At 50.5% G+C, this 283135-nt stretch overlaps 4 protein-coding genes, 3 long non-coding RNA genes and 1 other non-coding gene across 22 annotated transcripts; 4 read left to right on the plus strand and 4 right to left on the minus strand.

Moving 5' to 3' along the window:
* Positions 1–13715: 13715 nt before the first annotated feature.
* LOC123617174 (uncharacterized) lies at positions 13716–36403 on the minus strand. Of its 3 annotated transcripts, XM_074355212.1 has the most exons (3): positions 35183–36403; positions 35008–35090; positions 13716–33667 (listed from the first exon to the last, which is right to left on the minus strand). In XM_074355212.1, the coding sequence occupies exon 3, from the start codon at positions 19088–19090 to the stop codon at positions 17942–17944; it is 1149 nt and encodes a 382-aa protein (XP_074211313.1). In that variant the 5' UTR covers positions 19091–33667; positions 35008–35090; positions 35183–36403; the 3' UTR covers positions 13716–17941. The 3 variants fall into 3 exon arrangements, with proteins under 3 accessions (XP_074211313.1, XP_074211312.1, XP_074211314.1); XM_074355211.1 differs by having other exon boundaries at positions 35008–36403; XM_074355213.1 differs by having other exon boundaries at positions 13716–25437; positions 25514–36403.
* A 4400-nt stretch (positions 36404–40803) lies between these two features.
* Positions 40804–41726, minus strand: LOC123617175 (uncharacterized). Its single transcript, XR_006725299.2, has 2 exons — positions 41120–41726; positions 40804–40984 (listed from the first exon to the last, which is right to left on the minus strand). It is a non-coding gene; the product is annotated as an uncharacterized LOC123617175 (long non-coding RNA).
* Positions 41563–123274, plus strand: ZNF236 (zinc finger protein 236). 6 transcript variants are annotated; one of them, XM_074355188.1, is made up of 32 exons: positions 41563–41688; positions 47971–48113; positions 49321–49485; positions 56010–56188; positions 58593–58717; positions 58976–59148; positions 61934–62077; positions 64646–64849; positions 65689–65917; positions 73218–73490; positions 73987–74190; positions 79756–79897; positions 80501–80761; positions 83161–83411; positions 84047–84148; positions 84633–84784; positions 86106–86209; positions 89377–89528; positions 90275–90487; positions 92038–92320; positions 93587–93690; positions 95229–95594; positions 96266–96411; positions 96502–96742; positions 97132–97311; positions 99059–99214; positions 104928–105115; positions 111665–111796; positions 113642–113839; positions 115781–115910; positions 118011–118187; positions 118917–123274. In XM_074355188.1, exons 1-32 carry the CDS (start codon positions 41634–41636, stop codon positions 119039–119041), a joined length of 5697 nt encoding a protein of 1898 aa, XP_074211289.1. In that variant the 5' UTR covers positions 41563–41633; the 3' UTR covers positions 119042–123274. The 6 variants fall into 6 exon arrangements, with proteins under 6 accessions (XP_074211289.1, XP_074211294.1, XP_074211290.1 ...); XM_074355189.1 differs by lacking the exon at positions 41563–41688 and adding an exon at positions 42225–42692; XM_074355190.1 differs by lacking the exon at positions 41563–41688 and adding an exon at positions 42225–42692 and having other exon boundaries at positions 48067–48113.
* Positions 123275–123897: 623 nt separating this feature from the next.
* Positions 123898–207893, minus strand: MBP (myelin basic protein). 8 transcript variants are annotated; one of them, XM_074355196.1, is made up of 10 exons: positions 207875–207893; positions 185519–185594; positions 173497–173584; positions 151630–152066; positions 145004–145081; positions 132264–132371; positions 130916–130951; positions 130493–130525; positions 127128–127250; positions 123898–125226 (listed from the first exon to the last, which is right to left on the minus strand). In XM_074355196.1, exons 2-10 carry the CDS (start codon positions 185567–185569, stop codon positions 125182–125184), a joined length of 999 nt encoding a protein of 332 aa, XP_074211297.1. In that variant the 5' UTR covers positions 185570–185594; positions 207875–207893; the 3' UTR covers positions 123898–125181. The 8 variants fall into 8 exon arrangements, with proteins under 8 accessions (XP_074211297.1, XP_074211296.1, XP_074211295.1 ...); XM_074355195.1 differs by lacking the exon at positions 207875–207893 and adding an exon at positions 207400–207714; XM_074355194.1 differs by lacking the exon at positions 207875–207893 and adding an exon at positions 207404–207712.
* LOC123617176 (uncharacterized) lies at positions 139813–144989 on the plus strand. Its single transcript, XR_006725301.2, has 3 exons — positions 139813–141583; positions 141808–141899; positions 142251–144989. It is a non-coding gene; the product is annotated as an uncharacterized LOC123617176 (long non-coding RNA).
* On the plus strand, positions 165847–165918 carry TRNAT-GGU (transfer RNA threonine (anticodon GGU)). Its single transcript has one exon. It is a non-coding gene; the product is annotated as a tRNA-Thr (tRNA).
* A 2709-nt stretch (positions 207894–210602) lies between the features above and the next one.
* LOC123617177 (uncharacterized) lies at positions 210603–211966 on the minus strand. The gene is made up of 3 exons (XR_006725302.2): positions 211472–211966; positions 211202–211314; positions 210603–211080 (listed from the first exon to the last, which is right to left on the minus strand). It is a non-coding gene; the product is annotated as an uncharacterized LOC123617177 (long non-coding RNA).
* Positions 211967–255230: 43264 nt separating this feature from the next.
* Positions 255231–270882, plus strand: GALR1 (galanin receptor 1). Its single transcript, XM_074355349.1, has 3 exons — positions 255231–256834; positions 261129–261194; positions 266625–270882. The coding sequence occupies exons 1-3, from the start codon at positions 256169–256171 to the stop codon at positions 266940–266942; spliced, it is 1050 nt and encodes a 349-aa protein (XP_074211450.1). The 5' UTR covers positions 255231–256168; the 3' UTR covers positions 266943–270882.
* Positions 270883–283135: the final 12253 nt, after the last annotated feature.

Here is a 283135-nt window from a genome sequence, read left to right on the forward strand (position 1 = left end):
AGGGTGGGCAGACAGAGTGCATCTGTGCGGGCAGCACGCACGGCAAGTCTCAGCTCACATGTCTCTGACAAAGGGGTGTTTCTCCCGCTGTGGGACTCAAGCCATCCTTCACTTTTCCATCATGGTGCCCAACACAAGCTCCAACAAGGATGATCTGCAGGGCTCTCTGCAGTGGTGGATGTCTGCCCCTCCACGAGTCACCAGACTCCCGGAGCTGGGCACTTTCTGTTCTTCCTTCACCACCGTCTACAAGACACAGTGGCACATGGGGGGCCTCCAGAGACAGTTCCTGGAGGAACGGCCCAGGACGCCTTGGACAAACCATATAGTCCAAGAACACTGTGTCCTGCCAGTCCAGCTTCTGAGTCCAGAATGATGGGATTCTGTTCTTCAAACTGAAGCATTTGGTCAGCAAATTCCCTCCAGCAGTTTACCCTCGAAATAGACTTCGTGTCATCTGCTTCTCCCCTGACCCTGGGCTTCGTGTGTCTGACTCATAGGAGGGTCAACCACAGCCCCACAGGCAGCTGCGCTCAATCAGCCGTCAGAGCTGCTGGGCACAGAGATTCCAGTAAGTGATGTCGACAGTAATTTTCTCATTTGCGCCAAGAGTTTGACTTCTTAAAAAGTGTCCTTTTACTCACTCACACTGCTAATATCAAAACACATAGTGTGTTTCGTGAGGGTTGGTTTAAATTCGCTGTTTTATACCGGCTGTCACACTAGCTGCTTGGAGACCTGCCGTTCGCACACCTGCCTGCTGGCAGGGGCGCCGCACCTTCTAACAACAAACGCCCTTCCCGACGAAGCCCAGGGCTGGCTTCGCCGCTGGCCCAGGTATCGCGCGTGCAGGACAGGGGAACGCTCCCGGTCGGCGGGCAGTGCGCACCGACCTGACGTGGAAGGCAGGCAATGCTTCTCAGACCTGGAGTTGCCTCCATTGTCTTTGGAATTTAATTTCTGAGGAAGAAAATTCTAATCCTGGCCACAAACCATCCCCCAAACGACAACTGCTCTTAAGTCCAGTTTCTGTTTTTTTTTTTTTTTTTTAACATTTTATATTGATTTATAATCATTTTACAATGCTGTGTCAAATTCCACTGTAGAGCACAATTTTTCAGTTCTACATGAACATGCATATGTTCACTGTCACATTTTTTTCTCTGTGAGCCACCATAAGATCTTGTGTATATTTCACTGTGCTGTACGGTATAATCTTGTTTATCTATTCTACACTTTAAAATCTCATCTATCCCTTCCCACCCCCTACCCCCTTGGCAACCACAAGTTTGTATTCTATGTCTATGAGTCTGTTTCTGTTTTGTATTTATGTTTTGTTAGTTTGTTTGTTTTAGATTCCACATATGAGCGATCTCATATGGTATTTTTCTTTCTTTTTTTTTGTTTTTAAACTCACAATTTAATAGGTAAATTTAGGAAATCATTTCAACAAAAGATTAGCATACAAAATTGATTTTCCTATACAGCAACAGACATCAGGGAAATACATTTTAAACCATACAATTAACCAGAGCATCAAAAATAATCACCAGATATGTATGAATCCAGTTTTTAAAAGGGCACGACAGTTGGTCATACTGAAAACAAAACTTCACAGAGAGAGATTGTAAAAGACTAAGAAAACGGAGAGAGCGACCACTCATACAATGGATGATGCAACAGTGTTAATGTGCTACTTTTCCCGAGCGATTGCGTACATTCAGTTAAATCCCAGTCTAACTTCCAGCAGGCTTTCTTTGTGTTTGACAAAGCTTTCCCCTGCTAATGTTTACACTTAAGGTAACAAGACAAAGTAGGATAATCTTGAAGAAAAAGAAACAGTTTGGAGAATTAAGTCCAGTTTTAAAGAGTGATTTCTGAGGCTTTATTCTCCTGACAGGAGTTCATTCCAAGGGCAGTGGGCATGGTGCCCTATGGCTCACACTGATAAAATATTTGCATAAAATACTAAGTCGAGAGCCAGGACCAGCGCCTGAATGAGCAACAGTGACGTGACTGAGGGGCAAATTTCAACATTAGGGGAAAAAAGAGCAACTGTAGACGCCTGCCTTTTATCCCAAGGAAACTACACACTGATGACTGCTGAGGAAGGAAGACATGTGACAACGGGGACCCACGGAGAAGCTCACAGACCCGTTTACTAGTCCGTCATCCAGAGTCGTAAGGAAGGAAACAAGTGTCCAACCCTGATTCAGTGGCTTTCTGCCCCAAAATGATGAGTTTTGTGGTTGGAATGTTTTCAATACACTAAGACATCCATGTAGAAGAAATAGATTTTTTCCCTAAGAGTTAAAAAAAAAATGACAGTACTGCACAAAGCTGGACTGCAGGAGGCATGGTATTCACTCACCAGCCTTTAGAGAATCTGCAGACTAAGGAGCCGGCCTGTCAGCTCCAATGGTACAACAGCCACTTACTTCACCAGCGGAAGTGAGTTCCTGTGGGAAGAGCCAGAGGCACTGTGATTCAGGGTGTGTGCGCCACAGGGGACCACAGGCAGGCCCAGGGAACAGGGAGGGGAAACTTACTCTTACAGGGAAAAGGGGAGAGTTGGGAAGAGCTGGGGTGGCCAGAGTCCACGGCGGGATCTGGGGTGCCGGGCGTGGAGGCTTCCCGGCGGCCGGGCTGCCGCAGCCTCTGATTGGCTGGGCTGTCGTCCAGGGAGAGAAGATGCTGCCTTCCTGCTGGATGGTGAACTCCCTGCCGGAGATGTGGGCCTGAGTCTGGTCCTGTTTGCAGGACCAGATCGATGATGCAGGCAGGTGCGAGACGGCTCTGCAGGCCTGTTCTGACTCCAACTTTAGCGGAGATCTCCTGGCCCAACTCCAAGGCCAGGCAGGGAAAGGCAATGGTGCATTTCACCAGACGCCAGGCACTCGCAGAAATGCTTCCTTTCACAGTAACTCGTCCAGCGGTTGATGTAGCCAGAACATCGGTGAGTCTCCTAGCCAGGCATTTAGTCGCTGTGTAAGTTGCTCGGCGGCTGGCATGTAGAGCAGAAGCTGAGTGGTAGGAAGAGCCTGGGTCCCTTCAGTCCCCACCTGCACACCTAGTCTCAGTTACCTTCCACCCCGGTCTGTGCTACATCGTCCGTCTTAATTACACATCCCTACTGTGTCCGGGGTCTTTCAACACTTGGCTGAGAAAGAGTTTATTCAAGGCTGCTATTTTCCTGAAAAGCTTCTCTCCAAGTACAAATGGACTCTCAGGAGGTAAAACCTGTTTTGATTTACAAAATTTACAGGAAAGAGAAATGTAACATCTTTCTCTGATCAAGGCTTTCTTGTTTGGAAAAACAAAGAGCACACTTCCTCACTGGGAAGGATGCCGGTGGCCTTCCGAGGGGGGGACCAGGAAGAGGTAGTGTGGGCCCATCTGAGGAACGAGCAAAGACGGAGTTGAGAGAGACGTGTCATCTCGCACAGCAGCTTTTCCTGCAGGATGTTACAGCACTTTATAAATATTAATCACCTCATTCGTTCTCATCACTTTGTACAACCCAAGATGTTCTAGATGGCCGGTCACCCAACTCAGTAAACTAAATTTCTCAAGCCGCCACTTCCAATTCAAAACACTCTCATCTCCCTGTATTATTCAGAGATGTTATTGAGTTTATGAAAGATCCGGTTGCCTTTGGTTTTTTTGTCTGTTCCACTCAACCGTTTTGAATTACTAAACATCTCCCCCCACCCCCTGCCCCCACTTATACATGTTAATTTAGCAAACTTAGGAAACAGAGACGTATAAAAACAAGGGTGAGCCGCTCACACGCTCATGATCATTAAACATTCCCCGCAGCGTTCTGGCGTGTATCTATCCCCAAGAGTTTCTTTCTTTTTTTTTTTTTTTTAAACAGAGGTACTGGGGATTGAACGCAGGACCTCGTGCATGCTAAGCACGTGCTCTACCCCTGAGCTAAACCCCCCAACCCCGAAGAGTTTCCTGATGCGTGAGATCATGCATTTTTACTTCCTTTCATACTGTTTCACGTTTGTTAATGTCACTATTTTAAGTATATTTGTGTAATTATTTTTGTGTGTCGGACAGCACTGCTACTCACAGCTGAACGCCGCCGCGCTCCCCGCAGACCTTGTTTTAAGTGCTGTGCTTTCTTGTGCTTCACAGACATTGTGTTTTTCACAAACTGAAGGTCCAGGGCCGCTCTGCCTTGCAAATCCATCTGCACCCGCTTTCAACAGCGTCTGCTCAGTCTGTGTCTCTGTGTCGCACTTCGGTAATTCTCACAACGTTTCAGCCTTTTCACTATTGCTCTGTTTGTCGTGGTGATCTGGAATTACTGAGTGACATTCGATGTTACTGTTCAAGAGGGTTACAACTCACGGAAGGCTGAGATGATGGTCAGCGTTTTTTAGCAATCAAGTACTTTTTAATTAAGGCATGTACATGGTTTTTTAGAATAATGCTGTTGCACACGTAATGGACTACAGTGTAGGGTAAACATCATTTTTATACGCACTGGGAAACCAAAAGTTTCATGTGACTCTCACTTCATCGAGATATCTGCTTTGTTGAAGTGGTCTAGAGACAACCTGCAGTATCTCCAGGGTCTGCCCTTATATGAACGTGCCATAATTAAATTAACTAAACTCTCAAATCTGAACACTGAGGTTGTTTCAACATTTTTGCTCTTATAAACTGCTGCTATAAACTGCAGCCAGCCTCATCTGTGTCCTTCTGAACCATTCTTTTAATTTTTAAATTTTTTTATTAAAAATTTTTTTTTCAGAACCATTCTTGGTGGCTAAATGATTATATAAAAACTACATACTCATATAAGGCGTTTTTTGTTTTGTCTTGTCTTGTTTCATTTTTACAAATGGTATTATACTCTGAAATCCACTTCTCTCATTAAAAAAAATACATTACAAAAGTTCTTCCGAGAATTATTTAAATAGCTGCACAATATGTTATCATGTGAATATACCATCATTTGTCCAACCATTGTCCTTGTTGGCATTCAGGCTGTTTCTTGATTTTTGCTGTACAGATAATCCTGCAACACACACCCTTGAACGTAAGTGCTAGTGCATCCACGAGTTTGCTCCCACAGCATAAGGACAAAGAAGTGGGACTGCTGGGCCAGGCGGACATCTGTAACTTGGCCAGATCCACTGGACACACCTCTTAAAGGCGGTCACGCCCATGTGTGCGAGACTTCAAGCTGTTCTGTCAATTCCTTTCATACAGATGCTCTGCTAGAAGGATCCTGTAGACATGTAAGATGTGTGGGATGGGAAACAGGGCACATAGGATGTCCTGCAGACACAGAGACAAGGAAACTGATGCTCAGAAAAGTAATGGGACATGTTCAAGGTCATACAGCTAAAAGTTTCAGAATCAGGACTCGGTCTCCTGATTCTCTGACCAGGACTTTTGCAAAACAGTAAGCCTTTACTGGGGATGGGGAGCTTGGTAAAGTGAGAAAGAAACGGTTTATCAGTTATCTATTGCTGTGTAACAAAGTAGCCCCAAACTTAGTAGCTTAGGACAAGAGCCTCATATACAGATATGATTCTATGGGTCAGCAATTCAGCCTGTGCTCTGCTAAGGCCATCTTCTGAGTTGACTTCCCTCATGTCTCTGGGTCAGCTGTGGGTCAGCAGGGCCGCCCCAGGTCTGCTCCTGTGTTCTCATCCTGCAGTACACGCTTCTTGAGGCAGTGGCCCTGAGATCGTGAAGGTGTGTAAGACCTTGTGAGGCTTAGGCTCAGAGCAAGCAGATCAACGCTCCTGCTGTATTCGATGGGCAGAGAGAGTCACAGGGCTGGCCCAGATTTGATGGGTGTTGAAACTGACTCTACCTCTTAATGGGAGGAGCTGCAGGGTCACATCGCAAAGGACAAAGACAAGGGAGACGTGACAAATGGAAGCATGTTTGCAAGCAATCCAGAAGTTTTCAGTTTAAGTCTCTCTCACTTTTCAAACAATTGCTCTGGTGTCATCATGTTTGGAATATCACAGCCCTGTGAGCGCATAAAGAAAGTAATGTTTGCAGTGAAACCTCAGAAAGTTCCCCCAAGATACCTGGGGCACATTTGGAGCAGTACTATATTGGGTCAGATCTTTTCACATTAAAAAAAAGTTAATTTGTCAGATAAGAAAAATGGATCACTGTGACCATTTTACTCTCATTATTCACAATCCGTTACAGAGCGGGCTGGTGACTGGCGTCTTTCTCTCTGGGAGAGCATCGCAGCTGTATGGAGCACTGTCTGGGGGGTGTCTTTTGTATCTTTTTCTCTTTTTTTTTAACTTCTTGTATGTGTGCCTTTTTCCCCCCTTTTTATTATGCCTCTGTAATTTTCCATCTCACACAATAAACAAGTGAAGAGGAGGGATTTACAGGCCATAAAAATAGCAGGCCATAAATAAAGTTAAACACAGTATACTTCCTTCTGATATTTCAAAAGTGTGTCCTTGGAGATGAGGGGTGGGCCGTGGGACCAGGGTGACATGTGGCACTTTGCTGGTTTAGTGGGGCTCCAGCAAACACGGCATGTGGCTGGGCAGACAACCCCGCAGGGGGACTCCTGAGCTCTGGGGAGAGAGCAACTTCTATATTTAGAAACTTCGGGCTTCAGCCAAATATACAATAGATTTAGGATGTGGGTTGAAGACAAGGAAGAGAGCACACACATGTTAATATTTTGCTTGTTCTTTCCCAAATCAGCAGCTTAGTGGGGGAAAATGACCTTCTGTGACATTCCTGTTTCTCTGTAATTACAGATCGGCGTGGAAAGAAAAGACACTGAAATGGAGCTCTGCTGACTTACTACAGTGAGCATCTTGTGAAGTGTGTGCGTGAACGCTGCCCTGCGTCTGTGGCCCGCAGCGACGGGTCTCCACCTCTGCACAGCGCCAGGGAGTGTCTGCCAAGAGGGCTCAGGGTTCTCAAGGATGGAGCTGAGCACCCTGGCGCCTTCGTGGTAGAAACCCGCAAGACTGAAAATGTTTACAATGACGGGAATCAGTGTGGAGGCAAGAACTATAGGTTTCAATAAAAAGTGTCTCAGAGACATTCTGTACCAGAAATTTGTGTCCAAAGGGAACAGGATGCACAGAAAAGTGGAAACCCTATTGTTTACTTGGAGGTATGAAAAGAAATAGGTCAGTGATTCGTTTCCATAGTGACTGTTACTGAAATAAGACAAACTGACACCAGTACTGACTTATTCTCCTGCTCAAGCCCTTTTAAAAGATCACTTTAATCAGAGTTGGTTCTTGAATCTAAACAAGATGACCAAGTCAGCTTTCACAATAATTATCTCCTGCCACCTGCAAAATGAAAATAATGCAGATTCACATCATGCCAGTTCTGGGTTTCGCTATCACACGGGTTTTACATATGGGAATGTGTCCAGGACGTTTGCAGCTTAATTCTAGTTCTTAGTAAGATTTGTTCTTGCTGTACCCCCAAACTGCAGCATACTCATGTGCTGCTGGCGACAAGAGTGGGTTATAAACGTGGGCACTTAGGCTCACTCCCAGGTGAACAGTTTTAATTTGACCTTTGAATCCGAGAGTGAGGTGGGAAGCCCCATAAAAAAGACCAGCAGGACCCCCAGGCAGGGCCACTACTCTTCTGCCAGCACCATCTGGTTCCCCGGCCCAGAGGCTCTATCTCACTTTTTGCCTCTAAAAGGGCTTACTTCTAGGAAGTGGAACTTACCCCTAAAATTCTATTGGTTCCCTGAGCTCACTCCTGATTGGTTCTTTCTTTCACTCCTGATTGGCCCATTTCCCTCACTCCTGATTGGTCTATTTGTAGTACTTTATTTGCATGGAGCTCACTCCTGATTGGTTACTTATTTCCCTCCTGATTGGTCCATTTCTACAAAGCTTGTTCCTAATTAGTCAACTTTTGTTATACCTTATTTGCATATGATGTTGCAAAGTGTAAACTGGCAGCCTATAAAAGCCTGTGTAAAGCTGTAGCTAGGGTCCAGAGCTTGGAGTGCTATCTCTTCTGGGTCCGCTGGCATGGTAAACCTGAGTTCTCCAATCTTCCAAGTGCTGCTTGGTTTCTCGCTGGGATCCTGGTTGCTGTCGCAACTGCGCTGTAACACCGAGCTATAACACATTTTTCTGCAACAAGAGCAGGGCCAGGCACGGGGTGTAGAATGCGGCAGCACACCTGGGATTCCGATCCCTTTGGCCATTTAACCATAAAGTTGAATGGACACCCCGTGACCGCGTCTGAAGTGATCAGTATCTGTTTTCAAGACAGTGGGAGTGTCTCCGTCATCCCCCACCGCAGCTGGGTCCCATGAGCAGAGTGGACCCAACTTCCGAGTTAGGGTGAGATGGAGAAGGAGCCCACTGCCCCGCCATCGCCTCCGCTGACCCAGGCCGTCAGGAATCTAGGTCACAAGGATCTTGTTCCGAGTCCTAGGGTTTCTACGTCTGGACCGTTTCCCTGGCTCAGCTCTTAACCTTTGTAAACACAGCTTAAGTGGGTCAGTTCTCAGCCGTGGGATGTGGAAATCCAGCCTTCTCGTTTGTCCCAGACCCGTGAGAGAGTGCGCACGTGTGAGAGTGTACTCGTGGGGACGGGTCTGTGTGTGTGTGTTGGGGGTGAGTGTGCCCGCGTGCTCTCCAGGAGAGAGAAGGCAGCGGGGGCCGCCGCCCCTCAGCAGGGAGGGGTCTGCGCGCACCTGCGCTCGGGGGATGGCTTCTTCCGCTCGGACCCCTCCGCCCGGCAGCCGGGTGACCCGGGTGGCTCTTCCTCTGCGCTATCTACCTTCCAGCAGTTTTGCTTCTATTTGATCTCTTCGCAGGTCCGTGGACGGGAGAGGTGATTTCTTAAGATGGGGCCGGGAGGGAGAGGCGGAAGTTGAACCTTTTGGCTAAAATTAGGTGGGAAGATTATCAGTGGATCAGCGCACAAGTAAGGAGCTTAAGTGACTGGCCTCACGTCAGCGCTACGTCAAGGCTCCGTCTTTCTTGCTTCTCCAGCACCGATGGCCGTCAGGTAAATGTGTCTTCTCCATACTTAGGCCATTACTATTTTCTCTTAGCAGGAGAGGCAGGCATCAGACCCCGCGTTGCTGGGGACGAAAGGCTGTCTTGGAAGAGCGCCCTGCAAGGAGCACGGAGACCGCTGGCCGCGCGAGGAGCCCTGCCCTCCCGCTTCTGTCCCGACGCACCAGGCGGACGGGCTGCCCTTTACTCTCTCTGCAGTCTTCCCAACGGTACGACCACTTTGGCGGGCGGCCTCCTGCCTGTCTTACAAGGTGGAGATCTAGCAGACACAGGTCAGGTCATTAGGAAGCTGGAGGCCAGTGCAGTTCATCTGTTTTCTCAAATTGCTGATCCTGAAAAAGAAATCCATCGTCTCCCAGGAAGGCCAGAGAAGGATATTTCTTACACTTGTTTGCTTTCCAGGAGCACCTGCCAAGTTAGAAATCTACATCAATGAAGTATGTTACTGCCAACTTAAGGCACCAGACAAATCCTGGAATTTCTTGTGAACGTGTAAGGCACAACTGAAATGCCAAGGGGCAGAGTAACAGCTATTTGTTGATTTTCATGTTACTTCTAAGTTTCTAAATAAAAACATAAAAGCATCTCTCTTAAAAAGAACAAACGGCCTTAAAAGAAAGCCCAAAGGTCGGGGGGAGAGAGAGAGACAGACAGACAGAAGAGGCTCACTATCTCTGAGAATCTGAATTTATAAACTGGTGAAGATGTATTATTCCTATTTACAGAAGACTCTTTGTTCATGAAAAAATTAATAGCAGGATGCCCTTTTTAAAAATTTTTTTATTGAGTTATAGTCATTTTACAATGTATCAAATTCCAGTGTAGAGCACAATTTTTCAGTTATACATGAATATACATATATTCATTGTCACATTTTTTCCCCCTGTGAGCTACCTCAAGATCTGTATCTATTTCCCTGTGCTATACAGTATAATCTTGTTTATCTATTCTGCATATGCCGGTCAGTATCTACAAATTTTGAAATCCCAGTCTGTCCCTTCCCACCCCTTGCCCCCTTGGCAACCACAAGTTTGTATTCCATGTCTATGAGTCTGTTTGTTTTCTTCTTCTTTTTTTTAGATTCCACATATGAGCGATCTCATATGGTATTATTCTTTCTCTTCCTGGCTTACTTCACTCAGAATGACATTCTCCAGGAACATCCATGTTGCTGCACTTGGCGTTATGTTGTCAGTTTTTATGGCTGAATAGTATTCCATTGTATAAATATACCACATCTTCTTTATCCAGTCATCCGCTGATGGATATTTAGGCTGTTTCCATGTCTTGGCTATTGTAAATAGTGCTGCTATGAACATTGGGGTGCAAGTGTCATCCTGAAGTAGGGTTCCTTCTGGATATAAGCCCAGGAGTGGGATTCCTGGGTCATATGGTAAGTCTATTCCTAGTCTTTTGAGGAATCTCCGTACTGTTTTCCACAGTGGCTGCACCAAAGTGCATTCCCACCAGCAGTGTAGGAGGGTTCCCTTTTCTCCACAGCCTCTCCAGCATTTGTCATTTGTGGGCTTTTGAATGATGGCCATTCTGGCTGGTGTGAGGTGATAACCTCATTGTAGTTTTGATTTGCATTTCTCTGATAATTAGTGATATTTAGCATTTTTTCATGTGCCTATTGATCATTTGTATTTCTTCCTTGGAGAATTGCTTGTTTAAGTCTTTGGCCCACTTTTGGATTGGGTTTGTTTTTTTCTTATTTAGTCATATGAGCTGTTTATATATTCTGGAGATGAAGCCTGTCAGTTTCATCATTTGCAAAAATTTTTTCCCATTCCGTAGGTTGTCGTTTTATTTATGGTTTCATTTTTGCTTTTATTTCAAAATTTGTCATGAAAGTTGGGAATTTTATTATAAAATATTACAGACATATCCAAAGTACAAAGAATTATAAAATAATACCATTATTCACACTCAGCTTAAAACAATCAAAGCCCTCATTTCTTTCCCCTGAATCACAATGCCTGCCCCCAACAAAAATAACCATTTTTGTGAATTTAGGGTCCACTGCCACCATATTTTTCTTCATATTTTTATTACCTATTCATGTATCCCAATGAACAGTATTTTCTTTTTAATTTCTTTTCTTTATTCCCCTCCCCCATGCCCTGCTTCTGTAATCACAAATCTGATCTTTTTTTCTATCAATTTGTTTTTTTTGTTTGCTTTTGAAGTATAGCTGACCTACAACACTGTTAGTTCCTGGTGCACAACATAGTGACTCGATATTTCTGTACATTTCAAAGTGGTCAGCATGGTAAGTCCAGTTACCATCCATTACCCTGCAAAGATATCACATAATTTTTTTTTCCCGCACAGTTTCATACCTATGGCTCATTTTCTACCTACGAGTTTGTACTCTCAACTTCCCTTAACTATTTCTCTCCTTACATATATATTTTATATATTTAAATATTTTTAGAACTTTTATTATACATTGACTTTATTTTATGAATGGTATGATGTATTTTTCTCCTCGACACTTTCCTGCAGGTTTTATCCTTATAAATATATTTCTCTTCTTCGTTCATGTTGGACGTGGACCACTGTGTAGATATATCAGGATATAGTTAACATCCATTCTCCTGATCAGGATTGTCTTCAAGCAGACATTTAAAATGTTACTTTATTGAAATCTCTATTTTGAAACCTAGTTTTGTTTCCAATTTCCCTATTCTTCAGAGGTACTTTTTCTAGCAACTTAGCCAAAATATTCTACATCAACTTAAAAAGAAAACAGACTATTTTTTTCTGACTATAAAACGAATTCATGCCCATTTTAAAGTAAACACACAAAAGTACAGTTCTCCACTCCAGCAATAACCACTGTGAACATTATGGTGTATTTCCTTCAAGCGTTCCCCTGTATCTTTATATTACTTTCGATTTGCCCAAACCCAATGCTATCAAAAGAAGCAATTTTCCTTGCCCTTAAAAATCTCTGAAAATAAAACTTTTGATAATTGAAAAGCATCCCTGCCTGTGCTCCAGCTGTTCGGTATGTGGAGGGTTCCAGTGTCTCCCTCCGTTCTGTTTACCGAACGTTCAGGAGCACCTGCCCTGCGCTCATACATGGTGTGGAAGGTGCCACAGTCAAAGACGAGACTGTGTCTTTCACAGAACATTAGCCCAAACCCAAGACTATAGAAGTGGTTACATGGTTGCCACTGTGATAAGTTCTGTAAAGAATAAGCCAAAGGTAAAACAGCCTGATCCCAGGAAGGCAGAAAATGGTCACATGGGGTAGGGAGGGTTTAGGCCAGGAGCAGAGAGATTCAAGCTGGATTCAAGGATAAACGGAGTGGCTAACTGAAGGGGTGTGTGTGTGACCTGTGGGTGAACACATCTCTGTTAGCATTGAGAACACAACCTGAGTCGGACGGAAGCGAACACAGGCCATCACCCCCTTATGAAATCCTATGTGCCTAATGCTTTGCCCACATTCCTCGTTATCTCGTAAAGACAGCATTCTAACTGAATTCCTGGACCACAGTGCTTTGAAGGAATCACATGTCTGTGAGATTTTAATATATTAAAAATAAAGTGTTGCCCAAGGTTTTATATTTTGGATGCCAACACCAATGCTTTATTTCTTTGCATTTGGTGCCAGTGACTCTGAGGACTGCTCTGACAAGGTGGTGCCTGGAAACAAAGTCAACCTCAATGCTGCATTATTATTATTTCTATTGTATATCAGCTCAGGGGAGTGCTTATGAAACAAAGGAGTAGAAGAAACAAATTTATTCTTAATTATTAAAAGCATCAAGAAAAACATACTATTAAAATAGCAAAGATATGTGGGGGTGTATATCTTTGCCACTTGAAACTTGCGTGCGCGCGCGCACACACACACACTACTTAAGGGCACACTGAAGAAGAGGTAGCAATGAGGGCCTGAAAGAGGTGAGGTGTACCAACATTCACTGAGGTACACGGAAGGTTTTAATAAATGGGGAGACACTTCAGGAAAAAAAGAATCAGTATTATAAATAAATTATTTCAAAACTTAAAAAAAATTTAACAAATTCCAATACAACTTTAAAAGGGATTTTTTTTGGGTCAAAATAATTCTGAAGTTTATTTGAAGAAATACTGTCCAAGAACAGCCAAGAAAGTTGCAGGAAAAAAATCTACTAAAATAATTTGAAATATTTCTTCTGACGGAGAAGAATGGGGTGGGGGAGGGTGAGAGTGATTGCTGTTTTTCATAAAAGCCCAAACCTTCACTTAACCCTATGTCTGCACTACTGTGATTAAAAATATAAAAAGCAATCCTCTAAGATATAAAACAGAGTGTTGGGCCACACAGAGCTGCACAGCAACATGCAGACATATTAGCGGGCAGAAGAGAGATCCCAGGGTTTATAAGCATTAAAGACAAAACGAAGATTTTAAATCAGTGGCATAATTGTTAATACTTTGTAAAGAAGGTAAAGTAAACTGAGAGAACTACTCCACAAATTCAAGAATAATGAGAGATAAACTTGACAAGTAATGAAAAAAGGAAGAGATAAAGAAATAAATGTATAGGTGAATATATATCCGTGTTTGGCATAATAGTAACATAAAAATATATAGTAAAAGATTAAAATATTTGACTCCTAAATTTTTTAAATTTCTATATGTCAGAAAAACAAATAAGTAAAATTTAAAAGCCAATGACTAAACAGGGTAACTCGATACTAAAATTATGTCAATGGTAATATTAAATGTTAAGGATTCCTTACAAATTAAGCATGGTAAACCTCCTCATAGAAAAGTGTGCAGTGAGCCTAAGAAACAATATGTAAAAAAGTCGATAGATGTATGAGCAGTTTTGAATTCTCTGGTCAAGGAAATGCGTATTAAAGTAATAACAAGACTCTGGTAGAAAAAAGTGAGCTCACTCGGTGCCCAGATCATGGTTTCCAGGGCCAGGCTCCGGCAAGAAGAACCAGGACACTGTGAAGATACGATACGTTGTAGTGAAAACAAAACAAAAAAAATCTAGGTGGTCTCAAAAAGGGAAAAAAAAAAAAAGAAGTGTACTGTATGTTTTCAAATAATATCCAGCAAAATACACAACCAAATGTAACATGAATGACACACATTTGTACTGCTAAATTTATTTTAAATTAGATTACAAATCCCCCCCCCCAAAAAAAGGTCATACCTAAACAAATATAACACCGTTGTAACAAAAGACTAGGACTTGAGCCATATTTTCCAGCTGTGGGTGTCTATTTCAATAGAAGTTGTCAGCTCTGGAGCGTGGACTCCAGCAGCCTCACGCGGAAGGCAGGGGGCCCTGTGAGCAGGAGCCAGATGCGGAGGTGAGACGCCACTGCCACTGGGTTCACCACATCCCTGGTTCCGCTGGCTTTCTCTCCAAGCAAAGTAAAAAGTCCTATTTCCTTGTAAGTGCAGCAGCTTATGAGAGGTCTGGCTCAAAGGGCCAACTTTGGATAGATTTGTCCCTTATTGCAAAGTCCTTAAATATTTACAATTTAAAAAAAGAGAAATTGGAGGTTATATCTTTCTGCTTCTAAGGAAAGAACAGAGGACCACTTTCATTATAATGAAATTTTGTAATAAAAACATACAGGCTTGTATACCCTGTGCTCCTTTTCAGGGCCAGGATGACACCCAACCAGCTCACAATTTGGGAAAGATCAGAAGAGGCAGCATTTACTCCGTGCCAACAGGACTGTGTGCAGCACAGGGGGAAGGTCTTTGCGTGTGGGTTATCCTGGGTAATACACATGATCACAAAACTGGAATCTGTGGAGAAACAGAAGCTTGGCAGCCAAGGCTCTCACCTGAGACCCTGGTGAGCAGTAAAGGATGATGTGGGAATTCACAGTCCCGCCCCAGGCCCTTCCCCTGCTGGGTAAATAACATCTGCTAAATAAAGCTTCAAACTTCCTCTAAATGCCTTTTTGGCTCTAATATTCTAGAGCTCTCTCATTCAAGATGTATACTCATCAGAAGCTCCAAAGAATCCCCAGAGTGAGAGTTATATTTCCAGACTCAGAGTCAGTGTGCAGTCTCATGTAGGATCTCTGCACTGCTTCCAGAAGCTTCCAGAAGCACACATCTGTCTGGAAGTACTGACATTTCCAGTGTATTTCAGTTGTTTATGGAGACAACCGAAACAAAATATTACGTAACAGGGTCCCTTGGGTGGTGTGGGGCGCCAGGCGGCTGGGTGAGAACAGCGCAGACACCGAGGATGGGTGACAGAGGCTCTTGCTTCCTTTCTTCCTTTCCTCAATTCACTCCTCCTCCACCAGCTCTCCCAGTGTGGCATCCAGTGGAACCTGCACCTTCAGATCAAATCCCCACCATCCAAAATCAACAACTTCTATGTCCATCAACAGACGACTGGACAAAGAAGTTGTTGTATATATACACACAATGGGATACTACTCAGCCATAAAGAAGAATAAAATAATGTCATTTGTAGCAACATGGATGGACCTGGAGATTGTATACTAAGTGAAGTAAGTCAGAAAGACAAAGAAAAATACCATATGATATCATATATGTGGAATCTTTAAAAAATGACACAAATGAACTTATTTACAAAACAGAAACAGACTCACAGACACAGAGAACAAACTTATGGTTACTAGTGGGGAAAGAGGGGATGGAGGGATAAAGTGGGAGTCTGGGATTTGTAGACACTACTATACATAAAACAGATAAACAACAAGGTCCTACTGCACAGCACAGGCAACTATATTCACTATCCTACAATAGTTTATAGTAAAAAAGCACATCAAAAAGACTGTATATACGTATAACTGAGTCACTCTGCTGCACACCAGAAATTAACACAACATTGTAAACCGACTAGACTTCAATTTTAAAAAATGTGATTCATTGCTGATCCAGCTTGCGACCTCTCTCTCAGGCCACTCTGCATTCCGAAAGAGTGGCTGGTGAATCCAAATGCAATTGGAAGGTCAGAGTCACATTCATTTAAGGAACTGTATTATTAGGCAGGCCTATGGACAAGTTAATAGTGCACATTTTCTGTCTGTGTTCTGTTTCTTCTGCATGGAGATGGTATTGTTAACACAATACTTTGAAGCTATAATTTCGAAAAAAAAAATTTGGGGGGGTTAGGTTGGTTGGTTTGTTTGTTTAGTTTAATGGAGGTACTGGGGATTGAACCTCATCTCCAGGACCTCGTGCATGCTAGGCATGCTGTGTATCTCTGAGGTATACCCTCCTGAACCAATAATTTCCAAACTTTTGATGGTGTACCTCTATCAGATTTTTTCAAATGAGCACCTGCCCAAATACTTTATTGATTTCACATGTATGTGTACATTACTGCACTAATATGCTTTACTTACTATAAACATATTTAAAGGATGAGACAAACAATATTTAAAAACTATTTTATCTTAATTTTAAAAACATACTTTTTTGGTCCTCACTCCAACTTGTGCTTTGAGTGCAACTCGTGAGAATGAGTAAGCTTCTCACATGCAAACTACACATATACACCAAATGCTCAAAGAAAACAGCCAGGGGGCATCTCCTGCCCCTACCTTCACCGTAGGTGCTCCCTCTCTCTTCAGGGGTGCCCATGCCTGTCAGAGGGGCACAGAGGAGGAGGGAGGGGGGAAGGGACAGTCTGTACAGTGTTACTAGAGTTTGATCTTATTTGGTTAAAACAAAAGAGAAAGATAAAAAAATTATAATTGTTTCTTCCTGTATCCCATTAATTATCTTGAGGTGCATTCAATGATGTGTATGAATTATTTAAAATGAGAGCAGACTTAGATCCAGGTTTTATGGGACCTGGGACTGTTAAAATTTGTGCGGGGAAGAAAATATAAAACAAAGCAAAACAAAGCAAAAAACCCTTACTTTTGCGACCTTTACAAACTGTGACCTTAGGAATCCATGACTAAGGCCCGGGGATGGGGACCCTAGTGGAGGACCCAGCAAGAGCCTTCAGCAGGTTTGAGCGGGCTGCTCCAAGAAGCAGCAAGCTTGGGAAAGAGGTCTCCTTTGCAGAAGGGTGCTTAGTGGACCGGAATTTAAATTTCCTTCCCTGTTTGGGTCCTCTTCAATGGGCCTTCACTTTTAGAAAATCCTGCCTTCTGTGCTAAACTGTTTAAAGAGCAATCTCTGCAGCACAGTGAACTCGGAGGTCTGGAGCTGATAAGGACCGGCGCTGAAATGTTTCGATAACATCAGAGCCATGCGCCCTGGCTGTCTTCTTCTCTTCCCTCCTCAAACTGCTCTGTGGTCTCAGGATGCATGTGTTCAGGGTTTGAGAAGGATGGTTCGCTTTTCCGTAAAGAACAATCTAGACTTACTAAAGTAAGTCACACTGTCAGCTTCTGCCCATTAAGGGGTGGGGGCATTTCTCTTACTCCTTGCTGGCGAGAAATCTGAGATGAAACTGGTCTTAACAGAAATCTCGCCGTCTCCCTTTTAAGGCATTGTTTTCCATGTAAGATGGCAAAGGAAAATCCAAGAAACGGCTGCAGCCAATGGAAGACATTTATGGCCCTGCGAACACTGAGATGCAGGAAGGAGCGGGGAGGTGTACCTGAAGCAAGGGGTAATAAAGGCTTAACGTGTCGACTTAAACGTGGTGCAAAACGGGAACGCCCAAGAGGGGTTTCAGTTTTAACCAGTGACAAATCCGTTCTTTCCCCACCGCCTCCCTCCACCGGCGCATCCGGCAGGAGTGCGGCCTCCGCATCGTTCTTCCCTTAAACGCCTGTCTGCCATTTCTCCTTTCTGCACGAACATGCTCCTCAGCCCGCTGGAACCTGCTGGGCGGCACCACCCTGCTCACCTTGACTCGGTTCGCGGGCTGCCAGGTGGAAAAGTCTTTGAAACAAAGGCCAATAGGCGATTCCCGACTCAGAAGAGGCGTGAGGCAGGCGCCACGTTTACCCACAGTGCTCTGGGCGGCCACGTGACTCCGGGGGCTGCCGCCACGTGACTGGCCAACGTGCGACTCGGCGATGCAGCCGTGTGACTGGCGGACGTTGGTCACGTGAGCGCCCCCGTCGTCCAATCAGCCTGCCGCGCGGGGCGCGCCGCGGAGGCGAGAGGGCGCCCCCTGGCAGGTTCGTGGCCCGCAGGCGCAGGGGGCGATTCCGGGACCACTGGGCGGTTTGGGCGGAGGCCGTCGCCGCGCCCTTGCGGGATGTGGGAGCCGGCAGAGAAGGCTGCGTCCTCCTGCCTCTGGGGTGGAAGTAAGTAGCCGGGCTATTTGTTAGGACGAGCCCAGCGTGGACGGAGGGACCGGAGCGTGGGAAGGCGCCTTCCGCCAGCCGCGTGTACACGGGGAGCCCCGGGAGTTCAGGTGTGTTCAGACTTGGCGCAGGCAATGCGAGTTTCACCTTCCCCCTGGTGCCTTCTTGTTTCCGACGAAGCCTGTGGCCTCCGGGCTTCCGCGAACCATCGTGTGACCCTTCCCGGGGGCAGAGGGAAGAGGAACACGCCCGCAGCTTCCCGGGTAACCCCCCGGTGTAGCGATCCGGGTGGGAGCTCGGCGTCAGGAGCCGGAGTCGTGCGGGGAGCGAGCGGCTGGACCAGAGCCCGCCTCGGGAGCCCAAGCCCGGCCCAGCCGCTGGCCAGGCCTGCGTCCCGAGCCGCTCCTGATGAGACGCGGGCCTTTGAGTGAATGGCTTACACTCCGGGGCTCCCGCAGCTCCGTACACGTGTTGTGACGTCTGTACGTATATGTGTGCATCCCTGGCGCGGGGCGGGGGCGGCTGCCTACCATCGCATTTAGCGAAGGAACCCGGAGCCTGTGAATTAGGCGCCACTGCCACCTGGTGGACACACATCCGGGTTAGAACTTCAGGGTTTATACGTATGGTTCTGGTTTTTTTTGAACGATGAAGGAAATCCCCTCTGAAGTCGAAGAGTGGAACCTTCCGTTGTGAAGCGTCAGAACACGTGGGCGGGGAAAGGAAGCAGTGAGCGTCAGGTCTGGGGCAGGGGGTGGGGGACACTTTCCAAAGCTGCTTGATTGTGGCCTTCACAGGTCTGCGGTCGCTTACTTGAAATGTTTTGAATTCCCCCAACATCAGATACACTCAAAATGCAAGACCCACGAGGTCTACCCACACTGCAGTCAAGGCACGAGTTACTTGTATTCTATACATTTGGAATTGTCTGTTTCATTCATTCTCTCCACTCAGATGTCAGGTCGCTTTCAATGAGCCTGTTTGTTCAGTTTAAACTCAAGTGCAGGTGACGATGACCTGACTCCACATTTCCACCCTTGAGCGCTGAAAAAGCCTGGAGGGAGCCCAACTCAGCAGAAATAACCCAGCGAAGACTCTATTTCCTCCCCTCTGGAAAACAGCAGTCCTCCACATCAGTGTCACCTGTGCTTCAGAAAATCAGAAATGTGTAAAATGAATGTCCCTTTGCGCTAGAGAGCCTTGCATTCTCCAGTTTATACTTTGTGACTTCAGATTTCTCCAGGCCTTTGGGCTTACCCTTTGCTAAATGAAGAGTGTCTATCACAGATTTGGCCCAGTGATCTCTAATTTACAAAAGTTCCTCCATTAAATGCTCTGAAGTGAAAAACCAAGAAGGAGAGACGTAACACGTGGCCCACGTTAGACAGCAGGCACCCAGCAAGGACGAAACGTGACCGGAGACCTCTCTGAATGAAACTAACAGACTCATGGAGCTTGTCCACAGCCTGTTGGGATGCCAGGCTGCTCTCCAGACCCCTGACTTCTCTGTAACCCTGCTCCCTCTCACATGGCTTCTTTATAAACTTCCCAGGACACCGGAGTATTCCAGTTCATCTCAGGAACTCAGAGCGAGAAAGGTTCTCAGACAAGATTGCATGAAATCATCCTGTTCTTTTTCTTCTGTGTTATGCGTGAGTAAGTTTGGTGCAGGAGGAAGGCTGAGCCAGGTGGGAGGATTTAGGGATTTTCAGCCTGTGGTTTCAGGAAGCAGAAGTCTTAATTTTTAGAGCTGCTCTGTCAGGCACTTTACAGCTTCCTCTTCTAACTCTTAAGTGCCATAAATCTCCAGACTGCTGGTCTCCAAACGCACACGTAAACAGTCTTGCACACCAGCAGCCAGTTGCTCCAGAACAAAGCCAGGGACTGAGTGACCCTTAAGCAAGGCACACGTTAAGGCCTCAGCTGTTCAAGCACTGTCCATCCAGATGCAGGAGCGGCCCTGGGTGTCTGAGGCAGAAGGCCACACTTCCAGGTCACAGAGCCTTGGTGGACAGGGACGTCTGATGGGGCAGAACTTCCTAGTGCAGTGGGCCTGCTCTGGGTCTAGTGGCTTCCGCGTGCAGGTGGCCCTGACAGTAGGTCACCTGAGGTGGCTGTGATGAAGTTGGGGCCCCTGGACAGCACCCTTGGGGGGACTGAAGACTGGCCGTGTGCCAGGCTCACTGGTGATGGTGGTTAAACTCTGTGAAGAAATGGCCCTCTCGAGCCTGTCTCTGTCAGCTTGGGGGGTGAGAGCCTCTATCTGAGCACACATCGCAGACTTTCCTAGGGTTCCTGTTGGATGGGGACAAAGTAAACAGAGGAGAACCTCAGAAGTAAGGAAAGGTCTTACTGTGTAGGGCAGGGGACTGCAAATTTTTTTTCTGTAAAGGGCCAGATAGTAATTATTTTAAGCTTTGTGGACTACACAGCCTGTTTCAACTACACAGCCTCCCCGTGGCACAGAAGCCCCACACCTGGACTGGATGAGTAGGCCTGGCTGTGTTCCAGTAAAATTTAAATTACGAAAAGCCATGGTGGTGAGATTTGGCCTTCAGGCCTAAGCTGCTGATCCCTGGAATAGGGGAAGGAGGAGAGATGTTGCCGCAAGACCCCAAACCTAACCCCTCTTCTGCCATGCCCAGATCCGTGACCTTGGGCAAGCTATTTATATCTGAGCCTGTTTCCTCAGTAAAAAGGGGTTGGCTGTATTTCCCTCTTAGAGTAGTGATAATGTGTGCAAAACTCCTAGCACACCACGTGGCACAGAGTGGATGGCAGTAAAACAAGGCTTTTCATCCCAGTGCGGACAGTTCTTGGGGAGGCTGGCTGTAAGCTGTCTCATGCTCTGTTGCTCTCATGGTCTCTGATGGTTATCTTTTGCCTCATTTGTTGGACCCGACTCAGAGTGAACTAAGTGTCTCTCACTCCATCTGTATTCTAAAAGGAGGTCTTTCCAAACTCACTGACATGTTATTTCAAACTGTCTGGCAGCATCCAGAGCTGTGTGGAGCCCCCTGGCAATTTCACTGCACCAGAACACTGCCTACCCTAAAATTTTAGAATTACAATGGAATCCAAAACAGATGTACCAAATCTGGGGAGGGCTAGAGCAACATTAATTTGTTCCTTGGGAATGCCCTGCATAAGCACATTTTCGAGCAGATATTTGTGATAAGAGCTAGGCAATAAAAGATCCCAGTGTGTTCTAAACACTGCAATTTTGGCAATTTGTGTCAAAGAAAATTTGGAAGGCATGGGTAACTGAATCAGAACTGACTCAATTTATGTCTCAACTTCTCACTAAAATGTCTGTGTTTGGAAGATGTCACTGATCTGAGATGTGAGAATTTGGGTGGAAAATAATTAGTGTTCAGTTGGGTGGAACTCTTAGCTATGACACTGAACAGTACTTAGTCATGTAGAATATGAACTGGGGCCAAGCTGTGCTTGGGTCTCTGTCAGGGCAAGTTCTTCACACGGATGAGCAGGAGCTGCACAAAGCCTGCCGTCCTGTGCACTGCGAGGCCCAGGAATAGAGGTGGGGCAGTTACGAACGCTGTTTATAAATATCTATAAACCAGAGCAAGAGGAAGACAGTGCTCTCTTCCTATCAAAACTTGTGTCCTTGATCAGTAAGAAAGCTGGGCAGGGATGATGAGAGCTGGGTGGAGCTGGCTTCAAAGCTCTCATGAAGATTACTGTTGGATTGAAGTAGTTTTTAATACATTCTGGATATTCATCCTTCATCAGGTATATGATTTGCAAATATTTTCTCCCAGTCTATAGATTTTCTTTTCACTTTCTTAATTATGTCTCTTGTTGTACAGGTTTTTAACTTTTATCAAGTCTCATTTATGTATTTTTTTCTTTTATTGCTTTGGTATCATGTTTAAGAATTAATTGCCAAATCCAAGGTTGTGAGTATTTATCTTTGTGTTTTCTTCTAGGAGCTTTATGTTTTGGCCCTTAGACTTAGATCATTAATTTACTTGGAGTTAGTTTTTGTGTATAGTGGGAGGTAGGGTCCAAATTCATCCTTTTGCAGGTGGACTTCCGTAGGGGGGTTGTCATTGTCCCCCTTTCTAAACAAATGAGAAAACAATCAGGCCTCCACAGAGAGAAACGACGGCCCAGTGACTCCAGGCTGTCCGCTGTCGAAACCGGTCGGCGCCCCTCCTGTTGCTCTCGGCCTCCTCCCTAGGGCTGTGAGTGGCCAAGACGAAATCGAGCCCCAGCTCGGGGGAGGGGAGACGTCAGGCTGTCTGCAGGAGGGTGGCCGCACATGGCCTTTGCCACCAACGCAGAGTTTTTACGCAAGGCTGTGAGCCCTTGTTGCAGAGAGTCCGGGGGAGTGAGCGCAGTGCTGGCCTGCTGCCCCTGTTGCCGGTGTTTCTGAACAGCCTTCCACTCCTGTGGAGCCAGGATCTGCACATGCAGCCCCGCCGGGGGGTGGTGTGCTGGGGTGGTGGGGAGGATGGCTGTGGGGGAGGAAGGGGGGCCTTCCGAAGGTGCTAATTGGCCAAAATGGGCCAATTCCATGGAAGCTGTTAATCCCTGAGACGCCCAACAGGATTTAAATCTTAGGAAATCAGATTTAAATCCACTCAATAGCTGTTTGCTTCTGGGAAAATTATTTAACCCTTCTAAACCTCACTTCTTCATGGAAGGGTCCGGGCTGAGGGGTGGGAGCAGAGCCCGCCCCCCGCAGACGCGGTGTGGGTGGCGAGCGCCCAGTGAGGTGATGCACTGCTGCGCTGACAGGTGTTCCCGCATGGTACTTGGTGCTGAGGGGCCTTCAGGGGCCACGGGAGACAGGACTGGGTTGAGACAGCCTCCCCAGGTCCAGGGCGGAAGGTCACCAATCGCTAGTAATTCTGCTTAATGGAAAGTGCTTCAGAGTACACGGCTGGACCTTCCAGAGGGTGACCCATGTAGACGTGTCTGCAGTATTGGGAGGTCGTGTGAAATGTGAAATGTAGCCTTTCAAAGGGTGTATTTGCAGAGCAGAACTGGGCTGGCCTTCGAAGCCGGGCCGTAGCTGAGACACCTGTGGACCAGGCATTGGATGCGCCGGACAAGCTTTGCTGGAAGAACAGCTGCTGCCCAAGGGTCAGATCCTCAGAGTGTTACTTGTGGGCAAATAACCAGGCTGTGCACTCGCGCTGCTGAGAGCACGCAGCAGCTGGAGTCCGACCTCCATGCACAGCTGGAATTAAAACTCGCAGGCGTCTGCTGGCAGAGAGGAGCTGGCGTGTGGATGTTGGATGGCAGACCCTTTAGGTTAGTCCCTTGTCTGGCCCTGCTTCCTCTGCTGTCTCCTCGGGTGGAGGGAGGTGGTAATGGACCAGCCACAGCTCTGATTGGCTGGGGACATGGTCTCACTGCTTAGTACAGACTGTCTGATAAGAGAGAGTTGTATTTTATTTATCTTGAGTTTCCATAAAACTTAAAGATATGGACAAGGACCATATGGGAACCAGCAGGTAGACCCGTAAGAACATGTAACATGCACGTGTGTTAGAGCGAACAGGACAGAAGCAGCAGAGGAGTGCTTTCGTCAGTCACGTTTGCAAAGCCCGATAGCTTCCTTCTGACCACCAGCTGTTGCTTGGACCTTCCTTGGACATCTCAGCTTTGATGACCCTTCCCCTGTGTGATGCCACCTGACCCCTTGACTCTGCATTCACGGCCCTGTCTGGGTTCTCACCTCTGTGCCGTGTGTCAGCCCCACTCCCACCTGCTTTCCCATGGCACCAAACCTCTAGTGGTTTCCTGGGAGAGGCACAGCTTCACATCTCTCTCCTTTTCTGTGCTTTCCTCTCTGCCTGGAAAGCCCTCCTCCGTGTCTGTGTCTGTAGCACTGGTCATGGTACCTGTTTCCTCTTTGCTGTGAACTGAACAGTGTCACAGTTCTCCTTGGTACTTGGTACCTAGCAGATGAGTGCTCCGGGAGCACACAGAACACGTGCGCTAGCAGATCTCCAGGTGGGTTTCCCTAGTCCCTCACCTCCTTGGCGCTTGGTTTGGTTCACAGAAGGACAGGATCCTGTCTAGCTCACCTGTATGAACTACCCACTGTGGACAGTATAAGTTCTCAACTAATTTTTATCATTTTGGAAAAAAAAAAAAACCTTCAAGGCAACCAGGCTAGTGCCTGGAGTAAGGTGAAGACCTGATACATGTTGAACAATGATGAAGAAAAGCCAGCCTGTGAAGGAGGAGTCACAGAGGTCACCAAGTGATGCTCTCTTTTCTGGGCTAAGACGCCTCCCGGGAGCAGCAAGCAGGTGCTCTTCACGGCGGCTGCGCCACCATGTGTTGCAGATCTTCCAAATAAAGTGCTGAACTTCAAGGTCATATTTTCAGAAAAGGCAGCTTTTATATATAGGGTTTTGTGTTTAAGTATATTGACTGAGTTTCAAATTAGAAAAAAACCGCACAGTGGATTAATAGATAGTGCATTACACAATACTTAGTGTGAATGCTGCTGGGACACTGGCCTGAAAGTTAGGCTGAATCCTCTTTGTCACCTCTAATACATCACATCGTTGCGAAGCATATGACCGGAAAAGAGCTGTTTGTAGCACAGGGGAAAAAAATGACTGCTCTTGGAAAATCTGAAATTTCACACCCCTGAGGTGCGCTCCTAACACTCTTCGTGTGACAAACAAATCTGACTGAGATCCTTCTTGACCGTGTGTAATTGTGACCTGCCGGGTTAGCTGACCTACTTTTCATCTGATTCTGCAAAACCACTTGTTTAGAACGTGGTCTGTACCAGACAAGAAGCACATATCTGCACGAGTCCAGCTGTGCTCCTGGGACATGCTTTGAAATAAGGATAAATGTTCGGTTTATGAAGAGGAAGACAAATGTAGTTCAGCAAAATAGAACTTACACATCATCTGTAACTCCACTGCTTACTAGTAACTCACATTTTCTTGCCAGATTATTGTCTTATGAACCGGAGAAGGAGGCAGCTTCCGTTTACGCTGAGCTCCGAGGCCCGCGAGCACGGCTGCTGCACCATGGTGTGGACGCCGCGGCAGGCTTATGCTTGGCGTCAGCCCGTGGGACTGAGTCTAAAGGGGGCGCGGCAGTCGGCGCGTGAGGTCTGCTACCGAAGTCCTTCCCAGAGCCCTGAGGGCCCGGGGAGAAGCGGTTTTCTGGGTCATCCGGGGGTCCTTTAAGTCAGGAAATGGAAGTAGGTTTAGTCACGAGAAGGACACAGTGAGGGAAATGTGAGGGAAAGTGGTTTACCTTCGGAGGAAGTCCCCAAGGTCCGGATGGCAGGTGGTGGGGGGAGTTGAGGGGGAGGAGGTGACCTAAGTGCTTGTCTCAGCGGAGCCGCAGGGCGGCCTCGGCCTCCTTCCCAGCAGGCCTGGTGCGGCTGTGACTCATTCGTCCAGAATTTCATGGAAAAGTGTGGCCAGGTCTCCAGCCCTTTCATGGTTTGCAGGGTGGTCTAGGGAGGAGAGTCGCAGGCATGCCCTCCAAGAAGGGAGAAGGTGAAGCGATGACCACGGAGAGCGTGAGCCACAGGCTGCACACCGATGGTGGAGAGGAGGAGCATCTCTGGGATTCTTTTAAACGAAGGGAAAAGCCGGCCACAGTGATACTCAGAAAAGAAAGGCAAGCAGACGTAAATGGACCAGGTATCAGACTCAGATTGTCAGGAGTGACAACTGGGAAGTAACTGTTTTGAGAGGAGGTGAGAACATTGTAAAGGAGTCACCAGCTCATTTCAGCTCAGCCTCCAAGGCTGACGAGCCGCCCCTCAGATGCCCCTGCGCACGTCTGACAGGTGATAGGTGACAAGCTTCACTTGGGATTGGCAGCAACGAAAGGTTCCATCCTTACCAGTTTTGCAAAATTATCTTGAGGCAGCAGCAAACAGCACAGAACTGAAAAAGCCTTTTGTCCCCCTTCGTTCCAGAGATGAAGTGTGGTTTGTGGGAAAGAGGCCGTGGGGGCAGCAAGCACGTTTCTTTTCCTGGGGCGGGAGGTGGCAGCTCCCCTTCCATGCGGGGCTGGTGGAGGAGGGCAGCGGCTTCGTGTGGACGGAGGGCCGAGAAGGGGGCTGGCTTCGTGCTCGCTGGGCCTCAGCGGTCTCACCACGGACGGGACTGGTGGGCGCTCCCGGGGCCCTCGGAGGGCCCAGCAGGGGTGCCGCCACGTTTCATGGAGAGCCACGTGACAGGGCGATCGCTGTGCCTCCTGGACGGCCTCTAGTTGAAGCCGCATCTAAGGCAGCTTACCGCGTAATCCAGGTGTGTGAGGTCAGGGTTTTGTGGAAATCCGCGCTAACCCCAGGGGATCTGGCCCCGATCCATGGCTGACCTTGCTGACCATTTCTGGGAGGCAGATGGAGGTCTGAGGTCCGTTTGTGGGGTTTGCTCTAAAATGTGACATTTATTTGCACCTGGATGTGGAAACCACCTTCGTGCGGCTGTCACTTGCTCTCAGCCCAGAGCCTTCTCTTCACTGAGGCCTCTAGTGGGATCAGCTGCTGGGTTTCCCATCCCATGGTGAGTGTGATTCCTGCCACAGCCAAGTGAGAGGAGACGTTTCTTCCAGGACGTTAAGATGCAGACCAGGAGGGTCACACCCTCCCCTAAGCCTGAGTGTCTTTTATTTGAGAGGACTTCCGTTCCATTTCCACTGGGAACGAGGTGTCCTCTTCCTGCGGACACGTTGGGTTGTGCTCGTCTAGGAGCTCCTGGACGGGCGTATTTACAGCCCTCAGCGCCTCAGCTGAGATGGATGGCGGCACCCGGGCTTCAGTGGTTTTTAATTCACTGAGTCTGATGATCCTGTAGCAATCGGGAAGATCTGATAAAGTGTATTGCCTCCCTCTCCCTCCAAACCCTCGGGGAGAAAGTTAGAAATCATACCAGTCTTTAAAAAGGCTGCAGACAACCCTTTCTGATGGCCTCTGAGTGCCTGCTGAGTCAGCGCCCTGCCGGCCTGTCCCAGCAGCCAGCCCCTGGGCGTGAGCCGCTGCAGGGCCGCGGTGCATGGCGGAGGTGTCCCCTGCTGCCAGGTGGCGGGTGCATGCCCTGCAGGCCTCTTCCAGCTCCGAGAGGCCTCGAGGCTGTGGAGCCAAGGCAGCAGTGAGGGTTCACTTCCTGCAGCTGCTGCTCCAGGTGCACAGACGAGCTGGTGGAAGACGACGGAAATTCATCCTTGGATCTGGAGGCTGAAGTTCAGAAAGCAGGCATCAGTGGGGCCTCGCTCCCTCAGAGGCTGCAGGGACGATCCTTCTCAGCCTCTCCCAGCTGCTGCTGGTCGCCGGCACGGTCCTGTGGCTGCAGCACTGTGGCCTCTGCCTCCTGCTTCCTCCGGACTTCACCTCTCTGTGTCTGCCTCCAAGTCTCCCTCTTCTTAGAAGGACCCCATCTTTGGATCAGGGCTCGTTCTGATGCAGTGGGACCTCATCTTCACTTGATTATCTCTGTAGAGATCCTATTTCCCAGTACGGCCACGGTCTGAGGTTCTGGGTGTTGTGAGTGTGGGAGAACAGCACTCAGCCTGGCACACAGTGCTCCCCAGCCGAGCGAGGGGCCGGCAGGCTCAGCGCTTCCAGCCGAGAGTCGCCCCCACGGCCACAGGGGTGGTGGCGGGGAGGACGCTGCCTTCCTGTCCTCGCCCGAGGCACAAAACGTGTTTTGGTGCTAACATCGCGTGGGTGAATTATGTAACGTGTGTTGAGAGCTTACCACGCCTGCCGCTTTGGTTGTCAAACGTGGAGGGCGCAGCGGGGCATGAAACACAGTCCTTGGCCTGAGTGGGTTTTCACCATTTCCCCTAATGATCTTCCTTCCGCAGAACAGGGGCACCAGCAGGGACGGAGCTGTCCTTTGACGGTTCCCCAGTTACATTTGTGGTTTGGTCACCCGTGGCCAGAAAAAAAGAAATCCTCATTAATAATTTTTTAAAAATATTCATCGTGAATGCACACACACTTGGGGACTGGTGGGCTCCAGGCCCACTTTCCGTTGCTGTTTTTCAACCGTTCCCCGGTCCCTTCTGGGCTGCGAATGTCCCTCGGAGGGAAGTGGGAAAGTGGTGCCGTCCGCGACCACAGACGTCCACGCGCCGCCTGCCGGATCTTTCGAAGAGTCTTTTGAGAAGTTAAAGCGATGTTTTGTTCATTATGATCAAGAGTTTCTCTGTTTGAGTGCAGACCACCCACCGTGATTCATACTGAGGTTACTCAGGAAAAAAAGAAGCAAGATGGAAAAAAGCAATTCACTGCTGCCGATGAGCGCGTGTGGGGAGCCGCACGGCAGGAGCGCCGTGGCTTTGCCGTGACTCACTGCTGACTCACCGCCTTCATTCTCGTCTTGCTGCTTAAATTATGTTCTCAAAGGCCGGCTCCTTGGAGGCGTCAGGTCCACACTGCTGGCAGCGTTCACAGCCTGTGACATTTCAAGGTGAAGTGACAGAGCAATACTTAACACATGGTGAATTTGGAATAATCCGTTTGGATGACAGATCCCTTTCCTTTCAATACAGTAACAGTCTCATATTTCTCTGAGATGTTTTCTTCTTATTAACAATCAAGTGATGACCATATTATGGTCAGTGCAACTTGCAAATGGCTATGAAATTAAATGCTCGTCTTGTGACTGTTCCGATAGTAGTAAGTCTGGACCATTCTTGCTGCTACAGAGGAAACAAGGCGAGATGGAAAGTGAGCCGTCAGCATCTCACCCCTCTTTCTGCTTAGGACAGGTGCTCCAGAGGCCAGGATCCCAGGCTGAGCTTTCCCATGGGCGCCATGACTGCATGTCCCCTATTTTCTGGGACAGTCATAATTTCAGATATTCTGTTGTTATTTTCATCATTCAGTTTTGGTCTTCTGGGAGAGTTAACAGTGTGACCTGTGTCCTTAGCTGCACACAGTAGCCCTGTTTGGTGCTCTGATGAATTCAGGAGTCAACCTTCCCCCAGCATCTAAATCCAGAGTCCAGTGGTCCACACGGCCCAAGGCTGCAGGCACTGGCCAGCAGCGTTAGCATTCACACAGAGAAGAAGCTGGCCAGGGTCCCACGTCCCCTTGTCCACTTGGAGAAAAGGAGAGGTTGCAGAGCATGGCTGAGCCTCTCATTGTCCTGTAACCTGGGCTTCCAGGGCATGCAGCATCAGGGAATTCTGACCAGCCGGATGGGCAGCCCACCTCCTCTGTGGATGGGCAGAGGTTGGCCTGATATAGGTGGTAGGGGAAGCCCCAAGGGGCAGGAAGGAAGCAGACCGAAGGAGAAGGAGTTCGCTGGGGGGTCGAGGAGGAGAAGGACACCTATGCTGAGGAAGTGACGTGAGTTCCATCATGGAGCCATGACATTGTGCGTTAGAGAATGAAGGTGGCCAGGATGCGGGCTATTGTTTCAGTTTGCTGGGGCTGCCATACCGAGAATCTCAGACTGGAGACTTAAACAATGAACCTTTTCACTCCCAGTCTGGAGCCTGGAAGTTCAAGATCAATGTTTCGGCAGGGGTGGTTCCTTCCAAGGGCCGTGAAGGAGTGTCTGTTCCATGCGCCTTTTTTTTTTAGCTTCCAGTGGTTTCCTGACATCTCTGATGACCCTTCGCTTATCGGTGTATCGCCCCGATTTCTGCCTCCTTCACATCCTCTTTCCTCCGTGCTTACCTGTCTCTGTGTCCAGATTTGCCTTTTGTAAGGACACCTGTCCTGTTGGATTGGGATCCAACCTAATGACCTCATTTAAACTTTGTTAGCTGCGTGAAGACCCTGTCTCCAAATGAGGTCACGTTCTGAGGTACTGGGAGTGAGGGTGCCAACACACCATTTTGGGGGGTTACAGCTCAGCCTGCAGCAGGAGTATAAGAAAAGTTCGGGATGTCCCAGGAAAGACTGGAGGTACGGCTTTATATTCTGCGCTAAGTTCAGAGTTTGTAGTGAAGGTCTGGAAACCAAGGAAAGCTTTTAAGCAGAAGGATGGCGCGATTGCATCGGTGTTTTAGGGAACAGCCCTGTCGTTGCAGATTGAGCCAGAGCAGGGAGAGGAGATGGCAGCTGCTTAACGTAGAGCCCAGGTGCGGAGCATCCAGATGTGGCAACAGCTGTGGGAGAAGGGGGAGCAAATTTTGAGGTTTGAAAAGGGGATTGATAGAGCCTGGTACCCGTCAGGTAAAGAAGTACAGGAAGACTGAGCTTCTGAGAAGAAGTCCTGCTGGCAGACAGCCCTCGGACGCAGCCCGCAGAGGCATCTCTCCCTGGGTCCCGGGGCTCCTGGGCTCCCCTGCAGATCTGGGGCTCGCCGGCCTCCACGGCCAGGGGAACCCATTCCATAAGACAAGCCTCTCTCTGTGCTCGCGTCCTGCTGGTTCTGTTTCTCTGCCCTGGTCAGTACGCACATCATCCTGATTGGTCTTAAATGTTGTTCTATTTTCTCAACCCAAAACGAGGCCATTAATTTAAAGGATTGGATTAAAAGGAAAGATGTTAAGCAGTATGTTTAAAAAAGAAAAAGGGTTAAAAATACGTTTTGTGTGTTAGGACATTTTGGCACCAACCAGTGACACTCGTCCCGTCTTTTCCTTCCTGCAGCTCGGAGCCACTCCCATGGCTGATGCCCGGGACCCGGGTGGGGGGCCGAGCCACTGATGAATTCTCGAGCTGAAAACGGGATGAAGGGCTCACGTCGCCCGCTCTGCCCACCAGGGGCGGATCTGGTGCAGCATCTGTGTCCCTGTCGTCTTTGGCCTGTGACTGTCACGAGAAGAGGCGGGCCAGAAAGCAGCACGTCAGTCATTGAGCATTTCCAAGAAAAAGGCCTCAAAATGAAGAGGAGTGGCAGGTGTATCAGCTGGAAAGAGGGTATGGTTAGCGCTTGAGGTGCAGTGGGGCCTGCCTGGGGAGACACACGAGCCACAGCGCAGTGTGCGCCCAGCGCAGTGAGAATCCTGCTGGATGTGGGTGTGGCCGTCGGAAGGCGCTGAGGGTGAGAAGGAACAGCGTGCCACCTCCGCGGCCTTGAAACCTGCTTGTCCTCAGCACAGAGCATCGCAGGCCCAGGGAAGGCCCAAGCGGGCTGCTTCCTCTCTGCCCAGGGGCTCGGGTACCTGCACCAGCTTCACTGGTCCAGGGAAAGATCAGAGCTCTTGGCACCTTCATTCGGAGCATCTTTCAAGTAGCTAAGGGTAATGATGATTCATTCATTTATTTTCTTAAAATTCTGGATAGTTTTGGAAAGGCCAGGAAAACCTACCACAATGTTCGCAGTCACGCAGTTGATGGAGAGGCACACGCAGCGGCGCGCCGTGGAAGGCTGCCCCCGCGCAGCCTTGCACGCACGGCTCGGGTGCTGTTTATGGCTGCTCATTATTTCTTCTTTCTGCTCATGTGAATTTTCTTCAGTGAAATGTGTTAATTTGTAATAAGGAAAATGTATAATCTCAAAGATTAAAAAGAAGCTTAAATTGTTGACAGAACCTTGAGGCGTGTCTGTTTCAGCAATCTTGGCGTGAGAGGTTCATCTAAGACAGAAAGTCGTGTGCAGACGTGTGGACAGCTGCCCGTGGGCCCGGAGCCCGGGAGAAGCATTTGCCTTACTGTTTTGCCTGGTGAATTGGCCAGTCCGAGAGGAGTCAGACGGACAGGCGATTGTGAACAGGGGGGAGAGGAGGCGCCCGCGGTGGACTAGGCACGTCGCCGGCTGAGTCCGCAGGTGTCGACGTGGAGGGCGTTGTCAAGACGTCCTTCACGTCTGTCGCAGCCACAGAGTGGAGTGCCTCCCCTATAAACATACCTTGGTTTTACTTGAGAAATAAGTGATTTAACCAAATATCTCTTTAATAGGATGTTATAAAGTGATCTGGGTAGAGATGAAAGTGTATGACTCGCTGTTTTCAGGGGGGTGGTGTGTCAACCTCTGAGGAGGGCGGATGTCCCCCGGTGCCGCGCCCTGTCCTTTCTCTCCTGTTCTGCTCTGCCCAACCCTCCTCTCGACATCGGGCCTCCTTTTCGTCATGAACAGAGGGGGACTTGGGTTAAACAGCGTGTGGGCTGAGAAAGCTCTGGAATCCTTATGCTTGAGGCACAAAGTGTGAGTCTGGAGGGCTCAGAGTCATTGACCCGATGCCTGTGCACAGGTTGTTCTCTGGGTGTGTAACTGAAACGTCGTCTTCAGACTCCAGGAGGCAATTGCTTGTAATCTGAGGATGCAAACAGAAAACAGGCTTCTAACCAGGACATCATGAGAGCTGGTGGTGCATTTGAGTCTAGACACAATGGAAGCCTTTCACATGTCAGGGCCATCGAAATGTCACATAATTCTTGAAGCATAATGTGTGGCTTGTTAATCCCTGCGAAGGCCTTAGTGCTCTTTGTGTCCTGAAGAAGATGGAATTGGAGCGGAGTGACAGTGAGAAGGGCCGTTTGTCCACGGACACCCCCAGCCCCGGCCCCTGCACTTGCCCTGCACCCCGGAGCCCGCCGGCCACAAACGCCCCCGCACAGCGCGGCTCCAGGGCAGCTGGGGACCGGGAAAGTGGCCCGGTGTCCTCCAGGGGTTCCAGAGGTCTTCCACCAGGTTTACAGCCAGAGACGGGAAGGAGCCTTGAATGAGTCACTGCGTAACCACTATAGCAGTGTTTTCATGATTAATGCATGAAACGCTCTTACAGATCAATAGGAAAAAGGCGGCTCGGTGAGCCCGCTTCTCCAGAAAAATGGTGGAAGAGCCCACGGCTCTGCCCTGGCCGCGGAGCCGGGCCCCCGGGTTAGCCGCGGGCTGCTGGTGGTGCTGGTCTGAAGTGGTGGTGACTGTCAAACTTCAGACACGTTTTCACTGAAGATTTTCTATCCTATTTTATTCGGATTTGTATCTGTCACTAAAGGTGTTTAGCCCGATACCAGCACACAACGTGTCCCCTGCGAGGGCACAGTCCCCTCGGAGGGGCAGTGATTTTCTACCTCAGGCTTTGTTGTTTGTTTCAGGTCTCAGCTGAGGAGAAGGTGAAAGCTACCGTTTCCTTCCTCTTGTGGCGAAGTGTTGGGCGCATCCTGCGACTCGTGCAGACGCTTTAATGTAGCAATTTCCTGTGTCTTAAAGGTAAGCTTCAAAACTCATTGAATCATAAAAGTGTTGTAACTAGAGAGGACATTCCAGTCACTTGCTTTATGTTCAGAACTGAGCCTCAGAGAAGCTGTGAGACTCACACCACGAGTCTAAATCACCGTGGGAGCTCAGGCCTCCTGTCTCCCATCCTGTTCTCTGTCTGTGCTGTCACTAGACAGAGCCTCTCTTGGGAGGATCTGCTAGAAGGTTCCATCATCTTTGCTGATGTCGTTGGAAAGCAGAACTCATCTTTGGTAGAGGCAACGTGTCTAAGACTCTGCTGTTAACAAGACCAACTCTAGGAGGGAGCAGGAGGTGGTGGTGTTGTCTGAAAGGGAAAAACACAGAGCATGAGAGCTGTGAGTTTGTTTTCTTCAGGGTCTTCCTGAGAACTGTAGCCCAGAGACAGCCTCTGATGGGGTAGGCCACTGGCCATCGTTATACGTCTTGGTAAAAGGTTACTGCTGGTCCCAAAGAACAGATGCCTCAAGTGAATGATCTTGGTGCTTTTCTGTGTATGGGAAGATACAGGCATCTGGGGTCATTAACGTTCTTCCCAAGACATGCGCCCAGCTGTCTACGGGGTCTGCTAGTCCACAGCACAGAGCGCCCTGTCACCATCCTGACTTCCTCCATCTGAGGCCCAGCGCACTGTCGGCTGGCGGCTGCGGCAGGTTCACCCTCGCAGGACGAGGTGCTGAGCAGAGCTCTCTGCCCCTCCTCGTTCACACTGTGTACGTCACGTGTGCTAAGATGCTGTTAGGGACCCCCACAACTCAGGTGTTGAAACCTGACCCCCTGTGTGCTGGTGTTAGGAGGTGAATCCTGTGAGGTCATAAAGGTGGGGCCCTCATGATGGGATTAGTGCCCTTATGAAAGGAGCCACGGGGAGCTCCCCAGCCCTGTCAGCCACTGGAGGCCATGGCAAGAAGACAGCGTCTGCTGCTCAGAGAGGCCTTGGCCAGAACTGGCCCCCCAGCCCTGATCCCAGCTTCCGGCCTCCAGACCTGGGAGAAGTGAATTCCTGTTGTTGATGAGACAGGCATCCCGGTACTAGAGCAGCCCGAATGGACTGAGACAGGGATGAACAATTAGGAAATAAACGCCATTTAAATCTACGTGAAAGCGAGTCCCCAGGCTAGCAGTGTTGGAGGAGTGTTGTGTGAGCTAAGTCTCCTGCAGCGCAGGTCGTGTTGGCTGGTCTGTCTGAAGTAGAGACGCCTCGTCCAGGCTTCAGCCTGAGAAGTGAGCTTCCTGCACTGGGGTTGCTCAGCATTAACACGCGTCCCCGGGAGTGAGTGAGTGTCACTGCTGCTTCACTCTGGCTGGGAGATGTAAGTCGTGTACCCCCAGACGCTGTGTCACCGGAAGTCACTTTAGGTGACACCCCAACAAGTATGTTCTATTTAAATACCCCTGTATTTATTTCATATGTATTAGAATGTATTGCAAAACACATATTTATTTTAAAAAAACTGCAACCCAAAATACGCAGTTAAACTGAACAAGAAAACAAACAGTCCAATTTTAAAAATGGGCAAAGATCTCAATAATCACCTCAGCAAAGAAGATCTACAGATGGCAAATAAGCAGATGAAAAAGAATGCTCTGAATCATCTGTCATTAGAGGATTACAGATCAAAACAGCAGCGAGGCACTGCAGCACACCTGTTAGAATGGGCAGGCTTGAGAACGCCGACGACGCCAGGTGCTGGCAAGGACGCGGAGCAGCAGGAACCCCCAGTTACTGCCTGTGGGAAGGCAGACGGTGCAGCCACGTTGGCGGCTTCTTCTAAGACTAAATGTAGCCCTGTGACCAGCAAGCATGCTCCTTGGTACTTACTCCAAGGAGCTGAAAGCTTGTGTCCACAAGAAGATCTGCACATGGATGTTCAAAGCGGCTTTATTCATCGTCTCCAAAAACTGGAAACAACCAAGATGTCTTTCAGTGGGTGAGTAGATAGGTAAATTGTGGTTCATCCATACAATGGAGTATTACTTGGCAACAAAAAGAAATGAACTAGCAAGAAAGACATGGAGGAATCTTAAATGCACTTTGCTAACTGAAAGCGCTGATCTGAAAGAATGCGTCCGTGTGAGTCTGACTCTGCTACAGTCTGGAAAAGGCAACATAGAGACAGTAAAAAGGTCAGCCGATGCCAGGGTTCAGGAGTCGGGAGGGGCGAGCAGGTAGAAGAGAGGAATCTGAGGGCAGCAGAGCCCTTCTCTGTGATACATGGTGGGTACGTCAGAACCCACACAACTGCACAAAAATGAGCCTCAACGTACAGTATGAAATTTGGTTAATACTAATGTTGCAATATTGTAATGCAACACACTAACGCAAGGTGTTACTAAAATAAGAAACTGTGTATGGGAGGAGGGTATATGGAAACTTCCTGCACTAGCTGATCAATTTTTCTGAAAATGTGAAACTGTAAAAAAATAAAAAAACTGGTAATTAAAAAAAAGACCCTCAGAGTCGCTGCTCAGTAAAGAAATGTTGTCTCTTGTTATTATGAGGGGCCGGTGTGAGCCAAGCACAGCGTGAGCCCTGGAGGTCAGGCCGGCATCAGAAACAGCGATCTGCGCGGCCCGTGGGCTGCAGGTGGCCTAGTCCGCCGCCAGGTGGCGCTCCTCCCCTCCCCCACTCTCTTTCCTGTCGTCTTCATCTCCTTCTGTTCCCGCCTCTTCCTGCTTCCCTCTCTGTGTGCACCGTCATCCCTGGGTCTAGCCACAGGGCGATAGATCCCAGCCTTGCTGTTTCTGGCGCGGCCGCACCTTGGCCGGAGCGGGGCAGAGAGCCCAGGTGCGCTGGCCTGGGGATTAACCTTTGGGGTCTCAGCCCTGGACGGTGATGGGCCAGGGCACGGAGTAATCAGGCCAGCCTGCTCCCAGGGGAGGCGGCCGACCCGGGACCCCCACCCCACCCCAGGGCCCCTCCTCCGCCTGCATCTGCTCCGGCCTGGGGTTCCTCTCCCTGCTCCTCCCTGTAGTCCAGTCTGGCGCCCCCCACCCAGAGAGTGTCCAGACTGCAGCTCGCTCGCTGGGACACCCCGCTCCCCCCTCCCCCCCAGTGCCCAGCCCTGGATGGGCCACACCCCTGCTGGTCCTTGCTGCCTCCTACAAATCTCCCCACCAGGGGAGAGGGATTGAAACATTGAAAACCAGACAAGGCATTAACACAGTGAAGGTTCTCTGTCCCTATTACTAGGATAATATGAACATTTTACTCAGAGTTTTGATGTTTTGCCTGTTCCTCCATTAGTATTTTTAGGGCCGAATCTGCTATTTTATATAGTTTTAAGAGAGTGAACACTATCTCCATCAGTTAGTAAGTAGCCCTGGGCATAGAGTCTAAAATCTGCATTCTGTTCTCAACACCATTCTAGCTTTCTAGTAGCTACAGTCCCCATGTTCCTCAGTTTCTCTGCTAACTTTACTAGTTGCAGGGGTGAAAGAGGCTGTTAGAGAGGGCGGTGTGGTGCCTGGTATGCAGTGAGCGTGCAGTGAACCGTAAGACAGGTGACAGACAGACGGATAGGCAGCTGGGTAGATGGGTAGGTGGGACGACAGCCCCTTCCATGGTTGCACCAGAACTTGTGTGTGATCTTTCCTTCTTTCCTCTGGTGACAAACTGGATCCTCCCGCTGTCCCGCTCCGCCACCGCTGCTGGGCGTGCCCGGCATCCTCACGGAGCCTCCCTCTCCTTATCCAAGACGCTGTCCCCTCACACATCACTTTCTTCCTCGTTTGAACAGTGTCCGAATAACATCATCCCTTCCTTCAGATCAGCTGGTCACGCTTTCTGAAGCCGTGCGCTCAGTGGCACCCCAGCTTAGCCCTCACCCCAGTCAGCTCCTGGCTTGTCCTCACATCCTCCCTGCCATGTGGGTCTCTGCCCATTTTCCTGGTGACTGAGTGCTTCTTGAGAGAGTCATGAGACAAGGCTGATTGGTGTTACTACAGTTCTAGCTTTAGCCATAGTAATCATTTTATCTCTCTACTTACTATAAATTATTATTATTTCCATCATCATACTCAATTTTCTTAGGTGCCAAACTCAGTCAGTGAATTCCTGGAGCGACTCCAGGCAGTTTCAGCTTCTGGCAGATTTCAGAGTCTAGTTCAGGTTGGACTCTGAATTCAGACAACTCTGGAGTGAACTCACATTCACATCCCCAGATACTAGTTTCTTAAAAATGATACAAAAGGCATGAAACAATTGATAGTTTGGACTTCAAACAATAAAAACTTATACTATTCAAAGAACACTGTTTTCGAAGTAAAAGGCAAGCCACGTACCAGGAGAAAATGTTGCAAAACATATCTGGCGAAGAAATTGTATTTGGAATGTATAAATAACCATACAACTCAAAAACGAGATGACAAACAGTCCAGTTAAAAATGGGCAAAAGATCTGACAATACACGGATAGCAAACAAGCACACGTAAAGGTGCTCAGCAGCAGCGGTTATCAAGGAAAGGCTCGTCAAAGCCACGAGCCTCCGCTACACACCCACTGGAAAGCCTGCAGTTCAGAAGGCTGGCCATACCGAGTGGGGTGAGGAAGTGGACCACCTGGAATGCCACGCATGCAGGTCCATGCACGTGGGTTCCATATAAACTAGGGGAAAGGCGAAGATGCTGATGAACACTCTACTTGTATAAGTATCATCTTGAAGTTCCCAGGGTTTCCTGAACAGAACAGTGTACATAACTTTCAAATTAGTAAAGGGGAAAAAGTAGAATAAGAAAAAAATGTCAGTCCAAGAGAGGGCAAAAGAGAGAAGTGACCGTAGATGATTTGGGGCAAATTGAAAGCAAAAAATAAAACAACAGGCACAAATTGTTCACACTGTATTTAAAAAGTCAACTGCAGAAGGCAAGTACAAGAGTGTCCATTTAGAAAACAAAAGAAAAACAAAACAACTTGACAGAGCCCGAGTGCATCGATAGTGGCCTGGAGGAGTACTCTGTGGCAGAGGCTCGCAGTGAAATCCTGCCTAATGGAAGGTAAATGAGCTCCAGCTGCAGGCACCCGGTCTTTGAACCTCACAAACACAATATTGAGCAAAGAAGCAGGAAGCAGAAGAATTTGGAAGAACTTTAAGAAAAAGTTCCAAAGCTGGACCAACTGACAAATACTTCATTCATTTAAAGATGTCTGAATAGACTGTACAACCATGAAGGCAAGGTGATGACTGTTGTGGTATCAGGAGGGCAAGTGTCTCCAGGGGAGCGTTCGCATAAGGGGCTTCCAGGGTGTTGGTCCTGTTTTCTAGCTGTGCTCTGTGTGGTGGTTCTGGGGAGCATGTTTTATGCCCCTCGTTTTTATGTCTGATAGAGTTATCATCTGAAAAATGAAAAGGGAGAAATGAGCAGCTCTCCGTGGAACCCTCTGAGACATCTCGGATGAGTCTAGGAGACCCACCTACATGCAACTTACCAAGACCGAATCAAGAAGAAACGGCACTGAATAAACCAATAGAATAAGGAGATTGAAACAATAATCCCAAACCTCCCACTGAAGAAAAACCCAGGACTAGATGGTTTCACTGGTAAATTCTACCCAACATTTAAAGAAGAATTAACACCAGTTAACCTCCTCAAACTCAAAAAATTGAAGAGTGGAAGCACTCCCAAACTTCAGTTCAGGAGGCCAGAATTACCCTGGTGCTGGAGCCAAATGAGGACAATACAAGAAACCTGCGGGCCGGTATCCCGGATGAACACCGGTGCGAACATTTTAAACAGGATACTAGCAGACTGAACACAACAGCACGCTAAAAGCATCGTACACTGTGATCAAGTGGAATTGATCTCTGGAAAGCAACAAAAGACAATAAATGTGATACACCATATTAACAGGATGAAAGACAGGAATTATATGATCGTTTCAATAGATGCAGAAAACGCATCTGACGTAATTCAACATCCTTTCGTGATAAAAACTCTCAGTAAATTGAGTATAGAAAGACGGCACGTCAACATAATAAAGCCATGTATGACAGAATGATCATTAACATCATATTCAGTGTTGAAATGTTCAAAGCTTTCCCAGTACGACCAGAAACAAGACGAGGGTGCCCACTCTCAGTCCTGTTCAGCATTACACTGGAAAGTCCTAGCCAGAGCAATCAGGCAAGAAAACAAAAAGTATCCAAATCAGAAGGGAAGAAGTAAAATTGCCTCTGCAGGTGATAAGATGCTATGTACCTTGTGTATGTGTGCACATATGGTGAGAAAAGAACCCTGTGAAACCACATGGCACACGGTGAGTCATCGGGACAGCTGTCTTTTATGGATAAGTGACAGTCTTGTCACTGATCATATCTGCTTCTTTGCTTGAGCTAAGAAACCTGGACTTTTATTATTCTTTTTATACCTACATAGGATTTTATTGGTTTATGTGCATCCTCACTTTTTCTGTTTTCCCCATCATCCTGATTTCCTCATCTCTTTGTTTTACCACGATAGAAATTGCTTCAAGTCCTTTTCAGAACAAAATAAGGTATACATTCAAAAACACATCATCGCCATCCAAATAGATTTGTAATGATTGAAGATTCTTATGCTCTGCCTCCAATCTATTTTCTCAGGCTTATCCATATAAGCCTTTAAACCCTAATATGCATATGGAGATAGCTGTGTTTTGTCTAAAATTACGTAGACTTCTGCTTTGATGCAACTAGGTGCATGGGATTAACAAGTAAGCAGATTTGTTTTGGGTCTTGGATTTACTTACAGGCTATGTAGCCTTAAGCAAATTACTTAACCCCTCTCAAACTTATCTGTAAAATAGTACCTTGCAGGAATGTTGTAAAAATTAGAAGCATTTTATGTAAAGCACTAAAATGTTCTTAGAAGTTAAAAAACAGCAAATGTTAGTAATCGCTGAATCCCATTTTGCCATTTACTGGCTGGCGTTGGAGGCTGGACAACCTGATCTTGTTCTTTTTATGTGATTATCTAGTTTTTCTTCCCTCCTCCCCAGAAATTGGATGTACGTTAAGCACCTGATATGACTCATAATTTTAGTTTTTTCCTTCTTTACTCTGTTGCCTCCATCTAGAAAGTCCTTTCTCAGCATCTCGGTTGGAATGCAACCATTTACTAAGTTTCAGTTAGAAGATCTTTCCTAGATGTTTCTCTAATAAGCTTGTCCTTCTGAGGGTTCTCTGTGGATTTTTAAAACCTGTCATATTTTGGCTAGTTTGTGTCTTGTCCATGGTTCCAAGTTTTCTGGGGGGACAGATTTTTTTGGTTAAGCTTTACATTCCCTTATGGCACCTTGCATGTACTTGGTGGTAATTACTCACTGCTCTTTAATTAATTTTTCTGAGGCTACGAAGATTACGTTAGACTACTTTCTTTCGGTTTACCTGACCTAACACTGCTGTCATTTTCCTGTTGGAATTCTGTGGCGGTTAGCGTGGGCAACAACAATAAAAGATCAACCCATTTGAAACTGTAAATTTTAATGTATCACATTCGATGACAGGAACATTCCTGACTTCTGGGTGTATCTTCCTCGGTCCAAGATCCATGTTTGGATAAATCCTAGGCTCCCAACCTTTTGCCACTACAGTTTGCGCATTTTTTCCAAGGCCTTCATAAACCGACACGGGAATATGGTGTTTTCCTGGAATTAGATGAGCACATATAAATACGTGAACACCCGGCACATACAGAACCATTGGATGGCTTTTTTTACCCGACCTCCACCTGGAAAGTTCCTTCTCACCATTTCTGCCCGTTAAAAGGGCACCTTTCCTACCTGTTTTCCCGATGGCCTTACCAGTTGGGTGACTTCGGCTGCCCCACAACCCAGGAGGCCCGCGCCACCAGGTGAACCCCGTCGGAGCCCCGCGCCACCAGGTGGCCCCCACGCCCAAGGCCCGCGCCGCCAGGTGACCCCGGCCCACTCGCCCTCCGACCGCACGCGGCCCGAACAGCGGAGCGCGCATGCGCACGGCGCCGCTCCCCGCCCCCACCGCGCGCCCGCGCCCGCGCCCAACGCCCCTAACGCGGCCCGCCGGGCCATGGAACCCGCCGAAGTTGGCGCGGTTCGAGCTCTCCCGTTCGCTCGTTCGGGCGCTTTCCCCCCGTGAGGCCCGCGGGCGCTCGGCCGGGGCTCAGCGGCCGCCTGCCCCGGCCGCTCCGCCCGCCTCCGCCGCTCGGCCGGGCGCGCGCCGCGCCCCCGCGGCCGGTCCCCGCGCGTGCGCGCTCCGCCGAGTGTATGTGTGTGTGTGTGTGTGCGGCCGAGGGGTGGTCCGCCGCCGCCGCCGACGATGCCGCGGGGCCGCCCCCCGAAGCCCAAGGAGAGCAAGGCGCGCGGCGACACCGGTAAGCGGCCCCGGCCCATCCGGCCGCGCTGTGCCGCTCCGCGCGAATATAGTCCCCGGATGCGGCGCGGGGGGCGCCGGGAGCGGGTCGGGCCGGGGGCGGCGGAGCAGGCCGGGGTCGGGTCGTGGCTGGGGCCGGGGGCCGGGGGCCTGAGGCCGGGCCGGGGGCCGGAGGCTGGGCCCGGGAGGGCGCCCCGCCGTGCCCGCCGCCGCTGCCGCCACCGCCCGACTGGCGGCCGCAGGGCGCGGGCGGAATGATACCGGCGCGGCGCGGCCGGCCCCTCCGCCGGGCTGGGCCTACTTTCCTGGGCCGCGCGGGCGGGCGGCGGGGCCGGGGGCGAGGCGCGCGCCGCCGCCCTCCCTTCGCGTCGCACCCGTCCCTTCCCCTCCCCCGCCCGTCCCCTCCCGGCCTCCTCGCGTCTTCCTCCTCCTCCCTCGTCGCCCTCCGCTACCCCGCCCGCCCGCCGCCTCCTAGCCGGCGCTCGTCAGGAGGCCTTCCTGACGGGGAAGTCCGTCCCCGGGGAATGGCGGGCCTGGCTCCCAGGGCCTCTCGGGGGTGGGCGGCCGTGAGGCGGGCTGACGGCGGCCTCGGGCCGGCGCTTCCCGGGAGGGCGCCCCGCACCGCCCGGCCGAGCCTCCGCGGCGGGACCGGAGCCCGCGGGCCCCGAGCCCTGGGCCGGGCAGGGCGGTGCCGTGCGGGGCTCCGTGCCGGGAAGGGGCCCGCCGTCCGTGCTGTGGCCGCGGGGAGGATTCGCCCTCGCAGCGGGAGGAGGCCGGTCCGGAAGCCGCGGACGCGCGCGGGCGGAGAGGGCGGCCCGGGGCCCCGCGTCCCCGCGTCCCCTCACGAGGGCCGCCGCCGTCCCCGCACTGGCGGGTGCAGTTAAGAGGCGGGAACGGGGGAAATGCTGTGACGTAGCTCACTGCGGGGCACGCGGATCCCCGCGGGCGTCCACACTCGTGGGGCCTCTGCGGACGCGGAGAAGCGGCGGCTGCATGATAACACAGGTGTGCGGATTCGTGGGTGGTAGTAACTGCCCAGAACTTGGATGAGTGGCTCATGGTGTCTGGAAAGAGGTCTTAAAGGTCTCTCTCCCTGTCTTGGCCTTACTTTGTGCAGTGTTTATTAATATGACTTGTGCTAAAAATAAAGTAGTGCAGTGCCCCTCAGTTACTTGGAAAAAGGCTTGAGATAGAGAAAGAGTGTGAAGTTCGCATTGGAGTAGGCCGGGCTTCCCCATCTGCCCAGATGGCATCACTGTTCACCTGGTTTTTCAGGTCCTAGACTTAAGAACAATTATTTCTCTTATTTCCCAAGACATTTCATAATTAAGTTTTGTAGCTTCTACCTGCTCTTTCCATCTCTGGTGTCACCGCTGGCCCACCCATCATCTCTGACTGGTCTCTGCTTGTTTGGTTCTTCTGTAAATCCATCACCTGGCAGCCCCAGGCATCTCTTTAAAATGTAAATAAGATGGCCACTCCCTGGTTAAAACTGTTCAGTGGATCTCTCATCCCTTTAACTTAAAATCCCACTGCTGTAGGCTCTTATCTCCAGTCTGGCCTTTGCCTGCCCTTCCCGTCTCTTTCTTCGCTCGCACGCTCCGTCCTCTGTGGTCCTTGACGGTGCGACGCCTGTGCTGTTCCCTGTTCTGAGAATTCACGTCCTCCTGCTCACTCTGTAGGTCTCTGTGCTTCAGCTTCCCGAGAGAAGCCTCCTCAAACCTTTCTAAAAGTGACTTTTCCCTGCTTTACACCAGTCATTCTCTACCACAGTGGTTCTCAACGTGTGGTTTGTGGGCTCCGGGAGTTCCTGGAGACAGTTTTCAGGGGTCTGCAAGGTAAATATTTTCATAGTGATACTAATGGGCTCTTCCACTTCGTTGACACTTGCACTAGTCACACACCAGCAGTTGGGGTAAGACTGCTGACGCCTTAGCAGGCTGCGTGGTGGTGAGGGCCCCAACCTGTGTGAGGCTACATTGTCCTCATGCATTTCACTGAAAAACTACATATTGCAACAGAGAGGATGTAGAAGCAGACGTGAAGATACACCTGTCTGGTTGTGTTAAACCAGACATTAAAAAGATTTGTAAAAGTGAAAACTATTTTTTTGAGAATATTTTTTTCATGAAAATCTGTATGTTAACATGTAATAGATTTATTTTTCAGTGAGTGTTTCAAAAATTGCTCAGTTTTGATTTCTAATAGGGCAGTTGTCAGTTGATACAACTTATATAAAGTTTTAATGTCTTTGGGGTCCTCAGTGATACTGAATAATGTAAAGGGGTCCTCGGACCAAAAGGTTTGGGAACTGTTGCTCTGTCAGTTTACAATCTTAATGTTTTTCATAATCTGAAATTACTTTGCTTTTTTTCTGTGTCATCCATGATGAATTTTATTCCTAAGAAAAGCCTGGAATGTAGGGGGATTTTTGCAGATAGGGGAAATGAGGCTCAGAGAGGTTAAGTGGTTTGGAAGGTCCACCCAGCTAGTATGTGGCAGAGTGGATTTGAATCTACATTTGAGTCCAAAGTGTGCGTTGCATTGTTCTTCCTTGATAAATGTAAAGCCCTTCGTGTGGGTTGATTCACTACTCACAAGTATTTTAAAGCGCTTGTCATAGGTGGGTACTGTGCTGAGGGCTAGGGATGCAGAGTTAAAACAGCAGACGAGATCTCTGCCTTGGGTCTTCAGGACAGTGTGTGTTGTGTGATGGCAGGAACACTGTATGGCAGCAGAAGAGGGGCACTTGAAGTCTAGGTTTCCCAGAGAAAATGGTGTCAAAACTGAAACTCAAAGAAACGATTAAGAGCAGGCAAAACATTTCTTAAAGTAATAATTAGCTTCAGCACAAGAGTCAGGAAGTAAGCCTCATCTGTACACTGATGGAGGCAGTGTTTACTGACCAGTGGCTTTGTGCCTGGCACTATCCTGGGAATATAAAGATGAGTGAGAGAGGATTTTTTTTTTTTTTTAAATCATCATTCTTTTAGTTTACTCTCTATAGGCAGTAATGTGGCCTTGATGGAGACTGCATTTAGGGATCTTGTATGGCTTCCGCCTGTTTTTCCAGCAGAGTGGTGCAAACCTTCTCTCCCCAGCTGGGACCTTTAGTTGGCCTCCTGCTAAGTTTCTGTTGAAGGGATATTTGTAATACTTCATTGCCAGAGAGCTGAGACACACAGACCTTGAGCCAAATGAATAAACAAGTCCTTTCTTGCTCAAGTACTAGTTCAGGCCATTTTAGATTTTCTTGGATGAATTCAGGAACTCTACACCCTTGGCTCTGAGGGTAGCTGAGCTGAGTGTTCATCCAGTTTGCAGAGACCCTCGCTCAGTGGATGGCTGAGGCCTAGCTTGTGACTCCCAGTCCTACCTCACTGTCTCTGGCCTGTGAGCTGTGACCCATATTTTAATCTACCCCATGAAGGTCCATACATTAAAAGCACAGGTGCTGCACGTCTGCATTTGTTGGGAATTGGGACTGAGTCTCAGGGTGGACTGTGGTGCTTTCCCGCGACCCTCCAGCCTGCTTGTTGCCCTGGCACTGCTGCCGTGAACTGTGTGTTTGTGGCAATGAAAAACAGAATCCTGACAGCCAACAAATCAAGAAATGATTCTAGTGTGTATGTGTAGAAAATTAGTTTTTTGCATTGTCAAAGGAAGCATTATACTCAGCAGCACACTGCTGGGTCCTTCTCAGAAAAGCTCTGCTACATTCAGAACTTGAGCCAAGAATTCTGTGTTTCACTGGGAGGTGAGGCTATAGAAATGGAGGTCTTATTTGGTTATAATTTGAACTTACTGTAGTTTTGTTAAATTTAGGCAATGTATGTGTTGAGTCTGAATGTACATCTACCTGAGTTTGAAGCCTTTCTTTAGAAATAAAAAATTTGCAGGTAATAAAAGCAAATACTTGAAAGAGGGTTGATACACCTTTTAAAAATAATGAGAGAAGATGTAGTAACCCGAGGCATGAAAAGGCGGTCACATGGGACAGTCCTGCCAGGAAGGGTGCTGAGAGCACGTCCCGGGGAAGGTGACCTTGTTCCTGGGAAGCACTGGCCGTGAGGACCTGAGTGCCTGACCCCGTGAAGGACCAAGGGTTTATCTGTAACTCTGCTGCAGATGTATTTCATGTCATTTGTTGTGGCGCCAGGACCAGGGTTTTGTCTCACTGAAACCACTCGTGCTTTTTGACAGCTAGGGGCTCTCAGTTGAGTATACTTGGCAGTGTAAGAGCGTAAACAGGCTTAAGCATGCAATTGGTATAGGATGCTGCTGATCAGATCCAGGTTCATCTGCTGTTTTGCCCCAGGCGCGGTAGAGACTGGCTCTCATCTCAAACCCTGACCTTAGGAGGCGTGGACGCGTGCCTCATTAGAGCCTCGAAGCCAGAGCTGAACGTTGCTCCCGGTTCTGCCACTGGTTGCTCATGTGGTTCTGCCCAGGCAGGTGGCTTCCTGGGGTCTGGCTTCAGTGGCTGTGCAGCAGGGCTGTGGACTATGTGACTCACTTTTCCCCACAAGTCAGTTTTATTTCCTTTTTAATTTTATTCTTTTTGAGTAGGTAATACGTTAATCATGGTTCAAAATTTTTAAATGTGAAAGTTGAAACTAGTCTTCAAATTTTTCTCAAGGAGAGCAAAGCTGCCCCATTTCTGATCTTCATAAATCAGCTTTCATGTAATTTTGATAGTGAATCCAAGTTCTGGGTAGCAGGAAGGGTGAGGAGTTAGAGTGGTTTGCATTTTTAGAAATTAAGTCGAGGGGCTCTTTCATTACTGTGTTCAGCCTTTAGGTTAAAACACTTGCTGCTGAGTTCTCAAAACACACTTTTCAGCAGATTCTTTGCTTGCCCCTTCCTAACCTCTAAAACGGTTCTTCCCAAAGCACAGACTTTTCCAGAGGGAGTAGTTAGTGTATTAACTAATGTGGCCCCATCAGTCATTTTACTTGGGCCCGGGGAGTCAGAAAACATTTTCTTGTTAGTTTAGTGTGGAGATTCTGAATGTATGGTCTTTGAACAGAATGTGGATAGAGTTCAGGATAAATAGAACAAAAATTATACCTTTCCGTTAGTAGACCTGTTTTGCTCATGGATGAAGTGCAGTCTTTTGAACTACACTGGCATTTCTCGAACCTGGAGCTTGCTTTCCTCCAGGGTCTGCCAGAGGGGCCCCTGAAGCAGCTGCCCGCATTGCCTGTCCCTCTGCTCTGCGTCCGGCGTGAGTTCCAGCCCACCTTGTCCTGGGCTCTCACAGTTCTTACTTTCGAGGCCAGCAGGACTGTTGGCCAACGTGGGAGCTGCGGGCTATTTTCTCAGCAGAGGGGCTTGAAGGTCTAGAGAAGATGTGCAATGCTGTGTTTCCCAGGAATGCTTGAGAAAGAGACTTTCCTGAGCCTAATTGGGTCTTAAAATTAGCCCCCTTACCCTTCTTCCAGATTTCTAAATTTTAACGTTTTGGGGTCAAATTGGATGCAGAGAGTCGTGTGTGACATATTTCTAGTCTTTGTGGTTAATATGTTCTATATATTTGTGCCCAAATTATAAGACTTGGGGTATATTTATTTATTTTCAAGAATTGAAGAGGTTTAGGACAGCTTTATTTTATGACATTCTTGATAAGTTTTTGTGATTATTGCACATTTATTCTTATTTGAAATAGTTTTAAGTTTATAGCCCTTTACCTAAATGGGTTTATAGAGAGCTCATTGTGAAACCTGAGGATTGTCCAGAGCATGGCAACCCTCTGTCTTCTAGAACCGTGACTATATGAGAGAACAAAAGTGTTTGCTTTTTTAACTCAGCCTTGCTTTGCAGCAGTTTTCAGAGGTAGATTGAGTTAGTGAATTAGCTTTTATGTTTATTCTAGAGTTTTGTTGACTGAGTGATTTAAGAAACTGGATTATTGAGCTCTCAGAGTGACTTAGGGGTGAAATGCCTCTGTGATTGGCTGTGACTTAGAAATAGTATTAAGCAAAGGCAAGATTCAGAAGCATGGCTTTTGTATATCTTTGAGAGAGTGGCAAGCCTCAGGAGTTTAGTTTCAGGTTCGCAGGTATTTAGAATTCTGTTGTGCCGTGTCTCAGTTATGTCAGCATTCCTAATTTCTAACTTAAAAACACATCCATTTAAAAAATTTAAGGTATCATTAATTTCATCTATAATCTCATAGTTCTCTGACATAACCTGGTTTTTAAACAATAATCATAATTTAGTTTTATTTATGTGATGGGAATAACAACTGCTATTTATTGTTTATACTTATGCAATTTTATAGATGGAGTTTTAACATTGAATGCGGAGAACACTAATTATGCCTTTCAAGTTCCAAACTTCCATAAATGTGAAATCTGTCTGCTATCTTTTCCAAAAGAGTCCCAGTTTCAACGCCACATGAGGGATCACGAGCGAAATGACAAGGTATGTATTTTAAAAAGAGGTGTCAGAAATGTGAGCGTTGAAACTGGAGGAATTGTAAAAATCAACATGTGAATAAACACTTGCCTTATCCCTAAGTTGTGAAACATTCCATACTATATAAATTCACATTTTGATGTTTTGTTTTTAGCTGTAGTTGTATTTCTAGCCGTCGTTAGCTAATGAGAGGAAGTGAGAGCTTATCTGCTGAATCTGAAGTCATTTATGAGTAGACAAAGGAGCGATCTTAAAATACGACTTTCTTCAGTAGTTTTGATTTCCCGTATCTCGATGGTTTTTCTCCGGCAGGGAGTGTTCCTCTGAAGTGGTCTTGCATTTTAAGAAGGTATTTGAGATATTTCAGATCTCATTTCAGCAGGAGCAACACTAAGTTAAACAGAGATTTGAACCCTTTTCTCCAGTGCCTCTTGGAGGAGGTGTCGGAACGTTCCTGTCCTGATGGAATGATCTGCCTGATGGGTGGAAGGCGGTGGTTACAGCTGCAGTGAGCGCAGGGCTTGCCAGCGTTTCTCTAGACTAGGAGAACCTGAGGCCAGGAGAACACCAGGGGTCTGTCTCCTGGGGGACCAGGTGTGGCCCGCTCCAGCTGTGTTTTCAGCGTGGATGATGCTGCTGTAACATAGCGGTGCAGCAGTAGCACCGGCGCACACTGGCAGTACTCTCCCAGATCTGGAAATCTGAAAACATGGACCCACTAGGGTCTTGGTATTTCCAAGAGAAAAACCAGTGATTACTTTATCTTTCTACAAGTAAGTGGCAGGTTACCTGCCATTTGGGGGAATTTAAGATGGGGATAAACAACTCTGTTAAAATCTAGCAAAATTTTTTATGGTTATTTTATCTGAAGTGATTTTGTTTATAGCAGTGGAGTTGTCATAAAAGAAGGGAAAAATCCCACTCAGTGAGTCGAAGTTTCTCACTTTTATTTTCATAGAGGCTACATTCTGGTGCATTTCTATGCAGCATTTCTTGTTAGAAGCATTTTCTACATAGACGTGGTGTTGTCCTTATAACTTCTTTGAGAAATTCTGTAAGGAGCTTCCCTACGTCCGTTTTGGATTTAATGACTTCAGATCCAGAAGGACTTGAGAAGCCCCTTAGGAGGCTTGTCTGTGGATTGTGGTACTTGTTAATATTTGAATGACATTGATTGTGTTTCAGTGGCTTCTTGACTTTTCTCTCCACTTAGCCACATCGATGTGACCAGTGCCCCCAAACCTTTAATGTTGAGTTCAACTTGACACTTCACAAATGTACCCACAATGGGGAGGACCCTACCTGTCCCGTGTGTAACAAGAAATTCTCCAGAGTGGCTAGTCTCAAAGCGCATGTTATGCTGCATGAGAAGGAAGAGGTAATTATTTTGGCCTATACTTTGTTAACTGATTTTTAAAATGCATCTAATCCTTAGGGGGATTTTAGGTATAAACTAGTTTTAAAAAGCCTTTCATGTAGGTTTCAAGGAATCATTTATCATTAAATTTGTCTTAGCTGGTCTCCAGGTCACTAGTAAAGCATTTTATTTTCTGGCCATGTTAGCACCTCAGGGCAGAGACGTTTTAATGTGCAGTATATTTGGGGGATCATAGTATGTCCGCATTGGCTGATAGAGGTTCCCCTCAACCCCTGCCTTTTTTCTTTTCAACAGAAATTAACTTTTTTTAAAAACTGAAGTACAGTTGGTTTACAATGTTGTGTTAATTTCCAGTGTACAGAATAGTGATTCATTTATATATGTGTGTATATACACACACACACACATATATACGTATATACATATGTGTGTGTGTGTGTGTGTGTATTAATAAACTCTTGGAGGATTCGGAGTGGCCAGAAGTGAATTTTCTGCCTCTAAAGATGGTAGAATTTCCTTGCTTGGCTTCTGGATCTGCTGACATGTGGGAATTTGGGAGAAGAAAATGAATTCATGATGACCTAAAGCAGTTGATGCACCAAAGTGAACAGTCCTGAAAAGGCCACAGGCATAGTCTTGGGGCAGGGTTAAGGATGGCAGGGCTCACTGCTGAGGAGTAAGGCCTGCCTGTTGCTGGAGCAGGTCAGCCCATTCTGACGTGTAAATGACTGTTGCTTTAAAATATTACCCCCACATTGTTATTGTAGAAAATTAGGAAAATGAAAACGTAGAAAGGAGACAAAAGAGTCACCTCTAATTCGACCATCCAGAGATAATTACAGGTAACTATTTGGTATATTTTCCCTCTGAGGCAGAAAAACATGTAGTATTTAAATTGCGTATATAAAACTTGCATCTTCACAATTGAGTTTATACTTTGCATATAGGTTTGTGTTCTCTTTTTATATATGTCTTGGATTTTTAAGTATAAAATAATTTATGTTTATCTTTTAGAGTTTTATTATATAAGTAATACATGTTTATTTTGGAAAAAGTTAGAAACTAAAGATTAACAAAAGTACCATAAAAGAACCAATAATCACACTAGTTGGAAAGAATGTGTACGCAGTGTACCCTTGAACATCATGGATCTGAATTGTGCAGGTCCACTTTGACGCAGTTTTTTCAGTAAATGCGGGCTGCAGTGCTGCACGGCCTGAAGTCGGTTGCGTCTGAGGGTGCGGAACTGTGACGCAGTGGGGCTGCTGTGCAGGGGTTCGTGCCCCCAAATCTCCTTTTATTCAAGGGTCAACTGTGTAGTTTTTTAGCCTTTTTTTTGGCTATACATGCTTTCCATAAGGAAAAGAAAGTATATTCTCATAAATTTAAGAGTAGTTTTTTAATGCAAATATAGTTATGTGCTATTTCGTAACCTGCTCTTTTCCTTTAGTATGTTGTAAGTACATCTTTCCGCCTTTCGCTTACCATGAGTGTTTTCCCCATGTTCCTGTTTTAATTACTAAAGTCGTCAGTCTGGACATAGCATCATGGATTTAATCATTTCCTTTGCCATTTGCCATTTAAGTTGTTTATACTTTTCAGTATTATGAATAATACATCTCTGTGTGTATCTTTAATTGTTTCATTAAGATAGTCCTCCAGGTGGATTTACTGAACTAACAAGACTTTTCCAAGCACTTTATGGAACACCACGTTGTGTTCTAGAAAGCGTGTGCTGCTCAGTGCCTTTTCAAGACTGTAGGCCTGCCTGTCTCACTCAGTGTAGCGATGTCCAGAAGTGACCGTTGCCTTCTTTTTAAAAAGCAGAAAGTGTTTAATATGGTATATTAAAGTGTCGTGAAACAAGTTCTGCATGCACATAGAAAGAATCAAACAGTAGAGAAGGTTTGGAGAGTGAGGAGTTAAGTCTCCATCCACCTCTGACTTTGGGTTCTCCTCCCTCATGGGCACCGGTGCACAGACAGGCCTCTGCCCCCCACCAGCGCGCCTGCGTTATTCGCACTTGTGTTTTCAGTAGGCTGTGTCCTGGGTGTCGTAAATAGCCGCGTGTTGCATGTGTGCGTGTGTACGCCTGTGTCACAGCAGGGCTCTGTCTTGGCGGCTCTGCGCTTGTGCACAGAGCTGCCTTGAGCCCTCTGTTCATCCACAGGTTCTGGTTCCTGTGATTTGCTTAGAACCACGTTCCAAGTGCCAAATTACTGTTTTAGAAAAATCCCACTGTGTCTTCTGGGGCAGGTCCACACTGTGCAGGGCACACATACTCCAGAGAGCACAGGTTCACTCCTCACGGGGTGATGAGGTTGTTTTATTTTGTTTTCATCTAGCACATGGGGGCTTTAAAGTAACCATATCTCTCCCCTCCCACCACCACCACTTTTGAACGGTTTTAAAATAGTTGCAGACATCATGTCATTACTTCACCTCTAATTACTTCAGTTATATCCCCTAAAAACAAAGACACTTTTCCTATCACAAAACAATGATCACTCAAGAATTTAACATCTCTCTAACAGTCCGTCTTCAGGCGCCCTGTTGGGAGGGGCAAGGAGTGACTTATGAGAGCTGAGGAGATGCTCTTCCTTTGGCCTTAGAAGCAGCAGCTGAGGCAGGCTCCTAAGGAGGCAGGTGTGCAGGTGGAGGTGGAGGCCCGGGGTGAGGCCGCTCCCGAGGTGTCAGAGCAGGCTCCCTCCTCTGGCCACAGCCTTCTTAGACTCTGTCTCAGTAAGTTATCACTGAGGCCAGAAACTGAGTTCTTTTTATTGAGTAACTAAATCTAAGCAGTTTAGTAAGTATTGTCTTAAATAACTTAGTGGTCATTTGAAAAATTACCATATATAAATTGGGTGCTGCCTAGCTTTTTAAACCCCGGCATTTCCTGTTTCACATTGATTTTCGCTCACTCCCTGCTTTTTAACCACAGCAACTACCGACCCCAGCTTCACAAAGTTGTGATGTTCCTGAAACTGAGCTGTATGGAGCTAGTTGTCCGTGTGATGTTGCACAGTTGTTGAGGTTCCTTGGAGAGTGTCCGCTGTCCCCTGGCCCCCATGAGGTTGTCACACCCTACTACCCCCTCTCAGGCTGGGGCTTTGGCTGGGTAGCCTCATGGTTCTCTGAGATGGGGACATTGCCTTGTCTGCACAGAGAAACGAGGTGCTGGGGGATGGGGATGGGAAGCTGGTTTTGGGGCCATGGGAGCAGAGCCTGAGCAGGAACTAGTACATGGACAGTGTCCGCAGATTGTATCTCAGGGACACACACATCATTGCTGTGAATCCTTCTGGGCGTGATTGGGTAGGGGTGGGACTGTGTGGCTTCCTCACAGTGCCCATGAGCCCGGGTGCGAGTGCAGGTGGGTGTTTGCATCAAGGTTGGGATTTATGAAGCACATGTGATGGAGTAACAAAGGAGTCAGGGTGTTGGCAAGAGAGTTGAAATGACATAACGTGATCTAGGCAGATGAGCGAAGGGGTGAAACACGTTTGCGAGTGCGTTTGCGTGTGCGTGTGCGTGTGTGTGTGTGTGTGTGTGTGTGTGTGTATGAGAGAATCCTCCAGTGGGATTTCAGGGCTGGTGGAGGTGGGGTGGCAGTCCACCTGTACTGGAATTCTTGTCGGCCCGCTCTCGGGTGACAGCGGGAGCCGGAGCTGCTGCCCTTCCTCTGATCCCACACCCCCTGCGCCGGCCACCAGGACAGCGAGGCGTACTGTGCTCCATCCTGACGTTTCTTCAGATACGCTCTTTAAGTGTCTCTCGCCTCCTCCATAGCTGGAGAGAGGAACAACGGTAATTTGTCATTTCCAGATGCTCTTAGCTTTTTATGCATTATTTTCAAAATCTTCCCTTCATTGTATTTTCCCTTCCACACACTTTGTCCGGATTCTTTTCTAGGCTGTTCCACAGGATGGTGTTCACGGTTCTTCCACCTCTGGTCACTGCCCGCTGTGTGCTCACTTGCTTATGTCAGGTTTTCACCATTGCTGTTTAGCATCGTTCTGACGTAAGCTACTGCAGCGGGAGCGCGTCCTGTGCGGGCAGCTGGGTGGGAGCTTGTGCAGGCTGGTCTCCTCTGCACCCTTTGTTTCAGAGCAAAACACCAGCTGTCTTAGTCTGTTGCTGTTGAGGTTGTAGGAACGTAAACAGTTCATAGTTTCTGACTCTCCATTTTTTTTTTCAAAAGGCCTCTGAGAAATGCCTAGTTTCTGAAACCAGTTGACTTTACATTTCTATTACTACCAACCTGTCTTCTGTTTCCTCTCTTCAAATGTAACAGGTTCTCTCTTAGATCAGTAAATAATCATAGGAGAAGAAAAGGGTGGAATAGTCAGGACAGAGGCTTCTACAGCTGTGCCCTGGAGCTGGGGGAAAGCTTCTCCCTTGTCGTTGGGCTGCCAGGAGAGGGGCCCTGAGAGTGGGCAGTGATACTCAGTAACCTGACCTCAGCGACCCCTGCCGAACAGGAATTCAGGACTAGTGAGTTCACAGTAACTGAATGGCAAAAAAGGCTTTGCTATGTGAAGATGTATTGGCAATATGTAAAAAATTGGGTGTTCTTTTTAACACAGTGGTTGTATTAGGGTAGAAGTTCAGAGTTTTCCTCTGTCACCTGGCATTCTGGTGTCTGCAGTACAGACCTGGGGTGCATTTGAGACTGCCCAACATCCCCCTTGCTCTGTTCTCCCCAAGTGTCACCTGTACACATGGTTTACAGTGAGAAGACGGAGGAAGAGGGGGCGCACCTGCTCCATGAAGCATGACCCATGGCTGAGTGTTTGTGCTGCTGGTGCCCCAGTGGGAGAACCGCGTCATCACCGGGCCATCAGTGCTTAGGAAGGTGGGGAAACCGAGTTTTAGTCATATGCCCAGCCAAGAGGTCTGTGCTTGCAGCAGAGAAGAGCAGGTTCTGGGACAGTCATCAGTCTTTTCCGTACGTGTTAGTAGTACATTTTAGCTACCTTTGCCTCTTGTGTGTGCTTTTATTTCTCAGTTAATTGGTTTGAATATGATATATTAGTAATAGCTGCAGGAATAATTCCTTATCTTTAGTCCCATTTAAAAGTCACCTGTAAGAATCCAGCTAAGATGGATGCAGCAAATTGTGTTTTCTTTCTGTTTTTCTTTCTGTTTAGATACTTCTTTATTTTTGACAGTTTCCTAGAAAGAATTTTCTTTGTTGTCAGTGAGTTACTCAGAGTCTAGTAGTTCACTGATCCCTTAAATTATTATATAATAATACTTATTCAGAGTTGGTTAAGTTGAAGTCATTATTGGGTTGCTCAGAGTGCCCATCCATCCTCGTCTTTTCTGCAGAGGATGCTCTGAGTAGCAGCAGCGAACAGCCTCACCTTAATGCAGGTTTTATACCTCCATGCGGCTGATCACAGTGATCAGGAGAAGTCTGCTGGGAAGAAATAGCTACGTGTTTTGTTGTTTGGAAATAACAGTGATGCTCACTGACAGGTTACACTCATTCTTTTCCATGTCTGGATAGTTCATTTTGAGGATCATTTAAGTAAGTAATTGTATTATGGGACTTCGAGTGAGTAAACTAACTGAACTTTGTACTAAGTCGGCAGTCCTTACTGACCCAAGCCATTCTGAGTACGTCCTGTGTGCTGTGCACTTGTCCGCCTCTTACATGCATCCTTTTATTTAACTTTATGACAGCCCTGTGCGGCAGGTACTGCTGGCATCACCATTTCACGGGCTTGGAGTGGTCAGCTCACCTGAATGCACACAGATGGTGACTGGCAGCCTTTGTGTGAACTAGGACCCCACCCCAGCACGTCTGGGCCAGTGTTATCGTAATTAAAATAGGAGTGGCTTAAAATTTATAGTGGCTGTATTTTAAAAAGTTAAAAGAAAATGTGAAATAAAATTTGTTTTAATATATTTTACTTATGAAAATAAATCCAAAATATTATAATTGCTAATATAATTAATTCATAATATAATTTCATGAAGTCTTTGAAATCTTGTGTGTGTTTTACACTTATTCCACAGCTCTGTTCAGTCTGTACCTATTTCAGGTGCTCAGCAAGCCACTTCTGGGCAGAGTCCCAGATTTTTCTGTAATTGACTGATAGGCGTTTTCATTTAAAAATCTACCAGCTGTCATTTTCGTTAAAGGTAGTCCATTAAACTATTATCTTAATTTGAATTCTGTCCTGATTCTTTTGTGTTGAAGTCACTCTGCTTCTCTTTGACGTTTTCACAGAGTAGATGGACAAAATGCCATTGACCCAACAGCCAGTTTGAAACAGTTCACTTTGCTTAAAAATTGTATTGTTTTCTCATCCTTTTCCCTGTGTTTCTATCAGGAAAGAAATGATTTTTATTTATTCCTATTAGGATAGAATGATATATTTTTTGAGAGGCAAAAATATGTGAGTGTTTGTTCCAAAGGAAAGTGCAGTTCATGCCCAGCTGTTGACAGCACGAGTGTTTTTGGGAAGCCGTGCTCTGGAGTGCTTGCTCCGCTCACAGGCGCTCTCCGTCCGCAGAACCTCATCTGCGCCGAGTGTGGGGACGAGTTCGCGCTGCAGAGCCAGCTGGCCGTGCACATGGAGGAGCACCGCCAGGAGCTGGCTGGGCGCCGCGCACGCACCTGCAAGGCCTGCGGGAAGGACTTCGAGACGTCCTCACAGCTGAAGGAGCACATGAAGACCCACTATAAGATCAGGTATGAGCCTGTGCTTGGGCTACACAATTATGTGGTATGGTAAAAATCTGCATACTTTGCTGTGATTGGTTAAAAATCTTGGCTACTTTAGAAACGAGCACACAGCAACTGATCAGGTGTGGTGTCAGGGTGTCTGTTACAATCTGGTTATCACGTGTCATGTCTACAGTAGGAAAGGTAAGATTGAAAATTAAAAATAGGTGTCAGGCTGCATGGGTAAGAATGTTTAGCTCTTTGATAATGTTAAAAGCTGTAGAGCTAGGAATTGGCAGTACATTTTTATGGGCAGGTAATGAGGTGTACAGGGCCAGATTAGCACCCTTTTTATTGACCTGGTTTATTTATACTGCCTGTTTAGAACTTACATGTGCCTGACACTGTACTTAGTGTGTATATAAATATGTAAACACAACTTCATTTAATCATTACAAACAACCATTCAGGCCTGGATACTTTTCTGTCCCCATTTTGCAGGTGAGAAAACCTAGATTCCAGAAGTCAAGTGACTTTCACAAGGTTTTACAGCTCTTAGGTCAAGTGTTAGGGATTTAAACCCCAGGAGTCTCATTTTAGAGCTCGTGATATTAGCAACCCTGCCTGTATTTAAAACATATGGATTTATTCCTAGTATACCTTAACACGTTTCTCAAAATTTTGTAGTTGACCTAGTCCTGATTGTATAGTTTTTCTGATATTTCCTTTTCTTAATAAAATGAAATACAAAGTTCTTCTGGCCCTTTGTGCTCAAGTTAGCAGATGGTGACAATCAGTAGTCACACTCATTGAACTAATCTCTACAGCAAACTGTAAAAGCCAGCATTAATTAACGTTTTCACTGTAATATCAGTTTAACTTGCCACCATTCCAAATTTCAGTATTTAGGAAATACCTATACTTTTTAACAACCACCATCACCAAGTAACAAAGTTTATAAAATGCTGGAACACTTTGTGGTATTTATTTACCATTTTAGGCATTGTGTTTTAGAAATGTGATGACCCCCAGTGGTCCGCATTCTCTCCTCTCTCCCACCTGCTTCACTTGTTGGTGACCACTGTGGTTCCCGCCAAATACTTCGTGATGTCAGTAATTTTTAAACCCCTCCAATGCAATGCGTGTGCTCTGTCACACCAGGTTTTTATTTTGATGAAGTTTTATCACAGGCACTTTGTGTCCCTGAAGGTTTTGGAGAGATGATTGGGGATATTTTAGGGGCCACCATGCACTAGACCACACTGGCTCTGAGTCTTTGGGAGCCAGCAGGCCATCTGACTCAGGGAGCTGTCATTTTATCCAGGCAGACACAGTGACGGAGTGGAGGGAGGGTCAGTGCGCAGCCTCAGAGAGTGGTGGGTAGGGAGGGATGTGGGACTGGACTCCCTGGGGCAATACTCCGGGGTGGGGCCGTGTGGTGAGAGGCCTGTTTGTGTAGCTTTTCCCAGCAGGAGCACTGCCAGTGGGCCTAGGGGAGGAGGGTCCTACAGGCCTGGGTGGCTGGGGCTTCCAGGTGAGGGAGAGCAGTCGCCGCCATCTCAGTAGCTATGGGCATTCTGCGCTTGACCAGAGAGGAGCCTGTGACAGAGGGGAGCCTGCTGGGGCTGAGTGTGAGGGTGGCAGGCCCAGGGGCTGAGGGTACCTGAGGCCATCCCGGGAATGAGGATTTTATCTCAGGCGCAGTGGGGGAGCTGGAGGGTTTTACACAGGCAGGGCCTGCCCAGCCTTCGTGGTATGGCGTGGCTGCTGGGTGGTGGCCCGGTGGTCAGGGCAACGGGAGGATGCTGTTGTAAGACGTGGTGGCTGCAGAGTTTAGAGACAGGAGCATCCTGGGGGCTGTCTGGGGTGAGACCAGCAGCTTTTGGAGGTGGGCTTGATGTCAGGAGTGAGGGAGAGGGAAGAACCCAGGGTGACATCAAAGGTTGAGGTTGCCCAACTGGGAGTTTCCTGTCATAAGAGGAGCAGGCCGAGAGTCAGGCGAGAGTTACGTTTGTCACTTGGTAGATTTGAGCGCCGATCGGCCTTTCAGATGTTAGGTGTATGGGGCTGGTGCTCCCCGGAGGGATCAGACTTGTTGGAGGCGGGACTTGGAATCCTCAGCACCTGGGAGACTGGAAGAGGGAGCATGGGCTTGAGTCTGTGTGGAAACTATACCTGCCCGGTCTTTGCATTTGGCCATCACAGGTAAAGCGCTGTCTCGAGAGACGTTCCGACCTTTCCCCCTCCAAGAATGGGTTTATGATACTGGATACACGTGTGTGTGTGTGCTGGACACTTGCACTTGTATGTGGTTAATTTCTCATTAAAGTGCTCACGACCAGTCGGCTGGATGTTGGGGTAGGACTTAGCTGGGAAGGGATCCTGTATGGGAGGGGGAGGCTTTCTGAGTGCCCCACTCTGCGTCTACCAGGGTGTCCGGCACGAGGCCCTACAATCGGAACATCGACAGGAGCGGGTTCACGTACTCCTGCCCCCACTGCGGGAAGACGTTCCAGAAGCCGAGTCAGCTCACTCGGCACATCAGGATACACACAGGTACGAGGATTTAGGACGGGGCCTGGGGGAGGGATGGGCCTCAGCCTGCTGACCTGGGATTTAATCCGACCTTTCTGTGTTTGCTGCTGTGCCCGTGGTGCTAGTCCTGAGGTTTTGAGTTGGCCCCGGGGTGCAGTCCGGGAGGTGTGCTGCCGGGGAGGGTCTTGAGTCTGGGTAACGTATATACGTATTTCTCTCTTAATCCATCAGATGCCCACACAACACGGGGTTACATTTGGACCGTTTTTCTTCCCCTAGGTGAAAGGCCGTTTAAATGCAGTGAGTGTGGTAAAGCTTTTAACCAGAAGGGGGCGCTGCAGACCCACATGATTAAGCACACGGGTGAGAAGCCCCACGCCTGCGCCTTCTGCCCCGCTGCCTTTTCTCAGAAGGGGAACCTCCAGTCGCACGTGCAGAGAGTTCACTCAGAGGTACGGCGCCCTGGGGCGCACTCAGAGGTGCACAGCGCGTCCAGGCCACGCGCTGGCTCCTGCCTTAATGAGCGGGCCAGAGAAGTTCTGCTTTAAAATGCAGATGAAGTGTCTGTGCAGAACAGACCCTGTGTAAAAATATAAAAATAATATATATACGTACGTATGTATGTATACACACACGTACATGCACCTATATCTATATACATGTGAACCTTTTTGGCTTATACATGGGAGAAATTTAAAATACTGTTTTTCATCTTTTTACTAATAATATTATAGCTTTGATGAAGAACTATTTGAAAATAATCATAATTTTAAAAAATTTATTTATTTTACAATGCCATAGTTTTTAAATTGAAGTATAGTTGGTGTACAATATTATACGTTACAGCTGTATGATGTAATGATTCACAAGTTTTTAAAGGTTAGACTCCATTTGTAGTTACTATAAGCTATTGTCTCTCTTCCCCGTGTTGCACATCCTTGTAGCTTATCTTACACCTGATAGTTTGTACCTCTTAATCCTCCACCTCCATTTTGCTCCTCCCTCTCCCCATCCTCGCTGGTAACCACTAGTTCCTTCTCTACATCTGTGCGTCTGTTTCTTTTCTGTTATATTCGCTTGTCTGTGGTACTTTTTAGATTCCACATGTCAGTGATCTCTTACAGTATTTGTCTTGCTCTGGCTGACTTACTTCACTCAGCATAATGCCCTCCAGGTCCATCCATGCTGTGCACCAGAAGCTAACACAACATTTTAAATCAACTGTACTTCAATTAAAAAGCAAACAAACAACACATTTAAGATACGGGCAAAAGAACCGAACATTCTTTGAGAAGAGGAAATGCGATGGCCAACAGGAGCAGGAAAAGCTGCTCAGCATCACTAATACCAGGGGAATGCAAATCAAAGTCACAGTGAGACACCGTCTCACACCTGTTCGGAATGGCCATCATCAAAAAGAACACAAATAACAAATTTTGGCAAGGATGTGGAGAAAAGGGAACCCTGGTACACTGTTGGTGGGAACGCAGATTGGTGCAGCCACTGTGGAAAAGAATAAATATGGAGGTTTCTCAAAAACCCAAAACCAGAACCACCACATGGCCCAGCAATTCCAGCCCTGGGCACATACCCAAGAATAATACCTTTGTCGGTCACAGCCCATCAGTCTGAATGTTAATGTATTTCATCCCGTTAGCAAACCTGAAGCACAGACATCGTCAAGTGTAAGGACTTGAAAGACAAGAAGTAAAATTTGGGAAGAAAGTATTTTTCCCATTGCTAGTATTGCCACCCTTACGTACAGCTCCATTCACATTGTCTATCAAACAGAGTTCTGGTCGGCTGATTTCCCTCCCTGTTGCGTGTTAACTGTTTCAGTGAAACTGATGTTCCCACTTTCTTGTCTCCAGATAATACTGATTTGTAAACCTCTGGAAATACTTCTCTTGAGCCGGTTAACCTTTGCTCTTATTAATTGTCATGATTTGGTCCTACTTAGTCTAACTGTAGATTATGAAGAAATCTTTAAGCAAGACAAATATTTTATCATGGATTATTCATTTTATATAGCTGTCTTGGAGAATGAAAAGTACGTTCCTAAAAGCAAATGTGTATCGTTTTATTTTCTCCTGGGAGTGAATCCTTCAGTAACACTAAGATGAAGAAATCCCTGCATACGTCATAGAGTTTGTAAGCAGATTCAGAATTTCAAATGCAGTGAGTTACTTTTGAAAACTAAGTTTTATCATCCAAGACCAGAGACACGGGGACGAGCTGTAAACGTCAGGTTGCCGCTGGCTCTCAGGGGAGTAAATTTGGCCGCGTGGCTTACCCTTGAGGAGCTGCCCTGCATGAAGACGGCGGCTGAGCAGCGGTAGTGTGTCTGTGCAGCACCAGGAATCTAGGTGGACTCAGAACAGCCCTGGGATGTGCCCGCAGGTGCGCCCGTGTTTGGGAAACTCTTCTGGGGGGCTGGGCACCCTCCTGTCCCCCGGCCTAGAGACCCCATGGGACCTGTGGTGGGACAGATCACTGTTCCAGAAACGACCTATGCAGATTCATTTGTGTATCTTACCTAATCCTTGATGAAGCTAAAGCAGTAAATTTGGTTCTGAACAAGGTGCTGGACAGAGTGGAGGCCTCATCCAGGTTCACAGGGCCGATCACTTGTCAACCAGCCGTCGTAACTGACGCACACACGCTGCTCTTGAGCGGCAGGGAGTATGTTCTAGATGCTCTCTCTGTGTCTGGATGTCCCGTTCGTCCTACTGCTCCCTCTAGTCCACTTTCAGGTCTATCGTGGTTTTAAAAAGCAGTCAGTGATGTGGACTGTCGGAGCTGGTGATGGGAAATTTATGTATTGTGTCACCATCATTCCTAACGTGTGTGTTTAAGGATTGGTCAGAGTCGTATTTATATCTGACTGTCACACCTGGGTTATTGAGCATTGTACTTTTAACCGGTTAAGAAATTGAGAACACGTCAGACTTTTTTTTTTCAACCAGGTCACAATAACTGAAAACTATGATTTTTTTCACTCCTGAACCAGTTCAAATTTTTGGAAAAGACTGAAACTTCAATTAATCTCATACTGGCAGTGTTGACTAAAGATTGGGTCATTGATTCTAGAGCTGTTTAACTTAAGAGAGAAAGTGTGATAAAGGGTTAGATTATTTCTGTCATTTTTAATTGAATGATAAATTATGATTTGTCACAAGTTAAATATTTTAATCTAACAATTAATTGTAAAAAATCACTTTTTTTTAATTCTTTAAGGTCAAGAATGGCCCTACTTATAACTGTACGGAATGTAGTTGTGTGTTTAAAAGCTTGGGCAGCCTGAACACGCACATCAGCAAGATGCACATGGGCGGGCCGCAGAGCGCCGCCGGCGCCGCGGAGGCAGCCCACGTGCTGACGGTGAGTGGAATGTGTTCTCTCCCCGAAGTCGGCCGTCTTAGTTGTGACCGACCTTTAACACTACTGTTATATAGGTTATGATTTAGTACCATAAAGGTGCTATAAAGTTTCCCGTATGGACGTATGGTGCTACTTTGTTTAGTGAAAGAAAATCAATTTTTAAAAATAATTTAGAAGAATAGTACATGATTCCAAATTTCTGGACTGTCATCTCAACCAAGTTAAAAATAAGACAGAATCATTACTTTTTGAAATTGTGATTCTTAACAGTGTTGTTGATGATTATTATCGAATGTCCTTTTTCCTTATGTTTTAATTTAACAGTCACTTCTCTTTTTAAGGTAATAGTTCTCCGTCTCTAATGTGACAGTGGTATTTTTTACTGAGACTTTGGGCTTTTGGGAAACGAAATTGTATTTTCCAGCACATGTATTTAAAACTGTGACTTGAAACACACGCACTTTATTCTTTTTCTGTGGCTCAGCCTCGCCCTGCTGCCTCCGCTGCCCTCGTGGCTGAGAAGGCAGCTCTCACCTGCCACCCGGGGCGCTGAGTGTGGCGTCCCGGCAGCCCTCGGCCGGACGGACGTGCCCAGCGTCGGTGCAGCTCAGGAGTGCAGTTGGTTGGTAGTTTGTGTTAAGTCAACAGCTGCCTCTGACCAGAATAGAAAATAGGCCTCGTTTGCTTTTAGTTCCCAGGCATGAGGTTCATTTAGTGTTTGTTTTTCCCTTTCTTTTCTCACAATACTTGTAGCTTGGGATGGTTCCTCAGCTTACTCTCGATCAGGGAGAATTCTGTGAAGAAGTTCTAATGCTGGGGAATAATTAGAGTATGATAATTCTACTTAGAGTCTTAAATTCTACTTAGGATTGAGTATTTTTTAAATAAAATTTTCAGTGTATAAATCAAGCGGATACTAGAGTTTTCACCATTTCCTTTGGCAATATGCAAATCAAATACGTAGCTGTAGAGAATTACCTGGCATGATAATTCAGATTATTTAAAAATTTTATGTTCTCAGTAAAACCAGCAGATGTTGTACAGGGGCTTGGAAACTAGTAAGCTACCCCGCCTTTCCCCTGGTTCGTGTGTGTTCTGCCTCAGGATGCACAGACTGCCCCCAGGACTACCTAGGAATCCATTCAGCCGCCTAAACACTGCCTCTTATGTTGCCTCTCCCATTTTGACTCTTGGCCTTTTTGCTTTACTTTTGAGAGTTTTTTTCAACTTTATCTTATGACTCTTCATTGAATTTTTTTTAAGCTAGTAAGGTTTTTAATTTCTGAGATCTGTCCTTCGTGATCTTACTGTTTCTTTTTCAAGATACTCTTTTCTGGTTTGATGCACTTTCCTTTGAGATCTAAATAGCATTTCTTTTAAAAGTTCTCTTCTTCTCCTTGAGTACCTGTCTTGGTCATCTCCTCGCCCCTCCCTCTTCAGATACCTTGTGATGATCAGTTGCCTGTGTTAAAGACGAGGCGGCCATAAACCCGCCTCTGAGCTTTTTGTGCGTGAGCAGAGCTGGTTGATCACCAGGGTTACTTTACATGTGATTGGCCAGGGAGCCAGCTCTTAAACTTGGGGTCCCCGGTGGCAGAAGGCAGAAGACTATTTTGTTTAATCAGGGGACTAAGGATACAGAAGGTGGCAATCCCCTATTTCTCTGCCTGAAGGTAGGTCCCTCACTGCCTTCTGTTCTGTGGAGGAAGACAGGCCAAAGTAATTTTCCACCGTCTTTTATTCCTTTAATTAATAGACTTTCTTTCTTTTTTTCTTTCTTTTTACTTTATTTTAGTTGAAGTATAGTCAGTTTACAATGTGATGTTTATTTTTTAGAGCAGTTGTAGGCATATAGTAAAGCTGAGCGGAAAGCACAGAGAACTGGCGAAGACTCCCCTGCACCGACACCCGTGGTTACCCTCGTCCTGACTGCAGGCAGGGGACGGCGCAGTGGTCACCACCGATGGGCGAACACTGGTGTGTCGTGATAGAGGGGCTGGGCAGGCTTGGCTGGTGTGACGTCGGCTGTCCCCCAGCCCAGCGCCACGCGGGGTGGGCTCTGCCTGCCGTCTCTGGGTGCAGCCGTTCAGATTCCTGGGTCTCTGAGGAATCGGATTGGCTCTCTCCTCAGATATCCTGGCTATAGCTTTTCAGGACATTTATTCCTCCAGTGCCACTGTTTTTCAGGAATTTTTGGAGTATTTTAGACCAAAGTGATTCCTTTTTTATTTTCTGCAGTTTGTGACTGTTTTATTCCTTCATTTTGATGGGCTAAAGGGAGGTGAGGTTTGTGTGCTCAGTCCCTCACCTGGTAGTCATAGTTTCTGTTGCCACTTAAGACTTTAGGAAACTGTAGTAGAAGAATTCATTGAATATGTTCCTCTAAGAGCCAGTTCTGTGTCTTAACTTGAAAATCCGTGAGACATTTTATTTAAAATTTATGTTTGGAATATTGTGATATTTTAATGCTCACAAGGAAGATATGCTAGTTTCTTTCCTTGTTTTCTTTAAGTGGATATACAAATTACTGTAATTGTTTACCTTAATGAAACTGTTGCTGTGTTTCAGGCCACGCTGTTTCAGGCTTTACCTCTTCAGCAGACGGACGTCCAAGTCACGTCCGCGTCGAGCCAGCAGGGCTCGCAGGCAGTGACGGACGTCATCCAGCAGCTGCTGGAGCTGTCAGAGCCGGGGCCGGGGGAGGCCAGCCAGCCCCCTCAGGCTGGCCAGCAGCTCAGCATCACCGTGGGGATCAGCCAGGACATCTTACAGGTGAGACGCACCTGCCTGCTCTCGTCCGGGTTTCAGTGCTGACAGATGGTCAGGGCTTGTCGGAGTAAAGGGATCTTCATTAAAAATGTGTCCTAATTGAAAAATTACATTGAAACAAAATATACCTATTTAATTACTTACGGACAGTGCAGGATTTGAAATGATTTATTAATCCCTAAGTTACAAAAAGTATAAAACCCTAATTTTTTCTCTGTAAGTGAATTTTACTTGAAAAGAGTAGGCTTCTCAGAACTTTCTTGTATCTGTCCCTGTTGACAGACGGGTACGAGATGTGTCGTTCTTCCGGCTGTGGCTCCCCTGTAACTCCTTCCAGACAGTCCCTCCTCCCCCGCACCAGGGGACCCAGGAAGAGGGTGGGGGGAGGGGGAGGGAGCAGAGTGCTCTTCTGAATCTCGCTGTTAGTCACAGTCTTCATTTCCAAACATAGAGGCCCGGTTGTGAAAGCTCTCAGGATGTCCTGAAGGTCATGAGGGCGAGCCCAGTATAATTTAAAACAGTGATCCCCAAATCGGCTACAGACAACCGAAGTTGTCTGAGGTAAAATTTCTAACAGTTGAATTAATTCATTTTAATTCCCTTTAATTTAGAAATGTAAATGCTTGGCATGCTGAATTTTGGGTGGAGGTGAGATGTCAGATATGAAAAGGGACACTTCAGCCCTGGGGTTTGGAGCTTCACCTGTGGGAGTGGAGGCTATCCCTGCAGCGGGGCAGGGTTAGGATTCCACAGGCCGAGCTTTCTGGCGTCTTGGTGGTTGATTTTGACAGGTAGGTCTGGGCCGTCATGTCTCCTAACCTCCTAGTTTTGTTCTGTCTCAGCAAGCCTTAGAAAACAGTGGGCTGTCTTCAATTCCAGTTGCAGCGCCTCCTAGCGAGCCCAGCCACGCCAAGACCTCGGCGGCACAGGGGCAGAATCCTGCCGCCCCCGACGTTTCATGTGAGCCGACGGACCCTGTGGACACAGAGCAAGGAAAAGAGCAGGAAAGCACAGAGAAGTTGGAAAAGAAGGAAAAAAAGATTCTGAAGAAGAAATCACCATTTCTACCTGGTAATTTTAACGTACTTTAAGGTATAGACATTTTGGGTGGTTTATATTTAAGTTAGGTTTTTTTTTTGAGTATAAAATCTTACTGAGTCTTTTTTTTTAATGGAAGTCGAGTCAGTTTACAATGTTGTGTCAGTTTCTGGTGCACAGCAGACAGTTCAGTCATACACGTGAAACGTGCCCTCCTTTTTCTTCTGAAAGTAATACGTTTGTTGAAGCTTCTGATGATATCTCCCTAATAGCATTTATTTGTCATAAAGTTTGTTTAGCTTCTCTCTTTCCCATGGGCTGCCTTTGTCCCCCACTAGGGCCCCTCTGGACCTGTCCCTGTCCTGGCGAGGTCTGACTCCTCTCCCCTGCTGTCAGGCCCTGCCTTCCTGCCAGGCCTTCTTCTCATGGCTGAGCTGCCTCCTTTGTACCCAGTGCTGCCACGTGTGGCCTCTAAGGTGCAGCTTCTCTGCTGAAGCCCTGCGGCTCCCGTCACCCCCGGCTCCCCGTCTGCCTTAGAGCCCCGCGTCCTACCCCAGCCTGCGTCCAGTCTCTCCCCTCCCCTGTTGCTGGCTTCTGTTACGGTGACGATGGATTCCTGACATCTTCTGAACATTGTCACGTGTTCTGAATGCCACATATTTCCACAGGCTTTTCTGCAGCACAGATGTCTTCTTCCCGCCCCTCCTGTTCTCTGTCAAAATGCGGGCAGTCATCCGAGTTCAGCCCTGCAGCCTCTGGTGGGAACACCCGGGGCACACTCTGCTCCTCTCGGCCAGCAGCAGAATTGTCCTGGCTCCTGCCTGTGGGCTCCCGGAACACAGCCCGCAGCCCCCACACCCCGTAGTGCTCGGTGCGGCAGGTGCATGGGGCAAGTGCTGCTGAGTCTGACTTGGCTAAAATAGATTCCTCCCTTCTGGGCAAAAGGGCTTCTATAAAAATACCTTGTTTTCTACCCCTCCCAAGTGTCTTGGGAACAAGTGCTTTCTTGCTGCAAAGTATGGAAAACACTGTCACCTCTGTTAACACTTCTCTCTGAGAAGCATTTTTTCATTGTTAACTTGTGCTTGTGAACTCCTTGTTTCTCAGCCCACAAAACGTTGTGGTTCTGTTTTCCTTTTTCTCTTGATCTGACCCGTCCTCCCCTAGTGAAAAATAGTATGATGGAATCCCAGCAGTTTATCGCCTGGGTCTTCCTGGGAGCTAGGGAGGCAAGGAGGAGGAAGAGGGCCACTCCACATACTTCCAGTACCCGAATGGGAGCGTGTAGGTTGCAGGTTAGCTGAGCATCCTTGAGTGTCTCCTTTACACGCACCTGGTGACTGAGGGAAAGCCACGGTCCGTGTGGAAGCTTTCACGTGAGTTTTTGCTGCCTGCCGTCCGGCTGCCGCGCTGAGCCTGTGAGGACGCTCTGTCGTGGTGCCACACTCCTCCAGGCAAAGGGCTGCACCTGGCTTCCCGAAAACGCTGGGCAGCAGTGGCTTCCTAAACTGAGGGAGTGGGACTTCGTTCCTGGTCATTGCATATCTTTAGGTGTTAGAAACAGCTTTCTTTTTTGTACTGACTAAGCATTAGATGGAGATTTCAGAATGGAATTGCAGTTAACCTTATTATGCATTATTTTAATGTGGAGTGTTGTGCTTGTAAAGATTACGTACATTAATTTTTGAAATATTTGAATGAGTTAGATACTTAGAGTACTGAACAAGTTTATGTAGTTCTAGTAAATTTTAGATTAAACGTGATCCTTTATACAAATTGGAGCCAGCTCTTCTTTTTCCCCTTATTGGAAGTCCTGAGGGTTGAACTCAGGACCTCGTGCCAAGCACGTGCTCTAACCACTGAGCTGTACCTCCAGCCCCAGCTTTTTGTTTTGTTTTAATCATCTCTCTCATATTGTAATGAGAAAATTATTGGGGACATGTTTCTATATAGAGATACTCCTTTCGATTAAAACTTTTTAGGGACCAGCATACTTTTAATGTAATGATTATTTCTGAAAATACCCCTGCGAGGATAGTTGAATACCATTTGATACACTAACAAGGCCATGAGCAAATTATTCCGTCCATAAGTCATAACATTTTCTTAACAGTTTACAATTAACCTTAAATATATTTCCAAATTGAACATACTCTGCCATCTAAAGCTATCGCTATTTGATTTATTCAGTTTTGTGAGAGTGAATGTTTTTAGTAGAATTTGCTTTGTTATTATAAGAGGTGTTTTGTGTACGAATAAAACATTTAACAAACGCTTTTATATTTATCGTGAAACTTGTGACATATAAATTATTGTGACGTTTTAATAAAGTTTGAAATTTATCATTGTAGTAAAATACTGGCTGTGTAGAAATCACAGTGAGAGGTGTTTTGGAAAGCCAGCGACTTACTCCCTTAGCGCAGTGGCGGTGTGACTGTTTTGTGAGGAAACCTTTGTGAAGACCAGAGGGATGTCACCTCTTAGGCCAGAGCACGCCCTCGGTGGCGTGGCTCCTCATGGGCTTGGGCTTACTCTGTGAGCTCCGAGGGGCGACACCCGTGGCCGGTAGGGGTGCACGGCTCCAGGATGCCATGGGCTTTAGCTTCATCTGCTGTTTAAAAATACATTTTTATCCCCTGCATGCTGTTTTCAATTCCTGGTAACAGCCTTTCCTCTGCTTTCTTATTTTGCTGCTTGTAATCTGCTAAGTGCTTGGAGATCTGATAAACTATGACTTATATAATTTACATAAAAACTAAGTATAAATTGATTCTTGGTGAGAACCTTTGCAACCTTTGTGATTTTTCTTAAAATAACATGCATGAACATCTTGGATTTTTATTTATATCTACTTCAGATAATTCAAGATGCCAACCTATTTTGTACTCCTGCTTTTCTTTTTTTTAGGGAGGTCTGTGTTGTAAGTGAAGATGATTTCTCCCTATTCATGGTTCAGATAAATTACTTGTTATTCTGTGTTATTTTATACATTTTTTATATTGCAGTTTAGAAAAACTAAAAAATTCTTACTCATTTTGGTTATACTTGAATTTAGTTTGAAAATTCCATGATTTATCTGATTTGTGTAGAATTCTTTGAAACTAAGACATTCAGAATTTACGAGATTTTCTTTAGGTTCTTCTTGGAATTATTTGTCATTTACAATTCAGTGTGAGTATTGTATTTACGTGAGACGTTTAACTTTTGGTGATGGTGCTCTGGTTTGAACTGCGCACACAGTCTTTCCTGACAACACAGCAGGCTGTGTTGGGACCAGCATTCACGAGCCAGCCACCTGCTGGCATTCGCAGTGCAGTCTATCATTGCAGAGTTGACACAGAGCAACAGAAAACGGTTTGTAGGTTACCGAGTCTTGTTGTCCAGCGATGGTCAGTTATGGAAGTGCCCTGAGTTGGGAGACAAGAGAAATCAGGGGGCCACGGTGAGAAGGGAAAAGCTTTACTGAGTTGGAAGGAAGAGAACCAATGAATGGAAATGGGTGAAGCAATTTAAGTCAGATTCAGGTGAGGCAGGGGAACACTCTGCTCTGAGGTTCATTTTAACAATTTCATTTGAGATATTTTTCCATATTAAAAATTATCCAAAAGTTTTGTAGCATTAAAACCTGTTGATATTTAACTAACATTTTATGCAAATCAAGCATTTAGATAGGAGTGTGTTTGGTTGTAGTCATACATATAGAAAAAATTGCTGCACAGGTCATGAGAGTAAAATTACAACTATAGTCTGTTACCCAGTTTTAAAGCTTAGAAAGGACTGGAAAAGTCACTTACATCTCTCCACACAGATCCTACCTTTTTCTGTTGGACTGTTTTGTATTGATTTGTTGGTGTTCTTTAGATGATCTGGATTTTATTCCTTTGTTGTTCATATGTGTTTCAAATACATTAGAAATATCTTTTCTTTCCACTCTCTATAAGATGTATTTTGATCTTGATGAAGAGGGATAGAATTCTTACCTCTAGTGCAGTTATGTTGATCAATCTTTTTATTTACAGTTTGTGCATTCTGTGTTTCACTTAAGAAACCTCTCACTTACCTGTGTTGAGTTTTCCCATGTGTTCTAACAAAAGTACTAACGTTTTGCCGTTTGCATTTAATTCATTAACTTGACCTGCACTTTAATGAAGAGATGCAGGACTGAAGTGTCATTCACCCCTGTGTGATGACTGGCCTGCACCGTGTACCGGGAGGTCTCCCTTCTGATACGTAGTGCAGGTCTCGTTCCAGATCTCCTGACACTTCCGTGTGCATCCAGTCCTCCTCTGCCCTCTGTCTCCGTCAGCATCAGTACCACGCTGTCTCCATGGCTTCATAATAACTCTTGAAGCCCGGAAGATGGCTCTCATCTTTTATCCTCTTCAGGATTATCTTCGTTTTTAGTTTTAAGAAAATTAGTATCTTCAAAAAATACGATGTCTTCTGTTTGCGCGCACGTTTCTCTTCTGTTGGGGTCTTTTGTGATTTATGAAACCATTCTCTTCCGTAGACTACACGTTGTTGAAGCAGCTTAAAGAAATGCAATTGCTATCTACAGAAAATTAGTTTTGATTATTATATTTTCTCCATACTTTGTGTCTGTACACATAAAATAAAATAAAATTTTTCAAACATCTTATATTCAGCAATTTAAAAAAAAGTGATTCTCCACAGCTGTGGTCTTTGTAAAGGACTTGATTTAAGTTTCAAGTTAAAAAAAAAATTTAAGATTCTAGGATAACTACTCTGTGTTCCAACAGCAGTTTTACACAGACCAGCGTCATTTGCCTCTTACTGTCACTTATCTGTATTTAGGGAAAATTACACCCATTTTACAGAAAAATTCCAACACATATACTGCAGTCAGCTCAAAGCAGTCTTTGTAAAGACCAGTGTGAACGGCACAGGAAGATTGCTTCTCTGTGGGTTACTAACTGGAGTCACTGATGGTGGGGGTGGGCACCAGTCCTGATGGCTCTGCTCTCTGAGGAGCACCTTCCAGTCATTTTTAAGACTTCAGCACAGGCTGCTGGTGCGCTTGCCAGAACTCCTGAGTTATTTCCGGATCTGCTTGCAAGGAGGCAGGTGCTGTTGAAGACACTGAGCACATTTGGGCGCCTTTCAGGGAGGACTGTTTCCAGCGTCCCTGCACGTGAGGGCAAGTCTGAGCCTTATGTGTCTGCCAGATCGGAGGCTTGCTCTGCAGTCCCTGGGAAACGTACGGAGGCTGCGTGCCTCCAGCAAAGTCAGCCCATCGCAGTGGTCCATCTCTTCCTCGGGCTTTGAGAGGACGCTGGGCATGCCCTCTGTGCTCCTTGCTTTCTGGTTTTATCTGTAGATACGAAGGATGTTGATTTTCATGTATTAAAACATGGACCTCTTTCTAAGTTTTAGTTTTTTAGGGTTATATTCGTATCACATGTAAACAATGGTTCTGCCTTTTCCTTTATAGGTGATACTGTGAATTTCTTTATCTTATCTGATTTCATCGCCTGGTATCTCTCGAACATGATGAAATAATAGCAGTGTGGTAGTGGACTTTCCTGACTGTGAAGGATTGCTTTTAGTGTTTTTCTGTTAGGTCAAGCAGAGCATTATTGTTGTATTGATTGTTTGTTGTATTGATATGTTTTATTCACCTCCTGTTTTTAGGCAGTTTTTTAAAAAATTAATGCCAGATGTTCTATTTCAGTAAATGCCTTTTCATCTTGAAGATAATTATAACATGTATTTTTTTCTTTTTAATTTTATTAATGTGTTTGAAGATAAAAGCGGGTTGCCCAGCGCTAGGAAGGATTGCCATGTGGGAGTACAGAACTGGTTTTCCAGATCTTTTAGTCTGTCAAAGGGTCAGAAATCTGGGTTCAATTTGCTTTTTCTGACACAGCCTGGGCCAAGCAAAATATATGCAGGCCAGGTTTGGAGACAGTCAGGGCTGCTAGTTTGCATCTGTGTTCCAGTCTATTCCCAGAAATAATTAGAACCTCGTGACAGTTTTATGTCATCTTACATAATTAAAGATGTATTTTCGTTTTTGCTTGGAAAAAAATCTCATTTGAGAGGATGAGTTCTTAATTTTTAGCTAATAGATGTTATAGTTCTCTCTCATCTTGTTGTATCTTGCTTTTCTGATTTGTCATGATAAGACCTTTAGGTAATTACTGCACATTTCTAAGTTAATTTTTACCTATTAGTTTTAAGCAATCTCAAGTTTTAGACTTCCTTAATAAAAGCAATGTCACCATAGAATACACGTCTGTCACTTTAAAACTCGTGTCCCTCATGGTTTGTGTGTGTTCCTCTCTTTGTCCTTGTAGGAAAGTGTTACTTTCCATTCTTTTACTTAACCTCCTTCCCTGTGGTTAGTCTTACAGAGAGTATTGTATTCAGGAACAGATTCACTTGCACATAAGGAAAAGTCCTGTATTTACTGATGATACAGGAAAAAAGAGCTTTTCTTTTTCCCTAATAAAATTACATCTGTGCAGACATAGTTAAATAGGAGTTAACATTTTCTGATGAATTTCAGTAACATGGCCAAAATCTTTTTGATTTCAAGTGGATTCTTTACCTTATTGTAGGTATCTTATTTAATTTCTGATGAATAAATCTAATTGAAATTTTTTAAAAAAGTAATTCTGCCAAATTTTGTTTTTAAAAATTTCAGAAATTATTTTACTTATATTTCCATAAATTCTAGTTGTGATTTTTCTTCTGATAGGAATAGTTTGAATAATTCAAGGTTGAATAATAGTATTTAGACTTACAAAAGAAACTTTTTCAGTTGATCATGAACTTGTTCATGTCATATATACTATTTCTTTGTTTTAACTATCAGTTCCTTTTTATAGCATAAGAACTTACAGTTTCCTAATTTTTTTTATTTGTGCTATTATTTTTCATTGGTTTTAACGGGCTCAAACAATACTTTTTGCAATTTCATTCTTTCTCTTCGTGTTCTTTGAGTTAATTTTGGAGTCACTTGACCACATCTGCTTTTATTTGCATTGATGGTGGACTGAGTCCGCACTGCTGACTCTTGATTTGTATCATGTTACGGACCTAGGAGGCGCTATCTCTTAGGCTATGATTTGTGGGACTGGTAGGATTTTCTGCAAGATTAGATCACAGTCCTCAATAATTTCCATTATTATGGACATTTTAACTTTTTCCATAACTGATCATACATCTTCTGTTGCGGCAAAAAGTGCGTAGCTTTTTGTAGGTCTTTTATGCTGTTAGTCTCGCCCTAGAAGGACATTGAAGTGTGGTGACATTTGGCATCAGACTGTTTCTGGGCCAGGCTGGACTGCTTTTGTTGTCGTTTCTCCAGGCTCCATCCGTGAGGAGAACGGCGTCCGATGGCATGTGTGTCCCTACTGTGCCAAGGAGTTCCGCAAGCCCAGTGACCTGGTGCGCCACATCCGCATCCACACCCACGAGAAGCCCTTCAAGTGCCCACAGTGCTTCCGAGCCTTTGCCGTGAAGAGCACCCTGACCGCCCACATCAAGACCCACACAGGCATCAAGGCGTTCAAGTGCCAGTACTGTATGAAGAGCTTCTCCACCTCGGGAAGCCTCAAAGTGCACATCCGCCTGCACACAGGTACCAGCCGGCCTCCCTCCTGTAGCGCCGTGGGGCCCACCTGGCCCGCCGAGGACCCCGGCCCCTCCCCTGCCGACCGCCGGCCTTCCTGCAGCAGGCCTGGGGCTGGCACCGTTGTCCCTCGCAGGTGACAGATGCTGCGAGAGAGAGCAGTCTTACCTGGTAGTGTGCTTAAGACTGCTAGTTGTTTTTGAGCATCCGTTTTACATTTTAGGCCTTCTCCTGAAAATCGTAAAGGCTCGCTCTTAACTTAAGATACTCTTTATTACATGCCTTAGCATCTGTAATGTGCACTGTGTGCACACCGAGGAAAATAACTAATTTATAATAGCCATGAAATTATATATATATGTATGTATATATATATGTGTATATATATAACATGAAATGAGAAACTGACTGTTCATTCAGTATTGAATTACTAGAATTTTATGTTGGCATTAACTGAGATGTAGTTCCTTCCAATAACTCCACATTGTACTTTTATTTTTATTAGGAGTCAGACCCTTTGCTTGTCCTCACTGTGACAAGAAGTTTCGAACCTCAGGACACAGGAAGACTCACATTGCTTCCCACTTTAAGCACACGGAGTTAAGGAAGATGAGGCACCAGCGGAAGCCTGCCAAGGTTCGCGTGGGCAAGGCCAGCGTCCCGGTCCCCGACATTCCCTTGCAGGAGCCGATTCTCATAACAGACGTAGGTAAGAGGCTCTTCCCTTTGGTGCCTTACAGAGGGAGTGTGCATGTCCTGGTGTAAGTGGTTAACTCGTCGTGTCAGTGATGTTAATGGAGCTGTTGTTACGCAGTGCTTTGTTTTATGGGCCAGTATGTTCCACAATCAAATTGAAATCATACTTCTTTGACAGCTTCTGCTCAGAGTATGTTCTCAGCTAAGAGAAATGGTGTGTGAGCAAAGGTATCAGTGTGTAAGCCCTCCCTGAGGAAGACTCTGTGTCTCGGTGGAGCTGTCAGAGATGGACGGCGCTGTGTGTGTGCAGCCCCCGGGGCACGTCACTGTTTACATCCTAATCCCTGCGTGGTGTGTAACAGGCTGCTGCTCGGGCTGCTTTAACCTTTGGATTAAAAACAAAAACTGCCAGCTTGTAAATTCTTTTTAAGCTCAGTGTTATAGCCGAGGTAAATTATGATTTTGTTAACTAACTAAAAAGAAAACGCTGCTTATGAGAATCTTCAGAAAATGATTTTTGTAGGTCCTAGAACAAAATTAAAGAAAACTCATTCAATTCTGTGCAAGAAAATTCTTTATGCAGTTCCCTGTATTTCATCATTGTCTTAGGCAACATAATGTCATTTGTGAACAAGTTAATAGCAAACAAATTATAATTTAATATAAATGAAGCTTAAATGATATAAAGAGATATTTTAGATAAATGTCAATTATAGTCCACTAATAAGGTGATCAGTAGTCATGGACCTTCTCATGTATCCAAGAGAGCATAGCATGAAAATAGCTAAACCAGAAACAGAAAAAAGGAGAAATACTCAAATACTGAAGTATAATAAGGGGTTTGCAGTTAGATCAGCTTGTGAAAATTAAATTAATAGAAAATAGCTGTCTAAAATTTCGTCATATAGAAAAGGAAGACTCAAAATTACAATCACATACTACAAATGGGAACGTTTTATGAACAGATTGGATGAAAACTATCATCAGAAAAATTAAGACTTTGAAGAAGTGTTTCTTACTAAAAAATAGTGAAAATAAATAAAATATATCACTCAACAAGCTAGAAAAGTGAAAAGAAAGTAGCAACAAGGAATTACTAAGTATAAAAATTTTAGAAGACAGTTCTAGTGAACATAATTTTAGTGTTTTAAAGTGAACAGTTAGATAGATAACCTGCCATGTCTGGTAAAGGCTGAGGAAACATCCATAATGTTAGGGAGGAAAACAAGCTGTAAGCGCAGACACAAATGAGATAAAAATTGTGGCAACTCGGCAGCTTCCTACTAACAAATTTGAAGCTTAGATGAAATGAATTTTTTCTAGAATAATGTACTTACCAGCATTGACTCCAGAAGAAAGGGAAAACCCCCAAAAGATGCAAATTTAAGTTCATCCTCCCCCAAATACCAGTCTCCAGTGATTTTATGTGTAAGTTCCCCTGAGCTTCCCAGGAACTGTGATTCTGAGGGTGTCATTGTTTAGGATGTACAGGCTGGTCGCAGCCCCATGGTAGGTTGGAATTCTTCCCTGTGCTTGTGCGGTCCCGCTAGCTCACAAAAGTAAACAACAGACCAGCTTCACTTAATGTGTGTTCAGTCTTCGCCCCAGTGTCTAGGTTCTCAGTGATTTGTGTTATTCCTAAAATGGGAAAGAATCTCTAATTCAGGACAGATGAAACATTTATTTAGTAGCCTTGGAATTACCTTCACCTTGAGGGGCCCTTCAAATCACCAGTTTCCTCAGGTTGCTGTGAGTCAGGTATACCCTATGGATTTCCTGCCATTAAGTCTACAAATCCTTAGTTGAGTTGAACTGGAGTCTTGATTCCCCAGCTTTTGCCAAGATTAAAATGGGGAACATTTTTCTTTTGGCTTCACAGACGCCTGTGTCTTAGACCAGATTTGTGGAGGCAGAATTCTCCTTTGTTCTAAGCTGAGTGAGACACGTGGGGGAAAGATGATTCATGGAGCTGACTCCACATTGTAAAATGTGAAACACTGTAAATGTTTATTTCCCCCCGTCATTGTTACTTATGTTTGTGTCTGTCTCTTCCCTCGGACTCTGAGCTCTTTGGGGTCTACATAGAAAACATAGGACTGGTGACTGTAATAATCTTTGGGGGGCAGATCTTGATAACAGCATGACAGAGAGGGTTTACATTGGTTAGTCACAATTACCTGACGTAATTGGTAGATGAGGAGTTCCAGCTCAGTCTAGTCACTTAAAACACACTCCCTTTTACACCAGGACTGTCATGTGGGAAAGTGTTAGAAGGCGCTGAATCTTGCTACGCTGGGTGCTTTAGTCTCTGCCTGGAAGGGAGCGTCATTGAAGGGAGGAGTCCCATATAGTCATAGAATTTTTAAAACCTTCACACGGGAACTAAAAAATAATCTTCCCAGAGCTTCTCCACACTCACCACTGTTCATTTTTGCGGATGCAGAAACCGGGCCCCTGAGAGGGCCCCCCAGCCAGCACTTGCGGTGGAGGTAGAGCCTGGGCCCCTGGCGCCGGCATCAGGGTGTGGCCGGTGAAGCTCGCTCACCTCATGCCTGTTCCCGTCGCGCCCGGGCACAGAGGTGGCGGGGCCGTGAATCCTGGGTGTCCTGTGTCCACTGGCATCAGGCAGTGGTCGCCTTGACCGACTGCACTTCAGGGACGTGTCTCACTAGACACGCCATCTGCTGCGCTCTGAGTGCTCTCCCTCCTACTCGAGCACTGAACTTCAGGTGACGTAATGCTGGACTGGGGAAGCACTGGAGTCAAGGGGACTGTCGTGTTGTCATCCGCAGCTGCTCCTGGATTTTCAAATCATGTGTGTATATGACATGTCTGGTTTTCTTCTAAAATCACTATTTTCCTCATATATAGATCACCATTGTGTGTGTGTATCACCATTTTTCCATTTTTGTGGAGGAGCACAGATGTTTGAAATATATTTTCTTGGAAATGAGCCACTTTGGTTACCTGTTACTTTAAACCTCAGGGCTGTGGTGATTGACCCTCCAGTTTATATCCATGTTTTAACCATATTGATATTAGTGCATTGATCTTGCTTTGTCTTCAACATGCTTGTCTAACCTAGTACACCAGGTTCCTCTTCTGTGTTATTTATGTTTAGTATATCATCATTTTGTTATTTTGCAGTATGTGAAAGCTCTTGTAAGACTAAGTTGTATTCTTCCCAAACAAGATAAAGCTTTTTCTTTTAGTATAGAAGGAATTTAGGAAGCTTTGAGGACGTTCCAATTTTTTTTTTGAGGCGTATTAACTCACTGAAATTTATTCATGCCTTTCTTTGAGATTAGTAGTTTTCTTTAAGAAAAAAAATATGTATGTATAAGAGGAGTAAGAGTCTATTGAAATGGCATAATGAGACAAGCCCCTAGGACTTACACGTATGTTGAGTTCACCTTTTTTTTTTTCCTTCAAATATTGAGACCTTACAGTTAGCCTAACTTTTTAACAGAACTTTGTGTTTGTAAAATTATCGGAGGTGACAAAAGAAGCCTGTTATTTCACTTCCTTAATAGCTCAAAGTGGGACCCCCCCAACTCTGACCCCTGAAAGGCCTCAAACTCATCTGGGGCTCTGTTTAAAAATACGTGTGCCTGGTACCGCCCCAGAGATTGTAATCTTACACCTGGGGGGGGGGTGGTCACAAGGCAGTGGTTGTATTACTAGATAGTTCAGGCAGCATTGTGAATAGTGTGCAGTTAGAAACAATCAAAATATCCATCAAAAGGGTACTGAGAGAACTGGGTACATTGGAACAGTGGGTTTTCTGGCCAACATCCCAAGAATGATGGGGGTGGTGTCATGGAAGGTTAAATGTGTATGTGAAGTGTGAACAGTAATTGCAGAAGAATGTGTATGGTGGGTCCCACTTATGTTTTTGTGTTACAGGCTGTTTTGTTAGAGTTTATGCTAAACTGTTAATTATGGTTTTCTCTTGAGAGGTTTAACGGGCAGGTTCTGTTTTTCTTTATGATCTTGTGAATTACTGAGACGAGGCCAGAAGACTTGCAGGTTGCACAGGGTGGACTGGCAAGAGATGGGATAAAGATGTTTGGCTCATGGAGGGCAGGCAGGTCTGGTGGGAGGGAGGTCAGACGGGGAGACAGAAGACGGGCTTAGACTGGAGGCCAGGGCTCCTCAGACTTGAATGGGCCCTCAGGAACGGGCGCGTCGAGGGGAGCCGTTCAACCAGAGACCTACTGTTACGGAAGGGAAATGAGTAACTAAACATTGTTTATGGGGCCTGCTCAGGGTGGAGAACTTGTTTGTCTTGGAATGTAGGTTCCAGAAGCCACAGGAGAAAAGAGCTGGGAGAACAGTGGGGCGGGAGGGGGCCCTGCACCAGCACGGGGTGACACAGAGAGAAGGGACACCTGTGGGCCTCGGAAGGGCCCCTAGCTTCGAGGCCTGGTGCAGATAGCTGGTCTGAAGTCTCTGGTTGAGGTTCTGGAGTCGGGCTGCTCCAGCGAAGGCTAGACGCCAGGGGCTGATGGTGCAGACAGTGGTTCTCTTCCTGGAGGTGCTAAGTCAGGTGCAGCCTCGAGCGCGGAGGAGGTCCCGGCCTGGCTACTCTGACGAAACCACGTGGTCCTGCCGTCTAGTGAGCTTGGTGTCTGCATTGCAGAGCCCCGGGGAGAAACTCTCTGGGAACCCTCCTTTTATTAACTGGCTTCAGGTCTGACGAATAGGCAAGCTTTTGAGCCCCATTCCCTCCCGACACCCAATAAGGTGTATATTTTTTTTGGTGTGGGATATGGCAAAAGCAATAATGTATTTTCTTATTTGCAAAATATCTTGCTTTTTCCCTGTGAGACAGACGTAAGACAGCTGTTGGAGGGCTTTTTTGTTTTTTCATTGTGAATTTTATTTATTTTATCTGCTTCTGTGAATTTTTATCATTTATATAACTACTTGCTTAACATTTCACTTTCTTGTCTTTTTAATGAGTATCTTGTCTGGCAAATTATAGAAAATTAATTTCTCACATTTGTGTATTTGTACAGTTCACTTTAATTGTGGGAGGAGAGATCTACACATTTTTAGTTGGTGTTTTGCTTAGAAATCATTCCATTAAGTTCAACAATGAACAAGGAAGTAGCTTATCAGATATTACATGGAGTTAGAGTCACTTGTGTTTTGAGTTTGTTACAGCACTCAGGTTACACTCTTCATACTGAACAAGGGACTTAAAATCCTGATTAACCTAAATTTTGATATATTTATGTTAGATTCCATGCCAGCAAATGCTCATATAGGAAGAAAATGCAGAAATCCATTAAAAATTGGCTCTAGAGCCAAGAAAAGTAACTGTGACAATAGAGATTTTCCGTAAGTTGGAAAAAAAAATCTATCTTACGTTAACTTTGTAAGTATTTCCTGCTAGGTATTCTTTAAATAGCCAGTTTCTAACATAATTAAAATGCATTTAGTTGCAACATTGAAATCCGTGCTCTTAATTCCTCAGGATTTTTATCTTGTGGGTAAAGCAGATGCCTTTTGACATTTAACTTTTTTAGTAGTATTGACAGTGATTTATTCCTGATTTTCTTTTGGTTTATAGGTCTTATCCAGCCCATTCCAAGAAACCAGTTTTTTCAAAGTTATTTTAATAATAATTTTGTAAATGAAGCAGATAGACCGTACAAGTGTTTTTACTGTCATCGTGCATATAAAAAATCATGCCATCTTAAACAACACATCAGGTAAGGTGACATAGATTCAGAGATGGAATTTAGTGTAATTACAGTGATTTATGATCTGGCAACTTGTAGAAATAATACAAATAGTAGTGTTAGCTTTTGGTATTTACAATGTCACTTTTGACCCCAAAGTACTTATTGGTAATTGATATTTTCATTCTTTCGTGTCTTGACTAAAAGGTTTTACCCAGATTACCACTGAATTTTATTTACACTCTTACTGTATTTCAGTGTTTGCAGTTGCCAGGACATCAAAGACGTTTTTGGTTTGTGTCTTTGGGATTATCCTGACAGCTCTGCAGGTGTATCCTCAGAGTTTAGGGTAACTCTTGGTGTGAGAAGCAGGGAAGAGGAAGTAGAAGCCCCATCAGGAGGGACAGATGTCGCGAGGAGCGCAGAGCGTGGAGGGCGGCGGGGTCCGGCTCTGTCGGTTGTGCACGAGCTCGGGGCGTAGCGAGGTTGCCTGGGCGCCGAGTCCCGGGGGTCCCGCTGGTAGAACGGAGAGCGGGTCGTGGCTGCTTAGCTCAGAGAAGTGGCGGTCAGGAGAGAGAAGGCGACGCACGAGCCGCTCGCTCGCTCGCTCCTCACAATTGTCGTTCCGTTCAGGTCACACACAGGTGAGAAGCCCTTTAAGTGTTCCCAGTGTGGAAGAGGCTTTGTTTCTGCCGGCGTGCTCAAGGCACATGTCCGCACGCACAGCGGCCTCAAGTCGTTCAAGTGTCTGGTGTGCAACGGCGCGTTCAGCACGGGCGGCAGCCTGCGGCGGCACATGGGCATCCACAGCGACCTGCGGCCCTACATGTGCCCCTACTGCCAGAAGACCTTCAAGACCGCGCTCAACTGCAAGAAGCACATGAAGACCCACAGGTGCGTGGGCCAGGCGGCCCGGCCGACTGTCTTCACGGCCCGCGGTGCCGGCCAAGAGTGGTTTGAAGAAGTGCTTGTCTTTGTTTCCTGTATTATCCTAGCTTGATGTGTTTGGACAAAGAAGCTTCTAAATCAGTGTTTAAGGATTTATGGAGAGCCACAGACTAAAGCATGAACGTTTTAACTTTTACTGTGATGTTGAGGTAGTCTGTATTGGGCTAAATGCTTTGTAAACTCTCTTAAAACTGACCGTCAGTACTAGATGAAACGCTAGACAGACAATGGCTGCTATAATGAGGTGGTGAAGAGTCCAAGAAAGGAAATCCTGGTCAAGCCGTGGCTTCTGGGCGCGTCATCAGTGTGACTTGGGTGGCAATTGTTCTGTGTCACTAACCTGAAAAGCATGTGGGTTTCAGCTGTGGAACAGATTCCTCACTAAAGCTCACATGTTTTGCTTGGTCAGAGGGCTGCCCCGTCTCGCTGGAGCTGACCCCCCTAGCCGTTGCAGAGACGCACTTCTGACTGTGTCTCACCTCGACAGTGGGTGTGTCTGTGAAGCCAGAGTCCTGGGCTGTGATGGGAAGCCTGGGCAAGGGGCCGCGTCCTAGTGAAGTGAGACGCCAGGCTTGCCGTAAAGGAGTGTTAGCCTTCTGCCCTAGAGCGCTTACTGACAGGCAGCGTTTTACCCTAGATGCCTCCGTCTGGGCATGACGTACAGAACGGAACTCCAGTGGTTAGAATAAGGAAGCTGTGAGGGACCCGGTTCTGGTTTGCCTCGGCACACTGGGCAGAAGCGATGTCCTTGATTTTGGCACAGCTGACGACATAGCCAAGTTCAACTGCTTCTTGAGACCATCTAGGGAACATGATGGTGTGGGATCAGGGGCCTCTGGCCGGTTATGTATCCAGTTACTACACTTCAGTGCATTTTACGGAGTAAATTCACGTGCTTCACATGTGTTCAGGAACTGGGGATTCGTGAGTGCATGGATGTTCGGGGTGCTGTGTTCCCGCCCTCTGGGGCAGGACGCTCAGGAGGGCTACCCAGCTCAGAGAGGTGGGGCGTGGGCACAGCCCGCCTAGCGCGTAGTGAGCAGTGTCTTTGTCTGTCAGGAAGTGGCCTTGACCGTGCACCTAGTGGTGGCGGGAGGACAGGTTAAGGCCTTGTTGATGGGCCCGAGAGCCAGGGGAGTGATTTCTGGGCAGAGGGCCAGCTGTTTTCAGCTGGGTCACCTCTGTCTGTTGAGTGTTGCCTTGGCCACTGCTCGTCAGGGGTTACGCTGAGGGACATACGCTACAGTTACTCCAGGAGTATGACTTTGAGGTGACAGTGCCATGGCAGAGCCGGGTGTTTATCTTACAGACTGTGTGTTCTTGGAAGCTGCCTGCAGGCAGAGAGTGGCTCTGGTGTGTCAGCCCTTTGTTTGAAGTCTTGGGGATTCCTCAGATACCGTATACACTTGCAGTAAAGACGGTATAAAAAGTTACTAGAGTAAAAGCTATGGAAACACCCAAGCAAACAAACAGGAAACAAAGCTCCCACAGTGACCACAGAGGGGGACCCACGTTGACCCGTGCCACCGCTGTGCAGCGACCCAGTGGTAGTGGTGTCACAGGGCGTGTTCTTTTCTTCCATACTTTTTAGTACATTTCTGTTCCCCCTTCCTTGGTAAAAGTAGTCAAGAAGTGACCATTTTTGATACCAGAAATGAAGAGGAAAGATTGTGTTTGGGACTAGGAGTGGAGTTCTGAGTTGGCAGATTCAGACGATTCTGGAATCCACGGCACCTTAGAATGCGGATTAGCCCCTTCATAGCTTAGATACTGTTGGATAGCCTCACTGAATTCATTGTTCATCTTTCTCTTTGATAGAGAAATTGTTGACCTTGGGAAGATATGCTGGGTGGATTTTGTATAGATAAAAGTAACGTCGACATGAGTAACGGTCTTGCAGGAAGTCAGTGCAGTTCCACGTCCCGTGCTCCGTGCTCTGAGGCGCGGTGACCGGTGGTCCGAGGAGGCGTGCGTGGCCCCGGCAGTCGCAGGACAGCCCCGGCCCCCACGCTGTTGTAGCACTGAAGGCGAGGCCCTGTGGCGTGCCTCTCCTCTTCTGAGTGCTCTGGCTCAGTGCAGAGTTTGAGCTGGGAGAGTTCTACTGTGAAACAGGTGGCATCTTTTTTATGTTTTTAAACTTGAAGAAAGTGCTTGTTGCCTTCAGGTCCCTATCATCAGTGACAGACAAGGGATCTGCAGACAAGGGAGCGTGATTTTTCTTTCAGAACTATTAATACTTAGTTTTCAACTGGACTGCCACCGACGTCAGAGTGCGGCAGTTTAACATGAAAGCCGTTGTTGCAGCCGGTGCAGGTGTGTCACAGCCCGCTGTTGACTCTTTGAAGGTATGAGCTCGCCCAGCAGCTGCAGCAGCACCAGGAAGCCGCCGCGGTGGATGACAGCCCCTTGGACCAGCAGGGCACGCCTGTCCCCACCCAGATGCAGGTGGAGATCGAGGGCTCCGCGCTGCAGCCGAGCGCCGGGGCCGTGGCAGCCGCGCCCGCCGCCCTGCTGGACCTGGAGCCGCCCCACGTTGTGGTGGAGGAGGCGGGGCTCGGCCAGCAGATAACAGGCCAGCCCTTGGAGGCGGATGAAGGTGAGTGTTTCAGGAGTTTCAGCTTTTAAAAGTTTGCAGCCCGCCATACTCCAGTCCACGTTATCCTCTCACCCTGGCTTTTTACATCACAGTTGGTGCTGTGCGTGCGAGAGTTGGGTGCGCAGCTCGAATTGTGGCAGTAGGGCTTCCCAGAGTGTATGTTTATAACCCGTTTTCACACCTTAATGCACTGAAAATGCCCTTGGTTTGCACTGAGTGGACGTCCGCGCGACCATGCGCATCCCGCTCGGGGCACTTGGAGTCTGGTCCTGGGGCAGGTGAGCCCGTGGACCGCTTGTGTTTGTATCTGGTCCAAGAGAAGGACTCTGCACTTCCTAGCCTCTGTGTTGCCTGGAACAGCGCACATCCAGAAAGGTTTTAAATACTTGTTGAAGGAAATCACATTGGGGTATCATGTCATAGAAGAATGCCTAAGTTTTAGGGTAAACTGAAGTGATACTCTGGAAGTACAAAGATAATGCCTTAACTGCATTTTATGTGTATATAACCTACTGTCTCTTCACAGTAAGGGGGCTGATTTATAAAAACTCAGTGAAGTGTCCTTCTGGACAGATGGTAGGTTTGAAATAACTCCCAAGTTTGTGAATCCCCCCTCCTTGTGTTCTTGTCTTCAGATGGGTTTGTGGCCCCGCAGGGCCCCCTGCAGGGGCACGTGGAGCAGTTTGACGAGCAGGCGCCCCCTCAGCCATCCTTCCAGCCGGCGGGCTTGTCACAGGGTCAGTGCGGGGCCGTACATGTGGATTTTTCAGTGAGCTGTGTTTGGGTTGGGTTTAACTGGACAAAAAACCTTGTTCTTTTAATGCCGTCCTGAAATTTATGGTTTCAAACCAAGTAACTTTCTGCGTGGATTTTACCTGTGTGTATGTGTGTGTGCACACTCGCTGCTTTTCAGTCTGTTCAGATTTTGCAGAAAGCGACCTTCGCAACCATTCTACACGTGGTTTCCAGCCAAGAAACTGTCACTGAGTAGAAGTTGGGACTTAGGGGTGACAGTATTTCTGGCTGGTCTGTAACTTGCACTGAAGGACCTGAGCTGAGTGCAGCCTCCTGCCTGCAAGCAGATGATTTTAGAGCCTGCTGATAAAGACTAATCCTGATTCTAATTCAGAAAGGAGAACTGTTCCTTTAAACATCTTTATTTATGAAACCAACTTTTTGGGGATTTTTTTGGCATAACTCATATTTTCTAATTTATTTCAGGTTTTACAGTGACCGATACATATAATCAGCAGACTGCGTTCCCACCCGTCCAGCAGCTGCAGGACTCCAGCACGCTAGAGTCTCAGGCCCTCTCCACGAGTTTCCACCAGCAGAACTTACTTCAGGTCCCCAGCTCTGATACGATTAACGTAGTGAGTATCACTGAATTGTCATCATTTAGCACATTCTATTTTATTCTTCACTGTAGTTGTTTAAAATTTTACTTACTTAGGAGGGCATGTTAACTTTTTCAGCTTTAAAGGTTATTGCATCACCTGTGAAAATTTAACTGTTTAGTACATAAGGCTTTCTTTTCCCTTAAAACATTTCCATTTAACTTTTAAGATTTCATTCCCATGATGTGGCTTTACCTTTTTGGCTAGAAGTCAGGAAAGTCAGTAGAGTGTGACTGACTTCAGTGACATCTGAAGGGTATTATGTTACTTTAGTGACAAAACCTAAACATTTAAATGGCGTAATATTAAAAGAAATATGTTAGAATGAAAATATAATGAGTGTAGACATACTAAAAATAAATATTTAAATGCATCATTTAAAATTTTTCTCTCCCAGTCAAGTTGGAGGCACTTAAGTTTTTGTTTTTGTTTTGATTTTGCCATTTTTGGAAATCTTTCATTAGTGATGAAAATGATTGGCCAGTCAGTTGTTTTCTTTCTCTAAAAGCCACTACTGGTAGCTTTCCCAAGTGGTGGGCCTGGACCCTGCAGTGACAATCTCGGAGCCTCTTCTCCCTGCTCAGAAGCTGTAATTGACAGCGGATGCTGCCTGTGGGTGGTGGAGGGCCAGCCTCCCCTACTGCGGGGCCTCTGTGTCACACAGCACCCTGCTCACTCGGGGCACAGTGGGGTCGTCCGCATGGGTCCTGGAGGTCGGGGATGAGTACACACAAGTGGGTTCTCCACTGCTAGGGCCTGTCCCGTGCCGGCTCCGCACGTCCCGAAGGTCAGCCTGTCCTCTGTCCACGGAGCACGCTGTTTCCTGCAGGGTTGGAAGTCACTGAGCAGGTCTCCGCTCGCTTCCCGGCGCTGGCTGCCTGGGCTGCAGCTCCTGTGCAGGAAGGGGCGGGGTCTGCTCTCTTGCTCTCCTGTGACTGTGTGATGAGCGAGGAGACTTAACATTTTAAGCAAGTAGGACCTTTTATTCACTCTCAGAGCAGATGAAAGAGTGTTCTCTTAAGAGACATAAAAAGTACAGAAAGATCAGTCTCGTGCTCGAGTAAACTTTGTATTAAAGCAAGTTATTAGAAGATAAATATAAAAATAAGTACTTCTTCAATAAAATTGGTATAAATGATTTTTATTATTAACCTGGCCCAAATGATTACAGTGAACCACTTGGGGTTTCTCCCTTTTAAATCTGCATTTATGCGTTTTTTTATCCTTAGTTGTTAGTTGTTTTGTATTTATTCATAGATACTCAAGTAGTCTGCCTTATACTTCTACTGAATTTTAGACAACTCGTTTGATTCAAGAGTCATCGCAGGAGGAGCTGGACCTGCAGACCCCACGCCCCCAGTTCCTGGAGGAGAGCGAGGAGCAGAGCCGGCGCTCCTACAGGTACATGTCCGCAGGCGCGCGGCGCCGAACGTGGGCCCCTGCACTCCCGCTCAGGAGCTCTGTGTCGCAGGGTCCGTTGTCGCCCCACTTTGTAAAGGAAGTATCTGGGATGAAAGAGACTAACTTGTGGAAATTTCTACGGCTAGCAAGCAACACGGCCCAGGTTTGGATGCAGCCACCCGCACGTTTACCCTTCTCACGGCAGCGTCCTGTCACCCCTGGGCCTTCGTTACCTTGTTTTCAGAAGTAGCTTCACACTGTGCCTTTTGTCCGAGGCTCTGTGTGTGCTTTGTGTGCACAGCCTGCATGACTACGAAGACAGGGTTAAACGAGCCCACTTGCTGGGTGCCCCCAGGCGCCGGGTGCGGTCTGGGTGCGGGGAGAAGAGCGGAGGCCCCGCCCAGCTCATACGAGGACGCAGGCGTTTACCTGGGTTTCTTTAAAATTAAATATGGGTACATACGCAATAAAAAGGGGAAAATGAATATTGTCTTTATAGAGGTGGTCTTGGCTTGATAATATTTTGCTGATTTTATTGTTTACTTCAAATACTTTATAAACTCTGATGACTTTTTCCAGAGCCATTCAACAAAAAACGTGTCTCATTAGTTACTCTTAAGAAATGGTGATCTACCTTAACTCAGATGAGTGGTCGTAATGATGAGTTTTGAAAATGGATAAGTCTTGTTAATATTGTTAAGCAGGAAACCTTTGAGAGGCCAGGTTCCATTTTCACAGGATTTGTGTTTCATACCTTATGCCTGGGCTTACATGTTAGATTCTGTCCCTTCAGAAGCGGGTCACCCTGAGGTCTTCATCAGTTTGCAGCTTCAGAACTGCTGGAGCGCTGGCTCTTACCTGCGACTCGTGGACTCTGAGCAGGTGCGCATAGCCAGCCTTAGTGCCTCTCTGACCCCTGATGTCTCACACTTCCATTTACTCAGCAGGTGTCTGCTGATGCTTAAGTTTGGATTTTGCGTCAGTACTTCTAAGTGAGATTAGTCTGATTTTTTTGTATGTGATTCCTTTGTGACATCTGCTCGGGCACTTTTAGATTTCTGGCTACTCAGACGCCAGTCACTCACTCAATCACCATTCATTCATTCAGTCACCATCCACTCAGTCATTCACCATTCACTCAGCCATTCACTCGTTCACCATCCATTCATTCACTCATTTGTTAGTTCAGTGTTTGTGAAGAACTTGCCGTGTGCGGAGCACCAGGGCTGTATCATTGAGCAGAAGAGACGAGAACCTCAGTCCTCATGGAGCTGACGTTCCAGTGGGAAGAGATAATAGGGCAGAATAACCGGTGGCCCCACCGTAGGTCAGTGTTGTGGTGGTGGAGAAAGTGATAGCGGGCGGGGAGGCCCTGGGGGAGTGGGTAGAGGTGAGCTCGGCCTGCTGGGTGGTGACAGGAGCAGACGTGAGAGAAGGAGAAGGGTTAGGGCTGACTTCTAGGACTGTGACCTGAGCCACTGGAAGATGAAATTACTGCTCCTGGAAAGGGAGATCCTGGGGGAGGGCAGGTGTTGGTGTCAAGACTGAGGCTTGGTTTTGAATCATTAGGATTGAATATTTGAGAAGGAATGTCATGTAGGCAGTTCCGTAAACCAGATTGGAATTAAGGGAGAGGCCAGGGTGGACATGCGCACCTGGGAGTTTTCAGTGTGCATGTTAAAGCCGCAGGGGCGATGTCTGTGGGCAAAGGAGGGGCTCAGAGGTTGCGCCCTGGGCGCTCTGCCCAGGGGGATGTGTGCGGGCAGTGTGTGTGCAGATACGGGGTGGGGGTGGGGTCTTTCATCGGCTCAGATGAGAGAGAGCAGGGATCCCCGCCCAGAATGTGAGGAAGCATGGAACCGGGTCCTCTGAGTTTTATTGTAGTGTTACCTTTTGTCCCGTAAGTGACAAAAGTGGAGAGCAGCAGAGCTGCCGGGAGTTGTGAACCCTGGGCAGGGCCCCCTTCAGAGGAGCTGTTTCCGTGAGCAGCTGCACTGCCCACATCTCCTCCTGGAGCTGCGCTGGGTGAGCCGGGTGCAGCCGTGGGAGAGGTCCCATCGCCAGGGGGTGGGGCTGGGCGTGCAGGTCTGGTTCTCACGCTGCCCTCTGGGGTGGCTGTTTCTCTGTGGTCTGTGGCCACCTTTAATGAGTAGATGTGACCATTTTGACAAGTTTGGGTCTCTTACTAGGAAACCTTTCTCAGCAAACATCAAATCAGTTAGGGGTGCTTAGCTCCGGAAACGGGTATTTTTTTCTACTGACATTCAGACTAGAATCAATCCCGACTTCGTCTGCAGAATTGTTTCTCTGGAACTGGTTGGTGACCGTTGTTTGCTTGCTTTTCTGTTGTTACTGGGTGACCTCACTAAACCAGACTCGTCCACTGGGGCAATGCTCCCAGGGGGTTTACGAGAGTCAGTCTTCAGTTCAGCTGCGGCGTCCGCGGAGGCTTAGCTGCGTACGCGCGCGCGTCCTGCCTTCGGAGGTGATGGTTTAGAATTTCAGACTTCCCACCACAGATTAAAACTTGGAAATGGAAAAAATAGGGGAATAAGTTGAAATAAGCTTTCTAAATCTTTTTTTTAGCTTTTAATAATACATGAATAGAAGTTTTAAAATTATTTCATCCTTAAAGTAATTTTAGTATATTCTATAACAACTGAGAGGAACACAACACTATATTATTTATGTATTATTCAAAAGGGTTCTAGTAACATCTGTTTTGTAAAGTATTTTACCAACGAAAGAGTAAATGAACTGACATTTCCAAGCGTCTGGACTGTAAGTGATTCTGAGCCTGCAGTGTGTAAAGGTTCACGATGTCTTACGACTTAGAAAAGAAAACAGCACGCAGTGGACGTACTGTCTGTAAAAGGAGTAGTTTCCTATTAATCAGATACTGTTTCTGCTGGAGGACTGCCATAGATTTTACTAAGTTTGAAATAATAAAATATGTTTAAAGCTACAGACACTCGAGCAGAATCTGGTCTAACGCGTGACTATTGCTAGCATTCTGTAAGTGTTAAGCATTGAGGACACACTTAGTTTCTGTGACAGTTACGCCTGATTGTTTATTGGTTGTTGGTGAAGAGTATTTGCTTTTCTTCCATTCTCAAGTGTCACATTTGTAATCATGCTGTGAACTAACGTGCTTTGTTGTGTTCTAGGTGTGACTATTGCCACAAAGGCTTTAAGAAGTCCAGCCACTTGAAGCAGCATGTCCGCTCACACACTGGGGAGAAGCCGTACAAGTGCAAGCTCTGTGGACGTGGCTGCGTCTCCTCTGGGGTCCTCAAGTCCCACGAGAAGACACACACAGGTCAGTATCTGCCTTGCACTGGGTGTGGTGCAGCCGTTACCACTGTCTCGTTCTAGAACATTCCATCACACCCAGAAGGAGCTGCTCATCCCCCCCAGTTCCCCCAGCCCCAGGCGAGCACTGGTCTGTCTTCTGTCTCTGTGGCTTTGCCTGTTCTGCATGTTTGCTGTAATGGGACCGAATCACCTGTGACCTTCTGTCACCGGCTTCTCTCACCCAGCACGTGTTCCAGGCTCACCGGTGTTACAGCACGTGCCCTTCATTCATTTTTATAGCCGAATAATATTCCACTGTGTGGACAGGCCACGTTCTGTTCATCTGCTCTTTGGTTGTTGGACATCAGAGTTTCATTTTTTGGCAATGAGGAGTAATCTTGAATGTTTGCACATACATTTTTGTGGACGTATGTCTTCACAACTCCATTTAGGAGTGGGCTGGCTTGGTCCTATGATAATTCTGTTTAAACCTTCGATTTTACCGTTTTCTTGTCCACCAGCAGTGTGAGGGCTCCAGTTTCATATCCTTGCCAGCACTTCCTGTCTGTCTGCTTCATTGGGAACGTCCTTACGACATGGCTTCCATCTTCTTAAAGTAACGCTTCTTGAGAGACCCTCAATTCCTAAACATAGGAGACCTCAGTGAATAGATGGTCTTTAATCGGTGGCATGTTGAGCGCACTTCTGTTTGCTTTGGTTACTTATGCTTTGGGGTAATGAGTGCCTTCTCTCCTCGTCTCTCTGTCCCAGGCGTGAAGGCCTTCAGCTGCAGCGTCTGCAGTGCTTCCTTCACCACCAACGGCAGCCTCACCCGGCACATGGCGACGCACACGAGCATGAAGCCGTACAAGTGCCCGTTCTGCGAGCAGGGCTTCCGGACCACGGTGCACTGCAAGAAGCACATGAAGAGGCACCAGGTGGCCCCCTCTGCGGGCTCAGCGTCCGGAGAGGGCGAAGGAGCAGGTGTGTCCCTTTGTGGGGTCAAGCTTACTGGCCAGAGGCTCACTTAGTGATTAATTAATATGCAGATCACCTTTAAAATGAGTTAATTTCATTTTCTGCTTATGAAAGCGATACGTGCTTTTTGAAAGAAAGACTCAGAGAGGCGCAGAGAGGAGACGTCCATGGGCGTCCAGGTACTATTTCTAGAGCTCTGTAGTTTGGAGAGTGTTAGCTAATCAGCAGATGCACATAGTTTCTAAGTCTAAGTACGCATCCTTCCCATTGGCTAGTAAGCACCTGATGCCTTTACCTCAGCCTGCCAGATTGATTGGAAGCTCTTCACAGCCTCAGCATGTGCTGCCTGCAGGTTTAGCTGCACCATTGCACGTCTTGGTGTCTTCCAGAATCTTCTGGGCCACTGAGAAGAGACTCGACGTGAGCTTTGCTGTGGGTGGGAGAAGGGTCACCTGCAGACTGACCTTTCTTCAGCCGTTCCTGGTCTTACCACGGCTGCCGTGCCGGGAGGGGGTGTGCTGGGCGCCACACCTGCACGCGGTGTCCCTGGTCCTGGCTCCGTTTCACTGTCCTGCCTGCCTTTAGTGACTCTGCCCTAATCCTCGTGCTCTCTTGCCGACATTTCCTCATCAGTGTTGGTGGGGCCACCGTCCCTGACCTGCTGCCCCCAGACCTTCCCACATTGTGTTGACACTGATGTGGAAGTTTGTATTTCCTTTTCTGCAATTACCCCTGCGTGGCTCCAGCCTCCCTGGGCCCCTCCTCTCACCCTCCTCCCTGCACCTCTGCCTTTCTCCTCCTCCCATCCAACTTTTTTCTCTTTCTTCCAAGAGGATCATCCAGTTAGGTTTTAATTCACAAATTTGGTTTTGGTCACTGTCCATTTTGCTATTTAGTGTTTCTGTCACTTACAAAAATTTCTTAGCTATCTGTGCAATAATGACGTCGCCCTCCCAGCCAGATCTCCTTTCCTTGTCCATTACAGCTCACCCTCTCATTCTAGTTTTTGGTCAGTGTAAATGTATCCCCGTGTTTCCCTGAGAGAATACTTCTATATGGTATGTATGTATGTAGTGTTTTTTTCAGTTCAATAAGTCTTTTTAGTTGGGAGCTATTTGCTATCTTACCTCTTTGGTCTCTTCTTTGGGCTGCTGCTTTTCTTTACCTTATGGGACTTCGCTTCCCCCCGTATTAATCAGCAAATGCCTGTCTGTCTGGGCACTGCTAACCCGTCAGGTGCGGGCACTGACGCGCTCGCCACTCACTGTTGGCTGGGCAGCAGGGGCGGAAGGCGGTCTTCGATCACAGCATCTTTCTGGGGTCAGTGGTGCCTCCCTTGAGGCACATCCTTCCGGTGCTGCTCTCTTTCCTGCGCTCCTGCGTAGTTTCTCAGTGCAGCAGTGGTGCGGAAAGCTCTTCCCCGTCCCAAGTGCAGCTTCATTGAGTTACAATTTTAACCTCACGTACTTAAGCTGAATATTTAGTGTTGGTTTACTTACTCTCTTAAAACTTAGTTTTTCATTAGGATTTCATCCCTTTTCTTATATTTTGTTTAGAGATGGGTCTGGAGGAAGAGGAAGAAAATTCCGAAAGAAATGGGTCTAGAAAGGCTCGTCCCGAGGTCATCACCTTCACAGAGGAGGAGACGGCGCAGTTAGCCAGAATTCGGCCACAGGAGAGCGCCACGGTATCCGAGCAGGTGCTGGTGCAGTCGGCCGCCGAGAAGGACCGCATCAGCGAGATGAAGGACAGGCAGGCGGAGCTGGAGGCCGAGCCCAAACACGCCAACTGCTGCTCCTACTGCCCCAAGAGCTTCAAGAAGCCCAGCGACTTGGTCAGGTGCGGCCCGGCCCCCGCCCCCGGCTGCCTGCTCCGCTCACTCTCTCTGCAGCGAGGGAGGCCGGTGTTGAACCCGGTGCCTCCTGGGGCCTGTTACTTTCTCGAGTTGTGGTTTCAAGTCTGCACGTTTTGAGGATGGGAGGTCCTGTGGGTGGGGCGGAGGGCCTGGAAACGCCCTGTGGGCATCCACACCCCACTTTAAAGGCCTGCAGGGTGTGGCCTGGGGGTGGCGCTGCTGAGTAGCCAAGAAGGACAGGCCATGAGACAGGGAGGCAGGACCCTGACATCTGCACCACAGAGGAGGCGGTGAGGGCAGTTACCCCGGAAACAGGAGCGCGGCGCAGCCGGGCAGCTCTCAGCTTTCTTCTTGTTCTGTCCTTCCCTTAATAGTCATTTGAGGCTTGGTCTCTCCCATCATGTATTGGACAAATATGGTGGAGCAAAACAAAACAAAAAAACAGCACAGGAGGCTGTAAAGTAAAAAAATCCTCTCCTCAGAGACAGCCACGCTTGGCAGTAATGTGCTTTTTTCGGAAATGTCCACATGTATGTCAGCATTAAGTTCTGCACCTGTTTTTGGTTTAATTTTTACATGTTGTTGAGTCTCAGACAACTTTCTTTCTTGGTACCTGCAACCTTCTTCGTTCTCAGTGGTGACCTCGCGTCCTGTTGCGTGGGCGTCCTGGAGCTTGTCTCACCAGATCTCGCTGATGGATGTTGAGTTTTCAGCATTTAATCACCAGCAGCGCTGTCCTGTGTGCTGCGTGCACCTGTGTGGGGTCCAGGGTCAGTGCTGGTGGATACACACACCCTCCGCTGGCCTCCCAGTCGAACCAGCCGACGGGGTCATCACCAGGCTGATGGGGAAAGGGGCATCTTGTCATCCGAACTTGCTGCCTTTAGAGTCTGCGTGTGGGGGAGCTCCTTTCACATGGCTTTTTGCTGTTTGTGTTTGTTCTCCAAGCTGCCTGTGTGTTGCCTGTTTTTCTGCTGTGGTATTTCTTGTCTTATCAATGATTTGTAAGAACTCTTTGTTGTTTAAGAACGTTAGTCCTGTTTTCATTGGTCTCGTAGATTTTTTTTTTACTTTTTGGTGTTTTGTATACAGTGAGGCATGAAAGTTATATTTGGCCAAATTTATTCAGTACATAGTCACACATTTTTGTTTATTTGGGTGGCTACAAATTTAAAATCACGAAGTTGTTAGCAAATGTGTATAAAATTAAAAAGAAAAACACTCAATAATTGCAAATGTTTTCTGGCTAGGCATGTTCGAATCCACACTGGAGAAAAGCCATATAAATGCGATGAGTGTGGGAAGAGCTTCACTGTTAAGTCTACGCTGGATTGCCACGTGAAGACCCACACAGGTGCGTCGGAAGGTGCCTTTCATGTATGTGTGTGCCTGTGTCTGGTGTGCACATAGACACTTTTACAATTAGAGCTTAAAAACGAGGAACCATAAGGAAATGGGTATCAAAGACATGTGATTCCTGACACGGAGAAAATGATCCATATAGTGTTGAAGGAAAGGGTCTAGGTCTGAAATGGTGAGTTGTAAGTGGTCTCATGGTCTTACTCAGACTTAAACACCTGTGTTAGGAAGATTGCCTCTTAGTCTTTGGGCCAGAGATTCAGTTTGTTGAGGTTTGTGAAAACGGGATTTTGCAACTCTGATTACAGGTACCAGGTAGTAATTCTTTTTATGTGAGGGGAACAACTGTCACGGCCATTCTCTTTTCCCCACCTGATTTGAGGAGCTGCAGGTTGGCTGTCCTAGCTAGGACGTCTTAAGCCTCTGCTTCTGGCTTCTGTGCTGTGCGTCCCGGGGGCAGGAAGCCGGACTCTGCACATCTGCCTGGTGTGTGTCCTGTACTCACTTATCAGCCTCTTCTCTGAGCCTCCAGTTCCTCATGTGGAAAATGGGGCTGATGCCAGTATCCCTCCCACTAGGCCAGGAAGTGCCACGTGGTAAACAGTTGAGTAAATGTCAGGGTTGTTGCTGTGATTCGTAGGCTTATGATTATCAAAGTAATCTATATTCTTAATTTTTGGTTATAAATAGCAGAATTGACCAAAAGAGTACAAGTGGAATGTCACATACAGCTGTGAACCCTGTGGTTCTTTTCTGATAGGCGAATATCTGGAATTGAACATACGTGAACTCAGCCTGCCTCTTCGGTGGATGGTTTTTCTGTTGTTCCATTCGGGTCTGTGTTTGTCCCTCTTGCGCTGCACTGGGGACTGCTGAGGTCAAGAGAGCTCACTCACCTGTGTTCCTAGCAGGGCCAGTGTGGCCATGTTCACACGGGGTGCCAGCATGTGCCCCCGACTGTGTGGGCTCCGGGCATGAGGACTAGCAGGAGAGTCTGTGGAAGCCCCTCTCAGGGCCTTTGTCCTTGGCATCGTCAGGTGGCCCGTGAGTCCTGAGCAGGGCTGGCAGAGCAGCCTCACTGGTCATGGGTGAGTCTCGGTCCTCCAGGAGCCGCCCCTCTTCTCCCAGAGCCTCTGCAGGGCGGCCATGCGTTCAGAGAGCTGGTGTCACGGGAGCCGACCTGGATGGAGCCTGGAATGCACCTCAGGTGCTTTCTTCTGGAGCTGCTTTGGGTGCCCCTTTGTCAGCAAAAGGGGGCGATGCTCGTTGCTGCCCTTGGGGAAGCAGCTCTGGCCCCGCCCCATCTGGGCTCAGTGTGACGCTGTGGCACCGAGTATCATGTTGGGAGAGGACTGAGCACAAGTGGTGAACTTCTCGGGCAATTGTGCAGCCACCCTGGGTCCTCGCCACGTGTCCTGCAGGAGGAGGGCTCTCGGGAGCGCATCTGCATCCCACGGTGCCTGCGCTGCGTGGGAGCAAGTGTCGCCCATCCGTCCGTCCGTCCGTCCCCTGATCCACTCTGTTTTTCCACAGGTCAGAAGCTCTTCAGCTGTCATGTGTGCAGCAACGCCTTTTCCACGAAGGGCAGCCTGAAGGTCCACATGCGCCTGCACACGGGCGCCAAGCCCTTCAAGTGTCCGCACTGTGAGCTGCGCTTCCGCACATCTGGGCGGAGAAAGACGCACATGCAGTTTCATTACAAACCCGACCCGAAGAAAGGCAGGAAGCCCGTGACCCGGAGCTCATCGGAGGGCCTGCAGCCCGCGAGCGCCCTGCAGGCGTCCTCCTCGGACCCCAGTGTGTTCATCATGAACAACTCTGTTCTGGCAGGACAGCTGGACCAGGGTTTGCTGCAGCCCGGGCTGGTGGGCCAGGCCGTTCTGCCCGCCTCCGTGTCAGGTGAACTGGTCGCCGGGGGACCGGGAAGGGGGGTCAGTGAGGTCCCTGGTGGACAGACACACACTTGTCTGTCCACGACTTGCAGCCCAGAGCACAGCTTTCCCACACGAGGCAGTTGGAAAACTGAAGTTTCACCTTTCAGACTCAGCCACTTTCCTGACCCCGCTCTCGGGGCAGCACCATGCCCGCTTCTCAGCCCGGCACCTTGTTTAGCTTTTGTCCCCGCGGGGCCAGTCCTGTCTCTTCCTGGTTAGCGCGCTCACAAATGAAACAGGGAGCTACCCACAAACGAACCTTGTTTTATCCTGTGGAGTTACCTGAGTGCTGGGAAAGCACTACGCTTGAGCCAGCTGGGTTCTCTGTGTTCTCGCAGGTAGCACGGTGACCGCGGGCAGCTGGCAGACTCCTCTCGTGACTTCCTTCCTGTTGTGTGGCTGTGGCAGGATTACAGCCTAAGGAACAACAGTATTAGTGTTGTTTCACATCTTTCACAGGGTCTGCTTGTGGCGATGAGATTAGACAGGGATGTGTCTGACGTACAGTAGGTAGCAATGTGCCTTAACTAGCCCGTATGGATGCATAGCGCTTAGGTGGCAACAATCCCTGTATGAGAATGAGTTTTCCTGTTTAAGGTTTCCTGATACCCATTCACTCCTATTCTTTCTCTGCAGCTGGTGGTGACTGGACCGTGTCTTTGACAGACGGAAGCCTGGCCACCCTGGAAGGCATCCAGTTACAGCTGGCGGCTAACCTGGTTGGGCCAAATGTTCAAATTTCTGGAATTGAGGCCTCCAGCATTAATAACATCACACTGCAGGTATGACAGCCACCAGGGCTTTCTGGGCTTCAATGTGGTCTGAGTCACGATCTACCCCAGCGTTGTCATCCGAGTGTCTGTCACTTTCAGATTGACCCAGGCATCCTGCAGCAGACCTTACAGCAGGGCAGCTTGCTTGCTCAGCAGCTGACGGGCGAGCCCGGGCTGGCCCCACAGAGCAGCTCTCTCCAGACGCCAGACAGTACGGTCCCAGCCAGTGTTGTCATCCAGCCCATCTCAGGCCTGTCCTTACAGCCCACGGTGACGTCTGCCAACTTGACCATAGGCCCCCTGTCGGAGCAGGACTCCGTGCTGACCACCAGCAGCAGTGGTGAGAGCTGTGTTTTTGTTGGTGGGGACTCTGGGGTTTCAGCTTCTTGCTCAGTCACATGTCTGATTTTAGGACGTAGGATGCTGTTTCCTGCTCTCTGTAAAGCTCAGCAAGTAGTTGAATATTCTGAGAATAAAGTTTTTCTTGGGATGAATGACATTTAGTCAACATATGCACATAGGTTATTGCATTCATAAAACTGGCTTCCTGTGTCGTCACAAAGCCTTTTTGGGTCATTTTGGATGAAGGAATTAGAGACGACTGGTATTTTATTTTGAATCATTCTCTTTTCAAAGCAACAGTTTCACAAAAATATTCTTCACGTAAAAAGAGAAAATTCTTCTTCTTCTTCTAAGCCCGGCTGTGTTCTCTTTTGTCGTGATGACCAGGGACGCAAGACCTCTCTCAGGTGATGGCGCCACCGGGCCTGGTGTCCACCTCCAGTGGCCCCCACGAGATCACCCTGACCATCAACAACTCAAGTCTGAGCCAGGTCTTGGCGCAGGCTGCCGGGCCCGGCTCGGGGGCGTCCTCGGGGTCCCCGCAGGAAATCACCCTGACCATCTCTGGTTAGTCTTAAAACGTTTAAAATCCTTCACCTGCAATTTAAGTGAATCCTGTATTTATTTTTTTCCTGTAAGACTGAGCTTTGCATAAATCCAGTACTTCAGGAAGTGTGTGTAATTTATGTGAGAAACTCCAGTCTCGTGAAGAGGACACTACACTTCACACCTGATCCCGGAAACTGCGGCCCTTGGCACGTCCAGCTTGAGTCAGTTTTGTCACAGGTTTTTTGTTCAGTAAAGAGCAGACCGGCTTTGTAATTCCTACTCCCGCCCCTTTAAACGAAGGGAGCATATTGGTGTGAATCGTAGATATTGGGACGTTTAAGTCTTATAAAAGCAATCTTTTATTGGTTGTTGTTAAAAAAAAAAATGCTGGGAGTCAGAACCACCTTCCTGGAGATACAGACTTAGGGCAGGAAGCATCACATTTTCCCTTAAAACAGAAGGACCGTCGGCCAGCGTAGCATTCCCTCTGTTGCACGAGATTTCTGCGGAAATGGTGGTTGGCGCAGAGAGCGTGGCCACGTGGAGTCCAAGCGCTGCCTTTATTCCCTTCAGTTTGTGTGAGAAATTCGAGGAACTATTCTTAGATGGAGCTTTGCTTTTAAATGACATACAGTGATTTTTAGATGCTAATCGCCAGCAAAAATCAACTTTTGAATTTAAGCTAATTCAGTAACTTCCTCTTTTTGTTAAATATGCCTGGATTTTACTGTTGGAAACATAGAAGTTGTTTTAAGAAAGCTATTTTGTTGATCAAAGTCCCTCAGTATATAAGGTACTGTGCTAGTCCTATACAAAAAAAAAACAAAACGTAATTTTTGCTCATAATTCAGGAAATGTGTTATTTTGTTTGTGGATTGTGCTTCTGTTTCTCCTGTATTTTCTTATTATTGATAATTTAGGTATTTTATTGCTTTTTAGTGTATCCAAAAGAATAGATGAATATAATTGTAGTTTATTTTAAAAATTGGCTAAAAAGGTTTATCCCAGGGGAAGTCTTTAAATCACTTGATGAAATGAGGTTTGCCCAAACCTTGAGCATAAGATCTCCTGTTTCCTCACTTTTCCTCGTTGCGTGTGGTGAGAACTGGCTGTAGTGACTCGTATGTCAGCAGCTCGTCCCACTCCGTGTCTTGCTGATGCTCAGCTCGACAGCAGGGTTTAAAAAGCAGGTTGTCTTTGTCGGGTCTTTGGAAGTGTTCAGTGTGGCTCCACTGGGACGTCAGCAGGGTTTTGCCTTTCGCGTCCATCTGTTTCCGCGTGTCTGATCACACTGTCAGATTCCAGTGGCCGATGGGGCTGGCAGAGGCCCGGGTCTTCGTGGGAGTCCTGACGGTGTGTGAGCGTGCGGGGCGTCCCGGCGCTTTGGGGCAGGGCCCTTCTGCATGGGCGGCCCTCCTGTTGCCCTGGGGTCTGGCCCTGCGAGCCTTCTCAGCACACCTTTGCTACACCCGGTGGTCCCACATTTGGTAATAATTTTCGTATCAGGCTAAGTTTTGTTCAACAAAGTGTGTGACTTTAAGTGCCCAAACCCTGAGTTGAAGTAAAGCTCTTCAGCTCCCAGAACCTCAGGGCCCAAACAGTGTGAGCAAGGACTTCCGTTTAGGGAAATTCGTTTTCCTGTAAATACTATTCAAAGTGGGGGAGCTTTCATTTTTAGCAGGATGTTACGTATGTTCAGCACACACCTGCCAGGATGCAAATGAGCATGCTGCTTCCAAGTATCACAGTATTAGTTTCCGTTTAGGTCAAGACCTTATTCAGCACAATTCTAACGGAAGCAGCGAGCTGAACGGAAGCATCAGACTGTCAGCGCCTGCCGTCAGTCATCCGTCTACAGGCGCCACCCTGACGATCAGCAACGAGCAGCTTCTCTCTCAGAGCGCAGCGCTGGCCTCTTCAGGTATGCCGCTGGAGCCTTGGCCGCTGAGGACCTCACGGGGTGTCCTGGTTAGAGGGCCGGGCACCTGGTCAGCGGAGAGCAGGCAGCGGCCTTGGCGTGGTGCACGTGTGAGCTGCGTGTTCTGGTATGTCTGCTGTGTTTCCGGGACAACAGGTGGCTGATGTGTAATTCTAGGACACACAGCGCGCTCTCTCTCGAGTTACTAACCTTTTAAGGTTGTTTATACCTTTTAAAGAATAAAGGTAAATCATTTTATTCAGATATGCGAAGCATCGTGTGTCCGCACGTCAGCACTGCTGAGCCCATGCAGAGCGGGTCCTGTCTCTTCTGAGCAGGGAGTTTCTCTGGCTCCTCGCTTTCTGCCCTGCAGTGTGAGTGTTCTGGCACCAGCTGACTGGGGGATGACAAGGTTAGAAGGAGGTGTTTTTCTAAGGTTTTGAAGAACAGACTTAATAAAAAGTAAAAGTAAGTGAGCTCCAGGGAAATAAATCACAGCGTCGTAAGTCACCGTCACCAGTGTAGGGTGACATGCATGTTTTTTTCTCTTGTAGAGATTTCAGTAGTTTCTTAGCCCTCTTATTTTCCAACCCTGTATATCATTTTTTTGAGAAAAAAATTAAATCTTCAGATATAGTTGTACCCACAGCTAAAACTTCTTTTCATGTTTATTTGAAATGCTTTCTTATTCAGTAAGCCTTTTGTTCAGCAAAAGATTGTAGTGGGATGGGAGTAAATCTGGGTATGGGATGTTGAGTGAGGCAGACATGGTCCCCTTGCGTTTTGGACCCTAGAAATGAACAGAGCACAGGCAAGTATTAACGAATCCGTAAGTCAGTGGAGAATTACAGTAGTAATGATCCGTAAAGGAGAGAGAAGGGTGTCCAGAGAGCGAGTCGGGGCCAGCCTCCCCAGGCACGCGGGGCCGGGGAGCCTTTCTCCCTGTGAGCTGTGGGGCGCGGGGACTTGCCGGACTGAAGAAGGCTGGTGAGCCGAGGGAGGCAGCGCGTAGCAAGATTCCACTCGGGACCCTCGAGGGGCTTTCCGTCCGCCCCTCCCCATTGCTCCGGGGTAAACTGACCCGGAGGGTAAGAACCCGTCTGCGTCCCGTGTTGGCAGCTCTGGGCAGATCCGGAGCCTGGCCTCCTGGCCGCTGTCCTCGGCCTTCTTGTTTCATTCTCACTGTTTCTCAGTCGTCAGGGTGCTTGTCTCACTTGGGGCTCTAAACACCGAACCATAGAGCTTGATTCTTTACGGACTATTGTGAAATGAGAGGCTTTCAGTTCTGTTTCGTGCTCTAATTGGCCGTGAAAGCTGCACTGTCAGGTCGTAGTCGGTCTGTAATAGGGCGTCTCTATTCAGGTTGCACGGCCAGCTTTTCTCTACAGCTTTCCCCCAGACGTCAGTCTGCGTCACTTCTAAAGCCTGGACAGCGTGCTCTTCCTCACGGTCTCCAGTGTCCCGTTGTCTCCCGCCCTGTGTGCTGGCGCTGCGACGGGGGCACATGTCTTGTGCCCTTGGCCAGAGGGAGGTGTGTCGCGCTGTGAGCTGGGGGCTCAGGCTCCCCCACCTGCCTCCCTGGGGCATAGGCTGGCCCTGGGGTGGAGTCTCTGTTGTCCCCAGAAGCTCTGCTTGATGTCTTCCAGGAGTCCGTGGTGAGTCAGTGGAAAGACAGTGGAGTTTTGGATGTTCCAATTTACACGGAGTGGGTTTTGTGTGTGTTCTGTCTGGTAAGCCTGCGTGTTTGCTGGTGCAGCAGATTTCTTGCCTTGAAGTTGGTGATGTTCTGATCAGGAGGGAGGAGGGGACAGAGGGGAATCCACGAACGCTGAGGGCTCGGTTCTGGCCACCAGTGCTGCTTTAAAACGCTGCCCCTGGTACCTTAGACACTGGGGCTTTCCCCTTCTACGCCCGCACCCGCAGCTGCCGGCGCCGGCCCCATGGGTGGGGAGGCGTCTGCGTGCTCACCTGCAGCGCGGCCCGCGGTGCTGGGCTGTGGGCTGGCTCCCGTGTGTTGTGCACTGCTGCTGCTTTAAAAACAGCAAGCACGCTCCCTTCTCCTGATCTGATTTTTTCTTTTCCTTTAGACTTACTGTTGTAGAGCCAGCTGAGAACACTTCTCTCGTTTTCTTTTCTTTCTTTTTTTTATTTTTAAAGAATTTTTTTAAATGAAGGTACCGGGGTTAGAACCCAGGACCTCCCACCTGCTAAGCATGCGCTTTACCACTGAGCTATACCCCTCTCTTTTTGATGACACTTTAGCTTAATTTGGTGTCTTAGTTAAAAAAATTTTTTTTCAAAGATTTGATGATATTATAAAATAAAAGATGAGCTCATGATTGAAGAACATTTGTTTACTAATGAGTTATAAGCTATTACATATACAGCATTAGTTTTATGTGAGCAAGTCATTTATATTTGACTTCAGATAACTTAACGTCTTTGAATAATTCTGAATATAGGAGAAGAGTCTTCATGGGTTGAACCACTCGCTCCTTAGTATGAAACAGATGTTTGTAGCGAGGTTTACATATTCCACTGGTGCCAGTTAGCAGTGAAGTGGCTGACCTCATCTGTGCTGTGTCGTCAAGAGGCTGCGTCTTAATGGGCAACATTTATCTTAGAATCAGTCACTCCCAGACCAAGCTTCAGGCCACACCAGGAAGACTGCAATTTAAATGACTCCGAGATGAAACATGCGCCTTCTAAGATGAACACTAGGACGCAGACTCTCAGTGTCACCCTGCAGACTTCATGCTGAAGTCCTCTGTCAGCGCGACGGGCGGGCACGTGCTGCTCGGTAGAGCTCCCTGCGAACAAAACGTGGCTGGGACTTACCAGCTGGGGCTCCTTGCATCAAAAGAAGGCTGTTTGGGAATTTTCAGTAAATTGAACAGCTTCAGTCAGTGCAGCCGTAGGTCAGAGTTGCATACCCAGAACAGAAGCACATGCTTTTGTTCAGATGTGTGGCAGGAGGGCGGAAGGCCATTTTGAAGTTGGACCCTGATGACACCCATGACGAATGGTTTTCCTTGAAAACAGCCAAGTAGGTCGTGAGTACCCTTTCAGAAGCAGAAGGTGTTACTAGTAGAGGCATGAAATTTGCAGTTTTTTAAGGAATTTATCTTAAATTGATACTGTCTTTTTAATGTACGTTAGTCCATTTTTAAGATAATTTTGATGGGTAAATTGAGTTCTGCTTTCCATGAGAGAAAAGATCCATTTCTTGTTTACTAGTTCCTTGTGAGGTTATTTTAGCCCCCGTTTCTCCTGGATTTGAGGACGCTTACTTAGTTCCCAATAGCTCAGACATGTTAACATCCCTCATTTGTGGATGCTTTAAAATGACGTCTTTCCCACTCTGTCCTGGGGGTGAACAGCACCCCACCTCCTCTTACTGCGTTTTTGTTAATCTCAAGAGAAACCTGATTTCACATCTTGTAAACTTCTAACAAAACCTTCCAAAATTAAGTCTTTTTAGAGACTGAAAGCTTATCCCAACAAAGATTTAAGACAGTACTGGGTTTGATGAAAATACAGAATTTATTCCTTCTTTAAAGATTACTCTTTTTGAGTTAGAATCTTAAAATGAAGTACTGCTTACTTAGATGATGATGTTACATCCTAGAGAAATAGTGGTTTTAGAAAAAAGTAAGTGAGAACTAAGGTTAAGTGTCTACAGTCTTCAGTGTTGAACCTTAACTTTCCTGTTTCAGAGTATTGATTTGAATTTTAAAATTGTGGTGTCTAGAGCTCAAACAAGTACTTTTGCACAACTAAGAGCTACGTATTAAACACATGTAATTACCTCTTTCATTATGTAGTCGCATGCTTAAAATTTCAGTGTTTAGTCATCATGTGTTCTTCTCAACAGTACTGAGGCCAGTCCTACTTGAACTGGTCTCATCCTTCTTATGGGAAGTCTCTTAAATTAAGAACATTAGTAAAGCTTCATTCACCACCCTTGTTGAGTTGAGCTGTCAACTCTGGCGTTATCAAATTATTCAGTCTTTCTCCTGAGCTTTTTGTCAGGGTTCACTTTAGTTAATGAGCTTGCAGGCTTCTGTTTTGTCTTTGCATTTCCTGTGCTGCACAGTCCTGGAAGCTTCCACCATGGTAACAATCATCAGAAAGTCAGAATTATTTTACTGGTGGGAAGGCGAGGACCTCCTGGGTTCCTTTATTTCAGGAGCTGGGGCGAGGTCTGAAGTCCCAGCTGTCTAAGCTGAGATGAGGCGCCGGCTTTCGGTTTTGCTCTTTGTTGACGAGCCCCCCTCAGCTGGGCGCTCTGAGGGCCCGAGCCCGCCCTCTCCTCCGTGGTGTTGTTCCAGCCACGCCGTGGTCTGCAGGAGCCTCCTCTCTTATCCTGGTCCCTCTCTACAAAATTGCCCCTGTGTGCGGGGTTGCAGGAGTTAGGGTGCATGGAGGTGACGTCAGGATCTCGAGGCGGCCACGGTACTGCCCTCCACACATCCACACTCCTCCTCCTGCCCCAGCGGGCCCTGGGCGTGCGCCCTGTGCAGACGCGGGGCAAGGCGGGGGGTCTGATGAGGTCCTCGGGAGCGCGTGGCTGCTTCAGAGCAGAGACTCCCAGCCTCCTAATGGTTGTACTGCTTTTGAAGGTTCCAGGTCTGTGCAGCACAGTGTGGGACTCCGGGAGTGTGGATCTGTGGAGGACGCCAGTTACAAGTAAGTAACCTGGTTCCCTGCGGTCCCGCCCAGAGCCCGCCCTGTCTTAGCAGAGCATCTGCAGGAGTCGCCTTTTGTCTTGTGCTCAAACCTCAACAGGAAATAGTGTTTGGAACTTGCGCTTTAGTTTTCATCTCGGTGTCTCTGGCACCTGGCACAGGCTGGTGCAGGTGGACGATAAATCATGTCTGTCAGCTGAATGGACGGGGCCGCCCATGAGAACAGTGTGCGTGTGTGTGCACGTGTGTGTACACGTGCATGTGCATGTGTGTTATGCTTACAAATAAAAACTTAAAAAATTGTTTTTTGTTGGTGCCCCCACCAAGACTTTGATAATCCCATGCCGAGCCCCCCTCGTTTGCCAGTAGGTGCATGAGTTTCTGTTTTGTAGGAGAGGAGGCCTTTCCTTGCCCGATTGGTCCCAGGTATCTTCCTCTTATATCATTGGCTATGAGGGGAAAATATTACAATGTTTTGTTTTCTAAAGCAAAGTTCTATGTCATACAGGATAAGTGAATATTTAAAGGATTGCTTGAGGTTTATTTGGACCTTCCGTGTTTGAGAGTAGGCACACGTAAAGGGCGGTGAGCCTGGGGACGGAAGCGGAGGTGGGCAGTGTTGCACTCCGGAATGGGGCATCACTCAGCGGTCACATTCTGTCTCTCTGTTAGGCTGGGGTCTGGCCCTGGATGGGGCAGTGCCCTGGAACTCTTGTCTTGGTCACCTGCACTGGCAGCAGTGACTGGGACTGTAGGTCACGATTTTACTCTTCTTTTAGTGTTTTTTCTCTATATTATACTTAAGGAGCAGAGTATACTTACATATAAAGATAACTGGTTTTTTGCAAAAGCCTTGCCACACCTTTGGGATCAGAGTCAGTGATTTCCTTGATGCAGTTTCAGAAGCTTAGGCGGTGTAAGTGCTGATTATGACAGGCACATGCCTGTGTGAAAACCGCCTTCCCATGCCACTGGAATTGGACTTGCCTACGTTTCTATTGATCTGCTTCTTTTGCCTTGTTTTGTAGAACTTAACACTGCAACTGGAAGCCTTCCTTCGACCACACCGATGTCCCCATCCTCCATATCTGCTCAGAACCTGGTCATGTCCTCCTCGGGAGTTGGGGGAGAGGCCAGCGTCACCCTGACTCTGGCTGACACTCAGGGCTTGCTCTCCGGGGGGCTGGACACGGTCACGCTCAACATCGCTTCTCAGGTGAGTACGCTGCAGTCCCCTGGGCAGGGCGACAGCCCGACTCGGGGTCGTCCTGGGAAGCTTTGTCTGTTCTTCCCAAAGTAGGTATTCTGAACACTATTTCAAAACTGGAGTGGTTTTTTTTTTAATAATTAAAAAAGAAAGTAATATGTTAAATGCAAAATGAGGAAGACAGAATCCAGAGAAAACAGAAAAGCATTTTTTAAAAAATCCACCACCGAGATGGAGCCACACTGAACATCTGAGTGTACGTCTCCTCTGAACCTGGGCCTGCGCACATGCAGGTGCACAGCGTTCAACTTTCAGAGGAGTGGTGGTGGTGTAAACTCCCCCTTCTGATCACACCGTGACTGTCTTCTGATCGGTGATTTTAGCAGCGCACACATTTCTACCGGCTGCACAGCGCTTCGTCGTGGGGATGAGTTTGTCGGGGCAGCACTGCGTTCTGGGACTCGTTGTAGCTGGGCGCCCGCCTGCTCTTTGTCACTTCTGTTCTCAGATGAGTCCCTGCAGTAAGCGTGGGGATCGAAGGTGTGTACTGCATGCTTCATAAAGCACACTGAGCTTAGGTGCTGAAGAACCTTTCAGGGTTTAATCAGAAAAATCATGATCAACCGCGAGTCATAAGGATGAGGAATGACTGGAGAGAGCTGGGGCTGAGTTTCAACAGTTGACCCATGACAGCCCTGTCTCCCCAAGCCCGGCTGCAGAGGGGGAGAGGCGCATGTGGTGCGCGTGTCCCTGCCGCCTCGTTCCCCCTTTAAGGGTCCCTGTGCGGAGGAAACAGTTAGGGCTGCGGCTCCGGCATGAGGTGGGTTCTGACCCTGCCACCGCCCCGCTGCTGGCTCTGGGAAAATGACTTGGCTCTTCGAGGGGCTAGTTCTTTCCACTCACCCCTGCCTACCCCTGGATCCGGGTCGGCAGTTTCCATCAACACCACAGGTTGTGATGGTTGTGAAACAGTCATGGGACACCCCCCACCCCCAACTCCCCCGTCTGGCCATTTCCTGAGGTGGCGCAGCCTCGGCAGCCTGCCCGAGAGTCAGTGTTGTGTTTTGTTCAATTGCCTCCCTTCCCCAAGGCCAAACATCACCTCTGCCACAGAAGGAAAGAAGTGTCTTCTTGAGTTTTACATAGTGAGTGAGTGTTGTTTACATGTTCTAACATTTACTTGTCCTTATTTGTTACTCCACACCTACTTGTCACGACATTATCGTCAACCTTCTAACTCCTGGAAGTTAGTATATTTTAAAACGATAGTTGCGGCCAAAGTAGTCATCTTAAGGTGTAAGTGACTTGTATGTTTCTCTGGACACAGGTTGCAGGAAGCTTAACTGCTCTGTGGTAGTTTGCTCTGTTTTTCCCACCCGTGATTCTGGCCACTCTGTCCCAGGGCCAGGTTCTCATCACCTGTGGTCAGGCTCACTGGGCCAGGCAGCTGGGGCCAGGGAGGCCTGACGAAAGGGAGCTTTTACTTACTTACCATCCAGAGAACACAGTTCCAGTCTAGGGACGTGATTCTGTAAACTAACTTAGTTAATTCATCTTTTCCACCTTCCTGTCTGCTGTGGGGTTCATCTGGGGGACAGTACCTGTGCATGTAACCTGCATTCCAGCCACCAGTTACCCCGCGTCCCCCTGCGGGGCCAGCAGGGCCCAGGTCTCCGTGTGCTGAATGTGACTGTCGTATGGTCCTGTTTTTCTCCTGGTGCACTTTTAACTGCAGTAAAGAAGTAGTCATGAAGTATATAAGTGATTCAAAATATAAATTTTAATGAAACTTAATCCTTTGAATAACTTTCAGGGGATATGGTGGAGTTTGATCAGGAAAAGCCAGAAGTCCACTGATTTTTATGCTATGAGTTTATTTTCTTTTTTCTTTTTTTTTGACATTTTTTATTGACTTATTATCATTTTACAATGTTGTGTCAAGTTCCAGTGTAGAGCACAATTTTTCAGTTATACGTGAACATATACATACATTCATTGTCACATTTTTCTGTGAGCTACCATAAGATCTTGTATATATTTCCCTGTGCTATACAGTATAATCTTGTTTATCTGTTCTACATTTTGAAATCCCGTCTATCCCTTCCCACCCCCTGCCCCCTTGGCAACCACAAGTTTGTATTCTATGTCTAAGTCTATTTCTATTTCGTATTTATGCTTTGTTTGTTTGTTTTTTTGCTTTTAATTTTAGATTCCACATATGAGCGATCTCATATGATCTTTTTCTTTTTCTTTCTGGCTTACTTCACTTAGAATGACATTCTCCAGGAGCATCCATGTTGCTGCAAATGGCGTTATGTTGTCAGGTTTTATGGCTGAGTAGTATTCCATTGTATAAATATACCACATCTTCTTTATCCAGTCATCCACTGATGGACATTTAGGCTGTTTCCATGTCTTGGCTATTGTAAATAGTGCTGCTATGAACATTGGGGTGCAAGTGTCATCCTGAAGTAGGGTTCCTTCTGGATATAAGCCCAGGAGTGGGATTCCTGGGTCATACAGTAAGTCTATTCCTAGTCTTTTGAGGAATCTCCATACTGTTTTCCACAGTGGCTGCACCAAACTGCATTCCCACCAGCAGTGAAGGAGGGTTCCCCTTTCTCCACAGCCTCTCCAGCATTTGTCATTTGTGGACTTTTGAATGATGGCCATTCTGACTGGTGTGAGGTGATACCTCGTCATAGTTTTGATTTGCATTTCTCTGATAATTAGTGATACTGAGAATTTTTTCATGTGTCTATTGATCATTTGTATGTCTTCCTTGGAGAATTGCTTGTTTAGGTCTTTGGCCCATTTTTGGATTGGGTTGTTTGGTTGTTTCTTATTAAGTCATATGAGCTGCTTATATATTCTGGAGATCAAGCCTTTGTCGGTTTCACTTGCAAAAATTTTCTCCCATTCCGTAGGTTGTCTTTTTTGTTTTACTTATGGTTTCCTTTGCTGTGCAGAAGCTTGTAAGTTTCATTAGGTCTCATTTGTTTATTCTTACTTTTGTTTCTGTTGCTTGAATAGACTGTTCTATGAGTCTATGAGTTTATTTTCTGTATGTTAAATTATGTCACTTTCATTTACTTTGAATTACTCACTTTAAGTAGGTAGTTTTCTATATTGGCTACGTTACATTTTTAAAGTCTGTATATATTTGCTGGGGACGTTTGGTGCTTTTCCTATGGACCGTGTGGCTACCGGGTCTGCCAGTCCTGCCCCCACGTCAGCCCCCAGGAGCCTTGCGAGTCAGGCACTGGGATTGGGCCAAGCAGGTTGGTGCTGCCCAAGAAGGTTCTCCAAAAAGGGCTTTAGGGTGAAGCCCTGGACGTGGCCATGCCAACACTGAGAAGGGAAGGCGGCTGCATCCGGGGGAGTGTGGGGCTGGGGTGGGTTGGGGCCCTCACTCCACCCCGCCTGGCTCCACAGCCATCCCCCCATGTTTGCCAGATCCCACCAGCCATGTCTGCACGCCCTGCTCCTGCTGCGTTTAGTGCCCTCTTGGGTTCCCCATCACCTTGGGACAGAGCCCAGATTTCTCTGCTTGGCATGCATGAATGCTGGCCCAAATGGAATCACACTTCTGTTGTCAGGAGGTTAATGAATGTACTAGAAAACGTCTGCAGGTGTGTAAATTTCATCTGAAACTCAAAAAGTGGTCATGAGAAATCGACCAGTGTCTGTCAATTGTTGTTCAATACGGGTGAGAGTGATTCACTAAGAGGTAAATGTTGAATGGTTGAAATTACTCCCAACATGTGCTCCTTGAATTTAGTGAGGACACAGGAGTGCTGAAAGGAGGTCAGATGTAAAGAAAACAGATGATTCCACATTGTTCTATGGTTGAAATTCATGCAAAACACATGAAAAGATCAGGGTCTCCCCACAGGTACTAAAGGAAACAGTAATGTGAACATTTAAATTATAAATTTTAAAAAGACATGAAAAAAATAGTATATAATTACTATGTATGTTTTTTGGTTTTTTGTTTGTTTAAGAAGTCCATGAAAGAAAATGGTTCTAAAAACAAAGAAAGGTGGTCTTAAATAGTTTACTTAAATAATATGTCTAAGTGTCAAATCTGAGTCCAGAATCACAAAATATTTGAAAAAAATACATTGTTGTTCGTCCATAATTAATCATAATTTAAAACTTGAAAATAGCCTAACTACAGAAGAATATTATATGGGACAAACGTTCATTCTGACACAGAAAATTAATTTATTTAAAAATACAATCTATTGAAATAAAAATTGAAATACAATGATGTGGAAGATACCTGCATTAAATTAATAACTCTGTAGGGAAATTTTAAAAATTATCAGTGAGTTATAAAGGCTTATTTCTTGAGTTTTTCTTTCCGAACTTTGGAATCAGGCCTGCTGACAGCTGTGTGTTGGCCCTTATCCTGTTAATCTGATAATTTTGTAAGGAAATTGCAAGCACGCACTTTAAAACCTGTTGAAGAAAGCAAAGTGATTCTTCAGGTCTTGTTCTGAAAACAAAAAGAAGTAATTGACGTATTCTTGAAGAGAATTTTATTTTATATGAATTCTTAAAGGTTTTTTTAATGCTGTTAGTACAGATAATTAGCTGGGGTAAAACATTTAAAATTTGGTATTTAGACATATAAGTGGTTTTTTTGGGCTTAATAAAAAGTCAAAATATGATTGTGGGGGAAGCCAAAAGTGGACAAGTCTCAGTAAAGATTCTCAGTGTGGAAAGAGGCCAGTTCTAAAGTAACAGCGTGACTTCACGTACAGTAACCAGAGCTGTCTTTGGCCAGGCTGAGCGGTTTACAGCTTTCTTAGTTCTGTGCCCTGCCTGGCTTTCATTTTCCTACAGTTTTCTCATGTTGACTCTTACTGGTTCTCAGTCTCCTGGCACAGGTTTTATTTCAGTTTATTAGGGGAGGGCAGTAAAATTCTGAGCTGCTAAGAAACGTATTTCTGGTGAAATGGTCGTTCTCGTGCATGGTTAAGTGGGTTGGTTTACAAGCATTTGGAAGCAGGTCAGATCTGTGGCCATACCAGTGCGGCCACCCCTTGGCCAGGTTTACTTAGGGTTTCCCAGACTTGGCTGCATGTCGTAGTTGTGGGTCTCAGGGTCCAAGGCTGAAGCAGTGGCGGGGGTTGGGGCTGGCGTCTGTGTTCCTGACCCCGCCCCCCAGGTGACTGACTCTGAAGCCAGGGCCCCATCCAGTGCCCAGGTGCAGAATTCATGTGCACCTGGGGAATGAGAATTCCTGTAATTTCCACCTCAGTGTAGACCAAATATAGCAAAGAAATAAATAGACTCAAGTGATAATGAAAACCCAAAATAAATGACTTTTAGACGATCACCATTTGGGCAGATTCAGGCCACCACTTCCATGAAGATAGTGAATTGTTGAGCATTTATTTTATTAGGCCCTTGATTTTTGTGCATTGAGGTGCTTAATATTAGCAATTGAAACACCAAAAATTAGTAAATTACATTGTATTCATAGTTTTTTTTTAACTTAGCTTTTTTATTTTGAGGTAATTGTGGATTTACAGGCAGTTGTACGAAAAAACACAGATCCCGTGGCCCCTTTACCCATTTCCCCTCCGTGGTAGCATCGTGCAGAACTCTGCACAACACCCACCAGGTATCATCACTGGCACAGTTGGGACACGGAACATGTCTGTCCCCATAGGGACAGCTCAGGTCCAGAGCCAGCTGCTTTCATTTCAGCAGTTCAGGCTGTATACTAAGTTATCTATATAGATTCAGCATTTCCAGTCCAAAGTTGGTTCCTGAGTTAAACTTCCTGTCTGCACCACCCCCACCACTTCCGCTCTCTCTGTCCCAGATTCACGTCGGTGAGTAAAGGTGCTGGAGCACACGAGGTGCTCTTCTGTAGTAGAGCAAAATTGGATGTGCATTTTAAACAGATGCTCCTTATATATTTTTCAGAAGCTTATTGAGATTTAAGTTATATACTGTAAAGTTCACCCATTTATTTAAAATGTGCAGTGTAATGATCTGTAGTCTGTTTCCAGAGTTGTACCACCATCACCAGTTCTGATTATAGAGCAGAACTTAGCAGTCACTCCCAGGTCCCCCAGCCTCCCCTGCTGGCCTCCCTAGCCCCGGCACCGCTCATCTGCTTCCTGTCTTTGCAGATTTGCCTGTTCTGGACATTTCCCATAAATGAGATCATACGTGTAGTCTTTTGAGACTGGTGGCTTTTGCTCGGCAGGCACACGCTGTGGCCGGTGTCTCCCTCCATTCTGTTCTACTGGGGAGTGCTGTTCCACTATACAGACGTGAACCACATCCTGCTTGTCCCGTCATCAGTTAGCGGGTTCTGGAGCTCTTGCCCCTTCCCGGCTGTTGTGAGTGGTGCTGCTGTGAACATCTGTGTACAAGGCTTCAGGTGGACGTAGGTTTTCATTCCTCTTGGGCAGATGCCTACGAGTGGAATTGCTCAGCCACGTAGTGATACTGTGGTTAACTTTTGAGGATCTGCCAGCTTGTTTTCCAAAGTGACTGCACCATAAAAGATCTTCCAAATTTTACCTTTGCCAGGGGCAGCAGTTCCCAGCCTTACTGACGGAGCCCTCTCTGTCAGGCCCTGGGGGAGCAGGCTCGCCCCAGGTCATCCTCGTGAGCCATACCCCACAGCCACCATCTGCCACCTGTGAGGAGGTCGCCTACCAGGTACAGCACACACTTTATTCAGTTTTGTGGTTTTCAGAAGAGGTGGATTCTGAGGGGTCGGGGTGGGAGGTCCTGGGGAGTGAGCATGGGAGGCTGGGGCTTCAAGGACAGCGTCTCCCGAGCGAACAGGGCGTGCCGAGCTGGGGGACTGGTACCGGGTCTCATTCGTTCCCTGCTTTGCTTTTCAGTGGGGTCAGAATGAGATGTGGTACCAGTACTAAAGTCCAGTTTTCAGTTTATCGGCATCTTGATCAGATTTCACGTGGCCGTTTACTTGCATTTAGCTCTTTCTGTAGGTTTTCCTGTCGTACTTCTGCTGGTTCTTTCAAGTCCTGCTGTACTTTTTCATACACACATACACGTGTATACGTGGCCTAGTTGTCACTTGACTAGTCTTTTTTCTTAAAATGCCTTTTTAGAAGGGGACAAAACACTTAGTAAATAATAGTTTTAAATATAGATGAGTCTAAAAACTGTTTCCTTAAAACTTTTCAGGGAAGTTAAGTACAGGTAGTAAATAACCTCTGAGTTCAGCAAGTGAGTTTGAAGATAATTACTCACTGGTCTTTCATGGAGCAAGGACTTTTTTTGTAAATAAATTAGACGTGAACAACCCTGGGTATTTTTCCTGTCTGGCCTGAGTAGCCAGAGCCTGTGTAGCCAAATTTCACTTTATACAACTTGAACACGTTGTCTCGGGGTGCCCAGGACCACCCTCGAGCTCAGGGATGTGCTGGCAAGAGTCACAGGACCCAGAAAGGCCCGTCGTCCTCTGGTTCCAGCGGAAGGACACGTGTGCTGAGCGCTTGCTCCTTGTGAGCGAGATGTCAGATTCTGCGTGTGCTTTAGTTCCCGGGGCTGTTGGTGAGGGTGTGAGTGGAGAAGGGCAGCGCCGGTGACCCCGGCTCCGCGTCCGTGTGTCTGTGCGTGGGCTCGGCTGCCTGGGCAGGCCGGCGCTGCCTGCCGCTGCAGGAGCCTTGAGTGCCGGCTGTGCCTGCCCTGTGGTGCTGTCTTCACTCTTCTCACCTTTTCTGTTTTATTGCTTTTTTTCCCGTTTTATTCTTTTTTTTTTTTTAAACTACACAGATTAATGAGAGCGATTTTTAGAAATCTTTCGTTATTTAGGTATTTTTTCCAAACTGTATTTATTTTTATGTATTTTAATATTATGGAAAAGTTTGATAAACTGGAAATACTAAAAATGTTGACAAATCCTGTCAATTTTCTTTATAATTGTTTATAATTTTCTTTTACCAATTCATCACATATGAATTTTTATCTGCAAAACTCTGTTATTTACAAAAGCCGAGTAGTGAACTCGTCCTGTTCTTCTTACTCGTTGTGGGGTATTGCGGCGCCCCCTCAGAATGTGATTTGAAAACCAAATTTGGTTGAGATCCAGGGTTTTGGGGAAATGCTCTAATCTACTCAAAAGCTGTAAAACTACTTCTGATACCAAGATTAGTTACAGTCCAGTTTGCTGGGAAAGATCTTCAGCCAGAGCAATAGTATTTTTTAGCAATGTCATTTATACGTGACTAAGCTGAAACTCCTGCCCTGAGAAGCATTTACTGAGCACGCTTTGCTGCTCTCGGCACCTGTGTATGTCCCCTCATGTAGCCGCCACCCACCTCTGGTAGGTAGCTGGTGTTACCGCATTGTTTCTCAGATGAGGGAACAGACCCCCGGTGGTTGGGGACGTGGCTCGCTGTGGCCACGACGGGAGCGCTGGAGCTGGACCTGCAGCTGGGCGGTTGCAGCAGTTGTCTGGGCCGGGTGTTCCTGTGTCAGGGGTCTGTTGTCCTCGCACTGGTCAAATAAAGTCGGGATTTCTGGCCTGTCCAGGTCACGGACGTCTCTGCCAGCCTGGCCGGGGGCGGCCCACCCGAGAAGGAGGGCCGGCTGCACCAGTGCCTGGAGTGCGGCCGCAGCTTCGCGTCGGCCAGCACGCTGCTGCAGCACAGCAAGGAGGCTCACGGCCGCGAGCGCATCCACGTGTGCCCCGCCTGCAGCAAGGCCTTCAAGCGCGCCACGCACCTCAAGGTAGGCGCCCCACCAGCCGTGCCAGAGCAGAGGCCCCGAAGGGTCTGCGACCTGGGGAGTTGGGTCCTCCCAGTGAGTCACAGACTGCCCATCTGTTTGAGGAAAAGGTCAGCTGAGGTGAATGTATTGAGATGACCCCGAGATGCAGTTTAATCAGACTGGCAGCTGTTGCAAGGTCTGTCCCCACCTGTCCTGTTAGCAGGGCTGTGGGGGAGCAGACCTCTGCGGGGGGCTGGCGAGGCTGCACCCTGGGAGCCGGCCCAGAGGCCTGTGTGCCCACGGTTGCTCGTGGCGGCCTTGATAGGGGCCACCTGAGTGTGCACGTGGGAGAGGGCTTAGACCCACCGTGGGCGTCCACACAATAGAGGAAAGAATGAGTTCAGGCATGTGGAGTGACTTCCAGGACCGCCCGTCAGGGAGGTGCCCATCTGGGCAAGTGTGCCTGGTCCTCTGACCTGTAGGCCAGAGCTCCTCACTGCACCCCCTTAGGTACCAGAAGCATCATGATCTGATGACCACTTAAGACACAGCGGATCCCAGACTTCCTTTCTCAAGGCCTTCTGAGGAGTCACTCCGTAAACCTGGTTTCTGTTCTCCACACCTGCTGCTAGCCAGTGCTTCCCTGCTCTTTCTGCTGTGTTTTCTGAGATGAGATGCTTCCCACCGAGGGGTCCCCACCCGGTCCCACCTGTTCGAATCTGACCCTCTCACTTAGACTCTCCGGGCTGTTGCTCGGGAACTGTAACATCTACAGCTTCAGTTTCTTAACTTAAAAAATGAGGATACTGATACTTGCAGTTGATGGTTATGTTGAGGAATATAAAGCACCTGGCACTTTACTTTGCTCAGAGCGGAGAGTACAGAAATGACAGTGCAGTGGTTTTACAGCCCGACGGAGAAGAGGCCCTTTCAAAGAGGCAAAAGAGTAAAGACGGGTAGAGAGAGTTCAAGGTTTTAAAGTTGCACATATTACTGTACGTAAGGCATGACTTTTCCATGAGCACTCTGAAGGGGTGGTGCACAGTCTCAAAGAGCCGGTCTGGCATTTTAATACCTAGTTATTGCCTCTTGGTAACCTTCAGAAATTTGGAATTTTTTTAAAAAAATGATACAAATGAACTTACTTAAGAACCAGAAATAGACTCCCAGACCTAGAAAACAAACTATGGTTACCAAAGGGGAGAGGCGGGGAGGGAAGGATAAATGAGGTTGGGACTAGCAGACCCACGTGACTCTGAATAAAGTAGATGAGCAACCAGGGCCCACTGTAGAGCCCAGGGACCTAGATTCAGTGTGTTGTAATAAGCTGCGTTGCGGAAGAACCTGGAAAAGAGGAGGGAGGGTAGAGCTCAGTGGTAGAGCACGTGCTTGCCCTGCACGAGGTGCTGGGCTCCAGCCTTAGCACCGCCACTAACGTGTATGTGACCGAGCCGCTGCTGTACGCCTGGAAGAAACACAGCACTGTCAGCTGCGCTGCAATTAAAAAACAGTTTGGCGTTAAAAAAGAAATACATTGCGGCAGAAACTAAGGACGTGCTCATCGCACACGCGCGCATGCACACAGATGGCGTTTGAGGGGCTGTGTCAGAGGGACACGGGCGACTGAACGAGTCCAGGGCCGAAGCTGGAATAGCTGGAGCGAGACCGTAAGGCAGGCTGGGGTTATGACCACAGTACACAGTGCTCGGTCCTCGCTGACAGAAATCTGGTTGATTGTGTTAATAAATGAGGAAGCAGCCACAGCTCCCGTGTGGAAGAGTCCCTGGGAGCGCGTGTGGACGCCGTCCTCAGGAGGGCCGCACACCCCTCTGGCTCTGCCCCGGGAGCGGCCACGGGAGTCTTCCCGCCGCCCGGCGTCTCTGCGGAGGCTCCTCCCGTCCTGTTTCGGGCCTGCCCGCTCCTGCTGTGCTCTTCACCTGCGTGTCTGTCCGTCTTCGCTAGGAGCACATGCAGACGCATCAGGCCGGTCCTTCTTTGAGCTCTCAGAAGCCGAGAGTGTTTAAATGTGACACTTGTGAAAAGGCGTTTGCCAAACCGAGCCAGCTGGAGCGCCACAGCCGCATCCACACAGGTGAGGACGGGTGGGGGCCGCTTGGGGTCTTGGACGCAGAGCGCGAGCTGGTGCGGAGTTAAGGTGCTGTGGCACGTGGCTGCCCGTCCGCGGTGTATAACCCATTGTTTACGGAGTAAGGTCTGCGTGTTCGGCTTCTTCCTAATTTTCATCAGTTTATCATGCTCGCTTTTTCCATTAAAAGCTTTTAGTGTTTACATGGTGAGCACAGAAAATGGAAGCCATCAGGCGAGCACCCGTTGTGGTCCCAGAACCCTGACCACAGCAGCACCGTTCCTGCCCTGCCCTCCAGGGTCCATCTCTTTCTCTCACGTCTTCAGACTCTTCTTTACTGACTGTTCTCGCCACCACCTAAATCCGCTCAAGTTCATCTTAGAGAAAAAAACAAAACAAAGGAACGAACTCCCATCTCTCTCTGCCCCTTGGCCCACATCTGTGGCAACCCAGCTCAACTCTGTCCTCGCTGACCGTTCGGGCCGCCGTCTCATGGCCCCTCCGTTCCCAGGGACACGAGGTCATCCTGGACTCAGGCCCTTCCTCCCAGTCACATCCCTCTGGACCGCGGAGCTGGCCTCTGTCCTGCATGCTCTGTGTTCAAGTCACAGCCAGACCAGAGCCCTCGGAGGCCCGGCTGCCGTCTGGGCTCAGGGTGGAGGCTGGGAGGGCTTCCCAGTCTGTGTCCCCTCCACGCACCGGTCTCAGGCCCTCCGGTCTGCCTGCCTGTGGGCCTGACCTCACGGCTCCTCTCTGGCTGGTCGTCTTCCCACCCCTCTGCCCTCCTGGCGCCTGGCTGCCTCCGCCCCGAGCTGCCCCGTGCCCCGCTGTCCCCAGCTGCGCTGTCAGCAGCAGCCCTCGCAGCTCCCCAGCCGTGGCTCCTGCCTTCTCAGAGGTGCCCTTGCTCGTCCGCGTGGATCCCGGCACCACCAGGTAGCCCGCAGGTAGCCAGCAGATAGCTTCTGAGTGAAAAACAACCACCTGCCTCTTCACAGTGCGTTTATTCAGAAACACAATTTTAAGAGAGAGTAGTGACTGTTTGCCCTTTTAAATCACATAGACGCACATGAAGGGTTTGGAGACGGCCACCCAGCACACACTCCGGGGTGCCTTGCTGGCTGCCACCGGGGCCACCCCCCTTACCACGTGGGCACTCTGTCTTACAGCGGCCAAGGCCTTCCCGCTTCTCACTCTGCACACTCCCCTAGTCTGCAGAGACCTCTGCCTTGGCGGGCCGTGTGCTCTGAGCACGGGCCCGCAGGACAGGCTCCCTTCTTGTCGCCTGACTAGGACCTGGTGTGTCTTTTCCTGGGGCGTGATGTTGTCAGAGCCACAGCCCCAGGGATGAGGGCAGGACACCTTGGAGGCCACTTTTAGGACTCTGCCTGCCTTAGGCGCGTCTTAGTAAGACCTCCTTTGTCGTGGCCGCTGGAGGGGAGAAGGGAGGAGGGACACTTGTGAAGACAGGTGCCTCCAGAGCAGCCTCGTGGTGCTGGTGTGTGATGCAGGAGGCCTTGTGCAGACGTGACCAGACGTCCAACCAGAGCATGTGAGAAAGACCTTCCAGGCCGGGAGGAAAGGCTTGTGCTGAGCCCTGGGACAGGACGGGACCTGGGCCCTGGGGGCTGGGAAGTGGGTGACAGCGAGGGCCAGCACCAGGGCCCCGGCAGGGGTGAGAGCAGGGAGGGCTGCCCGCGGTGTGGCTGTGCAGCGGGTGTCGCTGGGCAGGTGTCCTCCAGGGCAGGCTCCCAGCAGAAGTCACGCTTGGCAACTTTTCCTTCAGTTTTCAGTTTCTGTATGAACTTGAAAGCAATTAATTGACATTTAAAAAAATACTATATGAATCATACCTTTAACCAAGTGGATTTGATATTCTCATGTCCTTAATGTCTTTTGCTCTTCTGCCCAATCTGTACGAGAAACATTGTGTTTAAACCACACGTGCTCTCCCGTTACTTCTGGGTGCTGCCAGGACTCCGCCTCTCCCTGGGGTGGCCTCGCTGCGGTCCCGGGGGTCAGCAGTCGGAGCGGCACAGCGGGAGGGGCCCGGCCGCCTCCTCCAGCCTCACTGGTTCCCGTGAGTCACTGACCATGCTTTTCCCCCAGGGGAGCGGCCGTTCCACTGCACCCTGTGCGAGAAGGCCTTCAACCAGAAGAGCGCCCTGCAGGTGCACATGAAGAAGCACACGGGCGAGAGGCCCTACAAGTGCGACTACTGCGTCATGGGCTTCACGCAGAAGAGCAACATGAAGCTGCACATGAGGCGGGCCCACAGCTGCGCGGGTGAGACGCCCGGCTGCGTCCGCGGCGGGGCTGGGGGCGGGGCGGGGGCCTCTGGGGTGGCCCCGGCAGCCGAGCAGCAGCTTCTGAGGGTGGCGCCCACTGGGTCCTTCCCGTTCGCCCCGCACAGCCTGGGAACGCCACCAGCCTTCTGGGAGACAGGAGCGACTGCAGCTGGCCCGAAGGCGGTGCGGGGGTGGGCGCAGCTGTGCGAGGGGGCATGAGCCGGAGTGGGGCCCGGTGTCTCGGGCAGGTGCTGGGGACCCCTCTTAGAGCCCGGTCTTGAGCTTGCCTTGGCTGGTGTGGGTGCCGGGGGCGGTGGCACCCAGGGGCCTCGGGAGCCACAGGCGGCGGGACATTTCACGCTGCGCAGTTTTCAGGGAGAGAAAAGTTTGCTCTGACATCGACACTCCAGTGCTTCCTGCTCCCCCTTCTGTTAGAAGAGTCATGCATGTCGTTGCCAGTCGTGTTAGTTACTAGTCGCTCGTCACTGACGTCACGTTAATGCGGCTGTGTGCGGCGAGCATGTGGCACGAGTGCTCCGAGCACTTGTGTTCAAGCAACAGGCGTCATCACCGACGAGTTACTACACCTGCAGCTCAAATCAGTCTTTTTTCACTGGGGTGGAAAGCAGATCAGTTTAGACGTTTCTTGTCTCTTTTAAGTTGCGTTTATTTAAACGTGGAAACTGTGTGCTGAGTGCCTGAGACTCTTCCTTGGTCAACACTGCAGGGACCTTGCAGGAGCCTGCCGGCCCGCAGGAGCACGGAGCAGAGGCACTGAGCCGCGCCCTCCACCTGGACGAGGTGGTGCAGGAGCCCGCGAGCGAGTGGCAGGCCCTGGCCAACGTGTTCTGATGCAGCAGCGGCCCCAGGATGTGTCCAGGGAGAGTGTGGAGAGCAGCAGAGCACTGGGGTTTCTGTTCTGAAACTTCAAGTGTTAAAAATGTTACCACAATAGCTTTTTTAGGTATAAAATTATCTACAGAATCACTGACTTTCAGAGACTTGTAGGAAAAGCTGGGAAAGATGGAAGCACGTCGTGCCTGTTTGTTGGCAGATCCCTGAACTCAGGTCCCGCAGCAGCGTCACCCCCTCCGCGGCCAGTGCGTCTGGTTAAAGAGAAATTAACTGGATCTCACTTACACTGTGGTTTCTCGTGTTAGCAGAGATGGACGTTAACGTGGAAAAAACAAGATAGGGTTTCCTTCATGCTTTCTGCTGTAAGAAGCATAGCTCGTAACACAATCTTAAGGTAGGTGCATGAAGTTCAGAAAAAATGTTAGGACACAGGGAAGCTTTTTCCATTTTTTTCCTCTGTGAACTTTGAAATTAGTAGAAATTGACTCCTTGTAGTCTACCGTAAGTTAATATAACCAATACCTTGAGAGGCGGCGGGACCAGTTCTCTCCACGGCAAACGTCTAATCAGTAGTTGCAAGAACGCGGTGTCTGGGGCGTGAGCCGAGGAACAGAGCGCGCCTGACACACAGACAGGGATCAGACTGTCCGCAGGGTGAGGCTGCACTGGCTGCACGCGTCGCCGGTCGGGCTCGCGGGCTGAGTCACTGCAGGAAGCACAGCCCGGCGCTGCACACAGGAAGCCGGAGCTGTCCCCGGAGCAGAGTGGCTGTGGCCCTGTCCCCCAGCCCCTGAGAAGCAGGCTTGTGCTTCAAGGAGGAGGCCCCGCACCAGCACTGCGCGCTCTCGGCGTGCATAAGCAGGTGTGTTTCTATTTCAGGGAATAGTCTTCAGTGTCATCAATGGTGCCACGTTCAACACGTCCCAAACCAAATCCTCCCCCGTGCGGGGCGGAGGGCGCCGTTCCCACAGCATTCCAAAGACGGAAAGTTCTCTACTTCACGTGAATCTCTCCTTTGAAATTATTTATATGTTCTATATATAAATACATATGTACATATACAGATATATGGGCCTCTGTGTGGCTGAACAGTATATTTTGTAAATAAGCACTAGTCCCCGTTACAGAGAGCGCAGCAGAGTTTTTACCTCCCAGCGAGCACTTGAGATCAGTATTATATTCATTTTACTCATAAATGGGGGTCCTTGTCATTGTGACATGGAGCTGGGGTTGGGTTTTGGTTTTGTTTTTGTTTTTTCTGGAAAATAATTGCCTTTATTTCCTCTCTCGGCCTCACTGATTTCAGAGGAGAGCAGTTTTATTATAAACATTGTATGGACCTTGTATATTAAGAGAGGGGCTCATTTTAGATTCCTGAAGAAAAACCCACTTCACTGTCACTTTCTGAAGGGGCATCTCTCGATTTTTTTTGTTGTCCACACTTCTGGGGTATGTATATAAGTAATATCGATGGTGATATAAAAACTTTTGTTATGTGAAGATATTTAAGTCAGAAAACTGTTAAATAATATTCCTTTTTTTTTCAAACTGCTTTGTGTATTGTATATTTTTTTAAGGAAAAAAAAGCCTTATTTGACTTATTCTTGTGATACTGGACTTATATCCTGAGGCTTTCCTTGAATGTCAGTGTGTATACCTGGCTATAGTCAGTGTATTCAGAATAATTGTAATTGTGCCAGAGTTTTAAAGGTTTGGCTTTTAATGCACTTTTCTTTTATAATTTTGTATTAAAATATTTTAGAAATGTTTATTAATTTTGGTGAACAGATATCTCCAAAGTTGAAATTATTGAAATTTAAAAAATTTTGTTCTTGCTAGGTTATTTATTTTGGTTTTAGCATTAAATGTCATCTCAGGACAGTCTCTAAAAGGGGTTTGTTCAATTCCTGATGATGTAGAAAGCGTAGCTCAGCGAGCTGTACTGTTGGTGCCCTGCCTGCCTATGTGAGGCCTTACCCGGTGAATCTAAAGCCTGCTTTTATTTTGGTTAAAGAAAAAAAAAAATCTATCAATAATCCATTTTGTGAGTTTTCCGAATTTATTATCAGGCAAACACAAGACCTTAATGTATTATTTTTATTTACTTCCTAATTATAAAAGCTGCTTCTTTGCAAAACATTCCTTGAAAAATAAGGTTTTGTAAAGACACACTTTCACTTGAACTCTCGGTGGAGTGGGGCGCAGGCGTATATGTGTGTGTTTTACTGGTTGGTAACACAGTCTTCTGACAGGAGGCTTCTGGCCTCCTGCATAACCAGGGTTTTGAGGATAGATAATTGTATTTTTTAAACTATTTCATCATAGCTTTGGAATAATAATAAATAAAAAAATGGAAGTTAGGAAATGTGATTTTTTTTCTTTTAAAATATTTTATATTAAACAGTTTGGCACATGAGTTCATTTCCAGGTCAGATCCTGTTCACAGAGCACTTCAGTGATGCTTTCCTTCCCTCCATGAGGAGCAGGTGGTGAGCGCTGCCCCTTGCAGGGCCTCCTTGAAGAGCTTCAGGACATGGTGTGATGGCAGTCAGCCGCAGGGTCACTGCTGTCCTCTGCACTGTCCCCGTCAGCCACACTCAGCAGTGCCCTGGTCATGGGTACGGTACCTTAGAAGTGCACGGCTGTCTGACCCACTCCCTTGGTGAGGTCACTGCCATGCTGTCAGTAAGCGGGGAGCACGAGTTACCTTTCACAGCATCTGAGCTGGGCCAGGGCCCTGCTGCCCTGGAGCCGAGGGGGAGTGTGGCCTCCCACTGCCGCACGGTGCAGAGGTGGCCCTGTCATGACAGGGCTGTCGGGGAGAGTGAAGACCTCCTTTTCCACACTGGACGCCCCGCCCCACGAGGTGCCATGGTGCAAGGACAGCGCTTCCAGGGGACAGCCTGCGAGCACGGTGCCCACCGTGGCCATCAGCTCGGCGGGGAGCCTGTCACACATGGCCAGTCACTCTCGGGGCGGGAAATCCACCCGAGTTGGTCATTCCCACGTTCCCTCGCATTTCTGCGTCATCCCGTCTCAGCGCTTAACTAGCCAGCATTTCTTTAGAACAGTATTTTGTAACTGTTTTTAAGGAGATGCGGACTTGAGTTTAACAGTGATACCCAGTGTCCTCTGACTTCTGAGCTCACACGTGCAGTGTTTACATGCGGGAGACGTGTGCCTGGTACCCGGACCAGGTTTCAGGAAGGAGGTGGGCTTCTGCCCTTCCACGGCTTTCCTCTTCGCAGAAGCGTGTTCATAACTCACAAAGATAGGTCAACGTGTTTAACACTAAACGATCATCACTCAGGGTTATGTAAATAACACGATTTTAAGGAAATGTATGTGATACATAGAACTGCTTTCTGGTGGTTATTTTTGGAAGTCTCATGCCTGCTGTTTGCATCGTCTTTCTCAGAAGTTTATTTCAAAGTACTGTTCCCCTGGCTCCACCCCCAATCCCTGCCCCAAAAGAGTTCGTGCAGGGCCACCCACCGCTGATCTACCCTCTTGGTGACCTCTGCTCTGCGAAGTGCGGTGGGGCGGAGGCACCAGCTGAGGCACCTACACTTCCCTCTTTGCCGCTTGGTCTCTATTCATGGAATGTAGGCATTTTGGCGTTTACAGAAAAAAGTTTCAAAAGTGTTTCCATACACATCTGGGGCCTCTGTACCTTTACTGAATTCCAGTGAAAATTAGCATTTAAACATCTAGCTGCAGCATTCATACACCGGCTCACACGTGGCTATGCGAGCTTCCTGCCCGGCCCTGCCCACACGGCCCCGCCACACCCTGCTCCCCAGACACCTGCTGCCCCTGGCGGGAGGCGCCCCAGCCGTTTCAGAACGTGAGTGATTAGGTCCTGAAAGCACCAAGAGTTAAAAAGCAAGTGGCAGGAGCAGGAGGCAGTAATCATGAAATACTTTGCTATTTAGTCTCTTTTACGTGTAACACTTCACAGCACGAAGGCTTTTGTATTAAGATTTGTAATCTACTTGATAAATTCAGAAGTGACAGTGATTCATTCTTGAGTCACCATTAAAAGACATTTTTAAAGTTAATTTTTTTCAATTTATGGAAGAATCCTTTTTTATCTTTAAAATTGTTTCATGGTCTGTTTATACATTGGATGGTATTTATTTAATCCAGTTTTGTACTAGAGATGGATAGATAGCTATGCCAAAAGCCACTGTACTGGCTTTAAGAATAATAAAGAGAGTTTTTGTATTATTTTAAAACTCCTGGGTATTTACTTATTTGGGCTCTGGGTGAGTCGCAGCATTTAAAGGTGGACGTTTTCCCTTGTCCCCTTGTCAGCGTGGGTTCACCTAGTACAATGCTGAGTTTGGGCTAAATTCAGACCTGTGGGGGCTGAGTGGTCTGAGGATGCCTTGTCTTCCGGCCTTGAGGGTATTTTTCACTTTATCTTGTTTGTAAAGTGTTTAAAGGAGGCTTGAAATGACATGAAAATCAATCATAATTGTCAGGGGACCTGTTCATGCGTCACGGGATACTGGACTGTCCCAGAAATGCCAATGGAGTTAGTTTATATATGAAGTTTATGGTTCACAGAGTCATTGTCCTGTTGAAGTAACAAATTAAGGACATCTTTTTCCTAGTTGGCCGTATTCCTAGGACGGAGGAGGGACTCCGCACGGTTCTGGACTGAGGTGGTGGCTCCTGTCTCCCGCTGGTACTCAGACTGCTGTCTGAGAACCCGCCCCTCGCAGGTGCTGGCTGGCAGCTCTGCGCCGCGCCCGGGAGGCAGCTGCGTGTGGCGGCTCCGAGACACGCTTCCCGCTTTCCCCCGATCCACAGACCAGGGTAAAAGCCAAATGAGACAGCTGTGCAAGTATCATTAAAAGTGTATTATTTTATTTCGATATTCGAGAACAGGGCACACTTCCCACAAGACCCAGCGCCAGAGCTCTTGCCGCCTGGCGGGTGCTGCGAGCTGAGATCATTCGGTGGTCAGCTCAAGGTGCAGTGTGTGTGTCGAGCGATTTGGAGGTTTTGTTTCTGAAATTTTACTTTTTTTTTTTTTTCTTACCCTCTCATCATGGAGGCTTTGTATTAATAGACATTCTGTTAAACCCACACTAAACTGGGAATTAGAACGGATTAGAGACGCGTCTGGGCTTTATGTCGACTGTTCCCCGACTTCGTTCTAGGGAGGGTGACGTCGGTGCGGGGGCTCTTTGGAAAGTTCAGAGGAGAGATGCTAAAATCAAAAGGCAGGAATCAGTGTGTTATGGAGGGGGAGCAAGGGGGATGTCAGCTAGAGTTAGAAGAGTGCGGTTCACAGGGGCCCGACCTCGCCCCGCCTGGTCGGCCGCGCCCACGCTCCAGGTCAGTGATGCGGGGAAGGTAAGTGTGTTCGTAGGGTGACTTCAAGGGGGCAGGAGGGCGAGACGGTTATCCCCCACGGAGGTTAGTATTCGCCACGTGCACTGCCGCGCTGAGCATGCCACCTGTCACCTTCACACTCCACAGTGACCCGCGTGCCACCGCGAGGCCACCCGGAGACTCCTGCGTCCGCCCTGAGCCGTGCCTCTCCCGCCCCTCCGGCCGGGCCGGCCAGGAAACACATCTTCGCAGAGGCCACTCCAAGGCCCGCCGCTGTCACCCGCTTCCCAGGGAGACCCTGTCTCCCGATCGAGGCCGCTGCCCGGTCCGAGTCCGCCCACGTCCCCTCTCCGCCACGCACGAGTCTGGCCACTACGTGGGACTCTCCCAGCTGCCCGCCCGCCTGTCACATACCAAAGCCCCCGCCGCGAAGCCGCTCCGATGCCCGACCCTGTTAGGAAGATTAAGTCCTTGCGGAGGTGAGAGGAGGCAGGAAAAGAAGCCAAAGGAAGCTCGGAGCTGCTCGGCCTCCGCACCCGGGCGGGGTCCCCACGGCTGCGCCCGGAGCCAGTCCCAGGGCTGGGGTGATGGTGGGGGCCCTGGATGCTCAGGGGCATGGCCAGGGGTGTTCCCGAGGACACTAATCTTCAGCCGTAAGGGGACAGGGGAGCCGTCTTCTGCAGGCGTTAGGGGTCATCTGCTACACTAGGGACTGATGCAAACGTGGTTAACATCTCAGGCAGTTGTATTAAGAAGCCGAGGACAGGATTCTGGGAGAGGGAGGCCGAGCTTCAACGTCTCGCCATGGGGGATCCGGACCGGCTGTCTCGTCCTCCCTGAGAGAAGGAAACAGAGTGTCAGGGGACGAGAGCCTCCCGCCACCTGGGCCGTCCTATGTCACTTGTCACAAGGCACTGGGCCTCTCTCAGTGCGTCTGCTGCTAAATGACGCCCACAGAGCTGATCTGTGGTTCTGGCCTCACAACCGCCCACAGCGCATCCAACACCCAAGTGCAAGGGGTGAACGGGCCACAGCGCGGATGTGCGCCTGGGGACGTGGCATTTCAGGGGCAGGGACGCTCAGCCGCTGCATGGCTCTGCCTTGAACAGGGCTTTGCTCCTCGGCGAGATTCCAGGAACCAAGCGGAGCTGTCCATGAACCATGACCGGGAAGACGTCCTCTGGGGGAAGTCTGGGTGCCCACGAGCACACCCTGGCTTGTCCCCCAGCAGGAGCCACCCTCTTGCTGGCCTCCCCGAGGACAGTCCTGTCCCCTCCTGTGAGCCTTCTTCCGTGGCACTGAGAAATCCAGCCTCCTGGTGGTGTTCAGGGGCCTTAAAAACCCACGAATGGACGTGTTTTCTGGGCAAATACAATTTGAAGTTAAACAGAGAAGAGAGCTGGCAGCAGGGCAGGTGACCCGGCTGTGCAGGGGCACAGGGACGTGGGGTGGGCGGCGGCTCCAAGAGGTGGCACAGTCGCTCCAGGTGCCACTGAGATTAGCTTGGAGGAGGGCACTTGCTTGCTTTTTTCACTTTCAGATTTTCTTTCAAATTTTTGTCTTTCTTTTTGGATTTCCCTTTTTCCTTAGGTTATGAATGAAAACCTGATCTCGCAAAGATTCCCTTTAGATTGTGAGCCCCCAGAAAGCAGGTTAGATACGAAACAAGCCCTTTACCAGACGACACACGGCCTGATTCCCTGACCTGCTCTCGCCTCCGTCCCCCGTGCCAAGCAGGAGAGCCCCAGTGCCTTATGACTCAGCCGCCAGGAGCGGGCTCAGTCCCAGCGTCAGCCCCACTGCAGCCCCTGCCTTCTCCAGTACCGACGGGGCACCTGGGCCTGCCCGCCATGGCGCCCAGGTCTCCTCTGTCCTGGGAGGCGGGTCCTGGCTCCAAGCCCTTCTGTCTCCGGGACGTTCACTTTCCTTCCAGGTGAGCCTGGCCTCAGTCAGAAGCAGCCCCTGGGCCGTGGGCGCTCACCGCCCCCCATGTCACCTCGTTTCTTTCCAGGAAAGACCTGCCCCGCTGTGGCTTCCAGGAGGGAGGGACTGAGAGACCGTCACCTCGGAGATCAGAGTGTGGGAGGAGCCCCTACGGGGTCTGGGGAGTCAGGGGGTGTCTGCTCCTCTCTGAGCCTGGAACCTCTCCGCCTCCCACTTCAGCTCAGGCCAGGGTGACGTGCGGCCCCGTCACTACTCAGCCGGTCTGAGATCTGAGGGTTTTGCGAGCGACGCTGTCTGGCCCTGAGCAGTGACGGCCTGTTTCGTGGGTGACCGGGCAGGGCGCCTCACAGGTGTCCTTGTACCCCCTCCACCGTCACAGGGGCTTCTGCCCAGATGTCACCCCATCTTACGAAGGAGAAACTAAGGGAGATTGGGGCCAAGGTAACTCAGCGAACGGACGGAGGACCTGGGTCTGCATGTTACCCGACGGGACGGACACCTCGGTCCCCGGGGTCTCTCACCCTCCGTTCACCCAGGCTCCCGCTGGCTCCCTCGGGGACAGAGGGCTGCTGCCCCGGCCAGGAAGCCACCTGACCTTCCGGAGGTGTTGATGCCTTCCAGCCCCATCCCGAGGCCCGGCTGTAACCTCTGTCACCCCTTGTCCTCAAGCTCCCCTAGGGCCCTGGGCCCTGAAGAAGCGCCTGCCCCATGGATGGACATGCAGGGGGACTTCTGAGCAGCCGCAGCCCCTGGCCCCTCCCCAGGGCCTCCCCACATCCAGAAGGTACGTTACCAGCTTGAAGATTTTGGAAAGCGTGCCCTGGGCGTCGTGGGCCCCCTTGAGTCCCTTGTGAGCCGATTTGTAGTCGGAAGCTCTGCCTCCGTAGCCAAATCCTGGCTTCTGGCCCTCAGAACCCTGCAAGAGAAGGTGCCACCTGCTGGTTCCCGGGGACAGTCCAGGCCCCAGTGAGGCCCCGTGTCCATCTGCGCTGGCTCTGCCTGGGACATGCCCAGGGCCACCCTTGGAATGATCCCCCCTTTTCTATGACAGTGGATCCCCGTCTCCACGCTGCGTGCTTTTCAAGAGCAGATCAGCCAGCGTCAAGCAGAACAGGGTCAGCAGCCTTTGCCCGTGTGTCTGGAGGGAGGGGCACCAAGGCCACGTCCCCAGGCAGAGCCCCCGGCGGCCATTCGCCCAGCCCAGTTCTGGTCGTGCACACAAACTGCTCACATCTGCTGCCCTGGAGGCACCAACAGCCTTCGGACCTTGTGAAAGGTTGGAGCGCACACCCTTCTAACATGCAAAGACAAAATTCCTAATCCTTCGGCCTGGAGGAGCCTCTCCGGGGAGTGACCAGCACCAGCTCTCTGGGCCCCAGCGTGGATGCCCCGAGCACGGATGGTGACCTGGGACCAGGGCTCTTCCTGGGGCTCTGGGCTCAGAGCCGCTCACCGGAGGGAAGAGGGCAGGTCTGGGGTGGGGAGCCAGGTCCTCCGGCATGTGCACCAGGGCACAGCCCCAGGGCCGGCAGCCAGGACGGGTCTCGGCCACTCCCTGGCTCTGCAACCTTAGGCAAGTGTCGGAACCCCTGTGAACCTGTTTCCTCCTCTTCTATAAAATGGGGGTTATGGATGCTCTGCTTTGAGAACCGAGCCTGTAGCTCTGAACTTTCAGGTTCCCCCGCCCCTCAGGCAGAACAGGCAGCCTCCACCCTGGCCTCCAACTGCCCCCAAAGCCCTCTCTCACTCTGGGGAAGAGGAAGAAGGTGGCCAAACGGTTACTGAGATGTAAGGGTATCTGTGTCTCTAGGGCTGGTCTGCAGGCTCATACGCTCTCGTTTCAAAGGGAACGGCCCTGTAAGTTCCGGGTGCTCAGAATGTTAGCGCTCGCGGTAAAGGGTGTGCCAGCCCTGGGTCCCTCGGGGCGGCCCAGGCCGCTCAGCGCCTCTGCACAGGACCCGCCCGCCTCACGGCCCCTGTGCGCCCAACCTGAGACGCCACTTTTTATTTTGCCAACGGGAAACGGGAGACTCTCTCTATGGACTTCTCCTAAGAATTCTATAAACAAAATAAAACCGTCTCCTGTTCAGAACCCCAGAACCCTTCGTCTCTGTCTACAGTCCGTTTCCGTTTCACGAGAGGGTTGTAGGGCTGAGGGGAGCTCGGGAGCCCATCCCTCTAGTTTAGCGGTGCTGGAGCCCGGCTCCGGAAGGCTCGCGGCTCCTCCAGCCGCCCGCCTCGCGTCTGGACTGGAGCTGGGCCAGGGCCGTCTGTCCACCGCCCCTCGCCCTCAGCTGCCAGAATCCACGCCGTCCTTCCCCTTCAGCCGCACTTGGGAACAGATGCTGGCCACGCAGAAGCGAGGCAGCCGCTTTTACGTGAAGGTTTGCACACAAGGGTTCTCAGGTGTGAACAGATGGAGGCGGTGGAAGCCGAGGCCGCTCCCAAGGGGAGCCCAGCGCTGCCCACGGACACGGTCTCTCCCCCACGACGGCGGAGGGGGACCACGCCCAGGGCCCGGCGTGGGTGGGAGCCGCAGAAAACCACGCGTTCCCGGGCAAGGACGAAATCATTCTCCAGCTCTGCCGTTCCCTCCAAAAATAAAAGAGCTCCTGGGAATCAAATTCAAGGACTGGTTTTCCACTTAAGAATCTGCTTAATTTTTCTCTTTTCATATTCTCGGCCACTTATCTCTTTGGACCTCCTGGAAGTCACCAGAAAACATACAACACAGTTTAGCAAATTGGCGGGACTTTCAGAAAGTCCAAGCAGGAAGACAGTCCGGTGGCTTCAGGAAACAGACAAACTGGCTCACAGAATAAACACAGAGAAGGATTTCGCTCTGGGAACAAGAGGAATTTAGCAGACATTGCTGGGACCAGAAACGGAGAAGTGGAGAGGCGCGCCATGCTGTTAGCCGCTGGGTCGAGGTGGAAGGAAGACGGTCCTTTCACCCTCCCCTCGCTCCACAGTCAGCGATGCCCTTGCCTGACGCCCTGGGGCCATGCCTAGGAGGTCAAGAGACAGGCTAAGTGGTTACTGAGGTCAGATTTCCGGATCAGACATGGGTTTCATCCTTCAGCGTCACCTCTGTCTCCTGCGGGCGCAGAAAGTCAGTCGTTAGTTGGCTGTGAGTGCTGGCCCACGTCAGTGTCCTTCTTATTCTCATAATTTTGCAAATTCATTGTGTCAGGAAAAGCTCAGGTGTATTCATATAAAGTGTCCCAGCAAACAGCTCAGAATTCAGTGCAATGATGCAGTTCAGGAGCTTTGTGGAAAATTTCCTCTGCCGTTTCTCTGCGGGGCTCCCCTCCCCCACTTCCTCCCTCCCTTTCTTTCTCTCTTTTTTCCTTTTCCTTTCTAAATGCAACGATGCTTATTAACTGAGCATCAGCAGAGGTAGGATGTGCACCAGGGAACAGGACATTTTGTCACCAAGACGCACGGAATCCCTGGCCTGTGGGTTAGAGGTTGTTTTACTCTGGAAATTGTCACTTTCATAGAGTAAGAACTGTATCTCGTATTCACTAGTAAACTGCGGTCCACGCATTTGGTTAGAACATGTGGACAGGCATTTTAAGTTGGCTCAGACACCGAATTTTATGAGAAAGTGAACAAGTCGGGCATTTAAAATCTTCACGGACACTTTGTTCTCAGACAGTCCTAAACACAGTTTTCCTGGGTAGCCTGGCTGCTAAGCTTTAGTTACGACTACGCCAAAACCCCAGTCTTCTGGGTTACTTAGGTTACTGCAAACTGAATAACTGAATTTAGCATCTTTCCTTCTTGTTAGCAGGATCACTGTCTCTCAACAGAATGTCGACATCTGGGGAGGGCTGGCTGCTTAGTGGGCCCGCACGCCGACACCTGGGACTTGCTTTTCTCATCTGTCGTTTGGGAAGGAAATCAGGGCTTTTCTCAGATGTGGAGTTGCTCCTCCTCCGGGAAGGAGCCCGGTGGGATCTCCTCGGGGCCGTTTGGTGCCTGGTCCCCGGGGCCTGAGTGGTGCTGGAAGGAAGGGGCAGGCGGGGCCGGGTGGGAGAGGAGGTGGACCGCGCAGCTGAATCGCAGGGATAGCCGGCTGAGTGGCCGTGAGGCCTGGGGGGGGGGTGGTGGGGAGGCGGGAGGCAGCAGGACAGACGTGTGCTTGTCACCTACCCAGCTAAATCTGCTGAGGGACAGTCCTCGCCCCTGCGTGAGGAAGAGAAAGAGACAGTGACATTCTGATCAGTGTGGGAGAAACTTTCTTTCAATAAAACAGGAAACAAAACCAATACAACACAGCACATGGATTTTGTCCCATGCGCAGGATGCCCGTGGTTGGTGTGGCCACCTGGAGTGGCCCCGGGAGGGTTTCAGATCAGGGTTTCCAGGGCAGGGGAGCTGGGTGCTGGCTGCACGGTTGTCGGGGCGGGGACGCCGGGCACTTCTCAGCCTGCCCTCCAGGGGATCCACTGGGCAGAACATTTGGGGATGAGGTCAGGTAGCTGTGAGTCCAGCCCGCTGTTTGGTCCATTTAGGGATTTCAGGGGACAGTCTATAAATAGACTGATGGTGACTCAAAACATCCAGAGGTCTTACCTTTCCTTGTGAAGGAGGAGGCGTGCGAGGTGTCACCTGCAAGGACAGGAGAACGGTGAGCTGGGTGGGGGGGGGGTGTCCATCCTGCAGAGCAGCCCTGACACTCCTTGAGGGAGCCCACGTTGTCACCTCATTGTCACCGCCTGCTGTCACCTAGGTTGCTGCTAATTCGCAGCCAGATCCTGTTGCCTGCGAGGGTCTAGTTTCTGTCAGGTGTAAAAAGCCACCCACTCAGACTCTGCCTGGCGCCCCTCTTTCTGTCCTACTTGAGTGGGAAATGCAGTGTTTGAGAATTTGAAAGTGTCCATTGCTACCCAGAGCTTCCAGAACACTCAGGAAGTGCCTGAGAGGGTGGGAAGCACACCCAGGGCTCTGTGACAAGGCAGCGTGTGCTCCGGTGACACACCCGCCCGCACCGAAGGAGGTGGTGAATGTCACCAGGATCCTTTCTGGGGCTGGCAGTAAAGTGTCCCTGAAACTGAGCCTCAGAAGGAACGCCCTAGTGTCTGTGACTCCAGAACTCACCATCAGCACGAAGCTGTCATCTGAAACGTCTGCCGCATGGAAAGCTTATCATTAGAGCCTGTGGTTTGGCTTTTGTTTTTAAGACGCTATTTTTTAGTGCAGTTTTAGGTTTTTAGGGAAATTGCACAGCAGTTGCAGAGAGTTCTCCTTGCCCCTCTGTCCTGAGCACAGCTCCCTGCTAGGACCCCTGGCTTCGGTGTGGCCCTTCTGTTACAGCGATGAGCCGGGGTTGACCCGTTACCTCTGAAGTCCATGGTTTGCATCAGGGCTCACTGTGCTGTGCAGCCCACGCATGCTGACGACATGTGGGGGCACCTGCCATTGGTGTTGTCACAGCAGGCTCCCCGCCCCCCCCCCCCCCGAGCCCCTGGTCCCTGAGTCCCTCCTGCCCCCAATCTCCTGACCTTTCTGCTGTCTCCTCAGCTGCGCAAAGCTTGTATTTTTAAACTAAGGACCTCATAGCAGTTTACAATCAAAACGACTGAGTTCTTTGGTAGGACACAGAGTTCAGTGAGAGGCAGGTGCAGCTGGGACCTGGAGCTAGGCCCGAGCTCCTGAGGCCAGTCTCACCCTGAGGACGAGGGAGTTGTCACCTGGGATATACTGAGACCCTCTTGGGTCAGAGCTCAGGGTCACCTGGGGGATACACTCAGACCCTCGTGGGTCAGGAGCTCGGGGCACCTGGGGGATATACTCAGACCCTCTGGGTCAGGAGTTCAGGGTCACCTGGGGGATATGCTCAGACCTTTGGCCAGGCGCCCCCTCATCCTTGTAATCTCCTCTCCCCCCACCCCGTCAGGTGCAGCGGGACGGGCGCACTTACAATGTTCTTGAAGAACTGCACTACAGGGTTTTCGTCTTGCGGCCGGCCGTGCTGCGACTTCTGGGGCAGGGAGCCGTAGTGCGTGGTTCTCGCCGCGTGATGTCCATCCTGAAAGATAGGATGCGGGGATCTCAGGACAGCCCGTCCCTCGGTCTTGTCCCTTTTCTGTGGACCCAGATTCTTTTTCAATCAGGACTTACGCTGGGAGGCTGCACATGCACCCTGAGACGCAGCCCTGGCGGGAGGGAGGACCCCACCGCAGGCCAGCGCGAGGCACTGGCCTGGGTAGTAGTGACAGGGGTCGCAGAAGGGGCAGAGGGTGATGAAGGTCACCTAAGGGCGATTCCAGCTACCATGGGGAGGAAGAGCGCCTTTCCCCCGGCTCCTGTTTTGGGTAAAGGAAAACACTCAGGAATGGCACATGAAACAGCCGTAGCAGCACATCATAGCTGCGCGTGTGAACTGCCACCTGCCTCTCACAGTCAGCGCCAGGGTCACAGAGGCCCCTCCGTCCGCCCAGCCCTGGGCCACCGCTCCCTGGCCAGAGCGAGCAGGGCAGGACTGTTGGGCACTGTGCCCAGGCCCAGCCACCGTCCATGGAACCAGAACTTTCTGGGTCAGTGACTGGTGCAGAGGAGACAGCAGTGGTGAGCATCGCTGGGCCGGGCAGCAACTCGCTTCCCGCGGCCTCGCGGCCCCCTTGGCTGGCTGGCCGCTGCCTGTGCCCCCGCAGGAGCCCGCCCGCCCTGGGGAGAGGCCCGGGGGGAAGGTGCGGACAGGGCGCCCTCTGCAGAGGCGCTAACAGGGCCTCCCAGCTGCTTCTCGTGCTCAGAAGGAGGGGGCCAGAGTCCGTCGTCAGGAGAATTTCATTAAAGCCAGTCGGTGAAATGTGCCGAAGCCTCGTGAACACGTCCCTCCATTTCCCGCTTGGTGCGTGCGGCTCAGAAGGCCGTCGTCGCACGCAGGAGACACTGCTGCCACCAAGCCTAAAAAGTGCTTCTCGAGAATTTAGTGTGTTTCATGGGCTTAGTTTCACAGGTGAGACTTGCACCCCCGACCGGACTGTCCTTGGAGTTACGGGTGCACTGTCCCCACACCAGCTGCAGACATGCTGTCCTTGGTACCAGATACAGGCCCGCTGTACTGGCGCTCAGTACAGGTGTGTTGTCCTTGGCGCCAGTTCCAGGCGTGCTGCCCACACACTAGTTACCGCTCACGTCTCTGACTCCCCAGCTGATGGCCTTCCCACACCCCCCGCGAGGTCTGAAACCCTGCCGTCCCCCTGGACTCTGCTCCACCTCCCCTATTAGCTCAGCTAACAAACCTTGCAGGTTTTGCTTTAAAACACTCCTGGCACGTGTGCCCTCCCCGACATCGGCACTGAAGCGAAGGCCGGGGTGGCCCTCCTCCGGTTCCTCCCGTTCCAGCCCGTGCGGCTTTGCGAAGGACGCTGCCTCCCTCCTTCCCCTCCACAACCTCTCCCTGCGCCTGCTTCTCTCAGTTCAGCCTCTTCCTTTCTCGCTGGCCTGGAAGGCCCCCTCGGGGTCCGACACTGGACCATGTGCCCAGGTTTTCCTCTATTTTCTGAGAACTGTCTTGGCCCTGAGTGGACCGGCCCCCTCTCTGTCCTTTAAACAAGGTGTCCACGAGCCCCCCCAGGCCCCCACTGCCCTGCTGGCCAGCCTTACACACACTTCTCCAGTGAAGAGAGTGTAAAATTAAGAATTAAAAAGGGAACAAATGAGCTAGGTGACTGTGTAAACTACTTCCTGAGAAAAAGCGACCTTTAAGGTCTAGCGTCTCTGCCGAGTGGGGTTATTTACTAGGTGCCGTCCTAATGGCTGAAAAGAATGAAAACAACTCAAAATTTAGTACAACTTACGCTTACTTTGGTGTTTATATACCGTTTTTTTCTGCATGATGTGTTAGATTTTGAGTCATGGAAACACCATGCACTTTAATTCACACATTCTTGATTCAACTAGAAAAATTTCTTACATTTTATAAATGAATGTTCAGGTAGAATATGTGCATTTCATATTATTAAAACTCATCTCTGCTGTGAGACAGTTAATGGAGCACTGGGTTGCTAATAATATTTCACGTGACAATCACGCATACCAGCTTTGAACGCTGAAAGCGGAACTATATATTTTGGTGAGTTTTATTACAAATACATTGGTCACCAGTCTTTTGAGGGAAAAATAACTTAAATCCTTTAAGGAACACATGAAGTTGGTAAATTGTATTCCAGTTCTTGGAATCTGGGGTCAGAACCGTTCATGAAAAAGGCAATTGCTGCTCTACGGCCCTCAGCACAGAGCTACGCATCCCATAAGCATTAACTGCTTGTCAAATTAACACGGCGACTGGATCACTTTTAATACAGAGCTGAACACATGGAACAGACGTTAAGTAAGAGCAGCCATCATGAAACCTCACGATTATTTTGTTACATATGCTTTGGAGAGTGACTGGACGAGGCCTTGGACTCAGACTCTGTCCAGGAGGCTCTGCCGTAGTCACGTGGTTGCAGCAGCATTGCTATGTTGCAGCTGCAATGGTCTGTTACTGACAGGACAGTTAGTCATGTTTTCATACATTAGTTAAAAAATTCTGAATTTAAAGCCACTACTGTATGTAATAGCACCTGAGAAACAAATATTACTTATAAATTTAGCAAAGCATGTATAGGATCTTTATGCAAAAACCAGAAAATGCTGGTGGAAGAAATCAAAGAAGACAAACAAGTGGAGAGACATACTATATTCACGGATCAGAAGATTCAGTGTGGCAAAGATACCAGTTCTCCCCAAACTGACCTACAGGTTTAATGCACAGATTTATCTGTGTTCACGAAGGACCGAAAGCCAGACTTGTTAACACTTTATGATTATTTGCCACGCCTGGTGTCTCTGGGTTCACGTCTATCCTGTTCCAAGTCCCTCATTTACTTTGCAGGTGATTAAAAGGCACAGGAGGAATTCGAAGATCAGTCTTCCTGTAGAGTAAGAACCGGGCAGGAGGGAGTGGCCATCACCCTGACGTTGGGCGATCAGAGAAGATGGGACCCGAGATGCGGACCCCACCCCACGCCCACCCGTCTACACTTGCGGTCAGGACATTAACATGGGGACTCCGAAACACACACGGCTGAGTATCTCGATAGACGAAACTAGAAAAAAAAATTGTCCAATTAAAAAAAATGAAAACCTCTCAGTCGTTCAGAAAAATAATATTACGTGAAGATTTGGAACAAACTCATTCGTGGAAGAAACCCCACAGATGAAGGAAGACCTTGGCTCATGCTCTCATGCCCACGTGCAGACCCGGCTTCCGGCAGGTGGGAGGGAGCCCCCGAGATGTGGACGTGACCACAGCGACACGGTGGCACATGCACTGACATGTTACCCTTTTCTGTGTCATGATTAACAAAACAACAATAAACGTTGTGATGGCCTATGAAATAACATTGTGCTAAAAAACTTACACACTATGGGAGGAAGGCCACGGGATAAAGGACCGCTATGCCATTGATTTTTAACATGAATTGCTTTCCGTTGGCCTGTTTCACTCACTGCTGTTTTTGAAAAATGACTGTGTTCCCTCCACTTGTGTTAATGTCCTTTGCCAGCGGGAGGAGCTCGTGCACTTGGCTTCTGGGCGGCTTTCGCGCACCCCCCCCCCACGGCCCCCCTCACCCCAGACACCAGGGAGGATTTTTAACTGTTTTCCAATTTGCTGGAGAGCTGGGAGTTCTTAAACTGGCGAATAATAACGGGAGATTAGTTTTCGCCTGATGCATCTGAAGATGGATGGCCTTCAGATGGGGGAGAGATCCATTCCATGAGTGAGCGGCTGTTTTATGGAAACAGGGACAAGGCGTTTGTCTGCGCCATCATTTGTGTTTGGATTTGATTGGAGCAAATTGATGGAGTTATTCCCGCTCAGAGGAAAATGCTGTTATCTTGAAAAAAAAAATGAATATTCACTGTGCCTGCGGCTTTGTGCTTCGGGGAAAAGAGAGTTCTAGTTCTTAATTTGTTTCTTGTCTGAGGGAGGAATTTAAAGTCTTCCCTGAATCCACCATCAGAATGCCAACGACCCTAATCATAGCAAGCGCGCGGTTCTGGGACGTGTCCCCACTCTGTGTTCACACTCGCGGGCCCTGTGCCCTCCCTGTTGGGCCCCAGGAGACCGGACCCCCTCCCCTCCCTCTGCCAAGCATTAATGTCCTTGCCTCTCTCTTCTGGAAGAATGACTCGGATGAGGACAAAGGAGGCAAGAGAACAGTAATAAATCATCAGCTACCCAGGCACAAATAACGCAGCCGGAGGGCTCGCGGTGGTCGCGCTGGCACCGCCGGCCCGTCAGGACCAGCTCTCATTCTGGTGCTTTAAAACCCAAGCTCCAAAATCCTGCCTGTCTCTTGCGTCGGCCCCTAATGACAAAGTGTCCATGATGATGTGATGCCCCAGGTGCGGGGCAAGGTGAGGGGCACCAAATGCCCGCAGGTCACAGGTGTCACCCAGAGGACGCTTTGTCCCTCCACGCTGACTCCGGCTCGTCACCCGCCAGTTTGGGGGGAACTGGTCCTGCAAACACAATGCGTACCTGACAAGGAGTGTTGGTAACACGAGCTCCATCTTTTCCACGTGATGTGAACAGAGCTGAGCTCCGCGCGGAGCGGCTGTTTGGAAACCTCTGCCCTCTTAAAACTCAGAGTCGAGCGTCTTCCTGGAGGTCGCCGACGCAGGTGCCCTCACCCCGGGCTGTCTCCAGCTCAGCCTGCCGACGGCCCTGGGTCTGTTAGTGAGGCGGAAGCCCCATAAAAAGACCGGCAGGACCCCGAGGCAGGGCCGCTGCTCTCCTCCCAGCACCGTCTGGTTCCCTGGCCCAGAGGCTCTATCTCACTTTTTGTCTCTAAAGCGGCTAACTTACACCTAGGATTCTATTGGTTCCCTGAGCTCACTTCTGATTGGTTATTTCCTTCACTCCTGACTGGTTATTAATCTCACTTCTGATTGGTCCAGCTCCCTAACTTCTGATTGGTCCATTTGTAGTACTTCATTTGCATGGAGCTCACTCCTGATTAGTCTATTTCTACAAAGCTTGTTCCTCGTTGGTCAACTTCTGTTACCTTATTTACATACGATGTTGCAAAGTGTAAACTGGCAGCCTATAAAAGGCCTGTGTAAACCTACAGAGAGGGTCCACACCTTGAAGTGTTAACATTCTCTGGGCCTGCTGGCGTAGTAAACTTGAGTTCTCCAACTGTCTGTGTGCTGCTTGGTCTTTCTCCGGGATCTAGGTTGCTGTCACAACTGAGCTGTAACGCGAGCTGGAACTCATTCTTCTGCAACATATCTACAGATGCAGATGGTTCCTGAACAGCCATCAGACTTCAGCGGACACCTAACTCCTGACGGGAAATCTGCCGAGGCCCCGGGCAGCTGTCCGGCTTAGCGATGGGCACTGATGCCAGGGCAGAGCTTGGCCCACAGTGGCCTCTCTGGATCTGTCTCGGATGGGTCCCGTCATCTGGTGGCTCAGAGCAGTGACAAGTTCCTTCCAGGCACTTTCTGAGTCAAGTCAGTCACACAAGTTCTAGGAATGCATGGTTCTCCTTATGTCCCCAGAAGAATCTAGTGTGAAAAAGGAGCAAAGACAGCGATGCCACCTGCCTTTAAACCCTGGGGTGGACACATCAGTGTTTTCACCCTTGTGGGTCTTGGACCAAAAGTGCTGCTCACGGCCACCCCTCATCCTCCGGCTGTGGATGGTGTTCTCAGAGAGGTTGAGGGAAGAGCTTGCCGGGTCTGCTCCCTTCCAGTCCGGCTCCCAGCGTTCGGCAGCCCCGCCAGGTGAGATCCCCACGGAGCCCATGCGGATGGGAGGAGATGCTCCCAACCCACAGGTCCCAGCAGGTGAGAAAGCACGGGGCAGCCACGTGAGCAAAGGGAGGTAACAGAGAAGGATGGACTTCCACAAAGTCGTGTTCATTTCTTTCAAAGTTTGTAGGTAGACTTAACACCCGGTGAAGGTGGGATGAGCTGGAAGTAAAAATGTGCTCGGAGAGAAGAAAAAGAAAGCGTCATGGTGGCGTCGGTTAGAGACGGCGGATACCAGCCGGAGAACTGGGGAGTGTGGTCGCCACTCTTTGCTGCAGAATGAGCCCTGGTCTCCTAGCAAACGCTGGGGGTTGGATGCAGCAGTCGCAAGTCTAGTTAGAGAGACGAGATTTTTCAGGTTTGCTGTTTTTTAAAGGATGAAACCTGGGGGCCGGTCAGCTCCCGCATTCAGTGGAAAAGTAATGCCTCAACCCAAGCGAGCAGAACTGAACTGTCTGCCGCCTTCTGCTTTGTCTGGTTGATTGGAAGCACCCCACCCACCAACTGCCCCCAAATGCACGGCTTTGCCGCTTGTCCTGTCATGCTACGGGCCGAAGAGGCAGAACCGTGCGCGCACCCACAAAGAGCCACTGAGGACACGTGCCTTCACGAGGTGGTCTCCCTGAGGGTCCAGAGACAGGGAGGAAAGGGATTTGCATTTCACTTCCCCCACCCCATAGAGGAACTTTTGATTCCGCGGGACTCAAGAAACTCAGATCCAGGCAGCTGAGCGGTTCGTCTTGTTAACCTGTTTGGAACCGCAATCACAGTGTCGCTGTTTTTCCCAACTGCCCATGACAAGGAAGGACAATAGAGCAAGACCTGGGGTCACAAAGTGATTTCTTTACTTGTGACAGTGGTGACAAAGCCAAATAATGCTTCTCCCGGATTCTTTTCTTCGCTCTTTGAGAGGCGTGCAATGTAGCTCACCGTGAGGCAGACGCACTTCCGCCCACTTTCTCTGGCTTCGCTTCTGTGGCTTATGCTAACCCTTGACACCTTTCAGGAGCCTGCTGAAGTGGTGTCCCGTCCTCAGGCAGCCCTCACGGGGCAGCAGGCTCAGTGGCTTCTGTTGAGCAGCTCCACTGAATGGCTCTCCTCCATGCTCGCTGGCCTTGCTGACTTCCCACCGTGTCGCTGGTGAGAGGTGACAGGGTCTGTCCACCCGGCCACCTCTTTGTAGCCCTTTGGAAGGAAGGAAGGAGCAGTTTCAAGTCCCCCCAGGGCAATGGGCCAGATGCTGAGCTGGGGGGCCTGTGAAATAACTATGAGAGACCAGAGCGCGTGGTACCAAGGGCACAAGCTTGCAGAAGACGCGGCCCATCTGCACGGAAGCCGCACGCGTGCTGATGTTGCTCCCTTTCTGGGACAGTGCTGTGGCGTGGCCTGTTCCCTCCGTGCTCCCCGGCCCGCGGCGCTTTGGCCTGTCCCGCAGGTCGCTGGGCCCTAAGCCCCCCCCCCCCCAGCCTCTCAGCCACACTCGTCGATTTGTTTTCAGAGGCGGCAGTTGCTCCGCTCCCGCTCAGACGGCGCCCAGCGTGCCCGGGACAGAGTCAGGTTTCCCCCGCGAGGGTGAGGCGCTTAGGCTTTGCGTTCCGGACAGAACTCCCTTCTGTCTGAATGACCTCGTGGGTCGCCCTGTGGTTCGGCCCTTGGTGAGTTCGAGTGTGTTTGTTCCCGAATCCCTAACTCGGTGTGTTTGAGACCATGGGCTTGTCCTTCACGGTGTTGGCCGCAGGCAGCTCGGTCACTGGGCAGACTCAGGGGCAGACGGAAAATTTCGGTGACCCGGCGACCATTCTGATGACACATTTCTTCTCAGACGCTGGGACCGAGGTGGCTGGCGGGGCGTAGGGCCGGCTGGTGAGGGCGGCCCGTGTGTCCCTGAAGCTCCGCTCGGTGGGGCGGTCGCTCAGCTGTGACTAGAGGGACCGGTTTGGTTTCCAAGCTGGAGACTCCGTGCTCCTGGCGGAATGTGAAGCTGAACGCCGGGGGCAGGGGTGCAATGGCTTCTTTCTCTCTGAAATGAGGGAACAGAAGCCCCCGGCCTCCTCGGGACCAAGGGTTTTGCCTCCGGGGACGCCGCCCAAGGGCTGGAGTCACGGGCCTCTGGGTGGTGACAGAGCAAGACTCCATGAGCCACGGGAGTGAGGTCACCCCAGGCACAGAAGCACCGCAAGTCGGCATCACAGTCAGCGCGCTCTGCTGGCTCAGCGGACGCTGCGGGGACGGAGCATTTTCTGCATTTTCTGATGGAGGTTTAACCTTAGGCGGGCACCTCCGCGGCCAGTTTCCAGCTCTCGGCCCAGTGAGTGGATGTGATGGAGGAGGAGGCCGTGGAGGTGGATGGGGCCCCGGCTGGAGTGGGACGCTGCTGTCAGGTGGGTCCCATCTTGTCCGGTCTGATGCGCAGCTGCCCGGGGCCTCCCTGCCAGGAGCGTTGCTTGATGCATGGGACGGCCCTTCCATCTCGTCTGGGAAGCCTGGGGAGCTTGCGGCCGGAGGAACGGGCTCCTCCTCCCTGCAGGGAAGGCTCCCCGCTGTTCACCCCCTCAGGGCAGCAGAGCTGGTGCTGAGAGCGAAGTTCTTGAATGTGGAATCTGGGGGGCTTCCTTGGGTCTCCTTCCAAGATGGTGGGAGGCAGGGATGGATGATGGCTGTAACCGCTCCGACCTTTTCCCTTTGCTCCCAGGCACCCATTAAAGGCCTCTGTGTGTGTACAGCATGTAGAAGGCTTTCCAGCATAAATATCAAGGTAACATCTCAGTAGAGGCAGAAACCAGTCACTCAGGATGCCTTTTCTTGGCTTGGAATTCAACTGTTCCCTCGCACAAGATGACAGCCAGCAGTTTACAGGCCGCAGAGTCTGGAAGACTTATTCTGGAAGGAAAAGCCAAGTTGCAACAGGCCTTCCAGCAAGTGAAGGCTACGGCTGGGTGCGGCTGCGCTGGGGGGGCAGCCCCTGAGGCGGGGGGCGGACTAGACCACCGGCCCCGCTCTGGGAGACATGAGGTCCAAGGACAGCCAGCCGGCCTGCCCACCCGCGTCAGCACGGTCCCCGAGGAATTTGATCTGCTCTGGGTCCCCACGGCCAGACCTCCAGGCCCATCCAGACCACCCAGCTCTGGTCAGAGCCACACACTTGGAAATTATGAAGAAATCCAATTCAGAAAACTGGAAGACTGAGTAGGAGGGGAGTCTCGGGGTGGCCTTCCTGTGGGAGGGATGCCCAGGGACCGAGGCTGTGTTTTCTCTGAGCAGAACAAGACCCCACAAGCCTGAGGCACGTGATGTCGCCCTGGGCACTCAAGGGAGAGAGGTGCACTGTCACTCAGCTGAGGAAGTCCCTGGAGGCTTGAGGAAAGGGCTGCTGGCGCCTTCGTCTTCAAAGAAATGTCCTCCATTGTCGCTTGACGCCTGTATCTTTTGGTGAGGAAACCGAGGTCTGAGAGCAGAAACCCAAAGGCCGAGGGCCAGAGCTGGTGGGGTGGGGACGCGGCCTCGCAGGGGCTGTGCTCAGTGGCTCCGGCCCCTGCGGGAGGCAGGCTGACGCCGGTCTTTCCCAGCACGAGGAGTGGGGGTTCTCTTTCTCTGCATCAGCACAGGCCCCCAGCGGCAGGACAGTCATTTTTGATACGGTTGCCACTTTCCAGGCCAGAAAAGGCAGCTCAGAGCAGACATACGAGGCTGAGCCCAGGAATCAGACCTGCAACCCAGCGCCGATTCTCACTCTGCACTTCTCCAGGTACCGAGAGTCTAACTCCTTCACCCCCGAGTGCCCTGGGGATGGTTGGCTGTGGGTTCAGAGCCAGGCAGGCGACTCTGGGTGCACCCCACGACCGGGTGGCTGGACAGGGACAGTGTCCTCTCCAGGCTGGCGAGGACCAGCTCCCAGGGGCCGCGGGACGGAGGCAGAGGGACTTCAAGGGGAACCAGTCAGAGCAGCCGAGGGGCAGGAGCTGCGTGCGGCTGTCCCCTGCTCTCCGGCATCTCCAGGGCCCGGACAAGCTGGCACAGGGGGGACTGGGGGTGCGGGGCCAGGCATTTGTTCCCTGCTGCCCGCTCAGGGCGCCCTTCCAGCGCCTTCCACCCACAGGCACCAGGCGCTCTGCGTTATGCGCTCTGGGAGGCCCAGCCACGCGGGGCCGGGGTGGCCCGATGAGGGAGCGGAAGGAAGAGGCTCTGCTGCCTTCACCCGGCGCCGACGTCCCCGCTGTGTGTTCTCCTCCTCGTCTCCACCTCGGAATCATGCTTTCCCAGCTTGCTTCGGGGGCCTCAGGTACAAGTTCGTGTCCTGGGGCTCCCCTCCCTTCCCACAGGCACGTTACAGCCCCGGGAGTGTCAGCCCCCACATCAGACTGAGACAAGGCTGAAATCCCCTGGATTCGAGTCCCCAGTGGGGTGGGGGCGGGGCGGCCAGTTCCTGAAGAAGTCGGCTGCTCCCCAGTGTAGTACATGGACTCGTGGCCGCTGGGCCTTCTCTCCCTTTCTGGGGGTTTGTACACAGAGATACATGGACAGAGGGAAGGAGGGGAGTGCTGGGATGCCTGGGCCCCGCGCGTCCGCCTGACGTCGTGCGTCCGCTGTGAGCTCCTGGAGCTCAGGGGAAGGGGGGGTTTTGGTTCCTGGCCCGGGGCCCCCTCGAGGCGGTGCTCAGCCGTGGCTTCACCCAGCGTCTCCGGCTCCTCCGAGAACCTATTTCAAAGGCCTTGGTCGTGGGATCTCAGGACAAGTGGATTTTAAAGCCATTTAGGGTGGCCTGATCCTTCAGTCCTTTACCCATGGCTGGTGCCATTAACTCCTCCCTCCGATAAAGAAAAAAAAAAACCAAAATGGTTTCTTGAACTAATAAAGATGCCAACATGCTGGAGGAGGACGCTGAAAATAGCTGCCAGCCCTTCTCCCAGAGGGCGGACAGTGGCCTAGTGTTTACTCGGTGGGGGAGCAGGTGGGGGGGCGTGAGAGCTGCGAGGCTCCACCTGCGGGAGGGAAGCTGGTGCCGAGATGCCCCCCTGGAACCTGCACGCACAGCCGGGACCTGCGGGGGCTGCTGAGAGGACACGACCGTGACGGGGGGGCTTTGTGTCAACCCCTGCTCCACCTCGTCTTCCTGTCCCTGAATCCACGTGTGAGCCCCGCCCCCAGACACGCACATGGCCGCCTAGTCCGTCCACACCTTCCGGGCTCTTCCAGTGTGTTCCCTCAAGCCCACCTGGACCCCGTGAGGACCGGGGGGACCGTGAGAGGACAGATGACAAAGGCGAAGGCCTGTGACTGAAGGCCCGCAGGCGCCCCGCCCCTCACGCTGCGTCCGCAGCCCAGAGCGGGAGCCACGTGGCGCTGCTATGGGAGCTCCCATATGTCTTTGGCCGGGTTTGTAAGTGGAGGCGCAGTGGTCTGTCCAGGGTGAAGACATGGGGGCCAGGGCTGCAGCTTTTCCCCGCAAAGAGAAGTCAGCATTCTGTCGAGCAGTCTAAACATCCACTCAACACCGAAGTCCTAGCCCCCGCCCTCCTGCTCTGCGCCCGGGACTGGTGGTGAAGTGGGGCCTCTGGGTGGAGCCGCTCTGCTTTCTGATGGTGGAGGAGAGAAGGGGGCTCTGGGTGGCTTCAGGGTGAAGGGAACATGTGGGTCTCTTTTTGGGGACATCTGCCCTCCCCGGACCCTGTCCCCCACCGTGTTACAGGGTGACAGTGAGCCTGGGAACCCTGGGCCTTCCCAGGAGGGCCATCCGGCTCGGCTTCCTCATGGCCAAGTCCAAATCAAGCCGAAGCCCAAGGGCCCCAGAGATTATGGGCCCCCAGGGGGCGGGCCCTCAGCGCCTTCCTCGGGGTGGGGTGCGTGCTTTAAGGGGAAGCCACAGGAAAAGAGCCCCCTGCGCAGTGAGCATGAGGAACAGCAGAAGCACAACTAGTGGGGGCGGCGGCCCCCCAACCCCCTGCAGCCATCCAGGTGCGGACTCATCCCCGCTGCCCGGTGGCCTGACGGACAAGCCCCTCCCATGCAGCCAGCAGCCCCGTCACTGCTGTGTCCGGGGTGATGATGGCGCAGGGTCCTGAGCGCCGGCCTCCTGCCGCCCTGCCTGGGAGCCCGGCGAGCCCCCTGGCCTTCGTAGAGCTGCTCGCCCCCTGGATCAGCTGGGGTTGGGCATCCTGCAGCCCCTGCAGTCATACCATCACGTGGGGGTGGTGACAGCTGCCCCTCCCCTCCAGAGGTCTGTGGACGCCTCTCTGGCCTGTCTTCATCCCTTCTCCCAGCCCCTCCTCTGATGCCTTTAAAGAGGAATGATCCACCATCAGGATTCCGTGGGCCCCACTGCTCAGCCCTGGGGCTGCATCAAGGGCCAGAAGCCGCCCTCCTGTTTCGTGTTACAGCACGTGCTTTCAACCTTGTTCTCAGGTTAAGAAGGCAGGTGGGGCACAGGCCGGCTGTGCTGGGACAGCAGGCGCCCAGACCTCGGAGTCCCCATGGGGCTGTGCCCCCTGCCCTGCATGACCAGAGTCTGACCCAGGCTTGATCCCATGCTTCTCCTAGGGGTGTTTTGCCCCTGCTGTCCACGCGATCACCCCACAGTCCCTATGGGCTTGGAAGACCAGTGGGAGGGGGGCAGGTCCCAGGGCTCGCCCTCCACCCCAGGGCACTTGGGGGACGCGGCCCGAGAGCCAGCTCCTCTTGGACTTGCTGAGCGCTCCGTGTCTGCCCGGTGCTGGCTTTCCCAGGAGATGGGGCAGCGGGTCAAGGCTCACTCCCAGGGCTCGTCCTCGTAGGACCCACCCTGAATCAAGAGAGGATGTCTTCCTCCGCGGCCGCAAGTTGCCACCACGCATGGGCGGGGGACGCTCACCTTACCTGGTACATGTTGCACAGCCCGGGCGGCCGGCGGGCAGGAGCGGACGGCGGGCTCCTGCTCTGCGTGAGCCACGGGACCTGCCGGGCAGGGGGGACAGAGTGGCCAGTTGAGTCCACGTGGGTGCCGTGGGTGGAGCCCCTGGGCCTCCTGCAGGTGTGCCCGTGACCTGCTGGCCAGACCCCGGCAGGTGCGGACGGTGAGTGGGGAATGAGGGTGTGTGACCACGATGGAAGATGGACCCGCGAGAGCCTGCAGAATCGGGGGACCCGGGGAAGGCGGCAGGGGACAACCCCCAGGGATGCTGGGAAGGAAGGATGGCAGGAAAAAAGGAGCAAGAAGGAAGGTTTCAGAAACGATCCCTTTAGAGTCTATTCTGTTGCTAATTATGTGACCAAAGTTTCTTAAAAACGTAGCTGGCACCAGTCATGGAAGATTTCCAAGACGGCAAGTCCAGCAGGCCTCTGCCAGGCCACCTGACGGGTGCAAAGGCTTTCTGAAGCCTGTCTGGAGTAACTTTTACACTGTTTTATTTGTGGAGTTATTTTTTCCTTTTAGAGCAAGTGCGTTCGCATCTGCCCTGGACTTAACAAATGGAAATCATTCCTGCTCTGGGGTGGGGGGTCGTCTGCGGGGTGTCACTGTGGGCCCTCCGTGTACTTCAGGGTAAAATGAACTCATTTAAGAGCAACGCAGGGCTCAGAAGTCACTCCAGCAGACCCCTGGGGCTCCACGTCCTCCTGGACGGTCTTCCTCGTGCTTGGTGGCATTCAGGAGCAAGTATTAATAGGAGTTTATACTCCTTCACGTGACATCTGCGTTAACCTGCGCTCTGTTGTTACACAGCTTCCTAAAGAGTGGCCCTAACTGACTGCGTTTTCCCTGCCCCATCGGCTGTGAGACAGCACCTGCTGTGCCAGCCAAGTCTGAGCGATGCGGGGGGTGAATATTATCGCAGGACCAAGGTAAGTGGCCTGCAGGGAGGTCCTCTCGACTGTCCACAGCGGATACCAAGAAGAAAGATGGAGAGAGAGAGAGAGAAGCAGCCTTACAGGGTCAAGAGATGAAGTCAGTGTCACAGGTTTCAAGAGACGCCTTCGACTGGCTACAGATGAAGTGGATTTTTAAAAAATAGGTGAACGGCTAGTTATACATGGAACTAAGCAGCAGTTGTGACACAGAAAAATATTAAGGCGTTCTAGAAATGCTACTGTGAAGGGAACACACTACAGAGTATTTAAAAGTGTGTCTCAGTGGATAAAGCTGTGGAGTCTCTGCCCTGATGAGGCCTGGTTGCCCCCCCCGGGGGTGAAGCCCCTCAGAGGTGGCACACCTGGGCAAGTCCCTGCTGCACTGGGTCAAAAGACTTTTCTAGTTACTTGTCCTCTATTTCAGACAACGTCCTTTCTAAATGAAGAGGCATCTCTTGGTGACATTTTTAGGCAGCTCTGGGGGCGGGTGTTCAGCCCCCTCTACTGCCACCCTGGCTTCCTGGGCGCTGGCGGTGCAGCCCGGGGTGGGGACGGAGCCCACGGCTCTGAGACAGGGCGCCCCCCACCACCAGTGATTGACTGGCTTTCTGGACCCCTCCCTGGAAGCCTGCCCCTTGGGAAGCGGTGGGAGGAGGGGGACCAGCCCTCTGTGTCTGTGGGCAAGCACACGTGTCCAGGTGTGCTCAGGACCAGAGAGGGAGGGCACCTGGGGAGGAGGCGTGAGGAGGCCCCCGCCAGGGCTCGGGGGAGGCAGGAGGAGCCCCTCCCGGAAACCATGTGTCCAGCTTACAGAAGAGCTCATTTTAATTCCTCTCTCACCCTGCTTTTTACTAATTTCCAGCGAAGTCAGATGACTTCCGAGCATCTCGGAATGTGGCGATGTACATAATGGAAAAATTCTAGGATAACTTGTGAAACCAGAGTGGGAGGAGATACCTCTCCAGTTCCGAAGGCTAAATCCATACCTCAGTGATTCCCACGTGAGGTCTGGCGAGCGTGTTTTTCCCTAATGCTGAGATATCCCCTAAGATGTCAGGCTAAGCTCTCCATCACCTGAAGGATTGCCTGTTCCTTTTACCAAAAGGAAAATCAATGATGATGGAAAGAAATGACATAAAGTGGAAATGACTTTAGAAGGAGGCCAGTTACAACCAGGGTCTGCTGGCAGGATGCGCGGTCCAGACGAATGGAAGGAAATCACGTCTCTGCTCCTTTTTCTAGTTCACCAACAACCCCAAGCTTGCCCTCGACCGCAGACCCTCCCTGGCACCCTTGAAGGAGCCAGTCTGCCTCTCCCTTTAGGTTCATCCTGGAGTGCTGCTTCGCCCCCTCGTTGTCCCCTCCCAGGGAGCACAGTCACTCAATAAATGCTGCTGAGAAGTCCTGTGCCCCCGACACACAAGAGAACGGTCACTTCCCCCGACAGGTGCAGGGCTGTGCTCTGAGAGGAACACTAGAAACATCAGGCAGAACGAGGACAGCCATACCAGGAAGGCCAGGGCGCCACACTCTTCATGGAGAAGAAAGAATGAAACGTCTGAGTGTAAAGGCAGATGCGTGAGAACCGTCCGCGTGTGCAGCCGTGGCGGGTGCCCCGGCCCCAGACTCACCTGTTGGCAGCTGTGCCAGGGAAATGCCAGTCACACACTGTGCTTAGTAAGGGAGGGACACCAAAAAAAAGCAACTTAAAAAAAACTCACATGCAATTAGTACACCATCCTCAGGCTGTTAGAATGTTTAATAAATGCACAAAAGGAAGAAATATATAAAAAGCAGAAGTTCATCACAAAATCAAATTGGGATATAATCGCCAGAAGGCAGTCACCATTAAATACATCAACGTACTTTACAAATGTTTCACTCAGCACAGAGAACGCGGCAAAGTCACCCACGAAGCGGGGACGACACATCCCAATTTTAACTCTCGCCTGTTTAAAAACGGTGTGGAGACCGCAGGAGGACACGGCAAAGCGCTGGGAGCTGAGCCGGGGAAATCACTGATCAATAATCCGTCAGGGTAATGACGCTGCAAAGGAATTCCTGCAGGAACGTGTATGGGTGCAGAAATAAACATGCCCAGAGCCTCTGGAGTTTCTCCAGGACGACCTCTGGCCAAGTCCGTGGCACATGTATGTGCTGCACGGCCGGGTCCTTGCCACCGACACTCACGCTGAGACCCACGTTGGTTCTGCGAGCATCACTGCTCCTCTGTGAGCGGAAACACGCTGAACCAAGATGCGTGAGTGCCGTTCCACTGGCTTTGGGGCTGGACCCACTCGGGGCGGGGCGCCCTACTCAGGCCCTGCGTGCTGTGTCCTCCAGGCCATCTGCCGTTGTCACCCTCCCCCGGGGGTTACAGAGCACAGCTACAGAATTCGGGTATCGTGTTAACAGTGAGGAGGTAAGTTACCACAGAACTAAAATGTGTTAAGTGAAATTAAAATGCAATGGGAAAAAGTAAGGAGACAGAACGTGGTGATTAGTTCACAAGCCTGATTCTACCCCAGAGCACTGAAGGGCAGAAACAGTTTCTATCCCACACACCCAAAACCACAGGAAGTCGTACTGCACGCTGAGGACGGGGCACGGAGACTGGCGGGTGATAAACGCAGCTTCGACCACAAAGTAAACGGAGAAAGGCAGGGGCTGCCACCGGCCTGCAGACTTGCTGCGCGACACCTCCAGGAACGCAGGCTGGTGCGGAGGGAGGAGACGCAGGCCTACCCTGCCCCTTTCCTAACAGGTCACGTCCTGTCTGGGTGTCACATCTGTGTCCACCTGAGTCACTTTCCAAGCTAATGTGTCACGGTTTTGGTGTCCAGCCTGAGGATTCGGTGTCGGTCCAGGGACAAGCTGGCAGGGGGGTCTGATGGGTGGGAGGGGGGACGAGGGCAGCTTGGGAGACCCCTCCTCCTGAACCCGAGCCAAGGCAGCGTGATCTCCGTGCCAACCGCCACCCATTCCTCACCAGGCGGCACATTCCGGGGCCTTGGAAACCTGGTTCTTAAGCAACAACCCCGTCGTTCTCTGGCGACAAAGACTCGTCGTCTCTATGAATTCACTTGTCATTTCTGGCTCTCAAAACATTATGCCTCCTCAAGGCTCTCCCTGAATGTCAACTCCCGGCCACACGGAGGGCGGGTGCGCTGGCGCATTCCGAGGACTGGGGGGCGCCGCTAACCCCAGGGGAGGGGGGAACAAGCAGCCCCATGTCCCTGGGCTCCATTCGGCCTCACATGACTCTACCCTAAAGGCCTACTCTGTGCAGCTGAGCAGAGTGACTGCTCCCCCAGACACAGGCCAGCGGAGCCAGGCCGCCGCTCCAGGCTGGGGTGCCCTGAGCGTCCGGTGCCCCTTAGATGGTTATCTTAGGAGCAGAAAATGGGGAAATGGGCTTTTACAATCATCAAGCCTTCGGATTCACATCTTTTCTCAGACTTTCATCCGAAGGACCTTTCCAGCTTGTGAGAAAACAAGGGCTCTCCTGACTTACAAAGACAGCAAAGCGAACAATGAGCCACACTAATAAGCACCCCGACCTCGCAGCCCTGTGGCTGTGCCGCTGGGGGGAGCGTGTTTACACGCACGCCTCCAGGGTTTAAAAGCAAAGAACCCACAATGGAAGAGGTGACCTGAACGAACACTGCCAGGAACCCCCCCCCCCCCGCTGGTGCATTTGCAGCAAAGTGACTCAGCAGGCCCGTGAGCCTGGCCTGTGTCTGTGATGAGCAGCTGGTCTGTGACACACGGGACTTGAATGGGGTTCTGTGGCATCAAACGGTAAGGCTGTGCAGTTTTAAATCTTTATTCAACATCCAGTCGTGAACAGAATGGACACTTCGAAAGTGCAAAAACAAGTCTTTAAATGTTGTTTTTAGTTTTTTAAAATCCTGCGGAAATGTTTTGATTTCTCTGGACCCTCGATGATCCAGCAAGACGATTTTGCAAAGTGGAGGCCCACTTCGGAGACTGGGGTCTTTCCTTTGGGAATGTCGAAGACGAGACTAAATGCAATGAAGCCCGTACATTTACATAAAGGAAGGGAAACAGGGACGCAGACCAGGGGCTCAGTCTGAGAGGAGGGCACAGGGGCCGGCCGCGCGCTCACAGCCGCCCCGCGGCGGGGCTGCCCTGTAGCGCACGCCGCGGCTACTGCGCCCTGCCGCGCGGGCTGGGTGGGCTCTTCCTGCGCCTGGCGGGAAGCAGGGCAGTGTAAGGTCTCGGGACGGGAGGGGTCGCACGCGTGCCAGGTGTTTGCACAACAGCGAGGTTTGCTTTGACAGCTGTGCTTGAAATTAGCATTAGACCCGCATTTCAGGGTGAGGGGAGACAGCCCCGTGTCCAGGACACCCGAGGAACCCATCAGAGAATGAGTTCTGTCAGCACGTCAGGCACCTCGAGCGCCACTCACGCGAGGTCCTGCCAAGCGTCAAGTGACAGGTCTCAGCTCTGAGCAGGTGCCAGAGAGGCTGGCCGGGCCCAGAACCTTGACGCCTTAATACAAAAGGCGGAGCGACACCTGAGATTGTCTCCAACCGTTTCAGATCGTCAGTCACTTTAAGACTTAAAGGCGGAGACTAAAGCAAATTCGAGAAGCGCCTCCACTCCCGGCGCCCCCATGTTGACCACGTTCCGTTAGGATGCCGGGGGCCTCTGCTCCAGAGCCTCGGACGTTCCCTTTCAGGCCTTTCAGCTGAAGCACAGGGCACGGCCGGAAGCCTGGCTGCATCTCAGGTGCTTGGTGAGCACACCCGATAAACCGAGTTTGCAGCAAAACCTCACTCCTCCCAAAATGGCCCACCTGTATGACACCCTAAGAAGTCGGGGGCCATGAATGCCATGTGTTTGCCATCCGATGCCCCTCAGGGATTACCTCTGCAGTGAGACACCAGCCACAGACGACCTCCTCCCCACCCAGCCCAGAAGCCAGCGTCGCAAACCGACCACAATAGGAGCATTTTTCTCTTGTGACACATTTTTATCTGCAGAACACTTAAAGAGACTTCACAAATGCTATACTCAAACTAATGGAATACCGAAATAATACAGTTTTGATTCACAGACACGTTCATCTATTCCCCCACACAACTCACTCAGGCAGAAAAGAATATCCACTCAAGGTGAATTTAAATTTCGAGTTTGTTCAAAAGTCCTCAATCAACATGAAGCTAGCAGCACTGAGTCCAAAAAAACAAAAACAAAAACAAAAAACTGGCTGACGTCAAAGTGAAGCCCCAGAATGTGGGCAGAGCCAGCAGAACAGCCACAAAGCCCCCAGGCATGAGACACAAAAGCCCCCAGAATGCGATGGTTTTTCTGCAACGCCCACAGGCACGCCCACCCCAGAGACGAGGTTCACAGCGCTCTCCAATCCAGAGCCACGTCCCGACCGCAGCCCTCAGGAGCAGGGGCAGAAGCGTGGGCTATGGGGAAATATGAGAAGCAGAGACCCAGGCCCCCCTTCCCCCCGCTGCGGACCTGATAGCATCTCCAGCGAGGACCACTGACCCCCGACAGCACAGAGGCTGGCCCACGTCCCCTCTGAGGGCTGAGCTCGCCTGCGGCCCCTTCCTTTCCGTCTACACCACAGCGGCCGCACGCACTCCGGGCTCCTCTCTCTACTCCTCAGAGCTCACCTTGCCTGAGCCCCGCTTGGGCGCGCCCCTGTCGGCGCCAAAGAAGCGGCCGAGGGAGTCGAGGATGCCCGTGTCTCTGTGCCTGGGGAGGAAGGCGTGCCTGGCGTGGTCCATGGTGCTCGCCGAGGCCAGGTACTTGGATCCGTGCCTCTGGGAGGGTCTCTTCTGTGTGGCCATCACATCCAGGCCCTCCGGAGCAGCGGCACTGTCTTCTTGGATGGTCTGAAGCTCGTCTGACTCTGAAGGCCTGTCTTTGAAGGTGTTGTCCTCCCTCCCCGGGGCATCTCGGGAAAAGAGGCGGATTAAGTGGGGGCGGCCCCCGGGGTCAGATGGGTTGGCGTCAGGCCAGGCATTCTTTGGGTCCGCTGTGCGCTTGGAGTCTGTCACCGCTGTGTCCTGCGAGGGGGTCCCATTGTTCTGGTCCGCATCTGCCTCGCCTGCAAACAACAGTGAGATGTGAATACGGCCGTGCAAAGCAGGGTGCGGACAATGCAGCTTTCTTCCCGGGCTGGTGGACCCGCCGTCCCCTACAAAATCCACAGGATGCGCGGAGCGCCCTGAAGCTCCAGGCGGCCCCTGACCGCCTCGGGCAGACCTGGCCTGAGCACCCTGCTTGCAGCCCTGTGTCTCAGAGGCCCTGGGAATGGCCTCAGGTGCTCCAGGTTTGGCACCAGGCCTTCCCAAAAAACTGGCCGGAGCCAACCCAGCAAAGGCACACACTCTCCCCTGGGTACTGTCATCGCTGCGGGGAGACGCCGGGACTGCAGGCACATTTATGGGACGTTTACCGTCTAAACGGCCACTGTGCATAAGCTAAGCGTGTTGCGAGCAGGCATTCGACAAAAGGTATTTTTAGTGTCCTTGCTAAAAATGGAACCTCCCACATCTTTGGCAATTCACGCCTTACAGAAATGGGGCATTTAGAATTTTTTAGTTTCCAGATTCCACAAGACGCCTTTTGCAAGAGAGAATTGCTTATTCAGGACATTTTGAGTTGGCTTCTCTTCTGTAAGTGGTGACAGTCAGAGAGCTGATGTGGGAATGGGAGGTTTCAGGTTGCAGACCACTGCCCCTCAGCTTCCCGCAGAAATAGCCTTTCTCTCAAGACTGAGGTGGGCGTAAATGAACGTCGTTTAGCTGGTTTCCCTTCCAAAGTTTATTGTTTATCCACAGAAAATGTGGTTTACTCACACTTTCCTGTAATACCATCCAGCCATCGAACCTCCCGACAACCTGTTCACTGATGTTTACCAACATCACCCAGCCCTCCATCCCCCCAGCCCCCCACCCATCCACTCATCCACCCACCCCTCCATCCCCCCAGCCCCCCACCCATCCACTCATCCACCCAGCCCTCCATCCCCCCAGCCCCCCACCCATCCACTCATCCACCCACCCCTCCATCCCCCCAGCCCCCCACCCATCCACTCATCCACCCAGCCCTCCATCCCCCCAGCCTCCCACCCATCCACTCATCCACCCAGCCCTCCATCCCCCCAGCCTCCCACCCATCCACTCATCCACCCAGCCCTCCATCCCCCCAGCCTCCCACCCATCCACTCATCCACCCAGCCCTCCATCCCCCCAGCCTCCCACCCATCCACTCATCCACCCAGCCCTCCATCCCCCCAGCCTCCCACCCATCCACTCATCCACCCAGCCCCCCATCCCCCCAGCCTCCCACCCATCCACTCATCCACCCAGCCCTCCATCCCCCCAGCCTCCCACCCATCCACTCATCCACCCAGCCCTCCATCCCCCCAGCCCCCCACCCATCCACCCAGCCCTCCATCCCCCCAGCCTCCCACCCATCCACTCATCCACCCACCCCTCCATCCTCCCAGCCCCCACCCATCCACTTGTCCACTCACCCATCCACTTACCCGCTTATCCATCCCCAGCCACCGTCTATCCACCCATCCATCCATCCACCCTTCCATCCTTACTCAGTGCTAGCAAGTGTCATGGACCACACCAGATGAACAAGATGTGGTCCCTGTTGCACAGACACAGATGACAATGCATGCTGTGAGCTGAGTGTCCCCTCTGATGGTGTGCCCACACCCGGACCCCCAAGACCTGTGAATGTGAACTTATTTGGAAATAGGGTCTTTTGCAGAGTCATCAAGTCAAGATGGGGTTACACTGAAGAGGGGGCCCTGACCCAATGACTGCTGTCCCTCTAAGGAGAGGGGGGTGGGATGCAGACACAGACACTGAGAAGCGGGCATGCGACCACGGGAGCAGACGCTGGCCTGAGGTGTCTACAGGACACCTGGGACAGAGCGTCTCCAGAGCCTCGGGAGAGCATGGCCCTGCCACACCTGGCCGCAGACTTGGCCTCCGGACTGTGAGGGAAGACGCTCCTGCTGCCCCAAGCCACCCGCTCTGGGCCCTTTTCTGTGGTGACCCCGGGAAGCAGGCATGATGTGTAACTCCGTGTCAGGTAAGGCACTTAAGGGAAGAGCCAAATAGGGGGCCTCAGGGAGGCTGCTTGAGGAACGTCTGGGTGAATGAGATGTGCCGTCTGCGGAGCAGGATGCCCCGGGCAGGGCTCCTCAGGAACGAGCTGGGCTGGTCCCGGAGGGAGAAGCAGAGAGGCCTGGAGCTGGGGGTGTCCTGTGCAAGGCCTGAGGTGAGAGGGAGCTGGCCAGCGGAGGGTGGGGAGGGGGAGGGGAGAGGGTGGGGGCAGGGGGGAAGGGGTTGTTTGAGACAGATCACCAGGCGGTGCAGGACTTCCAGGGTTGAGGTGAAGTGATGACATCTTCTAGGAAAGCACCCAGAGACAGCCAAGGAACGGGGTGCGGGTGGGGCCAGATGTCAAGGGAGGCGAAGCTTCAGCCCAGCCTGCAGGTGAGCCCGGGTGCAGGTGAGCTAGGCTGCAGGTGAGGGGTGCAGGTGAGCACAGGTGGGAGTGGCTACGGTCCAAGGGAGAGGGAGGGTGCAGGGCCAAGGTTGTGTCCTGCGGTGGCAAGAAGCTTCGGCCAACCTGGGGGATGATGGCAAGGGGCGTGGTTTCCTTTCGTTACAAATACCTGGAAGCTTTTATATCCACAACACACACTTCAGAGATACATAAATTACAAAAGCCAAATGACTCCACACTCTGCCAGCAAAGTCGCAGGGGTCAAGAGGCTGTCCCATGAATGACACTCACCATGAAGTCAGTAGACTGACCCACGTTTTCAAAGCAGAGAAACTTACTCCCCAGGGATATCGAAAACGTTTGCTGGGGTCCCAGAGCAAGGCCAGCAGCCAGACCCCGGGATCCTGCTGCCGTCTTGCTCCTGCTCCTGGGGTGGGTGCGCACAGCTCTCAGCTGTGCCTAATGCCAGCCATGCCACCAGCCTCAGAAACACACCACTAAGAATATGGCACGTCTTCCACGGCCACGGATAAATTCAGCCACAGAGAACACCAATGTTTATCTCCCATCTAACCCCTCCCTGCCTCGCAGCAGCACGAAGCAGCGACTGGAAGCTGCCGTGGCCGGCACGGAGCTGCGGGCTTCTGCAGGGCCGCGGTGCGCATCTACAGGTGCCCACAGAAGGAGCCTGATTTTGTCGCTGGGCTTCAGCTTGCGTGGCTGATATAAGTTAACACAAATGCAGAGAGTCGGCAATGGCTGCATTGTACGTGATTCAATGCATTAATGAAACCCGAGCGCATCTGAATACTAACGTTTTCACTACAGTGAGCCTTTGTGTCTCTGAATATGGCTGTTTGTGAGGCACAGAAGGGCATTTGTGTCCCGAGAGTAGCTTCTCCCGGCACACAAGGGGCACCGGGAGAAGTGAAAATCTGTGGATCTGCAGCATTTTGGGGAAGGACAAGTGCAGTTTGAATTTGTCAATTAATAACAGCTTTACTCAAATTAAAGCCCGGTGCGGAGTTTTCATCTAGACTCGAGTCACGGGGCGGAGCACTTGCGCGACCGGAGAGGCCTGCATGCGGCTTTCCCAGAACGTGCACGTGTGAGGCGCTCTCTCGGTGTTCAGATTCTGTAGGAAACTGCAAGAAAACTTCTTTAAGAAGCCCACCTCATCTCTCCACTAAAATGACCCCAGAAAACTGGGGAGCGCAGGAAATGCAGTGGACTTTTGAGGATGGTGACGCGAAAGTCAGGGCACGGCTTCCCGGACCGTCTCTGAGACACAGTGGAGAGGGGTTTCTGGGCCACAGAGACACCTGGCAGGACAGGGCGGAGCTAGTGGAGCAGCGTCTACTGTCCAGAGAGACCACAGGTGTCACCACCCGAGGGACGCTCCCACCCAGAGTCTCGGGTACCCCTGAGGCCCGTGCGTCGCGGGCTCCCCTCCTGCCGCATCCCAGCAGGCAGGCGCCCTGGGTCCGCAGCATCGCCTCCGCCTGCCACACCGCTGACCGCGGCTGCCTTTTGCCGCCTTAGCTGGGTCTGCTGCAAGGTCTCCGCTGAGCCCCTGTGTCTCATGGCGTGCGGGGTGCCCCCCGCACAGCGCTCTGGCGTGACCGTGATGATCTCCAGCCCGCGGCTCCCCTGCCTCGGGCCCTGACAGGCCCGACAGGCCCTGTCCCAGCGCACGCGCCCCTCTCCCTATCCTTGGCCTCTGTCGTCCTGACAAGGCCGCTGGGCCTGCCCCGCGTCCCACCCTGACCCTGACCTTGACCTGCCTGGGAGGCCCGCCCTGTTGGAACCAGGGGCTCCTCGCGTGTCCACGGCCCATCTTGCCCAGGAGGCCACCGGCAGGGCTGGGCCCTCGCTGCTGCTCAGGGTGGAGCGAGTGGGCAGCTGCAGTCTCTGGGCCAGAGGATCCACAGCTTTTGATTCTGGGACACTCAAGAATCCAGCAGACTCCCTGGCCTGTGAAAGTTCTGGCCCCAAGAACGACACTGACTTCAGCCCGAACTCTCAGCTCCCACTCTGCTTCCTGCCTCCCGCCTCCAGCACCGACCGCAGAGGGGCTTTTGCACATATAACACTTCCTACACACTCACTTCCCCCCACAGGACATCCATCAGATATTTTGATAGATAACAAAATTTGTTTATTCATTTTGAGGGCTTTTACCTACGTTTTAACCTTGGCTTTATGAAACAACTATTTTTGGTGGCAGATCTTACTAGGTTTACAGCCCAGATTTCAATTTTAGTTGTTTGGAAGATTTTCAGTTCTTATTAAATTACAGGGAAAAAAAAAAAAAAAAAACCAAACCCTAAAACCAAAGTCAGCAGGAGGGGAGGGCGCTGCAGTTCAGGGGTAGAGTCGTGCTTAGCACGCACGCGGCCCTGGTTCAATCCCTGGTACCGCTGCTAAAGCAATCAACAAATCTAATCACCGCCCCAGACAAACGCTAAAGCCAAAGTCAAAAATCATCTGATTAGCTAGGTCTGCCCCATCACAGGGACTTCTCCTGACTCAAAGCCACGGGTTCCCAGTTCACTGTGCCCCACACTTCTTCCTGGAGGGCCTGATGGAGACGATCTCCTGAGATGCCCCGTAGACGCCAACCCCAAACCACATCCTGGTCCTCTCTGACAGGGCCTGGAGTGCGGAGGACAAGCTGGGGTTTGCCCTGTTGACACAGATGCCCAGGCAGTGGTCAGGAGGTCCACCCAGGTCATCGGGGGCCCTGCCATCCAGCCTTTATTTTTCACTTTCCCTGCTGCAGTGTCGTTGGGTGCCCGAGGCAGAAACCGCTCAGAGACAAGCCCGCAGCAACCTGGCCTGGGAGGCTCTGTAGAGGGCGGTCTCCTCCTGGGCTGGGAGGACCTTTGCACCAGGATGGGGACGCGGGCGCCGGGGCCCTCGGGAATGTCCCTCTAAATACACAGAGCTCGGAGCAGCTGTGAGCCCCCTGTCCTGGCGCACTGAGCAGCTGTCTCCTGAAGTGACTCACACTCTGGTTTCCCAGCTCACGGTCCCCTTAGGAGCTGTTAACCCAAAACACATCCATACGTCCAGAGGCACCAAAATGGCTACTTCCCCAGCTGTTGAGATTGAGCCCTTCTAACTTGAAGCAGCGGCGAAGAACAGATGCAAGGCGCCGTCACTGTGGAAGCCACAAAACGCAGGAAAGCTTTAGTCATTTGGTATTCGATTTGCTGTTTTTCAACTCACGGTTTTTAACTTATATTTTTAACTTACTTTTTTTAAACTCATATACTTTTTGCATCAAGCAGTATCTTACAGATGACTGAGACCGTAGAAGGCACCGCACAACGCAGGTGACCACAGCTGACACTGTCTCAGGCCCTGTCTCTCCGGGGCAAGTCAATGTGGCAAAGTAAGGATGCCTGGACCCAGGGCAAGTCCTTTCAGGGAGGGCGACCTGGATCAGAAGAGGAGAGGAAATCTGAAGTCACGTCCGTCACAGTCAAGGAAGCCGTAAGGGGTACAGAGGCGGTGGTACGAACTACGGAGACGTTATCCAATGCTCCAGCCCATTGCAGAAGGGACCCTGTTTCTGAAAAACCAAGAGAAGGCGATGCTGTTTCCAAAAGCCCAGAAAAAACGATGCAGGAGCTCGGCCCCCAAACTGAAATACACAGCACAGCTTTCCTCGAGTGGTCTTCGTAGGTTGTGGTTCTCTTCTGGTGGGAAGATGGTTTGGGTCTGCAGTGGTGGAACTTTTACCCGGGGAAGCTTTGCGGATAAGCAGTAACTCCAGACAAGGAACCCCGCCGGCCTTGACTGTCCCCTCCCAGCCCATCGGGCACCACTCAGAACCTCCGCTTCCTTCTGCAGAATATGCTCCAGTTCCCCTCCAAGCAGAGGTGCCAGGGAAGCTGGAGAAAAAGGAGCAGACACTGGTACATCAGGTCGACCTGAGCCCTGGCCAGAGTCTCATTTTCGGTTGATGGTATGAAATTGGTCGTTGACTATCTGAGCGAAATTTCCATTTCTACTTTCTTGACATAGGGCGTGCTGATGTATGTTATCCGACAGGAGAACGCCTTGTCCCATCTCACATGATAACGCACACAAGACAGCAACACACCTGTTCCGTCTGTGGACCGTCAACCCCTCTCCATCTGGGTCGGGGCTGGAGGTGCTGCACTGGTTGCCCGGTGTGCGGTCTGCTGGGCTCCGATCAAACACAGATCCGGCATCTCTCCTCCCTGAAGCGGCCTCGACGGAAGAGCCAGGCTTTGGCTGCAAAGAGCAGCTTGTACTAGGGACGGCCAGGCTGGGGACCAGAGCTCCTGTCTGTCAAGTGAAGACAGGGGGCCCCATCCTGCAAGGGGGCTGCCTTACACTGACAGCCACAAACCAGGCTGTGAGCTCAGTGCCTTAGGCAGAACCTCAGGTTTAAAGCACGGGGCCAGGCGTGCAGGCTGGCAGGCGGAAGGGCGAGAGGGAGCCATCCTTCCCAGCTCACACTGCACTTGGCTGGATGCCCCATCTGAGCCAGAGGGGCGCGGGGCACCTGTGTGTCTCTGATGCAGCCAGGCCACTCTCTGCAGAGGAGCTGGCCATGCTCCTGGGCCCGTGGCACTGTGGAATTTGCCAGTGTGGGCCAGGGCTAAGAGGACCCTTCTTGTTTGTGGAATACTTTTGGCCCTGGCTCGCTGCTCCTGGGGTCACCAGAGAGGGCCAAGAAACAAAGAGGCCCATGGTTGTGGCCCGTGGATTTGCTACGGCAGAAATTCTGCATCTATGAGAGGCATGCAGCCGCCCGCAGGCGACCCGCGGAGATTTCTTTAAAACTTCTCCACCAACGAATCCTATCAACCCACCCATCTCACACGAATGCCTCCTTTGTGCACCCAGAACATATAGTTTTTATTTGCTCGAAATAGCTCGCCCCTTGACCCCTCCCACAGCAGGGATGGGGTCACGGGAGAGGCAGCCCTGGGGCTCCACGGGGAGCCTGCTCCTCAGGGGCCCGGTTTCTCCATCACACAACCAGCGTGACAGGCCACGGGCCCAGCTTCCCAAACACAGTCGGCATCCAGACACTGAGATTCCCAGGAGCCCGAGACCCATGCGGCTCTGCTCCTTGTGCCGCCTCTGGGGGTTCTCCCGGTGACTCTGTGCTGACCGGGGGCAGGCCCGAGAGGGTGCGGAATTCCCCCAAGAAAGTGGCATCACAGGTGCCACTAAGAACTGCTTTTCAGGGGAGGGGAAATAAGCTGAAAAATGTACTCCCACCCCCAAGGCCAATTTTACACCCTGGTGCTAAGCAAATGACAGTAGAGTTAAACTGAATTTGGCCTGCAAGGCTGGAGTCCGCTGGGGTCAAACCCAGTGGACTTTGATTCTTGGTTCTACCATCTATGATGTGACTTTGAGCACCTGATTTAACCTCTACGCCTCAGGTGCCTCCTCGTGTCATTGTTCTGACGAGCCCCTGTGGGACGCGTGACAGCATGTTCTGAGCACTGACGCCAGTAAGTGCTCAGCGGGGGCTTTTGTCATTACTGTTGCTATTATTATGATAGTTATAAAACTAGTCTGGGAATTCCTTGTGTAAATTCCCATACATTTCCCACCCACCCACCCATCCACCTCTCCATTTATGCACCCACCCGCTCACCCAGCCATCACTCATCCACCCCATCTACCCACTCACCACCTACCCATCCACCCACCCATCCATCCATCTAGCCAACGTTCATTTCATGCCTCTGTAGGTAGAATTCTAAGAATGGGCGCCCATAACCCTCACCCCTGTACATTGTCATGTCATACGGCAAAAGGAGGTTATCTGGGACTGTTGAACCAACCACGGGAGCCTTTGGAAGACAGAGTTTGCTCCGGCTGGTGACAGGAGCTGGTCAGGGAGATTGCCACCCAAGCATGAGAAGGATGGGGAGCATCGCTGCCGGCTTAAGAACAGGAAGGACCATGGGTAGGGTCGAGAGAGTGGCCTCTAGGACCTGAGGGTGACCCCAGCTGACAGCCAGCAAGGAAACGGGGACCGCACCCCTGAAACGACTCAGGGCTGAATTCTGCCAGCAACCTGTGTGCGCCTGGAGGTGGACTTCCCCCAGACTGCAGGTGAGGGCTGACCTGGCCGGCACCTTGATGGCAGTAGGGTGACAGAGACAATCTCATCAGTGGGAGGGCCTCGGGCGGGGCACGGCCCTGGCTGTGGGGTGAGAAGGAATTAGCCAGACGGGAGGGGCTGGGGCTTTGGGCAGAGCTGGGGGTGGCGGCGGGTGGCAGGCCGAGCGTGGGCTCGCTGGCTGCTGAAGGCCACGAAAAGGGTTTGTTCTTTGTTCCAAAAGTGTGCAGTGCTACGGGGGGCTCTTCAAACTCAGAAGCAGCATAATCAAATTGACATTTTCAGAAAGTCCCTCTGGCTCTGCTGAGAAGAGTGGGCACCTGAGAACAGCAGAGACATCACGGGGCAGCCCAGGCGAGGGAGGTCGGCCTCCTGGGCGGGGTCTGGGGACGGGGCAGGGGCCCAGTGCGGATCCCTGAGAGCTTTAGGGGATAAACATTAGGACTGGGGACAGAGGGAGAGAGAGGGTGTCATGAGAGGTCAACACCCGGGAGCCAGAAGTGCCTGTTCCGTGGCCCCCATGCCCGACCCACAGATGAGAAACTGGGGGGCGAGGGCAGTGTCTGTGAACAGCCATCCAGGGGACTCGGAACACAGAGCACCTGCCAGCTTTCCATGTAATGTTTCTCAAGTGCAGGACATTTTATGACAAGCAGGGCTTTTCCTTTGCATTCTGTACTGAGCAGGAATCAACGGATTCGCCGGCAGCTGGCCTCCACGCCAACGAAGCAGAAGGTGTCACACACGACTCCCTAGACCCAATCTGGGCCACCTGTGGTGTCACAGCCCCGGGGCTGAGAATGTGCTTTCCTTCTTAAATGGTTAAAAAGGAAAAAAAAAAAAATAGGATTTCACAACACATAAATAAAGTTTCACTGGCACACAGCCTCACTTGTGTGCTGACAAAATCATCTTTGGCTACTTCTGGGCTCCCAGGGCAGAGCAGAGTCAGCAATGATGGGGACCGTGGGGTCCGCAGAGCCTGCAACGTCGACCACCTGCCCCTTTACAGAAGACGTCTGCTGACCTCCTTGGGCTACAATGTAGATCTAAGTTCTAAGAACAGGAGAAACCGGAGGAACAGGGGTCAGTGTAACAGTAACAGGAGTTACAGGGGCCAGTGTAACAGTAACAGGGGAACAGGGGGAACAGGAGTTACAGGAGGAACGGGAGCCAGTGCAGCCTTACCAGGAGACCTGAGGATTAACGCCACGCAGCGTCAGGAGAAGCAGAGTCTGAGAGCCTACCGCGCAGGAAAGAACTCACTTTTTGTGCCTACAGTGCAAGTGACTACAGTAAGATGTTCTCTGTACCACTGAAGCTTTGGACTTGACATGGAAGGTGGTTTTAAAAAGCACACTTAGTTTTAATTTCATGAATGAAACTAATGACAGCTGTTTTCAAACGAGAAGATGGATGTGCCAAAGGGAACCCAGCCCCCGGGATACGGTACAGTCGGTCACACCCGGGCCACCCGGGAACCTCCGCGGGGACCCAGGGGGTGGGGCGCAAGGGCCCGGACTCACAAGGTGATGGGGAACGGGTGAACGGCGTGGCCTAATCTGACTGGACGGCTGCGAGGGCAGAGCCGTCTCTTAGAGATGTGCAGATCAGGTAGCGGCGGCGAAGCCTCCACCCCTGAGCAGCTGGAGCAAGGAAAGGGCCAGAAGGAGACTCGGAGGCGAAGCTGCACCTTCCCGGCCACCAGAGTAAACGCCTTACAGGTGACCCTGTCAGACCCAGGACATCCGAGTTCAGAGAACGCCCGTCACGCGCGATCACTTGTCTGAGCCTGTGCGACCTTGTCTCGCACTTGACTTTCATTCCCCTTCCAACAGGTAAAGGCTCTGATCCTTGAGGAAGCTGTTCATTTATACAGAAGGCACACACACGCGGTAAAGCCCAGCTCCCTGTATGCATGTGCACCTAACTCGCCTCACACTGCCCTGCACTCCTCAAGAAGCGAAAGCTGGAGTCGTCTCATATTATCTTTCTTCCTCCCTTGCAATTCTGAGGTTTGTTTGCTAAATAATCAGGTGCTATTAGACTCTTTTGGAAGAATTACCGATTACAGACATGCAGAAAACCAAACAGATCAGGGCCGCAGATCCTGCATTATTAATTGGCAACCAGTGAACACTGTGAAATTTCTAGTAGCCGTGGAATCACCAAAAGTCAGCCTGGAGTTCGGCCCTGCGGAGACGCAGACACGCCGCTGGTTCACAAGGAAACGGGCATGCCCGTCGCTTTCTGTGACCTCCCTGGGCTTTTTGTGGAATGTGTGAATATTCAGTATTGCTTGCAATTGTTGAAAAGTAAAGAAAGGTGAGGGATGTGTGCAGAAAGTGGTGTGCTTTGTGATCCTCTCAGCCAAGGGCACAGATGCCAGAAGCCGTGTCCTTGGTCTTTAGAAAAACGTGACCTTTGGTCTCAGTTGCTTTTCTTTCCTCAAAGGAAGAGGGTCCGCGATTACCTGGCTTTGGCGGGCGTCCTTCCTCTGAGCTCAAACAGAACCTCATGTTTAACCAACACACACTCCTAAAGACATTTATCCCATTTCATGAGTATTTGGAGGATGCTCTGACATTTGTTACTGGAAAAACTAGTCAGAAGCGTTCGCCTTTTCAACTGACTCTCTTTTGGCGGGACCGGCGTAGTTGACGGCTCACAGTGGGGAAAACGATCGATACATTTCTACCGGGCGTTTCCGTAAGCGGGAGCGTTATTTTTAGAGCTGCTCCGGGGACAGTTGCAGATCTGTCCTGCACACTTTCTGTCCCTGGAAGCGGCAGAAACAATGGTGTCAAATGTCTAGAGCAGGATGGGCTTCTCACACAATGCCTGCTTTTCACAAGCGGCCTCCCAGCTCCGAGGAAGGGCCAGCCCCGTACCAGCCAGTGTTAGCTGCTGCCCTTTTTAGGGATAAAAATAACTTGAAGACTCTGCAAGTGAAGAAATATTCAGTGAAAGACGTAAAAAAGACCCTCAGCTGATAAAACATGATTTTTCAGATGAAGAAAAGGTGATGTTTTAATTAGATTAACAGAAAAAAGGAAATGTTCCAAGATACCAGCTATAAAGACAGCTGCTGGGAAGCTCTTCGCTGGCTGCGCTACCTGTTTTAGTAAAGTGCATGCTAACATGTTAATGGCTTTTCAGCTTATGTTCTTGTTTAGAAATCGTTTTGAGGCAGTTTATCAAGATCATATATAATCAGACACAGCTCACATTTTATTGGGTATTTGACTAAAGAAATGGAAAATATTCCATGTTTACTCATGCAGTGGGGTTGACTCTTTAAAAGATTTATTCATGAAAATTCTAACTTAATCACAATGGGTGCTCATAACGTTTTTATGTTTTGTTGCATGAACCTTGAATAAATTGATAATTTCATAAGGAAATTATCCCAACCAGAAAGTCAACATTTGCACATCATGGAAATAAATCCACACACACAGATACTGATGTGTGCATATTACAAAGTTCTCCAAAGCTGAAGAAAAATTGATCTCCTTGAATCTCACTGTGACATTTTAAATTTTCATCACAAGACAATTAGGGCTCATTTCCTACAAGTTCTGGGTTATTTCCGACGGGTCCTGGTTACTGAAGACGCTGAAGGACACAGCCGCATGATGTCACCTTCCGGGTGCAGGCGCAGGCCCTCGGGCACCTAGGTGGTGCGGCTGCCTCGCTCACCGGCGATCACCAAGCCTGCATCCCTCACAGGCGGGCTGGAGGGGGCTGCAACATCCCTTCTGGCCTGAATCTCTACAAACGTCTAAATGCAGCACGCGAAGTGCCATCCGTAGAGGGTGCTGACTGAGGATAAAGCCTTTAATCTCCAGGCATACTCTGCACACTGTGATGCGCTGAGCTAGTGCTTGGTGCTTGGGATGTGAGGGCTATCGGTTGACCCCAGTGCTTTCCAAGAGGACTCTGAGCAGAGTGAGAAGGGACGCAGACCTCGGGGAGGCTGCTCTGGCCACAGCTGTCTAGAGCCCGTGTCAGTGTGCCCACCCTTAGCCCAAACGTTTGGGGGCCAGAATCTCACACGTCAACCGGCCCGGTCCCCACGGTCCCCTGGATCCTGCCCCAGCAGCCCCACCCGACCTTCCCTGGGCCCGACTCCTGCTCACGCCACGTGCACCCCGACTTCCGCATTCTCGACTCCGCTGCCCCCATCCGCCTTTGGGGCGTGCAAGTCCCCCCTCCTTCAGGGAGTGAATCCGCTCCCTGGATGCTGGTGGTCTCGGCCCGTGTTTAAATGCTGAGTCCTTACTACACTGCCCAGTTTCAAGTCCCGGGGACGGACGTGGTTCACGGGGCTAACCTTGACCACTGCTTGTGACCACCTTGGGACAGGGAGGGCCCCAGGGCCCCGTGGATGCTGCAGAACTCAGCACCTCGCCGAAGCCCATGCATGCAGACAGGCTGCTGGGCTGGTGAGTGCAGCGTTGTGAGGGAGGGAAGGTCGGGACGGCGGTTCTGTGTGACCTGGGAGCATCGTGGGAGTGGCTGCGACCCGGGGAAACGTTTGGAAAGGCAAGTGCCAGGAGCCAGGCTGACCTGGCAATCACGGCTCCTTTGCATCTGCGGCCACTGCATGGACTCTGGCTCTGCAGCCTCGTCCTGGACGGGCTGCTCCCCCGAGGTCCGTCCTCGCAGACCCTCCAGGTCAGAGGCTCCATCGGCCATGCTCAGGACCCTGGGTTCTGCCCACTGCTGATGGGCAAAGACCAAACTAACATCGCAATCAAACTCCGCCTTTGACTGCTCTCTGAGTGTCAGGTCCACCCTGCCTTCCTACAGCTCTGCCGCCACGGCACAGCGTCCACCCCCAGCCCCCTGCCAAGGGCCTGGCCTCCTGCCACAGGGCTGCTCCGTGGGGACACAGCCGCACTTGTCTGGCATCCCAGGGTCAGCTCAGAGGCCATGTCCCCCGAGGCCTTCCAGAGGCTCTGGACTCTGCCCCTGCTCAGCACTGTCCCCCAGAGGGCCTCTCGGGGGCCTCGACGCACTGAGTGCCCCACTGCTGGGCTGTGTTCACCGCCCCCGCCTGCAGCAGCCCCACCAAGATGGTGCTTGCCCCTTAGGGCACCCAGGGATTCTCCTGTGTGCACAGACAAAATCAGATCAAGTTAAACTTAACTTGTAAAAGGGGAAGAAAAACATCCATTAAAAAGAGTTGTAATTTGTTTTTCTTTTAAAAGAAATTTGAGGGGTGGGGAGTATAGCTCAGTGGTAGAGTGCATGCTTGGTGTGCACGAGGTCCTGGGTTCAATCCCCAGTGCTTCTGTTAAGGGGAAAAAAATTTAAAAACACATTTAAAAGCCATAAAAATGGGATCAAGGCCACGTGTGACATGTCCAGTCAGCAAATCCACAGACCGAACGCAGCTCAGTGAGAAAAGACGCCGACCGTCACGGTTAGAACGAAAGCTCTAACAGGCGTCTCTTCTCTCTGCACTTGGAAGGGTGATCCTTCCTGCAACTTCCCTGCCCCCGTGGGGGACTCGCTCCCTTGACAAGACGCTGATGGAGCTGCACCCTGCGCTCCTCCCGCTTCACAGCTTCACGGCGCCGCTCACCTGCGCTCCGGCCTCCGTACGGCCGGGGGTGCCAGCAGTGAAGGCCAGGCAGGGACAGGGTCCTCGGAGCTGACTTACGGTTAAGGAAGTGGGGGTGGGGCACGGGGCTCCACGCCGAGAAGAAGGAAAGGAAGAGAGCCGAGCTTCCTCCTTGCAGACCCCTGTGTGAGTCTCACTCGCACCTGCCCCCGGCCCCCCAGGTCCCCGCGTCGCAGGCACCCCCATGCCCGGTTCACAGGTGTCAGCACCAGGACTCAGCGGGGTCAGACCGAAAAGCACACGCTTGTTAAGCAGCAGAGTCAGGACTGGGACCCAGGTCAGAGGTCATGTCCACGCGGCAGGCCTTTCTGTTTCGTTCACTGCTGCCCTTCTCCGCTGAGACACTGCCTGGGGCATAGAAATCGCTCGGCCAACACCTGCAGGATGAGTAATCCTCATTTCAAAATAATAAAACAATCCCTGTGCGAGGCATTACGAGGATGGAGAGCTTAACAGTCTGGTCTCTGTTTCAACCCTGCCGACGCAAAGGCTGGTTTTGTTTTCTGTCTCCTGAAGTTCCTGCAAGGTTAGAGTAAAAGCTGCCTGAGGGCCCTTCGATCGGCTAGTGACGTATCAGAAGCACGCGCCACTGGATGACTAGGGGCCGAGGGAGGCCGGCTTCTGTAGCCACGGAAACAAGGGCTGGTCCCCTCCCCTGCTAAGAGCTGAGCAGCCGCCGCTGAGGGTCTTATCAGACTGATGCCAGGAGCAGCCAGCCACCAGGCTTCCCTGCGCTACGCTGTTCTGGCGTTACTGCCCCTCTCCTGACTTCGAGGAGCCACCTGCCCTCAAAGCACGACTCTTCCCTGGAGACATCTCCAGACTTGGAGCCACAGAGTCACGGGGACAAACCCAGCGGAGAAAATGCCTCTGCCGCCTCCAGGGCTGCGCTGAAGAGAGAGGCAGTTGCAAAAACAAAACAGATTTGAAAACTGCAAATAGTTTTTTATAATTTTGAAGACACTAACATTCTGAAACACAGAAGTAGCATTCTATTTATATTTTTTTTAATTAAAAAATTTTGTTTCTTTTAAAAATTTTTTCTTTATGTTTCTTAAAAATATTTTCAACGGCAGTGAGGTAATTTTAGGTTTATTTGTTTATTTTTTTAAAAACAGAGGGACTGGGGATTGACCCCAGGACCTCGTGCACGCTAGGCACGCGCTCCACCCTGCCCCGCTTTATTTACGTTTTCCGTGTCAGCTCGCTGACCCCTCCACCTCCGTGCTTCGCGGGGCCCACAGCCGGCTGCAGCGTTGCTCTGCGCACAAGGCAGCTCTCTCTTGGCGCTGCGCCCCAGCTGCACAGACCCCTCCGGCTCCGGCTGAACATAAGCCTCTATCTGAATGGCTTGGAAGGCCCCGCGGGTGAGGGGCTGACGGCAGTTTCGTACAGGATTTCAAGGAGTATCGCTCTACAAGTGAGTCAAAGTGCAGCTGGTCCCTCCAGGCGTCTAAACGTCTGCAGAGCGGGTGTGGAACCCCAGGAACGGGGGCAAAGTGCTCCTGGTGTCGGGTCCCGCTCTTTGCGGCCCATGTGCCTGGGACGGCCTTGGAACCGGCAGCCGAGGCAGACCCGCACCCTCCCTCCCGGCTGCGGGGCAGCTAATGCTTTTGAAACTTTTCTCTCTGTCCTTCCACTGTCCCCAACCTGAGGGCAGCCTGAGAGGGTCCCTCCCTCTCACCATCTCAGGTGTCTTCTTTAATTCAGTGTCAGTGAAGATGAGTGAGAACGACGTTGAGGACTGGACAGCATCCCAAAGCCCGAGGCAACCCCCTGGGTACCCGAGAAGCCTGACTGTGCAGCCCAAGAGGGCGGTGCTGGGGGTCTCCCCAGCCCTTTCCAGGGATCCCAGCCCAGCAGTGGCAGTACACGCCCCTGGGCCCCCCTCAGAGATGGCTCTCCTTCTGCTCCTCCTGAGACCACCACCGCCCTCTCATCTTCAGTTATGGGCAAACAACTGGTGGCAAAGAAACTTCCAGAAATCTCCTGCCAACGACACAGCTGGCACAGCTGTGGGTGGCTGTCCTCGCTCACAAATGAAGCCCAGGGGTCCCGTGGTTCCCACCAGCTGGGCCTGCAGACCGGCAGAAGGCTCCCCCGGGGTGGGGACGTGGCGTGTCCCCTCCCCACCCCGTCCTGCCTGGCTCTGTGTGTGGCTGCGTGAGTGTGCATATGGCATGTTGGAGTGCGTGAGTGTGTCAGCGTGTGTGTGCGTAGGTGAATGAGTGTGTGTGTGTGTGTGTGTGTGTATGGGTGTGTGAGTCAAAGTCCATTTCTCTGGGGCTGGAGCAGCATGTGTTTTCATAAAGATGGACGGAACGTTCACTGGGATTCCCCCGGGACCTCAAGGCATCGGAGTAGTTGCTGCGTGAACACTAGGACTGGTGTCGTCACCTGGATGGAAGGCCCGTCCCCCTGCCCCCACATCTGCAGCAAATCACATGTCAACACAGCGTCACCTTCCAGTGATGGGACCCCTGGTTATGACATTGGTCCACAGCATCTTTGATTCTTTATAAAGATTTTAGAAAAAGAAGGAAGACATTAAGACATACTTTTTGTTTTAAAGCAGTTTAGATACAAATTTTCAGCTAGAGGTAAATTTTCAAACTAATTAAGACAGCATATAAAATTCAACCATCCAGGAAGAGTCCTTGCTGCTAAGAGACAGGAACAAAGGCGGGAGGAGGGCCTTCTCGTGTGAATTTTACGTGACCTGGAAAATGACTGGATTGTAGCCCTGAAATTAAAATGTTTAACACAACAGTCCAAGGGTAGGACTCCTCAGTGACGCGGATTCACATCGGGCCCACCTGCTGGGAGCGACGCGGACACCGCCCGCTGCCTGCCACCTCTCTAGTGAGAAATTAAGTCGGCCAGCACTGTGTCTCACCCACGAGCCACTGCCGTCACAGCTCAGGGGCTGCGAGGTCGCCCACAGGAACCGATGCGGGGCTGGGAGCGCGTGCCTGCCCGGCTCTGCCCAGGGCGCGGCCGCCGGCGAGGGCCCTCGGGCTCGGGGGCCACAGGCGGGGGGGACTGAGGACGAGGCAGGGCCTGGCCTCACGGCCAGTTCAGGCCAGCCTGAGGTGGAAGCTGGGAATGGGGACTCTTCCTGATGGAAACCAAAGCTGGGGACCCCAGAGGCTCACTGACCCCGAGGATGGCAGCGGTTGGGGGGGGGTCCGGAGAGGGGCGAGGGGGACTCTGCGTCCCCGGGCCTCAGCGGGCACACAGGGCTGCCCGCTGACCAACCCCACGCAGCTGCTGCTTGTGCCCATGTGCGGCCTGCATTCCCCTTTTGTTCTGGGAACCGTTCAGTTGTCCTATTGTGACTCTGTTGGCCTCAAGTGACTCTCAGCAGCTCATTCTAATCTGAGGGCCGGGGCCGGCGGGGGTGGGGTAAACGCGTGGGCGGCCAGCAGGAGGCCTCAGCGACTCGGCCTCACCAGGGCCGGCCCTGCTGGTGCCCCAGCCAGCTCACCAGGGGCATCGCTCCCCGGAGGAGCCTTCGCTGGACCGCAGCCCTCATCCCGGTCGGTCTCGGAATTGCGGGTGCCCAGGCGCCCCCCACTCTGCCCCCAGCTCCTCCCACGTGTGCACCCTGTGCTCAGCAGCGGCCCAGGTGCAGAACTTCTCGGGAGTAAAGAGCTCAGGCTTAGGACCCTGGGGGGCATTTCTGGGGGAAATCAGCAGTTTGCAAAGGTGTCTTAGGGGGAGGAGGGGACGGGGCCGCAGGGGGAGGCGGCTCCGTCACTGGCAGATGCTGACTAAGCTCGTTCGAGGGCCAGGCCGGGCCCCGCCCCAACGCAAGCTTTATAAAATAACCCCCGCCACACACACACGTTTCTACCTACTTAAATATATATGACAACGTGTATTACTTATATATTATTAACACAATATATTATATTTTATATGTTATACATATTATACTCATGTTTTTAATATGAACAGTTTCCCTGAACATTAAACACAGACAATTCTCTCTCCTTTATCTGGGCGATGAATCGGCGATTCCTCGTGGGATTCTGCCCTGTACCTGCAACGAGCACGTGGCTTAGCCCCGCAAGGCGCCGTGACTGAAGCAGTGAGGGACGCGCTCACGACCCCCGTGGCCCTGCAGAGCGGCACCAGCGTCCACCTCACGCTGCGGTACTCTCGTCCTGTCTCTCTGGCTCTGGAGACGTGGGTCGCGTCTGGAAGGAGCCACCGTGGCTCTGGGAAGAGCAGGGGTGCCCTCTTCTGGAGACGTCTTCGTCGGTGTGACTGGGGCAACCTCAGGCTTCCCCTCTCCGCAGCCGAGTTCCCTGCATCTCTTTCACCCTGGGACTGGTGAGCTCGCGCGGGTGGGCGTCCCCGTCCTTCCTGCCTGGATTTCAGATGACGAAGACAGCCTGTGCCATGTGTGTGGGTGTGAGGTTCCAAAAAACCCCAGTAACTGTCCCACCGCCAAACACTCTGGTTCCCAAAGCTCGGACAGCCCATGGTTCTGTAGGCTCGCGAGCCCTGAAACGTTTTTAGGTGACCAGGCAAACCTGGAGTGTCACCACCCTCGGTCAGAGAGAAATTACTGAGAAATTTACCAGTGTGCTCTAGTGAGTTATTCACTTAGATCCAAACACTTCGGGGAAAGTTTCCCTTGAGATGAAAAAGTAAATAAAACTCCTACATGCACTGCTGAGTCAGTGACGGGCTCTGCCTTCCCCGGTTCCGAGGAAGTTCTCCCGCGCCCCCGGTTCTTCCAACACGCAGACGAAATGAGTAACCAGGAGCCCCAAGAGCATCAGCAAACGGCTGCTGGTGACTCAGATGTTTCCTAGAGCATCACGAAGGTGTGGTTTCCGATCACACGCAGGGAATTCCTGTCTTGTCAGGAGGAGACCTCTCTGTAAGTCGGGAGGGACCTGCTGACTCTCCCCGGAGTGACAGGTGTCAACCCTTCAGAACTGAAAAAGAATTCTCAGATTTCCTCCAAGACAGTACGGTCAGGATTGACAGCCAAGATTATTTTAGCTTTGTTTCTCCTCATTGTTCCGCACCTTCAGGCTGGGGCAGCTTTGGACCCCAGAGGAGCACTGGGAGGGTGAGACGATCCAGTTCAAAAGCAGACGCCGGCCAGCTGGGCAGGGCCCCTCGTCTGCGTGACTCAGGATTGCAGAGCATGGAACAGCGGGACCCAGGAGGCGCCCTGGGCCACCCTGACTCGTGGTCACACGTCCCCTCCGCTGTGACTCAGTGGTGTCAGCTGTTCATGCCGTGAAGGTGACAATCAGTGACTGCTCCCCGTCACTCTGAGGGCTGAGAGCTTGGCACGTCAGAAGCACGTTCACTCAGTGGGTATTCAAGCCTCTCGGTGTTCAAGGCCCTGCGAAGTCACCGAGGACAAGACGCAGCTTGGCTTGTGGCATTTTTCTTCCCAGTAAAACACAAGTCTAACTTTGTGACGGGAGTGAAACCGCCACACTTCGGCTGGTTTTCACATCGACTCTGGATAATAAAAGAATTCTCCAGACTGAGTATCTCACTGAGAAGATGAAAGAGGGCTGCCTTTGAAAGAACTTCGGGGAATTACACCATGTCTGTAATTTACGGAAAAGGCCTATAATAGGTCATTTCCGTGTTACGTCACACAGTGCTGCGCACAGGCGTGTATAACCGTGTGCGCACGCATGCGGGTGTGTCTGACGGAGAAAGAGTGGCTGACACTGTTACGGCTCATCCTAAGGGCAGTGACCCTGGGCAGCAGTGACACACAGGATGCCTGCGTTAAAAAGAAGCAACCGTGGCCCCCAAATTCTAAAATTTACTCTTCTTCATAGACAGAGCCTAAATACGGACATTTCTTTTTTGTCATTTCCTTTTTTGTACTTATCTACGTGTGTCGTTGGACACAGGACCAAAGACCTGTATCTGAGAGGTTTACAGGCAGACTTAGTATTACAGCCATCGGCCCTCAGACATGCGGTTCCAGTTTGCAGTCAGAGCCCCTCCCCGTATCCTAAGACCACACGCTGTCCTCCGAGACGGTGCTCCCTCTTCCGCTCTTTCCTCTGCCCCTGAGGAGCGGGCACCCCACGACCTAGAGGCACTGGGCCGGGTTCAGGCCCCAAGGAAACCCCTGCGGAGACGGGCACAAAGCAGGTGGAAACCAGGAGAGAGCAACGGTTCCTTTCACAGTCTGACGTCCATTCCGCTAATCCGCTGCGTTTCGTCTCCGTCTTGGGTTACACTGATTTTCATGGAAGCTTAATTAAGATACTGAAAAAGTGGGCAGGGGTCCTTCTGTTATGATGTGGGCTTGCTCCAGAAGGATGGGATTAGAGAAAAGGAAAAGGTTTTTGAAACAGAGCGTGTAAATCAGGAACAAAAAATATCGGGGTGGATTATCTTGCCTGACACGTGAAGGATAAAGAAACGCTTTCCAGGAATCAGCAGGGGCCGGGCCAGGCACACGGCGGGGGGCCTTTCCTGGGTGTCAGCCCCGCGGGGCGGGCTGGCCATGGTGAGAGCTCATCTCAGTAGCTGGGAAACCGGTCCCTCCTCCGCTGATAACCAGCCAGACCGGGCCCCGGGCCTGAGGCCTCAGCGCTCCAGGATCGCGTGCAGAAGGGGAAAGGACAGACCCGCGCGAGGCCCCGCGTAGCCTGCGGCCGTGGCAGGTCGCCCAGGGTCACTGCCACCCGGCAAAGGTGGGCCCGACAGCGGTAATGCAAGAGTCAGTGGGGGCCGGTGCCCTCCCCGCGGCGGGGGCGGCAACTTCCATTCCTAGGGCGACGGAAGAGTGACCTTCTATGGAAAGCACTTCTCCCCCGACACCCCGACTCGCCCTTTGGAGTTCAGATAAACGCCCTGGTGCCCACGCTCCGCGGCTCCCGCCCAGCCCCACCGCTTACTTTCACGGGCATGCTGGGCCTCTGGACTCTGCACCCAAGGGATTGAGCAGATGGTTCGAGAAACATCTCCTAGCTAGGACAGCTCTGGGAACTCGCCCGTGTCAGTGTGCAGAAAGGCACGCGGAACGAAAACAAGGTGGGGCCGGACGGCGGGGTTCCCCAGGGCGGCCACGTCGGGGCAGGAGGGAGCACGCTCTCAGCCCCCACGTTCCGTGGAGTCTGCGCTTCAGTCACGAGAACAGACTCACAGGTCCCTCACGTAATGGAGAAAACCAAGACCTTCCCCAAACAAGAGTGTGTGGCTCACAACAATCGTATGAAATCATCGTCTGATTTTTATGGGACGTACCGAACACATCGCTGTCTTCCGAGGTCTCCCGGGGCAGGTGACGGCGGTTTCTCCTTTTTTCAGATTCTTCTCTGTTAGTTTCACCCTCCTGGAAAAAACAACACAAAACAAACCCTTCCTTAGGATGCAGTGTGCGATTAGCAAGACACTTTGGCGCGTTTCTCTCCTGCTGGCAAATCACACCCTCACATCCATCCTGCTCGGAGGTGGAATCTGGTTCAGGGTGGGTTTTCTGCGGGGGAGTCTGAATTCTGGCTTGTCTTTTCCGCCTGGGCATGCAAGCATCCTCTCGTTCCAGAGGATGTGTTTTTCGTACAAAAGAAATGCAAATTGTTCAAAGAATGAGCTGGACACCATTCCATGTATTTCCAGGGCGCACCTGCCCGTGTCAGGAAGGCCCTGTTTCTTGTTCTTAGTGAGGAGCTGGTTCCATTAGAGTCTAAAGAAATCTAATTAGGTCAAACCGAAGTTTCCCAGACTGGACATAAAACTGCCTTGGGGAGAGTTTTTGTTTTTTAAACAAAATTCCTTCATCCCCTGTGGCCTTTGTCACCTGATTGGGTGACTTTACCAAGTGGTTGAGCAGAGTGTGGATAAACACTCCTTACTCCCCAATTGCCTTAAAATCCACAGTTCAACACCAAACTTCACTCCCTGTGTTCATTTGCCTCCCTTAAAAAACACATGCACAGCCTGACCCTTGGTACCTGGGAATGCTGACTTTATTTGGAAATTAGGGTCAGGGCAGAGGGAACTAGCCAAGACGAGGTCACTGGGGTAGGGTGGGCCCGCCATCCAATGATGACTGTATGGCCCTCCTTTCTTAGAAGAGGAAATTCAGACACAGACAAGGACATACAAGAGGCCATGTGATGATGGAGCAGATGGAGTGAGGTAGCCACAGGCCAGGGAGGCCAGGGATGCTGGGCACTCCAGATTCTAGGATAAGTCTAGACAGACTCAGAACCTTCAGAAGGACCCAACCCTGCCGGCCCCCAGGGCTCTGCGCAGCCGTGTGTATGGTGGTGTGGGCACGTGGGGAGGAGACCAGGATGCTAACCAGCCAGTGCCTAGCTTTTGGGGACACTCTGTGACTTCTAGGAAAACTGTGGCATCTCTCTAAGGGAAACTCTCTCTTTGGGTTTTAAGAAGCAAAACATTCTTTTCACACTGAGAATAAATTCAGGCCCTGTATGGGCCGGCTGTGTACATGTTCAGTTTAAATTCTGAGAGCACCACTCTCCAATCAAATCTCAGGGACCTCAAGTACCACCCAAACAGGAAGGGAAGCAACGCAACACTCTGACCAAGCAGATGGCCCGCTCCAGAGCTGCCAGGATCCAGCTTCCACGTGGGTGAGGAGGTCCTTCCGTGTGTTCCTGGTGTTTAAACCTGGTGACGCTGCTGACGGGAATGTAGTTTGGTGCAGCCATTATGGAAAACAATATGGAGATTCCTCAAAAAACCAAAAACAGAACTATCATATATCCATGAATCCCACTCCAGGGCATATATGTGGAGGGAATGCTAATTTGAAAACACACCTGTGCCTCAATGTTCACAACAGCACTATTTACAACAGCCAAGACATGGACACAACCTAAATGTCCACCGACAGATGACTGGATAAAGAAAATGTGGTATATGTATACAATGGAATACTACTTAGCCATAAAAAAGAATAAAATAATGCCATTTGCAGCAACATGGATGGATGTGGAGATCATCATTCTAAGTGAAGTGAGTCAGAGAAAGAAAAATGCCATATGATATCACTTACATGTGGAATCTTCTTAAAAAAAAAAAAAAGAAGAAGAAAAGACACAAATGAACTTATTTACAAAACAGACTCACAGATATAGAATAAAACTTACGGTTACCAGGAAGGGAAGGAGGTGGGAAGGGATAAATTGGCATTTGGGATCTGCAGATACTAACTACTAGATATAAAATAGATAAACAACAAGTTCATATTGTAGAGCACAGGGAGCTATATTCAGTACCTCGTAGTAACCTATAATGAAAAAGAATATGGAAACAAATATATGTATATATATGTATGACTGAAATGTGACGCTGTGCACTAGAAACTCACACATTGTAACTGACTCTACTTCAATTAAAAATAAATAAATAAATAGATAGATAAATCTGATGATAAACAGTGCGTGGAACCAGGGGAGCTCAGGGGTAGAGCACCGGCTTAGCATGCACGAAGTCATGGGTTCAATCCCCAGTCCCTCCCTTAAATAAATAAATAATAAATAAATAAATTACCTAATGACCTCCCCCAGAAGGAAAGCTTTTTTTTTAAAAAAATGGGTGGATTGTGTGGTATGTGAATCACATCTTAATAAAGATGTTTAAAAAAACCCATAGTGCTCGGTTCGCATGGAGTTCACATGAAAACATTGCGGGGGGTTTAAAACAACCTGTCTGAGGTCCTCGTGACGCCATCGTGGTGAGACGCTGCTCTCACGGGTGGGCTGTAAAGCTGCGCTCTCTGGAAGCCCGGCCCGTGGTGCGATTAGGACGCAGCACTCTTTAAACAACAAGCGCAACGGAAGAGGCTCGGGACTTTATCTAAACATTGGCTTCTGGGAGTCACAGCACAGTAAGCGTTAACTGGTGTCGCAGTCAGACGGTTTATCGGGGCCCGTTACGCAGCCGGACACGCTGGCGCCTACTCTAGGAACTCCAGGGTCCTGCTGCGTGCCCCGGGAGGCCGCCGCTTCCTCAGCTGGCTGAGGAGGGGAAGAGGGTGCTCAGGAAGGAAGGACTGGGGTCGGGGGAGGCAGCGAGACGGGCCTTGCGCAGCGCAGCTCTTTTACTTAAGAGTTCGACGGTCCAGTGAGCCAAGAATTTGTTAAAAGTGCACTTAAGCTAATTCACACCAGGGCATCTGTTCAGATCAGAAGGGTTTTCTACATTATTGGGAACAGAATAAGGCAACGGGAAACTCGCATCCTTTTCATTTGCAAGTGAACACACTTCCTTCAGTTTGATGTAATAAAACCGACCTAATTTCCCTGAACACGTCACCTGCACCTGCACTCGTGTATTTAACCGCCTCCTGTGATGCAGGCAGGCAGAGGGCAAAAGGTCTAATATTTGAAGACACAGCTTTGCCTAAAGGGCGAACACTTTGAAAGAGCAGAGTCCAACCACTTTTCTGAATACATGGTCAGCGCTGCCCGCCTCTGCAGCCTCCTGAGCTGTCTCCTTCATCGTAAATGGACGTAATCATATCGTCCATCTCATGGGGTCACTGCGGACACTCTATGAGTCCAGACGTGCAGAGATCAGAGATTGTGATGCTCTCTGGCCTACAGCCGCCCACGCAGTGCTGGCCACCGTCGCGCTGGAGTGTCCGGGACACTCTGCTTCTCCACACCCTGTTAGTAAGGGAGTTCCCTGGTTCTGGAGGCCCAGGCATGCCAGAAAAAGAAGTGCGGTGGGCTGTGCCTCCGTGTTAATGAGTGGGCTCCTGGAGGCTTCCTACTTCCATGCATTCAGAGGAGGCAATTTGAGGGGATGTTCTGAAGAAGCTGTCTCCTTCCCGGCAGGTATCTCCAGGAGAAGTAACCAGCCCTGCACGGTTTGGAGATCACCACCGAGACCAACGTGGAGACCATGCGCTGAGTAGACGCCACAAGGTGACATCATTTGACTCTGGGGTGATGGCACCCGCTCAGCCGCTGGCTGTGACAGTGCCGAGGGCCCAGCACGGCTCTTCAGGGTCCTGGGTGGGGGGCCACAAGTGGGAGAGCCCCTGTTCTCAGAGGTGTGCATGTCGGGGTGGGGAGGCAAAGCCAGCCAGAGAAAGAAGATGAACCCGATGGTCTGGGTGGGACGTCGGCTCGAGGGGAGAAAGGCAGGGAAGCTGCAAGAGAGAGGCTGGGAGGGCAGCGGGGAGAGAGAGCCGGGCAGCAGATGCAGGTGGCAGGGGCCTCAGGGTGGAGGCCAGGCCCTGCGGGCGGGGCAGACGGGCCGCTGTGCTCGCGAGGACATTCCTCTGACCGCTCTCCGAAAGAGGCCAATTCCTGCCAGCACATCCCAACGTTTCAGCTCGCCTTTTACCTTTAAATTTCAAGACGCCGGTATTTTGTCAAGTGACTTAACGCAGCTACGAGACAGCAGCGTGTGGACGCACACACATCTGTAAATAACCTGCGCTGTAGTCACGCTAACTCACGTGTGTCATTAACGCTATTACCCACTCGCCTTGTCTGTCCACTGACGACCTGTGTCTGGCTCCAGGGCTTGTGCTGAAGCACGATTTAGGGTGTGTGAAATGACAGAGTCTGTTTTGCAAGGACCCAAAGCCACAGAAACAATGATGCCTTTTACTTGGGCTTCAGCTTAACTGTATGATAATTAAATTAACGTAGACACCAAATCTCAGATGGGAGAGTGACTTGCCAGAATAACCCAAGTACAGAGGTTGGGCTGAGCCTGGGAGCGTGTTCTCACAGCTGCCAGTTGGCATGTTACAGTGTTGGAATCCAGGGGGCAAGAAAGATGTCATGCACGCACACACGAACGCACACACACAAACACACACACCCTCACAAACACATACACATACACACACATACACCCTAAAAACACAGGAAGATCAATTTTCGCAGATGTCTTCCAGCCGACAAAAATCCCTCGCTTCCAAATTTAAACGTTGAAAACCGCACCACTGAAGTAACGGCTGAGAAGGGACAGGAAGCATCGTTTTTAAAAGTGGATTTTTAAGTTTCATTTAAAACCTTCTAAGAGGGTTTTATCAAATATAAAAAAGTTCTTAATAACAAAACAAGCACAGTGTTTGTGCGAAAGGGCACGCTTTTCACTGTCAGAGTCTGAAATAGACTTGTTCTTGCAGATAAAATTACATGGTGGCCTTTCTGAAATTACCTGGCAGTGGGTGAAATGGCAGCTCAAGGAGCCTTCTGCGGGCACACGGAGCAGTGAGCCCGGTGGGGAGGCGGCCTCCCACCCAACCCCGCCCCCAGCCCGGGGAGTGGGACCACCCACGGGAGGACACTCAACACACTTCGCACTCCCAGGGACTCCGATGCGCCCACCCTCTGCAAAGGAGAGTTTCCGCCTGGGCACCTCTGCTCAAGCTCCTAAGAATTGATGAGTGAATATCTGGGTATCAACCTTGGAATCAGGTTCCCAATAAAATGTGAATCCAAAACCACGCCTGAAAACTACTTCACGTCAAGTGTGCCCTGCACAAGCTCAGATATTTTCCCAACTTAAAAAAAACAAACCCAGAAAACGATTCAATGAAATAAGGCCACCTCTACCTGCTGGGTCTGCGTTTTTGAGAGACTGCCAACATCTCTGACCTCCCTCCCGGCCGTCCTGTCGGCCCTCGTTAAGTGATGAAGTGTGACAGACGCAGGGCCGGGAGGAGTCTGGGGCTTCCACAGGGTGAAGGAAGGCACGTTGGAATCCAGCTGAAAACAAGATGACAAGCAGCTCCCTTCTGAGGCACGGGGCTCCTGACTCCACGCGGTCAGCTGCCCGGGACCCAAGAGCAGGACTGCGGGGAGGGAGGGCTTGTCCGTGGGCGGCGGGATCTCCAGAGCGCACCCTCCTGCAGCTGCGGTTTTACACGGAGTCTTTCTAGTCAACGACCAGTGTTTAATGCATCACTTATGCTGAACCACTTTTGGTCCCAAGTCAGCGGCCTGCAAATGCGGTCACTGTTTCTGATAAAAGTTAAGTTTGCAAACTCACTCTTAACCCTAATAAACCCTATAATGGGCTGAAAGAACACAGAACACGTGCATCTCCTGGGAATCTGATGCCCCCGGGTCTTCAAGCCCTAAACCCTAAGCTTGAGGCCCCAAGGGCCCTGGAAACTGACTCCTGGGGTCCTTCCCGTACTCAGCCTGAACCCTAAGATCTTGAGGCCTCGGCTTGGCTGTCCCCGAGTGGGAAGGAAACAGGTTTGAGTCAGGAAGGGGCCCTGGACAGGGGTCAAAGTGGCCACCCCTAAGAGGGGGCTGGACCTGGGGCCTGGGACGGGCACAGGGAAGCCGGGCGAGTTCATAAACCACGTGCTGCTGGCTTTCTGTTGCCTGGGGCACCACGCCACCATCACCCCGTTATTTTTATTAAGGGTTGTTGAGGGGGTGGTTCGCTTGCTAATTACACCTGATGTCCTTAGTAACCACATCTGTGTTTGTGACGCCTGTGGCTGCCCCGCCTGGCAAAGGTGTGAGTGTTCAGTCTGCCAGAGGAAACAGCACACCCACCTACGTTCCAGAAAAATCAGAGTCAGCCTTGGGGTCAGGCTTTCGGCACAGACTGCAGACGAGAGAGCTTCTCTTTAGTCCCTTCCAAGAGCAAAAACATCGCTGCCTTGACACGTTCGAGAACCTGCTGTAAAGCAACGCCGCGCCACTGAGGCAGCGAAACCCTGCACTTAACACGGATCTGCCGACACCGCCCCGTGGGGAGCAGGTGGGAGCTGCTCTCTGAGCTCTTACGTATGAACGCAGTTTTCCAAACCAACCTGCAATGAGACGGTTCTCTTTGTACTTCCTTGTGGCTCGTTTCCAGGTCAGATTCAGAGCCCACATTCAGGTTCCCGCAGCGGTCGCCGGAAACTGACGATTGACAACTGGCAGTCAGTCGCTGATGAGTCCCGGGCCCTGGAGGGCCTCTTCGGAAGGATGCATGCTCTGCTCCGTTTCTGGCTCTAGGAGCTCGCTGGAGGTCCTCGGACCCACTCAGCGCGTCAGGCGGGCGGGCTTCCGTGTGTGCGGGGACGTCAGAGCCAGTCCCACTGACCGGACGCCGCAGTGGCAGCATGGCCGGAGGGCGCCGCTCGCAGCACCGCTGGGAGGTGGGCATGGCGGGCACCCCCCCAGCGCTGTCCTCGGTGGTGGACATGTGCTTCCAGAGGACCTGACCTTCTGAGCTCAGTGTTGCATGGAATCCGATGATTTTGCGAAAGACTCTGATTTTTGTCATCAACAGGAAGGAGCTGCTGCCGACCTGTAGGGCCCGGAACCCTGAGAACCGAGGCGACGCGTCCTGTCGGATGCACTGCCCCTGCTCACAGGCAGCTCTTGCATTTTTAAAACTATTTTCTTAAGAATTCTTTTTTTTAACTTTATTGCTTTCTTTTGGTAGGGGGAGGTAATTAGGTTGGTTTATTTGTTTGTTTGTTTGTTTTTAATGGAGGGGCTGGGGATTGAACCCCGGACCTCATGCGTGCTGAGCACACGCTCGACCACTGAGCTGTACCCTCGCCTGGGCAGCTCTTTAAATCCAAATTACTTAAAAATAAATCAGGCTAAAAATGTGGCTCTTCAGTTGGACCAACCACATTTCCCAGGCTTCTTAGCCACGTGTGTCTTGTGACCAGCCTGAGGGACGGCACAGGGACAGGGCAGAGGGCCCACGGCACGGTGCTGTGGGGGGCATCTGCAGGGCGGGCACTGGTACCGGCAGCCATGGGTGTAGCTGGGCCATCCGCCTGGAAGGAGAGTTCAGTGTTCCACCGTCGGGGCGAAGAGGAATTCTTTATGGGTGTGTGTGTGCAACACACACAGAGAGAGAGACAGAGACAGAGCAGTGGGGGACTGGGGCTGCTGAAGACAAGTACGGGGAGCAATCTGCCAGCTCCTCGTGTCTAAGACTTTACCAGACGTGGCCTCGGGCTTTCTGGGTAGCTAAGGCTCAGACTGGACTGGCAGGTCTCTGTAGGGAAGTGCCTTCCACTTTTCAGCCCCCTAAGCTGTTAAATATGTAGTATTTGGTTAACTTAAGAGCTACCTGAGTTCTCAAAAAAACACCTATTTACAAGACTTGCCTATGAAAACAGAACTACGTGTGGATGGGTCTAACAGTCACCAACACATGGCCACCAAATCAGAAAGGGACAATTCTCAGGTGAATTTCCGGCTCAGGGCACTGCAGCCCCATCCTGGGAGGCTCCGGGCCAGAGCCTGGGTGACTGGACGGAAGTGAGTTTCTTAATAAATCTGTTCCCCATCATGTGCAATAGCCCTGGGGTAAGTGGTTGGTTCCAACAAGGAACTGCAGAGAGAAGAGGCACACGATGTAGGGGAGCCATGCTGGGTAGGGTTTTGAAGGGCTCACTGGACGGGCAGGCAGCAGGGATGACACCCTGCCCTGGGCTGGGGCCTGCAGGTGAAGCCGGCCAGCAGCCACCAGTCCTGGGCTGGCAGTCTGGGGGCACGCTGGGCCCCCAGACAGGCTGTGCAGGCAGCCCCACCTCTGCAGCAGCTCTGGTGGGGCACACCCAGGAGCAGAGCCGACGGAAGTCAGGCCCCCGCTGCACTTAACTTCCGAGCAGAGAGGGGAGGTGATGGCCTGGAGCCCGCGGGCTGACGGTGGTTTAAAGCAGAGTGGCGGCTCCTTCCCGAGGCCGGTGTGACGAGAACCGAGCATCCCGAGCAGGTGGGACCACCTGCCACCTCGGGATGAGGCGACGCAGGACTATGTAGAGGAATAAAGGCGAGGAATGAGACCCTGGGTGGAAAGAGCCAGCCTACCCCACAGCTGGGGTGTCAGTCCTGTGAAGGAAAGGTCTTCTGCAGCCCAGTCGACCTCTTCCAGCTCCACGCCCATAGAAAGAGCTGATCTGCTTCATGACCCTTTGTATATTTGCAGACGAAACGTCTCACTTCTCAGAGTGCCATCCGCACGCTGTCCCAGAGTCTCAGCAGACAGTGGGGTTTCGATAATGGTTAAACACGAGGACGGCGTCTCCAGGGGCGTGACTATCCCTGGAGAGGCACTGGGCACGCACTGGGCTTTGAAGAGGCCACTTAAATAAGTAGTCAGTCTAACGGGATCCATGCAACAGGCTAACACGTTGCTCCCGACTGTAAAACTCAGGTGTGAGGCTGGATTCTGCAAAAGCCCTCAGACCTTGCTCTGCAGTGTGGCATCATTTCTGTTAAGCTGCTTCAAGAGAAACCTCCAGAAACATGGTTGGCACCTGTGGAGAAGCTCTGTGAGCCAGATACCGCCGCTAGGAAGAGTACAGAGATGAGCTTGTCCTGCACCACCAGCAGGTTTTCAAAATTACTATTGCCCAGAGCTGTGCAGGCGCTGATGTCAGCATCCACTGCAGCTGCCATGGCCGTCGGCGGGTCTAACGCGGAGTCACCAGGAAACTCCAAAGAGTAAACCCACAGATCAAAGACTGACAGCAGTCAGAGCAGCGCGGAGCGAGAGGAAGGGCCAGCACCTGAGTAACGGGACGGAGCCCAGTGCATCAGCTGGGCCAGGACCACTCTCTCCTGGGGACGGGCTGGTCCAGCTCCTGGCCCGTGCTGACCGCAGGGAACAGGCTCTTTCCTCCAGGAGCCACTGAGGCCAAGCGTCTTGTCTGCCTGCTCACATGCTACCCGGTCCACAACCTCCGGGGTGGGGGAGGGGGGCAGGGGCTGTATTTTTAGCCTGTGGAACCGGTTTTCCTCCCCAGCCTCTGTGGGTGGGGCCGCTGAGAAACATGTGTCTGGGTTCCCCAGGCACCCGGGGTGTGTCCTTCCTGCTCCTGCCAAGTGACCGTGGTGAAGAGGCACCGACCGACCAAGAGCTGGTGAACTGGTGGGAAACCAAATTGCAGCAGGACTCCTAGAAAAACAGGGATTTCTTCATTCCTGAGAATGAGAACGGTTCCCCGAAGCGTCCGCTGGACCCTGGGGGCCTCCCTTCTGTCCACCAGCTGCATGCGGCCCACAGGGCCCTGAGCGCGGGCTCTCAGCCATGCGGCTGCCGGGTGCGAGTCCCACTTGACCTTGACATGCTAACATGTGAGGCTGGAAGGGGAGCCCGTTTTTGCTCTGATCAGAGAAATTCCACAGTCATCCCCTCCATCATGTGGTCTCTCCTCCAGCCTGGCGTGCCTTCTTCAGGACAGAGACTCCAGTGAAAGAACAGGGGGGAGTCACCGGAGGGGGTCCCTGAGAGCTGGCGGCTGTGAATTCCTGGTGGGGAGCCAGCATCTCTGCCTCCTTCCCCAGTGCTGGCCAGAGGGCGGGCAGAGCAGGGAGTCACGACACAGGACCTCTGGGGTCTACACCCGCCGCAGGGCGGCGGGCCAGGGGCGTGAGGACGTGGGGCTGAGTGGTGGGGGGATGCGAGTCAGGGGCAGGGGGAGCCTGGCTCTCTGGGCAGCAGCTCCCACAAGAGGCCAGAGGTGGGGGGTTGAGTGGGTGACCTCTCCCCATGGGTTCCCTCCCTATTAACAGGTCAGCAGCCAGCTCCCTGGAACAGGCAGCTTTCTATCGACTCTCTCCTAAGTGACAAAAAAGCCTCCCAGAATTACTGCAGAAACACACCAGGCAGTAAACAGCAGGTCACGAGCTCACGCGATTTTTTTTTTTCCCTTCTGGTTTAAGTTTAAAGGCTACATGACATGCCAGAGCACTCCCTCTAAAAGACCTCAAATATTTTCAATCCAGTTACAAAAAAGAAAAGAAAGGAGCCCTTACATGTGGCAACTACCTACAGGAACCACTGGTCTTAAACTCCCGATTCTTCTTGGTTTTAAATCATCAGATTAGGCTTCAGAAAACAAACGCGTAGGCGTGGGCTCGCCTGTTGCTCAACAATCTGACTTCGGTAAAATTAAACAGAGAAAGATGTTTTGGTGTTTTCAGCGTCAGTGACAGGAAAGAGACTGCCAGCCACGGAGAGGTTTTTTAGAAGCAAGTTGCAAATCAGTCGCTCTGTGCCTTAAAAAGCCGCCCGTTGACAGGACGGAGCTTTCTGAGAAGGGCTGTTTTTCCGCTTTCACTTTCTGCCAAGACCACACCGTCCTGGTGCAGACGCTGCCCACACCCATGGTCTTCAGTCACCGAACACCCCCTCGGCTCAGAGCCACTGTTATCTTAACAAGGTGATTATCGATAACGCAGTTCACACCCCAGTTGCAGAAAATAACAGGGGATCCCCACTCAAGACTGACTAGAACCAGTCCCACGTGTGTAAGACCTTCCAACAGAGAGGGGGGAACTCCAAATCAATGGTAACGCTGTGAAAATGCCGATCCCCCCGCTTCACCTGGGGACTGAAATCACTAGGAGAAAAACTGCATCACATTGTTTGAGATAAAACCATGTTTTGTCTTAGGTGTTTAAACACTTGAAGCTAAGATATGAACACAAACAGCATGCAATCACTTATTGACTTTACACCGATGGCTTGAGAGAAAATTATGGAAAATTACCCACGTGGCTGACACAGAAATGAAGGCCAAGTTCAGATCAGAGGAGGACCTGCTGTTGCCAAGTCCACTGTTACTAACAAAGCCTGCACATGGAACCTCGGCTGCGGGTCGTGGGCTGCAGTTTAACGTGGTTCAACCCAGCGGATGTTTATGAAGCTCTTCTGTGCGTGAGTGTGAGGTGGGGGGCCCACATGACATTCTGATGAACCGTCACCTGCCTCGAGTTCAAGGACAGAAGAAGTGGAGTGGGTAACCTCTCCCCCTGTAGACTCGGTGGGGCCACGGTCCTGCACACACCGTCGGGCCCGTCTCCTCATCTGAACTGTGTCTTCAGTGGGCAGAGAGGAAGCCGTCAGATGCCCGGTGACGGTGCTGTGACTGTCACCTGTTTGCACAGCTCGGGGAGGGGCAGGGAGGACTGAGGACCACGGTCCCTGACCATCGTCAAACAGAGGACACTGGTGAATAAGGTGGAAGACTGCGAGCTTGAGGCTAGAGGCACACAGACGCCATTCTGAGCGGTTTTTACTGGCATTTCTCCCCTTTGCTCTCCCATATTTCCAAACGCCCTACAGTGGCGGTGCGGAGAGGGGCCAGTCACAGTAAGGCCGGGGTGCATCTGCAGTCCTGGCCCAGGATTCGGGTTTGAGCTGTGTGCTCAGGGCCAGCGGTCCAAGCCCTGCAGCTTTCTAAAGGAGGAGGGTAAATGAGCTGACAGTCAGGGCGGAAGCCCTGGCGGCCACGGGGTGTAAGCACGGAGGACTCGCAGGTTGGAAGGCCTTTGAGCCAATTCCCTTTTACCTTATTTCCCTTTTCGGCACTTAAGTCTCGCTTCCCGGAGTGGTTCCCCATCCTGAGCCGACGAGGTCTTCAGATGCTGAAAGAAACAGAGGGGCCGTTAGCCGGAAACCTGGCATTTTCAGAGTGTCCGACATCATTTCTCACTCACAACAACAATCCCATTTGACGTGCTGTGCCCGTTTCTGAGAAAAGGAAATGAAAGCCCCCAAACTCAAGAGGCGCCCCAAGGCTCATGGCTGAGCCCCAAGGTCTTCTGATCCCTGGAAAAAGCTAGAAAGCAGGACCTCTGCCCAAACCTGAATTCTGTCCAGTGACAACACGGTTCAGGTGTTTCGTCACCGATACAGAAAACCAGCCCATCTCCGAGGCCTCGGGGACAGACACACGCGGGAGGGGCGCCTCACAGTCAGGTGTCACAGCGAAATGGGCAGAGGCGCAGAAAAGTGCTGACACTCGGAATGATGAAAACCAGAAGCTCGCTGCTTCGGGGACCGTGTGGGCGCAGAAACAGCAGGACCCAACCGAGGACTGCTGATCACACCAGCATCCTAAGAATCTGCAGAGTTCGTGGGGCAAATAAAGTTGGATTTCAAAAAAGCGTGCATCCCTCATTTGTATTTTCTATCCCAAACCATAGCAGCAAATTTATTATTTTTTCCCCAGTAAGGCACGAAACTGAAGACTTTAGCCAAGCCCATCCACACAGACCCCTCATCCCACCCACATCCCTGGACCTGAACAAGCCACAGGGCCACTTGCACACCACCTTAAGCCCGTCACCTGGCCGCAGGTGACAGTCTTTAAGGACAGCTGCAAAGTGGAGTCATCCATGATGTATTCTTTTCAAAGAATGTGTGAGCACCAGCTCCCTGCCGAACAAGGAAAGGTAACAAAATGAATCAGCTCCTAAACATGGGAGAGATTTCTGAAATATTACAAATTCCTGAACTAAAGGCAAGTTCTGTTCCCCGAAGTCACTTCTTTAGAAAAGAGGGAATTACCCAGCATCGGAATTTCCCCAAAGTCCCCCACATCACTGGGCAGGGGCCCTCTGCCGCGGGCTGGGAGAAGGGAATCCAGGGTGTCTTGCAGCCTCCCCTCCCGGCGCCCGGCCGTGGGCAGCCCTGACCCGGTGGGGACCCAGACAGCCCGGCGCCTGTGGAGTGGAGACCCTTCCCGCCGTCATATTTGTAAATGGGAACCGGGGCAGCAGTGAGTTTCCAGTCAGGGCCCCACGCAGAAGGAGAGCCCATAAAGAGCTGCCTTTCCAACAGATGCCAGTGGGGGTGACGCGCTGGTAAATCAAAGCCACGGCTCTAGCCGCAACAAGACCCCTCCTGATGCTGAAGCGTCACCACAGGAGCGGGAAGGAAACAGGATTCAGAATGCAAGCGTTTAAAAAGGCAAGTCGGCCTTTGCAGATGATCTCAGTATTCGATGTCCCAACTTATTCACACGGGACGCCCCCAAACACCCCATAGGGTAATCTTGTGGGGAGGATGGAGGTTTGGGACGCACAGAGGGGATACCTGGTAAGAAAAGCACAGCAAGGAAAGCCAGGCCTCGTCTGTGTCCGCCCGGGGTCTGAAGTGCAGTCAGAGGACAGGATGCAGGACACTGGTCTGAGCGCGGAGAGCAGAGCAGGGGTCCCTGGAAGTCCCGCCCATGACCCCGCGGAAAGTCTGAGCAAGCACTGTGTGCCTAACACAGAACGGCAGGGCATCGAACGTTTATGGTTCCACCTCCCTCTTTAAGAAATAAGAACTGGTGCATTTGAAACTAAACGCAGGCAAAAATAGTTAGCTTCCTTTCAAGTTGACAGCTTGGACTTTTGAGGGTTTTTCCAGTCCAGGCATAAAGAGCCACGTGGGAGCATCTTCATTCTCATCTGGGCGGTAGCGTCTCAGACCCAGGGACCTCCAGCCTGGGGGCCCCTGCCGCCTCCTGTCTCCTCCCCTCCCCTCCTCAGTCATCTCCACCCCCTCCATCTCCCCTCCCCTCCTAAGTCATCTCCCCCCCCAGTCATCTCCCCCCATCTCCCCTCCCCTCCACAGTCATCCCCCGGTCTCCATCTCCCCTCCCCTCCGCAGTCATCCCCCCTAGTCTCCATCTCCCCTCCTCCCCCCCGTCTCCATCTCCCCTCCCCTCTCCTCCTTCTAGTTATTACCCCAGCATAATGCTCCTTCCTTCCAGAAAACGAATCTCTGCGGATTTACCCTAAACCCTCCGAAGAGTGTGGGACGTGTAACCATCTGGGGGGCTGCTTGTGGACGAGAGGAGAGCCGGTTTTGGACCAAGGACTTGGAAGCACAGCTGAGGGCACCGCGAGCTGCCCGCACTGCTCCTGGGACGGAGGGCGCGCTCCCTCCCAGCCAGCGCGCCTGTTCAGAGCTTTATCAGACGCAAAGCCGAACTTCAGGTCACACTTGGGAGGAGTGTTTGTGAAATAGTTTAGAAACCAGTATTTAGAAAACGCAAGACTAGAACACAGAAGAGATCAAAATAACGAAAGTCCGGGTCAGACTTCTGTGTGCGCGCAAGCTAGTGAGACTGCCCTGCGGGCTCAGATGAGCAGAAAGAGAGTTTATTTTACAAGTATCGTTTTGAGTTGGCAGATCCCAGCCTCAAAGGCACATCTACACACTGGCAGGAAAAGGAAGACAAGAAAAACGCAGCGACTAGTCTCCGATTAGGGCCCTGTCCCAGAGCAGCCCTGTTCTGAGCGTCGGTGCTGGAGGTGCGCGGGGCCGCGGGGCGGCGGGAGTGGCGCGGAGGACGTGGCCCAGCGCGGCCCTGTGCAGCCCCGCCGTGGGCGGCCCCCCAGCTGCGCTCCGTCACGTGCGGCAGCGAGCCGTCTGCGGACGGCGGAGCTGGAGTTTGGACGTCGCCTGCGTTTCATTTCATTCTTGCAGTCAGTCCAGTTGAGAGAGCGAGGGGACGCCTCGGTAAACGCGCGGAAGGTGCCGGGAGAGCAGGCGGACCCCGGAGGGCCCCGGGCAGCTGTGCCGCCCTCTGCGAGATGCTGAAGGAGGACCGCGGAGGGAGGGGCGTGGGGGCCGGGCGGGGAGCAGCGAGGGCTGCAGGCGCACCTGCCGCGCGCTCCTTGGGCGGGAGTCCGCGCCCTCGGGAGGTTCCTGAACAGCCACCGGGGTAGCGAGTGTTTCCGCCGCGTCCTCATGGCCGTCCGAACTTCGTGTCGTCAAGGGGGTGAAAATGAAAGTCAGCAAGCGAGATTCGCCGGGGAGAACCGGCTCAACCGGCGCGCCACCACTTTCAGCGACACGCCCCCGCGGCAGCGGGGCCGGCACGGGGTGCCCCGGCGGGGGCGCGCGGGGCTTGCAGCCGGAGGCCGCACGGATGGAGGCGCTGCCCGACGCGGAAGTGCGGGCCGTGGCTTCCAGGCGTTTTGACCCGCTGCCGCCCACGAGAGGTCCTAACTGCCAGAGAGCAGCGTGGCGGATGAGCCAGGCCCTCATCCGGGCTCCTGCTGGTGGCCCGGGGCGAGTTACTCCACCTCTCCGAACCTCAGTTTCCCGTAAAGTGGGAGGAATGAAAGTCCCTCACTGTGCTGTGGTCAGCATGAAATAGGGGCTGCTCGGGGTTGGGGTCAGGGTTAGGGTCAAGGTTAGGGTCAGGGTCGGGGTCTCGGATGGAGGCCTTCTCTATCCCACAGTAAATCTACTGAGACAAAAATCTCACGATGATCCCATTGTCAGTAAAAACGCACGTGAAAGTACCTCAGAAGGAGCCAGCTGAGCATTTCAGTGTCGCAGCCGTGCGCGAAGTGCGGGGCTGAGTCTGCGTCCCCGCCTCTCGTCTCTCCGCGCACCGCCCGCGTGGTCTCGTCCAGAAGCCGCAAGGGTCGCGGCGCCCCCTGTGCCGGGGCGGCAGGGCTGGGCGGGGGCTTGCTGCTCGCAGGGCCGGGGCGGCGAGGCGAGCTCACAGGCGCACCCTGGAGCGCTCACCGTGCCATCTGCGCGCCGCTGCGTTCGGGCCCCTTGGGAGCCGCTGTCCGGCTGCGTTTACGTCCACGTTCCGGGAGACAGTCTCATCCTCACAGGCTTGCGGTTCTTTTGGCTTTGGCATCGTCAGATTTTGTTGATTGTACAAGTTTTTTCCCCTTGGGGTCCACGTCCCAGAAAGCAGTCCTAAAGTTAATGTTTCCACAGGGACACAGGGCTAATTTTACAGGGATTTGCTTTATCCCTTAAGTCGTGGAATTACAGGAATAACCCTGAAAGCTTTAGTCCCGCTGTTCAGTTGAGAAAGGAAAGTTGGAAAGACTCAGCTGCAACGATGCCTCTAGGAATATACCTGAGTTAAAAAGGAGGATAAGCTGGGTGTTATTTACACTATGAGTATGTCCTGTGTGGAAAGAAGTGTGCCCCGTAGGTCTGGGGCATTGCGCATCTCTAGATGATTAGCAGCGCGAGGAAGGGAAGACGCTGACGGGTAGCCTTGAGAAGATAACTGAATGATGGCAACTTGTTCTTTATAAACACCTGCACGTAGATGCACAAGTTAACAAGGAAGATGGCAGTGACTTTCGGAATTTCCTACCTAACATCTTGCAGTAACCACTGGTGAGAAGTGAACACAAGGAACTGTGTGGGTTTTAGTTCCATGCCTGCCAGTAATTATCTACTGCAGAGCTTAGCAGATTTAATTCTCTGAGTTTCTGATTTCTCAGTTGTAAAAACAGAGACCATGACACCTGCAGTGCGGCTTAGAGGCCTCAAGAGAGTCATAGACTCGAACCCGCAGCCCCTGACAGCACAACCGCACGGCCACTGCGCCCTCCCTTCCCGGGAGGACGGCTCGCACGTTACACGGGGCGCCGACCACCGGAGGAGACCAGTAAGGAGTTAGTCATGACCACATACACCTCATCTGCCCAAGTTCACCCTTCCTGCCATAAGGACATTCAGCTAATACACTGCTTCACAATCAGTGGTGAACCGGGGGTGGGGGGGTCTAGCTTCTCATCCAGCATGGGTGCAATTATTCATGGACAATAGATCAGAGTGATTGTTTCCTCTGTCCTGCTGGAACTTGGGCAAGTGTGAGCACTGACAGAGAGGCCCTCGTGGGATGTCATCCGTGGGGAGGGGCAGAGAAGGGCCCGGGGCTGAGGTCTCCCCAGCTCACAGGGGTGGGTCAAGTGAGGGACCCCACAGCGAGCGTTCAGGGATCTACCCATTGGACTCTGGGCAGCACCTTCCCAGCTGAGAGGGAAGACCACAACCACAGTCAGGGGCTGGATGCGGGCAGCTGATTGCCTCCCCTGCCAACGAGGGATGGAGGGATGCGAAGCTGGGCACTGACCGTGGGGGGCATCCAGCAGGGGGTGGTTCCTTTTCAAGGAAAGTGGAAAAGAAGGTCCTGAGGGAAGGGAAGGGTACTGGAACATCCATTCCTGGGCAGGACCGTAAGGCCGGCCCTGGGGCTCCAACCACGAGCCAAAGACACTGCCTCCACGAGCCACGGGAAATCTCACAACCTGCCCGATAAGGACGGCTTTCAAACAATTTTAAATTTAAGTAATTCAGGCAGTACATAATGGAGACGTGAAGTCAGCGTTATGGACAGAGGTGTCGGCAGGGGGACCGTCCCAGGGAGGGTGGAGGGGGCGGGCGCAGCCTGAGCTTACCCTGAATTTCTGACTCCACACGTCAGCCTCAGGGTGGTCCGTGGGCTTTCCTTCCCCTCCCTCTGTAGGTAGCACATTCCCACCATCTAAGGGAAGCTCCTCAGGGGCCCAGACCCTCTCCCACTTCCTCCCTGGCTGATGACTCACTCGTGTCTGCGAGACAAATCAGACCCCTCACCTGCCCCCCCAGCCCCCCACCCACCACGCAGATGCCGCCCCTGCTGCCCCCAGGAGGGGCACTCAGATGTCCTCCCTCACTTCACGTTCAGATCTGGGGGCAGCGACAGTCAGAGAGCCCACAGTCTGCGCACAGAAGGCCATTTTTAAGGTTCTTTTTCTCAGTATCTTAGAAGCAATATAGAAAACACACTACAATAATGGTGACAGTTTTATAAAGCTTTCCATCTGCCTTTCCTCAATATAGATTGTACAAAATCTTTATTGATGGCCTATTCTTGGTCCAAACAAATATGCTGTTTTCATTGCATTTGGTGTCAAATACAGGAGATGAACCAGAACACACATTTCAAAGGCAGTGTAGTAACTCCGTGCTGGGAGAGGGCATGCTACCCGACCCTGGAGGCCAGGACGCCCTTCCCAGGGTGTGGTGCGCTGCGCTGTGTCCCCTGAAAAGATAGGACCACGTCCTAATCCCCAGGATGTGTGACTGTGACCTTATTAGGGCAGAGGATCTTTGCAAATGGAATCCAGTTAAGAGGAGGCTGTACTGGGTTGGGGTGGACCCCATCCAAAGACTGGTGTCCTTGGAGGAGAAAGGGGTGGGGGACAGACACAGAGGAGCTGGGGAGAAATGCCACGTGGTGACAGAGGCAGAGACCAGAGAGACGTGTCTACAAGGAGACGGATGCCACGGCCTGTGGGCAGTGTCAGAACCTGGAAGGGCTAAGAGGCCCCCTGGAGCCCTCAGAGGGTGCCTGGCCCTGAGAAGCCTTGGGTTTGGAATTCCGGCCTCCAGAGCTGTGAGTGAAGACACTTCCATTTTGAGCCAAAGTGTCAGTGGTCTTCGGTTACAGGAGCCACGGGAAACTCATGCTGGGTGAGAGTGGCATGTGGACGGAGGCCGACGGGGTGAGCAGAAGGGGCAGGTAGAGATGCTGTGGGAAGCAGGGGGAGAGCCTGGGTGGAGGGCATGGCATGTGCAAAGGCCCTGAGGTAGGAGAAACCATGGGTGTGACAGGGAAGTGCCTGAGCATTGGGAATCCACGGAGGAACAGGACCCTCCAGGTGGCACCACTACAGTCTTCCCTGCGGGAGACGTGTGGTGCCCCTTCACCCACTTTTGGGAGGAATCCAGTCCTGCTGGGAGGAGCAAGCCCCCCCAGTGCCGTGGTCCCTGGACAAAGAGCTCCCGGAACCCTGTGCTACAGACCGAATGCCTGTGTCCTCCCCAAATCCATGCCCCCAGATGATGGCATCCAGAGGGGGGGCCTTCGGAGCTGTGTAGGTCTGAGGACAGAACCGGCACGGATGGGGTCAGGGCCCCAGTAAAGGAGATCCCACAAAGCTCCCACTGCTGCTCCACGTGAGGACACAGAGTGGAGATGCCGTGTGTGAGCCAGGAATCCAGTCCTCACCAGACACCGAATCTGCTGGCCCCTGCATCTTGGATTTGTAGCCTCCAGACAGTGAGAAATGAACGTCTGTTGTTTACAAGCCCCCGGTCTGTGGTGTCCTGTCACAGCTGCCCGCGTGGACCGAGACAGCCCATCAGCTCGGAGAACAGGGTAGAGGTTCATCTCAGAAGCCCCCGCCCGTCTGGAACAAGGTTCTCCCAGACAGCGAGCTGCGATCTGCCTCCCACCCGTCCTCAGGACCCCCTGCCCGGCTGGTGGCACTCAGACAGCCCCAGACACCCAACCTGGACTCACATAAGAAGCGCCTGAGAGGAAACCAGCTCTCAGATTTGGGGGCTGGGAATTTCTGCACTGGGTGATCACGGAATGTTCACAAGCCAGTTGCCACCATCCTTTGTTTGCTCAGGCTTATCAGAGTCACATCGCAGAGGAGCACTGCCTTAAAGTTATCAAAAACCACTTTAAAAAGACAATGACAGGATTGCAGAAGGATGGAGCTTGATGGAGGCTGACTGGTCCCTCGAGCCTGGTGCCCAGGGTGTCGGCTGACTTGGCAGATTGAGCCGTTGCAGAACGGGCAGCCAAGGACGTCTGGGTTCCCGGCTTGCAGTGCCGCTGGTACAGCCCCTTTCTCAACTCCAATGAAGCATTTTCTTAAAGGAAGAAGGAAGTAGATTAAACAATGGTTCACTAATGCTAAGTTGGATTAACTTTCAGAATTTCTTGTTCAGATATTCACGCGAGTCTATGACCACGTAGCATGCTTAGCTTTTTGTAGCTCCTGCAAGGAAAGCCGAAATTGTCCGTGTGAAAGCAGAGGGTCCCAGGAAAAGTGGCCTTGCTGGGTAACGGGCACTCCAGTCCTGCAGTCGTGTGGAGACAGCCTTTCTGATGCTTGGGAGTGGGGTTCAGGGGCAAGTGGGGCAGCATCTGGAGACATCCCAGTCCTGGTGGCCTAACCCGGTCACGGGCATGAACCGCGGGTCCCACTGGCCACACTGTGCACAGGCTGCCCCCCGGGAGGACCAGCAGCTGGGACAGGCATGGGGGTTTCAGAGAGGAAGTCCCAGGGCTCGAGTCCCAGAGGTGCCCGGGGTGGGCCCCTTCTGGTGGGCGCTCTTCTGCTTGTTCTGAGGTTTGGTCCCCAGTTCCTCCTTATCTGTAAACCCAGGAGGGTAAATGCTACTTCCGGGAGGGGCTGTGGAAATAACTGGTTAATATTTCACAGGCACCTGAAGATACAAGCCCTCAGTCGGAGGAGCAGGGGACCCAGCGGGGGCTGGACTTCCGGGAGCGGCCCTGCGTGCCTGCAGCAGGGTCACCGACTGCAAAATGTGCCACTGTGCCAGTCCCCGAGGGCACACGACCAGGACCCTAGCGCTGATAACCGAGGAAACGTGACGCCCTGGGCGTCGCTCCAGGCCAGAGCCAGTGCTCAAAGGCTAGAACTTGTCGAGCTAAGTGTGTTTTAATCCACCTGCACAACAGATTGCAGAAGAATGGAGCAACTCACAGATTCCCTGACCTCAGGCAGGATGATGGCGCAAGAGTGCGGGGCTCGGGGAGGAATGCGCTGACTGAGCCCACGGGCTTGCAGGCGGCCTGGGGCCAAAAGAGCTACGGTCTGAGTCTCGACTGAAATAAACCAAATCTTTCTGAAAACACAGAGGACACCTGAATTCTACAACTGCTGCTCTCAAACCTCCAGTTTCAAATCACCGACCCCGCAGTAGTCCCACGGGGGAGGGGCAGTCTCCTCTCTGGCACCATTTTCCTGGGAGACCTCCTCCCAGAACCTTCCAGATGCTAATCAAGGAAAAGAATGTGAGCATCGTCCTCAGCCTCATCAGTCCCGCCTGCACACACTCAGAGCTGATGTGATAGGCGCACGTCTTCACACAGGCGTGCGGCATTTCAGAAGGTAAAGGATGCGGGTGGGTGACAATTACAGACACACTGCCACAAGTTTCTACTGTATAGCACAGTATATCAATATCTTGTAATACCTCTAATGAAGAAGAATATGAAAAGGAATAGATATCTGTGCATGTGTATGTGTCACTGAATCGCTTTGCTGTACACCTGAAACTGACATTGTAAGTCAACACACTTCAGTAAGAAATAGAATTTTAAAAAACCAGAAGGGAGGGAGATACGTCCCAAGGGGGCACGACTCAGTGGAAAGGACCCTGCCCTGGAGTCGGGAAGCCTCAGAGAGTGGCCAGCGGGAGGGGGTCCCCACTCCGCGCGGGGCCAGGTGGAGATCATTTCAGAAGCACGTCCTCCCAGCCCTCCAGCCAGGCTGGGGCAGAGGCTGTGCTGACCAAGCCCACGAGGTCCAAGAGGCCGGCTGACCCAGGTTCACAGGTACCAGCAGGGCCAGGGGCCTGGGCTGAGCTGTGCTCGGAGCGGCCGCACCATCTGCGATGCCCAGAGCTCCGGGTCCAGGTCGGCTGTGAGCTGACCTGATGACTTGGCCGGGCACTTCATGTCTTCAAAAAAAGGACTCTGGACACAATCAGTCTTGGAGTTATTAAGGAAAAGAGCTGCAGGGAGAGTAAAAGGGCACTTTCCTTCCATTTCACACATTTTAATGTACATTCTGACGACTCAAACGCATTAACGACGACTTGGACCAAGTGTGCAAACCTCACTCCCTTGGACGGGGAAACCATTGCAGGGCAACAGTAAATCATGAGGCTCAATAGAAATGTGTCATAAAGGTAAATCTCCTTTCAAACTCTGTGTTTGGAAGATGGCATTTAAATAAGTGGCCAGCAAACACCTCCAGGGTGCCACCCAGACAACGAACACACGGCCGCCAGTGAGCGGTTGGCTTGGACCTGAGCTTGTCACCCGGTTTCCCTGTGCCGTTCAGGGCCGAGTGGTATCCTTAAGGCCAAAAACAAACAAACAAAAAGGGCAGTATCCTTTCAGAAGGCAATGATTTATTACCACAAAGTGGAGAACTTATAATTTAATTTCTCCATCAAAATCAAGATTATCTGGTTGCCTTTATAGGAAATAGATGAAAAATGCAAAGGTCTTGGCAGAGAATATTCACAATGTCATGTCTATCTGATGACCTGTGACCCACTGAAACTATAAGGAAGTGTCTCACTCACTCATATTCCCCCCAAAGCACAGCCTTTGTGGATAAGTGACTTCTTATTTGACATCAACCACAGCATTCAAATGAGGGGTGGTAACATCCAAAGACACCGCAGGACTGACTCAAAGGACCAGAGAGGTGATGGCAACGGGGCATTTGGGGCAGGAAGTCTCATTTCCCACAAGCAGCAGGGTGGCCTCGGACAGGCCACCTGGTGCCCCTGAGGCCCGTCTGCTGTCTTTCTGGGGGAAATGAGGGGGCTGGATGGGGTGCTGCACTGATTCCCACAGGGATGGTGTGGGCTCCCACACCTGCTCTGCAACCCCTGGGATCTTTAAAAATCCAGCCTTTCCTGACAAGGTTTAAGCAAAGCTGCTGTATCATGTCCAACACACGGACAACTGGGCCCAAGGCTGGGGGCCAGGTCCCAACAAGGCACACGAAACTCCTCGAGTGTCTACTGGATGCTGGTGAGCAGGGGAAGAGCAGAGCAGAGCTCGGTCTGAGTGTGCACGCACGGGTACACATTCACAATGCACACACGCACGCACAGTCACACACGTATGTCACAAGGAGCACATGCATGTTTTGAGACCACCAGAGCCGCCCCTGGAGCACAGCGCCACCTGTGAGCAGAGCCACGAGTGAACCAGGGAGGCTGGAGGGGCTGGCGTGGCCGTAGGACCAGCCTGGCCAGATGGAGCAGCCCAGGTCACCAAGAGGACTGCTGAGGGGCCAGGCGGCTGAGGGCCTCCCTGGGGCAGGGTCCCCAAAAACGGAAGCCCTTTTCAGCAGGAACAAAGGACACCACAAAAAGGAAGTGTGGGCAGCACCCTGCCGAGCGCGGTGCTGCCCCTGAGGAACTTGGCGCAGACGGGGCGGGGCACTGAGCACCGAGGGCGGTGGGTGGAGGCAGGGCCACAGGGGTCCCCTCACTGTAGATGAAGCCTCCACAGCAGGGGGCCCAGGGGAGCAGACACGGCGGTGGGGAGCGGCGGGCAGATGCTGGAACCTGTGGCCGGTCCAGGGAGGTCCCTGGGGATACACCGTCGGGGGCAAACGCAGACCCTCCCTGGGTGGCTGGCAGATCCATCCTGGAGGCAGGAAGACATGTCATCAAACCAGCAGGGATCTGAGCTCAGCCCACGAATCACTAGTCACGACGTGGCTGAATTCAAATATGTGGAAACGAGGCACCTATAGATTTGGTGGGGAGAGTTCTTAATGAATTCATGACCTTTCAAAGGGCTGATTTCGAACTACACTCTCCTGTAAGCCTCATCCAAATATTAGAATAGAAACCTCTGAAAGCAGGTCAGTCCACGCATCTGGCGCTTCGCCTGGGCTTCGGCGAGAGCGGCATCCTGGTTCCCCGGCTCCCAGCCGGCCAGCCGTGCAGACGTGGGCCGCACACACAGGGGCCACAACACACAGCCAGGCCTGCGCCGTGCACAGACCTCAGCTGCGTGTGTTTTCTTTCTTTCACGAAGCCCTCGGGCACGGTTTGGGTCTGGGCTCCACCTGCTCTGAGGGATGAATGAACACCTACGGCCCCTCTCCTCTGGGCGTTTCTGTGTCTCCCCCCTGGGTCCCCAGCACGGAGCTCCCGGGTGTCTGTAATGAGTGGCAAACCCCCCACCAGCCCTGCGCAGGGAGAGCGGCTGGGCAGAGTGCTCTGACCGGGAAGTGGAGGCCTCTGGAGTCACCGCCCTCAGAGCCCGGCGGACCCCGGGGCTCACGGCAGCGCAGCGCCATGGAGAGAGGCCGGCGCGAGGCTCTGGAAGGGGCCCGGGTGCACTTTCCTGGCTCTTCTTTACACGTGTCATGGAAGCAAATGAAGTTCAGCCTCAGAGACTTAAGACCCTGTGATGGCTGCATCACAGTCGCCCACGCCAAAGTGACGCCTGGGGCCTCTGCTCGCTTCACGGACAAATGTGGCTTAAAAAAATGGTGTGAAAATCAGTCCGGGTTTTAATCTACCTTCACGTTGAAATTTTCGTTAAGTTCCTAATCGTGCCCTTTATTCTGGTGTTGCTAAGCCCCTGTGAAAAACATCTATAGAAATGTGTATACACATTGGTGTCAGGACTGTTACATAATGTGGCTTTTTTAATTCTTATGTTTTATTGAAGTGTAGTCTGTTTACAGTGTTAGTCTCAGGTGCACAGCAAAGCGATTCAGTTACATAACAGGGCTTTAACCGTGACGCTTCACTGCATTTCCAGGAAGGCTGTCTACCCTGTCTGTGGCTGTGTCCCCTTCGCACCACGGTTCCCAGACACTGTCGGAAACGAGTAAGGCCAGCTTCTAACACCCGCTCTAAATCCTCCTCTCTTCAAAGAGAAGCCCTGACACACAGAGACAGCGCCGGAGCAGAAGATCGCCGCCTTCCTTCTCACAGCACCTCTCACGGAGCAGCACGGGGTGGTGCGCAGACGCAGAGCTGCACTCGGCCCGACAGGCATGCGACTTACCCACTGTACTTCCAGGACACCAGCTGCAGCTGGTGACTACACTCCATAATCTCTAGTCCAAGGTCATTATGTTTTCAGACACCTGAGAGAATCAGGAAAAAAACCACTCTCCCCCGCTCCCTCCCAAGAGAAACCCAGCTGCTAAAATGTGAAAATCATTTTTGTTTGTTTTATTAAGCTCCTGCTTTGTCTGGTCTTTGAAGGCAACACAGTGAGCTGAATAAATCACGGCCCACGTTCTTCTGATTGGTGCAGAACAGACGTGGGCAAAGGACTTCTGCAAAATTCAGGCTCTGCAGTGCGTCAGTTGGATGGTGACGACTGGGGCTGATGGAACCTGCCATCCGTGGACGCAACAAATACCCCCGCTGTGCGCTAGGCGGATGACGTGAGACCGGGAAAACCTATTTTAAGTTTCCCAGGATGCAAGTGCCTGGTGGAACACTGAACCCCTTATAAACCAGATGTTATCAAAACCAGAGAACAGAGCCACGGCTGTGAAACGCCCCGCAGGGGAGATGGGCATCCCAGAAACCGGGTCAGGGGACCACCCCAGGCAGGAGCAGACAAAGATGATTTTTGACCAGGAATTGGGGGAAGAACCCAGAAGATTCCCAGACAGGGCACGAGGAGAGGCTCAAGGTCGCCGGGAGAGACCCGGAGAGGGAACTGGTATAGGGCAGAGCCAACCTTCCAGCACCGTGTGGGTGAGAAACAGCTCCTGCGGCCCCTCTGCTCCGCCAGGTGCAGCCCTGGGCCTCCTGCAGGGGGTGGGACAAGTGTCATGCCCTGGGAAACCCGTCTGCAGACTCGGGGCTCTCCAACGACACGACACCCCCCCCCCACCTCACGGCAGGAGCTGCCTGGTCTGATCCGGGTGTGCCTGGAAAGGCATGGTGTCGCCTTCTGCACATCCTGGAGGGTCAGGGAATTTAAAATACTCAGTTGTGTGTCTGCTCTGTCTGGGAAGCCTGCCACACAGCTCTGGATTTTTTGCTTTCCTTGCAAGTTTAGCAAAAATGTTAGGTTCCAACCATACAGGAAGCCTGGTGAGGAATATAACCAGCCATAAATATTCCCCGTCAGAGACGCCGGCGCTCCCGGCAGGAAAGAGAGTGTGATTCTCCAAATGGAGAGAGAATCAAAACTAAATGACAGAAAGGAGAACGTGTTGTCGGGACGGGACGGGACTTTCCACGAGTCAGTGTGTCAGTGAGACAGACAGAAATGCTGCAGCGCGTCGCCGCGTGCATTGCGGGCAGAGGCGCTCAGGGAGACCTGCGCCGCCGAGCCACGCGTCGGGCACCGCCCCCTCTTTCCCTGAGCAGTGGTCCCCTTACTACAGATTCCTGGGCCCGGACCCCAAGGCTGTGTGTGGTGTCCCGAGACAGGGGGCCAGGACTCTGCATTTAGTGTGAGTTCTGGATGGCTTGCACGCAGGTGGCTGGCGGAGCCCTGGGGGGACACTAGGCGTCACCCTCGTCCTGCAGCCTCGTGGGACGCAGGACGTGGGCTCCGGCCGCAGCAGACACTTGGGTTGGGCGCTGGTGTCCCCCTCCCAGAACCAGTCCCCCACCTAATCTGAACCAATTCAGGCAGGTGCTCAGACTCCGGTCGAGGTCAGCGCAAGCTGAGCTCTCCTCTGTCCCTGGTTAGGTGGGCGAATGATGGCAGGGAGACCAGGGAGGTCCGTGAGTCTGCGAGCTCTTTGCTGGAGGAGCTGTCTTTGCACCCAGCTTTCTGCTCCTGCCCGCAGGGCTGCAGTGACAGACACTGCTAACTGCAGGGAAGGCAGGATGCGGTCTGGGACAGGAGCCCACTTGGGGAGATCCTCTGTGGCCTGACACCCCCGAAGGTGGGGTTGACACTTGTGGGTGCTGCTATCAGTGGTGACCAGGCCAGCAGGGGCCCTCAGCCTACTTAACACATCCAGGGTGAGGACGATGTCTGCTGGGGGCAACTGGGCTCCCCTCCCTCCGACAAAACCTAACCCTCACCGCCTCCACCCTCCTACCCCGACTCCTGAGAAACCAGGGGACATTTACGTGCCATCTAGAGGAGTCGTTCCTTGAAACCTACACCTCAGAAAACCAAATGACAACAAGGCATGTCCCGCTAGTGCCTCCGCCTGCCGTCCAGCCACGACTTACGGGAAGTCTCGGTCCAGCCGGGGAGCTGGTGGCCGAAGGGTTGGGCCCCCCCTGAGCTGCAGCCCTCACCAGCTGGGACCTCGGGCCACCACAGAACCCCGGGTGCCCCCGCTGTCGTCTGCAGGGTCCGCACGGCAGGGGCGTGACCTGGTGCTCCTTGGTGTGGCTCAGAGCTGCCGTCGGATGGTCAGCGCTGCGTGCTGGCCACCAATCAGAGCAAAACCCAGCACAAAAGGCTGTCCAGTCAACTGCCTCGCGCCAGGGGCACCGGCACCCGTCTCTGTTTTCTAGGTGGTTCTGACACAGGGGAGACAGGGACCGAATCCAAGCCTAACTGCCACGCAGCCGGAATCAGCGTGATGTTAAAAACTAGCGCGTTCAGTGAAACAGCCTTTTCTGCGTTTTAAAATCTACAACTCGTACCAAAGAGGAACATCGCATCCTCAAGAAAAGCCGCCAAGGGGCTCTGAGCAGAAACTCATTTCCTGTCAAAGGCTGCGGCTTCAGGCCTCAGAGGAGCCCTTTCCCACACTGGAGGGCGTCGCCCTCTCGTCCCCAGCTCTCAGCCCCGACCCCTCTGCACAAGCAGCACTGGTTTGGTGTGGCGTGGCGCACCGCCTTGATGAGAAATGCGTCTGTTTTTCGTATTTTCACATCTATTCTTTCCTTTAAAAATGAGCTCTTCTTAAAGCAAAAGCCCCTGATGTCTGATTGGTCCCCAGAGTGTGTGGCCCACGTGGGTACGAGGCCTGGTGTTGGCTGGGGGTCAGGAGGGTGGCCTGCTGTCCCTCCCACCCAGGGAACAGTGACTTAAGAAGGCATGGTCTCGGATGCCTGGCTTTGGGCACGTGCTCCAAGACCTCAGGAGCACAGGGTGAGTGTCACCGGCCGTCACACGGGTCACTGGACAGAGCAGAGGATGCACTGGACCTCACACACACGACCCCCCAGGTCTGCTGACTGCTGAGAACTCCCATTTCCTTGGGGTAATAAGATGAGGATGTTGCTCGATTCAGAGGGTCCTCAAGGGATGGAGAGGAAATCGGCATCACTGGGGAGCAGGGGAGCCTGGGAGCCTCTGCCTCCTGGGAGGACGTCTGACCCCAGGGTGCCTGTGGGGCCCTGGCGGGACACCATTATTTCACTTTTTAGTGTTCTTTTAGAAGATAAGTCTGTGTGAGGGGTGGGAGGAGATAAGTTAGGCTTCTTTATGGGTTTTATATATGTCACACATATATATATATATAGGTATATACACACGTATGAGACAACAGACATCATGCAGAAATAAACCCTCATGCTGAGAAGTTCACAGCAGTAAGCCTTAGGTAAAATTACACTTGGGGAAGGGGTTCGTTCCTACTTACAAGACGCTGCTCTAACACACAGCGCCGGCCAACCCCACGCTCCAGACATGCAAGGATGTTTCAATGCCAACTCGAACATGAATCGGTACAGCCCATCACACTAACAGGTTGAAGAAGGAAAATCACAGGAGCCTATCAACTGGCAGGAAACATCCAACACCCACTCACGATGCAACCTCACAGTAAGTGAGGAATAGAGGGGGCACTTCCTCAATGTAATAAAGAACTTTGACAGAAACTCTACAGCTACATCGTCCTTAGCGGTGACAAAGTGAATGCTTTACCCCTTGGATCAGGAATAAGGCAAGGATGTCCACTCCTGCAACTCTTATTCAGCACAGCCCTGGGAGTTCTGTTGCAATGAGACAAGAAAAAGAAATAAAACAGACAGAGGTTGGAAAGGAGAAGTAACATTTCCTTATTTATAGATGACATGATGGTCTGCATGGGCATCACGAGGAATCTACCTCAAACCTCCTAGACTTAGCAAGGGGGTTCAGCAAGGTTGCAGGACACAAGAACGATGCACAAAAGTCACGTACATTTGTACATGCTAACTACAAATGTGTAGAAACTGAAGTTAAAACGTGACACCATTTAAAATTACTCCAAATAAAATGCAATACTTCGGTATACCCTAATAAAACCCCACAGATTCAGAATCTATGTGCTTAAAATTACAAAACACTGACGAAAGAAACCAAAGAAGGTCTAAATAGAGACAACCTGTCGTCATGGTGGGGAAGACACCACACAGGAAAACTGTTAATTCTCCCCAAGTCCCTCTGACTTGATGAAATTCCCATAAAAATTCCGAGGGTCCTGTAGATACAAACAAGCTTTTTCTAAAATGTATGGGATGATGGAACAGCTGGAACAGCTGACAGCATTTTGATAAAGAAGAAAAGTGGGAGGACTCACTCGACCTGATGGTAAGGTTCACCCTCCAGCCACAGTGCTCAGCAGTGTGGTCGTGGTGGAGGCACAGACATCTTGACCAAGGGAACAGTCAGGGAACCCAGAAACGGAGCCAGACAAGTATGTGAGCACGACCTCTGACAAAGATGCAAAAGCAGTCTGCTGGAGGAAGAGTCGTCTTTTCAACAGACAGTCAGGGAGCAGTGGGACAATCCCAGGCAGGAACAGAAACCAACGAAAACCAAAACCCCTCCACCGACACCTCTCACCTTCTACCAAAATTAACTCACAACAGACAACAGACTTCAGTGTAAAACGCCGAAACACAAAACTTGTAGGAAAATAAAAACAAAAAACAGGAGAAAAGCTTTCAGACTCAGGGTAGACCAAGGGATCTTGCATCTCACACCTAAATCCCAACCTATAAAAGGAAAAAGTGAATAAACTGGACCTCATGGAACTGACAACCCTCCTCTCTGCAGAAGACCCAGTGGAGAGGATGAAGGCAAGCTCGGTTGACAGGGTGACTGGAAACCGTCAGGACCCTCCTAGAACAGAGGAGGAGCTGCCAAGACCAAACAATCCAACGAGAAAGTGGGCAAAGACACAGATAGCTGGTCCCCGGGAGGAACGCAGAAGGCAGACGCACACGTGGAAAGACTGGCATCGTCGTCCCCGAGGGAAATGCAGACCAGAATCACGGGTGGTGTATCACTGCACACCTGTTAGAACAGCCCAAACGAAAAACAGTGACAGTGCCCCATGCTGTCATGGTCTTGGGGATGCTGGGTCACTCACATCTGGCTGGTGGGATGGAAAACGGTGCAGTCATTCTGGAGAAGAGTAGGGCAGGTTCTTGTAAAACGGAACGCGCGCTGACGGTGTCACTCAGCGGTAGTGCTCTCGGGCATTCATCCCAGAGCAGTGACAGCTGGGTTTACACAAAAACCTGGACATGGGTGATCACAGCAGCTTTACTCAAATAGCCCCAAACTGGAAACCCTCACAGGGTGAATGGTTAAAACCAAAAAACCATGAGGCAAGGGCCATCCATTCCGTGGAACACTACTCAGCGATAAAAAAAGAATGAGCTCCCTGCATCCTCAACAACTTGGAGAAACTGCAGGAGAACAGCAGTGAGTGAAAAAAGCCAATCAAAAAAGGCTGAATGTGGTCTAATTCCATTTAGAAAGCATTTCTGAAATGATGACATTACAGAAAATGGGGAACTGATGGGTGGTTGCCAAGGGCCTGGGGTAGGGGGAAGTTGGCACCCAGAGGGAGCCTGGGGTGGAACCCTCTTACCTACTGTGGGCGGCCACACGGTTCTACACGCGTGACAAAACCACACAGAACGACACACACAGACACACGGGACGTGTAGTCTGGTGAAATCTCGGTACGGCTGACGGGTTGTACCAGCGCTGGCTTCCTGGTTATGAGACTGTACTATCGTCTTGCAAGATGTTACAGAGGGTGTAAGAATCTCTCTGTATTATTTCCCACAATTGCATATGAATCTACAATTATCTCAAAATAAAAAGTTTCAGAAAATTGCTTCTGTGACCCACCTCTGCCCAGGCTCTCCCGGGCGGGAGCACTTGGGCGTGAACTCACCAGGTCACTGGGACTGTCCATCTTCAGCTTTTCTGGATTGTTCCCTGAAATGTCTGTTTACACTCCCACGCGCCATAATGTGAGTTCTGACTTCTTCATATCTTCCCCGAGACTCGGTATAGTCAGAAGTTCAACATTTTTACCAGGATGATGGACATGAAAAATCGTCCCAGGTTAGACATCTTTCTGTGTTTTATTAGCCCATTCTCTTCCAGGCCTGCCTGTGCTCCCACAGCTTTTTCTGTTGGGTGGCTTGTTTTACATTACTGAATTCTACCATGTTTCATACCTCCCACCAGCGTCTGTTTACCCGCATTCCCTTGGTAGCCACCTATTTCTTAACAACAGAGCCTCACCCCTACTCAGTGGAGCTCTCAGAACCTGGATCCGTATTTATGAATTTTTTAGAGTTATTGATTCTGAGATATTGCTAAAAGCTTCAGAAGAGGCATCAGTGGTTACTCCTGGTCAGAATGAGAGGGTGATTCTACCTCTGGACGTGGCTTCAGCTCACACCTGAGAGTTCCAGCCTCCTGTCTGGCTGGCCCCTCCAGCCCCAGCTCCCCGTGATGAGTCACTCATGTGTCTCTCTTACTGGTTCTGTTTCTCTGGCTGAACCCGATCTACACACTCAGGAGGACTGACATCTGCTCCATCAGCATCTCTGCTGAGTGGGACCATCAGAGTCTCCCTGTGGGTAACTTCTGCTGCGCTAAAACCAGCTCCTGGGGCCCCAAACTCAGGCTGACTTAAGCATCCTGCAGTGGCTCTGATGGGCCAGTCGAAGTGTCCTACTGCCTAAGGACTACGTACCAAAAACCATACTGAGGAATTAGCAAGCTGTCTTTCCTTCTTTGTGGACAACTTCACAGAGGAAGTTAAGGGCAGGATGACTAACAGTGACCTGACAGCAGCCTCGTGGTCCAGTCATCCTGAAGAGGAAGCATGTTTTGTTGGGTGTGGCTACTCCTCAGCCATGGAATTTTTTAAAAATGCAAGGCAGCTCTGTGGGGTTTGCAAGGTGTCCTGTTCACCCTGCAGGGCAGCACCGAGGGGCTGGAGGCAGAGTCCCGGGATGGAGTTCTGTGCGCCTCTCGGCCTCAGTGTGCCTTGGTTTCTTAGTCACTACAAACGAGAGCACCGATAGGGTATTTCTATCAAAGGAGGGTATCCCAGCGCATCGTGACTCTTAACGAGGTGATGCATCGCCCTCGGAAGACAGGCCGGCACTTTGCAAGTGGTCAAAACACTGCCTGGGTGCTGGGACAGAGAAGGTACGGAGACAGGTGTGTGTATGGTGCCAAATGTTTAAAGACGCACGAGAGAAACTGAAAGTCAAACAACATAACCTCCAATTAACATTTAAAAATTCAGGATGAACTAGAGAAGTCACAGAAGAGGCTGGTCTCTTCTCTTTTTCACTTTCAGCTGATGCCTTCCACCAGGGCACGCGGCCCGAGCCATCCCCGACCGAAACCAGGGTGGACAGACTCAACGCCAAGCCACAGAACAAATAACTTTTCTGAAAAGTTCTTATCTCTGGGCAGAAATGTGATACTTTAGAAAGAATTTGAAAGTGGATTTGAGCCAAATAGCTCTTGTTTAACCCTGAGTTAATAAAGGCAGTCATTTCAGAACACTGGGAACTGACATTTCATAATAATTTTTTGCTAGGTTCCTTTCCTTCAGGTTTTAGTTTACTCCACTTTAAAAAATCCAACTGCCGAGGGGCGCCTCTCCAGGTTGGGAAAACACAGGTTTAGGCTGCGGTCCCCTTGCAGGTCATGGGCCAACCCTTCCCTGAGGAACTGCTCTGTCCCCAAACCCCATGTCCGTGGAGGCCTCCAGCACTCAGAGGTGGCCTGCCAGTGAGCAGGGGTGCAGGACTGAGCCCAATTCAGGGTGGTCCCTGACTTGTGGGCCACATTCTGTAAAATGTCCCCCTGAGCTGGAGGGAGGGGGGTGCTAAGATCTCCAAAAGCTACAGATCTTAAATAAGACACACTCTAAAGTTCCTTTCCTCTGAAAAACTCTTTCTAGCCCGGGTGTGGGTGCCCGTGGACAGGATGGCCAGCAACCCCCCCCACCCGCAACCAGGATCACACCCCTCCCCCCTCCCAACACATCCGAGCTATCCCACGTGCCTTCCACGGACGCAGAAATAAAGCCAACACATGCTGCTGATTCTCACGTCGCAACTGGGAAACGGAGAACCGGGAGCCAAGACGTCCCTACTTCCTGCCCAGTCTTCCTGAGATCCCTAAAGAAACTTAGTTTTCCCTACCCCACTCCACCTTCTGGAACGGACGGAGAAAGTAGACCCTAAAAGAAACGACGCGGTGCCACCAGCATCCCACAGGGACCTAGAGCCACCTGGGCACCAGCAGAACCCTGCAGGGCACATGGCACCCTCAGGACCACCAGTCCTGGTGCCGGGCCCAGAGGGCCTCACGCCCGCCCAGGAGGGGCCCGCGCCGACGGTCTCGGCGCCAGGCGCGCAGGTGGGCGCAGGTGGGCGCAGGCGGCGCGGCCCGAGTCGGAACAGGCCTTGCGAAGGCGGAAGCCGGGCGAGTCGCCTGTCGCCGCCCTCGGCGCTCAGAGGGAAACTAGCTTTCGTGTGGGGGCGGGGGGCGGCAGGGGTCGTCTGCTCGGCTCCAGGTGTGTTCTTAAGTTGGCGGGGACCCCGCCTGCCCGAAAGCTCGCCACCAGCCCCGTCCCCGCACCGCCCAGAGCGGCCTCTTTGACCTTTGTCACCTCCCACCCCTAAACTACACCCGCACCCCCACCCGTGCTCTTCCCGCGACCCCTGTCCGGAGCCCACACCTGGACAGCCGTCGGGTGCAGCCCCGCCGCTCCGGACCGGCGTCCGGACCCGCGCCCACCCGGGCCGGGCTGCCACCTGCCGCCACCCGCGCCGCTGCCCAGGGGAGCCCCGCGCCCCGCGGTCCCGCTCCCCGGGCGCAGACAAAGGCGCCGCCCGCACCCCAGCGAGGCTCACCCACCGCGCTGCGCTCGCTGCTCCCAGGTCGAGGGGCGCCGCGGGGTCCAGGCCTCTTCCCCGCCGCCCGGGCCCCAAGCGCGGGCAGCGCGGGGTCCCGGGCGCCACCTTCCGGGTCGGGGCTGCGGGCCGCCGGGGCCGCAGGCTCGTCCTCGCTGGTGCGCGGCGGCGGCGGCGGCGGCGACTGACGGCGGCTGCTCGGAGGGCAGGGCGCCCCGCCTCTCTCCCCCGCCTCCGGCTTCCTGCGCGCCAGGTACGCACGGCCCGCGGGAGCCGAGCCCGCCCCGCCCGCCGCCGCCGCCGCCGCCGCCAGCCCGCCGCGCCGCGCGAGCTCCGGGCGCACGCGGCACCGCGTGCAGGGCCAGCGCCGGGAGGCGGGCCCGTGCTCCGGGGGGCAGGACCGCTGCTCGTCGCTCGCGGCTTAGCTTCCGAACTGCCCCCGCCCGAGCGCGCTGGGAGGGACCCGCGACAGCACCTGCTCCACGCCCCATTCCGCCGCGCGGACCCCCGGGGCCAGGGCGCGGCCGCCCGTCCCAATCCGCGCCGCCGACTCCGGGTTCAGGGCTCGGCCCTCGGCAAAGCCTGGCCGCCTGAGAAACCAGGGGCGCCCTGCAGGCCCCCCCGCACACAGGCAGGTGCTCCGCTGGAGGGCACACGCGTCCCCCGGAGGCAGGCAAAGCGCGCGCGGAACAGACCCGAAAACGCGCCGAAGGGGGAGGCGGACCCGGGTCCTGCGGCGCTGAAGCATCTGTCTGTTGGCTTGTGGTCGGTGTCATCCTCTTGGTCCAAAGGGAGCCTGTTGTTTGGACATTAGTCACCTGCACACACAGTCAGATGGTCCTTTCTCCTGGATTCTCGGCCTTTTCCTCCTGATGGTGGAAAAGCAGGGGGCAAGGAGAGAAGCTGGCCCAGCTGCTGGCGCCCCCCGACGACGACTACGCTTCCGCGTCAGGGAACTGACCTCGACGCTTCCCAGGAGCCCGCGGGACCCGCACAGTTTATCAGGAGCAGGGAAGTGTGGTGCCCGGAGAAACTCAGCCCTTGTCCCCTGGGCCGGCTGTCCTGGGCTGGGAGAGCCAACTCCTGGTGTGGGTTCAGGGCCGCCTGCCCCAACCAGCCGCCCTCACAGACCCGGGGATCTAGCCACCTCGATGCGATGCTGGTGATTCTAAGAGAAGTGTGTCCACGATCACAATATCTGACCCTTTGCTCAGGGAAGACTGGCCCGGGGTTTCGAGAGTTAGAGATGGGAGGTCAGGAGGCAGCAGAGGAGGGACGCAGCCTGTGCGGAAGAGAGGTTTGTCTGTTTTCAGGCTTTCTGCCCCCCCGCCCCACCGGCCTTCAGCTCACTTACAGCAAAGCGTAGACGGGTGGGAGTCAGGGAGCCAGAGGAACCCAAGGGCGCGCTGGGCAGTGACTCCAGCCAGGACCTCCTGGTCCCGGACTCATGACACTCTTACTTACCCCCACCCCATATTACTTAAAGCTCAGGCCATCCTGGGTCCCATTTGGATGCCGGTTTTAGTATCACAAACGGCTTCTCCTGCCAAATGTATCTGCGTCTTCCCAGGTGACTGGGATTCTGGAAGACTGGGTCTTGTGCCCTGCACACAGCAGTGAAGGCTGGGTGTTGGGGAATCCAGGCCCCCTGGAAACAGCAGTGTTCTCTTTCATGCTGTGTAGGAACTTCACACAGGCCAACAGTGCTCTCTGCAAAGGTCATGTTCACCAAGCTCCAGTTAAAACCTCTTTTTAAAGATTTATGAAATCCCACCATGCATATATTTTGGCCCCAAATTCATGGGTACTTTGAGAAAAATATACATGAGGGAATAAGGAACACAATTTAATAAAGCGATGGGTGGGCATTTGGAAGGTCCAGTGTTAGTGACATCCGGTCCTTCCTGCCCCAGGGAAGGACCCAGGGTGGAGGAGCCAGGTGGGCGCTTCCCCTCGGAGGGGCAGGTCACATGTCACACGAAGGTGACCGTGCATCTTTGGGCAAAATGACAGAGATTCAGTTTGCTGATTAGAATTAAAAGGGGCTGTTTTGACAAATAAAGGATAAATGATCCAAGCCTCACCATCTCTTCAATGTCTCTCAGGAAGTCATCGGCCTCCCGTCCATCTCTCACCGCACGGTTCACAAGGACAGCAACCTTCGGCCTTTCATGTTGTAGCAAGAAGCACAAAGTTTAATGCGTGATACACACTCAGTGAACTTGTGTTCAGTCCAATTAAACTCCAAATTACCCAAACTAAAGGAAGTAAGTGAATTAATACAATTAAATCCCAGGAGATCAGACTACATGCATTTTGGGTTTTTTAAAAATTCCTTCGTCAACAGATTTCCCTTTTGCTTAGAAGAGACCTGAGCTTCATTTTCATCTCTGGTTTGTAATGAACAGTTTCTGGTGACGGCCCCAGAGTAGACGATCCACTTGTACACTACTGAGGGTTGATTTACTGTAAATTCCAATTAATAATTAGACAGACTCTGCTGTGGTCACGATTGCAAGAGAATTAGGTGCATCATGAAATCCAGGAAGTACAACACAGAAAAGTTATGTAAACAAGGAAGATACTTGAGGGAGGCTTCTAGACAAGCACACACGTACGTTCACACACACACACCCTCTTCCCCCCACAAAAGCCATTTGTCACTTCTTTTTATCCAGGAAAAAAAGAAAGGAAAGGAGATTCGTATGACTTTGGTTACGCAGGGGAAAAAAACAAACAAACAAACCTTCCACACATTTTTCTACCATCAATTTGTTGATAGTTTTTATACAAACTGCTTTACAAACGGTACACACATATACATAGTACTTTCCTTTACCAATAGCTCCCTCATTTTATTAATAAAAATGAAAGCAGACAGCTTTCCGTAAGATCCAAGTCACTCAACTACAGGAAAGTGCTCTGGATTCAGTGTATTTGCTGGGCAGGGTGTACACGTCCGACTGACACAGCCCTCCCACTCCAGCTGCTCCTAGGATTTCTGTTTCCCCGGGAGACCCCAGCCGTGAACGGCTTGTTTTCAACACCCCTGCTGCGCTCTCAGGGCTCGTCCGCGCTGACAAGCATATGGTTCACGAGGCAGGGCGGCCCGTGGAGCCTGGTGGGGTGGAAACAGGAAATTCGGTGAGAGCTGAGGCTGGTCCCCCCCCCCGCCCCCCTGGAGCTGGGAGCTGAGGCGGCGCTGCCCTCTAGCGCCCCCTGCCCGCTGCCCCCTCCATCACACGCACTTTACTGCCCTGGTGGTGAAGCGTCCTTTCTGCTGAGAACAGCTCACCGCTGGGGGTGCACTGTGTCCCCAGAAAGCCTTGTCCCGCTCCTACCAGGTGCCTGCGATAGGACCTTTTTCGGAAACAGGATCTTTGCAGGTGTGATCGAGTTGAGATGAGGTCCCTGGGGTGGCCCCGGTCCAACACCACGGGTGTCCTCCCAAGACAGACAGGAGGAGCGCGGTGGAGGGGAGGCGGGACCTGGACCATGAGGCCACATGCCAAGGCTCTGGGGCCACTGGAGCCAGGAAGATGCAGGAAGGACCCTGCCCTGGAGGCTCAGGGGCGCGCCGGCCCTCCCACACCTTGACGTCAGACTTCAGCTCCAGGACTGCAGGAGAGTAGTTTCTGTTGTTTTCAGCTACCTGGTTTGTGGTACTTTGAGATGGCGGTCCTAGGAGACAAACTAACGAAGTCACAGAGAGAAAAACAGGACCAGATTCACTTTAAAAAGGTGGAAATGGACCACTCGATGACAGAGCACCAGGCAGCAAGTGCTAGAGGGCGGTGCTTACCATTCAGCGTGGAGGGAAGTGGGTGTTCGCGGGTCTTACACACGCCGGTTCATGTCGTCTTGAAACACCAGCAGACAAGTACTTTGTTACCTCCCGTGGGCGAGCAGGCAGGCCTGGAAGACGCAGGGAGGCATCGTGGACAGGACAGAGACAGCAGGTGTCACAAGGACGTGCAGGAGGGGACGCCCCGGGCACCGCTGGTGGGACTGCATCCCCAGCTCCTGCCTGATTGCCGGCCTGAGGGCCCAACCCTACAAAGTTTAGACCTACCAGCCCTCTCCATCCGTGATCCAGTCCTTGAAAGAAATTGCTTGACAGGGGACAGAGATGCCCTCCTCCCATCAGTCCTGTTTCTCTGAAGACCCCTGACTAGTACTCCTTCCCCCCACACCAGGGGCTAACCCCACGCCACGCTGGACAGCTGCTGCAGGGCTAAAGCTCTGTGAATGTGTTCGGATGTGCCGTCTTAGCTGGTGGATGATTAAATCGGCTTTTTCAAGCCTTAACCCCAGGGTCCTAAACAAACTGCCTGAGTGACTCAAGCGGCCAGAAGCAACAGGACAGCTTTTCTCCAATAAACCTCAGTTCTGGCTCCGACGGCTTCTAACTGACGGGCTGAGTCCCCCACTTGATCACGGGGGAGCTCGGCCGATGGGAGGTGCTAGTCAGGTCTACACCGTGTCTTCACAGCAACATCCAGGGTAGTGCTGGGACTCCTGGACGCCCCGGCCTAGACAAGGACGCTTCCCCGTGCCGGGGGCACTGACAGTGTCGCAGGAGAAAATCGCAGGACTTGTGCAGCCTGTCTTGACCACTGTGGATTTCTGAATGTCACTGACCAAAGTTATACATGGTCCCTTTTTCCTAACGGCTTTTAGAGTTGAAATGCAATTTAATGTTTAACTTATATTGCCGGAGGACAAACATACAAATGTTAGAATGTGTTTTTCCTTTGTCTCTGACTCTTTATGAACTTAAAGAAAGAATTGCCTTTAGGAGAGACATCTGGATGCTTTTAAGAAGCAGCATTTGGAGGAGCTGAAAGATAAAGGACTCTGCAGAGGCCTCGGAGATGTGTGTGCCTGACACTGGGGAGTGATGGGTTTTCTGTGCTAATGTGTGCCTCTGAACTTCCTTAAAATGCCTAATTACTCTTCCCTTGGAGGGATGCAATCAGTTTTCTGTTGACTGTTATAAAAAATACACATAAAAAGCCGAATTTCAAATGTTGTTCTACACAAATTATTGAATTATTGCCGGCCTGTTGTGGAAATTCATATGAGATAGGCGGTGATGTACAGTTCCGAAGCCCTGCCTTGGCGGATGCAGTAACAGCCAGCTTTATGAAAAATTCAGCTTATTCATCTCTGCGACATACACTTCGACAGCCCGAGTACAGCCAAGGTCAGCCATCCACGAAGGCAGACTGTGGTTTGAACTTGGAGGCCTTTGAAAGGCACTCTCCTGCCTTCCCAATGAGAGCAATTCTCTACTGGCTAATGATGGAAATGCCAACATTCTAACATCCTAACTTTATTTCAAAGCTTTAATTCTGAGAAGATGCAAGCCACCAGGAGAGGTAAATGACAGGAGGCTCTTCGCTGTTTTCATTCTGGATGCCTGGGTTTTGGGTCCTCCCTGATCCAACTTCACGAGGACAGAGGAAAGCTCGGGGTGGCCCAGCTCTTGGGGTGCCAGTGTGGGGGCAGGCTCCACGTGGGGTCACTGTGCTGCCTGCAGTCTTTTGTCCTGCATCCCAGTTAGATCCGGAATAGACCCGACCGCAAATGCTTTTAAAAATGTAAAAAAAAACCTCAGTGTAATGTATGTGACACGAAGGTGCTAAGGGGTCAAAGACTAACTGCAGGCTCTAGGAAGTTCTGGAAACTGGGGGAGGGTCCAGAGGGGGAGGGGAGTGCCATGGAGTAAGGGTGGAGAGGTGAGGGGAGGGAAGACCATTGAGGTTCAGAGCTCTGACGTTTACGCTGGAGATAACGGTTAGCTAATAAAAAGTTACAGGGGAGGCAGGATGAGGTTGTATTTGCAGGGAAATACGTAATAACTTCTAAATATTTACATACACAACGGAAGAAAACATCCAGCTCTGCTGGTACCTGGGGTTCTGTAGACGACATGTGGATCCAGCTTCCTGCTGCCCTGGATCCCCACCCCCACACCCGGCCTGGCCTCACCATCCGCAGCCCCTGGACCACCCAGCTGATCTGCCAAGAGCAGCGGGGGAGGGAGACGCACCTCCCCCAGGTGTAGCCCTTCCTCGGCCTGGGGAAGCCCTACCACGACCAGCTCTGGTGGTGACAGGTATGCAGGGATACAGGGTGGCCCCACAAAGCAGGTGAAGGCGGAATTGTAAGGTGCAGCCATCCTCTCTGCAGGCCAGGCCCAGGCAGGGGCCCTTTCTGAGTGGAAATTAATCCCAGAGTCAATTATCTTTGGTTTCATGGTTCATGGTCCAGTTAAGGGTACCTGATAAAGGGTCCTTCCATCTAGCTTGGAGCTAGTTCAAGTCATGTCTGTTCCAGTATATGTAATCCCCGGGCTGCAAGTCATGGGGCATCTGATCTTCATCCAAGGATGGATTACTGAGCTTCAGAAACGAACCTAGAATGTCCTTTTAATAATTCAGTTAAACTTGGCAATAATAAAACAGCAAGGAATGGGCTGAGAATTGAGTCTTAGTAAACACAGACCTCAATTAACAAAACTAGAATTTAATATTCACTGAAACATACTCTTTTTCTCTCCATAATTACCCTCATTTTAAATCAAATATAGCCAAATAAAGATTGATTGATTATATATATACAAAAAAGAAGAACTGATAGGGGAGGCCCATCAGGAGGGAGGAGAGGAGGGGCCGTCTGCAAGATGGAGGGGGCGGGGGTGGTCGCCAGACCCAGAGCCAAAGAAAACACAGACGCGTTTTCAAGAAATGCCCACTCCCCTTGGGGGCCAGCTGCATTACAGCCTTTGTTTCTAGGTCATTCATCCATGTCTTTTCCGAAAACCCCGTTTTACCTGCGCTGATTTGAGTGGCTTTCTGATTCCCCCACCCAGCAATCCTGAGTTAGTCAGAAAATGCCTGGAGACCCTTTGCGTATGAAACCAGAAAACAAAAATAGAAAAAAGAGGAAGAACGGGAAAGTGTTATATAACCAAGACCCCTATAATTTTGCTCTATTATTTAGAATTTCTGGCTGGTCTTTTTATTTGTTTATGTCTCTCTCTTCATTGTCATGAGAGGAAAAATTCAGGGCAGCGTTTGTGAACACTCCGTAAATGCTTTCTGAAAGAGGTAACAGCATATGTTTGAAGTAAACTTTGGTAATTTACATTCACACGCGGAAATGGGTTCGTGGGGGGGCTGCTGGGTCAGAGGCGTGTTTTGGGTGAGGTCATCGGGTTGTGGAGAGGACGTGACTGCAGGCTGACCTGCCAGCTGGCCCCGGGCTGTCAGAGGCTCCTCACCCCTCTCTGTCCGTGGGACGTGCGTTCTGGCCCCCGCGCTCGGTGGGAACCACGGTCAGGGCCGCAGCCTTGCGAGGGGGCTGTCGTGTTGAGATCCCTGGACTGAGTGCGTGTCCGGACCCCTCTGAGGCCTCCGGATAAACGCTCAGACTCTGCCGGGTCGGCCCGGAGACCAGCCTTGACACCTGCCGCCCACCGTGTGCCGCGCCCCCTCTTTCCGGGCTCTTCCTGCCCTCCGTGTTCCAGGCTGGTTGGCGAACCCCGCAGTCCATATGTCGTATTGATAAATATTGCCGAGTTGCCTGCTTAAGGATCTGTCGCACGGTGTCATCGGCTCCCGACGTGCGGGTCTGAGAGGAGAAGCAAGTTCTCAGCACAGCTTTCACGACGAGTGAGCTGGGATCCTTTCCACACTATTAATTCCTTTTACGTGAATTATCTGATCGTGGCCTGGAACCGTTGTTTTCTATGCATTTATTGGCCTTTTTCTTAATGCTTTGTAGATCCGTCACGTGTGATCTGAGCTGAAAAAAGTGGTTCTGTGTGTCTGGATTTTGTAGAGATTTTTACTCTTTTTAGAAATAGTCATGAGTTGGGACACCTGACCTTTGTTTCTGGCGGTGGCCCGTCTTTGTCTTCTGAGGGACAGGCTAGATTGATGAAGTCCATCATTTTTGTTTTAAGTGAAAAATGATGGACTTTGCTGTTGTCTGTTTTGAAGGCAATTCCAAAAGAGGAGCTTCAAGATGTTCTAAGCGGGGTTCCAAGCTCAAACCTGTTCCGACACAAAGCCAAACCCCTTCATCTCTTTCCCCTTCTTTCCTCCCAGAAATAACCAGTCTCCTCAAGTCTGTGTGTGCCTCACTCCCACCCAGGAGTTTGCACTTTTATGACACACGTGCATGAACATCACATCTTCTGCAGTTTGCAGCTATTTGGTGTTTAAAACATACACGTGACGTTAGACTCTGAGCATCCTTATGCTGCTGCTCCTCCAGTGCACGTTCACTCCTGAGGTGCACGGTGGCGGGTGCGCTGCTGAAGCTCGCGCATCTCAGGGTCAGACCCCAGGGGCCCTTCCCTGCCCAGAGCTGGCAGGTCAATCCCACTTCTCAATCGTAAAGAGTTGGCTGCTGCGAACGTTCTTGTATGTGTCTCTGTGCTTTGGGTTTTCTCTGTTCTTTGTCAGTTTCCTTGATGGGACACAGAGCTTCCTCCTTTTTTGGTCTTTGTCCTAATACACGCCTGGAAGGTTGCAGGTGTTCCCATCCCAGCTTTACTGCACGTGAGCTCTCCCTTGCATTCATTTAAAATGTTAAACATTTCCCGTGATGATTTGTCCCCTGACCCTCATTGCGTGAGTGTGTGTGTGCATGTGCGTGATTTCCAGATGACACCGTGGGTGGCTCGTGGGTCCCTTTTGTCCATTGGCACGTAGTGGATGTGCGTTGTTTGATGCCGGTTCTTGAATCCTTGTCGGGAGTTCTTTGTGACGTGGGATGCGGGCAATTTTTATAACTGTTTCTGGCGAGCATGAGAGGATCGTGCATTTTCTAGTAGTTGGGTGCCGGGCTCTTCATACATCTGTTACATTAAAGCTTCTTAGTCACATTGTCTCAATCTTCTGCAGCCATACTAACCTTTAAAACTTTTAATTTAAAGTACATTTTAGACTGACGGAACATTGCAAAAACAGGTCAAAGAGTTCTCGCATCGCCGTCCCCCAGCTCCCTCTAAGAACCTGAGTGTGATGGCAGAAGCTGAGAAACTCGGGCTATTCGGTCCTCTCCCAGCCTCCTCGTTCAGTTCCCCACCGTCCCGCCATGTCCTGTCTGGGCCAGTGCCCAGCCCCGGACTCCAAGGCAACTTCCGCGTGCCTGCTCTCCTCTGTCACCAGAGAGTCCAGGGCTTTTCTCTGCCATTCGTGATCTTGAGACTTCAGGAGAGTGCCGGCCGGTTATTTTGTAGGATGTCCCTGTACTGGGTTGAACAGTGTTCTCCAAAAATGCACGTTCACCGCAGGTCTCTGAGTGTCACCTTCAGCGCTGACCTCATGGTCACACGGCGGGCACTCCAGGCCCAGAGCCTCCGCCTGTACGCGGACAGGATTTCCTGGTACATCCTTTTTGGTTACCTCACTGTCAGTTTTCTGTGTCATTACGCTGTAGTGTGTCTCTTCTAAACATTTGCAACTGGATTTTGTTCTTTAATCCAACCGGGAAGTTAAATCTTTTAACTGGTAAGTGAGTTTCAGTCTGATCCTTGCTAATTACGTCCCTCTGTAAACCCCCTGGAGTGGCTAATTTTATGTGTCGACCTGACTGGGCCACAGGGTACCAGACATTGGTTGGGTCCGATGATGAAGTTCGTGTCCTTATGAGAAGAGGGAGGGGGAACATATTTCTCTCTCCCTCTCTCTCTCTCTCTGCCATGAGGACACAGTCAGATGGAGGCCATTTGCAAGCCAGGGAGAGAACTCTCACCAAAAACCTTGATCTCAGACTTTCCAGCCTCCAAAACTCTGAGAGAGAACCGCTGAGCCCTCTGTGTCACTGTCTGTCTGTGGAAGACAGTCTGCCTCTTCTCACTACTTTGTTTTAAGATCTTATGTTTGCCTTGGTGTTTGGAATTTCCACTGTGCTGTGTCCATGTGTGGATTTATTTTTTACTTTGCCTTATTCAGGGGAATTTTGCCCTGAAGATTTCTTTGTTCAGTCCTGGAGAACTGGCACAGCTCTTCTTTCCCAATATTGCTGCAGGAGCTCGTTCAGGACTTATGCTGGAGTTTCTCATTTAATCCTTGTCTGGGGACCTCTGTGTCATAGCTCCTGTCCCTGTGTGCCTTACTTCATTCAGCATAGAACTCAAAGCATTCAGGTCTTTCGCCAGCTGTGTCTTGTCAGGGCCCGCGGCCTTGGCCGTGTCCCCACGTGGGCCTTCAGCTGCACCACGCCGTCCCTGCGACAACCCCCGGACACCCTCCCTTCTCCAGGCAGCCGTACATCGGCTCATGGGTTTACTCCCCGCTTTCCAGGGTTATCTTTGTTTCAGGCGTCTTACTTCTAGGCGTCAAAGGTTCTCTTTTATTTTTTCCTAGAAGTTTTATCATTTTACATCTAAGTCTGTGATCCAGGCCCCCCATGTGGTCTTTGCTGACCCCTCCAGGCAGGGATGTGGGGAGTCTTTACCAGCTGAGGGTGTGACTGTCTTGGCTCCACCTGATTTCCTTGACAACACCCCGGCCCGGGTGTTGGTCCTTCTTTCCAGCTTGTGTGGGGGATGTCCCGGCCCCTGCTTAGCCTGCCTGCATGACTGAGGTGCGGACATTATTTTCTATGGTCTTTAGATGGATGGGACCAGTTCTCTGTTTGTTATTGAATTGGTCTGCTGGAACGGTGCTGGGGTCCCAGCCCGGGCTGAGACCCCCGACCCGTCCTGGCCAAGAAGGTTCTTTTTGCAATCAGAATCATGAAGCCAGTAATGAAAGATTGGGGCCAAAGAATGGAGAAATGGGGAACTAGTTTGCAGATCAACTTCTCCATGTGGTTTGGGTGGAGACACCGAATATGTAGGAGGGTTGAGGCGAAAGGGAGGGAATGGGGAGAGGGGGAGGGGCCTTCATGAGTCACCTGAGAACTGGGAGGAGGCTGGACCCGGACAGACACAGCTCTCCTTTTCAGTCCTTGTGGGGCTTTGGCCATCATAACTGCCATCCCACCCGGGGCGTGTCACTTAGCAGCTAACGCATCACAGTGAGTGTGTAATGAGGCTCAGGGTCAACTGGGCAGCACCTCTTCCGCCATCTTGGGCCTAGTTGGTTCTAACCGGTTCTTTTGTTTTTCTCTTTGCAGCTGCCTCCTGAGACTTAGATAAGGGTAACTGGTTTCTATGCGAGGGAGGGCAGGGATATGATCCTGGGGCGACTGCCTGGTAGCATGTTGTCTGAAAGTTCTCTGCCTGCTTGGCTGTGGCTCCCTGCCTTTGACCAGACAGAGCAGCAGCTCTTGTTTTTCTATCCGTTTTCATTGTTGAAATTAATTAATTTTTTTTATCAAAGTATAGTCAGTTTACAGTGTTGTGTCAGTTTCTGGGGTCTAGCATAACGTCTCAGTCATCCATATGATACATATGTTCCTTTTCACATTCTTTTCCATTACAGGCTACTACAAGATACTGAATATAGTTCCCTGTGCTCTACAGAAGAGATTTACTTTTTTATCTATTTCATATGTAATGGTTAGTAGCTGCAGACCTTGCAGTCCCATTTCATCCCTCCCCACCCCCATCCATTGCTATTTCTTGGCTGTCGCTTCTTCAGGTCGAAGACTGGGACACATGCAGCCAAAAGGAAGCCCCGGGGCTCACACGTGTTGCTCCTTCGCCCCGACCAGCCTGCGTGCTCTTCTCTCCACCGCTCAGAACCTTCCTGTTCCCACTGTGTGTGTCTCCCGTCCCCTCCAGGAGTTTTAGTCGTAGTTCTCGGGGCACAGGGAGAAGTACTGCTCCATCTTCCTGGAAGAGGAAGTTGACATAATTTTTTAAAATTAAAATAGTCTTCAGTACAGAAATATTGTATAATTTTTACCTACTTTTCAAGTTGTGCTAGTTCCTCCATCTACCTTCAAAATCCATGTGAGGCTCAGCCAGGACCTCTGTGAAGTTGAACCCAAGGCCTTTCAAGGCCTTTTTATGAGTTTGCTTCCTATAAAGCAGGCACATCCAGCTTTACTCTCACAGAATAACCTCCCCAGTGGCCTTTGTTCTGTGTCTAAACAGCTCTGGTTACCCGGGAAGCATATACCCCATAGTTGTTGTCGGCTACCCAGGGGTCTGAAAATGAAGCAAGAAGGCAAGGGGTTTGGAAATAAAGACGGACCACTGGTGTTCCTGTGTGTTTGGCCTATATTACGCACTTGCTGGCAGCTGGATTTGCTCATGTCCTCCAGTGAGGATTTCTGAATTTTTAAGAGAGCATCACTGTGATGTCAAGACATCTGTAGATAATCTCTTTGATTCTGTATTCTTATATTCTCCCCAAACTGTGATTGATAAAGACATACAAGCTGTCTATCCTCACATCTCTACATCCTAAGGTGAAGGATGACTTTAAGAGTCAGGTTGTAGAAAACTGAAGTAAATTTGAATGAAACTGATCAATGAAACTCAGCACTGCAAGTGGGAGTCTGTCCCAGTGAGACAGGAGGGAAGGGGACAGGACAGAGCCAGTAAAAGGATGACACAACCACTGGGAAAAACAGGATGGGACAAAAACTGGTTAAAACCAACTAGGCCCAAGATGGCGGAAGGCTTGACTTCCAGGAGACCTTGAGCCCCACTGTGTGTTCACTGTAATACATCAGCTGCTAAATGACACACCCGCAGGCGCCACGACCGTTCCAAAGCTGACCATAAAAGGCTCAAAATTGGACAATGGCCCAGTTCCTAAAGATCCCCACCCCGTCTCCAGCGCAGTTGGAATAGTCCTCCTACTCAGTAGCACGTGCTGTTACCCAGCTCACAAATCCTAACCACCGCTGCGCCCCGGGGCCGCCCTCCCTTCTGAGACAGACCGCGCTCTGTCTATGGAGTGTGTATCTCTCTAAATAAACTTGCTTTCACTTTGCTACGGCTCAAGGACCCTCATTTGGCGGCACATCCCAGGGACTCATCCAAGACCTGAGACACGACCATCCTCTCATGCCCCGCCTGCAACAACGTTTAGAAAAGAAGCAAGAATTCTGAGCTTTCACTTTGTATCTCTGTAACTGGGAAACGTTCTATCCACCTATTTCTAGCTGATTTCCTCCATCACTCAGAATTAAGGTGATAATATTCACAGCTTAATTATATGACTCCTTAAGCAAAGACTTTTGGACGTTCATTTATTTTAGGCATTCCCAGTCATTATGTGGTAAAGTTAACCTGTAAAAGTCACTTGCTTTTTTTTTAGGCATCAGTTTCCCATCATCTAAATGATAGGCTGAACTTGATTTTCTCTCTGCAAGGTCCGTTTCAGCTCTGAATTCCCACAACTTCACAATTCTGAAGAAAGCCGTGTTTAAATGCAAGGCACTGTGATGACCACTTTCTTTTTTTGTGGTGTAATTATGGTTGTGTGAGAAAAATGCTTCCTCTTTTCAGGCTGGCTTTTTTAAAATGCAAATTTAAATGTTACAAAGTAACTTTCTTTAATCCTATGACTCCTTATAAAGTAAGAAACAGGAGGATTATGAATCATAATATGGATTTTGGGTGCATTTTTAGCATGTTCTTTGCTTAGAAATAATGCTAATAATAGAAAGTAAGTTCCATCCAAACACAGCAGAAAATAATGCATTCAAATAACACACTGTGTGAATTGTTGGCTAGTCCTCAGCATTTTGGCCAAAATAAGTGATTAAAAATTGAAGACTATAAACAGTATTAACTTGAAAATTGTGAAAGTCATGGCACAAGTCCAGCTTTCTTTTACATGTGACTGGACAAACACCTGAATCTCATTTATAAATATTGGGTATTGGATAAAAACTTAAGTTCCTTTGCAAATAAATATTGGAACTATATAAGACAGTACAGCATTCCACTTTCCAGACTTTGAAAGGCTGAGAGGAAAGCTGATTGACTGCTAATTATGTACAATTGATAATTATGTGAGATTTTATTCCCACCTTGGGATCAAAACTGGTCTCACTGAAATGGTCGACTGCAAAAAATGCACAGTGTGGCAGCTGTGAGTTAGGTTTTGTCTGGGGGCAAAATGAGGACTATAGCCCGGGAGACAGCCACTCAGAGAGTTCTGAGGAACTGCTCCAAAGAGATAAGCGGGGAGGCCAGTACAGATGCGATTTTAGTGAAATCTAAATCTAATCAGCCCAGCATTTTGAGGGTGGGGGAGTTGTTTCTAGTCACTAGTAGCAGATGTCTCCATTAGTGATTTTAGTGCTTTCCTAGATATGAGAAGATGCAAGAATTGGGGCACATAAAATCTGAAAATATCTAAGTATCTGAAGGCCCGTTCTTCCAGTTTTGTCCCGAGCACAGAGCATCCCATTCCTGATCTGCACCCTGACCTCCTCTCAGGACGTGCGGAAGCTCAGTGACTGCAGGGGCTTGTGACCTCATCCTTGTAGAGGAGGCTGGCAAGGGACAATTTTTAGTTTGGCAAAATCAGCCCCCCTCAGCTCCACGTCTCTGTCTTCACCTTCCCTGGACTGCTGTTAGCAGGTGACAGATTTGATTGTTGAACCCGTTGTGAAATAAAATTCATATTTCATGGCAGGACAAGAAAAGATTAAACATAAAACTTTTCTCTGCCCTTGGCTCCTCCTTGTCCCCGGTCAATGTGCCTGGTGTATCCGCATTACACGTCAGTCATACCTCCCCATCGGTAGAAATGCCTGCTCGGCCATAAAGAGCGACGTTCTCATAGCTTACAAGATGACGTTCCTTCTTGCTTCTGCAAGGGGGCTCGTGACCCATTGCTCTGTATGTGCAGATCTGTACCGTGTAAAGTGTCAACAAGGCATCATTTAATGTCCAGCCCTCTGTCTGCCTCTGTCTCAAGCACCTTACATAACTGAGCCTTGACTTCCACCGGGTGGAACAGTTCTCGGAGCTTTCTGAGTTATTCCTGGGTTGTAATCCTGGATTTGGCTTGAATAAACCCTGAATGTGTAGTTCTTTCTTAGATGGACTGGCTAAACTTCCGTTGGCATGCCCTTACTGAATCGCTCTCCGCACGCTGACAGTGTTGAACACCACCTGAGCCCTGTTTTCCCAGGTGATGGTGACACGTTCTGGGAGATGGCTGAGGACATACTCTGAGACAATGTTACCAAACTTGGGTCCACTCCCCTGCATGCAGTAAAGCCAATTTACTGACCCCGGGTTGTGGTGAAGGAAAGTGCAATGTTTATTGCAGGTACCAACAAGGAGTCCAGGCAGCCAGTGCTGAAAAGACCTAAACTCTCCAAAGGTTTTCAGGAAGAGGGTTTTAAGGACAGGGTGAAGGAGGGGGTGTGGGGTGTGTGATCGGCTCATGGACGTGCTTCTGAATGGCCGGTGGTGAGGCCATGGGGAGTCAGTGGGTCTGGGGCCCACGTGCTGGTGGGCGGCACGCAGTCAACCTCCTCCACCTGCTGGGGGTTTCAGTGTCAAACAGCTCAAAGGCCACAGCTCAGAATATGTTCTAAAGGCCCTGGACTTCGATGGTGAAACTATGGTCATTTTGTCTTTCTTGACTATTTTCCTTTCTCTCTTATTTTTCTTACTTTTCTGATGAAATGCCCTCTTTGGGCCGCAGGGAAGGCCTAGGAGACTAGAGTGTTTTCACAGACAGAGGCAGGCGGGGGGCATGGGGCGGGGGTCTGTTCCCCCGTGGGGTCCTGCTCAGTTACAGCAGCTCCAAGCTCCACCCCGCCACCAAGCCGCTCCTCGCACGCAGCGCCAGGCTGCCCCCCTCTCGCCCGTGCCCTCCCTCGCTGGCGCGCTTCTCCCTGCGGCGCGGTCCGAGGAGATGCAGCGCGGCCCTCTGGGCGTTGCTGTCTTCGCAGTTGGCGCCACGGCTCGGATGGGCTGGACCTTGCCTTGGGCTCCGCGGTTTCTCCGCCGGGTGGGGAGCCTCCTGTTCTCCATCCCTGCCGGAGCTCCGGGTCATGGCGAGCTGTCCTCCCGGTCCTGCGCTCGGACCTCGTCCGGCGGCGGCCCGGCCCGGGGGTGGGTTTGAGCGCGCGGGGCACCCGCCTGCCTGGGGACGCGGATGCTGCTGGCCCGTGGGCGCCCCCCACCCCACCCCCGGCGGCCCCCCGCCAGTCGGGACTGCAGCCGCGTGGGGACGCAGGGCCTGTGTTCTGCGTGCGCGCTCGCCCCGGGCGTGCAGTGCCAGAGGCAGAGCGACCGGCCTCGCCTTGTGTCCGCGGACGTCGACGTCTGACTGAGAGCCGTCTGTGCCGTCCGCTGGGTGACTGACGGTGGCCCTTCTGCCTTCTGAGGGAAACGCCACGCTGGACTATGAAGTCCCTTAACGAGGCTGCATCCTGACCGGTCTGCAGGTAGACAGGTGCTTCTATAAACTCAATTCAGGTCTTAAATTCCTAGGAATTAAATAAACTGAAATGTCATGCGTCCAACGTGGAAAAAGTCACTCTTTCAGAAACTAATTTGAACATGTTTTTAGAATTCAAGCTCACTTAATTTAGACAGGTCTTTGGCAAACAAGACTGTTTAATAACGGTCTTTTTAATACTGTTTTAATAAAACAAAGTTTAATATTGTTCTAATTAAAAGCAAACTGTGTTCCCCGCGCTACCGGGTTAAGCACAGCGCACGTGCACATTCTGAGTCTGCTTGGGTGCAGTCGCCCTAAAGCCACGCAGGACTCACTGAATAAGCCAGCGCTGATTCTCATCAATGTTTAAGATCATGAAAAATGCAAAATTGCACTTAACCGACATTCAATCATCATACTGACAAATTTTCTTTCATTAGTAATTGTCACCTTGAAGATAATGCCCTAAGGTTTCTTGTAACTTAAAAACCTTGAACGGATCTGAAATTGAGTTAATTAGCAGATATTCTTTAGATGCACAAACTATTCGTAAGTAAAATTAGAACACCGAAGTGTTGGTCATTAACTGTAATTTAAGTCTGTGTACCTTTTAGAATGTTTGGCTTTGTCAATTGTTTTATTACTGAAGTATAGTTGATGTACAGTATTACATGCTGCAGGTGTACAGTATGGGCGTTCACAGTTTTTGAGGGTTACACCTCGTTTATAGCTATGATGCAATGTTGGCCCTGTCCCCACGTTGTGCAGTGTATTCCTGCAGCTCATTTTACACCTGCGTTTGTCCCACTCAGTCCTCTACCCCTGTGGACCCTCCTGCTTCTCCTTTCCGGTAGTGACCACTAGTTGGTTCTCTGTGTCAGTGAGTCAGCTCCTTTTTTGTTATATTCACTCATTTGTTGTATTTTTTTAGATTCCACGTGTACATGATGCCATGCAGTATTTGTCTTTCTCCGTCTGTTAAGTCTGTGCACTTTTACTTCTCATCTTTATATCCTCGGAAAGGCTATATATATTTGGGCCTGTTGGCAAACTTGTTTATTTTGCCATTTTGAAAACTGAACCCCAGGGGGTCCTGCCGCGGCCCTGCTGTCCCGCCCCAATGTCCCCGCTGGTTGGATCCTGGCTGGTGGGACCAAGCATCAGCCACAGCAACGTCGCGCTATCGGGCCCAGCTCCAGGGACTAAAGTGTTTTCTTCGATGTGAATCCAGCATTTTCTCGGCCAGTGGTTTCCCGCTGGGGATTCCCGTCTTTTCACTATCCAGGTGTTTAGGACCTACTCCGAGGTTACGGAACCTCTTTACTTGATTTTCTTATTTTCATTTTTACTTTTTGAACTTTGTTTTCTTGAGGCAAAGCTGATTTACGGCGCTGTGTTAGTTTATGGTGTGTTGGGTATTCTTGGTACTGCCTTACCGTGCTCACGATACAGTGTGTCAGGGTTATTACATGCTGTAGCTGAAGACATTTTTCTCTGTACAGATTATGTTCGTGCATTTGTATACATTAGATGTAATAGCCACTCTTCTTGAATAGAGTGCTAGTCATTATGCTGGTAGATATTTTGTCTGAGACTCATCTGGATTGACTTTATTATCTCGTGTTTTCAGCCACAAAAGCATCTCTGTTCCTTGCCAGTTGGTTAGTCTTGTCATGAACGCATCAGATCTCTCACTTTTGAAAATCATCCATAGTAAGTGGCAGCATCATTTTAAGTCTTCTGTCATCTGTAGCTAATTTTTGGTTTACTCTGATGCTTCCCTGAAAATGTAACACTCTGCTCCCAGCAAGAGAAAGTCTGGTGACATGGTCCTCATGTCCATTACTTGTCACTTACTGCTCAGGCGCAGGCTTCTGACTGCATCATGGGAGCAACTTTGAGACCCTACCTATGGGCCAAGAGTCAGGATTTCCAGAATTCTAGCTGCGAAGCAGATGGGGTCACGAGATTGTTGATCCAAGATGAAGCGGGCAAGACTTAATTACTCAGGACTGAGTCGCCTGCTGGGGATTCCACCGTATGGATAGACTTCTTTTTTTTTTTTTTTTTTAAATACATTCCTCAGTTGATGGACCTCTGAATTACTTAGCTTAATTGTATTTTGGGGTGTTGACTAATTCATTTTATTTTTTCACTAAAATGACATTTATCTCAAAACAAGTTACTGCCTTCTTAGTAGAGACATGTTTTCTAGTTTGACCTAATTTAGATTTACCTTGAAAATAATTCTTTTAAGTTTTTTAAAAAAAGTTAGCTCACCTCTGATGAACTAACAAGTTTAGAGAGAAGAAGGAAAAAGTGATAATTTTAATTTTATCATTGTTTCTACACTAAATTTTTTGTTTTGCCATCTTATTATACATTTGTTTTACTGTGAGCCATCTCAAAATATTTTTCTTGCAAAGGAAATATATAGATAAGCAGATAGAATATTTTCTAAAAATGGGGATTCATCTTTTTTCTGCTGTGCCCTGATCTAGAGAATATTAATAGATTTTTGTTTCAAGGTGTTTTGTGCCAATGTGTGAGCATGAAAACTTTAGGGGTTTGGGATTTGTACGAAGTATTTGCATTTCTAGAGCAAACTAACACAGTTTACCACTCTTCTAAATACTTCATTTATCAGTGAGCTAGTTGCTAGAGCTGAATAATAATTTTTCTCAGACAGAATGTGGATTCTCCCTATAAATGTCTGGAAGAAATATTTTTTAAAATATGCTGCCTTAATTGCTTCCACGCAATTTTCTGCTAACATGATTACAAGGAGAAGCAGAAGCGCAGATTGGCTTCTGTGCACGAATACCCATTTATAATTCCTCATTTTGTGCATAACAGTACAGACTGTGATGCAGTTTTGTGAACCGTAACAAGTAATATATTTATAAAGAAGACTTTTCTCCTATATACAGCGATGTTCAGTAACTTGGCTTAGTTGGAGCCACCAGTGCTGTGAAGCATCGTCTCTGTTTTTCATCCACGTGGAGCAAATGAAAGCGCCCCCCTTGGTAACATAAGGTTCTCACGGCCACCCTCCCGCCTCCCGCTTTGACTGTGCGCTCCCCGAGGGCGGCAGAGACCGTGTTTTAGGGGTGAACCCCGGTTTCCGCGCTGCACGGAGAGTCCCCTTGCTTGTGGGTGAACCGTGAGCCATCCCCTCGAAGAAGGCCAAGCGGCAGGTGTCGACCGCAGCGTCCAAGGTGTTTACGGAGGAATTCGGAAGGCCTTCCTTGTACTCGAGAATGAAATCCTTGGCAAAATTAACTCTGCTTCTTTTTTCTAAGATTTATTTTTATCATTTTAATGATAATCCTTTAGGACATATATATTTTTTCAATTAAAAAAATAATGCCTTGCATAGGGGCTCACACTCCCACCTTTTGGGTAGAAATGTTGACATTCTTAGTACCGCTTCTGATTTACATGAATGGGCCTGTTAATTTATCATTGGATCAATTCTTTCACAATATTATTGGCATTAGAGGTACACATGATACAACGGAATTTATGAAAACATTTTACAGCTATCAGTTGCCTACTGGGGACAAGTTACTGTGCTACACGCCGGAGCAGAGTGAACTAACCACTACGTGGGCTGGGGGAGGGTGGCGCTCAGTGGTGGGGTGCGAGCTTAGCAGGCACGAGGCCCTGGGTTCAATCCCCAGTCCCTCCGGTAAAATTAAACAGTTACATAAGGTTCCAAAGGTGTGGATGCACACCCCACAGACACCCCCTGGTGCCCAGTGAGTGGACATCACACATCGGGATGGAGGGTGCGGAGAGAGGGCACGTGTGGACAGCAGTGACCCTAACATGAGCATCTCACCCTGGGCTCCGTCCACACTGGGGCCAGATCCTTTTCTGCAGCGGAGCTGTCCTGTGCTGGCAGGGTGTCCAGCCACACCCTAGCCCCCACCTCCTGGATGTCAGTAGCGCACACCCCAGTCATGACGATCACAGACTGTCCCTGGGGGCAAAGTTGTCCCCAGCTGAGGACGCGTCTCCTAAAACAGCCCTGGGCTCATTGCTTCATTCCTGGTCTTGCAGCTTTGGAGAAGGGATCTTCTAGCTGGACAGAGAGGCGACCAAGGTTGGGGAGTGACTGTAACCCACGAGGACTTGTCTGTTACTGGGCAACCCAGTTCATTGCTTCCTCAAGTGCAAAGCTCAAAAGCCAAGGGGGTCGAAGCCGCCATCTGCGGGGTTAAGATCAGATGTCTCCAGCCGGGATCTTCCGAGCATGGGGATGCGCTGTTACCATGGCAGCGCTGCTCGAGGGCCCTCTGGACAGGAGAGGAGGACTCTTGCTGCTGAGGGATCCAGGGTCTTGCGGCAGTCGGCGGGGCCAGCTGCTCCCGGAGGAGCACTGCTTCTAATTAGATGGGAAAGTTGCTTGTTGGACGTTCAGCCAGAGCAAGGCAGGCAGATGGCTTTGAGGGCAAATCTTATTAAGTCAGGTCAGCCTTTATCTCAGAGCCAACATATTCTACTTTAATAGTAAATACATCCCAGTTATTTCAAAATTGGCCACTTAGCTTCTTTTAGCCTTTAAATTGGATGTAATTGCATTGGGTTCATAGGGTTGTGATGGGCATTTCATGAGATGAAGCACGTGGTATGTTCTCAACAAATATCAACTTTATTCAGATAATACCAATAATGGAAGTAATTGATTACTACTGTATTATTAATAATAGTAACAGTAGGAAAACCACACTGCAAATTAGGCATGTAACACTGTGTCTTCACAGTGTGGAGACCAAGGCTCAGGGAATTAAACACTTTGCTGTCTGGACTTGACCTGTGTCTTCTGAGCTCAAGGGCTCTTTCTGCGGCACCACTGAACGTGAGACAAAAGAACGCTCCCATCGGCCAGTCGGAACTGCGGCTCCCTAAGCGGGGAGTCCTGGGTGCTTGTTGAGGATGGACATTTTTCCAGGGGTAGGGGACAGCTCAGTGGTAGAGCTTGTGCTTAGCATGCATGACGCCCTGGGTTCAATCCCCAGTCCCTCCATCAAAATAAATTCATAAATAAACCCAATTACCTCCCGCTCAAAAAAGAATGACCATTCCTCAGCCGCCTCCAGACCTGGGAGCAGGGCCCTGGGGGTGCAGCCTACTCTGTGTCATCAGTGCACCCGCCATGATTCTTAACCAGCAGGGGAGGCTGGTGTTTGCAAACCAGGACCACACGCTCGGCCGGGTGCAGGCAGCCATGGCCCTTTCTACCAGAGCTTTTGTCTCCAGTTCCAATTTTTATGTCTTCTGCTTGTTAATAGTTTGCCTTTCCCAATTATTTGACTCTGGAGTGGAATTCTTGAATGATTTTGAGTGTGTTTAGGACCCACAGGAACTGCTGATGGGTTTTCGAAGGAAGGAGATAATTGCATGTATTTCTGAACGTTTTTCATCCAGTTAGGATAGCATATCTCTCCAATTCTCATCCAGGTTTGTGTATCTTTGTAACAGGAATTTCAAGAGGTGAGGTCTGAGCAGAGGGCTCCGACTTTTAAGTATAAGGACGTTGGCTTCAAGCCTGCCTGGGAGAAGCGCCTTGCCAAGGAGCTGAGATGCGATCATCTGATTTTCTTCCGTCTGAGCTGTCTCTGAGCAGCCCATTGTCTCTGGGCAACATCTTAGATTCTTATGGTCCGTCTCTTCTTGTGACAGCTAATTTCTATGAAACCATGACAACTGCTCAGTGGTGGGTCCTCTGTGCAAGAACCATAGCTCAGGGATGTGCTTTTGGTGGCTGAAGTTCACTTCAGATCTCTGCTGGTTGCGTTTATAGTGGAGATCTGCAAGGGGACTTAATTATACCAAATCTATGCAGCTGGTCATCTATTAGTCTATTATTTTGATTATAGTGCTCTGTGCGTGTGGCTTTTAGAGAGTCCTTGTTTCCAGCTTGAAAGCAGTGCGATGTAAGAGAAACACATTTGTAAGCCTCCGATAAGGGTTTCAGCTTCCTCCCTGCATGGCAGGAGTCAGCCTGTGATGGTTATTAGTGGCGGCTATCAGTCCTGTCCTGGCTAGACACCACAGAGGAGGGTTCTGTTAATAAAAGTCACAACTCGTGAAACACTCCTGAGTCATCTCTAAGGAGCTAAGTGCAGAGGCTGATGGGCCAACTAGGAAGTTATTGAGAAAAGGACCAGGAATGTTGGTGGCTTGGCTTGGGCAGGCCACAGTGAAGTCTGGTTCAGGAGGGACCCAGAGATGTTCAGATCATCCCAAAGTAAGGTACCAAGACTCGAGATCCAAGCTAAATACTTCCCCGCAAATGCAGTTATGAGTCTAGTTACTGTCTGTGTCTCATTACTTGCACAACAGACAGTCATTGCTGCGGTACATTGTGGTCTATTTGGAACTAAATGTAGCAAAAAGGAGATGCTTAACAGACGGCAACGTGAAGAAATTCCTGGCTTTTGAATCTGTGTAGCTATGTTAGGATGGAACAGACACCACGCTAGCTCTTCACATCCTGAAGGGTCCGGTAATGCTCAGGTGTCAAATACAGGAACAGCTGCCTCTATGAAACAAGGTGTGTGCAAAGAGCAGTCCCCTCTGATTTCCCAGGAAGCTTGACATTGTTGAGCCACACTCACGGCCATAACTTCATACCACGAAGACTACTCTCAATAATGAGTTTCTGGGGACATTCTTCTATCAAAGAGTCTGCATTCCTAATGTGCCATTACTTACAGTTAGAATCTTTAGCTCATTATTCATGTCTGTATGTCCACCAGCGTGTAAAGGAAAGTCTCAGCACTGTGAACCATCCTCACTGCAGACACCCAGTTGTGATGGGTCATCTCTGCAGAATGTTGTGGTATCTTACTTGCTCACTGGACCACGCAGGACACTAGCTGGTGAGTCACAGCTGGTGTGGGTAAAGGTAGCCAGCAGGAAAAATGAGAGAGGGGTTCAAATCTTAGGTATACGTTAGCCCTCCACAAGGGTTAGCAGTAACTGCACACGCAGAAGTCCAGGAGGTACCCACTGCGGCTCCTGCCCAGACAGAGCGCACACCTGGAAATCGTTTCCTTGTGTGTCCATCATCTCTAGCAGCACAGAATCCACTGTGGTTTTAAAAAGATTGACTACGAAGGATGTCTTAGGTACCGAGCTGCTTGGCGTAACACACCAAGGCCTTCTCTTGGGCTGGGATAGAAATCTGTTTCGAAGTACTTGGTAGGGCAGACCTCAAAGTGGTTCCTGGTTCCATCATAAGTTTAGCCACCATAGGTTCTTTTTCAATTATCTGCAAAACATAAATCCTTCCATAGTGTTGGGTCTGACGTGGGACTAAGTTATTCTAAGCTGACTGAGTCTGAGTAAATACCATTATGCAGACATGGCCAAGCCTCACTGACCACAAGAAATTGTCAGGTCACATGAGAATTTGAAGATTATTAGCACAACCCGAAGCAGATAGTTCCAGAAAATAATAACAATGGTAGAAATAAAGTAACAATAACACTAATAACAATTAAATAGCAACAATGATTGTCATTATTATTTAAAAACCCACTAACTAGTTTCTGATTTCTCAATACATCATTTCATGGCCGATATTAAAATCCAGTCCAGTTGGTCTATTAATGAGATAGTGTTCCATTAATGAGACAATATTCCAGTATCTCAGTGAAGACCACACAGGGATTTATGAGATGAACTAAAATGAATTTCAGATGTTTCTACATCTCAGCTTGGCTCATTTATATCATGAACATGCACGTTTGCCAAGAATGCTGGTGCCACTGGCAGGTTCCTCTAAGTCCAACGTACACTTGGTGGAACCCTCCAAAGATACTGCGATGAGGAAGGTGATCATTCTATTCAGGCTGCGGTGGAATCGCAGGGCAAGGAAGGGCGTCGTTGACCCTGAGAGGGAACGGAGAGAAACACTGGCAGGTTGCTGTGTCAACAAGGATGGAATTGTGATTACGTCGGGGTGGACGGTGATGACAGCCACTAAGGGACTGGAAGTGCACATCCAAGGCACCAGGGAACAGATGGAGGGTTTTAAGCCAGGAAATAAGTTTGGGGTTCTAGAAAAATCTCTGGCTGCTATATATGGGCTGGGTAAGACTGGAGGCAGGGTGACAAAGTTAAATTACAGTGGCCACTCCTTATCCACAGGGGCTATATTCCAAGACCCCCAGTGCCTGCCTGAAACCAGGGGTACTACCAAACCCTGCATACACCATGTTTTCCCCATACTAATGGGTGTACCCAGGGTGGACGAGCTGCACAGAGATGGCTCACGTCCTGGGCAGGACAGAGGGGGACAGCTGGAGCTTTCATCACGCTCCTCAGAACGGCCAGCGATTTAAAACTTACGGCTTACTTATTTTTGGAATTTCCCGTTTAACATTTTTGGACCTCGGTTGAGTGAGGGTGACGGGAGCCACAGAAAGTGAGCAGAGGATAAGCGGGGACCGCTGTGTAAGGTGCCGGGCAGGTGCTGCTGCGAGCCTGAGAGGCGGCACAGCCAGCAGGACAGGGAGGAGCCAGGAGGAGCCGGGAAGACCGGGAGGAGCCCGGAGCGCCCAGCAGCGGGAGCGGGGGGAGGACGGACGCAGGGCGGGGAGGAGCCGGGAGGGGAGGCGCGAGGGAGGGAGATGTGGGCTCCCTGTGCGGCGCAGCTGGCCGTGCAGCTGCGGAAGAGCGGGCTGGGGGGCCTGCAAGATCACCGCTGTGCAGCCCGCCAGGTGGCCTGGGCAACTCTGGTTCCTCCTGAACGCTGCATCCTGTGTCTGCTGCCATAAATCCTGTAAAACCTTACTACACACGTTCGTTTACGTTTTCATCTCCTCTAGTGAACAGAGAGTAGCCGGCCCGTCCTAGCTGACTCGTGTGCTCGCAGACGGTGATGCACAGGAGGCAGTGAGGAAAACACTGAAGGAATGAGCAAATGGCCAAATCCCATTTTGGACTTGGCGACTTCCGATATGTTTTTGAGTTCCTTAGAAATCTATGAATTTCTTTGATAGTACAATGTATTTTCTGTTATAAACAACATAGAGTTAAGTCTTCTTTTTCCTTTTTAACCTGCTCTGAAAATCTCTTCTAATTGGTATATTCAGACAATTCACAGTTAAAGTGATTATTGATACCGTTGGATTGGTGTCTACCAGGTTTGTAATTTTTTTTATTCATCACATTTGTTCTTTGTTTCTTTTCTACCTTCTCTTGTTTAAATGAGCACTTTTTAATGAGTCCATTTATCTCCTTTCTTAGCACATCGTATATATTCCTTCAAGGACTTTTCTTTTTTAGTTACTCTCCTAAAGTTTGCACTATTTTAAATAATCTGAGTTTACTTCCACACATAATTCCTGTGTGGAGTCCTTGTGTCGGAGTGGCCCCAGTTCTTCCCTTCACCCCTGTGACATCGCTGGCATTTATGTCACTTATTTATATGTTATAATCACCCAATTTCAGTGTTCCTTTTATTATTGTAAAAATTTATTTATCTTTGAAATCAATTAAGAGTAAAGAAAATAAAGGATTGCATTTTGTCTTCATTTATTCTTTCTCTGATGTGTCACCAGCTTTTTTTTTTTTTTTTTTTTGATTTGTGTGTGTTTCTGACCTGTGTCATCCTCCTTCTGCCTGAAGAACTTCTTTTAACATCACTTGCAGGACAAGTCTGCTGGAAATGAGTTCCCTCCGTTTTTACTTGTCTGAGAAAGCCCTTATTTCCCGTTCATTTCTGAAGGACACTTTTTTTTCTGGATGTAGAATTCTGTCTAGATTGGTAGGTGTTTTTCTTTTAAGATTTAAGACATTTCGTTCCACTTTCTTCTGCTTGCATGGTTCCTAACAAGAATTCTACTGCCATTCTTATCTTTGTTCCTCTATATGTAAGACTTTCTTTCCTCTGGATTTTTTTTTTTTTTTTTTTTGAGATCGTCTCCTTTAACTACAGTGTGCTTAGTGCAGGGCTGTGTGTCTGTGTGTGTGTCCTGCTTGGTGTTCTCTGTGCTTCCTGGGTCTGCAGTTCAGCGTCTGTCGTTAATTTTGGGAGCTTCACGAGCGTGGAGTCAGTCATGGTTGAACAACTGTTGCTAATGAGCTGGTACAAGCTGCACGAGCCAAATGCCCTTAGAAGTCTTTACTCTCCATCTGTTCATCCCTCCCCACCCCCACCCCCAACACACACACACGCTTCGGCAACCACTAATCTTTTCGTTCTGTCCATATGTGTGTTTTCTGGAATGTCATATAGTTGGAATCACACGCTACGCAGCCTTTTCAGATTGACTTCTTTCACTTAGGAGTATGCGTGTAAGTTCCCTCCGTGTCTCTTCATGGCTCGGTAGCTCATTTCTTTTTAGCACTGAACAATTTCCCCTTCTCTGGTTGGACCACACTGTATTTATCCATTCACCTACCAAAGGGAGTTGTAGTTGCTTCCAGTTTTTGGTGATTATTAGTAAAGCTGCTATAAACGACAATTTTCAGAGCTCTTTACAAAGGACCCTCATTTTGTTACCTGAGTGGTTACTGAAAAGTTTGCATCTGAAGGAATTAAGGTTCAGCCCAATCACGTAACTGTCCTCTGGAAATAGAGTGTAACTCGTGATGCTGGGAGTAAACCAGGTCTTCTGATCCCCCTGCAAGTTACAAAAATATAAAAGGAAATTTGGGAGTGAGGTTATGTCCATGGGATTATGCACACATAATTAATCAGCAGAAAGATGACCCTTTACCTAACGGAGACATTACTGTGCAACTTTTAGCAGCTCAATGAATTCACAAGAATAATTTCTCCCATTTTCATACTTTCTTTTTGAACCAGATTTCTGGTCATCATTTTTATTTGAAAATATTTACTTTATAACTTCTAGTTCCTAAAATTAAGATTTCTCTTTCCAGGATTTCTTACGGGACACATTTTATTTTGTTCTAGAGACTGTTGACGCTATTAGCATTTAACTTTAAAAGACATTAGCAACAGAATTCAAAAGTTAGACTTCACTGAGCATCTGCAGGCCTCCCTTCCTTGCTTGCTGACTGACGAACGTGCCTGCGGTGCGGGGAGGCTGGGGTGCGGGGAGCCCCGCAGATGGTGGCACCCCCGGCCGCGGGGCGAGGGCACCTCTGGGAATCGTCGGGGAGGGTGATTCTCCCGACTACGTGCGCGTTTCTGGACCGTGGATTCTCCAGCACTTTCTCTCTCTCTCTGTGTTCTAACAGATTGAATATCGTGACACAGTAAGTCCGTACTGGCACCTCCAGCCGTGTGCTCAGCTCATCAGGCTGCGTTCGCGCGGGAGGAAGGAAGGAGTCCATGATGACTTGGTCATGCCGCCTTGGCCTCCGCCTTCCATATGACCGGAAACAGACTGAGATGTGCGGTGTCTGTGGGAGCGGGGTACGGACGCGACTTTATTCCTTTTGTGCCTTTTCTAGTCCATGCTTTTCGTCTAGCCCGCGCGTCATAGGGCTGGCCTGAAGTTTCACAGGCTTAACCCAGGGCCTCTCAGCCGCGGCATGGCTGCCGCCTGGGCCGGCAGTGCTTCGTCGGGCTGCGGGCAGCTGTCTGCGCTGCGGGGCTCAGCGCCACCCTGGGCTCGGACACCGGACGCCGGCGGCAGCCCCGGCCCCGCACGCACGCAGTGGCCCTGCCTGGGAGCCGCTGGTCTGAATACCTTCCCAGCTGCTTCGAAAAGGAGAAGCATCGTCACCTGCTCTCAGCCAGGTGTTCCTTAAGGTCCCCAAACCCGACGCGTGGCGCCTCGTGATGGGGGGCGGTCCTGTGTGTCACCGGACAGCCGACGCCGTTTCTGCGCCGCTTACGTCTCCTCCTGGGGTAAATCTCCCGAGAGTCTCCCTTTTATGCTTTGGAAACGGGCCTCCTCCACCCCACGACCCAGGCCCGCCCGGCGGCCAGCGCGCCCGCGTCCTGCGCCTCCCGGGCCGACTCTGCGGGCGCTCGGGTCCGCGCTGCCTCCGTCTCCCAAGGGTTTGTTTTTGTTTTTGTTTTTGTTTTTTTTACCATTTCTTCCCCCATTTTCTGTCTTTGTATTCTCTGATTTAGAAACACAGATGCCCCTAGTTTTGTTAAAAGTGAAGTTTGAGCTTATTTTCTTGTTTTTATTATATTGTAAGAATTTCCTGAGCAGGGCGAGGAGGCCACCTGCCCCAGCCCGGGCGTCAGGCAGCGCTGAGCCAGGGAGCTGGGAGGGCGGCACGCAGGATGCTCCTGCTCGTGTGTGTGTGTGTGTGTGTGTGTGAGTGAGAGAGTGTGGTTGTGTGACTGTGTGTGTGTGAGTGTGTGTGTTGGGGGTGGGGTGTCCCGGGCAGGTGCTGACGGAGGCCAGCGGGAGAGCCGGGATGAAGATTCCGGAGCCCCCTGGGGAGTGTGAGCCTCATCCTGGGACAAGAGGATTAAATGCAGAGAAGGTTTTATATTTTCTTTTTACAAAACTTGTGTCTGAGAAAAATCCCTCTCAACCTCAGGCAGCAACTAGGTATTTCAGAAAAGGGCTAAAGCTGAGAGTCGGGAAAGAAGGCGAGAGGTGGCTGTGGAGGGAATGGACCTGAGTTTCCCCGAAAATGATTTTGACGTCTCATTTTCCCTGATTTGCACCGGACCATCCATGACACAACCTAAGACAAATTTTCAGTCTGTGTAATTGCTCAGCAGCCAGCGAGGCTGAATTCTCTGGACCCACTTGTGAAGGGGTCTTCAGCCCCTGCCCCCCAGCAGCTGGGAGCTGGGGGGCCCCCAGGGCTGGGCATTCGGCTCCCCTGCGGGTTTTCACGGGGAAGACCAGCTCCACAGCTTCCTCACTTTAAACCAAATTAATCCTGGGCAAAATCTGGAAACACCAATCTTAATTTGTCAGAGGTGGAAGTAGTCTCAGGTATTCACCTGCCCCACCTTTGAAGAGGAAAAACAGGAGATTCCTGTTCAGCGCAGTTTTTCTCCAAGCTGTTGCGAAAGTTTTGGTTCTTGAATTACGAGACGTGCTGCAGGCGCAGCAGATGGGTGGTGTGGATGGATTCATGTCTTCACCCAGCAGAACGGACGGCTCAGGGACGCCGGGGAACCGGAGTTAGGGGGTCAACGGTGTTTGATGTTGGAAACATCATTTAAAAGTCACTTAAAATTAAGAAAAAAGAGTTATAGTGTATATTTGGACCCATCCCAGTGCAGCAATTGAAGTATTGTTTTGAAAACATTACACTTGGAGAAATCTTAAAGTCACAGCTGTGTAACTTAGAGTTAATAATGAACACTGAACAGATTGGCTCTCCCCCTTAAGACTTTGCAGTAGCTAAAGGTAACAAACCAACTCCCCTGTGTAAGCTGCAGCCAGACAGAGTCAACTAGCAAGGGAGGAGGGATTAACTCTTACAAAAGTACCGAGATAAACTAGCCCAGTAGATGAGCTGGCCTCCAGCAGTGGTCCCTGGACCAGCTCCATCAGCCTCGCCTGCCTGGAAACAGGATAGAAACGCAGAACCTTGGCCCCGCCTCCAAGCTGCTGAACCAGGACCTCTGGCGGGGGTTGGGAGGGCGGGGGCAGCCGGCTGGGTAGTGGGTGAAGGTATTTTTTAGATGAGCTTAACAGTTAACTCAGTAGACTTTGAGTAAAACAGATTCCATAATGAGGGTGGGCCTTGTCTAATCAGGTAAAGCCTCATGATCAAAAGCTGAGGCTCCCAGAGAGGGAGGGACTGTGCCTCAGGGGTTGTTCAGACTCCAGCTGCAGTGCCCGCTCTTCCCTGACTCTCCAGCTGCCAGCCTGTCCTGCAGATTTTGGATTTGCCAGCCCCCACAACCACAGGACCCAGTTCTTTAGAATAAATCATCTCTCTGTCTCCCTCTCTCCGTGTATCTCTGTATCTGCACACAAACACACACGTATGTTCATATTCTACTGGCTCTGTTTCTCTGAAGAACCCTGATTAATATACTGGGGACCGGTGTGTCTAATGACAATGTATTAACCCTAGATCTGCCGGGCAGGAGGCTGACTCCTCAACACAGCGGGACACGGCGGTCAGATCAAGTGTGAGGAAATGAGGCCATGGGTTGGCGGTGTTAGAAAAGGCCCCGCCTGGTGAAATGAGCATCAGTGTTAGGGAGCCAGTAGGCCCCTTTCTTCCTTGACGGGTTTTTGGTGGCTGACAAAATGGCATTAACAGGTCACCCTTTTTCAAAGTGTTTATTCTATTTAACAGGAAATGTTTCAGTAAAACGACCAATTATCATTTGATTTATATTCAATATTTGCCATCCTTTTTTCAGCATCCTAATATTTTGTCAGCATCCCAAAACAAAATACACAAAAAAGATTATTAAAAGTTAAAAACCAAGGGTAACACAATTCATTCACACTCAACGCTGTTCTCCCAGGAGGGTGACGGTCTTTCTCAGTCCTTGCTTCTCAGGTAGTGGCACTGGAAACACATTTGTGGGGATCCTCTTTGTAATCATGGCAGCTCAAATGTCATATAATTTCTCGGTAGAAGAACAGTTGCTTGTGGTCTGATTTCCAGTATTAACAAGTCAGTCAAGTAAGTACTATTCTTTGCAAAATAAACTTCTCTATTAAATAATTTTAATGGTATTTGAACAACCTTTCCTGACTATTCAGATAAATACATCTGACAGATAAAGTTTTTCAGTGATGATTGTTGGCTCTCGGGTTTTAGAAATATCCCGGCCGTCAGTAATTGAACTGTTTCACTACGTTGTTTGCACGTCTCTAGAGATTTCTCCAGAGAGAACTCCAGGGGGCGCGATAGAGCCGCACTCTAGAAAGAGCGGGTGGATGGTCTTGTTTGCGTGTTTTGTGCATCGTAGGAGGTGTATTTTGGTAAAGCAGAATCATCCTCTGCTGGCTTTACTGTGTCAACTACAGAGGCAGGGGTTTCCTCCATTGAAGCTGGTGAGCTGTTTGTCAGATCAGGCAAAACTTACTAAGTTACAAATGCTCCAGTGAATAATGGTTGATTTTATTTGTACATAGAAAAATATTTTAAAATGATCAAATAATGGAAAATTTCCTTCTTATCATGAAAAATTACAAAATATCCACTGGATGAATAAAACCACACAATACACAATGTATTTAGTGAGTCTGGTGTGGGCTTCTTCACATCCAAGTACAGACAAAACTATATACATGTAGACATCTTTATGTTCTCACATCACACTTTTAAAAAAAATGTGACCAGGCTAAACATGTTGTTTTGTGACTTGCTTTTTTTTTAACTCCTAAGTATGTTTTTTGCTGTCCCCCCCATTAGCATAGACTTAGATACATCATCTCAGTATTCTGTGCACAAATATTATTCCTTTCAGTGGATGGATGGAGGACCACAGAACAAATGTATCATAATTAATTTTTCCAGCATAATTTGGATAGACATTTAGACAATCCCCAATTTTCTTACTACTGCAAAATAACCGCAGAGCGGGGATGGTATAGCTCAGTGGTAGAGAGCATGCTTAGCATATACGAGGTCCTGGGTTCAGTCCCCAGTACCTCCTCTAAAAATAAATAAACCTAATTACCACACCCCCCCCCGACAAAATGAAATAAATAAGACAATAATAAATAAATAAAATATTAAAAAACACAGCAGAAAGCACTGCTTCAGATGAAGATGCTGACATTTAGTTATTTTCCTAAAAGAGGAGCAGCCTGCTTCACTCACCGACCTCACCGTGAGGACTCAGGTACTTTAGTTCAGAAATGCTCCTTCCAGGTGGAAGTTAGAGCCGTTTTTGTCAAGTTCCCCACTGCCCTCCTCTGGCTGCAAGAAACTTTTGGTTGCAAGTGTGTTGAAGTCATGGATTAATCTGGGGGGATTACTATAGAGCATTTGAAATACTGAGCCTGCATTGCTGTCTGCTGTCTGTCTGCACCGTGGGGCCAGATACTTTGCACAAGCCAAGAAATGTATCTTATTCTTTGATTACTTCGAAGGAAAGTTACTGCTCTTCTATGTTAACCTTATGCTGAACTACTTTATTTCTTTTTTATTGAAGTCGAGTTGATTTATAATAGTGTGTTAGCTTCAGGGTTGCAACACAGTGATTCATCATTTTTATAGATTGCACTCCACGTAAAATTGTTACACAATAACAGCTCGATTTTCCTGTGCAGTACGATCTGTCCTTGCTGCTTAGTTATTTTATCATAGGAGTTTCTACTTCTTGGTCCCCTACGTCTAATTTGTCCCCTCCCCCTCACTGATACCCACTGTCAGTCTGTTTCTGTTTTGTTATATAGATTCATTTGTTTTGTTTTTCAGATTCCACATAAAAGAGGTAATGTTGAACTACTTTATGGAACTCTTTGGGTTTAATACATTTTTATTTGTTTCCTCTAGAAGTTGCGACAACCACCTCCAACGTGAAAAAAATGACAGTTTTGTTCTCCTTTCCAGTTTTTTTTAGCTTTTTATTTCTTTTCTTGCCCTATCCCATTGGTGGCATATGAGATCAACGACGAATTCCAGCCACGGCAGTGAGGCTGTTTTACGGATCCCTTTTTTGTCCAGAGGCTGTTATTGACTCTTTGTCTAGAAGAAAAGTTTCAGAAAGCTTTGTTTTTCCCTTTGTTCTGAAAGAATTTAAATTACAAGATGAGTCCCTTGGGATCTTGACAGACTTCACGGAATGCCTTAGCACTTTACCGCACATGGACTTAACACTGTCGCATTTTCTCCTTGTCATTGTTACATTGATTAAGTAACACAGAGCGGCATGGACATTTCCACCAGTATCCTTTCAAAATTAACCTGTAAGTGTCAGTAAGTGTGATAGTTCAGGAATTATTTTAGTCCTATAGAGTCCAGTAAGGGAAAAAAGTGGGCAAAAGTCTAGGAAATATAACAGAAAAGGTGATGAGAGTGGGAGAGAGAGAACGTTAAATCGTTCATTTAAAAAAAAATTACAATAAGGAATTTAAAAAAGAACGTGGATAAATCCAACAAAATGAGAAAAAACGTGCCTTGAAATATTAAAGCTGTGTATTTGAAATAAAATTTTATTTTGTATGTCAAGCAACAAGAAAGAATTTCAGTAACTTTCTCAAGGTCTCTTAAAGAGGGACGGGCAGAGCGGGGCTTGAACTGAAGAGGCTGGATTCCAGGTTCCACGCTGTGACCTGCTACCGCGTCACAGCAGGACAGACCGCCTGTGGAGGTGGCATGCCTGTCTCCGCAGCTTGTGCGAGGGACCCTGTGCTGCCGTACAGCGTCCAGAGGGACATCACATGCATTGTCTCTCTTAAGAAAAATGTTTCCATCAAGCGCTTAAAATTATGCCATGGTAGAAATTTAATTTTTCTCCTGTGAATTTCTAGTTGCATTTTTCTTTCTCGCTGAGGACACACGTGCCTCTAACACACAGTCAGCATCTCCAGTGTGCTACTTACACCACGTATTCACTGTAGCTTTTATTCCTGAATAACACCCTTTCATGACGTCTTCAAGGCTTATATAAAAAGGCTACAATTTCTGAATTACTCCACATTCGAAGCTGTCTTTATTCCACCTTCCCTGGGATTGGTAATTCGGGCAGGGAAACGGAGCTGGCCCCGTGTGCGCCTGACGTGCTCAGCGCTGCTCCGCTCCTCTGCGCTCTGTTCTCATTTTCCTCCTTCTCGTCTCCGAATTCTCCAGGGTGTTGCCAAAGTTGAGTCTTTGAAACTTCATCGTCCTCGTCTCTGAGGGGCTCTTTTCCCTCTGAACACGTTTGTTCTTTCTCAGATGAGCGGGATGGGTCTTTTCCATTATTTCTTTGCAGGTTCCTCACCTCTGTTACCTCTTTTGAGGTCACCCGAAATCGGACCCCGGGGGAAGAGACGGCACACCTGCTTCCCCGTTTTCTTTGTCCTTTTTCTTATTCTTTCTGTTTGTGCCTGTTTCACCCTGGAATACCTCCTCGGCTCTCTTTTGCAACCCCACTGTACTTTTAGAGTTATCAGCACCTTGCATCGTCTAAAAGCCCTTTTCTTCTCTGATTGGTCCATCTAGTAGCACACAATTCATTTTGTGAATGTGACGTCTTCTTGAATCTCTGGGCATATGAGTTAACGTGGATTCTTTTCTTTTCCCTGAGTTGTCTCAGTTTTTCCTGTGTCAGTATTTGCTGGTTGTGAACACCCCTTTTCTTTGCACGCCTGGTGGTCTTTGAAGATCCACTTATGCTGGATTGATTTTCTAGACCGTGTGACTCTGATACTGCCGGGAGTGCCCGGACCTGCATCTCCTCATACACTTTTCCTCCTTAAACACGTTGAGACGCTCTCAGCCAGCGTATGCGACTGGCGTGGGTCCCTGTCCTCCATCACCAGGGGTGGGCACGTCTTTATCCTCCCATAGCTGCCAGTCTGCTTCTGAGTTTATCTTAGTTGTTCCCTCTGTGACTTACTGAGATCCACCACTTTCAAGCCCCAACTTCTGTGTCTTTCATCCTGGAGTGCGGGATGTTTTGACAGGTGAAACTTCCAGGTTGCCCGTCTGCAGGTTATTTGAGAGCCTGGAGCCGACTGCATAGCTTCCCTTTGAAGGCTGCTCCTGTGTGTTCGTAATACCGCCCCCACCCCATTTCTCCTCCCGAGTTTTAATATCTGGGATCTGCTGGACCGGAATATGAGATGCTGGGATTAATGGGAGGAAGTAGTGACCAGAGTGGGTATTTTGGGCAAAACATGGCTCAGCACTTAAGGGACAGCTCATGCCTGCCCACATTTCTAGCTCGTGCCACCTTCTGCCAGGTGTGGGTGTGCTGGGATTTATAAGGACTGCCAACTCCTCTTAAGTTTTTCCAGTAGTTTCAATTTTTTTTGAACGTGTTTCATGAAATGTTTAGGTCTATTTTTGTCTATCTTCATTTCTCTCCAGATTCTGATATTAATCTGATTGCCAGTCTTCATTTTTGGTGTCATTAAAAGTTTTACATTCTGGAGCAATTTGGGAGAGAGTTCCTTAGAGGCTACAAATGAGGTGACTATTCCTTAATCCTTTAGAAAATATTAGCTCTTTACTAAAAGCACAGAATCTTGAATGTCAAGATTAATCAATGCTATTTATCTAAGTTATTATAGCAGAACTCGTTCTGTAACAAAGATGCTGCTGCTCCTGTCAGCTGTGGCTTGTGAAGACCTCTGGAGAAGCAGAGGAGGCAGGTTAGGGAGCAGACACAGACGGAATGAGGGGCAAGGAACTAATGCAATATGGTGTCCCCATCTTCTGGGCTCAGAATCCCTGATCATTCCTGGGAGTCGGCTTTGACTGCAAAGTTTAGTCGTTGATTTATTAATAAACCACTTTTAACGTGAAAAGATGATCCCAAATTTAGGATACAGGCCTCTCCGTATAAGAAACATGATGGTAAAATTTTAAATAATGGTCGGATGAAGGAGCGACTTATTGGCTTACACTAAGTCTATTGAAGCATTTAGTTTTCTAGTGACATACCCTAGGACGAAGACTGACATCTCAGAAGAAGTTGCTAGCTTGTGGTTGACCAGTCTCGGAACTGGGCGGAGGGGTGTGAGAGGCAAGGACGGACCGGATTGTCATTCAGAAGCGCACTCCGGCTGCTGTAAGGAGGGCCGTTAGGGACGGTGCTCGGAACAGGGAGGCCAGCGCGGAGGCTGCGAGGAGTCTGGCCGAGTGAGAGATGCTGGGACTGGCGCTGACTGGCTGGGGGGAGAGGGCGGCTGAGGGTCGTAAGGTTTGTAACTATTCTTCCCGAGGTTTGCGAAGCTGGCTGGTTTCACCCTGTGGAGATCGTGGGTCCCACTGCAGGGCGCAGCTGCGAATCGTGCAGCTTCTGTTTTTCTTTTCCCTGAAAATTTGACACACAGAGGAGGGCAACGCGACAACTGTTTTAGTGCAAGTTTCTTGTGTGGTTTCCTAGGGCAGAGCTGGGGTCCACACCCAGCCTCCCTGTTGCATCCTGTATCCACACCATGTCCCGAAGTCCTGGTCTCTCTCAGCGTCAAAATGTGAAATAGATCAGGCTCTTTCTGGGACACTTTCTAATTGTTTATGAGATCACGAGATCTGTGATTTTACTGCAATCACAGTTACCCTTATGTTGACCCTATAGAATTTCTAAAATTCCCAAACTCTGGTTAAATGTCAAAACTTATCAAATTTGAAAGTCTGTGCAATTCCTGCTTGTCACTTGTGCCTCAGACTGCAGCTTGGAAATGTCTGTCATTTGCCTTAGGTCCTCTCACCACATGGATCACGAACCACTCTAAGTACCCATTGGCAGTAGACTAGACTAGTGAAATTAACTGTGATAATTCATAAAATGGAGAAGGACGCAGGTGATAAAAAGAAAAAGGTAGATCTTCATTTGTTGATGTGAAAGATTTTCAAGAGATATTAAGGGAAAGTGAAGCAAAATCCAGATTTTTGTGTATGCTGTCTGCCCATTCGTGCAAGTAAAAGTGTCCCTGCTGTAAATTTAGATACACAGCACGAAATACGTTTATCCGACATGGTTGTGTATATATATACATGCGTGTGACTTTTTTCTCAAAGGATGCCTACTTGTTAAACATCTCAGTGTCATCTGGGGGAAAAGACCAAGACTGAAGGGAGAAGGATTTTATTTCCATTATTTTGTTCTTTTTGTATGTTGCCAATTTTTAAAGTTTATTTTATTTTCCTTAATAGACATAAGATTTACCTTTCGAGTCATTTTTAAAGTGTACAATTTCGTGGCGTTCAGGACGCTGGTAATGCCGTGTCACACTCACCTCTCTCCATTTGCAGAACATTCTCAGCGTCCTCAAAACTGTATCAGTTGGACACTAACTATCCGGCCCTTTCTTTCTCCAGCCCCTGGTAACCTCTAACCTACTTTCTGTCTTCACGAATTTGCCTGTTTTAGGCACACTCAATTTCGTGCCTTTCACTATGGCTTGAATTATCTGACCACGTGCATGTGTTACTTTTATTCGTTACAAAATGTCAGTGTGGACGAACAGGGCAAAACAATTATGAGCCATTTTCATTTCTTGCTTATACTCTTCTGCTTTAGAATCACCCTAACAAATGTTCTTTTACATGATCTTGTGGAGAACAGGATAATTGAACATGCCTGGGTCACAGCATGAACCACTGCTTTCAGAATACAAGAGGACACTCGTTTCTGTACAGCCCCCAGTCTTGCTGTTCCTTCATTAGGCAGGTTACTGGGCGCATCTTGGAAAGGGGTTGCTACTGCATTAATATGTGGTGATTAATTAAGTTAAACTTCATTGTAACAAGCTGATTAGAACGCTGGGTCACGGAACGAGAGTGATTTACTCCATAGATTTCAATGAAACTGTTAAGCTACATTAATAAAGGAAAGGACTCGAAATATTGAATTAGCAGAAAATAACAGATAATTTTTGACAGCATCACGGCCACTGGCTCTAAGCACCACATATAAACTCACCACCCTTCTGAGTGTCTAATCTTACGGAGATACGCCATCCGCAGAATCATTGCTCTAAGCACAAATGTTCATTGTCAGCTTGCTTCCCATATTCTAGTGCGATAAGCAGCCTAAGTATTTAACAACAGGAGGCTATACGTAAGTAAACTGCTGTCTGTCCTCGCAGGGAGAGCTAGCAAGGACACAGAGCCGCGTCACAGGCTCTTCCACGAGCGCGTGAGGAAACGTGGGGCGCGCCGTGTTACGGACACCACGTGTGCAACCGTTCAGAGCAGTCCACTGAAGCTGGCGTTTGTTCAGTCAACAATTACTTAATCAGATTTCAATCCTCATTCTTCCCGGCCTGTTGAAAATGTTGAGAAGCTCCCAACTGTCTGTATGCCCAAGTTCTCTCTCTCTCTCCCATCTAGGGTAAACCCTGCTCCAGTCACTTCTTCTGTTTCTCATATTCTTATTCCTTGACTCTTAATCTCCCTCTAGGTTTGGTCCTTCGTCATCATTTCTTGGCGCTCTACGCCCGCTGTGTGGTCTGAGCGCTGCCGGGCCGTTAATTAGGGTGGGCGCGCTGTGGTAACAAAGGGGCCCTCAGACGTCAACAGGTCTGTCAGACAGAGAACCAGCTCCTTGCTCACACGATGTTCTGAGACTTTGTCCGAGGCAGTAGGGTATCTCTCTTCCTTGGGGTCTTTCAGGACCCAGGTGTTGTTTCTGTGGAGGGACAGGCAAAATTCCAATGGGTAGCAGTTGAATAAAACCGAGTCTGTGGTGCTCGGGGCACTCGGAGAAGTCAGACAGTGGAGGGGCAGGGGATGGCGGTTTGGGGGAAGGCAGAGCTAAGGGAGTTCCTTCTGGGATGACTTGGCCGTCACGTATTTGTAGACTGAGGGAGTGGAGCCAAGCAGAGGTGGTCCACTCCAGGATGGGTGGGCACCAGTGGTGAGGGGCCTGCTCGTGGAGGATGGAGGAGCGACTGGAACCAAGCGCCAGGTCAGCCTGGGAGGAGGGCGTGTGCCCCCCGCTCTGACAGAGGACACGGACACACTTGGAAGTGAAGAGGAGGGGAGCAGAGGACTTCGTTTGTCTGCTCCGTTGAGCCAAGTTTGCGCCAGAGTTTTGTTTTGCGTCCTGAGTTGGGGACGGGCATGTGGCTGGGGTCAGGGGCTCCTGGCGGCCCCCAGGCACACCTGGTCTGTAAGCAGGGGTCCACTATTTGGTGCCCAACCTGGAGTTCTGGTTGGGTGACATTTTAAATGACTTTGCATCCAAATGGACATCCAAGTGGATGATTTTGTCAGATTTTCTTGTATAAGAGAAATTGCTACCTGTAGTTTTTGCTTTATTGAGTCCTATGAAGTGACACTTTTCTGAGAGAGAGCCTTGGAAAGTTTCCTTCATTCTTTCAGACTAGAAAGTCCATGTTTACTTCTCTTGTGAATGTGTGAAAGTCCGGGTTTGAAATGATGAAACTGGGGGAAATGATGAATTGGGACAAATGGGTGCCTCTCTCCCTCTCTCCTTTGTCTGCGCCCCCTTGGAATCTGTCTCCATGGTTCAATTCATCATCCTGTAAGCAATGGATTTTTGGTCTTTTTTCACCCTGACATCACCCGCATTGTTGATCATTCCATCTCCTGCAGCGCCCAGCCTGGGATGCTCAGAGCTGAGCCCAGAGAAGTGGGGCAACTGGCCTCCTGGGCCATACTCCTTCCCTACTTTTTAACAAATAAATGTTTTATTGTAGAAAAGTTTTTGATTTACAAGTTTGCACAGATAGAACAGAGAGTTCCTGTAAACCCTACCCCCAGTCTCCCCTAGGGTCAGTGTCTTACGTTGCCATGGTTCACTGATGGTGGTGAAAACCCAGCGCTGATTGACTGTTACTAACCACACGGCACTTTCTCTGGGTTTCATTATTGCTCCCCAGCGCCTCCTTTCTGTCCCTGGACTGCATGCAGGGACCACGTGACATTTGCCCTCGTGTCCCTTCAGGCTTCCCTGGCAGTGTCGGTTTCTTAGATTCTCCTTGTTTTTGATGACTTGACAGTTTTGAGGAGGACTGGTGGATTTTGTAGGATATTTGTCAATTTGAGTTTGATTTATTTTTCATGGTTACACCCGGGTTATGGGCTTGTGGGAAGAAGACCGAGAAGTGCAGTGCCATTTTCATCCCTTAATTAAGGGCATGGACTGCCAGCATGACATCACATGGGTGCTGACCTTGGTCACCTGTCAGGTGTCTCCACCATGAAGTTACTCTCTGCCACCTTTCCATGCTGTGGGCTTTGGAAGGAAGAAGGAAGTCATCACAAAAGTCCGTGATGAACGGGAGGGGGGCTAAACGCCATCTCTTTGAGGGGGTAGAATCCACTTAACCATTAGGAATTTTTCTGTGTGGGAAACCTCTCTTCTTCCTCATTTATTTAATCGTATGTTTAGGTCAGCATGGGCTCCAGGATATTTACTTTATACTTTGGGTTACAACTCAGTACCACGTCGCTGGTTCTCTTGCTTCTCCTTCCCCTCCCCCCTCCTCCCCTTCCCTCCCCCTTCCCCCTCCCTCTCCTCTTCCTTCCTTCTCTCCCCACCCCTCTTCTCTCTACTTCTCTCTCCCAGATCCATTTAAAATGGATCAAGACCTCAAACCAAAATAATGAAGTGACTAGCTAAAAATCTCAAGCGATATTGAATGGTGGGCAAATTTTAGGGGCAAGAAATCCTGGCTTATTTGACAGAAGTTTTCTGCTCCTTCGGCAGTCACTGCTTATTTGTGCATCAGGCATGCTTTGTCGGGCTGGAGCGCAGTTTTCAACAGGTTCACTGCCGGAAGTTTTGGTAAACAGACTCTTCTTCTGGTGAACGCTTAGCAGAGCTGACTTTGAGCAACCAGCTGGAAACAGTAAAGCAGGAAACCTCTGACTTAAGGGTTCAAACGTAAGGTTTAAGGATTACCTTGGTGAGTATCTGATTTAAGAACTTAAGGTTTAAGAATTACCTTTGTGAAGTTCCCTTTCTACATACTGAATGCAAAGTTCAGGGAATGTCCTCAGAGCTCTGTAAGTACTTATTTTCTGGGCAATTAACTTCATTAAGTGGCCCGGGTCCATCGGGCTGGATGAGTACGGTATGTGTATTAATTCTGCTGCCCTGGAATCCTGTACACAACTATGACGTCATGGTTCATATGCAGACTCTGGTTTTAGTCTCTCTTTGGAAGCAAGGACCTCGTATGGACAGGTCATGATCCCAAACTTGTGTTCCCGTGTGCATCCTCTGCTGGGAGACCGTGGAAGGTGAGTGTGTCTTGCCGGCTTCCTCAGCCCCCTGCTTCTCACGCGCGCTGCCCCCGGGAAGGAAGCTGGCATCACTACGAGCGGACCGGCGGGCGCTGTCCAGGGTAGCAACTGCATTTTGAGTAAGGCTGCTGCCCCGGATGGCTGACTCCCGGGGTTACTGTGTGCCGCGTGCTGGGTGCTTCATGCGCAGTTGTCTCGTGTACTAATTAAATCAGATCTATTTTGCAGATTAATTAACTGAGCCTCGAAAAGTTGAGTCGGTTGCCCTGGGCCACCCAGCGAGTAAGCTGGGGCATGGATCCAGGCCCACCAAGTGCAAAGTTCATGCTCTTTACTGCCAAGCTTTAGTGCCCTCATCCTGCTGTTAACATTTCCACAGTTTCTTCTGTGAGGCATTGCACTGTGGACATACACTGATAATCCAGGCACACCTCAGACATACTGCGGGTTCGGTTCCAGACCACCACAGTAAAGCAAATATCACGTGAAAGTGAGTCACACGGATGTTTTGGTTTCTCAGCGTGTGTAAAAGTCATGTGTACACGATACACACTGTCGTCTATAACGTGAGCAACAGCATTATGTCTAAAAATGTGCAGTTCCGTGATATTTCACGAGGGGATTTGTGTGCTTGGCTTTGCTGTTTGTAACCTGCCTCTCTGACCCCTAAGCAGACAGCCCTGCACCGCGCAGGGCTTCACTGGCACTGGGAAACAGAGAATGCGTATCATGATGCCAAGTACCAGGTGGAGAGGAAATTCTGTCTCGTCGGGCTCCTGACCACACAGCCAAGGCTGCAGGGCTGCGCACCTGGTGCCTCTCATTTGTCGTTTCTGGTCTCCACCTCGCACCGCGAGGGAGCCAGCAGTGGGCTGCATGGCTGAGCAGGGCAGTCACTCTCCATTGCGGGCGGGGCATCCTTCCTGCAGCGCTGTCCTCCATCCAGCCTGCTTAGGTGGGTGACTGCTTCGGCCAGAGCAGGTGGACATTACTTTCACACGTATTAACTGTGATTTGGGGGTTGGCCTCATCCTCTCCTCCCTCCACGAGGACAGTGAGCTCCGATTGTTTGCCGCTGGGTCCTGGACTTGTTACCAAAGGCAAGTTCGTGTGCCTGCCGCACCTTGAGGCCAAACGACCCTAAACATCGGAGTCTGGAGCAGTGAAAGGTTTATGGACGTCCCGGAACAGGTTGTGGGGCTTTCGGAGGTAGCTGGGTTTCAGAGAATGGCAGGGCCAGGGGCTGGGGGCCAGAGGGACTGCTGTCCCGGCCACTTCATCTCAGAATCTGAAAGGAGGGTCTAACTGACCCCGTGGCCCAGAACGGCCGCTGCAGTGAGAGGGAGGTGGGGCCATGCGTGCAGGAAGGGCACCCAGGGCACTTGAAGGCAGGGAGAGGGCCCGGGGCTTCTGCAGGGCTGCACGGGGACTGGTAACCCCCTCTCTGCAGAGGAAGGGGAGGTCCTTCCCTCGCCAGACATGGAGCTGAGACAGAGCTTCCCTCCAGCAGCTGAGAGTGACTCCACAGAGGAGAGAACCTGGGACTGATCTGAGTATTTATCCAGAAGAAACCCTGGAGTTTTAAGACTGGAAAGTGCAAGCCTCTGACACACAAAACTGACGCATTGTGACAGGTGGTTTGAGAAGAGAGAATGGGAAGGGTGACTCACCCTCCAGGAACCAGACTGCAGGGCAGCTGGGAGAGAACAGGGAGTCAAAATCTCCCAGGTGTGATGAAAGGAGGAGTGGCATTCAGGTAGACAGAACACCATGCACCGAGGGGAAGCGTGATGGAAAAGCATGGGTATTGGGGGAAATCAGTGAACTTGGCTGGAGCAGCAAGGACATGGGAGGGCAGGCAGCACTGAGAAAGAGGAGCTGTAACAAGGAATCTGACTCTGTATGAAGATCTGCTCCTTTGGCTCTAACCCTGGGCTGTTTCCTGTGCTGAGTCATGCTGGCTCTGCACCTTTTGTAAAAGTTGTTGCCTAGAGCCTGAAATACACAGGAGAGCCCATTCTCCAGGCTCTGACATTCAAGGGGATAACATTTTTCCATTTCTACAGAGATAAAAGTTGTGGAACAGAGAGTAACATTTGTCTTGTGGAAGGTTTACAGGGACACCACGACCTGAACCACGTGCACGGCTGCAAGAACAAAGGATTCTGATGCCAAGAAGCTTGCAACAACCAACCGCACCCCTTCCCCTCTTAGTATAAAAGGAGCCTCAGTTCTGACTTGGGGAAGATGGTTCTCCAGGACGTTAGTCCCCTGTCTTCTCGGTCTGCTGCTTCCCAAATAAAGTCATCATTCCTGCCCCAACACCTCATCTCCTGATCGATCGGCCTGCCTGTCGTGTGGTGAGCAGAACGAGCTTGGACTGAGTAACAGAGCCACAGAGACGCAGCGCCCCGTGGAAGGGCCTGGTGCAAGCCCCAGCATCGGGCTGGAAACCAGAGGGCTCTGGGCGCAGGCCTGCGGCACTGTGTGTGGTTCCCTGTGCTCTGCAGCATGACCTTGCTGCTTATCTATCTCACACGTAGTAGTTACACGTCTGCAAATCCGAACTCCCAGTTTGTCCCTCCCACCCACTTTCCCTAGAGTTTGAATTTACATTTGTGCGTTCTGAGGCTCGTGCAGCTGAGAAGTTAACTTACCAAGTTCCTAGGCTGATGGAGCCGGGGTGGGGGGGCAGATGGCAGAAGCAAATGCCAGTACTTCCTGTAAGAACGTACTCTTCCCTCGTGACTCATGAAATTCCCACAGACGCAGTCTGACCAAGTGGAAATCAGAAGGATGATGCTACTCAGGGACCCAGGGAAATGGTGAGCAGCCTAATCGGGCTGCAGGGAGCTCAGAATCTCCAGAATATAAAATCATCACACTGACTGTATCACGATAAATCAGAGTGGGCATTAGGATCGGGAGCAATGAGAAGGAAAAAATTAGTAAAACTAGTCCCGATGAATTTGAAAAAAAAATCTGTTAGAACTCGAGAGAGAATCGTGAAACAGGGACGGCAGAGCCAGAGGAAGAGCAGTTAGCTGGCCAGTGTCAGAAATTAAAATTACGAAAAAGCGACTAAGAGACACCGAGGCCGAGAGTGACGGAGCCTCGCCAGTGTCACTCAGAAGTCCAGGACAGAAAGCCAAGGGTGGGGGATGTCCGCATTTAAAGGGATAATGGCTGAGAATTTTCCACAACTGATGCACAAACATGAATCCTGAGCCTCGGAAGCTCAACAGACCCCAAGGAGGCTGGAAAATGAAAACCATCAAAAACATCGAGGTGAAATTACACAACACTGACGATAAAAGAAGATACTAAAAATCGAGACGGAAGTCAAGCAATTTATAAGGAATGACAGGAGCACAGCAGCTGACGTCTCACGAGCAAAAATAAAAGCCAGAGGAGGGGGGAGGAACACTGTCAACGTGCTGAGAGCAGAGGCGTCCGTCTGCCAACCACCCATCAATGACCAGCATCTGTCAACCGCCGTTTTGGGAAAAAATGAGCAATTTTTAGCATTGACCCCTACCGAAGGAAAAATTGCAAGATATTCTTTAAGAAGAAGGAAAATGATCTAAAAAGCACATGGCTGAGGGAGGTGAACACTGCTGTGTGATCCGATGGAAATGATGCCTCATTAGAGGGACATTCAAAGAACCAAAATACCAGACAACAAAACCAGGACTGAGAATGGAAAGGCAGGTGACAGGGGTGACTGAGGTTAAAAGGACATTCTGAGACTTCGTACTGTTTATAGTTCTTGGTGATGACAGCAATTAATTTTAAATTCTATCAGTTATTAAGGCTTAGGAACTTCTCAGCCCACGTCCCAGCCCTGATCTCTCCCGGTAGCTCAAGACTAACCCATCCCGCATCTAATAAACACCTGCACTTTCACAGGTTTCCCCTCCCCCTAAGCCCGTGCCTCTCACTCTCCGTCTCATTTCAGTAAACAGCGGCTGCCCCATCCAGGCTGCCAGCCTAAGACCCAGGAGGCGTCCCTTACTGGCTCTTTCTCTCCCACTTCAAGTCCGCCCATCAGCACATCTCGCCGGCTCAACCTAGGGCATCCCGAACCTGAGCTCTGCCTGCCTCTCTTGGTATTTTCTGTTGTCTAGATTAATGCAAACTTCCTTGCTGGTCTTCCCTCTCTTTCTTCGTTCTTCTGTGGTTTGTTCTAGAAAGCAGAGCAATCATTCCAAAATGCAGGTTGAAGTGCCCTTTTCCGTCTGACTCAGAATAAAGTCCAGGGCTCTTTCCTGGCTCTCCAAGGTCTGCCAGCAGCCATCCCTGTGTGCTCCGTCCAGTCTTCTCTGACACCGTGACTGAACACCTCCCAGGCGTTTCCCGCTCAGAACTCAGGCTCTCTGTCCCCTCTGCCACCCCCACCAATCCGTATGTTGAAATCCCACCCCCCAGTGTGACAGAACGAGGAGGTGAGGGCTTTGGGAGGTGGTTAGGTTCTGTGGGTGGAGTCCCAGGAATGGGACTGGTGCCTTTATAAAAGAAACCCTACAGAGTTTCCTCGCACATTCTTCATGTGAGAACACAGCAAGAAGGCAGCCACCTGTGAACCAGAAAGCAGGCACCCAATCTGAAGCTGACTGGATCTTGGACTCCAGTTCCCAGAACTGTGAAAAATCGATTTCTGCCCTTTGTAAGCCCTGGCATGTAGTGTTTTGTTAGAGCAGCCCGAACAGACTAAGGCAAAAGGCTCTTCTGCCTCCTTCAGGTCCCTGCTGAGATGTCAGACCGGTTTCCTGGCGACCAGATAACTGCACTCTCCAGTTACTCTATCCCTTATCCTGCCTTTTCTCTGTCATAGTGTTGAGCATATGGTGCATTGCAGCTTTATTTACTTATTTTTTATCTCTTGTTTCCATAATAAAAGATAAGAGCCATGAAAGAAGGGACTTGGCTTGCTCGGTACTCTAAAATAATTCCGAGCACATAACAGGCGCTCAAGGGTAACTGGTAAAAGAATAAAAATAGACCACATTCCTTCCCCTTCCAAAGAGAGGGGAAAAGGCCACCTTCAAATGCAATCTGTAAGCTGCCAAAAAAGAGGGGGAAAAGAAGCATGGAACTAGAAAATAGGAAGTATAAAATAAAATGTTAAAACTAAGGCCACATAAGACCACATAAGCCATTACAACAACAAATGTAAACAGACTAAATTCACCAGTTAAAAAGTTAGAGATTATCCAATTGGATTTTAAAGTAATTCAGTTATGTGCTGTTTCCAAGAGATACTCGGAAATCACAGGATGTAGGACAATTGTAAGAGGTAGACAGGGCAGTAAAATGCAAAGAATGTTGGTGTGTCCACAGTAATAACAGACAAATTACACCTTATGGGAAATATAACACCAATCATATTATATTAAAATAAGGCAAAAACTCCCAGTATATTATTTAAGAACATATGCATATGCAATAAATGTATAATTAAATGACCAGTAGATGACACATTCAGGTTGCTTGGAGATGGTGGTGGTGGAATGGAGGTTGTGACTGGGGAAATATAGAAAGGAGATTTCAACTCTATTGATAATTTATTATTCTAAGCTGGGTGGAGGGTACATGAGTATTTGATACAGTTTCATCGTATTTGTTTTGCATTGAAAAGAGTTCATAATAATAAGAAAACACTTCCCCAAATCTGATTACGAATAACTTTTGATGCCAGAGGTTGTCTGACACAGGGTACCACGAAAGCATAGGTCAGAGAGCCTCTAGGGAAGGAAACAGCACTTATGAGCGGGACAATTGGATGAGGGCTCCAGGTACCCCCGAGGGCGGGCGCAAGCACTCTGGCTTCAGCGAGATACTTGGATGTGCAAGTTACGTAAACACAGTCTCATCCTCTGGGAAATGTGTGTGGGATAGCAGGAGAATTGTGAATATTAAATGAAACAATGAACATAGATAAACTACTTGGTACATAGTAGGTGATCAGTGAACTGCATCAAAATCTCTCTGGAAATAAAGCAGACTAGAACTAGTGAGACAGAGTGAAAGAGAAATTACTTACCTCCCAATTAGTTACTGCTTACTTCCCAAACTCCCCAAGGCAAAGGCATCCCTGCCTCCCCTGCCCCCCCCCCCGCCACACACACACACATACATGTAATGTGTCTGTTACATACAGTGCACCTACCGGGCTCTATGTGTAAATTTTTTTCTCCCACCCAGGGATCGCTGCACCCTGTTCATCTTTGTATTCCCCGTCCCCTCAAACACTGCGTCCGGCGCATAATGCGCACTCAGGCAACATCTGTAAGATGCTGGACATGTACCAAGGTTCCTGAAAGTGAACACAGACAAATTATATAAACACTGCAAATCAGTGGATCGATCTCTGCCCTCGATAAACAAGGGTAATGTTTCCTGACACACCTAGACTCAAACAGCTCAACTTTTTTTGTTGGCAGACCCACATTTGACAACAGAGGTATTAAACACGTTCTTTTCGCTTTGCAAACAGTTCATGTCCTCTGTTTATGCCACTCAGATGAGTAACATTAAGGCAAAACTGATGTGAAGTTGGATGATGTAAACAGGACACCTTCCTCTTTCATCGTATCCACGTTTCTCAAGAAAACTCAAACAGGCCGATAGTTTTACTTTCCTGTTTCCTCCCTAGCAGCCGGCAGAGTAGGGGTGAGGATTAGGGATTTTACAAAGCTCCAGGTCCCAGCAGGGCCAATCGCCGATTTCCTGGGCTTTATTCCCGGGGCCGGTTCGCTCTCCCGACCGCCACCCTAGGAGGGCGAGAGATGAGTGACGCTGACGGGTTGGGAGGCCTTTGCGCCGCCCGCCTCCCAGCCCAGGGCGCCCTGAGCGCGCGAGGTCCCCTCGCCCTGGCGGGTGCTGTCCCCGCCGCTGCCTCCCTCGCTGGAGCAGGCAGGTCGGCCCCGCGCAGAGCAGAGCGCGCTCGGCTGATCACGGCGAGGAGGTAGGCGGCGACCCATCCCATTAGGATTCGTCCAGTCTCTGCGCGCGCCTTGACTTCCGGGGGGACGGGGAGGCCCCCAGGCGGCCGGGATTTCAGCCGGGCTGAGCCCCCCCAAAGTCTCAGTTGCAACGCAGAGGCCCCGGAGCACAGCCCCAGCCAATCGCCGCAAAGGCACAGAACGCTTGCTCTCTTGACCAAAAACTGCGAGGCGGGAGAGGCGCCCGCTGCTTGGGAGGCGAGGGGAACCCTCTCCAGGAACCGCGCCGGTGCGCTGCTGCGCGCGCGGCTGGGCCCCGGGAGCGCTGCGGGAAGGGAGCGGCTCAGAGCAACAGGTGCAGCCCAACGCCACTCCCAGGCCGAAGGAAACGACCTGCAGGGGCCTGGAGCCAGTAAGACGCAGCGCTCTCTCCACCCCCAGGGCTGCACCGGCAGGTCCCTCCTCCCCAGCTGGGTGGCCCCTCAGCGGGCGGTGGTACCCAGACAGGCGGAGCTCCGCGCGCTCGGGCCAGCCGCCCTGGTCCGGGAAGGTGCAGCTCGGGCTGCCGCCCGGTGCAAACAGACGGTGCCCCTAAGCTCGGACGCCCGGGCGCCTGCCCATCAGGGACGGTCAGGCTCGGAAACTCGCGCTCTGCGTGCCCAGGGTGGGAACCTCTGCGCCCTCTTTCCCCGGCCAGCACCCCTCGCCAGCGCGCCCCGGGCGCTCCCGCGAGCCATGGAGCTGGCGGCCGGGAACCTCAGCGAGGGGAACGCGAGCGGGCCCGAGTCCCCCGCCCCGGAGCCCAGGCCGCTTTTCGGCATCGGCGTGGAGAACTTCATCACCCTGGTGGTGTTCGGCCTGATCTTCGCGCTCGGCGTGCTGGGCAACAGCCTGGTGATCACCGTGCTGGCGCGCAGCAAGCCGGGGAAGCCGCGCAGCACCACCAACCTGTTCATCCTCAACCTGAGCATCGCGGACCTGGCCTACCTGCTCTTCTGCATCCCCTTCCAGGCCACGGTGTACGCGCTGCCCACCTGGGTGCTGGGCGCCTTCGTCTGCAAGTTTATCCATTACTTCTTCACCGTCTCCATGCTGGTCAGCATCTTCACCCTGGCCGCGATGTCGGTGGACCGCTACGTGGCCATCGTGCACTCGCGCCGCTCCTCCTCCCTGCGGGTGTCCCGCAACGCGCTGCTGGGCGTGGGCTTCATCTGGGCGCTGTCCATCGCCATGGCCTCGCCGGTGGCCTACCACCAGCGCCTCTTCCACCGGGACGTCAGCAACCAGACCTTCTGCTGGGAGCAGTGGGCCAACCAGCGCCACAAGAAGGCCTACGTGGTGTGCACCTTCGTCTTCGGCTACCTGCTGCCGCTGCTGCTCATTTGCTTCTGCTATGCCAAGGTGGGGCGCGGGGCGGGCGGGCGCGGGCCCCCACAGACCCGAGTCGCACCTGTGTCCGGGCCCCGCAGCCGCCCCTTCCCCATGCCCTCGTTCCCCTTAGTTTCCTGGGGGCACTGCGCGGAGAACCATCTCCGGAGGCCCTGGCCTCGGCTCGCGGGTTTGACGTTGCGCGAGGAAATTTCTTGGAGTTTGGGCGACGCCAGGGAAAGTTGTCAGGCCACTTCCCAGGCGTCCTTCCCGGCCCTCGCAGCAGCCCTGGGCGGTGGGGTGGTCCCAGCGGAGGGCAATCCCGCCCACTTCTCAGTAGGTGAGATCCGCCTGCGAGAGCATCGCTCCGCGGGGCCGCAGGGCCAGGGCCCGCGCTGGGTCAGCCGGCGCGTGGAGCGGCGCCCCATCCCAGCCCGCAGCCAGGGTCTATGGGGAGACTCCCCTGCCCGCGGGGCGCACAGAGACACGGGCAGGGATCGGCTCTGCGAAGCCACTGCTCCTGGGACCAAGCTTTGAGTATTATTTTACATACAAGCCACGTGTTATTAAACCCAAGTGGTTAAACAGTTTCTTCACAGAGTCTTGAGCGGAGTCTCCAGAGAACTTCGGATGAGTGGGTTTCCAGCTGCAGTGTTTTCCGGTTTCAATCCTTTTAGAAAGGGGTAAACATCTTACGTGATTCAGGTGGCAGGGCTGCCCCCACCTCTGAGAGGCACACTGTTGACACACCCCTGGTGCAGCCACCCTGCGCCTCCTTACGGGGAAATTTGCTCTTACCGCCCCTGTACGTAGCCCCGCAGAGCTCAGCAAAATCACATCCTCTTTCATCAGTGACACTCGGTTTTGAAGATTTTATACTGATCAAAAAGTCTTCCACCTTTTACACAGCCTGCCTGTGTCAGAGTAAGAGCCTTCATGTCCTGATTCACGGGACAGAACCCTTTGTTCCTGACATGCCCTCTCCAAGCAGAGAAAGACTTGTAACCAAATTCTGAAATTTCCACCATTTTGTCTTCACCTCTCTCTCTGTCTCTCATTCTCTTTCTGATCAGGCTGTGACTACAGGACGCGGAGTTATCAGAGGAGATAGAACAGCAATGATTTCTTATATTCCATTGACAGAGGAATTTTTTTTCCCCAGCAGAAATGCTGACTATAAGCCAGCTGACTTTATTATTTCCCTCCCCCCCATGTCATCTATAGAGTTACGGCTATTTTGAATGGTAATTTTTTGAGAAAAGTTTTAAAACTATTCCTGCATTGGAGGGTTATATATAAAAGAGACAGAGTAGAGACAGGGAGATTGGAAGCTAACTCTAGCTGAGCTCTTTGGTAAATGCCTGGTTTACTCACTTAGGCTTCTGCAAACGCAAAGCAGAGGATGCGGCACAGCACGGTGGTCTGAAGCGTGCACTGTCTCATTAGTCTGCAGGCAACCCCGTGGGGTTGTGCACATTTTAATAGTGTGCGTATTTTATTGATAAGGAAAGAGGGTTTGGGGGGAGTGAAGCAACTGACTCAGACTGTGAAGCCCGTAAACAGTTCCGGAAGGATTTTAGTGCAGGAATTCCCAGCCCCCTGAGGGAGGGACAGTTACTGAGAGCCTGGGGGGCACGGAGGCTGGAACTAGAGGGATTCTTAAATATTTGGTTCTTCATTCATAATTGCGTGGATTTCACTTGAAACATATTCTTCCTTCATTTCCTGAAAGACTTCGGGGAATGTAATTTGGGTCTCTTTAACAGAAACAGCAAGGTGAATTTCTTGGAATAAATTAGGCTACATTTGTGTCATTTGAGAATTTATAAAAGTCACCCATAGGGAAAAATTTTAGAATACTTTTTTAAATTAAATACATCATCATTGGGATATTTCAAAAATGGAAATAGTTTGCTTTTAAGCATAACTGGACATTTCTTTTGAATTCAAGGTAATATTTGCAGATTCAATCCAGGGCTTGAGAAGGTGAAGGTCAGTTATTTCCAGTTGCTTCCTTTAGTTCGGCCTTTAAGTGTGTGCCGGCCAGTGAAGGAGTCTGCTGCTAAAACGTGGCATTCAAGGCCCAGGTCTGATGGCCACCATGGAAAATCACAAATGATCAAAGGGCACTTAAAATCACAACGCTTTTCTTTCTTTCTTCCTTTTAACTTAGCAAAGGATCGCACGCCAGAGATGACTTCTGCTCTTATAAGTGTAGGTTCTTTTTCTTTGCACCCAAAGCACGAATGCGTGGGCTGGAGAGTGAGCCGCTGCTCCCTCTGCTGGGGGGCTGTTCTAGCAGGGCTGGTGCCTCACTCTCTTTCTGCAGAGGGAATGCTTGTCTGGACCCTCTTTGGTCAGACATGAGGATGACCTCTTGACCTCTCCCCAACCCCCCAAGCTCCTCCACATCCCAGGAACGTCTCTGGCTCAGGTTTGAGTGTAGGCTTGTCTACACACACTCCTAAATGTGCAGCAAGACGGGGCAATGCCGCCAGGCCACCATCACCATGTTCTGAAGGAATGTGAGCGTAGCCCATGGCGATGCCCACCTGCTCCTCCGTGGGTGACAGATCTTCACCCATGTGGGATGCATCACAGTGTATCAGCGTGGGTCAGAGTTGGGCTCTTGAAGTGAAATTGGGTTAATTGAAACATCCTTGGGTGTTTTCCCCGCTGACCACTCAACAGCGCCCCTTAGGGGTTTTGCAGTTACTGAGATGAGTCAGTTGCGGGAATGAGCAGCCCGCAGGCGGCGCTGTGAAGCTGCCAACATTTGACTTTTTAGCGCTGCGTCCTCTCCTGTGTCCCTCTCTGAGTTTGCTTCGCTGTCCCTCCTCCTGCTCCTTGCTTTCAGTGACCAGTGTCCTCCTGTCGTCTTCCAGGAAGGCCACCCCCAAGGAGCCTCGCCACGCTGTCATCTCCAGGCAGGGTCCTGTCCAGCCCCTTCCTTCCCCTTGAAAGACTTCCTCATTTGTTCCTGCCAAAGCCCCTCTGCTCTCTTTGCCTTTCGTTCAGTTTTTAGGACCCCAGGTTTTGTGGGCAGAATGGGACACCAGCCCGTTAGTGCGTTGAGAGCGACCCCACAGGCTCCCGGAGCAGGTGAAAGTCGTGTCTGATGGAGGGCGTGCAGCGGCTGCGGGAAGTGGAGGTCTTCCCGCAGGGCTGGGAATTCAGAGTCATGAATCCACACCCCAGTGATGATGCTTAATGTGCACAGGGCTTGTGAGGCGGTGAGCACCTCCCAGGGCGTCTCATTAGGGAGTGACTGATGCCTCCTGCGCCATCACCCTGCTGCGTCCTGCCCCCCAGAGCTGACTCTCGCAATAAGTCCAATTCAATTAAGCTACTTCCGTGCCGGGGCGCTAGAGGGGGCCCGAGACGCTGCTGCAGCGCTGCTTCCGGATTCTGGAGAGACTCACTGAGCAACTGATGGATGATCTAAAACCCTTAGTCACCCAGAGCTAATTTCCTTAGCTTTTCCACTCGGATTGGACATGAAAAAGAGCAGCCTGGTGTGTGTACAGCCGTCTTGGCCCTGTCGTACGTCTTACGTCGTGAAATCTTACCTAGAACCAGTGTGCCTGCATCACTTCTCCTGGGAGTGATGCTGGCCCTGACAACACTAGCTTCTCCAGTGAAGGAGGTCAGGTCTCCCAGGAACCTTGCTGATGGGGTATTCCTTGTAGAACCTTGCTGGATGGGCTGTCCTTCATCCGTGATGCTGAATTTCCCACGTGTAAGTTGTCTAGAAGCATCACACAGTGGGTAAGATCCAAACCAAGAATGAAGGGGGGGTCTAACGGTGCAGATTTGCTTTAAGGAGACTTGCAGTGGAGACCAACCTCACAGGGAAAAGGGAAGGAAAGCGTTGAAGTGAACGCGGGCTGCACGGATGAGTCCTGCGGTCGTCATTTGCTCGCGTGCCTCCTTCCCTCACCGCGTGGTGTGCTGGAGGGCAGGCTCTAGGTTTTAACGCACAGCAGGGGCCTGGTAACGGTTGAAAGGTAGAGTCCAGGGGGAACTGAGGTAGAAGGCAGACCAACAAGGGTGTGTATACAGGGAGCGGTGGACAAAACTTCGGAGCTACATGGACCAGAACTCTCGGCACACAGGTGCTCCCCCCATAAACGGCCCTGATGTTAGACAAACAGATGTCGCCGGCCGTTCATAGTCAGCGTTACTCCACACCTCGTGTGCATTTCAGTTTGAATGATTTTATCAAGAATTCTGTTCCCGTTTCAGAATGCCAAGAGCTGTGAATGCGAAACGGACGAGGAATTGTGGGGTCTGAGGCAAACCAATCTTATTACTCTGTGTTTTTCAGGTCCTTAAGCATTTGCATAAAAAGCTGAAGAGCATGTCAAAGAAGTCAGAGGCATCGAAGAAAAAGGTAATGTTCACGGATTTATGTCACACCCACTGTGTCCTAGAGCTTAGTTTATTTTTGTCCTGAACTATCCTCACATCCACCCAATGCCTGTGAAATTCCATACAGGTGTTTGTAGTGACCCCCTTACCATTAGGCGGAGGGTAGAAACAGAGAGCCTACTTTTGAGGGTGGTGCCGGGGACCGTGCCGCAGGGGACCGTGCTGCACTGAAACCTGGACGGAGTCTCAGGGGTGAGGAAACGTGTGTTTTGGATCCTGAGCCTCTCTGGAAGGTGCTTTCAGGTTGATTGGGACTGAGTGCGGAGTTGCCGGGTCTGTAATTTGCATGAAACTAAGGAGCTTTTGCTGTGTGTTCGGCGTCTCTGAGGTGGTTCCAGGGGCCCTTCTTAATGATCCTGAGAGAGTACTGTTGGAATCTGGCCCTTAAGCCTCAGAAGCAGACACACTGCTCTCTCTTCCTCCCAGACTTGTGCGGATGTCCACCCTGCTCCTCCCACGAGGAGAGACTTAACGATGGGGGGCCCTGGGGGAACTCAGCCCACGGGTCATTGCCTTTCTCCTCCCGTGAATCCGATTTCCCCCAGTAGAGTTATGACATCGAACATCCAAAGATTGATTACATTTCACGTTTTAAGGAAAGAGTATTTTACAAACCAGGATGAATTTAACTCTTCCTCAGATAATGTCTCTATCATTTCTGAGTTCAGGAAGTGGGACGAAAGGGGAGTGAGACTGTTAGCCAGTATGATTAGGGACGAGATTATAACCAGTCATTTTCACCCACAAATATTACTCTGACATCTTAAAATGCCTTGTTTTTCCTTCTAACTATTTATCCTGGTCAATGACACATCATTTGCAGAAATTATGGTTTAACCACATTTACTTTCAAAACATACTACCTAAATAAAGCCAGCTCTTCCTGAGGTTCCTTGTTTATAAACAATAATGTGGCTAAAAACACAGCGGTTCTCAGAGTCCATGAATAGACATCTGGCTAAAAGCCTCAAAATTCAGCTTGCGTTTGAAGAGGCCAGCATCCTCGGGGAGGGTGGGGTCTCACTGGGCTTCTGCAGAGGCGATGCCTCTGGAATGTGATGCGTGCTTGTGATGGATGATGGAGATTTTCCACTTGCCAAAGGGAGGAAATAAAACATCTCGTTGGCGCTGGCTGGGTCTTCCTTACATGCTGTGGCTGGTGTTAGTCTCTGCAACTGAAAAATGTTGGAGAGAAATGGTGGCAGTCCCAGAGAAGAGAGAGTGAGTAAAAGAGTGAAAACAGGTCTTATAAGAAATGCCTAGAAAAGCTTCTGTCCTGCAGCAAAAAGGTCTGAAGACCAGTGATCAGCTCGCCAAGGACGTTGTTTACTCTTCTGTGCACGTGTGTGTGGGGTGTCCGTGTGTGCGTGCGGCTCTGTGTCACGCACGCATGTGTAAATGTAATCCTCACCACAGGAGAAGCTTTCAGCATCGGGCGGAGGGAAGGTTTTCCCTCCCATTCTCACAATCTGTGACCCTTAATAATCCAGAAACAGATGTCAGATCCCTTTTGATGTGTTTACCTGCCTCCTTGCTTGCACAGAGCAAATGCCGAGTGCTGCTGATGCTGGTGGCTGCGTGTGCACGCACATGTGCACGCGCGTACCCGGGATAGTGGAGGAGCGCAGGAGTGGGGTGGGAAGAGGGAGTGGGGAGGGAGGGGGGCGCGCAGAGGGGCCCAGGATAGAAAGTTGACTTGACTGTCAAGCCGGGGGTGGGGAGACAGGCGTGGCTCCTGGTGATGCTCCCGTGGGTCTCAGCGCGGAAGGAAGGGTGTTCCTGGGGTGGGTGCATGCTCAGTTGCTGTGGACGGTGGGGTGATGCGCTCTGATTTTGAGAGCTGCTCATTTCAGCTGCACCCTCTCCAGCTCCTCCTGCCAGGGTCTGAGTGGGGCTGGGCTCCTCTGCACCACGTCCGTCCACATGGGGTCCCCTCGCGTGGAGGTCGGGGGTGCTCGTGACAAACACAGAAACACCCTCAGGAAAACACAAAAGAAGAACGTGATCTCCAACGCCAGCATCGTAGGACGGAGCCCTGCTCGAGTCAGGTCAGTCTCCGCTGGACATCAAGACGGTGCTCTGGCCCAAGGCGGATCAGGTGCCAGGGCAGGATTCTGAAACGCTGTCCAGAAAACTTCCGGTGGGACAGACAGACACCCCCATCGGGTGGCTACTTCTGACCAGGACGAGGTGACAAGCCTTTCCAGACCCTCCCAACCATGACATTCTTTTAACAGCTCCTATTTCCCCGCTCTGGTGCGAAGTAACTCAGCACGCTTTTTGGCTGTCATTTCTACAATTTACACAGTGTTTTTCATCATTCTCCTCTTTCAGTCCCCTTTTCTCCTTCCCAGCCAAGTTCCATTAGACGTATTAGGAGGAAAAGTCTTTGAAGAAAAGAAAAAAACCACAGGTGTCTCAGAAGGCTTGAAAACGAGCATCTCACAGGAAGAGAAGGAAAGAGTATTTTCCGGATACTTTCAGCACGAGGAGCAAAAAGAAGGGAGGCTGACAAGGACCCGATCTCAGGAGTAAGTATAGAGACTTAGCACGTAACCTCATGCAATGGCTGCTTCTCCATCACAAGGTGTGATTCTACACACGGACAAAGGAGGAGAGCCGTGGATGCGCCGAGTGCAACTCCATCCAGGGCGGCGGCGAACGATCCTGCAAGAAGTGGAAACAGACCAGCCTCCTTCCCCGCAGAGGGGACCTCTCTCCTCACCTCTGAATGCCTGGGCCTTCGAGTGGAGCTGGGTGAGGCAGTCTGCTCTGGTTGTGGCTTCTCTGGATTGCTCCCCAGGCCTTCAGACGCCGGCAGAGAGAGAGAACGGTGCACTCCTGGGGGACTGCCTAGGCTTCTGCCCCACACCTGCTACTTGGTGCAGACGTCCTAAAAGCAGCAGTGAAATGGGATATCCGGAGGGCGTTCCCTTAGTGAAGGAGAGAGATGTTTTTATTGCCTTCGGACAGACGACGTGGTGCGTTCTAGTTGCAGATGTAATCACATCTGGGTTGTCTTTATGAAGTCGGCGGGGAGTGCATCCCACACACTGATGGATATGTGGATTGACAGCAGACGCTCCCTTCACAGATGCGCGCAGGTTGCTCCTGTGCTCTGTGGGCTGTGGGGAGGTGCCTTTAGCGTGTAAACCCGCCGGCCTGTAAAACCCTGTGGTCAGGTTCGTACCTGAGTCGTCTGAGGGTTGCAGGGTGTCGGGCCCAGCCAGAGAGTCGCCGTGCTGGGTCACCCTCTTCACAGGCCAGGGAGATGAGGCCCCGGGAGGTGAGGCCCAGGGAGGGCATCACTTTTCAAAGGCGGTGCAGCCCACTCACGGCTCATGTCAGTCCTGGATTTGCACGGTCCCCGACCCCCTCTCATGGGCAGCCTGACTGTCCTCTCCGGCCCCCCGACCACTGCCTTTTTCCCGACCCGGGCCTGGAATCCAAGCTTCTCCCCGACCGTCTCTGCCTACGTGTCCCGGCTTCCAGCCCACCTTTTTTTTTTTTTTTTTTTTTTTTTTTTTTACCTCCAATCATGGAAAAGCGTTTGGATTTTATTTGACAGTTTAAATAGTTCTGGAAATATTTGTAAACACAGGCGGTACTTGGAGCTGGAGACAGCCCATCTCTGACAGACCTCACGGGTGGGCCGGCGCCCCGAGCGCCTCCCGTGGGAGCGGGCAGCTCACTCCGCACACGCGGCGTCGGCCCCCGCGGCGGCAGGGCCCTGGTTCCTGGGCAGGAAGAGGAGAGTCATTCTGTCCCGTTCTGCAGGGCCCGGGGGCTGAGCTTCCGCCGTGGGAGCACGTGGGGCGACAGCGACGTCCTCGTGGTGGGAGCACTTTGCCCCCTCGCTGGGAGGCGGTAGGAAAAGTCAGCCTCCTTCCTTCTCTCCTTCCTCGGACCCTCCTCCTTGTACCCGCGGGCCTCAGCGGAGGTTCCCTCTCCCCGGAGGGGAAGGGAGGCGGGGGCCGCCAGGAGCTTGCGCTCTCGCTGGGGTCGTGCCGGGGGAGGTGCCCTGCACTCGGCCGCCCCGGGAGGTGCTGGGGAGGCCGGTGCTCTCGGTGCTCCCGTTTCCGCCCTGCACCTGCAAGCACACTCTGGGCTGGGCTCAGGCTGAGGAGGAGGGGCCCCGCGGGTCCCACCCCCAGGCAAGGGGCTGAAAGCATCTCCTCCTCGTGTCCTTCATAGTCCTCCTCCTTTGAGGAGGAAAAGCCCGAGAGGAGAGCGGGGAGCTGGCGCAGGGCTGGCGCCGGGGCCCCGCGAGTGTCAGTTGCAGGACTGAGGTCCAGATAGCCCCGGCGGATGCGGCCGGGGGTGCCAGGCCGACCTTGCAGGCTGTTCTTCCCCAGTGACCGAGCTGCTCAGAGCATCTGTCTAGGGCCCCAGGGACCTGGCTCCCAGCCCTAACTTTACCTGCCACTGCGGGACCCTGGGCCCTTGTCCTGATGGTCTGAGCCTCGGTTTCCTCCTCCGCACCTCCCGGGAGGTTATAGGCTCTCCTGGGTCGGTGGGGCTGCTGAGTGCAGGACACACACACAGCACCAGCCGAGGCCGGCTCTCGGCAACCCCCTCCCCGGCCCTGGTTCCGCCGTCAGATAGTCGAGCCCAGCTTGCAGCCTTTTAAGGACGGACCCAGCGGATTGCTCTCAATTTTACAGTTTCATAAACGTGACTGGCCCATCGTCTCTTGTGCGATTCGGGTTAACACTGTCAACTACCTAGTTGTTGCCTTTCAACACGTGCACAGAAAGCAGGACCCGGGGAACGGGGTGCACGGGAGGGAGGTGGGGCTCCTCTTGGGTTGAGGTCCTTGCTCGGGGAAGATCTCCCAGCGTCTGCTCAGCCAGAGTCTCAGGGCACGCGTGGACCCTGCCTCTGCCTCCCAGGGCTTTCGGGCTTCGGAGCAGCAGGGAAGGGTGAAGACACAGCACACAGTCGGGGCTGATGAGCCCAGAGACAGAACCGAACCACCCTCTGGACAGCACTCACACACCCATGAGCGGGGGTCTTTGACTCTGTCCACGTTCAACGAGGGGAGAGAAACACTGGGGCAGGTTCCCACGCCCAGCTGCGCTGCCTCACGGGCCAGACCGTCCCACCGCGTCCAGGCTTCAGCTTCGCAGGTTTTAAAGTTAGTGTGCGCGTGTTATCCACGTGTGTTTCACATCCCTGGTAGGATTATTCCTGCCGAAGGTCATGACTGGTCCTGGAAGCTGTGAACTAAACTGCTCCACGAAGAGAAGGTTAACACTCACAGCAGACTTCGTCCTTCCTCGATTCTGTGAAAACAGGCATCCACTTATCTCAGGGCGTGTTTGAAGAGGCTGGATTCCTTTTCTGCTGTAATCCATGCATTTCTTTCTTTTTCTCCCCCTTCTTCTCCTAGACCGCGCAGACGGTTCTGGTGGTGGTCGTGGTTTTTGGGGTGTCCTGGCTGCCACACCACGTCGTCCATCTCTGGGCTGAGTTTGGGGTGTTCCCGCTGACCCCGGCCTCCTTCTTCTTCAGGATCACCGCCCACTGCCTGGCGTACAGCAACTCGTCGGTGAACCCGATTATATATGCGTTTCTCTCTGAAAACTTCAGGAAGGCTTATAAGCAGGTGTTCAAGTGCCACATTCACAAAGAGTCACCCCTTAATGACACTAAAGAAAATAAAAGTCGAGTGGACACCCCACCCTCGACCAATTGTACCCACGTGTGAAAAAAGGCAGATTAGAGTATTGTGAATCTGGCATTTCTGTGCTTGTGGACCAGACACACAAAAAATACAACGCGGTATTAAGCCAGACAACAACTTGCTGTCTTGATGACAGTTCATATTATATTAGTTAAATTCCGTTTGTGTTTAAACAGTACTTTGATCCACTTGGGAAATCATAGGTCTGGTGAAGATTACTTCTGAAAGTTATTTTATTTCTAAATTCTCTTCCAAAACAAAAGAGAATGCCAGAGATTTATATCTCTTGAGAAATGAAAGTGTTAAAAAAAGAAAGTTTAACAGAATTCCAGAGATAAATACGCTCAGTGCTTCATAGGATAAGGAATAAGAACTTATTAAAAACGGTCAGAAATATTTGTGATCTACATTTTGGAGCAAATTTATTTTTGGAAAACACATTTATGCTTTAGTTCTTCAGTTTTAAGATAAGGGTTAGTATTATAAGCTATTTAATGTGTTTTAAAACATGATCATATCCACATGATGAAGGTTTTCCCTGAATTTTATGTACATGGAGACTCACCTGTTCGATGGAAGTAAGTTTATTTGCACAGATCACGTTTGCTCCTTGCTGCAGATACAGCGCTGCGGCCGTCTGCCACCACGAGGTCCGTTAGGTTTATCTCAGGAGGTCAACAGGTGTCACGGCTGTGGCCCTGGGGTGTCAGCCGTCGGGATGTCAGTTGAAACTATCCTGTGAACTTAGTCTTTGTAGAACCAACGAAACGTCAGGGAAAAGCACCACCTGCAGCTAACCTAATAGTTGAAGCTGTGAATGAGTTTTTAAGAATGAAACTGGGTGTTCAAATTATATTAGCTATGCCTTGAGTGGAATCTACCCAGGAGAGAAATTTTTTTAAATGTCAGTGAAGATGTATAGATAACTGTTTCCACGAGTTCAGAACTCACTGAGTTACATGAGATAAACCATCATGCCCTGTGAAGAAAGCCCACTAAATGTTCGGTTCAGACAAATTCTGGAGAAAACAAACCTTGTGAATGGATAAATGTAAGGATATCTTTCCTTGTACCAACAACGCTTTTTTCATCAAATTTGTGATGATGTCTAAAGCACATTTACTCCAAATATGATTCCCTCTAGAAGTGCTAATTTGGGGTTTCAAATCATCATGACTTGAGTTTCAAATGTAGTTTTCATATTTACTCCTGTTTACAATGAGAAAATGGTATGAAAAGATCAAATTATCCTACATTAGAATGCAATTTTCAGACTGCAAGACTGTGATATATTTTAGGATGACCCAAAAGCAAGAAGATTTAAAGAAAACAGTTTTGTGGGATGTTCACCTGTGTCAAATCAGGACTTCATGTGAAATACCAAATTTTAGATCAGAAAACCAACTCGCTGTCCGTCTTTGCATGTTAGCGTCTCTAGCTCGCGGATTTATTTGCACTGATTGTCTTCCTCCAGTGAACAGTGTTTACACTCGCAGTGGAATCCACAGCTCCCCGGACGGAAGAGGAGAAAATTGTCAGGGAGGCTGAGACATTGTGAACTTTCATGTTTGGTGGCCGGGGAAAGACGCGGTGTACGTGTGAATGTGAGTATTTTAAAGAACAACAGAAGTCCCTGGCATGGAATGTCTTTTGCACTTTATTCAAATACAGCAGCAGAAGCATTTTATGCTGACGATGACACCTCACGCCTGTGCGGAACTTGAAGCTGGCTCTGCAAACCCCAGCACGACGCCGGTGCACGTGAATTCCCGCAGCTGCACAGAGCGGCGGCCCTGCTCCCTCTGGACCCGCGTGGATGACGGCGACGTCCTGCACCGTGGTCGTTCTGTTCTCCTCTGATTCCTACGACACAAATGAAGTATTAACACCAGCACCACTGCTGCTGTTTCCTAAGACACACTGAACACCGACTTAGGCGTGTTTTCACCCAGTTACGTCGCGGTCCCTTCCCGATGCTGTTGGCGGGACGGGAGCTCAGGGCACAACCTGCAGTGATCAGACCTGCAGAACCCACGTGCGCTGAGTGTGCACACAGATCGCTTTTAAAAGCTGAGGTCTGGTCGATTTCCAGGGCTGTGCTAATTTCCGACGCGCAGCAGAGTAACTCGGTTACACAGGCAGCTACGTTCCTGTTCGTTTTACTCTTCATTCTAGGCCACCGCGAGGTCCTGAGGATGGTTCCCGTGCCGTCCAGCAGGACAGTGCTGTTTGTCGCGTTTCCACACAGCCGCGTGTGTCTGCAAGTCCCCGGCTCCCACTTTGTCCCTCCCCGGTGTTCTTCCTGCCCGTCGGCATTTTCACCCACTCCTCTTGTTCCTGACAGACTGTGTTGCTGATGATGCCGTAGGTCTGCAAAGATGTAAATCTGTGTAGGTGCCCAGGTGAGGAGTTCCTGGAGAACTCGTAAGGCGCTTCGTTGTCCAGACGGGCGTCGAGGAGAACTTGCTTCTGCCGACAATCTGCTTCCTGGGAAGCTGGTTTCCTCAGGTGCAGCTGGCGTCACCCATTCAGAAGCACCTTCTAGTTTTTCATTGAATAGCAGAGTACCCCAACCCCCAGCACTCTTTCCTCCTTTCCTTTTTCCTTTCTTTCCTTCCCTCCCTGCCTCCCTGCCTCCCTCCCTCCCTTTCTTTCTTTCTTTCCTTCCTTCCTTCCTCTCTTCATTTTTATACGTTTTCTTCCTACTGTTTGCTTTTTTTTTTAATTGAAGTCGAGTTGATTCACAGCGCTCCGTTAGCTTCTGGTGTGCAGCCCAGTGACTCAGTCACAGGCATCCACCCCACGCGCTCTCTCCCAGCCGCCAGGCTAAAGGCGATACCAGGTGTCCCTTTGAAGTCAGGCTGCTTGGAAAACCTTGTTTTCAGTGAGCTTCAAAGAAAATGGATCCGTGCTCCTTAGACTGGGCGGCCTCCGTGCCCCAAGGCAGCTGGCTATCTTCTGGGCCTCGGCTTTCCTGCAGGGGGACGGACAGCTCAGGAATATTCAAACAGCAGACACGCTTGCTGTCTCGTGTGCATGAGCAATGGTTTCAGTCTCCTCCTGGTGAGGTCAGGGATGTGGTGGAGGAGACTTTCTGGTCCCGGGGTCCCGGGAGAGGTTACCTGGATTCCTCTCTGGGGTGGTGGTCGGTGGGGCTGCACCTACCCGCGCTGGTTTCCTGGGAGGGGCGCTGGTCACTTCTGAGAGGTTGTGACCCAGTGGGCGGTGACAGGGCTCATGAGGCCGGGCTCTGCCTGCGGCCACGGCGCCTCTCCTGGGCACGCCCCGCTGGCTGTGCGGTGTCCTCTTCCCTGCCCCACCCCAGCTGCTCATTGCATCCTTTTCTCGAAGGAGATCCCACAGTCCCTGGGCTAGAACGTTCTGATCTGTCATGAATGAGGATGAAATATGGGTGAGACGTGGGGCTCAGAGCAACAATCAGTGAGAGATGCAGAATCAGACTCTAAACAGGCGACTTGTCCGCCTTCACTGTAGGTGCCACTGGCCAAACACGGTCTCCGCTGAGAAACGGCAGAGATCTGAGAAAGCAGAAGTGGGTGGGGGTCACGCTGATTTTCGGTGGAAGTCTTCCCATCTTGTTAGAAAGAAAAAAATCAGCATAAACGTGGTTGGGGCCACTTGGCTTTGACTATGAGAAAACACTGTTTAAAATGGGAAGTCCGTCACTTTTCTCCTAAAGAGACGGTTGCCAGCCTGTGGGTGTGGCTGAAGAAGCAGGCGTCCGTGCAGCAGCTCAGCGCCGGCTGCACTCGGTGAGGGCAGCGCGCCTCAGGCTCTCCTGTCCTGTTGAGCTGCTCCGCTGCCCGGGCGCCCGGGGAGCTCTACCCAGAAGAACGTTCACGAGTGAGTGAACAGATTGCTGGGTTCGTGATATTTTCAAAACAGGGCTGGCTGGCATGGAGAAAGACGGAAACTGAAAACTTCTCTTGACATGGAACCTGGTGGTGACTCAGGAATATTCGTGAGCCAGCAATGGGTGTGTAAACGTTATTTTCCACAGGTTGGCTTCATGAGTCATGGTTCACTGCCAGGTATTTAACAAGGATGGAAGATTTGGCCTTGAGGGATAGAAATGCAAAGGTTCCTTGAATACAGTTGACCGAATCTTTGAATGTCTCCATTACATCTGCCTGGTGCCTTGTAGGAGAGGCAGTGGATGCTCGGGAACTCGAGGCTGGGTTGGATCTGTTGGTGAGTTGCTGCGGGAAATGCTGCCTCGAGTGAGCGGGGGAGCTCCCGGAGGTCCCGACGCTCTGTGCTCACCTCGGAGCGGGGGCTCTCACACTTCCCCAGGCGTCGGGACCACCCGGAGAGTTTGTCACAGCAGGTGGCCCGGGCTTCACCTCCGTGTGTCTGATTCCGAAGATTCTCACACGCTGTTTGTTACTCCGATGCTGTTTGTCCAGGGGCCACATTTTCAGAACTACTGCCTGATCTAACTGCTTTAAAGGTGGAGTCCGGGATTTTTCTTAAGGCCTCCAGGTGTGCTGCTGGCATCGCGACCCTCTCAGGTCGAGGGGACAGTCCTTTACAGGTCAAAATCGCTGCGGTTCTGTGGGGAAAAAAGTGCCCCAATGGGACCTAAATCATTCAGATTTTTATTGTTTAGGTTGAACAAGTTCATACAGACCCGTTCGGCTGCCAAAGCCACAGGAAGTTGTAAGTTTTCAGGAGTGTGAAGTTTAGTAACTTACACGTAGGGGTTTTCAGAGGTGATCGTAATGTTTCCTGCGTGAGAATAAAATAGAACAGCTTGGTGGAAAAAAGTACCTATAAATTCACTTTGTCCCCCCCAAACATAGAGGGGCAGGTACAGTAGTCGAGATTGTTACGCGTGTAGTTTTGAACTCAATGTTGAAGCTGAATGTGTGCATATCTTTCTCTATGGCTGCTAATTTTTAAAATTGCGTTATTATCTCTAAGAGATAAATGTAACTTACTCTGTGTTTAAAGTTTTCCAGTTCAGTGTCGCCTGATAACAAGTAGTTTGGATAAGGAAGAACATTTATGCATTTTGTGTTTTCAGTCGGCCAAGGTGATTGCTTAGACGCTGTTGTGTAAATGGCCCTGACCTGGGTCTCCTCGCACCAAGCGCTGTTACCACTGGTCTCCGAAGTCTATTTCTCTGAAATTTGTCTCAGCGTCTAGAGACTTGGCATGAATGTTATGTCCAAACAGAGCATGAACAGCAATAAACTTGCAAATCCCACCCCCCCAAATTAAGAGGTTATATGAATCCGCTTCGTAGCAAATGCAGTCATTCCCAGTCACCTGCCTCTGCATGAGATCCGGCTGAGATTTGTGGTTTGGATCCATTTTCTTGACGTGAGAATAAACGTTGCTCCTCCAAGTGTTCGTCTTTATGAGCTCACCTCATCCAGGCACACCCAGGATAACGTTTAACCGAGTGTCACCCATGGCCCAGGCAAGTCGCCCGAAACTGACCATCGCCAACATCCAGGATAGTGAGTGTCCAGGCTTCCGTTCACCATTTTACAGCATCACAAACCTAGAAAGGAGCGTCACTGCTCACACTTGCAGGGAAGGAACTGACGTTCCAGAGGCAAGGGGACTTGCTCGAGGGCAGCGCAGGGGTGGGTGACAAGGTTGGGCTGAATCTCTGTGTGACGATGCTGGAGGCAGCACGCGGGTCCTCACCCCTGGACACTGGTCCTCCTTGAGTCCAGGCTTGGTTTGTGTTTCCGCAGCAACTGGGAGAGCCCGGCGAGCTGCTTGATATAAATTGGTTGCATGTAAATTGTCAACAAGAGCTGCAAACGGGGACCCACAGACCGGTGGGAAAATACGTGGGTTGGTGTTGACGTGAGGAGCTGGAGAGGCAGGGGCTTGGGTCAGAAGACCCCCGAGACGCATCCCACATTTGAGTGGGTGATTTCGTTGGTCTGAAGGGAAGCACATTCTATTTTAAAATAAGTTTTGAAACTGCTGGAGTTTTAGAAGGACAGCAGACTACATTTTCACATTCTTCGCATGGTAAGGACAAGCTAAAATAATGTTAGTTTTCATTCCAACCTTAATGAGAGGTCCCATTCCTGCAAAGAAAAGACGACCTCTGCTAGACATTTCTTTCTGCTCCAAAGAAGAACTCCCTCCCTCCCCGTGGGAGAGTGTGGTTCCCATGTGCTGGGCACCGAGCAACCTAGGAGCCAACAGGAGAGAGACACCGACGTGCCGAGCTCTCTTTCTCACCCGAGCCCCGTCCTGTGCTGCGGAGCTAGCAGTTGATATTAGCTTTCATTACGTTGCTTTAAAAAGACGCTCCTTGAAACTTTAATTGGGTGACGATGTGCCTCCTGGTTGTTTCAAGAACTCCAGCTGTCACGATGGTCATTAAAATGATGGCTTAAAGGGACCTTGAGAGATCAAAATGGAAATACGCCTTTTGAAAAAGATCTGAAGGGAAGTATGTTCCTCCAGTTTCTCTGGTAACAGTTTCCCACATAGTAAATCATTATAATTATCAGCCTTATATAATCTTTTAAAGTATCGGTTCTCTGTGCATGTGGATTATGTGCAAAAGCTGCAGGCAGACCGGCCGGGGCTTGGTGGAGGCTTCAGGGGGATGAGGGGCCTGGGCCACAGGGCGGCTCAGAGGGCAGACCGTGGTGGCGTGGGTGTGCGTCTGTTAATTTTCTGGAGAAAGTGGAGAAATTTATTGAAAGCGCTTCTTTTTAATAAACTACTTAATAACAATACCAGTGAGGATGTTGGATCTCTTTTTCCCCACGAGTGCGTGTGCGTGTGCGTGTGTGTCGCACATGACGCTAGCATTAAGGTGATGAAACCCCAGTGGTCCCGGGTTCCTGCTGAAGGACGTGGCCGGGCTACACATGCTGGCGGGGCACAGAGCGGGCCCAGGCGGCTGTGAGGACGGGTGCCTCTGAGGGAGCCCAGCGCAGCCGCCCGGCTGCTCGCCAGACGCTGAACCATCCTTATCCTTTCCTCGCATCCGCCTCCCTGCAGTCACGGGGCCCTGTGGAAGGAGTCCTCGGGAGCCGGTAGGAGTAAGGACGCACATCTCATCCCCTGAGCTCTGGCAGCCGTGGCACCTGTGCTGTAACTGGGGTGTCCCAGTCCACGGTGCACCTCTTAAATTGGCGACTATCTTTTTAGCTGTCATGTGCACAGGACGCCGCTGGTGTAGCTCAAGAAAATATCTCAGCTATAGTGCTGTTCCTCTGCGACCAGAAAAACAGTCTTGGCACAACCTCCAAGCATTTTCTAGGCCTTTGCGTTCGTGCATTTCCCAGCCCCTGACTTTGGGGGGACGCTCCCTGTGTCCCAAAAGCAGGGGCAAGTGTGAGTAGACGCCCAGGGTTTACGGCCTCACGATGGAGACAGACGTGTGGACAGACAGACGCACGGCGCCATCCGAGAAACCGGAGTCGGTGCTGTGCGCCTGGCGAGGGTTAGGACAACCTCCCAGTGTCACCGGCTCGTCACTGAGCCTCGATGGAAACAAGGTCACTGGTTTCCTGTCTAGTCTACTTGGCTTTTTCATGAGGTTTGAATTAAATTTTATGATTCCAAGAGAAGAGTTTGGGAAGATTTTTTTTTTTTTTCACATTGGTGCATTCTTGCTATTTCTTGTGTGTGAATTTCTCTGTTCCAGAGCTAACTGGAAAAACGTCCTTGCACACGTGGAAGTGTTGTAGCTCTTTCAGGGCCCTGTGCCACCTAGTCTAGCCCCAGCAATTAGGCAACGGGAGGAGGGCTGAGTGTTAGATGTGCTTCCAAAAAATCAGGGAGCAGTCGTTGCCGCTCTGCCGTCAGCGCCCCCATGTGCTTCGTCGCCCGGGCCCAGGCTCGGCGATGTGGACAGGCGGGGCGCCAGCCCCCGCTGGGACCCCGAGCCTGGGTTTCCCGGCCCCTGACCTGGCGGGGAGCGTGGAGGAGCAGCTGTCACCAGGAACCGGTTTCCCTCGACGTTGCTCCAGCGGCACCCAAACAGCACTGGTTTTGAGGAAACTGAAAGCTTTCAATCAACAGCTGTTTTCCCGAGAAAGAAAAATGCCTCCAGTGTGGCTTTGCTGACGACAGGACGGGAACGAGGGCCGTCCTGCTTTTACACCAGGTGATGCTCATTACAGACCTTTGATCCACCTGAAGAAATAAAATAATGAGGAAAACGTGGGGGGCAATCACGGCGGGTGAGCCAGCCAAGACTTCAGGGATCACACGGCTAAAGCCGTTCATGTTTCAGATGAAGGAAACGAGGCTCAGAAGTTAAGGAAACGGTCCAGGTCCACACACGCTTCCGGCCGGCGACACAGCAGAACCGCCGGACCCTGCACTGGTTTCCCATAGAACTTCCTGGGAGGAAGTCAGCTTAGCAAAGTCAGTGGAGGGAGAAAGTGCTCCCCTCACCGAGGCCACCTTCACCCGCAGTTAATTGTTCGTTGTTGCAACGCTGGCTTTTCTCACGTAACCAACCCCACTAACTAAGCCCTTCTTCGACTGGGTGTTCTTAGTTTTTAGATGAATGATTTAAATATTTCAGATCATCTGCAGTGCAGCATAGTGCCCTGAACCAGGTACATTGGACAGCTTGCAAAGTAGAATGACTGGATTGAGAGTCAATCCTGAGAGCGGTTTCTCACACTTGCCCTGTAAAATAACTACTGCTTCACAGAAAAAGCTGGAAAGTTGCAATGCTCCCGAAAGCTAACAGGCATCCTGGTGTCCAGCTCCTGGGGAACCTTTACCATCTAAACTCCGCTGGTTTGACGAGCAATAGGTGCAGACTTCCATCCACGGCATCGTCCTGGCATGGCCTCAAGCAGCAGACAGTGTCTGCTAAGAGAGGTGGAGGCGCTTCACCATCCGCCGTGATCGCTGCACAGACCCAGGGCTGGGCCACCTGGGAGGCTGAGTCACCTCAGGCTGCAGGATTCTCTCCTCTGCAGCCATCTGTACCCATCCATAGAGAACAACTGGATGGGACGAAAGGAGGAAACCTGAGGTTCTTTTTTTAAAGATGTTGGGACCCAGCCTGTGCCCGTTGTCTCTTGGTGCTTCGGGACCACGAGGCAGAGCTGAGTAGTCTGACAGAGGGCGTAGCGCTTGCAAAGCCTTAAATGCTTCTTACTTGGCTCTTTGCAGAGAACGTCTGCTGACCCCCAGTGTCCCTGGTTCTCCATAAAGAGCTTCAGCGCCTGCTCCTCAGTGAGGAGGGGTCGTGCGTGATGCACATGTGAGTGAGCGGGGCCTGTGCTCACAACCGTGCATTGACTCTGAAAGAACAGGTTTATCTGAGTCAGAGCAACGGCTCTGAACCTGCACGCAGGCCTCCCGCCAGGGAGCTGGCCACGGTGCTGGTTTGGTTTGGCTGCTTTTATATCCCTTCCATCAGGCCCACGGATGAAACGGCCAGAGGCGGGGGACACGGGGCTTGTAAAACCCAGAAAGCCATTTACTGCTGTTGGCTTGCCAGGAACCCTCCTGCAGTTTTAGAAGCCTGAGTGGTTCATTTAGTGCTGAGTCTGCCAAAGCGTGTTTGCCAGGATACTAATTGTGAGAGTCGCTTCCTGAAAAACAGGTCCAGGATTAAAAACAAAAGCAAAACCAAGCATCAGGCAAAGTCTACAAGCTTTGTGCACCTGATACGAGCCTGTTAGGTTCTCAGACACGGCAGCAAAGGCGCTGAGCGCATCGCCATCTTCCAGAACTGGGCCACCAGACCTCTCCCCCCACCCCCCATCCCGGCACAAACAGAGCTTGCATTTTAGGGAAATAGCCTATAGCAAGGCTGTTGGTAAGTGACACTTTGGACTGACCTCAGATTATTCCTGAGAGTAAATGATTCTTCCGTGTCTAAAGAGAAATGTCACATTCAAATTAGATGCAATGTCGCATTCTTTTTTTTCCTGGGAGTGTTTTTAGCATCGAGACTGTATTTGGAAATGTTACATCCAGACAACATTCGATTTCAGTGGTTTCAACAGCTGTATGAATAAGAGAATGTGCAATTCAATTAGAGTTCATTTTATTCTACGTGCTGAGAATTTTGTCATATTTTTTTTCTCCTGTGTCTATTTCTGGTGACTTAATAAAATATATTGATGGCTCTCAATATAGAAGTAAGACAGTTCTAGGCAGGAATGCTTAAACAGGAAAATGAAAAACTACCCATAATTATATTGTCACTGTTTTATTGCCTGCTTTTCTGGTTAACAGAAAATTTCTGGGTAACAGATCATTTTTCTGTGTCAGTAACGGATGTACACGGCACTGTTCCTTTGCACCAAGTTTACCATAATGAATGCAATACTTGCTTAGTAGTTAGATTTGTTATCTTTTGTAAATAGAACTACAGTGAAGGGCACTAAAACTAAATCTTCGGTCAAATTTTTGTTTTTCCCTTTAAATATAGAAGAAATGGGGCCTATATTTTTGCATATTAAAATTTTTAGTATCTTTTTTCTTGTTCTATTTGTACATTTACTTCTTTACTTTGCCCGTGGATATTAATTAATGTTACGACAGTTGAACCATGTTTTTCGAACTTCCAAGTTTTGAGACTTTTTGCCCTTTGTGTTTTTGTTATAAATTTTTATCCTTGTTGCCTGTGGCTGGAAAAACACAGCTTATGCAATTTTTCTTTTTTGGAATTTGTTGAGATTTTCTGTGTGGCCTGAGAGACGGTTCCCGGGAAGGGAGGTGAGATGTTCTCTGTACATCTTTTGAATCAGACTTAAACGGAAGTCAAGGCTTGGTGCATGATTCATGCTTGGGGCCAGACAGGAATCATCTGCCTCAGACACTGAGCTCCACTGCGGCGGAGTGAGTGTGGCTGTGACAGTGCGGACGTGACACACGCCGCGGCAGGGAGGCTAGGCTTGGCCAGGGGGCTGACCCCCACCCCAAGCCCTCCTTGATTTTGTTCCTGACTGAGGGATGTTAAAGTGTTCTACTGATGCTGGACTTTCTTCCTGTATATTTTTCTTTGCTCAGAGAAAGAGAAATTCCTGACTCTTATCCTAATTACATCCTTACATCCTAACTGAATATGGCATATTGTATCAGTAAAAAATATGACCTTTTAAAATACTGATTAATACACTGAATCTTGAATTCTACTTTTTCTGATAGTAATGTTCCAAACTTCCTATGCATTTGCATCTACTGGCTTTACTTGCCTCTTCTTTAAATTTTAAGTTTAAGCTCCCCATGCCTTTTATTTGAACTTTGTGGCTTTTTAAAAATAATTGAGGTAGATTTGATTTACAGTATTATATTAGTTTCAGGGGTACAACGTAGTGATTCAACATTTGTATAGATTATGTTCCGTTTATAGTTATTGTAAAATAGCGGCTCTACTAGCTTTGTGTTTTGTGGATAAGTGGATTTTGTGGCATTTCCATATATTTATTTACTTTTTGTTGGAGGTATTTTTCTCATGAGATTTTTTTTAGTGCAAAATGTAATTTAACTTGTGCTTGAGGGATCACCTTTTCTGGTTTGTCCCCTTATGTCCCGTGGCAGTGTCTTTGGCTTTTTGACTTCTTTTGCATATGAATTGTGATGTCTTTGATTGTCTTCCTTCATCAATGTGTGAGGCACATTCTGGGTATCCCACTCTGCTTGTGTCTGCCATCTGCATGTTTTACATTAGTGCCCCTACTGTGTGTCCTTTGTGCTAACCAGGCTGGCCAGTTGCTGCGGGGGGTCAACCCTGGTGGCCTTACTTGAGAGACTGGCCGAGGAAATCAGGCTTTCTCTTCCGTGAACTTGGATCAGGAATTTTAACTGAGAAATGCAGGGAGGGGTTGCAGGACCTCTGGACAGAGTTGGGCTGGGGAAGACCCTGGTGCAAACCCGTCACTGTCTCTCCCTCCAGCCCTTAGCAACCACCATCTGTCCTTTGTATCTTTCCAGAATGTGGCAGGCATGGCTTCATAGAGCAGGCAGACTTCTCTGACCTGGAGTGAAGGGTGGAGCTCCTCTGTGCTGGGGTTTATCTGTGCTCCTGAGCAGGTGCTCAGTCTGGATAGACCACACCCTCACTTACTTCTCTATTACCCAGGCAAGGACATTTGGATCTTTCCAGTTTGGAGATGACGAAGCTGCAAACATTCACGCCTAGGTGCTTATGCAAACGTTGGTTTCTATTTCCCTTGGGTAAATACCTACACAAGGGACAGCGCCTTGTGTGATGAGTGTGTTTAACATGAAAGAATTGCCAGCTGCACTGAGGCAGCGGTACTTGGCACCATTGGCAACAGGGCATGAGAGGTCTGGCCCTGTGTCCTCTCCAGAACTTGATTTGTTGGGGTTCAGACACTCACAGACCAGACGGGAAGCAGACAAACAGAGCGGCGACCTTCGTGTTTGGAACTCCCCCTTCACTGCGTCTGCAGAAAGGACACTGTCTTCCGACCCAGCCTCTCCTCTTCCGGACGTCGATCTTACCCTTGTCTCAACGCTGGTTTCTCAAGTGTGTTCTCTGAACCCTAAACCCTAACACATTTAAAGTATTCTTTCTTTAATACATTTTGAAAATACTGCTGATTATATTTTTTACTTAACAGTTTGTAATGTTGATTAGAACATCAATGATCCTGAATAATCTCATCGCTAAGGACCTCATTCAAGTTGATTAACTTGGCGTTTTCCAACCACATTTGCTTGTAGCAATTTTTTTCTTATATGACATTTATTTATTTTTGGTAGAATTGTGTTCCATGAAAGGTTTTTTTTTTGTTTTTGTTTTTGTTTGTTTTTGTTTTTGTTTTTGTTTTTGTGAAATATGACTCTAGGTTGCTGACTCTTCAGAAGCAGACTCTTAACTGAGAAATTCTAGTGAAAAACTGATGATTTTGAGAACATGCTAGCCAGAATATTGTTCATTTCTAAGAAGCCATAATAATTTATAAATCACGAAACTTGTGGATTCTTAGCAACAGTTCTTTTGTGTCTAAGTTTCCCTCCATCGATGCATTTTCATTGTGCCTGGGTTGTTTCTGTAGATCTCCAGCACTGCAACTTGTCTACATTTTATTCCATACCTGGAAGTCAGTTTCCCTCAGTTTCTCCATGAGGCCATTGAGGAAAGAATTTTTCGTTTGGAGGCAGAGACGGGGGTCATTTCTCTGGCTCTGACACTGGGGTCGCTGAAGCTCCCAAGGCTCCCTTTCCTCATTAGTCCATAAGGACGAGAACCATGTGCCTCATCTTTAGGGAGGTCGTGAGTCTCACATGAAACTCTGACGTGAACGGACCTGACTGTCCTCAGGTGTTGCCTGGCTTCAGGGACGCGCTAGGCAGGTCCACGGATGGCCAACCTGACTGTGGCCGTCTCATGCTGAGAACCGTCTGCATGTGGAGGGTGACGTCCTGTGCTTTCCAGGAGGCAGACAGACCTGTCCCTTCCTGGGCTTCTTCCCAGATGAGGTGCGGATGGTTAAAGGGGTGGGGTTGCGGAAACCTTCACTTCTAACAGCAACGGCTGCATTTCACTTAAATTCCTCCAGGAATAATGAGACTCTGTCCTTGCCATGTGACTCCTTCACTTTAGGTTTCTTGAGACCGAAGCCCTTTCTGAGACAATGATCGCTTAGCTAAGAGGGGGTCAACTTAGTTGCTGGTTATTTCATGAGTGAGAGATTTGGGGGCATGAGATGTGAAAAATTAAAATGCTGATTCACCAGTCACACCCTCCTAGCTCCTTTTACGGGAAGAATAAAGCGATGTAAGTGAGTCCGCACACTAGGGACAGTTGATGCTCGGGCCACAGCTCCGCTGTGGACATCCCTGCCTCCGGCAGTGCTGCGCTGCCCTAGTGCGGAGAGTGGACGCCTCGTGACCACAGGAGCCCTGGCGTGGGACAGACATCTGCCTGCCTGTGTACCCGCCGGATCTCCAGAAAGTAAATGTGTGAAACACTTGCAATTATGAGATGAAAAATGTCACATCCACAAAAGAAGTAAGGTTTGGTGTTCCATCTGACAGACAGAGCTCACTGTTAAAAACAAACACAGTGATTTGTTACATTTTGAATAGGAGCTGGCACCCGACACTTGAGAAACAGCTGTGGACCCTCTCGGCCCTCCAGCGTTGACCCAATCCAGCGTCTTTTAGGTATTTTGCATTTGGGAGGCAACAGAGTCCTCATTAAAAAATGGCCTCACCTGCATTTAGCTGATCCTTGCGAGCTGGCCCGCCTCCTGGGTGGCCTCACCTGGACCACAGGAGGTTTCCAATCCACCCGAATTACCATGAAAACCCTGCCCTGTGCTGCTGCTGGGAGGAGATGCGGTGATGGAAGGAGATGGAGAGAGAGGCTGGAGGTGCCCCAGGCTCACCTTGAAGGTGGAGGAAGGGGCCTTGGACCAAAGACACTGGAAAGGCAGAGGGAACAGAATGTGCTCGGGACCCTCCCAGAGGCACCAGCCCTCCGACTCCTGACCTCAGCTCAGGGACAGTCACGCAGGACTTCATGACTGTAGAAGAAAATGTGACCATGGTTTAAGCCAGCACATCTGGGGCAATTCCTTGCTGCAGCCGTGGACAACTCACTTGTGGTCCTTGGGGCCACCAGAATCATACAAGCTCAGGTACACTCTGTCCGGAGCTCCAAGCCATCAGCATCCTTGCCTGGACTGTCCTGGAGCAAAGCATTTCTTTGTGAACCCAGCTAGTTGCTCATCAAGGAATTAATGCCACCAGCCTGCATCATGCCCACTTCTGAGAGCCTCTGTGTGTCAGTTCATCAGAGGCAGCTTTCTTCCCAAGGGTTTCTGGAGGCTGGGAGCTTAACATTTGTCGGGGGGTGAACCTGACCACCACAGGCTCCTCCGCTGGGGAGAAAACATGGCCACAGGCTCGGGGGAAAGACCCGTGAGCCCTCTGTAGAGGGAAAGGGAACATACGGTGGAGCCTCCTGACCACGGGCGCTGACCTGAGAGAGCTTCGTACAGACCCCGGTGCGTCCTGAGGACGCGGTCACTTGGCAGCAGGGAGCAGATGGGCCCCGACCTCGTTTTTTGCCTCTGGGTTCTGACCCGGCAGCGCGGAGTCCAGCCTGCCCCTCCCGTCTCGTGCGCTGATCTGGGGGGATGCTTTTTCCTTCTTTTCTCTTCATCGGTTTGGAGGTGCTTGCTCACCAGGGAACAAAGTGACCTCAGACAGACTAAAGGTCCCACCTAACAGAAAAGCCATTTCTCCGACTCACTCAGCCACAGCCGACACGCCGCCCTTCGTGTCTGCAGGCGGGAGGAGCGTCCCATCCGCCGAGCGCAGAGACGACCCGCACGACGAGCTGCCTCGGGAGCGCCGGGGCTGCTCACAAGCCACTCAGCCCTTTCTCCCTGCCTGAACCTGTCGACCAGTGCGTACTTTCTACACCATGACGCCCAGCGCAGTGCCGGCTGCCACCTTTACTCTGCGTTCTAATTTCTAGTGAGGAAACGTTCAGCTGTTTCAGTGACTTTAAATAACACGCAACCTGCTCACTCAAAGCTGGCACACGGGGCCCTTAACACAGTGAGATGTCCCAGCTCCTTCTGAGGGGAACGTGAGTGCTTGATGAGATGTGATGAAAACGGTTTTATCAGCTCAGTGGGCGTGTCCATCCTCTGCTGACGAATGTGATGAAATAACTCCTTGGTAAAGACCGGGATTAACCGCAGACACGCACCTGCAAACTGGAAGCGCATCCAGTGCACACAAAAAAGTCGCTGGGGGGGAAAGGAATTTTATTTCCATAAAAGAGTCAGGAAAAGAGCAAGAGGAAACAACAAACTGTGGGAAGTCTGCAAAGTGCCTAGAAAATTGCACCCGAGGCAATGTTTAGTTTCTAAATAATGCCAAGGACATCACGGAGGGACGGGATTTAGTGACTTCCCTAATCAGGCCTAGACGGACCCTGTGAGCGGCAAATGTCAGACTGCGAGGTATTGTGAGCCCAGGAGCCTTTGCAAGCGTACAGCCCCCTGCACCTACCGAATCGTTACAACCCATCCGTGCGAGGGTGGCAGCATTTGTGCGCGAGTCTGTCCAGTTCGTAGAGCTTGAACATCACCGGCTTCATTCATGAAAAATTGCTTCTAACGTTTATGATGCTACTTCACAAACCCTGGTCAAAGACATGAGAGTGCAGGCTGTCTCTCCAGGGTGGTTTTGGAGTGTGTCTTCTGGATTGGAATAATCCAAATGTTTACTAACGCTGCCAGGGG

Source organism: Camelus bactrianus, chromosome 30 (assembly GCF_048773025.1).
Source record: "Camelus bactrianus isolate YW-2024 breed Bactrian camel chromosome 30, ASM4877302v1, whole genome shotgun sequence".
Lineage (NCBI taxonomy): Eukaryota > Metazoa > Chordata > Mammalia > Artiodactyla > Camelidae > Camelus > Camelus bactrianus.

What these genes read in the sequence shown, in the direction of transcription:
- LOC123617174 (XM_074355212.1), bottom strand. Translation starts at nt 19,090, where the DNA reads ATGTTGGGGGAATTCAAAACATTTCAAGTAAGCGACCGCAGACCTGTG.
- ZNF236 (XM_074355188.1), top strand. Translation starts at nt 41,634, where the DNA reads ATGCCGCGGGGCCGCCCCCCGAAGCCCAAGGAGAGCAAGGCGCGCGGC. An exon ending in GAAATCACCATTTCTACCTG is followed by an intron (nt 65,918 to 73,217) that starts GTAATTTTAACG and finishes TCGTTTCTCCAG; the next exon opens with GCTCCATCCGTGAGGAGAAC. An exon ending in TTAATAACATCACACTGCAG is followed by an intron (nt 96,412 to 96,501) that starts GTATGACAGCCA and finishes TGTCACTTTCAG; the next exon opens with ATTGACCCAGGCATCCTGCA.
- MBP (XM_074355196.1), bottom strand. Translation starts at nt 185,569, where the DNA reads ATGGGGAACCACTCCGGGAAGCGAGACTTAAGTGCCGAAAAGGGAAAT. An exon ending in CTCCTCCTTCACAAGGAAAG is followed by an intron (nt 130,526 to 130,915) that starts GTAAGACCTCTG and finishes TTCCTCACGCAG; the next exon opens with GGGCGAGGACTGTCCCTCAG. An exon ending in CCCTCAGCAGATTTAGCTGG is followed by an intron (nt 127,251 to 130,492) that starts GTAGGTGACAAG and finishes CTTCTCTTGCAG; the next exon opens with GGTTCTGAGGGCCAGAAGCC.
- GALR1 (XM_074355349.1), top strand. Translation starts at nt 256,169, where the DNA reads ATGGAGCTGGCGGCCGGGAACCTCAGCGAGGGGAACGCGAGCGGGCCC. An exon ending in TTTGCTTCTGCTATGCCAAG is followed by an intron (nt 256,835 to 261,128) that starts GTGGGGCGCGGG and finishes TGTGTTTTTCAG; the next exon opens with GTCCTTAAGCATTTGCATAA. An exon ending in CAGAGGCATCGAAGAAAAAG is followed by an intron (nt 261,195 to 266,624) that starts GTAATGTTCACG and finishes TTCTTCTCCTAG; the next exon opens with ACCGCGCAGACGGTTCTGGT.